The 285885-nt window shown below is 47.3% G+C and overlaps 3 protein-coding genes across 6 annotated transcripts in view; 2 read left to right on the forward strand and 1 right to left on the reverse strand.

The window, feature by feature from the left end:
- The first annotated feature begins 2190 nt into the window (after positions 1 to 2190).
- On the forward strand, positions 2191 to 121741 carry RCOR1 (REST corepressor 1). Of its 3 annotated transcripts, none has more exons than XM_061395407.1 (12): positions 2191 to 3477; positions 3558 to 3617; positions 86761 to 86844; positions 98315 to 98367; positions 99744 to 99905; positions 100517 to 100635; positions 102892 to 102970; positions 107972 to 108166; positions 113218 to 113295; positions 113514 to 113571; positions 114272 to 114498; positions 116144 to 117714. In XM_061395407.1, exons 1-12 carry the CDS (start codon positions 3186 to 3188, stop codon positions 116177 to 116179), a joined length of 1443 nt encoding a protein of 480 aa, XP_061251391.1. In that variant the 5' UTR covers positions 2191 to 3185; the 3' UTR covers positions 116180 to 117714. The 3 variants fall into 3 exon arrangements, with proteins under 3 accessions (XP_061251391.1, XP_061251392.1, XP_061251390.1); XM_061395406.1 differs by lacking the exon at positions 116144 to 117714 and adding an exon at positions 117721 to 121741 and having other exon boundaries at positions 2538 to 3477; XM_061395408.1 differs by lacking the exons at positions 99744 to 99905; positions 116144 to 117714 and adding an exon at positions 117721 to 121741 and having other exon boundaries at positions 2527 to 3477.
- Positions 121742 to 170082: 48341 nt separating this feature from the next.
- Positions 170083 to 285885, forward strand: part of TRAF3 (TNF receptor associated factor 3) — a 116275-nt gene continuing 472 nt past the window's right edge. The window contains exons 1-12 of one of the 2 annotated variants that reach the window (XM_061395409.1): positions 170083 to 170171; positions 232276 to 232396; positions 255737 to 255982; positions 257589 to 257640; positions 260541 to 260645; positions 261249 to 261416; positions 266132 to 266212; positions 268721 to 268795; positions 270545 to 270637; positions 275257 to 275397; positions 280376 to 280550; positions 281109 to 285885. The exon at positions 281109 to 285885 is cut by the window's right edge and continues 472 nt beyond it. In XM_061395409.1, coding sequence (XP_061251393.1) covers positions 255738 to 255982; positions 257589 to 257640; positions 260541 to 260645; positions 261249 to 261416; positions 266132 to 266212; positions 268721 to 268795; positions 270545 to 270637; positions 275257 to 275397; positions 280376 to 280550; positions 281109 to 281680 — 1707 coding nt within the window. In that variant the 5' untranslated portion in view covers positions 170083 to 170171; positions 232276 to 232396; position 255737 and the 3' untranslated portion in view covers positions 281681 to 285885. The remainder of the gene's footprint in view (positions 170172 to 232275; positions 232397 to 255736; positions 255983 to 257588; positions 257641 to 260540; positions 260646 to 261248; positions 261417 to 266131; positions 266213 to 268720; positions 268796 to 270544; positions 270638 to 275256; positions 275398 to 280375; positions 280551 to 281108) is intronic. The other variant, XM_061395410.1, reaches the window with a different exon arrangement.
- On the reverse strand, positions 213427 to 214261 carry LOC133234619 (ferritin light chain-like). Its single transcript, XM_061395411.1, has one exon. It carries the CDS (start codon positions 214125 to 214127, stop codon positions 213600 to 213602), a length of 528 nt encoding a protein of 175 aa, XP_061251395.1. The 5' UTR covers positions 214128 to 214261; the 3' UTR covers positions 213427 to 213599.

A 285885-nucleotide genomic window follows, 5' to 3' on the forward strand; every position in this document is an offset into this window, starting at 1 on the left:
ATAAATCCCTGCTGGGGTAGGGTGGGGAGAGACTGGGAAGGGAGGGAGTGGAGAAGGCAGGTTTAGACTAGTCTCTGGAGTTTTCTATGGGGGGTGGGGAGAGCAGGCAGAAGAGGGCTTGGGAACAATGGTGAGCTCCCTCTCCCCTCCTGCCTCCTTTTTGGAACATGGTACCCAAGGGAAAAGAGAGAGAGGCTGATGGCACAGGAGAGCAGCAACGGGAGGGCAGCAGGAGGTGGGTGCTTGAGATCAAGATAGGGGTGGAAAAGCCTGAGGGGGAGGTGGATGCCAGGTAGGGAGATGTGTCAGTTTGGGGACTGGAAGATGAAAGATCCCATCTGATGGATTCAGTTTTTCTCACTGAAGAAGTGAGGTGAGGTCATTTGCTGGGACTGAGGGCAGAAGGGTTGTGGGAGGTGCATAAAGAGAGGGAAGAGGGTGTGAAATCTTAGTCTCGGAGGGTGGAAAACATGGGAGGGCTGCTGACTCTGTGGAGTGCCTGCTTGAAGTCTGACATCACAAATTCCCAATCAGAAGGGCTATATGTGGGCCCCCTTGCCTGCCCCCCAACAATAGGCAGGGGCAGGAAAGGGGCTTTCCTTTCGGTTTGCAGGGTTGCTTCAGGTGGAAGGAGAAGGGATGGGGAGATGGAATTTGTAAAAATCCACCAGGCTAGGAGGTAAGTACTATGATTTGTGTTTTACAGACCAGGAAGCTGAGAGGGTCAAGGCCAGTATGGCATTCTGTGTGACTTCAGGGTCAAACTAGAACTGGGCTTGGTACATGTTAGCTGTTATATATTTGTTGAAAAAAGTGACTGGCTGGAAGGCCCAGTGATGTATCCACTGTCATTACCCAGCTAGGAAGTAGCTTCCAACCTTGGGGTTTGGTATATGTGGGACTGGTGACCCCACATCCTGCGTCTTCCCTGTGGCTCTAATAAATGACTCAATATCAGCCATGTGCCCTCGAAGGCTAATCTCTCCAGAGTCTGGTAGTAAAGCTCCATAGACACCAAGTGAGCAGGGCAGTGTTCTCAACCTCATTTCTCATGCAGTGCTCTCCCGGAGATGAGTCACAGCCCTCAGCCAGGTGTGAAGGCCACTTCTGGTTCCTAACCTTTGGCTTTGCTGCCTGTATCCTCCCACTGCGGCTGGTGGGGAGTTATCCGGGGGGAGTGGGGGGCACACACCTGCACCACCCGGGCTCTCGAAGGAGACGGGTGTCCTTTTAAGGGGAATCCAGGAGTTGAGACCCTGAACTCGGTGAGGGCACGTCTCCTCCATGGTGAGGGCACAGTGCCTTTTCTTACAGGCCCTTTGGGCAGAAGTGAAAGTGGTCACTTCATTGAAGTAATAATGACGGTCCATTCTGCAGAAAACGTGGAGGAGAACATCCTGCTTATTTATTCAGACTTTTAAAACCATCAAACTCCAGATCTCTCCCTGTAGCTATTTATAACCAGAGCTGGTGTAAACTGTCCCCATATTAAGCGCAGGTTCGAAGTAACTTAAAAAATAGCCATCCGCTGCATATAAAATTAAAAAAATTTTTTTTTCATTTATAGACCTTCTCTCGCCTCCGATTATGTGTGAAGAGCGCTCGTTGTTCGGAGGAATCGGTGGGGGTGGGGCAGATACAGACCTGGGGGGGAGGGGGTCACACACTCTCCCATCCACCCCTCACAGCTATAAAAGCAGCCCTGGGCCCACTGGTCAACTGTCCAGGGCGAGGATGTTTTGGCCTGGGTCGAGCGTTTCCTCACCGGGGTGCCCAGGGTGGAGCGGCGGAGGCCGGGCAGGCGGCAGATCCGGAAAAGTGGCTCTTGCCTCGGAGGAAGTTGACCCTCCTCCCCCTACCGAGGGCTTGGGATGAAAACGGCTACTGCCCCCTTTACCCTTCTTGGACCCCTCAGCCCGTTTCTGTAAGCCCCCCGTCCCCGTTTTCTAAGGGCTCCCCTCCCCCCCCGGGGACAATTCGGCCCCTTCACAGCTCTCCAAACGGCCATCTGGGGTGGCAGGGGGACCCCCCCACCCCGCGCCCCGACTCTGCGTCCGGGCAGCGCCCCAGCTCAGGACCCTATCCTCCGGCCTCGCAGGCGCGGCGGCGCCCCGAAACTCGGGCGATTGAGGCGACTTCCAACGTCTCCCGCACCCCCCAATTAGCAGAAAGCCCCACCAAAACCCCACCCCGCACCCCGATCTCCCACACTGCCTCCTCCGACTCCAGGAGACACTGCCACCTGGGAACTCTGTCCCCCGGCACCGGCGCTGCCCCCAGCGCTGAGGCACCCCCCAAAACCCCGTGGGAACCGCGGGGCCGCAATTAGTTTCTTCCAATTAGTTTCCCTTCTTTGTATAAGAACCCATTCAAACTGCGAGAGGTAGTCCTCCGCGCGAGGGGGAAAGTAGTCCCGACCTCGCCTTCGGTCTCCTCTCTTGCGTCGCGCGTGTTTCCCTTCAGGAAACCGGTGGGGCTCTCGGCGGAGCCCTCCGGGGAACGCAGGGGCCGGGGCCGCGGGGTGGGGGTGGGGGTGCGCTCAGGGGAAGCGGGGCGGGGGGGTGCCGGCAGAAGGAGGGGGCGGGGAGGGCGGCTAACTCCTCGCTATTGCCTAGAGAGATGGATCATGGGGCGTAGAGAGACGGCAAACCTCAAACCACGTACAGCGGGCGATACGCGTCAACCGAACCTGACCAACGGAAGCCTGGCGCCACCCTCCTCCCCGCTCTCCCGCCCCAGCCCCTCGGACGGACGGCTGCGCGCAGCCAACTGGGCTGCCGCTCGCCGTCCAAATCGCACGAGAGCCAATGGGGGCGCGCGGGGGGCGGAGCCACTCCCTCCCCGCGCCGGGTTGGGCTGCGCGCGGCTTTCCCCCCCGCCTCACCTCACTGCTGGCTCAGGCCCCGCCCCCCTCCCCTCCCGCTCGCTGCTCCCGGAGTAGTTAGAGCCAGTGAAGTGCGGGCGGCGAGGAGAGCGAAAGTTGCGCTGGGCTCGGCGCCGGGGGGCCTGAAGCGGCTCCGCGCTCCGCCCGCCAGGGCCGCCTCAGCCCCAACTCGCGCCCGCAGGCTCCGGCCGCGCCCGCCCGCACCCCCTCCCCCGGCCCGGCGCACCCCCCACCCCCACCCCCGCCTCCTCAGGAGCCGCGGGGTCCCCCGTCACTTTCGCCCGGCTCGGGCCCCCCGCCGATGCCGGCCATGGTGGAGAAGGGCCCCGAGGTCTCAGGGAAGCGGAGAGGGAGGAACAACGCGTCCAGCGCGGCCGCCTCGGCCGCCGCCGCCGCTTCGGCCGCCGCCGCCGCCTCGGCCGCCGCCGCCTCCTCGGTCGCCGCCGCCTCCGCCGCCGCCTCCGCCTCGGCCGCCGCCGCCCCCAATAATGGGCAGAATAAAAGTTTGGCGGCGGCGGCGGCGCCCAATGGCAACAGCAGCAGCAACTCCTGGGAGGAAGGCAGCTCCGGCTCGTCCAGCGACGAGGAGCACGGTAGGTGGCAGCCGCCCGCGCCGCCCCCGCGCCCGCCCGCCGGTCCGCGCGCTGACCGCCCCCTTCTGCTTTTCCCGCAGGTGGCGGCGGCATGCGGGTCGGACCCCAGTACCAGGCGGTGGTGCCCGACTTCGACCCCGGTGAGTAGCGCCCCGGGCCGGCCGGCTGGCTGGCCGGCCGGCCGGCGACCCGAGGGGGCGGACGGCCTCGGACAACTTTTCTTTCTGTGGATGTGGGTCCTGCCGTCCGCGGGGAGACGCTCGCGCCAGTGTGTCCTGCCGGCGGGCCGGGCCCCCCACCCCCCACCCCGGGGAGGCCCGAGGGTCGCCCGGGCGGGTCGGACGCGAGGCGGCGGTGCGCCGGCCACACCTGGCCACCTGGCCCGGGGTTCCGGCGTCCCCGGTCCGCGCGAGCCGCGCCGGGGCCGGGCGGGGATGGCCGCGCGCCGGAGACTTAGCTTCCTGCGAGCGCCCCAGGGCTCGGGACGGCCTCGGACCCACCTCTCCCCTGCGGAAGGTTGCCCCGCGTGCCCTCTCCTGCCGGCTCCCGGGCTCCTGCCTGCCCCCGACGCCCCTCCCGTCCTGAGATTCCCCCCAAAACCAGTTAGTAAAAGAAGTGTGCTTCCCAGAGGGCGCCTGACTGGGGAAGAGAGGCTTGCTGGCGGTAGTTTGATTTTAAGGACCTATTTGTAAATGTGTGTGTTATTTCCTTTTTTTGTTTGTTTGTTTTGTTTTAAAGGAAGAGGTTGTGAAAGGTTAGAACCCTCAGAAAGCTTTAGCCTAACACCTCCAAGGCATCCCAACCCCCTTGCTTGCAACATTTGTTACCCTTGCTGCTCTTCTGTGTGCAGGCAAATTCAAAGTACCAGAAAAATCCTTCCAGACAAAGGAATTCGTCAGTGAGATTCTAGCTTGTCTCCGTATAAGACTGTCTTTAAAGATTGTTGGCGTGGAAAATGTTTGAAAGGACGTGGGTTTTATTTCAGAAATCAAATTCGAAAGAGAACCTTGTGGAACTGGAGTTAACAGTCCTCCTGGTTGGAGGGCTTTAGAACTGGTGGTTCTCTATGTAGGTTACACAACGAGTTTATTTGAGAGAAGAAATGCATAAATGCTTTTTCCTTGGAAACAAGACTGCAGAAAATGGCAAGGATCTAGCCCTTGAAAAAGGCGATTGCTCTTAAGCTGTTATTAAGGTATGAAACTCTGGGTGTTCTTTGAAGTGAAGATACGTAGGCATCCCTAAGTGAGCTGTTGGGTTCTCTGGAAATAAATGACCTTTCCCACATTTGCTTTCTACAGTTTTGGTCTGTTGATGATTTAAATCTCTTAGAGTATCTGTAGTCTGACGCCCAGGTTTGTATTCCTTTTAAACTTCGGTTAGTCTTCCTATAGTTTCCCCTTCCCCCACCTCTTCCTTTTTTGGTCGTCACTTCTCATTTATAAGAGCGACAGGATGGGACTCCCAGGCCAGGCTGCTTCTCCCCTGTGCATGCCTTCTCCATTCCTCGGTTGGCCACCAGGGGAAGCATACTGTTTTTTGGTTACAGTTGACCCTATCTTCATTTTGTAGGTCAAGTCCATCTTTGTTTTAATACACAGACCATAAAGCAAAGCTCTTCACCAAGTTTCCCCCACATATTTTTAAAAAATATCAACTTGTACACATCTTTTAGTAAGTTGGTCAGTTTTGGGGTACATTTTGGTTACATTTATTTTGAAAGCTTTGTTTAAATATGTTGGCTGTGACTAAAGATAAGTACATATTTGATGGCAGCAGCGAGAATTAGATTTCTGATATTGTTCTAAATGTTGACGCCTAGCTCTGCATTGTTAGGAATGAGGCAGACTTCTTCGGAGTTGTTCTCTTTGAAGCAGCACGTGTAGTAGGATCATATTTTGAGCTGTCCTTGCAGTTTTGGTGGACTAAGGGCAAGCATAAATTTGTCAGAGACCTGCCATTCTAAATAGTGAAACGCTGCAAATGTCTTGCCGTATGGTCTTACTGTCAGTTGATTGGCTCTTGGCGTTAACATTTCCTATTTTGTGTTTGTTTTAATCTGGAAAGGAATCTAACTGATGTAAAATAATTTGAAGCCTTGTTTTGCTATTCTGAGCAGTGGGACAAATTCCTAGGCATGGCTGGAAATTGTAGGATTTTACTTTTTACTACGTATTTATTTATTTAAAAGATGTGTTCTCATTTAACTTAAAATCTAAGGGAAGGGGAGACTTCCATTTTGGAATAGAAATGACACACCAGTTTTGTTGCATGTCAAGCACATTTTTTTTTAGGTCTGGATTTAGTTTTTTTCCACGAGTACAAGTTAGGAATAATATGGAATTGAGATTGTGATTGTTACTGCTTTTTCTTTTTCTCTTCCTGAGTTTTGAATGCATGTTTGTTTATTTATTTTTACCACCATATGAACAGACTAGTGAATGTGAAACTCATCAGGAAGCCACTTTAAAAAAAAAACCAGAAAAACCTATCTGTAAAGATGTATGAGTGGAAGAATGTTGATTTTTTTTTTTTAAGGTCAGGTTTTGTTTACCCACAGTCTCCTAACTTGACCCTATTTAGCTTTAAGAACAAATGGTGGAAACTAGATCCTCTTGAAATCCCCTGTAGAGCCCAGGGAAGGTGCATTTCTGTCACCCCTCACACATGGTGAGCAAAGTGGACCGCGAGTGGCCATCCTAAAATGCTGATTCATGTCTTATTACCTAATTAAGACCTAAACTGGACCACTGGATCAGAACTTGGTAGTTAAAATAACATCTTTGTTTATAACGGTGAACAAGTTTTATCAGGTAGGTTTAAAAACAAAGACCAGAATGCAGTTTCATATATTTAACTTTGTCTTTGTTCCCGTGTGGGGTCCAGACTGTCCATACTCTATTTCATACTTTATGCCATGTTGTATGCTGAGTTGGCTTTGGATTCTTTTAGAATTTAATAAACATACAGTAAATAAGAGGGAAGAGTGCTTATGCTAGCCTTCCTCTGGTCAGTTATTTCCTGCATTTGCAAAACATAATTTATTTTGAAACTGGTAGTGTTCTTCTATACAAAAATGTAAGTAATTCCATGGTCTTACCAAGAAACGTGCAGAGGAAGAAGCGGTAGCCTCCGGGTTTCTTTGATCCCTTGTTTGGTACTCTTCCTCTTTGTTGTCTTCTAACTAGAGGAACACAGTGGCAGGATTTTAAGATTGACTCAAGTTCTTTGTTTTCTGAAGCATGTGTTGTTATTGTCAACTTCTCTCCGAGTTAGTGATCACAGTACACTAATAGTAAAATTAAGACTCTTACAGAAGAGGAAATGTTAATGGTAAATTTTTTTGAGGTAATGGCTCTTTAAACATGCAACCTGTATTTGGAACATTGAATCCAATATATTTAATCAGATTAGAAAATTTGTGGTTGTCATTGGTTCAACTGTCACTTTCAGAGTTGACTTATATTAATGTAGAATAGTTTTCCTGAACTATTCAGGGTATCTTGACCTGCTTTTCATTTCTTTTTGGTGGTGATTCTGTCTTCCTCTTTGAACACATTATTTGCTTTGCTTTAGTTTCATTGTAAAAATAAATTTTATAGATATCCAAAAATTCATAGGTTATGGTGAAGCCTTCATGGTGGAGGCATACTTGGAGGCAGTGTTTACCCAGATGAGAGGTGAGGGTAATGAGAAGTCCTGTGTGTGATCCCCTTTGTGATGCAGTGCAGTAGGAGGCGCCTAGAGCTGTCTCTCGGGAGGTCTAGTGCCTTGTCTCTGTGATTAAGAAGGTGGTTTAAAAAGGTCAGGCTGGTCATTTTATCTCAGGAGCCTCTGTTTCCTGCATTGTGAATCAGGTTCTTTCATCACTGTGGCCTGTGATTATGTCAGTTACAGTTATCTTTTTAATTTCAGGCTTCTTTCAGAAGCAACATAGAGCAGACTGTGAGCTTGGGTTGTGAGAACCATCAAACCCAAGTTCAGATCTTGGCAGTGCCTCTTGACAATTGTGTTTCAGCCCTGGGCAGGTTTCTTTATTTTTCCTTTCATCTGTAAAGTAGAGTAATGGAACTTCTTCCTCAAGAAAAGAAATTAACTGAGTTAATACATGTAAAATGTCCAGTGCAGTGCCTGGCACTCAGCAAATGCTAAGCAAACATTTTCTGCTGTCTTAATTTAGTTATCATTTGAAGGACTTAGTTGCCAAGTAGTGGTCCTTGCGTTGCCTGCTTTACTGCAAAGGTAAGGCTGGATTATTAATGAAGCTGTAGATTTGAATGTGAATTATGCATTCAAAGATACTTGAAGATGATTGCTTTTAAGTTACAGTACCTGCTGCAATTTAGGTAAATACCCTTTGCTGGGAGAGAGAACTAGTCCAAAACATTTTTATAGCAGAAAAGTACACAGAGATCCAGAGGGAATAGATAGCCCTGTTCAGCTCAAGTTCCAGGGTAGTATGAAAGAAACGTTGAGTCCATCCCTGGGCCAAAGTGAAGTACACATTAACTGTGTTCTGAGTCAGGGAGTTTTTACTCTCAATTCTCAAGTTCTTGTCTTTGAGAGTTAATATTGAAGTGAGGTTCTGCTGCTGCTGTACTTCCTTGGGTGATGAGTACTTCCTTGGGTGTGATCCAAAGGTTAGTTGGTGGAGGCTCATCAGAGCAGAGTTGTTTTAAAAGCAGTTTTGAAAGTCATTGGTACTGAAGAAATGTAAGCTTACTCTTTTCTTTTTTTTAAATATTTTTATTCGTTTGTTTAGGCTCTCTGGGTCTTCGTTGCTGCCTGGGCTTTTCTCTAGTTGCTGTGAATGGAGGCTGCTCTCTTGCTGAGCAGCAGGGGCTCTAGGGCACCCGGGCTTCGGTAGCTGAGCGTGTGGGTTCGTAGTTGCTGCTCCCAGCTCCAGAGCACGCATGGCTCGGTAGTCGTGGTGCGCCGACTTAGTTGCTCTGCAGCAGGTGGGATCTTCCCACGTCAGAGACTGAGCCTGTGTCTCCTGCAATGGCAGGTGGATTCTTTACCACTGAGCCACCAGGGAAGCCTTAGGCTTATTCCTTTTTCGTTTCCTCCTTCTTTTTCTTTTTTTCCCTAGGCTTACTGTAAGAAACCTAGTTTCTTTAGTGTTATAAACTTCTATGGTTCTATAGGGCAGTTTAATTGACAAAAATCTTAGTCTTTGGAAATGAAACATCGAAGTCTATCCAAATTACTGTATTCTTCCCCAGTTTATTTTACTTTTTATATTTTACTCTCTGCTATATCGATTGTTATACTTAATTTATAATTTAGCCCTCACTTTCTTCTGAGCCTTTCTTTAGAGGTTCCATGCATAATGTTAAAGTAAGAAATAAGGCTTCTATTTGTCCCCTTACTCTGATAGAAAACAGCGATCTTTGCTAAGGAGGATGTGTTCCGTGGGATTTACATTAAAACAGAGCTGGAAAAACCTTGCCGTAGAGGGAGTCTCTGGAACAGCAGTAAAGGCCCAACTGAGGCAATAATGGGGATTGAGTGCCAGCTCAGTAACTGGGCTGAGTCACCTCTACAGCCTCAAATAGCAAGTACGGAAAATACGTGTCACCTAGGATTGATTAGGGATAATGGTTGTAATTTAACAGTTTCTGTTTTATGTTCTGGAAATTTTACTAATACATATATCAAACAATACATATATCTTCTAGTTGAGTTTTATGTTTTTTATTGTTGATTTTTTAAAAAACAGTATTTATAAAATAGAATGTTTTAATGTGATAAAAAGTGTTTTGATAAAATGTTTGAGATAAATATTTTTAAGTAAAATTAAAATGCCATTTAAGTGAAATGTTGATAGTAAACCCTAAAACGCCTACTTTTTTTCAAATAAGTCAAATTTTGTTTTTTCTTTTTTTTTTGTTTAAGTTAGTCATATTCTTTATTTAATATGAGGATCCTGTAAAAATTGCATGCTAGACATAATTCTTTGAAGTTTCTGGATTTTCTCTCCCTCAGAGCAGTGAGAGAGAAAATTGTAGTGTTCACTCAGTGCAGCCTTCCTGTGTTCTAGATGAGGAAGGTGAGGCCTGCAGAGACAAAGTGACTTGTATTTGTCTTTCAGTCATTAAAAGCATCTCCAGGTAGGTTTGAGGCGTGTGATACCAAATTTTATTATTTTACAGCCTTGTTCTGGGTACAATAACGTGTGTGTAATTTTAGATAAAGGTAGTGGAGGTGACGGAATTCCAACTGAGCTGTTTAAAATCCTAAAAGGTGATGCTGTTAAAGTGCTGCACTTAATATGTCAGCAAATTTGGAAAACTTAGGACTGGAAAAGGTTACTTTTCATTCTAAGCCCAAAGAAGGGCAATACCAAAGAATGTTCAGACTTCCATACAGTTGTGCTCAATGCTAGCAAAGCAATGCTCAAAATCCTTCAAGTTAGGCTTCTGCAGCACATGATCTGAGAACTTCCAGATGTATAAGCTGTGTTTCAAAGAGGCAGAGGAACCAGAGATCAAGTTGCCAACATTTGTTGGATCATGGAGAAAGCAAGGGATTTCCAGAAAAACATATTCTTTTGCTTCATTGACTATGCTAAAGCCTTTGACTGTGTAGATCACAACAAACTGGACAATTCTTAGAGGTGGGAATACCAGACCATTTTACCTGTCTCTTAAGAAACGTGTATGTAGGTCAAGAAGCAACAGTTAGAACTGGACATGGAATGACTGGTTCAAAATTGGGACAGGAGTATGACAAGGCTGTATATTGTCACCCTGCTTATTTAACTTATATGCAGAGTGCATCATGTGAAATGCCGGGCTGGATAACTCACGAGCTGGAATCAAGACTGCCAGGAGAAATATCAACAACCTCAGATATGCTGATGATAAAACTCTAATGGCAGGAAGTGAAGAGGAACTAAGGAGCCTCTTGATGAGGGTGAAAGAGCAGAGAGAAAAAGCTGGTTTGAAACTCAACATTAAAAAAAACTAAGATCATGGCATCTGGTCCCATCACTTACTGGCCAATGGAAGGGGAAAAAATGGAAGCAGTGACAGATTTTCTTTTGGGTGCCCAAATCACTGTGAGCAGTGACTGCTGTCATAAAATTAAAACATACTTACTCCTTGGAAGAAAAGCTATGACAAACCTAGACAGCATATTAAAAAGCAGAGACATCACTTTGCTGACAAAGGTCCATATAGTCAAAGCTATGGTTTTTCCAGTAATCACATACAGATGTGAGAGTTGAATCATAAGGCTCAATGTGGAAGAATTGATGCTTGCGAACTGTGGTGCTAGAGAAGACTCTTGATAGTCCCATGGACTGCAAGGAGATCAAACCAGTCAATCCTAAAGGAAATCATCCCTGAATATCCTTTGGAAAGACTGATGCTGAAGCTCCAGTACTTTGACCAGCTGAGGCATAGAGCCAACTTACTGGAAAAAGACCCTGATATTGGGAAAGATTGAGGGCAGAAGGAAAAGGGGATGACAGAGGGTGAGATGGTTGGCTGGCATCACCGACTCGATGGACATGAAACTCTTGTGTAGGAGTTTCATAGGTGTAAATGCCTGAGACCACAGGAGGGAAGAAGGTGAGGCAGCAGAGCCTTCAGGTTGGATGCAAATGTGACACCTGTGAAGGAAAGCAGAAGGAAGGGTGATAGATGATGAGATCCAGGAGCCTAAGATTGCAGTGCAGCCAGAGCAAAGGTGCTTTGTTAGAGTGTGTTGGGCAGGACTGGGCCTTCTCTAGAAAACCGGCTGCGTTCTGGCGTTGGCCTGGAGTTAGCATGCAGCGTGCTGCAGTGGATCCCGAAGCTGCTGGGCAGCTGGGACTGTCAGCTACTTACACTCCTCTCAGCGCTCTCTCTCTTGAAGAGAAGTCTGAGTGGCAGGCTCTCAAGGTCATCAGAATCCCTGTGCCTGTTTTTGTCCTTGAGTACATACTTAGTATGAAAAGCGGTATGTTTTGTTATTGTCAAAGTATTTTTGTAAATGGAATTATTTGTGCATATTCCTCTAACAGGCACAGAAAATTCCTTTCCTTCATTCAATTTTCACTAAGGTGTTAGGCTTGTTAACTTTTTGCAGTGCTATCTTTTTGTAGTCTGTGTTGGCATTTTTCTAATTACTGGTGAGGTCAAGTGTGCTTTTATGTGTTTTTTCAGCTACCTGGTTTCCCTCTGTGTATATATCTTTTGCTGCTTTTCTGTAGGGTGTTCTTTTTCTTACTGATTTGTGTGTGCTCTTTGTATATTTGGATACTGATCCTTTCTTAGGGTTGTAGAGTTGTAAAGTTTTTGTTGTTGTTTTTCTCTCTAGTGTGGGAGTTGATGGAGTTTCTTTTCAGAAAGGAATAAAAACATATCCCTGGTTGGATATATTTCTGCTCAGAGACTGGACTTGGTACATAGCTTCTTACCCATTGTCACTAGGACTCCTGGTGTCTAAGATGATTGCCACTGAGAATTTGATACGTCGTTTTTTGTTATGTTGCAACTTTCTTCAGTTAATTTGGTGTACTAATTACTAACCAACTGACCTAAATTATAGCGCTGGATGACTTGAAAAGCTCTGATTTAATTTCTGTTCAACAGCAGAAATTTTAGTTTTTACAGCTAGTTTTAATAGCATACTAGCTTTGTTCATAGTGACTTGTGAAGTCAATTGGGCCTTAGGCAGCATCACTATGAACAAAGCTAGTGGAGGTGATGGAATTCCAGTTGAGCTTTTTCAAATCCTGAAAGATGATGCTGTGAAAGTGCTGCACTCAATATGCCAGCAAATTTGAAAAACTCCGCAGTGGCCACAGGACTCAAAAAGGTCAGTTTTCATTCCAATGCCAAAGAAAGGCAATGCCAAAGAATGCTCAAATTACTGCACAATTGCACTCATCTCACACGCTAGTAATGTTCAAAATTCTCCAAGCCAAGCTTCAGCAATACGTGAACTGTGAACTTCCAGATGTTCAAGCTGGTTTTAGAAAAGGCAGAGGAACCAGAGATCAAATTGCCAACATCCGCTGGATCATGGAAAAAGCAAGAGAGTTCCAGAAAAACATCTATTTCTGCTTTCTTGACTATGCCAAAGCCTTTGACTGTGTGGATCACAATAAACTGTGGAATATTCTGAAGGAGATGGGAATACCAGACCCTCTGACCTGCCTCTTGAGAAACCTATATGCAGATCAGGAAGCAACAGTTAGAACTGGACATGGAACAACAGACTGGTTCCAAATAGGAAAAGGAGTACGTCAAGGCTGCATATTGTCACCCTGCTTATTTACCTTATATGCAGAGTACATCATGAGAAACGCTGGGCTGGAAGATGCACAGCTGGAATCAAGATTGCAGGGAGAAATAGCAATGACCTCAGATATCAGATGACACCACCCTTATGGCAGAAAGTGAAGAGGAACTAAAAAGCCTCTTGATGAAAGTGAAAGAAGAGAATGAAAAAGTTGGCTTAAAGCTCAACATTCAGAAAACTACGATCATGGCATCCAGTCCCATCACTTCATGGCAAATAAATGGGGAAACAGTGGAAACAGTTGATGACTATTTTTTTGGGCTCCAAAATTGCTGCAGATGGTGATTACAGCCATGAAATTAAAAGATGCTTACTCCTTGGAAGGAAAGTTATGACCAACCTAGACAGCATATTGAAAAGCAGAGACATTACTTTGTCAGCAAAGGTCCATCTAGTCAAAGCTATGGTTTTTCCAGTGGTCATGTATGGATGTGAGAGTTGAACTATAAAGAAAGCTGAGCGCTGAAGAATTAATGCTTTTGAACTGTGGTATTCAAGATTCTTGAGAGTCTCTTGGACTGCAAGGAGATCCAACTAGTCCATCCTAAAGGAGATCAGTCCTGGGTGTTCATTGGTAGGACTGATGTTGAAGCTGAAACTCCAATACTTTGGCCACCTGATGCGAAGAGCTGACTCATGTGAAAAGACCCTGATGCTGGGAAAGATTGAAGGCAGGAGAAGGGGATGACAGAGGACGAGATGGATGGATGGCATCACCGACTCAATGGACATGGGTTTGGGTGAACTCCGGGAGTTGGTGATGGACAGGGAGGCCTGGCGTGCTGCAGTCCATGGGGTCACAAAGAGTCGGACACGACTGAGTGACTGAACTGAGCTGAGTTAGAGATTAAAGTCATAACTTTAGTTTCCATGGTGGTCAGTTATTTTTCCATAAAAGGTGAATGTGCTGTGGACTAAAACCCAGTTCAGCTGTCTTACGGTTTTGTCACTGATTGTGAGGGAGTGGGTGAGTGGTGTGGTGCCACTTGTCATCACAACAGAAAACCCTTGAAGGAATAATGTCAGTGCCAGGTTAGTGTAGTGTTTGCTGTGTGCAGACTGGTTTGAATACTTCATTAATAATTTAACTTAACAATCACAACAATCACATCAGATAAAGTTGTTATCACCATTTTCCATATGAGGAAACAGAGGCAGAGAGGTTTACTGTTATGGTTCACCCTAGTAACCTGCCCAAGGTAACCCATTCTAAGATGCCATCTGTTGTCAGAAGCATCATTATTTTGTATATTGCTAAGGAAGGAAAAATACCAGGATACCACTAAGATAAGTTGCAGTTGGACTGCAATCTAGTGTATTTCAGGGAGACTTAGCCAGAAATCGTCTCTTAAGAAAAACCACTTAGAGCAGCTCTTTATTGGATCAATTGCTTAGTTGTTTGCACGTGGTCCCAGGTATTGTGGAGATTTTTGTGTGGGGTGGCCAGAGCCTGATTCGTGCCCAGTTGCATTCCTTCTCCTCTTCTCAATGAAAGCACAAATGAAATGGGAGGTGTCTGGCTTGGTTGACTGAGGTGAATTGGAATGAGTTGCTTTACTCTTGCACGTATGTTGAAATAGTCATTTTCAGAGTGTAAAACAGTTGTTTTTTGAGGGGAGTGATTTTTTGTGATTGGATGACTTAAGGTTACAAAGGACCGTGTTATGTTGGTTACCTTTGAGTTTAACAGATGAGAGTATAACATTTAAATATCTATTTTCCCCCCTCCCCATATGTTTTTCTGCAGGTTCACATTGAACTTGAGCTGTGGGATGAGTTTAAGAACCATGTCTTGAATAAAGTGTGAAAAAACACACACATTAAAATATCTAAGAGTATTTTTAAAAGCCATTGGTTTCACCTGTACAACTATCTGGTTAGTATGTTCAGCAACTAATTCTCCTTCCTTGTATATTATTCCCAATCTCCTCCCCCATCAAAAAAACGAAAACCAAACTAACTGCCTCTCTCCCCTGAAATAACCCTGATGTATGTATTTCTTAGTGTTATTAGCGAATTGTGTTCTGTTTTTCAAAGACCAGAGTATACTTACAGAAAATTGTAAGCTTTATTCTGATTGACTTAAATGTGAGGTTTGCCATGGTTGGTTTGATCATAAGGTTAACTGAGGACTAGCTTCTGTCTGCCCAGAAACCAAGGCTTGCCTCGGGGGACTGGGTGAGCCTCTGCCCAGGAGTCTGGCTGTGCTTGTCTTCAGCAGTTGCATCTAGTGACCAGCAAATAGTCCCTTCTGGCCTTCTTTATGTTTGAAAAGGTTAATTAAAATTTTGGGATTGGTTAAACATTCTGTTCACTTGAACTCAGGGTCTTTCTGTGCTGTTTCACACACACACACACACACACACTTACTAAAGGCTGCACATCCTGTTTTACTGGCACAGAAGCTTCTGGGCTGGGACTTGTCTGCTTTCAGACTTAGCGTGCACGTGCGGGAGCAGGATCGTAAGACGGGAAGGGTAAGGCTTGCTAGTCTGATCTCAGGCGGTCCCGTGAAGTCTTCATGGTGTCATGCACTTCTGCTTTCTGAGTGTTCTGAGCCACCAATTCTGTTAATATCTAAGGTTTATCTTTCTCGCTTGACATAGCTGAATGTGGTTCTGCATTTAATAAGAGCACTTGTGTGCACTGATTGACTTTGCTCGAATAGGCATTTTGTAGTGGACAGTTGATAACTAAGAACCAAGTTTACTTAAAAAATGGAAACCTAAGGGAAAAAGTGAGCTTTAAAGTTGCATTTAAAACCTGGTGTTGCCTGTTTTAGGTGCTTATTTAATAATGAAGTTGTGTGAGTTAGATATACATCTTAGATACATTCTTACACTTTTTTTTCCCAAGGTGAATTTCATACAACATGGGGCTTCCCTGGTGACTCAGATGGCAAGGAATCTGCCTGCTGTGCAGGAGACCTGGGTTCCATCCCTGGGTCAGGAAGATCCCCTGGAGAAGGAAATAGCTACCTACTCCTCCAGTATTCTTGCCTGGAGAATCCCCATGGACAGAGGAGCCTGGCGGGCTACAGGCCATGGGGTCCCAAGGAGATGGACATGACTGAGTGACTAAAACACTTTCACTTTCATATAACATAAAATTAACCTTTTAAAAAATTGTTTGTTTATTTATTTGGCCACACTGCACTGCTTGTGGGACCTTTGTCCCCAGACTAGGAATCAGACCTGGGCCCTGAGCATTGAGAGCACAGAGTCCTAAGCCTTGGGTTGCCAAGGCATCCCCAGAGTAACCATTGTGAAGTCAGTAATTTAATGGCATTTAGGACACTTAACGTTGTTGTGCAACTACCACCACACCATCTAGTTCCAGAATGTTTTCATCACCCCAAGAGAAAATCTCAAGTCTGTTAAGTGGTTACTTCCCCCTCCCCCTGCACATTGCTGATGACAGAGGGCGCTACGCAGCACAGTGGGGCGGGGGGAGGGTCACCTTACTTGGGGCTTGGTGATTGAAGAAACCAGGAAGAAGTTGTAGGTGAAGTAGTTCTTTGAGCCAAGTCTTGAAAATAGGGGTTTTCCTGTGTTTATGAGTTTATAATGTTTACTAATTTAAAAATTAATAGTAAACTATGAAGTTTAAAACTATAAAACTGTTATTTTGAAAATGTTAATCTTTCTGAAAATTTCAATCCAGATTTCCTTTTAAATTGTTTTAAGCTGTGCTGTCCAGTAACGTAGCCACTAGTAATCTATAATTATTTAAATTTATTAAATAAAATCAAACTGAAAATGCACTTCTGTCGCGCTAACCACATCATTCCAAGCACGTGGCTCCTGGCTGCTGTGTCGGAGCGCAGAGCGGGACATCTCCCATGCTGTTGGGCAGCATGAAGCCAGAGAACCTTAGGAGTGAAAGCTTCATTCTTCTTAATTTTTATAATTAGTTCAGAAGTTCTGCCTCTAATCAGGGTGCACGGTGAAATGTGATACTGGAATGTGATGGTTGTGTATGGAATTCCTCTAGTGGAGTATTTGTTAAAATATTGCTATTAAGGTATTCAAAATAAGGCTTCTTAAGAAAGCAAGTAGAAATTGAAAGCTTTTTTTGTGGAAGTGGGGGAGATGGTTATATAACACCTAGTTAAACCAAAAGGATAATCAAGATGTGTGACTATATTGAAGAGAAATGTAGAACTTAAAAAGTCAGCAATATGAAGGCTTACCCTTGTTTGAAAAGGTTAGGTTTCATATCTCTCCTGAACATACTCAGCCTTTGCTCCAACTTCTCAAACACATTTAAACACATTATAATTGTTCTACTGCCCTTGTCTAGTAATTCTCTTATCTGTCTCATTTCTGAGTTGGTATCAGTTGATTGATTTTTTCCCTCATTATGAGTTGTCTTTTCCCGTTTCTTTGCTTGTTTGATAATTTTTGTTTAGATGCCAGACATTATGAATTTTATTTTGATGGATGCTGGATATCTTTATATTCCTATAAATATTCTTGAGCTTTGTTCTAGAACATGGTTAAGTTCCTTAGAAGTGGTTTGTTCACCACCCTTATGGCAGAAAGTGAAGAGGAACTAAAAAGCCTCTTGATGAAAGTGAAAGAGGAGAGAGAAAAAGTTGGCTTAAAGCTCAACATTCAGAAAACGAAGATCATGGCATCCGGTCCCACCACTTCATGGCAAATAGATGGGCAAACAGTGGAAACAGTGTCAGACTTTATTTTTGGGCTCCAAAATCACTGCAGATGGTGACTGCAGCCATGAAATTAAAAGACGCTTACTTCTTGAAAGGAAAGTTATGACCAACCTAGATAGCATATTGAAAAGCAGAGACATTACTTTGCCAACAAAGGTCCGTCTAGTCAAGGCTATGGTTTTTCCTGTGGTCATGTGTGGATGTTAGAGTTGGACTGTGAAGAAAGCTGAGCGCAGAAGAATTGATGCTTTTGAACTGTGGTGTTGGAGAAGACTCTTGAGAGCCCTTTGGACTGCAAGGAGATCCAACCAGTCCATTCTGAAGGAGATCAGCCCTGGGATTTCTTTGGAAGGAATGATGCTAAAGCTGAAACTCCAGTACTTTGGCCATCTCATTCGAAGAACTGACTCATTGGAAAAGAGTCTGATGCTGGGAGGGATTGGGGGCAGGAGGAGAAGGGGACGACAGAGAATAAGATGGCTGGATGGCATCACTGACTTGATGGACGTGAGTCTGAGTGAACTCTGGGAGTTAGTGATAGACAGGGAGGCCTGGCGTGCTGCCATTCGTGGGGTCGCAAAGAGTCGGACACGACTGAACGACTGAACTGAACTGAACTGAATCGTTTTTGAATTTATTTTTGTATATGGTGTGAGAAAGTAGTCCAGTTTGATTCTTTTGCATGTTGCTGTCCAATTGTTCCAGCACCATTTATTGAAGAGGCTGTCTTTTCCCTATTGGATATTCTTGTCTCCTTTGTCATGGATTAATTGACTGTGTAAATGTAGGCTTATTTCTGGGCTCTGTATTCTGTTCCATTTTTCTGTGTGTCTGTTTTGGGTCCAGTAGCATACTGTTTTAACGACTTTAGCTTTGTAATATAATTTGAAATCAGGCAACATGATACCCTCAGTTTTGTTGTTTTTTTCTGAAGATTGCTTTGGTGTGTTACAGCTTTTAAACTTTTGAGTCTTATGTTCATGGAAGCCTTCTGTAAATGCTTTTAGAAACCAGGATATTAAAATTTCATGTTTTTATATAGCCACTATTCATTTTAGTGTCCATGACAAGGTGCTCAGACTAACTGCTTGCTCATTGAAATCTGATGATTCTAGCCCAGAATTTTCCAAAGCAGAATAGTTTTTTTTTTAGTTCACTGTTCTTTATAAAATAAATTATTAGTGTAAATTAAAACTATTAAAAATTAGCTTTAAAAGTTATTAGTCCTAGTTAAGAACTAATTTTTTTCAGAGAAAAGTGTATGTTTTTCTTTGAAAAGTGTAATTTAGGAAGTATCTCCTTGGACTGTGTAAGATCTCCATTTGCTGTGCTTAATCACTCAACTGTGTCTGACTCTTTTGTGACCCCATGGACTGTAGCCCACCAGGTTGACTGAAAAATCCCATGGACGGAGGAGCCATCTTGCTGGGATGTAAAAAAAATGAGTATTTGTAATAAAATTGGCATTTCCTTTTGAAGCCCTTATAGAATTTTGATTGTTTCCTAGTCATTTTCAGCTTGATGTCTTCTAGATTTTGAACATCTGCTGCTTTCATATGCCATGTATTGATACTCCTGAACTGAATTAGGGTTTTGTATAACTGATGAACTCTCATTCTGAGCCTTTGCTGGTGTTCTGCTTGTGTGGCAGCGGGTCAGTTTCCATGGCATTGCCATTTTGTACAGCGTTGTTGGTGGAGCAGAGAGGTTGGGGGTGGGCATGCAGGCCCTTACCTGTTAACACAGGGTCTGAACTGGAATAATTGAGCTTTTATTTAGTTTTGCATTTTAAGTTTCTAGATAATTTTAAAAGTAAGAGTTCTATTTCTGTAAAAAAGTTTTAAATCACACTTTCTGTCTTATGTAAACAAGTAGCAGTAGCAAAGTGAAAGTGTCAATACCAGTGATTTGAAGTGTAAGTTCTAGAAAGTTCGGTGCAGATGAGACAGGCTAATGATCAGTAGGCAGTCTAAAAACATACAGTTTTTGCCTCAGTTGGACACATTCATTGGTGGACTGTGTTTAATTGTGAAGGAAAAAAAATTTAAGAACATGTATGAAATTGGAATTATACTCTGGAAAAAGCAGGATGAGATGTAATTAGGTGTTTTTTAGTTTTAGCTTTTCAGAAACATAATTCCCCTCTGATGTGTATTGTCTAGCTTTTTACCCATTGTACTTTTGTACTATTTTAAGAAACTCGTGTGAAAAAATGATGGACTGCTTTTACTTCTGGTGGTCTAAAAACACTAATTTTTCTCTCTGTTACAGGATTTTACACTTGCATAGTTTTCCTAAACATTGATGAGTTGCTTTTTTGCTTATAGAAAATTTGAACATGTAGAAAACAATAGAAATATTATGGAGTCCTGTATTGTCTGGCAGCTGTCTTTAGCCAAATAAATAAAAACACTTTTTTTTTTTGCTAAAGTTTAGTGAATTTGCTTTTCCACATTATAGAAAATGAAGTTGTGTGTTAGACTTTTGGATACTTTAGTTATAGAATGCCTCGCCTGGGGTGTGGCGAGTGATACAGGCGTGCCTGTGTTCTAGGGGCGGGGTGGTGGTTGAAATCGGTGTGAAGGGGAAGGCTTTCCCCAGGTGATCGTGAGGTCAGTCTGGAAGGGTAGATAAAGGGAAACTCTCCAGGACTGAGAGATGTGACGGTTTTTGAGGAAGCTTGATCTGGCTGAGGCTGGGGGAGGCAGTCAGGAAAGTGGTGGAAGGAGAGACTAGAGGCACTGAGGCTGTGTGTGCTAAGCTGAGGAGCTCATTTAATTTTTAAATAATAGCTTTACTAAGATATAATTGACATCCATAAAGTTTACTCTCTTAAAGTGTACAATTTGGCAGTTTTCAGTGTATTTACAGAGTTGTGCAACCATTACCACTCTCTGATTTTGTTTTCATCACCTCCAAAGAAAGCCTGTACTTATTAGCAGTCATTCCCCATTTGGAATTTATTTTAAATGTCATTTAAATGGGGACTTCCTGCTGGTCCAGTTAACTCTCTCAGCTCCCAATGCAGGGGGCCCAGGTTCGATCCATGGTCAGGGAACTTTATCCCACATGCTGCAACTAAGACCTGGTGCAGCCAAATAAATGAATAAATATTAAAAAATAAATGTCATTTAAATGTTTTTATTTTATTTTATTATTTGGTTTTGGTTGCATTGTGTGGCTTGTAAGATCTCAGTTCCCCAGCCAAAGATTGAACCTGGGCTGTGACAATGAAAGCGTGGAGTCCTAATCACTGGGCTACCAGGAAACTGCCTATTTTATTTTACTTATAGTTGGTTTACAATATTGTGTTAGTTTTGAATGAACAGCATAGTGATTCAGTGTTTTTACACATTGTACTCCATTTATAAGTTATATAAGATAATGGATATAGCTCCCTGAGCTATGCTGTAAATCTTGTTTATCTATTTTATATACAGTATTTTACATGTGTTGATTCCCTACCCCTACCTCTCCTCCCCTCTCCTCTCTCCCCGTTGGTACCATGAGTCTGTTTTATATACAGTATTTTACATGTGTTGATTCCATACCCCTACCTTCTCCTCCCCTCTCCTCTCTCCCCGTTGGTACCATGACTTTGTTTTCTGTGTCTGTGAGTCTGTTTCTGTTTTGCATATACATTCATTTATTTTATTTTTCAGATTCCATGTGTAAGCAGTATAATACAGTTTGTCTGATTTATTTCACTAAGCATAATACTATTCTAGGTCTATCCACATTGCCACAAATGGCAGTATTTGGTTCTTTTTTTTTGTGATTCACATTCTTGTGTGTGTATCACATCTTCGTAATCATATTGTCTGTTGTCAGGCACTTGAGTTACTTTCATGTATTGGCTGTTGTACCAAAATAGTGCTTCTGTGAACATTGATATGCTTTTTTTTTTTTTTTTCATTTATCTTTTTGAACTAGTGTTTTTGTTTTTATTGTTTTTTGTTTTTGATACATACTCAGAAGTGGAATTGCTGGATCATATGATAGTTTTATTTTTAGTTTTTTAAGGACCCTCCATACTGTTCAGCACCCCACTCCAGTACTCTTGCCTGGAAAATCCCATGGACGGTGGAGCCTGGTAGGCTTCAGTCCATGGGGTCACTAGGAGTTGGGCTTGACTGAGAGATCTCACTTTGACTTTTCACTTTCCTGCATTGGAGAAGGAAATGGCAACCCACTCCAGTGTTCTTGCCTGGAGAATCCCAGGGACGGGAGAGTCTGGTGGGCTGCCGTCTAGGGGGTCACACGGAGTCAGACACGACTGAAGCGACTCAGCAGCAGCAGCAGCATAGTGTTCTCCATAGTGACTGCACCAATGTACATTCCCACCAGCAATGTTCCAGGGTTCCCTTTTCTCTTCATCTTCTCCAGCATTTGTTATTTGTAGACTTTTTGATGATGGTCATTCTGACTGATGTGAGGAGTTACCTCACTGTGGTTCTGATTTGCGTTTCTTTAATAATTAGTGATGTTAAGCCTCTTTTCGTGTGTCTGTTGGCCATCTGTATTTCTTCTTTGGAAAAATGTCTGTTCAGGTCTTCTGCCCATTTTTTGATTGGGTTGTTTGGGTTTTGAGTTTTTCTGATATTGAGTTTTATGAGCTGTTTGTATATTTTGGACATTAGCCCCTTGCTGGTTGCATCATTTGCAAGTATTTTCTCCCGTTCTATAGGTTGTCCTTTTGTTTTTTTTCAGTTGTTCTCTTTGCTGTGCAAAATTAAGAGAGCTTTAATAACCACTTAAGACTTATTTCTCTTAAAAATAACCCTCCTAACGTTTGTGTTATGGAGGCAGTAGTGTAATATTTTTGTGAAATAATACTGTGTCACAGGTGTTGACCATGTGTGTTTTTAAAATGCATTTCATAACTTCTTTTTCTAAAAAATGTTGTGTTTGTTTATTTATGGAGGTGTTGGGTCTTAGCTGCCATATGCAGGCTCTGCACTGTGGTGCTCGGGCCGGTCTAGTCGCGATGTGGGGGCTTAGTAGTTGTGCTGGGCTGGTGGGCTTAGTTGCCCTGAGGCATGTGGAGTCTTATTTCCCTGGTTAGGGATGGAACCCACGTCCCCTGCCTTGGAAGGTGGATTCTTAATCAGTGGACCACCAGTGAAGTTCAAAGACTAGAGAACTTTGAGCCACGGAGTGCTGTGAATGTAATTGCAGTTGGGAAAGATCATTGGTTATTGTGATGAGGAGAGCTTGTGAGAATGAATTAATGGAAGGTAGAGAAGACCACTTATTCAGAAACTCGTACATGAGCATGTACTATGTGCCACACACTGCTGGCACTGTGAACAGACTGCACACCCGGCCCTCCTGGAGTTAAGTGGTGAGGGGATGCTGTGAGGGTGACTGGGAGACGAGGATGTGCTGGCAAGCTCTTAAGTGGTTATGGTAGACAGACTGGAACGATGGATTTAACGTGTGGCACGGGGGGACGACAGCTCCTGGGGTCTTGGCCAAAGTGACTTGCTGATTGGTGGTACCATTCCAGCAATAGAGGTTGTAGCTGTTTTGAGGTTGAGATACCCACACATAAGTCAGGCAACATTTATGGGGAATTTTCATGGATGGTTCTGCCATCTCTCCTCTAACTTGGGTCTACCTCGTCTGTCTTCCTGTTGAACCTTGGATTTAAGTCTGTTATAGCGCTTCTGTCTCTTTAGGTAATTACTGACTTCCTTGTTGTCTTCTCCCTGCCCATTGAGGTGGGAACTGCCTGTATCATTTTCCCATCCCTCCCTGCAAGCCGACCCTGCCAGCCTGGAGAACAGATAACTCCTCTTGGCCTCCGCTGCGGCTGTCGTCCTGTGCACCGTTGTCTGTAACGTGAATTACTGAGCTTGCTTCCAGGAAGTGTTCTGCTTCCGTGTGCTGAAGTGTAAGTCAGCATGTTTCTCTACTGCCCAGGACCTCGCAGTGGCCTTAGGAGACCTGTTTAGTCTGGTGCTTGTGTTACTGTTTTAACTTTTGTCTCCTTTGTGTCTTTCGAATCTTTGCTTAAATATCACCTTCTCAGTGAGGCCTGTCTTGGCCTACCTGCTGTCCATCTGTAAGTATGCTGTCTCTAAAATGGAGACAGTCTAGCTTCTTACTGTATTCTTTCAACTCGATGATATCCTGTGAGAGTCAAAAGATGAGTGGCTGCCGGGGGTTAGAGTAGGAGGAGGAATGATTAGGCAGAACAGATTTTTAGAGCAGAGAAAAAACACTGTTGAATGCACAGTAATGGATACCTGCTGTTACACGTTTGTGCAGACTCAGAGTGTCCGGCCGAGAAGTGGGCCCTGGTGTGTGCTGGGCTTTGTGTAACTGTGATGTGTCAGGACAGGTCCGTCAGTTGTGACAGATGTCCTGCTCCGGTGGGGTGCTGATAGTGGGAGGAGCTGTTATGGGTGGGGGCAGAGAGTATATGGGAGATCTCTGTATCCTCCTCTCAGTCTTGCTGTCAACCTGGAGCTGCTCTAAAATAATTGTCTTTAAATGTAAAAGACAACAACAGTATCAGCAAATATATAACCACAGATAGCACAATTAAGTAAAAATAACGTTTGTTCCTTCGTGTGATGAAATCTCCAGTCAGCTCTTTTTAAACAGTTGTTTAGCATTCAAACATGATGCACATGTTGCATTAAAAAAAGTAGCTTTATTGAGGTGTGATTGACACTCAGTAAACTGTCATATTTAAAGTGTACAGTTTGATTAGTTTTGACATATGTACACACCTGTGAAATTATTACCACAATCAAGAGACTGAATATATTCCTCACCCCGAACCCAAGTTTCCTCATTCCTCCTTGTGATTCCTGCTAGTTGCCCTTCCTCCCCCAAGCAGCCACTCATCTGCTTCCTGTTACTGGAGGTTAGTTTGCATTTTCTTGTGTTTTATATAAATGAAAGCTTAACTTCTGTACTATCTTGACATCTGGCTTCTTTCAGCATAATTATTTTGAGAGTCATCCACCTTGTTGTGTGTATCATTTGATTAATTTTTATTGCTTAGTCATATTACCTTGTATGGGTACACCAGAATTTTTTTATTCACTCACCTCTTGATGGACATTTGAGTTATTTCCATTGTTTGGCTGTGACAAATATTAGTATGAATAGTATGTGTCATTTAGAAATTCCAGAATGATAGAGTGATACTTAACAATATACCTTCCCCCTTATATGTATTTTATTAAAAGAAATTATAGATAGGTGGTGATGACCTTGGCTTTCCAGGTGGTGCAATGGTAAAGAATCTGCCTGCCAATGTAGGAGATGTAGGTTCAATCCCTGGTTCGGGAAGATCCCCTGGAGTAGGAATGGCAACCCACTCCAGTGTTCTTGCCTGGAAAATCCCATGGACAGAGGAGCCTGGTGGGCTATAGTTCACGGGGTCACAAAGAGTCAGACACGACTGAGCACGCATGAATAATACTCGTGTACAAGTCTGTGTGTGAACATGTATTTCCTTCTCTTGTGGTAAATGTTCAGGATGAAATCATATAGTTGTATACCTGAGTTTTTAAGAAACTGCAAACTTCCCCAAAGTGGGTTTATCCAATATAATTTTGCATTCTTACCAGCAGTGTATGAGAGTTCCAGTTGTTCCACAGCCTTGCTAACATGTGGGACGGTCAGTCATTTTAATTTTAGACATTCTAATGTGTATGTAGTGGTATCATACTGTGGTTTTAGCTTACGTTTGCCTACTGACAGATGATATTGAACAATTAAAAATAAGTATATTTGCCATGTCTGTAGCCACCTGTAACGGTTTACTTCACTCTCCCAGCTCCATGGCGTGGAAGCTCTCAGAACAGGAAGCTGGGACAGCAGTAGGGCTCAGCTCTCTTGTTTCCCATCTTTGAGCTATCACTGATGTGCATCGTCTGGAAGACCCTTGTTTCATGTTTGTTTGGATTTTTCAAGGAGGAGGGTAATTCTGGTCTCTGCTACTCCCATGTTGGCCAAAAGCACACACATGAATTTTAACATCTAAATTTCCCCCTTTCTTTTTGATTTCTCTCATAGTTTCATTATAGAAAACCACTAGAGTTTCCCTCATTCTAGGTTTTCTCATTACATCCCTGTGCTTTTTTAAAAACATGTTCCTTTGTGCTTTCTGTAACGTGTGTGCACTCACTTAGTCGTGTCCGATTATTTTGCAACCCTGTAGACTGTATGTAGCCTGTCAGGCTCCTCTGTCCATGGGATTTTCCAGGCAAGAGTACTGTGATGCATTGCCATTTCCTTCCCCAGGGGATCTTCCCAACCCAGGAGCTGAGCCCTAGTATCTTGGATTGGCAGATGGATTTATCACCACTGAGTCACCTGGGAAGCTCTTATCCTGGCTTACTGTTTCTTATTTTCATAGCACTTACTAACATAAATGTATACATTTGTTTAATATCTGTTCTAAAATTTAGACTCCATAAAGGCACAGGTCTTTGTTTACTGCTGTATCCCCAGAGTCTAGAACATTGTTGAGCATCTAGTTGACACAGAATACAAATCTTTTGAACAACAACAAAAATTAATGCAGTACAAAGGTGCAGAACTGGTGAACTGTCCTTACCTTCATTCCTTTGATAGAAAAGTAACGTTTTCTTTTGTGAGAAGAATTGTGTTTAACAACCCTGTTAAAGACAGCGTAAACTCTTCTGGGTCTTGGGCAGTTAGAAACTCCCCAGGTAGATTTGGGAGAGGGCTGTGTAACCAGATCTGCTTCTTCCTCTGAGACTAACCCTCCTTTTGGTAGCTACCAGAGATTTATTGGCCCTTTAAAATCCCAGGTCAGAGTCCCAGCCTTTTTCAGGGGATCAGGAAAGCGTTCCTGTGCTCAGAGTGAGATCGCTGCCCTGCCAGCCTTAAGGCTTCAACAGAATTCAGAGGAAGCCCCAGAACTTCAGGCGTTCCTGGCGGATCCTCCCCCCACCATCCCCTCCCTCAGTGCTCCTAGCATCTCTGTCGCGCTTTGCCTTTGGTATTGATCTCATGATGTGCTTTTTTCCTTAGTAATCAGTCACCAGGAAGGCCAGGGTTCCTAGGGCATTCCCTCGTTCTATGGGCTCTCTAAGACCCCTGACCTTCTCTGGACACTTTTATATTCAGCCTTAAACTCAGGGTGCAGCAGCAGAATCCCTCTGACCCTCTGTTTCTTTTGTGACGTCCCTCACCTTGTTCTTACTGCAGCTTGGTGGTTTCCTGGTGACACCGTTTTCCCTGCAGCCCTCTCAAGTGGACCTTGCTTTCCCCCTACATTCCTCCTGGCACGGTGCCTGAAGTGGGATGTCTTCCTTGTTCTGTGTCACCACTTCTGTACCACTTTTTTCTCTTCCATAAAGCACCACAATGACTGTGATGTCAAAGATTACACCACTCACTACTGCTTTCTGCTGCCTCTCCCAGGATCGCTGTGGAGGAGCCAACCCCAGTGACGGAGTGTCACTCCTTCCCTCTCCTAACGCTTCTTGCCTCGTCGGTATAATTATCCCAGTTTCTTCTCGTTGGTGTTTGCATAGTGACTTTTTTCATCTTTGTCCTCTCAGTCTTTCTTTATTCTTATGTTTTAGGTATGTCTATACACATTTTTATCCGAATCTTAAAAGCAAATCTTTGCTTTTACCTTGGACATTTAGTATCGTTCAGTTTCTTTTAAGTATTCACTCATATATTTGTAGTTCAGTTCAGTTCGGTTGCTCAGTTGTGTCTGACTCTGCGACCCCACGAATCGCAGCACGCCAGGCCTCCCTGTCCATCACCAACTCCCAGAGTTCACTCAGACTCACATCCATCGAGTCAGTGATGCCATCCAGCCATCTCATCCTCTGTCGTCCCCTTCTCCTCCTGCCCCCAATCCCTCCCAGCATCAGACTCTTTTCCAGTGAGTCAACTCTTCGCATGAGGTGGCCAAAGTACTGGAGTTTCAGCTTTAGCATCATTCCTTCCAAAGAAATCCCAGGGCTGATCTCCTTCAGAATGGACTGGTTGGATCTCCTTGCATTCCAAGGGACTCTCAAGAGTCTTCTCCAACACCACAGTTCAAAAGCATCAATTCTTTGGCGCTCAGCTTTCTTCACAGTCCAACTCTCACATCCATACATGACCACAGGAAAAACCATAGCCTTGACTAGACGGACCTTTGTTGGCAAAGTAATGTCTCTGCTTTTCAATATGCTGTCTAGGTTGGACATAACTTTTCTTCCAAGGAGGAAGCGTCTTTTATCATGGCTGCAGTAAATCTACTGATTCAAAGCTTTCTATTTATTTGACCCACTTGTTCTCTTTCTTGTTCCTTTGATCTTCTTTTGCATTTTGTGTTTATTATTATTCTACCCTCTCTCCCTAGCTTGGTACTTATATGTTCTTTTTCAGAATACTATTCTCTTAATGGTTACCCGAGAGGTTTAAATTTGGATTTCAAATATTTTTATTGTGCTAAAATACATGTAATAGAAAATTTACCATCTTTAATCATTTTTAAGTGCACAGTTCAGGGTATTCAATACATTCATGATGTTGTGCAACCATCACCACCATCCATCTCCAGAATGCTTTTCATCTTGTAAAACTGAGACTCAACCCATTCAATACACTCCATTCCCTCCTCCCCGCAACCCTTAGCAACCACCACTCTACTTTCTGTCTCTCTGAAATTTGACTACTCTAGGGACCTCATATAAGTGGAATCATACCGTTTTTGGTTGTTTTGTGTGTGTGCGAGAGAGACTGGTTTCTTCATTTGGCATAATGTCCTCAGGATTTGTTCATGTTGTCGTGTATGTCAGAATCTCCTTCCTTTCTAATGCTGTTTAAAGAACAGTGTTGCCAGATACAAGGTGTTTGGTTGATGGGTCTTTCCTTTTTGCACTCTCGAGTATACTGACCTGCTGTCTTCTGGCCTCCAGAGTCTCTGATGAGAAATCTGCCTGTGATCTTACTGAGGACCCTTGGGATGTGATGTGTCGTTTCTCTCTCTTGAGAATCTCTTTGTCTTTGACTTTCAAAAGTTTGACTGTTTCTGCTGTATAGCAGAGTAATTCAGTTATGTATACTTTTTTCAATTCTTTGCCTTTATGACTATCACAGAATATTGAGTATAGTTCCCTGTGTTGTACAGTACAACCTTGTTGTTCATCCATTCTATCTGTAATGGTTCGCGTCTTCTAACCCCAAACTCCCTACCCATCCAGCTGCCACCTCTCTCCCCCTTGGCAGCCACAGGTCTGTTCTCTGTGTCTGTGAGTCTATTTTTGTTGTGTAGATATGTTCATTTTTGTCATATTTTAGATTCTGCGTGTAAGTGGTGTCATATAGTATTTGTCTTGCTCCTTCGGACTTTGCTTGGTGAGATAATACTGGTTGTACCCATGTTGCTGCATGTGGCATTATTTCATTCTTCTTTATGGCTGAGTAATATTCCGTTTATATATCTACTAGGTCTTTATCCATTCTACTAGGTCTTTATCCATTCATTTGTCGATGGACATGTGTTTCCATGTCTTGGCTATTGCAAATAGTGCTGCTATGAACACAGGGATGCAGGTATAAAAGCTGAAGTTGAAATTAACACAGTGTACCTTTTTCTAGAAGTTGCAAGCCTTCGGTAGACCCCAGAGTTCCTCAGGAGTTACATCACCAGATTCTGCCAGTGCAGTTGTGGTCTAGTTGGGGAGACAGATTTCTTGTGCTTCTTATCCCACCATCTTCCCAGAATCTTCTCCCCTGGCGATTACAGTTTTTACATACTTGACTTATCAATCTGATGTAAACTAAGTGCTTTTACCCTCTTGAAGGACAGTGCGAGGACTGTAGACCCCTTCAGTTACCCTTTCTGCTCTCTGTGTGCCTTGGTTGTTTTATATTTTAAGTCTTACATGTTTTAATTCCTATAAGAAACAGTTTTCTTACACAGTTGTTTCATTTGGACTTACTCACATATTTACCCTTTTTGTTGCCCTTTGTTTCTTTGTGTCTTCTCATATTTTTCTATCTGGGTTTATTTTTCTTCTGCTTGTGGGATATCCTATGATATTTCTTTTAGGGTACACCTGTTAATGATGAATCTATCTGAAAATGTTTTTGTTTCAGGTTTATTATGAAAGGTTGTTTTTATTGGGTTTCTTTGAGCACTTTAGAAGTATTTCATTGTGGTTTGTCTTCTTTTTTAGTAAAGTAATATAATTGTAACCTGCCTTTTTTTTTTTTTTAGGTGACTTAAGTTTTTTTCTCTTTGTTTCAGCTATTTTATTATGATGTTCCTAGATATGATTTTTTTTTTAATTTGCTCTGAATTCTTAGGCTTCTGTGGCTTGCTGTGTTTCATTGATTTTAGAAACTTCTCAGTCATTGTTCAGTTATTGCTTCTGTTCCATTCTCCTCTTCCTTTTTGGGATTTCAGTTTCATATATGTTCTGTATCCCTGTCTCTTAGCCTCTGGTCCATGTTTTTCAAATTTTAATATTTTGGGCTTCATTTGACATATTTTAGTCTAACTTGTCTTTCTCTGTCTGCTTTTAAATCCATCCATTGAGTTCTTGGTTTCAGTTGTATATTCTTTTTTTAATTTTAGACCTTCCATTTGGTTCTTTTTTTTTTATATATATAGTTCCTAGTTCTCTGCTAAAATAGTATATTTTGTTTTCTATCTCCTGGAACATTGTAAGTACAGTTATTTTAAAATCTGGTAACTCTTAATATGTGGAATGCTTGTGGATCTGCTTCTATTTTATATTTCTTCTGTCTTTTGTTCATGTTGTATTTTTTCCTCATATGCCTGGTCATTTTTATTGCATGTTTTATATCAAACTTGCAATTTGCAAAATTGATTATAGAAGAAATTTGAGGTCCAGGATAATATCTTACACTAGCACCCTGGAATCACCTTAATCGAGTTTCAGAGGAGCCAGTTTGAAATGGTTCAGAACTAAGGTGCAACGCCTTGGAAGGTCTGCTTTCCTCAGTTTCATCTTTAACTCCTGGAGGCTAGCCTGCTGGAGTGTACACCAGCAAATGGGCGTTCTCTCACCTCCGTCTTCCTCTGCTCTCTCCGGTGCAGTGCTAGTGCGGTCCAGTGTCTTTGCCTTAGCTCCGTAAGCCTGTCAGGTGCATTGCTGTCTCTCCATGGTCCCCTGTGAAATTGGCAAACAACCTTGGGGGAAAAAAGTGACCTCAGTGGCTGGCCTTCCCTCCCCAAGCCTGCCTGTCCTGCATTCTGACCTTACCTTGTCAGTTGTCTTGTTGCTTCAAGCGCGTGTTTTAAATACTTCGCTCAGTTTCTCTAAGTATCCTCAGTGGGCGGGGTCTGAGTTACTAGTCTGTCCCTAGAACAGGAGTAGCTTCTACCTTTCTGTGGCTGAGGACAGTCCAATGTCTGTAGTCCTCTGTCATTTCAGTATCTGTGAAGACAACTGATCTCAGAGCTGCTGTGAGTGGCTGGGCAACGGTTACACTACAGTGACCCTGGTCCTTAAGCACCTCAGCTTCTTACTTCTTTGACTCCTTTCCCTGTTCTCTGCCCTTCCCTCTCTTGCCATTCCCGTGGATTACCATCATCTGAAACTCCTCTGTCATCTTAGTATCAGACTTAGCACTCTGACTGTTCCTCCTTGATCTTTTTAGCTCACATCTTCCAACATCCCACTTCCTACAGACTTAAGCTCCATCGTGACTTTCAGTTCATTGATCCTGCCACTTTTCCTCTGAGCGTTGTTGTGGTTTTGTTCACTTAAGTTCCATAGTTGGTCGTTACAATCCCATCCTCTACTCCTGTTCGCTTATGTTCTTCTGGTTTCATCTACAATCTTGGCTAAGCCACAACCTGTGTCTTAGCCTGGATTTGCCAGAAAAGAGAGCATAAGACAAAGCTTATATGCTAGTACTTTATGTGAAGTTAGAGTAAGAGGGAAACAAGAAAGTGAGGCAGAGAAAGAGAGAAAGCATATATGAAAAGGTATGTTACCAAGCTGGCTACTGATTCACAAGAACCTTAGCTGGTTTCTCAGCAATGCTGAAAGTCCCCAGAGAACCATAGCACCTCTGAGAACACTCCCAGGGGCGGGGTGTGGGGTGGACCACGGAGACATGCCTTGGCTCCTGTCTCTTAATGGTCAGAGTTGCCTCCCAGGGTCTAAAGTATTCTGTGTATTCGGGTTTGTCTCTTGGCTTCCTTAAGTACCTGCTGGAAAAGCAGCTGAATTTGGGTGTTGGAGCTGGTGTGGCTTGTGCTAGAGTGGACAGAACAAAGCCCACCAAAGTCCGACCCTCACCCCTGGGGGAGGTGGGGACAGCTGGGGTGTTGGGTGTGGGCTGGGGCTCTGTGAGCATGTGAAGCTTGCGAGCCTTGGCAGCCTGGTTGGATGTGGGGTCTGGGGGAGGGGCACAGCTGCATCTGTCATGGCCTTGTTTAATCCAGCCTCTTGCTTATCCTTTGCTTGTGTCTGCACAGCTGAAGAGTGGCTGAGAAAGCCTAGTGACTAGTCTGACTTTAGAATCCTGGTCACCAAACTCAAGCAGGCCAATTCTCGGTTACATTCTGTTTTACTCTAGTTACTCTCTTGAACAGTATTTAAATATCTCACTTTAAACCTTCCAATTCTTCCTTCCCCATCCTTCCTTTATTTCACTGGGAAAGAAACTGAAGCCATTGGAAGGAAACGTCCACAGGCTCCCACGGGCATATGTGCCCCTCCCACTTGTGTGCCTGGCCCTCTGCCTTGTCTTGTGAGAGTGTTTATGCTCCTGGCTGAGACCACCACCTCTTCACGTGCACTCGACTTTCTTCCTACTCGAAGACTCACTCCAGTTATTCTTCTTTATATAATGCTATTAGATTTTTCTTCTTTATTGTACCATTCTTAGTAGCCTATAAAACACTGTTACTTTTCCTTTTTTTTTTTTTAATTCCTCTTGTAGTTAATTGTCTATATTCTCTTCTTTCCTATCCCTTTATTCTTTCTTGAACACATTCCATTTAGGCCCCACTCCTCTAAAAGTGCTCATAACATCACTTGTGACTTCCATGTTGCTAGATCCAGTGGTCAGCTTGCAGTCCTCATGTTATTTGACCTGTTTACCCCCAAGAGACCCTGTAGATTACTCCTCTTTTTGAAGTCTGGTCAGGCAGGGTTCTCCAAAGACACAGAATCAATAGGAGAACCATCTGTATTGATATCTGTATGGCTTATTACAAGGAATTGACTCATGTGACTCTGGTGGCTGAGAAGTTCCAAAATATGCTCTCAGCATGCTGGAGACCCAGGAGAGATGATGGTGTAAGTTCTAGCCCGAGTTCAGAGGCCTGAGAACCAGCTCAAGTCATCAGGTTGGAGAGGTTTCCTCTTACTCAGTGTTTTTGTTCAATTCAGGCCTTTAACTGATGGGCTGCTGCTGCTAAGTTGCTTCAGTCATGTCCGACTCTGTGCGATCCCGTAGACGGAAGCCCACCAGGCTCCCCGTCCCTGGGATTCTCCAGGCAAGAACACTGGAGTGGGTTGCCATTTCCTTCTCCAGTGCAGGAAAGTGAAAAGTGAAAGTGAAGTCGCTCAGTCGTGTCTGACTCTTAGCGACCTCATGGACTGCAGCCTACCAGGCTCCGCCGTCCATGGGATTTGTCAGGCAAGAGTACTGGAGCGGGGTGCCATTGCCTTCTCCGATGGGTTGCAGGCCACCCAAATTATGAAGGGCAGTCTTCATAATAGGTAGGCTTTATTCAGCCTTCCGATTCAAGTGTTAACTTCATTGGAAGCAACCCTCCCTGACAAGCCACAGTCATGTGTGACCAGTATCTGGGCACCCTCTGGCCTGGCCCATCTTCTCGTGACATCTAGAGCAGGTTCCCTGGTCATCCCTCTGAGATCTGGTCACTGTCACCCGTGACCTCAGCTCCAGCTTTGCTCCACTCCGGTCACAGATACCTGCTTGCTGTTTCTTGACCATTGTCAGAGACGCACGTGCCTTAGGGTCTCTGCACTCACTTTGATTCTTGTTCCTCTGCCTCCCCTCAACCCTTAATCTATGTGGCTCATGGCCTTATCTCTTTCCCTTTGCACTGAGATACCACATTCTCACTGAAGTTTTTCCAGGGTCAGTCTGTCTAAGCATTTCAGCTGCTTCCTGTTCCCTTTCCTTGCTTTATTTTTTTCTTATTCACTCTCATTAATCAGACATAGTTCCTAGTTTATTTTGTTTATTGTCTGACTCCCTCAGACACCCACTAGAAGGGTCAGCTTTCTGAGGTGAGAGCTTTTCAATTTAGTTGCGTTTCATACCCCAGCTTCTGGGATAGTGCCTGGTGCAAATTTGTCTCTCAGTAGCAACTTTCTTTTTGTTTAAAGACATGGACAGAAACTCTTCCCAGGAAGCTTACAAAATACAGGTTTCTAGCCTGAGTTCTCAGCAGTGAATACCTTTATTGGCTTGTAGGTGCTTTTTGTATATGTCCTTTTTAGGTATGTCTTTAGTAGTCTAACTGTGAAAGAACTGATGTCATTCTGAAGGCACATTATCAGCTTTCTCACCTTTGTTTCTAGCTCTGTGTGTGTGCACGCTCGTGTGTGTGTGTGTGTGTGTGTGTGTAAGAACCAATACTGCTGAAGCGCTTTACAGACAAGATCTTATTTAATCCTTAAAAAAATCCCACAACACAAGTTGTATCATCCCCATTGTATAAATGGTGAAACTGAGATTCAGAGAGCTTAACCAGCTTGCCCAAAGGTCTCAGTTGCTGAGTGGCAGAACCCAACTTGGAGCACCTTGGTTTTGACCCTGTCCTAATGACTAGTAGAGGTGTTGTGTTGTGTTGTGGCTCGCAGGACATGCAGGAATTTAGAAATCTTGGGCAGGCTATTTGTTGCATTTCAGCCATCGTGGTGATAAATGGTCAAGGTGTTTGAGGTTCCACTGGAAGTCAGGAATCCTCTCTGACATCAGTGGAGCAGTAACTGAACCTCAAGCCTTTTTCAGCTTTAGCCTTCCCAGGTCTTATTGGGCCCGTCTATCTGTTATGTTAAGTTTCTGGATCTGAGGTTCATACCTTGTCCAGGAGATTAGATGGGAAGTGGTGACTGCCATCACCAAAGATCCTGCCCTTTCTGGCTCAGGTTATCGAGTCAGCTCCACCTACCTCTGGAGTATTTCATAAGGAATTACAGAAAAGTGTGACAAACCACTCAAACCTCTAAGCTTTAGATAACGATGCTTATTTTGTGGTTTTTGCGGAGCCTGGATAGCTGTCCTGTTGTGCTTACTTGGGGAGCCTCATGTGGTTGCTGTCTGGGAGTCGCCGGGGTTGGTGTTGTCTGCTGGCTTCACTGAGGAGCCGGGACACCTGGACTGTGTTCTCTGTGCAGTCGCAGGGCCTGTGCTTGGGACGTGAGATTTCTTATGCAGTGGCTCAGGGCTTCCAAGAAGGAGGAAGCAGAAGTTGCCAGTTCTTTTTATAAAAAACATTATATGCTTTTACTTTTTTTTTTTTTGCCACACTGTGTGTCATGTGGCAAGCTACCTAGTTCCCCAACCAAGGGTCAAACCTGGGCCCCCTGCATTGGGAGTGTGGAGCCTTAGCCACTGGACCACTGGGGAAGTCCCAGAAATTGCTAATCTTTTTACCCTGTAGGTCCAAAATGGGCACCTTGTCAGTCCTGTCACATGTGCTCGGTTAACATGGGTCACGGACCAGCCCAGATGTGTTGTGAGTTCACTACACGAGGCGTGGAGCAGGTTCGTTGGTAATAGACTAGTCCAGACTACTTCTGAGAGTGAACCGGGGCCTGTTAAAGATCATGTTGAACTGGTGGGTATAAACTGAAGCTGGCTAGGCCTCGCCTGCGTATGTGATCATCATAGTTGTACCTGCGCCCTGGAGGAGGCAAGAGCTGGGGGTTACCCTCAGTCTTGTGTTTCTCTCACTCAGTATGAAGTTTGACCATGTGAAGTTCGGGTCTCATGTTTTAAGTGGAACATGACTTTTAAATAACAAGCCAGCAACTTTGTTTGGATGCTCACTGAGTGAGTATAGGAGTTATTTTGACAGTGAAGGCTTTACGCTTTCTGAGATGACTTTGCTTTTTGGCCTCCAGTGGGGAGTTTTCCTGAGGTATTTTTCAAGATTGATTTTGACTGTGTGCCTTTTTCACATTACATGGTAACTTGGAACCTCATCCTTTCATAAGATAGAGCTTCATTCTGCAGTTAATCAGAGGATCTCAGAAGGTCTGTTTGCTCAGAAGCTCCCTCTCACCTGGTAGGAAGTTGTTACAGGTGCTCACAGGACAGCGGGCACACCCGCAGCTCCCACGTGGTCTGGGGCCAGGTGGGATCCAGAAAGCTGTGTGGGTGGAGTTCTTTTTACTCTGTACTTTGAAGGAATGTCAGTTTGCAATCCAAAATGGAACTTGTGCTCAGTAGAATATTTCATCTGTAAAAGAAAATTCTAAAATTAAAAATCTTGTTTTTCTGTATAATAGAAGGTGCACTTCTGAGGTGTGACCTTTAAGATCCCATTTTGATGTGAAGCGCCTCCAGAGTGTCTTGCACCGACATGCTTGTGCACCCACACGTAGCTGTGCTGGCGGAGTGTGGGCTGAGGGCCGTTCTGTCTTCCCTGAAGTTCACTGGGGAGGGACGGACTTCTGAGGAGGGCTTCCTGATGCCCTGTGCTGTCTTGCCCCAGCTGGTGAGGGGGAGTGTCAGTGAAAATTCTAGGCTTGAATGCAGTGTAATAGCCTCTTTATTAGCCCTGACTGTAGTGTGAAAACCAGAACAAAACCAACCTCTCCAAACTGGGTTTCTGCAGATTTGAGTAGCTGGGAGACCTCTTTTTCGCTCAACAAGTTGAAAAGTGGACTGTGGTCAAGTGAAGCGCTGTGCTTTCTGCCACTGGGGGCAGAGGGTTTCAGGTAGTATACAACAAATGTTTTGGTATTTATGACGCTTTACCGCAGTGTGTTTCAAGTTACATTTTTAATGCTGCAGCAGCTCTGACACTAGTTGTGTTTGTAGTAAGGGGCAAGGCTCAGTTTAAATATTGCTGTTGGTCTGTTTTCCACTTGCAGGATGGGGAGAAAGGTGGCTGGGGTGACTAGTGGGCTGGGATGTGCTTGGCAGACTCGTGTGTGTTGAGGTTCAGGGATTAGTAGCTAGTTTGTTCGCTTTTCAGATGAGTTTGGCGGCAGCGTTTAGTTGCTCAGCGGAGTCAGACTCTTTGTGACCCCGTGGGCTGTAGCCCGCCAGGGTCCTCTGTCTGTGGGATTTCCCGGGCAAGAATACTGCATTGGATTGTTGCCATTTCCTTTTCCAGGGGATTCTCCTGGATCAGGGATCAGGGATTCACATCTCCTGCGTTGGCAGGTGGATTCTTCACCGCTGAGCTACCAGGGAAATCCTGAGTTTGGGGTAGGTAATGTTAATTTTTAAAATTGTTAAGTTATTATGTAGGGAGAGGATTATCTTTTATAGAACACCCTTTAGATGTACATTTATAGCAGTCTTGTGAAGAACTCTGGCCTTTTACCCAGAGGGAACTAAGACTGACTCACCCAATGTTACATAGTTAGTCATCTGTCAAGCTTGGATTGAGCTCAGGTTTGTTTGACTTAAAAATTCTCATGGATCACCCCTTCCGCTCTCCCACCCCCAACCTTGGTAACTTACACGAAAATCCTTCCCAACTAGACATGGTCTGTACTTTCTCTTCCACTGAATATGGAGACCCACAGCCCAGAATAGAGCGGTTCCACCTGGCTGTATTGCCCTGTGTTTTCCATACGCCTGTTTCTTACTCTGTTGTAAACATACTGATCACACAGGGTTTTTTACCTGGGACCTAGGAACCCTCTGAAGTGGTGTGCAAAATGTTGTGCTTTTTTTGTGGAAAATGTCAGCATTGATAACTTTCATTAAATTCTCAATGGTTTCTGACTCAAGTAAAAGAAAATAAACCAACCCCCAATAGTAATGCTTTGGACCATTAGTATTGTCTTAGCATTATTCTCACTTCCACTGTATAATCATAAGGGATTTGATTTAGGTCATACCTGAATGGTCTAGTGGTTTTCCCTGCTTTCTTCAATTTAAGTCTGAATTTGGCAATAAGGAGTTCATGGTCTGAGCCACAGTCAGCTCCTGGTCTTGTTTTCGCTGACTGTAAGAGCTTCTCCATCTTTGGCTGCAAAGAATATAATCAGTCTGATTTCGGTGTTGACCATCTGGTGATGTCCATGTGTAGAGTCTTCTCTTGTGTTGTTGGAAGAGGGTGTTTGTTATGACCAGTGCATTTTCTTGGCAAAACTCTATTAGTCATTGCCCTGCTTCATTCCGTATTCCAAGGCCAAATTTGCCTGTTACTCCAGGTGTTTCTTGACCTGGAGGAACTTTTGCATTCCAGTCCCCTATAATGAAAAGGACATCTTTTTTGGGTGTTAGTTCTAAAAGTTCTTGTAGGTCTTCATAGAACTGTTCAACTTCAGCTTCTTCAGCATTACTGGTTGGGGCATAGACTTGGATTACTGTGATATTGAATGGTTTGCCTTGGAAACGAACAGAGATCATTCTGTCGTTTTTGAGATTGCATCCAAGTACTGCATTTCGGACTCTTTTGTTGACCATGATGACCACTCCATTTCTTCTGAGGGATTCCTGCCTGCAATAGTAGATATAATGGTCATCTGAGTTAAATTCACCCATTCCAGTCCATTTCAGTTCGCTGATTCCTAGAATGTCGACATTCACTCTTGCCATCTCTTGTTTGACCACTTCCAATTTGCCTTGATTCATGGACCTGACATTCCAGGTTCCTATGCAATATTGCTCTTTACAGCATCAGACCTTGCTTCTATCACCAGTCACATCCACAGCTGGGTATTGTTTTTGCTTTGGCTCCATCCCTTCATTCTTTCTGGAGTTATTTCTCCACTGATCTTCAGTAGCATATTGGGCACCTACTGAGCTGGGGAGTTTCTCTTTCAGTATCCTATCATTTTGCCTTTTTATACTGTTCATGGGGTTCTCAAGGCAAGAATACTGAAGTGGTTTGCCATTCCCTTCTCCAGTGGACCACATTCTGAATTAAAGTACATAAAGTGCTTAGAACAGTACCTGACAAGAAGTAAGCTCATTATTAGTGTTATTATGACATTAATAGTTTTCTATGTGTATGGTCTTCAAAACTTTTAATAATTGGATAACAGTATCAATAACCTCAGATATGCAGATGACACCACCCTTATGGCAGAAAGTGAAGAGGAACTAAAAAGCCTCTTGATGAAAGTGAAAGTGGAGAGTGAAAAAAAGTTGGCTTAAAGCTCAACATTCAGAAAATGAAAGATCATGGCATCCGGTCCCATCACTTCATGGGAAATAGATGGGCAAACAGTGGAAACAGTGTCAGACTTTATTTTTCTGGGCTCCAAAATCACTACAGATGGTGACTGCAGCCATGAAATTAAAAGACGCTTACTTCTTGGAAGGAAAGTTATGACCAACCTAGATAGCATATTGAAAAGCAGAGACATTACTTTGCCAACAAAGGTCCGTCTAGTCAAGGCTATGGTTTTTCCTGTGGTCATGTGTGGATGTTAGAATTGGACTGTGAAGAAGGCTGAGCACCGAAGAATTGATGCTTTTGAACTGTGGTGTTGGAGAAGACTCTTGAGAGTCCCTTGGACTGCAAGGAGATCCAACCAGTCCATTCTGAAGGAGATCAGCCCTGGGATTTCTTTGGAAGGAATGATGCTAAAGCTGAAACTCCAGTACTTTGGCCACCTCATGCGAAGAGTTGACTCATTGGAAAAGAGTCTGATGCTGGGAGGGATTGGGGGCAGGAGGAGAAGGGGACGACAGAGGATGAGATGGCTGGATGGCATCACTGACTCAATGGATGTGAGTCTGAGTGAACTCTGGGAGTTGGTGATGGACAGGGAGGCCTGGTGTGCTGTGATTCATGGGGTCGCGAAGAGTCCGGACACGACTGAGCAAGTGAACTGAACTGAACATGAAATAGAATATTACCAGACATACCCTCTCTTTGTTGTTGGTAATATTCAGGTTTAATTTCAATATTCAGTTTTAATTTTTTTTCTTATAAGCAATTTGAGATGAATCTCCATATATATAAAACAGTTCCCTGTATTTTGGATTTTTTCTGTGGATTCCCCAAAGTGAAATTACTAGGTAATCATGTATGAACATTTTGAAGATCTTTAGACACATTGCCAGGCTGTGTTCCAGAAGGCACATAAGTAGTGCATAGCAGCAGTAAATTGCAGTGCTGTATATATTTTTGCTTGCACTAGACAAATAGATGAATAAACAAGAGTGCCTTGTTTAATAAAAACTTTTGCAGCTTCCAGAGGTAAAACATTTTCTCTGTACTCTTTTGAATTGTCTCTACGTCCTTTTATCATTGAATCTTTTTTATGATTTTCTTATCAATGTGATACATTAGTTATCTGTTGCAGATATATGTTCTCAGATTGCTTGCCTTTTAGATATTTAGAAACAATTTTTTTTTAAGTAAAATCTGTGGCTTTTTTTTTTTTTGCATGTACTGCATTGTTTTTAATTTCTAAGTCCTCCTTCTCTGTCCCATATCTCTAGTTTTTCTCATGCCAACTTTAAAATTTTCCTCCATATAAATTTCTAAAATCTCCTATATAGAGAAATATTGAAGCAGTATATACTTATTAGACTGTATATATACACATATATAGAAATGAACTATAAAGGCAGCTATTTTTCTTCATAATGACTGTGTAGTGTTTGTGTGGATTTAATCATAATTTGACTTCCCTGGTGGTTCAAATGGTAAAGAGTCTGCCTGCAATGCGGGAGACCTGGGTTCGATCCCTGGGTCGAGAAGATCCCCTGGAGAAGGAAATGGCAACCCACTCCAGTATTCTTGCGTGGAGAATCCCATGGACAGAGGAGCCTTGCAGGCTACAGTCCATGGGGTCACAAAGAGTCAGACACCGCAAAGAGTCAGACACAACTGAGCAACTTCACTTCACTTCAGTCATAATTTAACCCTATTGATAAACATATTCTTGTTTCTGGTATTTTCTGTTACAATTTCTGCATGATTGTCTTGCTACATGCAGTCTCTGCTCACTTAGGTTCACTTTTCTGTACAGTAGGTACCCAGGTGGCTCAGTGGTGAGGAATCTGCCTGCCTCACAGGAGATGCCGGTTCCATCCCTGGGTTGGGAAGACCCCCTGGAGAAGGAAATGGCAACCCATTTGAGCATTCTTGCCTGGGAAATCCCATGGACAGAAGAGCCTGGCGGGCTATAGTTCATGGAATTGCAAAGAGTCAGATATGACTGAGAGACTAACACAACAACAGTGGATTCCTAAAAATGAAACAGTTGGATCAAAATTTAGATAGAAAACTATGAAATTGCCTTCTGCAGAGGTTATTCTCATTCCAGGTAGATTTTGAAAGTGTCCTTATTTTAAGAATGATTATCAGTCTTTTTATATAAGGCAATGGCAACCCACTCCAGTACTCTTGCCTGACAAATCCCATGGACGGAGGAGCCTGGTAGGCTGCAGTCCATGGGTCGCTAAGAGTCGGGCACAACTGAGCGACTTCACTTTCACTTTTCACTTTCATGCATTGGAGAAGGAAATGGCAGCCCACTCCAGTGTTCTTGCCTGGAGAATCCCAGGGATGGGGGAGCCTGGTGGGCTTCCGTCTATGGGGTCGCACAGAGTCGGACACGACTGAAGCGACTTAGCAGCATACATATATTTATGGATCATTTGTTTTTTCTTTCTATGAACTATTTGTGACCATTGCCCATTTTATTTTCTTACTGATTTATGAGGACTGTTTGTACATTAAAGGAACTAGCCTTTTGATACATATTCGTGCATTTATAACAATAGCACTGGCTCTTGATTGCTGTGCCCAGGCTCTCTCCAGCTGCGGTGAGCAGGGCTGCTCCTGGTTACAGTGTGTGGGCCTCTCACTGCAGTGGCTTCTCTCGTGGAGAGCAGGCTCTAGACACCTGGGCTTAGTAGTTGTGACGCACGGGCTTAGTTGCTGCACAGCGGGTGGCATCTTCCCAGACCAGGGATAAAAGTCGTGTCCTCTGCATCGGCAGGCAGATTCTTGACCGCTAGACTACCAGGGAAGCCCTTGATACCAGTTTTGTAAATGCTTTTATTTTGATGATGTAAGGAGTTTAGCTCTTAAAAAGTTAAAAAAAATTTTTTTAAGTTTTAGATTTTATGTAGACAAATTTGTCATTTTACTTACGACTTCTAGGATTTTTAGTTTTTGGTCAGATTGCTAGGAGAAAGATGGTTTAAAGAAAAGTCTTTGCCTTTTCTGTGTTAGAAGTTTTATAGTTTGGGAAAAAGTACATTGTTATGAGGGAGCATTTCTTTATTTTCTCTAGTTGTAGTGTATTTAAATTTAGTTTTTTATAGTTTCTGTAGTGTTTAAAAACTGGAAATAAACATCCAAATTTAAAGTAATTGTCTTCACAATTTGTATTAGGTACTTCTTTTACTTCAAATATCAGTACTTAAAAAAAATTAGTTTAAAAAACCAATAAAAACATTTAACTTTCCTCGGATTATAGATTTCATACATAGAATGGGTTTCCTCCTTGTGTCCAAGCCAATTGGACAAATTTGCTGCATCAGAAAGAACTATGGGAACCAACCCTGGGAATATACAGATAGGCCAAGGTCAGTATCAGTCTGATGTGGACGTTGTTACTGAATTCTTATTAACAGTTTTTTTCAGAAACACTGATTGGGGGTCGGTTTAAGGAGGGAGATTCTAGCAGAAGGATGTTTGGACTTGTAGGTAACGGAGAAGGGAATTTTAATGGGAAGGGCTCTAGACACTGTCCCTACCTTTGTAGCACTGTTTTCCATTCAAGTTTTCAGTATGAATCTCTTGGGGATCTTGTCCTGATTTTGTGCAGCTGCCACTGTACTGTTCATGACTGTATCCATGGGAACACAAGTAGGTGACAGAAGTTTATAACTTGTTGCTAGGCAGATCTAGCTTGAAATGTAATAAAATTTCCTCATTAAAAAGTATTTGGATGTTTTACCTTCTGTGGGGGAAGGTAACTAAACAGAATAGTTTGGAATTAAAACTGTGAAATTGTATAAACCTTTTATAGTGTAAAGAACTGGTCATGTTTTTAATTAATTGAATGTTTGAAATTGAAGAGAATAAGATAACTCTGTGCTGCAGGCTTGGTCTTTTAGGTTTAAACGGTTAGTATTCAGCTGTGTAGGGACTAGATGTGGACCCCTAAATCTATCTCAGAACACATGTTTAATTCCAGAAAGACGACAGATACTCTAGGTTGTCCTTCCCAGACTTGGCAGACTCATGAAGGAGGCCTTGTAGGGCATCAGATGCCTCTCTCATTTTGGTTGAAATTTCATTTTTTTAATTAAAATCTTTTAATAGGTAATGTGTCAGTGGTGTAAAACAGCTAAATTTGAAAAAGGTAGAGTGAAATATAATTGGTTTCTTACCCTTTTCCTCTTGAGTCTCACAGTTACCCAGAGACCACCATACTTATTAGCCTCTTGTCTGATTATAATTTAAAGAATATGTTTGAGTAGTTATTTAGAAATAGTAGATGACATTTATGCATTTTGTATGCCAGCCACTGTGGTCAGTGCATCGCAGGACAACCTAGGAAGTAGTTTCTACTCAGTGTTTTACAGATAGGGAAGCCTACTCTCAGGCTTCAGAAGTTAAATAACTTGCACAAGGTGTCATATTTCTTGCCCACAGATTAATCCATGTTTTATTTCTACTCTGTGCTCCTGTGTCTAGTACAGTGACTGTGGGACTGGAGTAGTGTGTCAAGTGTAGTGTGAAGGCTGGTTTTACACAGGTGGTCATATCCTCATCTGGTAGCTTTGAACTTGTGTAGCTGTGACTCACTTCTCTTTGTAGACAAGTTACACTGAGGATTGGCGCAGCATTGTGTCTGAATATTCATGAAAGTAATCTTATATTTCTGGATCTCATGTTGGGAACATTTGGGAGAACCTCCCTTGTGATTGGATAAGTTCAGTATTTGGGGATGAGGGTATTAACATAGGCATTGATATAATTGTGACTCCATTCCCTGTAGGTGTGTTCGATTTTTATCCCCCCTTCTCCTGCCTCAGCTGTATCTTGGCCCATGTCCTTTCAGTTTCCTCATGTAAGAGAAGGGATAAGTGGGACTAGGAGTCATCTAGAAGGAGTAAAGTGTTTTGTTAAATGCCAATATTAGCAAATGTCTGTGATTTTGAAAATCTGTTTAGTGTAAATTGTGTGTAGTGCCTCCAATTTTTTACCTTTGAACTGTAGAAAATAAAATTTTAGAGCTTGGGTGAGACTATTGAGATTATTTGGCAAGAGAAAAATGAGAAATGATTCAATTCCATAGGTAGTTGTTGAACTACTTTCTTTGTTAAGTGAGGATAATATTTATCTCATAGGGTTGGTATGAGGATTAAGAGATAATCCTTACGAAAGTCTTGGGCTGATTATTTAATGATAATACTAATCGTTAAACTCACTGAACGCTTAGTATGTGCTAGCATAATAGGAGCAGAGGAGTATTCTGAGACATCATAGGAAGGCCTGGGTAGAGTGTAGAAGAGAGTTAGGAAGGCCATTTGAAAGATTTTTAGTGAGAGTGAAGGCTGAACTAAGAGATTAGCTTTGAGGGAATGTGAACAAAGCATATAGAGCTGGCAGACGGGTAGAGGGTAAAAAGACTGAGTTTTGATGCCTTCAGTAATGGGATACTGGAAAGAGTAGAGCAGTCTGGAGATGTCACTAGTGTTTTGGAAACTGAAAACAGGCTAATGTAAAGTAACTACCTTGGCAGAACTGAGGAGGCTGAGCCAGAGGGAGGGAGAGGTGGTGTGAGGCCCTAGGAAGCAAGAAGGCTGCTGCTGCAGCGCCTCGCAAAGGCCGGGGTGGGGGGCAGGTGGACGTGCCAGCTGTCTGCAGGGCCTAGTGTGTTGTGGGCAGGGCTCAGCTGCAGGGCTGACTGGAAGTCTGGCTCCACTCCTGTCACCCAGCAGCTACCCTTTCCCTCTCCCAGCAGAGGGCCAGTTTACTCGTAGTGGAGTGTGAGCCCCAGGGATGCTGGAGGGGAAGGCTGGAGTGTGGGTGCCTAGACCAGAGACGGTGCTGGGTGCAGAGATTGCGTGAAGTTTCCACGGTGAATGGTGAGAACCTCAGGACATCCCAGAATTCTTGCAGCCTGGTTGTTCCCTCCGGGCAGCAGATAAGATTCTTCTTTGAGAGAAAACTGGCCCAGATGTAAAGGCCTACAGCCTCCAACAACTGTCAGCCTGCATCCTAGTCACTGTTTGTATTGCTGTTGTCACAGCTATTGCCTGAAAACAACAACTGTTATTTTACTATCTCACACGGTTTTTGGTGGTCAGGGTTTAGGAAGGGCTTACGCGTGGGCAGGTTTGGCTTGTATTTCTCTTCAGGTTGTGGTCACATAGTGGCTGCACACAGATCAGCAGGGCCACTGAAGCGGCTTGGACTGGCCTGGCACCTCCTTTCCTGGGTCTCAGCATGGGCACGTGCCAGGAGAGCCAGGTGAGAGTCAAATCACCTTTGTGACCTGCCTCAGGAGCCTCACAGCCTCGGTTCTGCCCTAGTCTCATGTCTGTTCAGCCTCAGAGGGAGGCAACATAGACTCCACCTCTTGATAAAATTTGAATCAAAGTCTGATTCTGAGGAGAATGTGTAGGAGGATGTTGTGACCACTTTTGGAAAAGATGATTTACCACAATTTACCCTTTGATTGTAAGATGTTCCCATTGTTGATATTCAGTCGCTAAGTCATGTTCCAAGTTGTCGCAGCCTCATGGACTGCAGCACACCGGGCTCCTCTGTCCTTCACTGTCTCTTGGAGTTTGTTCAGATTCATGTCCATTGAGTCAGTGATGCCATCCAACCATCTCATCCTCTGTCATCCACTTCTCCTCCTGCCCTCAATCTTTCCCAGCATCAGGATCTTTTCCAGTGAGTCAGTTCTTCGCATCAGGTGGCCAGAGTATTGGAGCTTCCCCTTCAGCATCAGTCCATCCAATGAATATTTAGGACTGGTTACCTTTAGGATTGACTGTTTGATTTCCCTGCAGCCCAAGGGACTCTGAAGAGGCTTCTCCAGCACCACAGTTCTAAAACATCAGTTCTTCAGCTCTTAGCCCTGTTTATGGTCCAACTTTCACATCTGTACATGTGAAAAACCATAGCTTTGACTATATGGACCTTTATCTGTATAGTCAAAGATGTTCCTACTACATGCAAATTATGTTCATACCCTCCCCCAGCACCCTTTTCCAGTTGTGACATCAGATCCTGTCCCCTAAATCAGGCCAGCTGTGGCCAGATGTGTTTCCTCAGGTATAGTTCTGGATCTGGACACATGTGGACTTAAGAGCCAAGTAATCTGTTTTCTCCACATGGTGGGTAAGGCTTAGGATAGATGCTGCAGGCACACCTGTTCAGAAAAGGAGAAAACAGGCGCAGCAGTCACGGGTCCAAGGTGTTCCTGAAATCCAGGCGGGCACAGCTGCCAGCCCTTTATCAGGACTCAGTTCTCTCACCTGAGAGTGATTCTCCAAGGCTCTTGGCTCTACTCTGAGAGTTTTGTTTTGCCTTCTGAGTTATCCTTTACTATAGTAGTGTCTAGGTTTTAATAATTGGGTTAAAATACATGTAAGATAAAATTTACCATCTTAACTATTTTCCCTTGTGGCTCAGCTGGTAAAGAATCTGCCTGCAATGTGGGAGACCTGGGTTTGATCCCTGGGTTGGGAAGATCCCCTGGAGAAGGGAAAGGCTACCCACTCCAGTACTCTGGCCTGGAGAATTCTATACAGTCCATGGTGTTGCAAAGAGTTGGACATGACTGAGCTACTTTCAGTTCTCTTCAGCCATTTTTTACCAAAGTACAGTTGGTTTACAGTTCATAACGCCATGCCAACCCCTGCTGCGCAGTGCAGCGCCGTGCCTCAGTTTCACACATGCACGTTCTTTTCCACAGTCTTCTCCATCATGCTCCATCCCTGGAGACTGGATGTAGGTTCCTGTGCTCTGCACAAGGACCTTGTTGTTCCGTCTTAACCACTTTTAAGTGAACAGTTCAATGATATTGAATACCTTCATAATGTTGTACAGCCGTCAGCAAAAATCCACCTCCAGAATGCGTTTCATTTTGTAAAATTGAAGCTCTGTATCCATTAAACACTTAAGCTCTCATTCCCACGATCCACCTCCCCCCAGCTCCTGGCAGTTGCCGTTTTGCTCTCTGTCTCTGTGACTTTTAACTACTCTAAGCACCTCATATAAGTGGACTCATACAGCGTCTGTGTTTGTGTAACTGGCCTGTGTTTGTTAGCATGATGTCCTCGACGTTCCTGCATGCTGTAGCCTGTGTCAGCATTTCCTTCTGTTTTCAAGGCTGAATAATACTCCATTGTATGGATGTGCCATATTTTGCTTGGGTATTCTTCTGTGGATGGAGCCTTGGATTGCTTCCATGTTTTAGCTGTTGTGACTAATGCTGCTATGACATAGGTGTACAAATATCGCAGAGATCCAGCTTTCAATTCTTTTGGATATATATACCCAGAAGTGGAATTACTGGCTCATATGGTAATTTAATTTTTTTTTTAGGAACTGCCTTGCTGTTTTCCACATTGACTGTACCATTTTACATTCCCAGCACCATGTAAAAGTTCAGATTTCTCCACATCCTCACTAATGTTCGTTATTTTCCTGTTCTTTTTTTGGTGGTAGCCATCCTACTGGGTATCATTTTGTTTGTATTTACCTAATGATTAGTGATACTGAACATCTTTTAATGTGCTTCTTAACCATTGGTGTATATTCTTTGGAGAAATGTCTGTTGAAGTACTCCGCCCATTTTTAAAATCTGTTGTTGATACTGTTGAGTTTTACAAGTTCTCTATGTATTCCGGTTATTGATCTCTTATTAGATCTATGATTTGCAAATTTTTTTTCAAGAAATGGCTGGTTTTTAGAGAGGGATAGATTGGGAGTTTGCAATTGACATGTATTCTGGATTGACTACTGTATTTAAAATACATAACCAACAAGGACTTACTGTGTAGCACAGGGAACTCTGTTCATTACTCTGTAATAACCTGAATAGAAAAAAATTTGAAAGAGAACAGGTACGTGTATGTGTATAACTGGATCCCTTTGCTGCGCACCAGAAGCTATCACAACACTGCTAATCAGCTGTGCTCCGGTGTAAAGTTAAAAAAAAACGAATGGCTGGGTTTTATAGCTGAGTGAAGTTTTCTTAGTCTGCTTCATGCTCATAATATTTTGGGAATAAAAAAGGCCTTTGTTCTATATTATTTTTGTCTCTTTCAGTCCAAACTGGTACACTTCCTTAAAAATTCATGTAGGTTTTCTGTGTGTCAGTTTATTAATCCACTCCAGTTAGACAAAAGCCACCTTCCGATGGGTCCTTCCCTTCCTCCGGCTCCTTGTGCATCTGCTGCGGGACAGCTGCTCCTAACAGTCTGAGCAGCTCCACTGCTTCATTGAAGAGGCTCTTTAGAAGCAGCCCTTAATGTTTTTAGAAGATCCTTGGTTTGTTTTGAAATGCCAATTTGGAACCTTCTTGGATCTTTCTGAGGTATTTTAAAAAGTTTTTCAACCATAGCCTGGATTTGATTTCTCCCCCATAGCCATTTCTCGTTTTGATGTATTCATTTATGTGTTTATTTAGACTGTGCTCGGTCTTTGCTGCTGCACGGGCTTTTCTCTAGTTGCGGTGTTCGGCTTGTAATCGCCGTGGCTTCTCTCGTTGTGGAGCACGGGCATTAGGCTCACAGGCTTTAGCAGTTGCGGCACTCAGGCGCAGCTGACTTCCTTTATTTTTAGCAATCCGTTTTCCCTAGCTACTCCTCTCTCCCCTCTCATTTTATCATAGGCATTGTGAAGAGACTGGTGACATGTTCAGTGTCATGCCCGGGAGTCTCCTTCGATGGGTCATTTGAATTGATTAGGTAAAAGATTCCACATGACTGCACACCACATTTCCCACCACCACATAACAAAGGTCCCCTTTTTTCCAGTGTATAGTAGTATTTTTCTTACTTTCGTGCCTAAAAAATGACCCCCCCAAGCTAATTGCATGCTTTCTGTGGGTCAGGAATTTGGGGGAGCTTTGCTGGGCGATTCTGATGCTGGCTCAGGTAACGTCTTGGCTGCTGTCAGTCGGTGGAGCTGGAAGAGCCGTGGGCACAGGGAGGTGGGTCTGCGTGTGTGGTGGGGGCACGGCAGGCTCCTTTCTCAGCGTGTAGTCTCGGGACCTCTCCACAAGGTCTCTGCGTGTGGACTAGATTGTGCTGCTGCTTCAAGGCGCTCAGATCACGTACTCGGACACACACTTTGCAAAGGTGTATGTCTCAAGAGAAACAGGTAGAATCTGTTTTGTCTCTGTGCCTGAAAGTCAAAGCATGTCACATGCTTTGGTTACAAATTTGCCCAAGTTCAAGGGGGAGGGAACATAAACCTCACCTCTTGGAGTCAAGAGCTCCAGTTGGTCACAGTGTTAGAAGATCACATGAAGTAAGAGGTACTGTGGTCAGCTTTAGAGAACACAGTCCATCGTGGCTCTCAGGGAAACAGATGGATCCATGTCCCATCACTCTGCGAGCCTTGCTGCTTAGGAAGCCTTGTGTGCACATGCAGGGAAAACCTGCTTTTTAAGACTTCCTTCCTAATTGTGCCTCAGCAGTCAAGGATCATTGTAAACATGAAGAAAGCTTCTAACAGTAATGCAAGCAGATAAAAAAGAAATTGAATGAAGAGAGAAAACGTAAATTGCAGAAGGAAAGTTCAAACTTCAAAAACAAAAGGCTAAAAGAACTTAAAGAAAATGTTAAATTCATGATACAAAAATAGTATTTTAAAGGGACTTCCTTGGCAGTCGAGTGGTTAACACACCACACTTCCATTGCAAGGGGCATGGGTTTGATCCCTGGTCAGAGAGCTAAGATCCTGTGTGCTGGACAGCCAAAAAAAAAAAAAAAGATTATACAAAATAGGGAACCATTCAGAGAGTAAGAAAGAGCTCTTGGAAAATAGAAGAGCAGAGGAAATTTTCAATAGGAAACTGAAAAAAAATCATTCAGAAAGTATTAAGCGAAGACCGATGAAAATGTACAGTGCCTGAGCCGTGATGAGATCAGTGAAGAGTATTGTTTGGGGAGGAGGAGGAGGTGGGGAGATGTGGATGTGGACTGTGTATCAAGTGTCGGTTTTCTTCAAGTGTGATAATGGTGCTGAGGTTTGGTAGCAGAAGTGTCCTGAAGCAGCAGCACATGCTGTCTGCTTTCCTCAGGTGTGTGTGTATACGCACAGGGAAGAGAGACGCCATGCCAGGAGAGAGAGAGGACCAAAGCGGTTATGACTTTATGTCAATAATTAGTGATAAATGCAGACGCAAAACAGAAAGAGTATATCACAGTTGATGGATCAGTTCAGGAGAGCCTACATCTGGATTACTAGAGAGAGGGGGAAAAAAGAAAATTGAAAGGGCACAGTGATTAAATTAGTCCTTAAAAAATTTTCCAGAACTGAAGGTCATAAATCTCTAGATTGAACAGATCCACCAAGTGCCCAGCACAGTGAGTAAAGGAAAAAATAAATTAATGCAATTTCAGAACGTTGAGGTTGGAGAGGATCCCACAGTCTTGCAGAGGGGACAGATGAAGTTCAGCAGTGGACTGGGGTCTGTGTGGCTCTGGAATCTCGGGGACAGTGGACTGGCGCCCGTGGGTCCTGGGAGCATTGCTTCCAGTCTTGGATTCCACACCAAGCTGTGTTCCATTCTTGAGGGGCTGCTCCACTTCACGTTCCTACCGGCAGTGTATGAGGGTTGCATTTTTTCCACATCTTTGTCTACACTTGTTACTGTCTGTCATTTAAATTATAACCACCCTGGTGGTGTGAAGTGTATCTCACTGTGTATGTGTTTCTGTTTCTTTCTTTGCCCTGTGGCTTATGGATCTAATTGCCTGAGCAGGGATCAAGCATGGGCCATTGCACTAATCACTGGACCACCAGAGAATTTCCTTGGTGCTTTTCATTTGTATTTCCCTGTTGATTGATGATATTGAGTAATCTTTTCATATGCTTATGTGGATGAATACTTTTTTAGATCCTTTTTCCACTTTAATTTGGTTGTCTTTTTATTATTGAGTTGTAGATTATTACTTAACGTATCATTGTTTTTCCTATAAAGACAGACATTCTCCTTTATATAAAGCACGTATCAAAATCAGGAAATTGGAACATAGATTCAGTAATACCTCTAATCTTTTTGGCCACCAGCACCTTTAGAACACTGTCTTTGGGGGGAATTTCCCACATCATTCGTCCTAAAGCGGAAGCTATTACTGTGCTTTCCCACCCTTCCGTGCAGTTAGCCATAGGCATGTGACTTCTGCTCCATGAACCAGGGCAAGACGGAGGGTGGGAAGGAGCCAGAAGAGCTGAAGGGACCGGCCTCAGGCAGCAGTTTCTAGGAGTGGTGTTCGCTGCCCCTGTCCTCATTGTGAGGAGCACTTGTGGCTGTAAGGTCTCCTCAGAAGCAGTTGTGTGGCATCTGGCCCCGTGACTTCTAAAGCTGAGTCTTTGGCCCTCTTAGAGATGGTGTGAGCAATTGAGTTGCTGGGTTAGAATGCAGTCTGTCTACAGTGAAAAAGTCTGACTGAGGAAACGGGCATTCTGTCTATGATCCACCATGGGTTGGTTCTCTAGCATGGTGGTGTGTGAGGGCAGGGAGGCAGAGGGAGCTAGAAGCAGTGTAGTGATCAGCAAGCAGTGCTAACGACTAAGGTTACCGTGAATCAGTGTGTAGTAAAGCTTCAGGAGGAAGTGAGTGGAAAAAAGCACACAAACCTCACAGACCTCACCACACCCATCAGTGAAACAAACCAAAATAAAACCAAACAGGATTTCCCCGGAGAGCGGGAAGTGGGGTGGGGGGGGGGGGGCGGGGCGGGGGAGGCTTCAAAGTGCAGCAGGTAGGGTGATGTCCTCTCTTGTCTGTTAGTGGAGTCTAGAGGTCAGGTCCAGTTTTCTCACTTTACTGATGGGGAAACAGTCCCAGATACTTTCTGAAATTTCTGTATTTTTGCAGGAGTTTGATTATTCTGCAGTTGTTGTATTAATATATGAAGGAATGAACTCGGGGTTACTGAACTCTATTTTGTCTCATTGGTATCATAGATATTCTTTCCAGCTGAGTTTGGAACTGAGATATTTTAACAACACGGAACTCTCTTTTTTAAAAAATTAAATGAATTAATTTATTTAGCTGTATCAGATCTTAGTTGTAGCCCACAGGCTTTAGTTGCCCTGGGGGCATATGTGATCTTACTTCCCTGACTAGGGATGGAACCTGCATCCCCTGCATTGGAAGGTGGCTTCTTAACCACTGGATGGCCAGGGAAGGTGCCCCCTTTTAGAGTTATTAATTATTCAGTGTTGGATGGCTTGCCATGTACTGAATAGTCTGTCTTCTCACTCCTGACTGCTGTGTAAGTATTAGGACTTGGACTCATAGTAGAATGCATGGATTTTAATGAGAATGTTCTCAGTTTTAAAGTGAACTCCTAATTTACCAGCAGCTGATAGAACTCTCACAGCTGCATCACAGACCACCGACTGTGATTGGGGAAAATAATTTGACTTGTAAGTTTTGAGTATTGCCATTTATGAGGGATATAGAGTTAAAAATAGTTTCAGACTGAAGTAGAAATTCTTGATATGAGTAAGCGTATTTATAGACTGAATGGGTCCCCTCATTATTTAGAGACTTGCATGTATCTGATCTCTGGTGGCTGAGAGTTGCCTGAGTTGATTATTAGTAGTAGGCCTTTTAAATAAAGAAAACTTATTCTAGAGGATCTTTATGCCTGGAATAAGTAGAATTGTTAGGTTTGCTTTCGATGGGAGCAGGGTAACCGGGTCTCTTAGAAGCAGCTTTAGGATTGAATCTAGTTCTGATGTCTGGATCGTTTATTTTAAGCCCCTCATATGTGCTAAATAACCTTTGCTGCTTGTTTTAAAATGCTATTTTATTTAATCTCTATGAGGAAGAAATTGTTTTTTCCATCTTTACAGTAGAGAAAACTGAGGCTTAAAGATATTAGGCAACTCTACTTCAGTCTGGACAGTCTTGTTGCATTCCAGAACTGTTTCACTAAACCCTGTAAATGGCTGCATCAGAGGATGACTGGCGGGATGGAAGAAGGGTGCTGAGAAGTGCCCTGTGGGTACCTTCCTGCCCCCTGTCTCCTTTGGGCAGTGCTTAGCTTTCTCAGACCTTTGCCTGATTCTTGTGTCCTCAAACTAAGTGTTTTGTGTGATGTTGTTTGTCCCGTCCTCTTATTAGTCTTGCCTATCTTCTTGTCCTTCTGAACATTTCCCTTCACATATTGTTGTACCATCTACCTACATTTGTATTTAAGTATTTTATTATGTCCTTTCATTGAGGCCTTACTTTGGGGGAAAATTCTCAAAACTACATTTCTCTCTAGCATATTCTGTTTTTGTCAGCCTAGAACCAGCCTCCCAGCTGAGATTTTTTGCTTAGAAGCATAACAGCCACTTACTGTTAACATTTTCTGTCTTCCAGTTGACAAAAATATTACTATTGATAAGTAGTGAATGTGCTTAGAATGTATAGGTAACATAAATTGGAAGGGTGTGTGTGTCCATTTGAATATAGCTGCTGTCAAGGTTTAGTGTTATTTCTTAGTAATTTGTAAAAGATTCTTGTTACATATTTGTTGGCATCAGGTAAAATGTGGATTCCATTTTGAGTTGGGCACTTGCATAAAGCTGAAGAGGAAGTAAAGACAAGACTGAATTCTGATTTGAGCTTGTCATTGAGTAATGCCTTATAATGGTTGTGGGTTATGACAACACCCCCCCTTCCTGTGAGCTGGAAGGCCTGGATGTTTGCGGGAACCATGGTGTTCCCAGCCAGAGGGTGGTGGTCCAGCCAGTCTCAGTAACTGAGAATTGGTGGTCGTGGCCACACCTCGTTCCCTGTAGTTCACTTTTTTTCTTCTTAAATAAAAATTTATTGAATATTTGGATAGGTATTATAGGCATGTAGCACACAATTCAAAGATGCAAACGGGCATGTATGATGACAAGGAGAGTTCTCCGGCATCCTCAGCCTTCTGTTTCTCCTCTCTGGAGGCAGCCGTCTTACTCGCTGCTTCTGTGTGTGTTGGCACCGGCTTCCTGGAGTGTCTGACCTGTCGTCCTTTAGAACGACTCGTATTCAGACGTTTCTTTTTTCCTTTTATGGTGCTCATTGGCATCCATCTTCTGAGGACCTTGTCTATGGCAAGCCTCGTAATTTACTTTTCCCACTTTATCATGACGTTTTCCTGTGTTTTTATGATCTTTCAGTTTTTAAGAACTGACTTTGGTATCTTTTCTAGAGATGATTATAAGTTAATGTTTGTGAAAGTACCTGGCACATAATAGTTGGTTAATAAATATTTCCTTTTATCTTGCCCCATCTCTTCCTCCCACTTGGTTTGTATAAAACAAAAGACAAGATGAAAAAAAATCTGTGAACCAGGCAATACAGTAAATTCCAAAATTAAGATTAAGCTTGTGTGAGTAGTAATGTTTCTTGGTGAGCCCATTCGAGTAGAAATAAATTGTTTTTATTATTTTAATTCACTTTGCCTCAGCTGTTTAAAAAAAAAAAATTCTTCTAGTTTTGGTTTTTGCCCTTAAGTAGTTTTGTTAGATTGACTTTGTAAGCCCAAACACATACAAGGTAGGAATGTGTTAAAAAGGCTCTTGAACATATCTTTGCAAGATGTCTGGAGGAGGAAATGGCAACCCACTCCAGTTTCCTTGCCTGGAGAATTCCTTGGGGTCTCAAAGAGTCGGACATGGCTAAGCAACTAACACACCCAGCCATCAAAAGGCACTTTGTTTCTTTGTTTTCAAGATGTTCCTCATCACAGTGGTGGATACTTGCGTGTGCCCAGTGTCTGGATTTAGGATTTCCCACCTATATTGTTCTTTTGGTGCATCTTCGGTTTAAGGCATGGAGACATAATGGCTTTTTGTTAGGTGCTTTAAAACCCAAGTATTTTGATCTAAGCCTGATTTACTTCCACTTGAAGCTGACTTACTTAAACCTTTTTAGGCAGGTTGTCTTTGCTTTGAATAAGATTGCTATAACACAGAAGTATTGTGAGGATTAATTAATTAATGGCTTTTGAGGATGAAAAGGATTTTCATAATTGGCATATAATTAAAATGGCTGTCATCATCCTGGAAAAGCTATCTGTAGTATAAAGCAAAACTTTAAATCTTACCCATCCTTTTTGATATTAGACAATTTGATTTATTTATCTAGTGGGATTTTAAACTGTATATGTTTCTCCTAAGGTATGATTATGAAGGATAAAATTTTAACTGGACAGCTTCCCATTGCATTGTTGCTCTGAAACAAGTGCAGGGTTTTTCTTTCTTTTTAAAAATGATCTGCAAGTTGTAGTTTTGACATTTTCTTATGTTTATTGCACTAATTCTATAAGTTTTGGGGGTGTTACTTTCTCAGAAACAGATGGCTACTCACCTTCTCCCCTTCCTGTACACTGCAGATTATCAGGTCCCTCTCCCAGTGTCCTTGGTGTTGACCTCTTACATTACCATTCAGTCTATCACAGCATCAAAACCAAGAGGCCAGCACTGGTGCGTCACTGTTACCTAAGCTTGATTCGGTTTTCACTAGTTTTCCCATTGATGCGCCTCTTCTTTTTCAGAATCCAGTCCAGGTCTCCATATTGCACTGAACTGTCTTGCCTGCCTGGTCTCCTCTGGGCTGTGACAGTTAATCAGTCTTTCCTTGTTATTCATGATCTTGAGAGTTTTGAGGAGTTTTGTAGAATATTCCTGAATTTATCTGTCCTTTTTCTTACAATGAGGCTGGTGTAATGGGTTTGGGGAAGACTGTACAGCGGCAGACTGCCCTTCACTTCTCATCACATTAGAGTGTGTGCGTGTCGGGGGTAGAGGCAGCAGGGATGGCGTACGTGCTGGAATCATGAAGAGAACCATGCCATGTTAACCTTGATTACCTGGCCAAGGTAATGATAACCAGATCTCTCTCCCGTAGGGTTACCCCGCCCTCTTTCCTGCTCTGTTCTTTGGAATCCAGTTACTAAGTCCAGCTCACAAGCCAGTGGTGGGGAGTAAAGCTCCACCTCCTGGAGAAAGGGAGTATTTACATAAATTGCAATTATGCAGGGAAGCCACTTTTTTCTAGGAGGTAGCTTCTTTGCCCATTTTTCTGTTGGCTTTTTGGGCTTTTTAAAATTTAACTTAAATGAAGTGTTTTACATAGGATCTTAACAAATATTTGGATAAATTATTGAGCTTAGCTATTTGCATATAAATAAGTTGGTTTGTTTGGTTGGTAGAAAGTTATGAGATCTCTACTATCAAAACAAATATATCTTCTTCTCATCAGCATTATGAGTGGCTAGGTAGTAGAGTCGTTACAGCTCATGAGCCTTCCGTTGGTATTTTGGCTCTTCTGGTGGCAGGTAACATAATAGTAACAAGAACAATTACTTTGTTTTACCAGAAATTTCTGTGAAGTCCCACAGCACCATGACAAGGAACCATGCTTTTTGCCTGAGCATGAAAGGTCTGGACTAAGTGTGATCAAGTGTGGCTGAGACCTGGGGACAGAAATAGTAGTGGGAGCCTGCATTAAAGACTTAGCCTTGGATCATAAGGCAGTTCTATTTCCAGTTTTTTAAGGAATCTCCACACTGTTCTCCATAGTGGCTGTACTAGTTTGCATTCCCACCAACAGTGTAAGAGGGTTCCCTTTTCTCCACACCCTCTCCAGCATTTATTATTTGTAGACTTTTGGATCGCAGCCATTCTGACTGGTGTGAAATGGTACCTCATAGTGGTTTTGATTTGCATTTCTCTGATAATGAGTGATGTTGAGCATTTTTTCATGTGTTTGTTAGCCATCTGTATGTCTTCTTTGGAGAAATGTCTATTTAGATCTTTGGCCCATTTTTTGATTGGGTCATTTATTTTTCTGGAGTTGAGCTGTAGGAGTTGCTTGTATATTTTTGAGATTAGTTGTTTGTCGGTTGCTTCATTTGCTATTATTTTCTCCCATTCTGAAGGCTGTCTTTTCACCTTGCTAATAGTTTCCTTTGATGTGCAGAAGCTTTTAAGGTTAATTAGGTCCCATTTGTTTATTTTTGCTTTTATTTCCAATATTCCCACTGCTGGGCATACACACTGAGGAAACCAGAAGAGAAAGAGACACGTGTACCCCAATGTTCATCGCAGCACTGTTTATAATAGCCAGGACATGGAAGCAACCTAGATGTCCATCAGCAGATGAATGGATAAGAAAGCTGTGGTACATATACACCATGGAGTATTACTCAGCCATTAAAAAGAATACATTTGAATCAGTTCTAATGAGGTGGATGAAACTGGAGCCTATTATACAGAGTGAAGTAAGCCAGAAGGAAAAACATAAATACAGTATACTAACACATATATATGGAATTTAGAAAGATGGTAACGATAACCCTGTATACGAGACAGCAAAAGAGACACTGATGTATAGAACAGTCTTATGGACTCTGTGGGAGAGGGAGAGGGTGGGAGGATTTGGGAGAATGGCATTGAAACATGTGAAATGTCATGTATGAAACGAGATGCCAGTCCAGGTTCAGTGCATGATGCTGGATGCTTGGGGCTGGTGTGCTGGGACGGCCCAGGGGGATGGTATGGGGAGGGGGAGGGAGGAGGGTTCAGGATGGGGAGCACGTGTATACCTGAAATTAAAAATTAAAAAAAAAAGAAAGAAAGAAAAAAAAAAAGAAACTCAGAAAAAAAAAAAAAAGATTATGTTTGGTGGAGATGAGGGTAATTTTAAAGAGAGTAAAATTCTGTCTCAGTGAATGTAAAAAAAAAAAAAAAAGACTTAGCCTTGGTATTGAATCACCTTGGGCAAGACACTGCATGTCTCTAGAGGATGGTCTCCTCACTTGTAAATTAGGCAGACTCTGTGAAGTTCTTTGTAGCTATAACATTATGAGTCAGGTTAGGAGCCGGCATGAACTTCGGAGAAATTCTTGGAGGAAAATGTGAAGTAGAGTTACACGAGGTAATGTGAAATAGAATTACACAGACAAGACAGATGTTTCCTGAATCTGTTTGGAACAAGTTTGGATTTGGAGGCAAGGGGAGGAGGCGGAGAGTTTGATAAGGATGTTGTTGCGACCTGAACAAGCCACTGAGGGCCTGGGTCAGTGGTTTGGAATGTAGGAGAAGAGAGCCATAGCTGGGAAGCACTTAGAAAACTATGTTCAGTTTTTCTCAGGTGGTACTTTTTGCTTGTCTTACTCCAAACACTGGCTTTCATAGTAAGAGTAGTCAGTTTTTCATTTGAGAAAATGAAGACTTCTTTCCAAGGGACTTTTTCAGTGTCTTAAGCTTTGTAGGCAGCACACCTAGAATTCTGCCCTACGGTGATTTGGGTTTGAGCCCGTCTATTTAACCGGCTCATCACCACGGGTTCTCTGTGATGTGAACCAGAGTTTGTGTGCTTTATGTGATCTGATGAACGTGAACATTTTGCTGCTTTTTAATAAAATTGTTCTATGAATTTGATGTACAGTCTAAGTGGTATTTGTTGTGATTTCCCTAACAAGTATGAAAATTTGAACAGATATTTTTGCATAGGTTACTTTTGGGGGCAAAAATAATTTTTGTTTATAATAAACTTATTATAATTTAATAATCTTATATAATAAAGTTAACTTTTCAATTTGTGCTAAATTAAAAAGAGATGTGCCTTTTCTAAGACTAGTATTAAGAAATTGAAGGCATCTGGTTTTCCAACATTGTTAAAATGTGATATTACCAGATTAGTATGTTAATGAAAAGATTGTATGACAATTTTCAGTTTCAGCTGTAATATTAAGGATAGAGGTTTTGTTAATATGGTGTGATTTGTATAAATTGGGTTAGATTTGTTTTTAAAAGAAAACAGTAAAATTGTATATTGTGGTATTGCTAAACTCTTCTGAGATATGATGTGATTTTTGTATTTATATGTTACTGTTTGAATTAGACTAGTAATAGTCCTAGCTTCAGACTGTATGCCCAATTAAGATCATTTCTTACAGGAGTGAGATGGTACCCACTCCCCAAAGTCTATTACTAAGTTGTTTGTATATCACTGTATATCAAAAAGAGAGGAATTCCCTAATTTCCATTTAAAACTACAACAAAAAGTTATTTTAATTTCAGTTTCATGTGTTCTGTTTTAAGCATAGATATTTAACCTTTTGGGTGCAAAGTGTCTTACAGTATTCTTGGGTTCAGTTAGGTTAATGGCATTGTAGTCGTAGAAAGTATGCTTATTCTACATATGTTATATTTCTTGTAGTGCTTTTTTTAAAGACCATTTATGGGACCAAGGGGGGCTTCCTACGTGGCTCAGTGGTAAAGAACCCAGCTGCCAATGCAAGAGACACAGACGAAGGTTCAATCCCTGGGTAGAGAAGATCCCCTGGAAGAGAACATGGCAACCCACTCCAATATTCTTGCCTGGAGAATCCCATGGACAGAGGAGCCTGGCGGACTACAGTCCATGGGTCTGCAAAAAGTCAGACACGACTAAAGCAAGTTAGCATGCACCCATGTGGGACCAAGGATGTCCAAAATTTTTTCAAAGGGATAAAGCACTGTAAAGAGAGATTGAGGAGGCAGGAAGCTAATAAAATCCTCACAAATCTGGATTAGTTATGGAAGAGTCAGTAATAATTATGAAGATTTAAAAAAAATTTGATCCATAGTGCTGTTTTTTAATTCCATCAATAGATTGGGTAATCATTCCTTTTTCTTTCATTAAACTGTGTCATTGGGTTTAAACTCTAAGCAACTCCTAACTTCCTAAGACATCAGATGGAAGGAAATAATTTCTTACTAAGTGTCAACAATTTAATGATTTATTAAGTCTTCAGCTGTGGGAGCAGCCTTGGGGAGGGAGCCTCTGCGAGGACAGTAGGCGCTCTTGTTAGAAGGCAGCCCAGCCAGGTGAGTGGGCTGTATTGGGCTTTTCCTAGATATGGAGTTACGTTAATAGAAACGTAATTGTAAGTGGACGTGTGTTGTTACCTTGGATGATTCAGTAACATACAGTGCTTCTTGTAGTCTGCTCTGTTTTACTTGGTGTATTGTCTCTTCATGTAAAATGTACATTAAATGGACAGTTTAAAAAAGCAACTTCTTTTAAAGTGTTCGTCGTTTCCCTTGTATCGTTACATCAAACTTTTAAAGTCTCTTGGACCTTTGAGTTGTTCCCAATTTACTGCCATTTTCAGCAGCATTTGATGAGCAGCTTGGTAGATGAATTTTTATGTAACTCTGTGATTATTTTGTTTTAGGATAAATTGCTAGAGGCTTTGGTAAACATTGCCAAACTGTCCTTCTGAAAGCTAAACTAATTTATGTCAATTGTCAGTATTCTGTTAATGCTTTTTGCCAGTTTTTCTGTATTCCTCTCTAACATCTTGCTCTGCCAAACTTTTGGAAAGAATTCCATGTTCTCATTTCCCCAACCCAACTCTTTATAAGTAGATTCTAATTAATAAATGGGTACAATATTAAAGCTGTGTCCTCAGCTGGTAGTTCAGTGACTGAAATTTTCCCTGGGCCATGCAGACGTGGGGATGATGGTGTAGGTTAAACCAGCCCTGTGTATTTCTCGTGGTGGTGGTGTATCACCATTAGTCAGACGGTGGCCAGAGGGGCTTTCCCTTCTTGGTGTGCCCGGTGGTGAAACAACAGTAGTTCTGCCCATTGGGACCCAGTGTACTTTTGTGACATTGCTGGTTAGAATGGTGTTAAGAGAAATAGGGAGACCCAGAACACAAAACTTTTCACTAGAATGGTGTTAAGAGAAATAGGGAGACCCAGAACACAAAACTTTTCACTGTGTATTTAAAGGGTGCTTGAAGTGTTTTGTCCGTCCTTGTTTTGGTTTAAAGATTATATACATAATGATATTGCATTGATTAAGCAATGAGTTTGCTAGATTGACAGAATGGAAGGAAAATGTTTATCTTTTCTCTAGAGAAGACTGATTTTGAGTTCAAGACATCTGTAGGCTTCAACAATACGTGTGAACTGTGAACTTCCAGATGTTCAAGCTGGTTTTAGAAAAGGCAGAGGAACCAGAGATCAAATTGCCAACATCTGCTGAATCATCAAAAAAGCAAGAGAGTTCCAGAAAAACATCTATTTCTGCTTTATTGACTATGCCAAAGTCTTTTGACTGTGTGGATGACAATAAACTGTGGAAAATTCTGAAAGAGATGGGAATACCAGACCACCTGACCTGCCTCTTGAGAAATCTGTATGCAGGTCAGGAAGCAACAGTTAGAACTGGACATGGAACAACAGACTGGTTCCAAATAGGAAAAGGAGTACGTCAAGGCTGTATATTGTCACCCTGCTTATTTAACTTACATGCAGAGTACATCATGAGAAACGCTGGACTGGAAGAAGTACAAGCTGGAATCAAGATTGCCGGGAGAAATATCAATGACCTCTGATATGCAGATGACACCACCCTTATGGCAGAAAGTGAAGAGGAACTAAAGAGCCTCTTGATGAAAGTGAAAAGAGGAGAGTGGAAAAGTTGGCTTAAAGCTCAACATTCAGAAAACGAAGATCATGGCATCCAGTCCCATCACTTCATGGCAAATAGATGGAGAAACAATGGAAACAGTGGCAGACTTTTATTTTCTTGGGCTCCAAAATCACTGCAGATGGTGACTGCAGCCATGAAATAAAAAGACACTTTCTCCTTGGAAGGAAAGTTATGACCAACCTAGACAGCATATTAAAAAAGCAGAGACATTACTTTGTCAGGAAAAGTCCGTCTAGTCAAGACTGTGGTTTTTCCAATTGATGCTTTTGAACTGTGGTGTTGGAGAAGACTGTTGAGAGTCCCTTGGACTGCAAGGAGATCAAACCAGTCAATCCTATGGGAGATCAGTCCTGAATATTCACTGAAGGACTGATGTTGAAGCTGAAACTCTGATACTTTGGCCACCTGATGCGAAGAGCTGATTCATTGAAAAAGACCCTGATGCTGGGAAAGATTGAAGGTGGGAGGAGAAGGGGACGATGGAGGATGAGATAGTTGGATGGCGTCACTGACTCAATGGACATGAGTTTGAGTAGGCTCCAGCAGTTGGTGATGAACAGAGAGGCCTGGCGTGCTGCAGTCCATGGAGTCACAAAGAGTTGGACACAACTGAGTGAGTGAATTGAACTGAACTGATAAGTCATGGGGAATGAGAGAAAACATGATATTTTCTTAGGGGAAGCACACTGACGGAAATTGCCCACCCTGGCCAAGCACCACAGTAACCATTCAATGTGAGCTATTTTACAACAGCAGGTCCTGTTAAGAAACATGGAACTAACAAGCCACCACTAACAGAAAGAGTTTGGGAAAGGTCAAAAAGAGATTCCACGTGTCCAACCACCTCCCAGAATCCTTCTCGCTGACATACATCTTGGCTGAGCAATGTGTGCCACCGGAAAGGACCCTGAGACAGAATGATTGGCCAGAGACAACCTGGAAACTATTCATGTCACCATAAAACCCGAGACTGCGAGCCATGCAGCAGAGCAGTTCTCCTGGGTCCCCTTACCTGCCTGCTTTCCGCCCAGGCGCCCCTTCCCGATAAAATCTCTTGCTTTGTCAGCACGCGTGTCTCCTTGGACAGTTCATTTCCAAGTGTCAGACAAGAGTGCCCTTTCCAGCCCTGGAAGGGGTTCCCCTTCATGCAACATTTTTTAATTACAAAGGATCCAAGTATACACGTGCATTTTCTAGTGTAGAGTTTACTTCAGTAGCATTTGATCGGAACCTAAATTCCTTGAGGAATCAGAGGGACAGAGATCAGGATTGGCTGGACGCAGGTTACCGGAACTGAGGAAGGTTTGCGCCTGGTGTTGTCAGCTGGAAACATTGTACATTGTTGTATGTTTGAAATGGCCTTCTTGTCAGGCTAGAGCCTTTTCCTCTCTTTGAGGAGAGGTGTCAGGGGTGGGGGTGGGGGGAGGTGAGGCCTGCCCTCTAGAGGTGGAGGGGTTCAACATACTACCCCCTCCTAAAACTTTCCACTAGTTGGTGGCCTAACTTGTTACTTTATGCATTCCAGTTTATTCAGCTTTTATGAAGCCCTGGTCACGGTCCAGACAGTGAAGACACAGAGGTCTCCAAGGCCTCAGTCTAAGAGGGGAGACTGAAGGGAGTAATACGTGTGTATTGGGTACTTAGCATGTACCCTTCTGAATCCTCAGAGAAGCCCAGGCTCTTGGTACACACATGGGTCCATGAAGCTGAGTTCAGCCTCACCGGGCAGCAAAGTGGCCAAGTAGGAATGCAGTCTCAGACAGGAGCTCAGATAATGGCCACTGGATGGAAAGACTCAAGGATAAGGTAAACCAATTCTTATCTCACAGGGCTGTTTTGTGTGTTTTATGACATAGATATGTACAGTACTTTAACCCTGTTACTGGCACATAGTATTAATAATAGGTAATAATTAGATTGTACTGACCCCAAAGCCACTGGTAATAATTGCCACCAGTAATAATTGAGTTTAACTTATAAAGCCATTGTTCTTTCCACAGCAGCTTGTGTCTTTATGGAGACCATTATCAAAGTCTGAGCTGTGACAGAGGCTGTCCCTGGTGATACAGGAGTGGTGAGGGGGTGGACTACTGAGCTGTTCTGGGAGAGTCAGGGCAGGCGGTGATCCTAGGGCTGTCTTACAGGACTAGTAGTAGCTAGCTGGTGGGAAAAGATAGGGAGGGACATTGCAGTGAGAAAGAAGTGTGAGAGGAAATACGTGAGAGAGCAGAAAGGCTTAGTGACCCAGGTATCACGTGGGGATGATTGTCGGCAGAGTGGGGCGTGGAGTTAGAAAGACAGGGTGGCCAGACTGTTCAAGGCATTGGAATGCCCTGGGTTTATCCTGAAGACAGTGGGGAAGCTGTGCATGGAGGTTTTTCAAAGTAAACTTTCTATTTTAGAATAGTTTCAGGTTTACAGAAGTTACCAGGACAATCCAGAGAGTTCCCACACACCCAGCACCCCTGCTGCTGTCTTAAATGAGTATGGTGCATTTCTTACAATTGATGAAACAATGTTAATACATTGTTATTACTTGAAGTCCATGTATGTCCTGTTTTTACTTCCTTAGTTTTACTTTTTCTCTTCTAAGATCCCATCCAAGATACCACCACATTACATCTAATTGCCATGTCTTCTTAGATTCCTCTTGTCTGTGATGGTATCTTTTAAAAACTTTATTGGGGTATATAGGCTTCTCCAAGCTCAGCTTCAACAGTATGTGAACCGAGAACTTCCAGATGTTCAAGCTGGATCTAGAAAAGGCAAAGGAACCAGAGATCAAATTGCCAACATCCGTTGGATCATAGAAAAAACCAAGAGAATTCCAGAAAAGCATCTGCTTCTGCTTCATTGACTACGCTAAAGCCTTTGACTGTGTGGATCACAACAAACTGGAAAATTCTTAAAAAGATGGGAATACCAGACCACCTTACCTGCCTCCTGAGAAACCTGTATGCAGGTCAAGAAGCAAATTAGAACATATGGAACAACAGACTGGGAAAGCAGTACATCAAGGCTGTATATTGTCACCCTGCTTATTTAACTTACAGTCTGAGTGAAGTGAAAGTCTCTCAGTCATGTCCAACTCTTTGTGACCCCATGGATGATACCGTCCATGGAATTCTCACTCATAGTGGGAAGCCCACTATATTGTGTAACAGGAACTAATATAGAGCTGCAGGTCAATTAAAAAAATTTTTTTTTAATCACAGAAAAAGACACCAGATTTGGGATTACAAGGTTTGGGGGAGAGGAGAGATGGGATGAAGGTAGTCAGACGGTTCAGTTTGATTCAGTTCAGTCGCTGTCCAGCTCTTTGCGACCCCATGAATCACAGCACACCAGGCCTCCCTGTCCATCACCAACTCCCGGAGTTCACACAAACTCATGTCCATCAAGTCGGTGATGCCATCCAGCCATCTCATCCTCTGTCGTCCCCTTCTCCTCCTGCCCCCAATCCCTCCCAGCATTAGGGTCTTTTCAAATGAATCAGCTCTTCGAATCAGGTGGCCAAAGTACTGGAGTTTCAGCTTCAGCGTCAGTCCTTCCAAAAAATCCCAGGGCTGATCTCCTTCAGAATGGACTGGTTGGATCTCCTTGCAGTCCAAGGGACTCTCAAGAGTCTTCTCCAATACCACAGTTCAAAAGCATCAATTCTTCGGCACTCAGCTTTCTTTATGGTCCCACTCTCACATCTGTACATGACTACCGGAGAAAACCATAGCTTTGACTAGAATGACCTTTGTTGGCAAAGTAATGTCTCTGCTTTTCAATATGCTGTCTAGGTTGGTCATAGCTTTTCTTTCAAGGAGCAAGCATCTTTTAATTTCATGGCTGCAGTAACCATCTGCAGTGATTTTGAAGCCCAAGAAAATAAAGTCTGTCACTGTTCCCACTGTTTCTCCATCTATTTGCCATGAAGTGATGGGACCAGATGGCATGATCTTCATTTATTGAAAGTTGAGCTTTAAGCCAGCTTTATCACTCTCCTCTTTGACTTTTATCAAGAGGCTCTTTACTTCCTTTTTGCTTTCTGCCATAAGGGTGTTGTCATCTGCATATCTGAGGTTATTGGTACTTCTCCCAGCAATCTTGATTCCAGCTTGTGCTTCATCCAGCCCAGCATTTCGCATGATGTACTCTACCTATATCAGGCTTCCCTGACAGCTCACTTTGTAAAGAATCTGCCTGCAATGCAAGACACCTGGGTTTGATCCCTGGGTTGGGAAGATCCCCTAGAGAAGGGAAAGGCTACCTACTCCAGTATTCTGGCCTAGAGAATACAGTCCATGGAATTGCAAAGAGTCAGACATGACTGACTGACTTTCACTTCATACAACATAGTGATTCAGTATTCTTACACAGTTCAAAATGGTCACCACAATAAGTCTAGTAATTACAATATGTCACTATAGAAAGATACCACATAATTACTGATTGTATTTCCCGCACTGTACATTTCATACCTGTGACACATTTTGCAACTGGGAGTTTGTACCTCTTACTCTGTATCATCTACTTCTTTCCTCCTCACCCCACCTCTTGCCACCACCTGTTTGTTCTCTGAATCTATAACTCTATTCTATTTGTTCATTTCTTTTTTTAGATTCCATATATAAATGAAATCATACAATATTTGTCCTTCCATCCCTGACTTACTTCATTTAGCATAATGCCCTCTATGTCCATCCATGTTTTTGCAGCCAACAAGGTTTCTTTTTTTATGGCTGAATATATTCCATTGCGTATATATGCCACATCTTCTTTATGTGTTCATGTATTGATGGGCACTTAGGTTACTTCCGTATGTTGATTATTGGCTGTTATGAACATGTTGTTGTTCAGTCACTAAGTTGTGTCCAACTCTGTGACCCCATGCAGCACTCTAGGCTACCCTGTCCTTCACTGTCTCCCAGAGCCTGATCACACTCCTATCCATTGAGTCAGTGATGTCATCCAACCATCTTCATCCTCTGCCTCCTTGTCCCCCTGCCTTCAATCTTTCTGAGCATCAGAGTCTTTTCCAGTGAGTCAGCTCTTTGCATCAGGTGGCCAAAGTAGTGGAGCCTCAGCATCAGTCCTTCCATGAATAGTCAGGGTTGATTTCCTTTAGGATTAAATGGTTTGATCTCCTTGCTGTCCAAGAGATTCTCAACAGTATTCTCCAGCACCACAGTTCAAAAATTGTCAATTCTTCAGTGCTCAACAGTCTTTATGGTCCGACTCTCACATCTGAACATGACTATTGGAAAAACCATAGCTTTGTCTATATACACCTTTGTCAGCAAAGTGATGTCTCTGCTTTTTAATACACTGTCTAGGTTTGTCATAGCTTTCCTTCCAAGGAGCAAGTGTCTTTTAATCTCATGGCTGCAGTCCCCATCCACAGTGATTTTGGAGCCCAAGAAAATAATAAAATCTGTCACTGTTACCACTTTTTCCCTTTGTATTTGCCATGAAGTGATGGGACTGGATGCCATGATCTTAGTTTTTTGAATGTTGAGTTTTAAGCCAGCTTTTCCACTCTTTTTTACCCTTACCACGAGGCTCTTTAGTTCCTCTTCACTTTCTGCCATTAGGGTGGTATCGTCTGCTTATCTGAGGTGGTGATATTTCTCACAGCAATCTTGATTCCAGCTTGTGAGTCATCCAGATGGTTGTTTCACTTAATGTACTCTGCATATAAGTTAAATAAGCACAGTGACAATATACAGCCTTGATCAAGTACTCCTTTTCCAGTTTGGAACCAGTCTGTTATCCCATGTCCAGTTCTGACTGATGCTTCTTGACCTGCACACAGGTTTCTGAGGAGGCAGATAAGGTGGTCTAGTATTCCCATCTCTTGAAGACTTTTCCACAGTTTGTTGTAATCCACACAGTCAAAGGCTTTAGCATAGTCAATGAAGCAGAAATTTTTCTGGAATTCCCTCGCTTTCTGTATGATCCAGTGAATGTTGACAATTTGATCTTTGGGTCTTATGCCTTTTCTAAATCCAGCTTATACATCTGGAAGTTCTCAGTTCATGTACTGTTGAAGCGTAGCTTGAAGGATTTTGAGCGTGACCTTTCTATCATGTGAAATGAGCACAATTTTGTGGTAGTTTGAACATTCTTTTGGCTTTGCCCTTCTTTGGGATTGGAGTGAAAAAAGACCTTTTCAAGTCCTGTGGCCACTGCTGAGTTTTCCAAATTTGCTGACTTATTGAGTGCAGTGAACGTAGAGGTGCTTATATCTTTTCTGATTAGTGTTGTTTTGTTTGCTTTGGATAAGTACCTGGAAGTGGAATTGCTGGATCATATGTTAGTTCTATTTTTAATTTTTTGAGGAATTTTGTTCCATATTGTTCCATAGCAGCTGCACCAATTTACATTCCCAACAACAGTGTGTGAATATTTCCTTTTCTCCACATTCTCACCAAGAATTATTATTTGTTGTCTTTTTGATAATAGCCTTGCTGGTGGATTCTTTACCACCTGAGCTATCAGGAAGATCCTCTGGAGAAGGGATAGGCCACCCACTCCAGTATTCTTGGCTTCCCTTGTGGCTCAGCTGGTAAAGAAGCCACCTGCAATGTGGGAGATGTGGGTTCAATTGCTGGATTGGGAAGATCCCCTGGAGAAGGGAAAGGCACATACATACACAAACACAAAACAGTAGGGCTTCCCTGATAGCTCAGTGGGTAAAGAATCCACCTGCGATGCAGGAGACCCTGCTTTGATCCTGGGTTGGGAAGATCCACTGGAGAAGGGATAGGCCACCCACTCCAGTATTCTTGACTTCCCTTGTGGCTCGGCTGGCAAAGAATCTGCCTGCAATGCGGGAGACCTAGGTTCGATCCCTGGGTTGGGAAGATCCCCTGGAGAAGAGAGAGGCTACCCACTAAGTATCCTGGCCTAGAGAATTCCATGGACTGTAGTATAGTCCATGGGGTCGCAAAGAGTTGGGACATGACTGAGCAATTTTCAGTTTGATAATAGCAATTCTAGTAGATGTGAAGTGGTAATCTCACTGTGGTGATTTACATTGCCCTTATGGCTAGTGAAGTTGAGCATCTTTTCATGTGCCTGTTAGCCGTCTGTATGTTTTTCTTGGAAAAGTGTCTCTTCAGGTCCTCTGCCCAGTTTTGATTGGGTTGTTTGCTTTTTGGATTTGAGACCTATTCATTTTTGCTTTTGTTTGACTTGTCTGGGGAGACATATAAAAGTAATTACCAAGATCAATTGATGTCACAGAGCTTACTGCCTATGTTTTCTTCTAGAATTTTTATGGTTTGAGGTCTTCCATTTAAGTCTTTAAGCCATTTTGAATTTATTTTTGTGCATGATTTGAGAGAGTTGTCCAATCTGATTCTTTTGCATATAGCTGTCCAATTTTTCCAACACTGTTTTTGAAGAGGCTGTCTTTTCCCTGTTGTTTCTTCTCGCCTCCTTTGTTGTAGTTGTTGTTCATTTGCTGAGTCTTGTCCGACTCTGCAACTGCATGGTCTGCAGCACGCCAGGCTTCCCTGTCCTCGACTTGTTTCCTGGAGGTTGCTCAGATTTATGTTCATTGAGTCAGTGATGCTATTTAATCATCTCATCCTCTGCTGCCTTCAATCTTTTCCAGCATCAGGGCCTTTTCCAGTGAGTCAGCCCTTTGCATTGGGTGGCCAAAGTATTGGAGCTTCAGCATCAGTCCTTCCAAATGAATATTCAGGGTTTATTTCCTTTAGGATTGACTAGAGTGATCTCTTTGTGGTCCACAGGACTCTCAGGAGTCTTCTCCAGCACCACAGTTTGAAGGCATTAATTCTTTGATGCTCAGCCTTTTTTATAGTCCAGCTCTCGGATACATACGTGACTGGAAAAGCCATAGCTTTGACTGAACACACCTTTGTCAGCACACGATGTCTCTGCTTTTTAATACACTGTCTAGAGTTGACATTACTTTCTTTCCAAGGAGCAGACATCTTCTAATTTCATGGCTGCAGTCACCGTCTGCAGTGATTTTGAAGCCCAAGAAGGTAAAGTCTGTCCATGCTTTCTTTTTTCCCCCTTCTGTTTGCCATGAAATATATTATCTGTGTTGTAGATTAATTGTCAAAAAAAAAGTGAAAGTTCATTTCTAGGCTCTCTATTCGATTCCGTTGATCTTTGTGTGTGTTTTTGTGCCAGGATCATGCTGTTTTGGTGACTGTAGCTTTGTATTATAGTCTGAAGTCTATAATAAGTCTTTAGTCTGTAAGTCTAAAGGAGCATGCACCTTCAGTTCTGTTCTTCTTTCTGAAGATTGTTTTGGCTATTCAGGGTCCTTTGTTTTGATAGAAATTTTGGAATTTTTTTATACCATTGGTATTTTGATAGAGTTGCATTGAGTCTGAACATTGGCTTGAGTAGTATGATCATTTTAACAGTATTAATTTCTTCCAGTCCATGAGCATGGCGTACCTTTCCTTCTGTTTATATCGTTTAGTTTTTTCATCATTGTCTTATAGTTTTCCATATACAGATCTTTTACCTCCTTATTAGATTTATTAGATATTTTATTCTTTTTGATGTGATGGTAACTGGGGTTTTCTTAATTTTTCTTACTTATAGTTGGTTGATTGTGTATAAAAATGCAACAGATTCAGTATATTAATTTTGTATCCTGCAACTTTTCCAACTTTATTGAAGAGTTCTTTTAGTTTTTTGGTGGCATCCTCAGGGTTTTTTATGTATAATATCATGTCATCTGCAAAAAGTAATAGTTTTACTTCTTTTCAGTGTGGATTCCTTTTATTTCTTTTTGTCTTATTGCTGTGGCTAGGACTTCTGAAACTATCTTGAATAAATGTGGCAAGAGTGGGCCTCTTGTCTTGTTACTCTTCTTAGAGAAAATGATTTCAGCTTTTCACTGTTGAGTGTGATGTTAGCTGTGACCTTTATTATGGTGAGGTATGGTACCTCTGTACCCACTTTGTTGAGAGTTTTTGTCATAAATATATGTTGAATTTTGTCCATAGCTTTGTCTGCATCTTTTGAGATGATGATTTGATTTTTTTATTCACTTTGTTAATGTAGTGTACTGCATTGATTGATTTGCAGATAGTGAACCATCCTTGCACACCTGGGATAAATCCCACTTGCTCACAGTTTATGATCCTTTTGGTTTATTGTTGAGCTTGGTTTGCTAATAGTTTGTTGAGGATTTTGTGACAGTGTTCATCAGTGATATTGGCCTGTAATTTTATTTTGTGTGTGATATCTTTGTTTGGTTTTGGCCTCAGAATGATTCTGGCCTCATTGAGTTGTGTTCCTTTTGCAATTTTTTGAAATAGATTGAGAAGAATGGGTGTTGACTCCTTTCTAAATGTTTCATAGAATTCACCTGTGAAGCCATCTGGTCCTCAGCTTTGTTGAGAGTTTTTAAAATTACTGGTTCAGTTTCATTACTGGTAATTGGTATGTTCATATTTTGTATTTCTTCCTGGTTCTGTCTTGGGGGATTGTACATCTCTAAGAGTTTGTCTGTGTCTCCTCTAAGTTGTCCATCTTATTGGCATATAATTGTTTGTGGTGGTCTCTTGTGATTCTTTGTATTTCTGTGGTGTCAGTTGTAACCTTTTCCTTTCTGATTTTATTGATTTGAGCTCTCTTTTTTCCTTGATGAGTCTATCTAAAGGTCTATCAATTTTGTTTATCTTTTCAGAGTCAGCAGTCAGTTTAGTTGATGTTTTCTATTGTTTTTTTTTTTTAAATTTTATTTACTTATTGATCTTTGTTCTTTTATACAGTTGATAAGGTTCTCAAGGCATGTATATTGGGTGGTTTGCTATTCCCTCCTCCGGTGGATCAGATTTTGTCAGAACTCTCCACTATGACCCATTAGTCTTGGGTGGCCCTACGCAGCATGGCTCACAGCTTCATCGAATTATGCAAGCCCCTTCACAACGACAAGGCAGTGATCCATGAAGGGGATATTACACTGAAAGATGAGTCCCCCAGGTCTGAAGGTGTCCAGTATGTTACTGGGGAAGAGTGAAGAAGAACTACTAGTAGCCCCAGAAAGAATGAGGTGGCTGGACCAAAGTGGAAACAGTGCTCAGTTGTGGATATGTCTGGTGATGAAAGTAAAATCTAATGCTGCTAAGAACAGTATTGCATAGGAACCTGGAGTGTTAGGTCCATGAATCTAGGTAAACCAGACATGGTCAAGCAGGTGATGGTAAGCAAAAATATCGACATCTTAGGAATCAGTGAACAAAAATGGGTGGGAATGGACAAATTTAATTCAGATGACCATTAAATCTACTACTGTGGGCAGGAATCCTATAGAAGAAATGGATTAGTCCTTATAATCAACAGAAGAGTCCGAAAGGGAATACTTGGGTGCAACCTCAAAAACAACAGAATGATCTTGGTTCATTTCCAAGGCAAGCCATTCACTATTACAGTGATCCAAGTCTATATCCCAACCACTAATGCCAAAGAAGCTGAAGTTGATCAGTTTTATGAAGACCTCCTAGAACTTACACCAAAAAAAGATGTTCTCTTCATCATTGGGGATTGGAATGCAAAAGTAGGAAGTCAAGAGATACCTGGAGTACAGTTTGGCCTTGGAGTACAAAATGAAGCAGGGCAAAGGCTCACTGAATTCTTCCAGGAGAATGTACTGGTCATAGCAAATACCCTTTTACAACAACACAAGAGATGACTTTACACATGGACATCACCAAATGGTCAATACAAAAATCAAATTGATTACATTCTTTGTAGCTGAAGATGGAGAAGCTCTATATGGTCAGCAAAAACTAGACCTGGAGCTAACTGTGGCTCAGATTATCAGCTTTTCATAGCAAAATTCAGGCTTAAACTAAAGAAAACAGGGAAAACCACTAGACCAGCCAGGAACGACCTAAATGCCCTATGAATATGCAGTGGAGGTAACGGATAGATTCAAGGGATTAGAACTTGTAAATAGTGTTCCTGAAGAACTATGGACAGAGGTCTGTGATATTGTATAGGAGGCAGTGAACAAAACCATCCCAAAGAAAAAAAAGCAAAAAGGCAAAGTGGTTATCTGAGGAGGCATTACAAATAGCTAAAGAAGAGAAGCGAAAAGCAAGGGAGAAAGGGAAAGGTATATACAACTAAGTGCAGATTCCAGAGAACAGCCTGGAGGGAGAAGAAGGTCTTCAATGAACGGTGTCTAAAACTAGAAGAAAACAACAGGATGGGAAAGACTAGAGATCTCTTCAGGAAAACTGAAGATATCAAGGGAGCATTTGCCCTAAGATGGGCACAGTAAAGGACAGAAATGATAGAGACCTAGTAGATGCTGAAGAGATCAAGAAGAGATGGAAACAGTACACACAAGAGCTGTTCAAAAAAGATCTTAATGAACTGGATTAATATGATGGTACAGTCACCTAGAGCCAGACGTTCTGGCGAGTGAAGTCAAGTGGGCCTTGGGAAGCACTGCTGTTCCTAAAGCTAGTGGATGCTTTTAGGATGGTAGTGGAATTTTAGTAGAACTCTTCAAAACGCTAAAGGATGATGCCATCAAGGTGTTGCATTCAGTATGTCAGCAAATCTGGAAGATGCAGCAGTGGCTGCAGGACTGGAAAAGATCAATCCTCATCCCTGTTCCCAAGAAGGGTAGTACTAAAGAATGTGCTAATCCTCGGACAATTGCACTTATCTCCCATGCTAGTAAGGTCATGCTTAAAATCCTGCATGCTGCACTTCAGCATTATGTGAACCAAAGAACTTCCAGATGTCCAAACTGGGTTTAGAAAAGGAAGAGAAACCAGAGATCAAATTGCAAACATTCGCTGGATCATAGAAAAGGCAGTGGAATTCCAGAAAAACATCTACCTCTGTTTCATCGACTACCCCAAAACATTTGACTGTGTGGATCATAATAAACTGTGGAAAGCTCTTCAAGAGATAGGAATACCAGACCATCTTACCTGTCTCCTGAGAAACCTGTATGCGGCTCAAGAAACAACAGTTAGAGCCCTGTATGGAACAACTGATTGGTTCAGGGTTGAGAAAGGAGTGTGACAGGGCTGTCTGCTGTCCCCCTGTTTGTTAAATCTATACGATGCCATCATGAGAAATGCTGGGCTGGATGAGTTACAAGCTGGAATCAAGATAGGTGGGAGAAACATCAACAACTACAGATACGTGGATGATACCACTCTAATGGCAGAAAGCGAAGAGGAAGTAAAGAGCCTTTTGATGAGGGTAAAGGAGAGTGAAAGGGTTGGCTTGAATTTTAAAAAAACTAAGATCATGTCATCCAGCCCCTTTACTTCATGGCAAGTAGAGGGGGACAAGGTGGAAATAGTGACAGATTTCCTCTTCTTGGTCTCCAAAATCACTGTGGATGGTGACTGCAGCCATGAAATCAGAAGATGTTTGCATCTTGGCGGGAAAGCTTTCAACAGTACTCTTGCCTGGAAAATCCCATGGATGGAGGAGCCTGGTAGGCTGTAGTCCATGGGGTCGCTAAGGGTGGGACACGACTGAGCAACTTCACTTTCACTTTTCACTTTCATGCATTGGAGAAGGAAATGGCAACCCACTCCAGTGTTCTTGCCTGGAGAATCCCAGGGACGGGGGAGCCTGGTGGGCTGCCGTCTATGGGGTCGCACAGAGTTGGACACGACTGAAACGACTTAGGAGCAGCAGCAGCAGCAGGCTCTAGGGCAACCTGGCTTCAGTAGTTGTGGCTTGGGAGCTCAGTAGTTGTAGGGGTGTGGGTTTTGTTGCTCTGTGGTATGTGCGATCTTCCCCAACCAGGGATCAAATCCGTGAGCCCTGAATTGTCAGCTGGATTGTTAACCACTGGACCACCAGGAAAGTCCTGTATCTATTTTTTCCAGATTATTTTTCTTTATAGTTTTTTACCAGGGTGAATATAATTCCCCAGAGGAAAGTGAAAGTGTTAGTCGCTCAGTCACGTCTGACTCTCTGTGACCCCATGGACTGAACCCCCCAGGCTCCTCTGTCTATGGAATCCTCCAGGCAAGAATACTGGAGTGGGTAGCCATTCTCTGCTCCAGGGGATCTTCCCGATCCAGGGATTGACCCAGGTCTCCTGCATAGCAGGCAGATTCTTTACCATCTGAGCCACCAGGGAAGCCCCGTAATTCCCTGTGCTATAAAGCAGAGACATTACTTTGCCAACAAAGGTCCGTCTAGTCAAGGCTATGGTTTTTCCTATGGTCATGTATGGATGTGAGAGTTGGACTGTGAAGAAGGCTGAACGCCGAAGAATTGATGCTTTTGAACTGTGGTGTTGGAGAAGACTCTGGAGAGTCCCTTGGACTGCAAGGAGATCCAACCAGTCCATTCTGAAGGAGATCAGGCCTGGGATTTCTTTGGAGGGAATGATGCTGAAGCTGAAACTCCAGTACTTTGGCCACCTCATGCGAAGAGTTGACTCATTGGAAAAGAGTCTGATGCTGGGAGGGATTGGGGGCAGGAGGAGAAGGGGACGACAGAGGATGAGATGGCTGGATGGCATCACTGACTTGATGGACGGGAGTCTGAGTGAACTCCGGGAGTTGGTGATGGACAGGGAGGCCTGGCGTGCTGCGATTCATGGGGTTGCAAAGAGTCGGACAAGACTGAGCAACTGATCTGATCTGATAACAGTAAATCATTGTTGCTTACCTGTTTTATGTATAGTAGATTGTAGATGTATCTGTTAGCCCCATGTTTCTAATTTATCCTCTCCCCTTTTCCCTTTTAGTATGTTTGTCTTCTATGTTTGTGAATCTATTTCTGTTTTGTATATAGATTGATTTTTATTATTTTTTAGATTTCATATTTAAGTAATACCATAAAATGTTTTTTTTCTTGAATTACTTCACTAAGTATAACATTCTCTAGGTCCATCCATGTTGCCAGAAATGGCAATATTTGATTCTTTTTTTATGGGTGAGTGTTTATATGTATTTACATGTATACATTTATATGTGTTTATATGTATACACATATGAAATGGATGAAGCACAAGCTGGAATCAAGATTGCCGGGAGAAATACCAGTAACCTCAGATATGCAGATGACACCACCCTTATGGCAGAAAGTGAAGAAGTAAAGAGCCTCTTGATGGAAGTGAAAGAGGAGAGTGAAAAAGTTGGCTTAAAACTCAACATTCAGGAAACTAAGATCATGGCATCCGGTCCCATCACTTCATGGCAAACAGATGGAGAAACGGTGGAAACAGTGAGAGACTTTATTTTCTTGGGCTTCAAAATCACTGCAGATGGTGACTGCAGCCATGAAATTAAAAGACACTTGACTCCTTGGAAGAAAAGCTATGGCCAACCTAGACAGCGTATTAAAAAGCAGATACATTACTTTGCTGACAAAGGTCTGTCTAGTCAAAACTATGGTTTTTCCAGTAGTCGTGTATGGATGTGAGAGTTGGAACATAAACCTGAGTGCCAAAGAGTTGATGCTTTTGAATTGTGGTGTTGGAAAAGACTCTTGAGTCCCTTGGACTGCAAGGAGATCAAAACAGTCAATCCTAAGGAAAATCAGTCCTGAATGTTCATTGAAAGGACTGATGCTGAAGCTGAAGCTTCAATACTTTGGCCACCTGATGCGAAGAACTGACTCATTTGAAAAGACCCTGATGCTGGGAAAGATTGAAGGCGGGAGGAGAAGGGGATGACAGAGAATGAGATGGCTTGATGGCATCACCAACTCAATGGACATGAGTTTGCGCAAGTTCCGGGAGTTGGTGATGGAGAGGGAAGCCTGGTGTGCTGCAGTCCATGGGGTTGCAAAGAGTCAGACTCGACTGAGTGACTGAACTGAACTGATACGTGTACACACTGCGTCTTAAGGCAGTCATCTGTCCATGGCACTTGGGTTGTTCTCATGTCTTGGCTATTTAAATAGTGCTGCTGTGAACATTGGGGTGCATGTATCTTTTTGAATTTGAATTTTCATCTTTTCTGGATTTATGTCCAGGAGTGGCATTGCTGGATCATCTGGTAGTTCTTTTTTTGTTTTGGTTGTCCCACATAGCATGCGGGATCCTCGTTCCCTGACCCTTGCATCCCGCGTTGGAAGCATGGGGTTTTAACCAGTGGAACACCAGGGAAGTCCTATTTTTTGCTTTTTAAGGAGCCTCCATACTGTTTTTCAGAGCAGCTGCAGGAAGTGTAGGAAGGTTCTCTTCTTCACACCCTCATCAGTGTTTATCATTTGTAGACTTTTTGATGATGGCCATTCTTAGTGGTTTGAGTTGATACCTTGTTGTACTTTTGATTTGTATTTTTCTAATAATTAGCAGTGTTGGGCATCTTTTCATGTGCCTCTTGACCTTCTGTATGTCTGCTTTGCAAAAATGTCTGTTTAGATCTTCTGACCATTTTTTGAGTGGGTTCTTTGTTTATTTGATGTTGAATTGTGTGAACTGTTGGTGTGTTTTGGATATTAACACTTCGTTGATCGTATCATTTACAAATATTTTCTTCCTTTCCATAGGTTGTCTTTTTGTTTCACTGATGGTGTTCTTTGCTGTGTAGAAGCTTTTAGGTTTAATTAAGTTTCATTTGTTTATTTTTGCTTTTATTTCTTTGGCCTTAGGAGACCGATATAAGAGAATATTGGCATGAATTTATGTCAGAGAATGTTTTGCCTGTGTTCGCTTCTAGGAGTTTTATGGTGTCATGTCTTATATTTAGGTCTTTCAATCATTTTGAGTTTATTTTTTGTAGTACAGTATTATTATAGTCACCATGCTGTTCATTACATCCCCATAGTTTATTCATTCTAGCACTGAAAGTTTGTACCTTTTAATCTTCCCTTCATGATATCACCCCGTTCCACCCTCCACCCCTGGTAAGCACCACTGTTTACTGTGTCTGAGCTTTTTTCAGATTCCACATTAGTGAGATCATGTGGTGTTTGTCTCTGCCTTGCTTTCCTTAAGTACTGCCCTCAGGATCCACCCAGATTGTCCCAGACGGCAACGTTTCATTTTCATAGTTGAATAGCATTCCTGTGTGTCCATGTTCATTCTTTTATCCATGGATACACACTGAGGTGGTTTCCAGCACTGGCTGCTGCATGTAGTGCTGCTGTGAACACTGAGGTGCATGCATCTTTCTGATCTAGTACTTTCCTTTTCTTCAGACAGATGGGATTGCTGGATCATTTGAGAGCTTTATGTTTATTTTTTGAGGAACCTCTGTACTATTTCCCATAGTGGCTGCACCGGTTTACATTGCCACTGACAATGTGCCTTTTCTCTACCTTCTTACCAACACTCGTCATTTCTTGTCTTTTTCATAATAGCCATTCTAACAGGTGTCAGATAACACCTCATAGCATGTCCCTGATGATTAACAGTGTTGAGCTTTTTTTTTTTAATGTACGTGTTGGCCACCTATATACCTTCTTTGGAAAGCTGTTTAATTGAATCTAGGCTTATTTTTAAATTGAATTTTTTTTTTTTTTTGCTGTGAAGTTGTATGAGTTCTTTTTTATTTTGTGTATTAGTCACTTATCAGATATATGGTTTGCAAGTATTTTCTCCCAAAATTTGCAAGTATTTTCTCTTTTGATTCAGTGGTTTTCAATAGGTTGCCTTTTCATTTTGCTGATAAACTCCTTTGCTTTGCAGAAGTGTTTTATTTTGATGTAGTCCCACTTATTTATTTTTACTTTTGTGCTTTTGGTTTTGGGCTAACATTGTTATACATGTCTTTGTGTTTGCTCGTTTGTTGCTTACTCATTTCTGTGATTCCCACTTCTGTTTCTTTAAAAATTCCATATATGTTTATAATTCTGTGTTTGTTAATTGCAATATCTGAAGTCCAGTATGTGCAAACTGTTGCATGCAGTGTTTTGTTGAGTATTTGTCATCTTTGAATGTATTTATATTGTGGCAGTCTGAGAGACTAATCCTCAAGGAAAGCTAGCTTAAAATTGTTTTCCTCCTGCTGGTCAAGGAGCGTAAACAAGAAATAGGTTATAGATTTTTCAGGTTGCTTGTTTGTTGCCCACGTTTTTAGGCGCTAGTTCTGCGGTCATGCGCCTCCCTGTAGTTACACTAGGAGACCAGGGGTGAGACGGCGTTGCCTGAAACTGAGTGAGGTTCTGCTTTCCTTTATTCTGTTGTAGTGGGTTTCCCCCTGAAAGCTCTAAATTCTTTAATTCTGGAAACATACTTAGTTTTCTTTTTGTAAGTAATCTGTGCAGGTTTTCAAGTTTTTAGGAAATGAGCAACATAAGAAATACAAAATTGCAATCATGAAATAATTCTCTGTAAGTTTTAAATGAATTCTCTTTTCTTTTGTAAAAGAGAATTTAATTGTGTATTACTTGAATGCATTATTATGAAGAGAATCCAAACAATAAGAAAGTATGTGGAGCAAAAAGCACAAATTTCATTTTTTCCTCTCAATCCAGTGCCCCCACTTCTTTTCTAGGATTTATCCACTGTTTAAATTTACCGGGTGGTTTTTCTTATCTCTGGTTTGGTATTTTTGCATTTTAATTGATTTACTCATTTAAAAAATACTTAGGCTAGAAACAAGTATTCTCACTTTTAAAATAATGGTTTTATTAAGATATTCACAAAATGTACGATTTCGTTGTTTAAAATGTGCAAATCACTGGTTTTCAGTATGTTCACATGATTGTGCAGCCGTCACTACTCAGTTTTGGACCATTTCTTGCTGCCCCATGAAGAGATGCTCCACCCAGTAACAGTCGCTCCTCCTTCGCCCAGACACCGCCCGCCCCCCGCCACTAGCAGCCACTCATTTACTTTCTGTCTGTAGAATTGCCTACTCTGGACATTTCATGTAGATGGAATTGTATACTGTGTCTTTTTTTGTGACAGACTGCTTTCACTTTTAATATGATTTCAGGTTGAATCTATACTGAACATGGATCAGTACTTCATTCTCGCTTATGGCCGTGTAATAGTCCATCATACACACAGACTGAAATCTGCTTATTCATTCATTGGTTGATGTACATTTGGATGGTTTCCAGCTTTGGCTGTTGTGAATAGTGCTGTGAAAGTTTGTATACAAGTTTTTATGCAGCTACACACTGGTTACCCACTCCAGTATTCTTGCCTGGAGAATTCCATGGACAGACGAGCCTGCCGGGCTACAGTCCATGGATGGGGTCACAAAGAGTTGAACATAACTGAGCAACTGACATTTCCACTTTTCACTTTCACGTTTTCCTTTCTCTGGGCTGTACACCTAGGAATGGAATTGCTGAGTTACGGTGACTCTGTTCAGGCTTTTGAAGAAGTGCTCGACTCCTTTCTTTTCTGTGCTTGATTCCTTTGGATATCTATACTGTGATTCAGCCAGTTCCTGTGGATGGACTTAGAAGATTTTGCCGCATTACAGCACTGTAAACAGTGCTGTAATGACCATCCATGTTAGAGTTCTCCAGAGGAACAGAAGCAGTGGTGTGTGAGTGAGTGTTTAGACATTATTTTATGGTATTGACTTCTGTGATCGTGGATGCCCAGCACATGTGAACTTTGTAGGGCAGGTCCTGCAGGAGGAAGCTGAGGCTCAGTGTTGAGGCAGAGAAATCTCAAGTTTTCCCTGTAAGGCCTTTCAGTGATTAGACAAAACACACCCACAGGATGGAGGGTTTCTTCCTTACTTAATGTCAGCTCATATAGCCAAAGCTATAGCGCCTAGATTAACGCTGGATTCTGTGCCTGGTGCTGTAACCAATCCAGTTGATACCTGTGTTAAGAAATCTCTAGGCAGGTACTTAAAAGCTTTGAAAAATATGCTGGTGTTTTCTATTCTTCTTCTTTCTTTCTTTTTTTTAAAATGCTGACTAGGACCCAATCAGTAAATTGGCCCAACTTGCACTTTGAAAAGCATTGCTACTGATACATGTATTATATCTAGAAATGGGTTGCTGGTTGCAGCAAAGCTGGTTGCTTCAGCTTTCTCATACATTGCCAGCGTTCCCTGAAGCAGTTGTACCGATGTACATTCCCACTGGCAGTGCGAATTCCCTTGATGGCAACTGATAATTTCAGTTTCCTTGTCTTTCTTCAGCTTCCCTCCAGGTAGGGAAGGTTTTTAACACTCGGTAATCAACTTTAAACGAGGAGAATGTTGTGAATCACTGTGTTGTACAACTGTAACTTATAAAAATCTTGTACGTCAATGACACTTCAATAAAAGCTCTACTAAACAAAAGAGAGCAGCTGCAGAGTTATTAACACCTCCAGCAGATATCAGTGTCTGTCCAGAAATGAATGGCACTGCTTTCTTTGCGTTGTATTTGTATTCAGATTGCATACAGCGAAATGGACTGGTGTTTGGTGTCTGTATTTGTGAGAATCAAGACATGTGTAGTTTCATGTAACCACCCCTGCAGCTGGGATACAGAATGGTTCCATCTCCTCACAACATTACCTTGCACAACTCTTCCCTTCCTCCCTGCCTTGTGGTTTTCACCTGTCCCACTCTGTCACGTGGATGGGATCACACAGCGTGTGAGCTCTTGCGGTCTGGCCCCGCTGCTGCGCTGTCAGTGGTCCATGTGTTTTGAATGCTGGGTGGTGCTGCCGTGTGTTTAACCTCTCCAGCCTGTTTAACCTTTTACTCTTTGAGGACATTTGGGTTTCTTCCCCGGTTTTTGACAGTTGTGAATTGTAAGTCACTGTGTGCAGGTTTTATTGTGAACATGTATTAACTCTCCCTGGAGAAGGGAATGGCAATCCACTTCAGTATTCTTGCCTGGAGAATCCCACGGACAGAGGAGCCTGGCAGGCTACAGTCCATGGGATCACACAGATTCAGACACGACTGAAGCGACTTAACATGCATGCATGTATGTTAACTCTGTAGGGTATATAGTCAGGTAGAATTGTTGAGTCATTCGTTAAGTATGGTTGTATCTGATTAAAGCTGAAGAACTTTTCTTGAGTGATTTTATGATTTTGCACCGATCCCAGCACTGTCAGAAAGCTTCAGTTGCTCCGTATTCTTATTAGTACTTGGTATTATCTGTCTCTTTTATTTTAGAAGTTCTAATAGTTATACAGTGGTTTCTCATCGTGGCTTTAGTTTGCATTTCCCTAACGGCTAATGATGTTGCTTTTCATGTGCTTATGTGCCATCTTTGGTGAAACAGTTGTTAAATCTTTTGCCCATTTTTAAAGTTGGGTTATTTTCTTACTGTCGTGTTTTAAATGTCTTTTCTATGATCTGGGTACAAGTCCTTGTCCGGTGCTGTGCTTCGCAGATGTTCTCTCACAGTCTGAGTTTTTATTAAGCTCAGTTTATTGTTTTTAACTTTTATGGATTGTGCTTTTGGTGTTATATCTAAGAATGATTTCCGTAATCAAGTTCATGAAGATTTTCTCATGTTTTTTTCCTAAAAGATTCGTAGCTTTAGGTTTTACTTTTATATTTAAAAGGGCTTCCCTGGTGGCTCAGAGGGTAAAGTGTCTGCCTGCAATGCAGGAGACTAGGGTTCGATCCCTAAGTTGGGAAAATCCCCTGTAGCAGGAAATGGCAACCCACTCCAGTACTCTTGCCTGGAGAATCCCATAGACGGAGAAGCCTGGTAGGGAACAGTCCACGGGGTCGCACAGAGTCGGTTTATATTTAAGATCCATTTTGAATTGAATTTCTGTAAGGTATGAGGTATAGGTCGAGTTTCACTTCTTTTGCATATAGAGATCCATTAAAAAAGAAAATACTTCTTGGTCACACCACACACTATGTGGGATCTTAGTTCCTGATCTAGGATCAAACCTCGCCCTCTGCAGTGGAAGCGCAGTCTTGACCACTGGACCACCAAGAAAGTCCTTCTGATTATTAAAGTACCCTTTGTTGAAAAGGATATCCTTTCTCCATTGAGTTGCTCTTGCATCTTTGTTTCAAATCAGTTGGCCGTAGTTATGTGGGTTTACTTCTGGTCTGCATCTGCCCACTGGCCCGTGTGCCTCTTCACCAGCACCCCACCGCCTCGCGTGCTGTTCTACATAGTGAGTCTTAGAGCGGGGTGGTCTAAGTTATCCAGCTCCAGCCTGGCTGTTGTAGCCTCATTTGCCTTTATGCTGTCCATTTGTCTGTGTCGGTATGGACTCATACATCATTATTACTTCATGATTTATAGAGTATTATTTTATTATGATCATTTGTTTTGCTCAGATTATTGCAGATTTGATCTGTGGTAGATAGATTCCATCATTCTTTGAGCACTCTGCTAGCGCTTGGGATTCCCCAGTGACTCAGCAGTAAAGAATTTCCCTGCAGTGCAGGAGATGCAGGAGACACAGGTTGGATCCCTGGGTGGGGAAGAGGAGGAAATGACAACACGCTCCAGTATTCTTATGAGGAAAATCCCGTGGACAGAGGAGCCTGGCAGGCTAAGATCTATGGGGTTGCAAGAGGCATACACTGAAGTGACTGAGCGTGCACGCTGCCTCCTGGCATAAAAGAATATTCCAGGTTCTCTTACACTTTTCCTGTCCTAGCCCTCCAAGGCCTGGAGTCAACCATTTTCCTATGGAGATCTAGTTTCCTTTATTGTAGAACGATATTTAGAGACCAAGGTCTGACAGCTAAATGTGCTCACCTTCTTACTAGGTTGTCATTGTGTCTAGAGTCTTGAGGTGGACAAACCGGGATCAGTAATGTATTTATGTGTGCGCACATATGCACGTCTGTGAACACTAAAACCAGTTGGTTCTTAACGATAAGCACCTGTTTCTGTCCAGCACCTGAGAATCCTTTCTCACCTCCCCTTCTGTGTCTGTAATGCTTTCACTCAGCAGGGTTCTTCTGAGATTCGTTCATACCGTGTGCCTGAATAGTTCATTCCTTTTTATTGCTGAGGTTTATTCCTTTTAATGGACATACTGCAATTTTAGGAAGTTTGCTGGGCTTTCCCCCAAAGTGATAGTACCATTTCGCACTTCCGCCAGCAGCCTTGGAGCCTTCTGATCTCTCTACATTATGCCCCCTGTGGGCATCGTCAGCCCTTTGAACTTCGTACTTTGTAGTAGGTGTGTTGTGGCGTCTCGTGTGGTTTTGCCTTTCCCTAATGACTGTTGGTCTTTAATGCCTTTCCATGTGTTTCTTGTCCATTGCTTGGTATTTATTCAAATCTTTTGCCCATTCCTTGACAGTTGAGGTTTTTCTTATTGTTCAGTCTTGAGAGTTCTTTATATATTCTGGATACAAGTCTCTATAAGATATGTGGTTTATAATTACTTTCTCTTAGTCTTTGGCTTGGCTTTTATCCCTTTAGTAGTATTTGAAAATAAGTTGTTACCTTTGATGAATCCAATTTATAAACTTTTTTCTTTTATGGATTGTGCTTTTGGGTGTTTATCTAATAAGATCTCTGTAAACCTAAAATCAAAAATATTTTTTACAAGTTTTATAATTGGGGGTTTATATTTAGTCTTGAATAAATTTTTGTATATAGGGTAAGACTAGATCTATTAATTTTTTAAGTATGAATATCCATTTGTTCAGGCATCATTTGTTTAAAAGATTATTTTTCTCCATTGAATTTTACCTTTGCACCTTTGTGGAAAATCTATTGATCCTATATGAGGGGTTCTGTTTTGGGACTCCGTTCTATTCCATTTCTTTCTCTATGTGCCAGTACCACACTGTCTTGATTACTGGATCTTCATAATTAGTTCAGTTCAGACAGTATGTTTTCCAGCTTTGCTTTTTTTCAAAGTAGTTGTGGCTATTTTAGGTTCTTTACATTTTCCTGCGGGAGAAGGCAAATGGCACCCCACTCCAGTACTCTTGCCTGGAAAATCCCATGGATGGAGGAGCCTGGTAGGCTATAGTCCATGGGGTCGCTAAGAGTCGGACACCACTGAGCGACTTCACTTTCACTTTTCACTTTCATGCATTGGAGAAGGAAATGGCAACCCACTCCAGTGTTCTTGCCTGGAGAATCCCAGGGACGGGGGAGCCTGGTGGGCTGCCGTCTATGGGGTCACACAGAGTCGGACACGACTGAAGTGACTTAGCAGCAGCAGCAGCAGGAATTTTAGAATGTTTGTCAGTTCCTACAAAAAAGTATACTGGGATTTTGATGGGGTTGTGTTGAATCTATAGAGCACTTTGGGGAGAGTGCTATCTTAATATTTGAGTCTTTTGATCCATATAATGATATATCTTACTTACTTAGATCTTTAGTTTTAGTTTCTCTCAAATATTTAGCAGTTTTCAGTGTATGTCTTCACTCTGACGTGTTAGTCACTCATTCATGTCCAACCCTTGGTGACCCCCTGGACTGTAGCCCATCAGGCTCTTTTGTCCATGGATTTCTCCAGGTAAGAATACTGGAGTAGGTTGCCATTCCCTTCTCCAGGGGATCTTCCCCACCCAGAAATCAAACCCAAGTCTCCTGCATTGCAGGCAGATTCTTTACCATCTGAGTCACAAGGGAAGCTCAAAGTGAAAGTAAAGTTGCTCAGTCGTGTCCGACTCTTGCAACCCCATGGACTGTAACCTGCCAGGCTCCTCTGTCCAGGGGATTTTTCAGGCAAGAATACTAGAGTGTGTTGCCATTTCCTTCTCCAGGGGATCTTCCCAGCCCAGGGATTGAACTCCGGTCTTCCGCACTGCAGGCAGACTCTTTTATTGTCTGAGCTACCAGGGAAACCCATGTCTATCACATCTATCAACTAAATAGGGGTATTCTTTCATTTTGATTTTTGATTACACACATATATAGAAATTGAGTTGAAACAACTTGTTTCCTGCAACTTTGCCGAAACTCATTCATTCTAACAACTTTTCGTAGGTACAGTAGATTTACTACACAGGTGATCATGTCATCTATGAATAAAAACAGTTTTAATTCTGCTTTCTCAACGTGGATTCTTTTATTTCTGTTTGACTTTGGATTTTTATTTGAAATACCGAAAGCCTGTATTCCATGTCTGGTCCATCCCCACACAAGTATTTGTTGGCTTTATTTTTACTTTTAGATTTTGTGTAGCCTTAACATTGTTCTAAAAGTCAGACCCGTATTTAAAAACCGTATAAAAAAGTGACTTAAAAGCAGTCACTCCCATCTGTTATCATACTCCTGTGTCCCTCTTCATTACACCCTGTTCCTATCCAGCCGGTAAATTCCACCTTTAATCTTGCCTTGTTCATAGTCTTGCCTTCCCACCATTCCATCAGTTTTCTTTAAAGTAGTTGCCCCACAGATTTTAGCAAAAGTGCAGAAATTCATTAAAATCAAGACTACGTTGTTATACAAAGTTATATAAAAGATAAGATTAAAAGATCTGGCAATTTCATAAAAGCACGAATTCTTAAACAAGTCTTTATAAATTTTATGAAAGTATGTTTATATTGGTGTGTGTGTTTAAGTTGAATTTTTTTCTGGAAGTAGATTGCAGAACTTTCATCATGTTTCAGAGGAATTTATTTAAAGAAAAAAAGGTCAAGTAAGAGAATGTCTTTAGAATGAATGAGTTTGGATCTAAATCAATCTAAAGACTGATTAGTGAGCCTTTTGTCTCTTGAGTCTTTTGTACCTTTTGAAGATAACATCTTAATTGTCTCTATTGTAATTTTTGACTGTCGTTTGTGGTCAGTCCAGTTGTACGAGTCATTTGTATATCTTTTGACCTACTGTTTTGTATCAGATTTTTAAGAATTTGAATGCACTTCACACATTTCCTTTCAGTTTAAATCTTTTTAAATGGTTGGTTATTCTTTCTAAAAGGCTTCCCTGGTGGCTCAATCGGTAAAGAATATGCCTGCAGTGCTGGAGATGTGGCTCTAATCCCTGGGTTGGGAAGATCCCGTTTAGGAGAGCGTGGCAACCCACTCAAGTATTCTTGCTTGAAGAATCCCCATGGACAGAAGAGCCTGGTGGGCTACAGTCCATGGGGTCGCAAAGAGTCGGACACTGAGCAACTAAACACATACGTAACATTCTTTTTTAAAGTTGTTAAAAGAATTTTTGAATTCCTGCTGTCAAATCACTAAAATACCCAGTACGCGAATGGCAGTGAAGGGTAAGGTTATTCAAAGCACACGTGAAAAATTCAGTTGAAAAGAATCCTTGAACAACTTGCCACATGCAGCTTCCCGTGCCGCATCAGCTTCCGTTCTCTGTGTCCCCTTAGTCCGTGGTGACGAAACCCTCAGGCGCTGCAGCTGTCCTGGCTGAGCGTGAGCTCAGTCCGGGTCTGCCTCCCAGCAGCTGAGTGACCTGTTCGTCTCCTCACCTAGCAAATGAGAATAGTAGTCACGCCTACCTCATATATGCCTGTTTGTTACATAAATAAAAGTTTAGGTAGAAGAAGACTTGGAAGCAGAAATGTTTCCGCAAACTTCAGGACTCTTCCCCTGCACCCACCCATGTTAAATGCGCAGGTTCCAGTGGGGCAGATTTCAGGTGGCTGGGTGATGTCATCATCTTCTGAGGTTTAAAACAGACCAGAGTGGTGGTGTTAGTTGTCACTAGTTATGTCTGCTAAATTTTTAATAAGAATTTTCTTTTTTTATTTCTCCCAAGCCAAACTAGCAAGACGCAGTCAAGAACGAGACAATCTTGGAATGCTGGTCTGGTCACCTAATCAAAATCTATCAGAAGCAAAATGTAAGTTTTAAAGCACTTTTGTCTTCCATCTTTCTTATTTACTGCAAACTTTTAGACTTACCTTTGTAGCTAAAAGTCTATAGGTATATTACATTTATTTTACATTTTTTAAGTAATTTGAAGAATCTGAAAATATGTTCTTTGTTGTATCCTGTCATAATGATTTAAAGATTCTTAAAGTATGGTTTCATAATTTACTTTATATGTAAAATGTGGAAATAGCTAATATTCTGAAGTAACTAGAAGGAAAGGTTCAGAGTGGAAAGAAAATGATAATACAGTGTATAACTCCTTCAGCTGGGAATTTATAGATCTATAAAGATGAAAAGTTGAACAGAAGATTACTTCGTGGAAGGATTGCAGAGGGCACATGCATTTACTGAAAACAGATTTCTGGCCTGGCCAGAGGCAGAGCTTGGCTCTTTTGTGTTTACATTTTGGGAGCATGAATATTCTGAGCTACTTTGGGGTTTCTTTTAAGGGGTGGGGATCCTAGAGTGAGATTAATTGTATTTCCCAAGTTTGCCTTTTCACTTTTTCTGTCCCCTCTGCTCAGATGATCAGGCAAGAATAACTTTATATTTGATACATTGCCATAAATCTTTGCTGTTTTCAAAGTTTTTGTTTTTGTCATAGCTTTAAAGACAGAAAAAACCCTAAATTCTCCTCTTTGAGAATTATTCAGTGTGTGTGGGGTTGTCCATGGACAGAATTTATGGGGATTTGTGAACTTGGAAATCACATGCCTTTTTTTTTTTTTTTATGGTTTATGCATGGTTTTCTGGAGAAAACTGGGTTTTTCAAGGGCTCTTTGAAAGAAATTGGATAAGAATCAGTGTTCTAAAATGTATTAGGGCTTAGAAAGCATCAGTGGTAAATGTTGGTCAGGAAACTTGAATTGTGAATGAAGGCTGTACTCTCAGGCTTCGATCAGAATTTGCCAGATTGTGTTTTACAGTCGATGTCAACAGGTTTCCTCCATCATGTAACAGTTAGAGGTGATGCATATTGAATGTACACCTCTTGTACAGGTAACACGCATGTTTGCACATTTAAGATGCAGAGAGCTCATATGGTAAAGAAATGTTTAATTTTGACCAAAAAGGATCTTTTTTTTTAAATACAGTACCTTCTGTGGAGCACAGGAAATTCAACTACTCTTAGTAATGCTAAATTTAGCAAGAATAAAGTAATCTCAAATCTAAGATTTTTAGAGTATCTTAATTTTGCCTCTATGCCAAATCCTTTGACTGTGTGGATCACAATAAACTGTGGAAAATTCTGAAAGAGATGGGAATACCAGACCACCTGACCTGCCTCTCGAGAAACCTATATGCAGGTCAGGAAGCAACAGTTAGAACTGGACATGGAACAACAACAGCTTTCCAAATAGGGAAAGGAGTACGTCAAGGCTGTATATTGTCACCCTGCTTATTTAACTTATATGCAGAGTACATCATGAGAAACGCTGGGCTGGATGAAGCACAAGCTGGAATCAAGTTTGCCGGGAGAAATATCAATAACCTCAGATATGCAGATGACACTACCCTTATGGCAGAAAGTGAAGAGGAACTAAAAAGCCTCTTGATGTGAAAGAGGAGAGTAAAAGTGAAAGAGGAGAGTGAAAAAGTTGGCTTAAAGCTCAACATTCAGAAAACGAAGATCATGGCATCTGGTCCCATCACTTCATGGCAAATAGATGGGGAAACAGTGTCAGACTGTATTTTTGGGGGCTCCAAAATCACTGCAGATGGTGATTGCAGCCATGAAATTAAAAGATGCTTACTCCTTGGAAGGAAGGTTGTGACCAACCTAGATAGCATATTAAAAAGCAGAGACATTACTTTGCCAACAAAGGTCCGTCTAGTCAAGGCTATGGTTTTTCCAGTGGTCATGTATGGATATGAAAGTTGGACTGTGAAGAAAGCTGAGTGCCGAAGAATTGATGCTTTTGAACTGTGGTGTTGGAGAAGACTCTTGACAGTCCCTTGGACTGCAAGGAGATCCAGCCAGTCCATGCTAAAGGAGATCAGCCCTGGGATTTCTTTGGAAGGACTGATGCTGAAGCTGAAACTCCAATGCTTTGGCGACCTCATGCGAAGGGTTGACTTATTGGAAAAGAGTCTGATGCTGGGAGGGATTAGGGGCAGGAGGAGAAGGGAACAGAGGATGAGATGGCTGAATGGCATCACCGACTCGATGGACATGAGTTTGGGTGGACTCTGGGAGTTGGCGATGGACAGGGAGGCCTGGCGTGCTGTGATTCATGGGGTCGCAAAGAGTCGGACATGACTGATCGACTGAACTGAAACTAACAAGTATGGGTGCACCATAGTTTAGTCTTTTCTTCTTGTATTTTTATTCTTATTTTTTAAAAAGCACATTTCCTCCAAAAGTATCTCAATTAGGGTTATATTGAATTTGTGTTTTTTCAGTGAGAATTGATTTCCTTCACATTTTTACTGAGCCGTCTTGTGTGCCTGGTAGGTACCAGGAGGGAGGGATTCAGGAAGTTTATATTCTGATGCACAAAGAGGGGGGCAATGAAATGTAAACAGATCATTTATGTGTATTTTCTTTAGTCCAGCTGCTTCCTTTTAGTTGCAAAAACCTGGGATCTGGAAAAGTTAGGTCAAATGTTTAGGGTCCCTCAGCTAGTTAGTAGCCAATGTTGGTCTAGATTTCTGGTTTGAGCTCTTATGACACAGGTCTCCCTTGGTGTGCTGTCTGATTTAATAAACGAAAATATTTAAAGTATTACTTATATTACATAGTTGCTCTTGTGTGTGTCTAAGTAAAACTTCCTTAAGGAAAGATGCAACCTTTGGAGTATGCCTAGAAAACGTGCAGAGACGCATTTCATGTAGAGGAAATGTGGACAAGTCCAAGTAGCATAGATGAGAACAATGGCATTTGGGTATTACTATACACATTATTGTAGCAAATTCCATGATTAAATGATGACATGGTATTTAGGGGGCAAAGGCACAAATGGTGGTTCGGTCCTATAAGGGAGTCTGGAGGTCGGGCAGTGAGAGAAACCGGAAATCAGCACCTCTCCAAAGACAGCCACACTGGAAGGTTGGAATTTGCTGGCCGAACTTTAAAGAAAAAAATTAACGCTTTCAACAGGGTAGACATATAGAACTTAAAATCGTGTCAAATTAGGGATTTTAAAGTAAGCTTTAGCTTTTAGGGGATGAGAACCCTCCTTGGACCTGCATATAAAAAGTTATTTCTGCATTAAGTCATATGACTTCAGTACCCATTTTCAAAATTATAAGTGAAAGTTTCACAGGTATGTAGTAAATGCCTAAACTTTCATAGAAATATATATAGTAAACGTGTCGGGGTCTCTATTCACAACTTTCTAGATGACTGTAAGTTGAAGTCAGAAGACCTGACAGTTGCCACTAGGCGCCCTGGGGTCTGAGCCCACCTCTGCCCTCTGGACGCAACCAGAGCCCGCTCCCCTTGTCCTCATCCCTCTTGCTGAGTTCTCCATGGTGCTCTCCCCTCACTTCCTCCTGGGCATGGCTGAAGTGTCCCTGGGGGCCCTTCTTGACCACACACAGAGACCATACTGCCTGATCTCCCTTTCCTTGGTTCCACCTTTCTCCCCTGTTCATAACCCCTCAGCTGGAGGTGGGCTTGAAAGGAAGTTCTTTTACATGGTTGAAATTCACAACTCACAAATTTAGAAACTTCATTTTATATTAACAGTAACATAAAAAGCACATTTCTCCTCCTTTTTGTGGTTCTGATATTGGCGTAATTGTTTAAAATACAAAACCTTAAAATTTTGTGTTCATTGAGGTGGTTTCTGTCACATTAAAATTTGGGAACTGTTCTTTACACATCAGTGTTACTCTCTAATTCATTGATTCATCATAGTCACCTGGGATCATTATAAAAACAAACCCATAACATCAAGAGTACATTGGCTTCTTTCCTTGATCTGAGTGTATTCATTTCCTGAAAATGAACCCAGCTGTATCCTTACATATGTGCTCTTCTCTACACACATCATACTTTACTAGACCATGCACACACACATATGTTCATAAACATGAACACAGATACATATTTATACACATACATTACAAAACAGGGTGGAACCCGAGTCAGTATTCTAAAGATGCTTATCAGACAGTTCTTATCAGTCAGGATTGGGAACTGTGAACTGGGACGCAGGTCTGGTGGTGTTCAGGGACTGAGTCGGTGCCTCTAAGTATTTATGTATATGTATATTTTTGTACAGAGAATTTATAAAAATACTTCTTATTTTACAAGTGATGAAATGGACTTAGCTGCAAGTTCCTGATAGAAAAAGGACTCTTATTCATCGTCCAGGGCTGTTTGCACTATAGCTCACTGTGAGATTATAGGTGAAACAAGGGTTAGTCTTTTTCTCCCTCTTTTAATGTCAGGAAAAGTTGCCTTTAATTGAGGAAGATGCAGACCTTGTGAGCGTGGTTCCTTCCTCAGCTTGTGGCACAGAACAGCTCCCGAGAGCAGACAGGACAGGCTTGAGGGCACAGCCGCCTGCTGGGGCTCGGCCGTCAGGTGCTCATGTGCTGCGACAGGGGTGCAGGCGGCTAGCAGGCTAGTTGCCACTGCGTGCGTCTCATTCCTTGCCACAGACTTGGGGCGTGTTTAAGGAGAAAGATGGTTATTTTGATTAGTCACAACTAAATGTCCTTCATTCCAGTGATGATCAGTTTCTACAACAGAGAATATGCGTATGCCTTTCTGGAAAATATACCAGTGTATAAGTACTAGAGTAAATGGGGAGGAGTGCACTTATCTTTTTATTGGAAAAAAATTTAATGCAACACACAAGCAAGTTTAAATCTAACAGTTAAATGGTTAGTCCTGGAAGGCATGATGGGCCGCCTACTCTTAGATGAGGAGGGCCCTGCAGCACTAAGGCGGGGGAGGACGTGATTCGGGGTGGACCAGGTAGGACTAGATGCTCGAGGCTGAATTCCATTGTTTCTTATTTCGCTTGATGAGATTGTGAGATTGGGCTGGATTTGTAGTGTTTACTGGGATGCAGAGGATGGGGAAACTTTTTCTATAAAGTGGGCTTTTAACAAAACTACATGAAGAAATAGCTTTGTTGTAAAGGAAGCATGTTGTATCCCTGATGAAGAGGGACTGGTGCTTTCATCATAGTCTGGCTGAGTCCCTGGCTGATCTTACTTCTTAAGCCTACTACTCCCACCTCGAGATACCACGGGGATTGTTGAAATGTTGTAGTGATGTCTGTGCCCACCAGGTGGCACAATTGCTTTACCTAACTGATTCAAGCTCATTTTGATTCTCAGTGAGTTACGGTGATGATTCATTTCTTATTTTAATAGCTCAAGGAGACACCACAATGTTTGTTATCATATTCTTGAAGAAAACTTTAGCATGCTGTTTTTGAGTTATGAGAGAGAAAGTGGTACCGTATCTCCTTTGCAGCACCTGCAGCTATAGTAAATTGGATGGTAAAAACTTTACAGCTGTCCTAAGGCTGTGGGTTTGTCCTCAGCAAAGGTGCCAGCCTCTTGCTCTGCACAGACTGTGCAGGATCACAGGTATTCCAGGTTGCTGCAGTATCTGGGGAGGGAAGGGTGAGCTAAGGTTACTGTGGCAGTTTTCTTCTGCATTCTTCCCAGTTTTGCAGTCGAATTTAAGATTCTTACTAATGATACTGGGAGCATTTAGATCATTGGGTTAGAAGATGAATATAGAAACTTGTGAAGCTTTGCTCAAGGCGGTCCTCTGTCTGTTAGCCTCTGTCTCCGTCACGTCCTTCATCAACCACAGTTTTGTTTTCTTGACTCCATTCAAATGGAATGGACTGTGTTGCTGCCTTGCTCAGCATTCTCGCCATGGAGCTGTCTTTATCTGAAGTGAACCTCTCCTGACTCCCTTACTCAGGGGAGAGGATTGCTAACTGAGGTTTAACTCAATGGGTCCTGGGGCCAGACACTCGGGGTGCATTGATACAAGAGTCCTGTGTCTGCCTTTACCAGCTGTGTGACTCTGGCCAAGTGATCTAACCTCTCTGCACCTCAGTGTCTTCGTTTGTGGATAGGAGTGATAGTAGAACTATTGGAGAGGATTAAAAAGAGAAGCCTAGTAAAGAGCTTAGAACAGTGGCCCGCATGTAGCAGATTCTCAGACGTTAGTGACTTTTGTTAATCAGTACAGCTCCATGGGGTCGCAAAGAGTCGAACACGACTGAACTACTGAACTGAACTGAACAGCTGCTGAGGCTTCAGGAAGTTTCTCTTGAATGCCCGTCATCACCGTCACTGCATTCTCAGGCTGTCCTGCGACTGCGCTTGTTGCCATGTGTATTTACGTTCTCTTCTGTCACCTGTGTGTTGGTTCAGGGTACTGCAGGGAATCGTTTTTCTTTTGTATTTGGCCTGCTGTTTAATACAGTGTTCTGTACGTAGTGAGGGTAGTTCAGTAAGTGTTTGACTAAGCTCTGTTAAATTTTGTACATTTTCTTGATGAATCTTACACACATTCTACCTTTAAATGATGTTACCCCTCCAACAACTCATTCAGTTGTGCTATGCATAATGGTAAGTTGTTGTCAAAAAAGGCATGGTTTGTGTAGTTCTTTAAAGGATGCATCCGTCATGATCTAAGATTGGACCATTCTTCCTGGCTGTTTCTGTAGGAGCTTTCAAGTTTTTAAAAACACGGCATTATGCAATGATAGGATTGTTTTTAAAGCAGAATACACTTAACCCTGTGTCTGAGTCTCCTGCTTCTGATGCCAGATTAGAGTGTCAGCTAAGCTACACAAGGCAAGTCTGCCTGTGGCTCCCGATGACCCTGGTCCTGTCCTGAGCGCACTGGGGAAGGCTGCTGGGGGCGGAGCCTGGGCCTTTCCCTAAGCCCCGGGGACTTTGCTCGTCAACCTGATCACACTCAGTCAGCCTCTCTGCCTGCAATGGCTGTTTGCCCCAGATTAGGATGAACTCTGGTTAACCTTTAATCTTCTAGAGACAAAATCAAGATTATTGTTGCCAGGTAATAGAAAGTGCTGGGAATGCCCCCCCAACTCCTGCCGCGTTCTTTGTCTCAGGCAGCTGGCACTTCTCTCGTTTCCCTTGTTTCATCTTTGTCCCCCACCTCAAGTATCCAGGCATCCTTTGTTTTTCATAGGAGCAGGTGGGAGTCAATTTTGTTTTCTGAGATTGAAAGCTCATTTTTGCTTAAAAAAGCCATGCGGGAGGTTTTCAAAATGTTCCATTTTCTTCATGACCTGCCAAGAGCTCCTGGCAGGCTGTGTAAAGCAGCCAGGCAGGTGTTGGGGAGGGCCTTGGGAGCACAGAAGCTGAGGTGAGGGTCCCTGTCCACTGCTGCTGAGAGGGAACAGGGGCTGGGGACGGCTCAGAGAGGGCAGGCAGGGGAGACAGGCCTGTCACAGCACTGTCTGTGCCTGTGGCTGTACTGAATTCACGCTTGTCCAGAACGCTCTTTGAGTAGCCGGGGACTGGAGGCCTTCCCTCCGTGGTGTAGTTTTCAGTCACGTGATAACCTAGCTCTGCTGGTGTGAGCAAGTTGCTGGGGGTAGCACAGTCTTAAATACGGTGCTTGTCAGGCACCACTGGATACGAACTCATTTTATCAACAGACAGAGCCAGGATTTGACCTGAGTCTTTCTTACCCCATACCTAACCTGTGCTGCCTCTCTTTACTTCCCTTTCTTTGTTTTAGTTAAGGTATAGTTAATTTACAGTATTGTGTTAATTTCAGGTGAAGACCAAAGTGATTCAGATTTATATATATATATTTTTCCAGATTATTTTCCTTTATAACTTATTACAAGATACTAAATATAATCCTCTGTGCTATACAGTAAATCCTTGTTACTTGTCTTAATGTGTACAGTGGTTTGTATTTGTTAATCCCATGCCCCTAATTTATCTACCCCTTCCCTCTCTCCTTCGGTAACCATAAGTTTGTTTTCTATGTCTGTGAGTCTGTTTGTTTTATGTATAGATAGATTTGTATTATTTTTTTAGATTCCGCATACACATGATATATAATATTGGTCTTTTTCTGCCTGACCTCATTTAGTATAATAATCTCTAGGTTCATCCATGTTGCTGCAGATGGCAATATTTCATTCTTTTTTATGCCTGAGTAGTAGTCCATTATATAAATACACTGCATCTCCTTAAGCCATCTGTTAGTGAGCACTTGGGTTGTTCCCGTGTCTTGGCTTTTGTAAAAACTGCTCCTGTGAACATTGGAGTGCCTCTATCTTTTCCAGATACATGTGCAGGAGTGGGATCGTGTGTTCTGTGGTAACAGAACCTCCGCACTGTTCTCCCTGGCTGCCACACCAGTTTACATTCCCACCAGCAGTGTGGGCGGGTGCACTTTTCTCCACACTCTCTCCAGCATTTGTTATCTGTAGCCTTTTTGATGATATGTGCTGCCTTTCACCTTGCTAGAAAAAGAACCTAAGATGTTAACATTGTACATATATATCACAGTCCGCTAGCATCCATTCAGCAAACGTTTGTCTAGCTTTTATTGAACACTGGGCAGGGGGACTATGAAAGAATAAAGAACTGGGTTTTCACTGGCAGGTGTCAGACGGTAGTCCTTTTCTAAGCTGCAAGGCCCCCGTATGTTCACTTATTTCATCGGACCTTCAAGGCCAGGTGATGTCACCTCAGTAGCTGTGATACAGTTCTTTCTCCCTTTGCTTCAGGTTTGAGTCCTGAGGGTGGTCTCTAAGAGCACCTAGAAGATGTGACTTAAAAAGCCACCTTATGCTGTTTGCTGTTGTTGCTCAGTCGCTAAGTCACATCTGACTCTTTGCGGCCCGATGAACTGCAGCATGCCAGGCTTCTCTGTCCTCTGTCTCCCGGAATTTGCTCAAACTCATGTCCATTGACTCGGTGATGCCATCAACCATCTCATCCTCTGTCACCTGCTTCTCCTTTTGCCTTCAATCTTTCCCAGCATCAGGATCTTTTTCAGTGAGTCGGCTTTTCACATCAGGTGGCCAAAGTATTGGAGCTTCAGCATCAGTCCTTCCAATGAGTATTCAGGGTTAATTTCCTTTAGGATTGACTGGTTTGATCTTCTTGAAGTCCAAGGGACTGTCAAGAATCTTCTCCAGCACCACAGTTTAAAAGCATCAATTCTTCTGTGCTCAGCCTTCTTTATGGTCCAACTCTCACATCCATACGTGACTACTAGAAAAACCATAGCTTTGACTATGCACACCTTTGGTGGCAAAGTGATATCTCTGCTTTTTAATATGCTGTCTGGGTTTATCATAGCTTTCCTTCCAAGGAGCAAGTGTCTTTTAATTTCATGGCTATAGTCATCATCCACAGTGATTTTTGAGCCTAAGAAAAGAAAATTTGTTACTATTTCCATTTTTCCCCCTTCTATTTGCCATGAAATGATAGAACCGGATAGATCTTAGTTTTTTGCATGTTGAGTTTCAAGCCAGCTTTTTCATTCTCCTCTTTCACCTTTATCAAGAGGCTCTTTAGTTTCTCTTCACTTTCTGCCATTAGAGTGGTGTCATCTGCATATCTGAGGTTGTTGGTATTTCTCCCGGCAATCTGTGTACAACATGGCACATATTACATCCACATTTAGCAGCAGCAGCTGGGATCCACTGTTTTAGTCTGTTTTACTGGTCCTACCACCAGTTAATTTCTTATATAAAAACAAAAGAACAGATAAAGATAGAAAAAGCATCTAAAGGATGGTTTTGTTTCCCTTGTAAGGTTTTTAGGTAAATCTGATCAGAAACAATGGGGACCATTTTAGTGGACTGTTACTGATGTAGCAGACTGTGGTTCTGCCCTAAGAGGGTGGGCAGGGCAGGCTCCCAAGGGCTCCTGCATAACAGCCGGCCTGTGTGTTTACTTGCCTAAAGATCATGTGACTGACTGGGGAATCACATGACTGAATGTGTGCACACACCACACATTCCATATCTGTTAAGGTAAGTAATAGCTTCTGGAAACCTGTATGCTCACAGAGACTAAATAGCAGAAGTTTGAGGTGCGTTTATTGTTCATTCAGCAGATATTTATAAAAAGAAGGAACCCATAAAGCAGACCTCCAGGGCTGACCATCAGTTGACTCTAGTTTCTTTTTCTCTCTTCCTCTCACGTGTTCTTGACTTGAGCACATCTCATTACCTGGCTTTTGTCCTCTGACCTGAGGTCCACCCCCAGGGTCTGGGGTGCCTTGGGCAGCATTTAGGCTTCTCTCAGGCAGCCATGCAGCCACCAGCTTTAGCAACCTTACTTTTCAAGGCTTTTTTTTTTTTTTTAAAGAACCTTCCATCATTTTTCTGTTATTTGGCATAATACCCTGTTGTGAAGTAATAAGCAAGGGATGTACTTTGAAACATTTCAGCCCCCAATTAAAAAATCACCAGTTTCAACTTTGGGGATAAACGAGGGCCTTTATCATTTACTGACTCTCAGGTAAATTGGAATTTTACTCAGTGGAGTAGCCAGTCAGTTTGTGAGTATATTAGATGTAAAAAAAAAACAACCCAGAAAATTAGTGCCTTACTATTAAAATGCACTATATGTAGTTACTGTCTGAATTAAATTGGGTCTTTTGTCAGTGGAAAAAAATCCCCCCTGGTATTAGAACATATGCTAAAGAATTTGCATTCACTCTCAGAGTTGATTTCTGTTTCCCACTTGGTGGTCAGCTTGACCGCAGCTAGGGAGGATGGTACCGTGGAGCTGGATCTCGTGCTGAGACCAGGCGCTGTGACTCTCTCAGGCGTCTTCTGCTGGCTCTGTCGCCCTCAGCCTGTCCCTCAGCTCGGGTCTGGTCGTTGCCCCTGGAAAGTGAGATCTGAGGGAAGGGCCTTGTGTTTGTTTCCTGCAATTCTGTGCTCCCTGCGTTTTCCTTTCTGAGTTCGCCTTGCTTTTGTAGTTGGTAAGGAGAGTCACACAGGAGCAGAAGGAGGTGCTCTTTGTTAGCGGTCTCTTCCTGTTCTGGGGGCAACCTGGGACGTGTAGTTCCTGGGGTTTATCTCCTAGATTTTCTTTAACATGAAAGTAGGTTGCTTGCTCTTCCATCTGAGAATAAACCCCCATTTCATATTTCTTTTTATTTATAAATAATTATGTTTTCAAGTACCAAAGTAATATTTGCTTATCATAGAAAATTTAAGTAGAACCTTGTTTTAAAAAAAGAAAAAACCAGAATCATAACCTCACCATCCAGAAATAAGTACTGTGAGTATTTATTTGTTCAGCCACTTCTCTGTGAGATCTATATATGTAAGATCCATAACGAGGTGACACTGTACAACTCTGCTTCGCTCCTGTCTTGCCTTTGTCTTTATCCTCGTGCATGGCAGGCCTGAGTATATATATAGTCAACAGCAGTTCTGGTGCCCGTAGACCGTGCCCTCCTGCTCTTGTTCACGGCCTCCTGTCTTGTTTTTCAGTGGATGAATACATCGCCATTGCCAAAGAGAAGCATGGGTACAACATGGAGCAGGTAATGGTGGGATTTTGTTGTTGTTAAAAATGGGTTTTATAGCTCAGTTGTTAGGTGTCTCATGTTCTGTGTGTTAGGCAGCATGGTTTCCTCATTAGCCATGTCTGGTGGTTACTGGCAGTGCTACAGGGGCTCTGATCTACTTGTTACTGCCTGAGATGAGCAGTAGAGACCCTTGGCCTGGAGGGGCGTCTGTGGGCTCCGCCGGTCCTCCCTGCTCAGGTCTACTTGGGCACAGTGCTTTCTTACTTGAATATATGATTTGTTTCTTGATCTTGTGGTTTCTTGACTCGTGTTGTCACACTCAAGTCTACTCAGACCTGTTTTAATTGTTTTGAATCATTTTTCAGGTTGTAAAATTTTACTCAGTTGTTAAGAATTGTTTGGAGCCAATTAATGAGAAATCCACAAGATTAATTTTTCTCCAGAAGCATGATATCTTATTTCAACCTTATTTTTAGTTACAGTTTTTTTCAGATTATCACCTTAAGTCAGATTAATACTTTCCTTTGTATTGATCTAGATTTTACAGCCTGTAAATAATGTTTTTTCATTTACCCTAATGTGCAAGGATACCACTAATTTTGGTTACATAGACATGGACCCTTTCTTTCTGCCATGGCCTCACTTTTGGTTGTTTTATCTGGTAGAACTGTTAGGGAAGGCAGTTACAAGAAGGTAGTTCCAGAATCTTTTGAAGCAAGAAATGTATGTCTCTTTCTCCAAAACCTGCTCTTGAACCTCACAAAGTTGCTTAGAAAATCATTAATTTTTCATTTTGTTTAGAAAGTGTAACTATTATTGGGTGACTGCTAAGTGCACTTGTATGAAATTTGTGAGTATTTTGGTCTCCCAAAGTATGATTATTTCCACTGTAAAGTAGAATTGCGGGGAGTTTTCTTAGAAAAGTATTCCTGAATTCTCTTGTTTCTACTTTGTTCCTTACTCATTTGTATTTTTTTTCCTTTCTGGGCTGAAAAACGAAACTCTTTATGTTTGAACTTTTTGGCCAAAGGAAAACAGTGGTGTGCTTTTTGAGTCACTTTCTCTTTTCATGTCCACTGGCACTAGAGTGTGACCCTTTTACGAGCGCAGATTCCAGAGCCCGCTGCTTCTGCCATTGTCCACTGTGACCATCAGCAAGTTACTGGGTTTCTCAGGCCCCTGTATTCCAGTTTGAGTCATGAGAAGATGGGGACTTACCTTGTGGGGCCTGAGCTGGACGGGTTAGTGCACAGAGGGGCACAGCAGCAGTGTCTGTGAGTTCCCATGTGTGTTCGTCAGGGTGTAAAATGTGCTTCCCTTTGCCAGCCTCATTTCCACGATGTTTTAGTCACATTGTTGGTCTAAAAATTTCACTGATACTATTTTTCTAGGCTCTTGGGATGCTCTTTTGGCATAAGCATAATATTGAAAAATCATTGGCTGATTTGCCCAACTTTACCCCCTTCCCAGATGAGTGGACTGTGGAAGATAAAGTCTTGTTTGAGCAAGCCTTTAGTTTTCACGGGAAAACTTTTCATAGAATCCAACAAATGGTGAGTAGGTGAGACCACTGTGTGTGTGCGCCAGCGCCCCAGGAGGGCTGCCCTCCTCCAGTGTGAAAGGTCCTGTGTTTGGTGCAGTGGGAGCTGCTGGGTGGGCAACATTTCCTCGCACCTCCCCGCTTGATAGCCCCTCTGGCCCAGCTCTTGGGTCAGGACTGCCCAGAGTGTCCTGAGAGAAAGGGTCTCTTGACGGGGAATGGGTGAGGCGCAGCATCGGAGGCACTGTCTCCTCGAGGAGTTCTGCCGATCCCTCACGTTTTAGAATGGTATTTGGTGGACTCCTACCATGAACACTAATTGACGGTCACATTAGTGTTAAAATGAATTCCTTAAAAAACAACCTAGAAATTGTTAGAAGCTTCAGCTGTGTGAAAACCCTGATTCATCTTAAACTGACTCTGCAGTCTTTCATGGGCCAAGTTTCACTTGGAGTCAAAACTTCAGTCGTTTGAAACTGTATCGATGAGGGTTCTATGAATTCAGAGAAAAATGACTGTGACTTACGACATTTCTGAATATGTGAGCGTGATCCTTACAAAATATATATACATACATTTGATTTTTAAAGATTAAACCTGAACCAGCTCATCTCTTCTGTCTAGCTTCCTGATAAATCTATAGCAAGTCTGGTGAAGTTCTACTACTCCTGGAAGAAGACGAGGACTAAAACCAGCGTGATGGACCGCCACGCTCGGAGACAGAAGCGTGAGCGGGAGGAGAGGTCAGTAGGCACGGGTGGTGTCCCAGCCGTCTGGGGAACTCTGACGGCCCTGGCATCTCTAGGAGCAGGTGGACACACAGAGGAAAGGGAGGGGAACCAGTTTCCCCAGGGCCTTCAGAGTGGACCCAAAATTTACACAGATGAGCTGCGTTCAGGGTGTTAACGTTCTGAAGGCATCTTTCCTCAGCACTCTGCAGTCACAGTGAGTGAACTTCCCCACACGTTCCTCTCTTCCCCTTAGGGGGGTGTATCCTTTAGCAAAAAGGAATCTCTTACTTCCCGGGTTGAAATTTACTCATGTACTTCTGCAGGATTCAGCTGACATGTTTTTATGCCTGATTTGTTAAAAATCTGCAGTTGAGATTTCCTTCCTCCCTTTCTCGACCATCTGTTCTGTGTATGTGAGCGAGAGCGCTGGTAGGGGATCCTTTTATGACTTCTTCATAAGGAGCTTAGTCTTAGGGACAGCTCAGTGTGCAGGACACACCTGAGACGCCACACCCGCAGCCTTTTGTACACACAGGCATGGAAGCGGCCTGTGCTTACCCACAGAAGTGGGTTCTGGTCTCAGTGAGAGGCCTGCTGGTGGGGTCCATGCACTCATCCCCAGGCCTCTGTCTCCTCAGGTCTGAAGGCAAGACACAGAATGGGTTTTGTGTTAGTGGGAATATAGGTGGCTTTTAAAAATTATGTTTCTATATTACTTTTATAAATTAACAATGCAAAAATAAAATGAAGGAATAAAGTAAACTCTATGATCTTCATGGCCCTGTCTCAGAAGAGTATTTTATGATTTCAAATGAAAGGAATGATGTGTGGGGACAAGTCGATAATCAGGTGTCACTTCTGGAGAATTCTAAGGTCTGGGCACAAGTATAAAATGAGAGCAATGTGAAGAACATGTGCAGAGCTCTTTCCAGCTGTAAGATTCTGTGAAATTGTTGACCTTGACAGTCTGCATATTTTTTGGTCTGTATCACGTGTAACCAGTGGGTCTATTTATGGGTCAGTACTCTCTGTAACCAAAGAAAAGCAGCAAACTATTGAATTTGTTTTTAGTGTTAGCAACTTTTGATTAACATTTTTTGTTTTTATTATACCTTAGGTTTAATTCACTGTTTGTGAAGTAAATCTATTACTACAAACAGGTGCAGTTTACTAAGTTGGAATCAGAATTAAATCTAAAAAAGAAAGATTGGGATTTGTCATCCTTGAGGATGGAACCATAATGGTTTGGCGAACATGCCCGAGTTCTCACTTTCCGTCTGCCTACGGGTGCTCCTGTCTGCCCTGTGCACCTGTACCACCATCAGGACGCAGACAGAGGAGGGACACGGGCCCCTGGAAGACCCCAGGAGACAGCTGACTTTCTGGCGGGACCTGCCCGTGAAGGGAATGGCAGGGCCGGGGAGAATCCCCTCCGCCCCCAGCCCTTTCTCCTCTCAGCGCCTTCCTCAGCCAGAACTGCTTACAGTGTGGGCCTGGGTAGAGAGAAGAGGACGGGGTGCCGGTGGGCGTCCCACCAGGGTGGGCCCATGAGACAAGGGGTGTTGACACTTGAAGCCCTGAGTGCTGTGCCACCAGCCCTGCTCAGCTGGCTTTAGCTGCGGGTAGACATGGCAGCTGTCTGGCCTCTGGGAGCCGTCATGCTCATTTTTTGTAAAGCTCCTACCCCGGACAGAGCTTTTTTGTTTTTTTAATACTTCGTGGAAGGATATAAACAAAAGCATTTGAAGCACCGTATCGGTGTGAGCGTTCTTTTTGAAGTTCACTTTGAGTTTTTTAGGCCACCAGAAACTTTCTCAAATTCTCAGAATTGTGTAGCTGTGGGTACACAGATGGGACATGAAAATGAGTTTTTACTTGTGGGTGAATTTATTCTCAATATCATGAACCTGTATTCTTGAATAATTTCTCAGTTATATCTAATGATCATGTCCTGGTCCTCTACTAGATAATTAAGGAGAATTAAAGTCTTAAATTTGATATTTTTAGTTGAGAGAAAACACTTTACAAATATAAAGTGACAATGTTCTAGGCTTGGTTTGGGAGGTAGAAACCTATTTCAATAGCTTTTTAAATCATTTAGACTAAAAGAACTATGGCGTTGGTATTTTATTTGAATTGTAAAAACATTTTTCTCAACATTCTGAAAACATATACTAATTTTATATTAAATCAATTTCTTGCTTATATTTGTATATTAAATAGAATTAGCACAAAATAATCTTTGAGTAACTTGTTTTTGTCTTCCAGTGAGGATGAACTGGAAGAAACAAATGGAAATAACCCCATTGACATGGAGATTGATCAAAACAAGGAAAGCAAAAAGGAGGTATTTTTTCCCCTAGTATTATTAAGGCAAATACATTTCATTTACTAGTTTCAAAGTAAAGCGTTCTTTTTCCTTAGTCTACTTAATATATTAAGTGCCACATGGGAGACTTCCCTGGTGGCTTCCCTGGTGACTCAGACGGTAAAAGTGTCTGCCTACAATGCGGGAGACCCGGGTTCGATCCCTGGGTTGGGAAGATGCCGTGGAGAAGGAAATGGCAGCCCACTCCAGTATTCTTGCCTGGGAAATCCCATGGACAGAGGAGCCTGGCAGGCTGCAGTCCATGGGGTCACAAAGAGTTGGACACGAGTGAGTGACTTCACTTTCACTTTCAGGAGACATCGTGGTATGTATGAGTTTTGAAACAATATTACCAATAACCTCAGATATGCAGATGACACCACCCTTATGGCAGAAAGTGAAGAGGAACTCAAAAGCCTCTTGATGAAAGTGAAAGAGGAGAGTGAAAAAGTTGGCTTAAAGCTCAACATTCAGAAAACGAAGATCATGGCATCTGGTCCCATCACTTCATGGCAAATAGATGGGGAAACGGTATCAGACTTTATTTTTGGGGCTCCGAAATCACTGCAGATGGTGATTTCAGCCATGAAATTAAAAGATACTTACTCCTTGGAAGGAAAGTTATGACCAACCTAGATAGCATATTAAAAAGCAGAGACATTACTTTGCCAACAAAGGTCCGTCTAGTCAAGGCTATGGTTTTTCCAGTGATCATGAATGGATGTGAAAGTTGGACTGTGAAGAAAGCTGAGCTCCGAAGAATTGATGCTTTTGAACTGTGGTGTTGGAGAAGACTCTTGAGAGTCCCTTGGACTGCAAGGAGATCCAACCAGTCCATTCTGAAGGAGATCAGTTCTGGGTGTTCTTTGGAAGGAATGATGCTAAAGCTGAAACTCCAGTACTTTGGCCACCTCATGCGAAGAGTTGACTCATTGGAAAAGAGTCTGATGCTGGGAGGGATTGGGGGCAGGAGGAGAAGGGGACGACAGAGGATGAGATGGCTGGATGGCATCACTGACTCGATGGACATAGTTTGGGTGAACTCCGGGAGTTGGTGATGGACAGGGAGGCCTGGCATGTTGCAATTCATGGGGTCGCAAAGAGTCGGACACGACCTAGCGACTGAACTGAACTGAACTGAACCTTGCTTTATAGAACTTAAGAGTTTTGTTTGCCAAGAAATATAAGAAAGGAAGCCTTAAAGGGGAAGATGGCATTAATGAGAGGTTTTCTGTAGGGTAGCAGTCCTCACTGCCCTCTTTGCTGGGCACTCGCTCAACAGGTTAGAAAGGGGCCTCTTGCCCTCTTTCGGCCGTGGGCTCCTTCCTCCTGTGGGCGCCCGGGGCCTGTGCCCTCTAGGTCATGGAGAAACTTTAATCTCTCTCACGTTTTAAAAACCATGATGCCAGAGGTGTTTAGTCTCTGGATTCAAGAGACCCACAAACCCCTACAATAATATATGACTTTGGGGGGTATATTTATAGCATTTATTTATTATAAACTGTTCACTGAGAACAAGGGGGTATCTGGGTGATCTTAGCCTTTGAAATGAGGGTGATAAACTTGGATTCTTTTGCTGATTCATAACTGAATAAAGCACGTGTAGGATCCCTGAGGACCCTCTGAGGACACCAGGCCTTGTCACTGTGGCCCAGTGGAAACCCCCACAATGCAGACCTCCCTGCAGGCGGTCCCTGATGCGGCCCCCACCGCTTGGGCAGAGGTCCCAAGCCCTCTGGTGTCCGTCCGCTGGAGTCCCATTCAGGCTGGAGTGTGGAATCCCAGCATTGGTATTACTTGTACATGTGTTCAAATAAGTGTCTGTTGTTTCATTAAAATCTAAAAGTTTCTGTCTCAGAAGGTACTGAAGTATGAAAAAAAGAAAAGAGTCTAGACATACCTAAACTAAAAATATACCAATAATAAATGTTTTTTTATAGATATGTAGGAAATAACAGCTAAACAAAAGGGAAAAAATGAAAATGATTTATAACATCATCACCCTTTATCAGGTCTTTGGTAAAGAAGCCGCCTGCCAATGCAGGAGTGAAAGTGAAAGTTGCTCAGGCAACCCCATGGACTATACAGTCCATGGAATTCTCCAGGCCAGAATACTGGAGTGGGTAGCCTTTCCCTTCTCCAGGGGATCTTCCCAACCCAGGGATCAAACCCAGGTCTCCAGCATTGTAGGCAGATTCTTTACCAGCTGAGCCACAAGGGACGCCCAAGAACACTGGAGTGGGCAGCCTATCCCTTCTCCAGCGGATCTTCCCGACCCGGGAATCTGACTCAGGGTCTCCTCCACCACAGGCAGATTCTCTACCAGCTGAGTCACCAGGGAAACCTACCAGTGCAGGAGGCGTGGGTTTAATCCCTGGGTCAGGGAGATTCCCTGGAGGGGAAATGGCAACCCACTCCAGTATCTTTCCTAGAGAATCCCATGGACACAGGAGATGTGGGATGTGGGACACAGTCCATGGGGATGCAAAGAGTCAGACACGACTGAAGTGACGAAGCACCTACCCATTATCACTGTTAACATTTTGGTGACTCTTTGAGATGACCTTCTTTGTAAAATATGTGTGTGTGCCTGCTCAGTCACTTCAGTCATGTCTGACTCCTTGCCACCCCATGGACTGTAGCCCGCCAGGCTTCTCTGTCCATGGATTCTCCAAGCAAGAATACTGAAGTGGGTTGCCATATTATATAGTTCCCTGTGCTATGTTTTTGGACCATGTTTTTGCATTAAATATATAAAGCTTGTCTCTGCTAGTCCCAAACTCCCAATCCAACCACCTCTCCCCCCAGCAACCACAAGTCTGTTCTGTATGTGATTCTGTTTGTTTCATAGATAAGGTCATTTGTGTTCTACTTTAGATTTCACATATAAATGAAATCGTGTGATACTTGCCTCTCTCTGTGTTGCTTCACTTAGTATGATCCTCTCGTTGCGCTCATGTTGTGGCAGATAGCATTGTTTCCTTCTTCCGGCTGAGGAGTCGTCTCCCACTCTTCCCCAGTAGCACACTGGACGCTTCCGACCTGGGGGGTCTCATCGTGCGGTGTCATGTCTGTTTGCCTTTTTATGCGCTCCGTGAGGTTCTCAGGGCGAGTATACTGGCGGGAGGTTCGGGGTGGTGTGCCATCCCCTCTTCCAGTGGATGACGTTTTGTCAGAACTCTGCTGTGACCCATCCGTCTTGGGTGCCCTGCACAGCATGGTGTGTAGCTTCCTTGAGTTAAACAAGCCGTTCACCGTGATAAGGCAGTGATTCCGGTGTATGTGTACCACGTCTTGTTCTATCCCTTCATCTTGTCAGTGGACGCTTGGGTTGTCTCCATGGCTTGTCTGTTGTGCATAGTGCTGCTGTGAAGAGAGGGGTGCACGTATCTTCCGGATTACAGATTTGTCCTTATATATGCCCAGGAGTGGGGTCACTGGACCACGTGGCAACACTGTTTCTAGTTTCTTGAGGAATGCTACTGCTAAATCTTGATGTATTTTTATGTTGAATATATTTGTATGCATAGCAGTATGTTTGTTATTCTGTCACAAATCTTTTATAATTGAGTTAATTTATACAAATTTTTAACAATCTTTTCCCTATAATTAATGCTGAAATCTGATACCATAACTACATATTTGTGCACTCAATTTTTTCTATTAGAATTAATTTCTGGAAGTTGAATTATTGAGTCAAAATGTTCTAGATATATTCTTAAGGCTTCTTTTGGCATAATATATTATTATCAAATAGGAAACTGGTCATACTCTCTGGATGGCACTCTCACCAGTGATCTATATGAGTGCCCAGATCATTTTAAGGATTAGTTAAATTACATTGTTTGTGAAATCAAATAGGACTTGAAGTTTTTAGTAAGCTTTGTTTTTGATGCATTGTTATTTATTAGGTTCTTCAGTGGAACATTTTAAATGAAAGAGAAGAGGCTTGGTTTTATATTAATTTCTATAATTCTTATTTATATAGCACAGTTTCTGATCTGAAAAGAAAAATGGTTAGTTTCTTCTTTAGTTTCTTAGCTTCTTAACGTGCTGAAATGTCTGAACACAGACCTGGTCAGTCGGTGATCTACACTGACCGTGCTGTTACAGAGCACAGGTTATTGCTGACTCAGATTTTTATGTGTTGTTTATTACCACTTGTTTGAGAGCTTATTGCTACCATCATAGTCTGCATGGTCTTTTTATCTGTCTTAAAATGTGAAGCAACAAGCTTGAATGTATTTTCAGCTTTACCAGCCAGTGTTAACAGACTAACAAGATGTCAGTTAACCTAAACTTCTTGTTAAAATGATTACCAATAGATGTTATCCTTTCCTTGCCAAGATGTGAGTGCATTTCATTTCCAAAGGTTTTGGTTTTAGAAAGAGCATTTTAAAAAATAAGCAGCAGTCACACATTTCTAAATGACAGCTTATAGTTTTTGAAGCAGGTTACATGCCATGAAAAGTGTGTCATCCCAAAAAAGGGGTATATAAACAAGTTTCATATTCAAGTTTTTATTTTTATAGCCTTCTATCAAGATTTAAGGAGTTTAAATGGATCCTTATACAAGTGCTGACTCATTTTTTTTCTTTCCGTGGCCATATGTCTGTCCACATTGCTGGGGACTCTTAGGATGAACTCATTCCTTATTCATATATATACAGCTCACCAGAAGGGAGCACAGGTTATTTTTTTTTTCCTGTATTCCTCCCAGAAGCTAGGAATGCTTCTTGTCAGAGGTTTATAGAATAAAGATGTATCTGTAAAGGAAGGAAGTGGAGTCCACTTTGAGTTGTTTATTTAGCTAATGTTCTTTGTCTGTTAACTGTGTTTTAGAATTTGTGCATGGTTATTTTGGTATGGTATGGTATATGTCTTAGATTGTTTGGAGCCATGTTAAAATATGCTTATTGCTATTCATTTGACATTTTAATTTTTTCACTTTCTCATTTATCAAATATGTGTACCATGCAGGTGCCCCCTACTGAGACGATTCCTCAGATCAAAAAGGAAAAACATAGTACTCAAGCTAAAAATAGAGCAAAAAGGAAACCTCCAAAAGGAATGTTTCTTTCTCAAGAAGACGTGGAGGCTGTTTCTGCCAATGCCACTGCTGCTACCACGGTGCTGAGACAACTGGACCTGGAGCTGGTGTCCATCAAACGACAGGTGCCGTGCACCCCATCCTGGCGAAGAGTGGCCCTGCACTGCAGCCATGCTCTCGCTGCTCACTCACTTCACAAGTCTCAGAGGGGTGTTCTGTTTCTAAGGAATTGGACAGAGGATCTTAGGCCCATTGATTTTTTTTTCTCCTAACTTAACCATGAAATTGAAATTTTACATATCTGTATCAATCTAGATACAGATCTCAGTGATTTTCATAACATGAACACACCCATGTAGCCTCTATCTGGTCAAGACCTGGAACATGGTCTCCGGCACCCCATTGACCTCCCCTTTGTCCCTGCTCCTCTTCTCCTTTGGGTTTGGCTTGTCTCCCCTTGTTGACTGTTACTGGGCTCTGATAGGAACGAGATTGATGTGCCTCTTGGTGTGCTGTGTGTGTGTGCTTGTTGGAGACACCCCTCAGGGTGCAGTTGCCAGGTTGTTGAGTGTGCACACATCCAGCGCTAGAGAACTGTCTCCCAGGCTGGTCGTGTCACTTTATGTGAGTGTTGGTTGCACCCTGGCAGGATTTCCTAATCGTAGCACAGCTGACTTTTTGGGCCAGATAACTCTCTTTGTGGGAAGTTGTCCTGTGTCTTGCAGGACATTTAGCAGCAGCTTTGGCTTCCACCCACTGGACACCAGCAGCGCCTCCCCCCACCACTCTACTGTGCCCACGTTGTGGAATTACGGGGCTGGCAGGGGGTTGTCTCACGTTCCCATTGGAGGCCTGCCTTGTTATGCACTCAGTGGCATCTTTTTTTTTCCTTAGTATTTATTTGGCTGCACCAGGTCTTGGTTGTGGCATGCGAATCCTTAGTGCGGCTGTGGGATCTAGTTCCCTGACCAGGGGTCGAACCTGGACCCCCTGCACTGAGAGTACGGAGTCTTACCACTGAACTGCCCCCAGCCCCTCCTAGTGGTATCTTTGATGAACTGATGCTCTTAGTCTTGAGGTGGTCCAGTTTCTTGTTCTTGTCTTGTGTGGTGGGTACTCTTGAGTTCTGTTAGGAACCCTTCCTGAGGTCATGAGGCACTGTGTTACAAGCTTGGTTTTGCCTTTTGCGTTTTGATCTTCAGCTTACCTGGAATGTTTTTCTTTGTTGTTACGTTTGGGGTTGTTTTTTTTTTCCACATGAGTATCTAGTTTACCAAGCAGTAGTCATTAAAAACTGCCCTCTTCCTGTTAGAAGGCTGTGGGACCTTTGTTTTAAATCTAGTGTCCATCATGTGTATGGGTCGGGTCTGGAGTTGGGTTTCTCCTTTCTTCAGCAGCACCGCATGGTCCTGACGATACACAGATTATAAATGGCGCTTTGTGGTAGGGGAGTCTTCCAATGTTGTCATGGATCCCTGCCCTTGTGTTTCCATATAAAACTTAGAATCACCTCAATTTCCAGAAAAGTAATTTTACTAGAGTTTGATTGGGATGCTGTTGAATCTGTAGATCAAGGTAGAGAGTTAACATCTTCTCACCCACGAACATGATTTGTCCCTGCACTTCTGTGATCTTGTTTCTTCCAAAATTTTGTAGTTCTTGATGGGAACAAGTCTTCTGTTTCTTTTATTGGAGTTACTCCTACATGTTTGGTACTTTTTTGGTGCTCTTGTAAAGAATAGTGCTTCTAAAATGAATCCTTTCCTGATTATTTGTGCCTCGTGTGGGAAATGACTCATCCTTTTGGTCTGATTTTGCACAGAAGTCAAGCTGAGAAGTCAGCCGAGTGGCCCAGTGTTGTCCTTGCCTTAGTCATCTCCCCCGACCCCCACCCTGACTTCAAGGTGAACTGTGGACTGACAGTTCTCGCTGCTTGGACGAGATGAGAAGAGCAGGGTGGCCTGCTTCCTCTGGTGCAGGAAGCGCACAACCCAGGACCGAGCCAGCCCCACGCACTCACGGGCTTGGCTATCTGTCCCAGCTGCTGGCAGAGCTGTATTCTAATCTTAGGAGAATCAGTTAATCTCTCTGGGCCTCTTCTCAAACAAGGAGATTGCTCCTTGTCTGCCTGATGGTACAGGATGCATGAGGACTTGTAGGCTGCATGTGTGTGGGGAGGGCTCTCTGGTTAGGGCCGGGGCTCCCCTCTGCATTTCATCTCCCTCTCCCGGGGCTTAAGTCCCGTGGCCAGGTGAGTTTCTGATGCTTGCTGTGCAGTATCAACATGGAAAGGGGATGAGACCCTTTCACACAGAGCCGTTACTGGTAGATAGAGAGCCTTCAGTTTTCAGAGCCAGGATCAAGAGCAAGAATGTTTTATTTAAAGGTAGCTGCCCAGAGTTGACATTACTAAAGAGCGAATTCTCAGAGTCTTCAGTTCCTGGGAGATGAGGCCAGTTGTTTGCCTTCTGCACCCTTTAGCTCTCCTGCCCGCTGCACTCCCAGACGGCCATGGTGGTCAGTCACATGGTAGGCCCCCACGTCTGGTCGTATGTGTGGGACACATTCATCCGATGGTAACAGAAAACATGACTAACAATGGCTCAAACAGTGAGCTGTTTGTTTGTTTTTTTTTATTTTTATAAAACAGCAAGAAATTCCAACATCAGTGGTTGCTGGTTAGTTCCTCTGCTCAGTGCTGCTCTCGGAGGCCCCAGATTCTTTCAGGGTTTCCTACATCCTTAGCTTTTAGGGTTTTCATCTTGCTTGTGGCCTCACGCTGGACACTGCTGAAGCCATTTCATCACCTTTGTGTCTCTGTTCAGGGCAGTAAGAAGAGGGGGGCGAGCGGACCTGTCCCTTTCAGCAGGAAAAGCTCTTGCCTCCCCAGAACCTCCTAGACGTTCTGTGCACCAGGGCTCTGCAGCCCAGCTCCTCCTAGCTCCAGGGAGATCCTCAGTTGCTGTCAAAGATACAAGTGAGACGGGGACTGGGGGCAGGTTTGCCAACAGTCACTGCCTGTTGCATCAGGACTTGCTGGGTGGAGGGAATGAAAAGGTCTGACGTTAGAGAAGAATCACTAAATACTCAGTAAAGCAGGAAAAAGAAAGTTGTGTTCAGCCAGGAGCCCTCGGTAAGACCCCAAGCCAAATGGACTGCTTTGTTTGGTTCTTTTTTCCATGCTGGTTACTTTCTTATCCTGTGTCTTATCCAGCTTGTTGCCACTCTGGCTTCCTTTCCAGTTGGCATAATTCTGTCAACTAACCCCTATTCTTGCACTTATTAGTAAACACAAATGATTAGAAGAAGGCCTGTAGGTAAATGAGAATATTGAGCTAACTTTTAGTTCAGAACTTGTGGATATTTTACCTTGTAGCCACTCATTTAATGTCTATGCTTTTTTATCCACTGATTTTAGAAGATGCATGTGTTACTTAAACAGATTGGTCTCCTTGGAAGATGCATGTCACTTCATCCCAGTGCAGTATAGATAGATAGATAGATCTCACACACTCTCTTAGCTTTGTGTCATATGAACAGCCAGCTAGAATGAATAGAGTAACTGGAGTGCCTGAGGAGAGGGGGAAACATGGGGTATTTTAGACCCCTGACTTGAGAATTTGCTCATTGTATATAGGAAGTTTCTAGGCTTCATTTGCAGAATTCAGGGAACGTAATCTGAGTGCCTTGCAATATTTTGTGGTTTGTTGGTAACTGCAAGGTCTGAGAAGAATCTAAGATTTTGCTCTATATTATCAAAGAGTGTTCTATTAACTAATGCTGGTATGAGAGCTTGGAATTACTTACTCTGAATAAGTTTTGGGTATTTTCTTCTGATTTGTATACCTTTTCAAAATAAACTAAAGCAAATTTCAGTAAAGTATGGTCCTAGTTTATGGTTTTTACTGTAGAGTAAATTTTGTGCATGTTTCCAGTATTTTTCTTTTCAGATGTTTTTGTGTTCTGACGTGACACTGTTATCAAAAGATGTGGAGTGGGCTGTATGACGGGTAGACTATGAGGCCCTTCTAAAGGCAGACAGGGTCGGTTCTGGTCCTTAGGAGTGCTGGTCTTATTTACTTGCCTGCTGGTCCCATAGTATCAAAAAATCTTTCCTGTATTCCTCCCCCGCTACCCGATGCCTTTAAACCTTTGAGAAGTAAAACACAGGAGGAAAGGATCTGTGAAACTGGAAATCAGTGAAATCTAAGTAGTTGAAAGTGGGATTTTTGGAAATTGTGTAAGTATGAAAAGTTTTAGAGAGACAAGTATTAGAAGTGCCCATATGACAGTATCTCCACCCATCTCCCAACTCTTCCCTGGCTCTGAGAGTGCTGCTTTTCTTCATTTGCCTAGGGCACTTTCTGGTCACAAAATGTTTTTGGTGTTTCCCTTGGAAAAATGAACCTGTTCCTCTGCTTGCTTTCTTATTTGCCCAAGTGATATTCAAGAATGAAAGTGCCAGGGCCAGAGTTCCCCTGGTGCTTGGCACAGAAATTCCCCTCCACCTAGAGCGGAGTGAGAAGGGCCCCATCTGTGACCCCACTTGCTCAGGAGTCTGAGCAGAATTAAGGAGCAGCCCTGGATTGATGGAATGGTTTGTCCTGTTGTGTCTTTCTTTTGATTAGGCAAGCTCAGTGAAAGATTAGGTCCACTGAATCAAAGCAAGAATGTGGAAAAGATAATTTGTGAGAAAATGAAGAAGTTACAGTTGCTCAAAATAAGGTTGGGGAAAAATAGCTTTTCCCTCCCCTTAAAGAAGTCTGAAGGGCGGGCTTCTGCCTTTATTCTGCCTGCTCTGCTCCCCCAGCCCCACTCTGTGTGGTGGGGGCCCAGGCGCGGTGTCGGCGTCAGATTCAGATTGTGCCTTCTGTTGCCCAGGTGGGCACCTGTTAACGAGCTATTGGATTAGGATTGTGTGTGCAGGAACCTTCTTGCCACCATCCCTTCTTTGTTTGTTCCTTGTTTGTTGCCCTCAGCAAGTTAATTAAAACATCTATTAATAGTTAGCTGCTCTCAAAGGATGCAACAGGGGCCTTGTATTTGGGGCTGTCATATAGACCAGGAACTTCTTTCCTCTTGGCTTTTTGTTTCTTTTAACTTTCATAGTTTTGTTTTCTTTTCATACCTTTATAAAAGTCTTTCATTTTTAAAATGAGAATCTTGTTTCTCTTAGATTCAGAATATTAAACAGACGAATAGTGCTCTAAAAGAAAAACTTGATGGTGGAATAGAACCATACCGACTTCCAGAGGTAAGATTATGTAAATATCATCTTTGAAGTCACACCTGAGTTTATGTGTTTAAGAATTTACTGTGTCTCCAGTACACATCTTCTAGAAGGAAAGGTATAGACATCATTCATTATAACCCTAGCTGATGTTAACATTCTGATATAAGATTGATTAATCCTCATAAGGACATGCCCGCGCCTAAATGTAGTATGCTAACAGCACTCGTTTGGATGTTCAGGTCATTCAGAAATGCAATGCCCGCTGGACCACGGAAGAGCAGCTGCTCGCTGTACAAGGTAGGAAGCTTGTACTTATAAACAAGAAGCTTGTACTTATAAACGTAGAAGCTCTGCTTATAAATAGAGAGCTTAGGCAGAGCAGTCGCCTCAGGAGGCAGTTGTGCTCCATCCTGCTCCCAGGACATCGCTTGCCTTTAACAGACTCCTGTGAGCTGACATCCTTCTAGTGAACATCATATTAGCTGAATTTCTGCGTTCCCTTTGGGCTTTGCTTTTTTCCTTTCCCGTGTCTCACAAGATGTAAACATTAATCTGGAAGTCTCGGTGTCTAAATTTCATTTTAGCAGCTGCTTGTTGGGTTCTGAATAGTCAGAAAGGACCAATTGAGGGTTAGGGCTGTAAGGTTGGATGTAAGGTTGTTCTAGTCCTGGGACCCTGGAAAGGCCCGTGTGGAATGTCCACAGCACAGGATAGCTGCTGGGTGACCTCAGTTGTACCACATGGTGTGTGGTGAGAAGGTGCAGACCCTACACGACAGATAGCGCAGACTGTGACCGGTCTTGCACGCGGACCATGTGACTGGTCTTGCACGTGGACTGCCGTGCTACTCTTCCCATTGGTTTCTACACTAAGATAGTGTCTGCTATTAGGAGCCCCCGTGCTGCCTTATCTAGATCAAGGGCGAGTCTCAAGTGTGTGTGTGTGTGTTTTATTATTTTTCTCTTGTGTTGAAAAAGACGCTTTCTTCCATCCTTAGCCATCAGGAAATACGGCCGAGATTTCCAGGCCATCTCAGATGTGATTGGGAACAAATCAGTGGTGCAAGTGAAAAACTTTTTTGTAAATTATCGACGCCGCTTCAACATAGATGAAGTTTTACAAGAATGGGAGGCAGAGCATGGGAAAGAAGAGAATGGTCCCAGCAACCAGAAACCTGTCAAGTCCCCAGACAGCTCCATCAAGATGCCTGAGGAGGACGACGAGGTAAGTCTGAAGCCAGCTGGTCTCTGCTGGATTCATGCTCAACCCCCAGTTACTTTCTTCACTGATGACCTTTTCCAGCTGTAGAAGTAGATTTAGGCTCCGGCTGTGTCAGTAATGACTCTTACCCGTAAATGCTGTAGTATGTGTTGGCTTTAGTCACTTCTTGGTCACTGTGTACGTTATTCATGTTTTAATTCCTGGACAGATTCTTAAGTCCACCCTACTTTCTCTAGCCACAGAATATTTCACATTACCAGTATTTCCTTAAATACAGTAACCACTTGGCCCTGAAACGGTAAGTCAGAAGTGCCCTGAGGATCGGTAGAGTCCAGTCATGTGAACTGTATGTTGTCCCCTGTGAGGTGTGTGAGCTCACAGGGGCGTCTGCAGGCTCCTGGTGAGTCTCTGCTGCCACACCTCCAGCCTGGCTGCTGTTGGGGGGCCAGCGGCTGAAGGACTGATGGGGACAAGCCTAGGTCTTGGGTTGCCTGGCATTTCCAGACTGGAACTGATGTTCCTGTGACCTCCTGGGTGGTGGCACTGAGTCCACTGGCCCAGTTGGCAGAGATTGAGGGGAGGTTCCTGAGGCTGCAGGGTCCGTCTGCTGCCTGCGTGCTTCCTGCGGCAGGGGGCTGCCCCCTGCACGCCCACCCTTCCCCATAGACAGTGCGGAGGGCCAGGGGGTGGGAGTGCATGCCATCCACTTTATTTTTGCGTTTGTTCACTGACATGGTGGGCTTCCCTGATAGCTCAGTTGGTAAAGAATCCGCCTGCAATGCAGGAGACCTGGGTTCGATTCCTGGGTCAGGAAGTTTCCCTGGAGAAGGGATAGGCTACTCACTCCAGTATTCTTGGGCTTCCCTTGTGGCTCAGCTGGTAAAGAATCCGCCCGCAATGCGGGAGACCTGGGTTCGATTCCTGGGTTGGGAAGATCCCCAGAGAAGGGAAAGGCTACCCACTCCAGTATTCTGGCCTGGAGAATTCTAATGTGAAGATTAATTTACTCATTACTTTATCATCAAAATCTTCCCCAAACGAGGCAGGAAAGACTTGGAAGTCACTTCTTCTGTGCTGTCCTGTGACTCTTCGCTCCCAGAGCCTGGCTGCAGGACTTGGAGGCCCCAGCCTGTGCATGCATGGGCCTTGTGAGGAGGGCGCCCTGAGAGCACGGCATTGCCAGCCACCCCCATCCTCTGCGTCCATATGCCAGTTTGAGAAAGGGCCCTGAGGCATCTACACCTGTCAGAAGAGGTCGTTTTAGAAGCATACTAATTTTATCAGACTGTTTAGATTTTGCTATCAGCAAATATTTGCAGTCGTCTTCACAGTCTCTAGTACTGGCAGTGCAAGTGGTTCCTTGACTCACACCCACCCAGCCCTGCCTGCCCACCAACAGGACAGCACAGAAGCAAAAGAGGTGTTTTTATCTTGGGGCAGTGACTTTATCTGACAGCTAGTTGGCCCTTTAACAACAGATTACCTTCCCTGAAGTCCTGGACTCAGTTCAGGAAGCATTGAGAACATGAGGATTACTGGGGAAGGGCCATTAGAACTTGGAGAATGAACGCTTTCTTCCAGGTCTGTTTTCTGACTTAAGGCTCATGAAGCAGAAATGAGAGGAAACTCAGATCTCTTTTCGCTTCAGGTTTCATCCCAGCCGGCTCCAGCGGAGTTAGCGTGAAAAGTGTGACCACAGGTTGAGGACCCAGAGTCGTCATTTTCTTAGGCCTGATCCGTTGATTAATGAGCTTAATCTGTCAGCTCATGTTTCCTCCTGTCTTGCTAGCCCAGAAAGTCTGTCCTTCCTTTTCTTTAGTCCCTTTTTTCTTATGCTTCTTAAGGCGCCAGGCCTCCTGCTTTGCCACCCTGGTTTTCCAGTCTCTGTGTGTTAGCCCGCAGAAGGAAATTAATCTGTAAGGACCAGCTGCTTCTCTGTGTCCACCAAGGGCCTGAGGGAACTAGCTAATCGTCTGTCTGATCAGTGCTTAGAACTTAGTGTGCTTGTAATTTCTCCATTCCTGTGGAGTCCAGCAGCTCAGAAAGCTGTCTGCTGGTATCCAGCCTGCCCACAGGTTTTACCTGTTTATGCAGTGCAGACAGATTTGAGAAGTTCGTGGTCATCTATCAGCTGTGGGCTTTCTTCCTTTGGAGCTGAGGAGGGAGAGTAGCCCACGAGGGTTGAGTGTGTGAGACTCAGGGTTCTCTGGGGAGGGGCGGGCACAGATGGAGCCCGGGGAGGTGTCAAGAAAGGCGTGGAATGACGCTGAAGGTGACTGGTTTGGAGGTAAACATTCTAAAGTGTAAAGCGATTAAGTGTATTACTATTAAGGAGAAATTGATTTCACTAATAACAGTTCTCATAAATTGGGATTTCACCTGAAGGCACAACTGTTTTCAGATTTTGGACTCTAAGTTTGGCTGTTTCCTTAGAAATAAGACACCACGGGGGAGCGGCAAGCTCTGAGACCCTCGATGATCTTGAGGCCTAGGTCCAGCAGTCAGTCTTTAAAAATGAGAGTGGAGAACTAGAAAGGCCTGTGAAGTTTATACAGAGAAGGCAATGGCACCCCACTCCAGTACTTTTGCCTGGAAAATCCCATGGACGGAGGAGCCTGGTGGTCTACAGTCCATGGGGTCGCGAAGAGTCAGACACAACTGAGCGATTTCACTTTCAACTTTTCACTTTCATGCATTGGAGAAGGAAATGGCAACCCACTCCAGTGTTCTTACCTGGAGAATCCCAGGGACAGCGGAGCCTGGTGGGCTGCCATCTGTGGGGTCACACAGAGTCGGACACAACTGACGTGACTTAGCAGCAGCAGAAGCAGCAGTGAAGTTTATAAGAAGATCCTACAATCTTTATGTTGTAGCTGTCTGCTAAACAGGGTGGGTGCTGGGACTCCCAGCAGTGCACCTGAAGGCTTTGTGCGGGAGTCCGCCTTAACCCTGTGAGGTAGACTGCAGTGTTGGGGTACCTTCTGCTGATCAGGACCCTGATAACTCACCCCGGACACACAGCTGGAAGGGCATAGTGGGGCCTGGAGGTCCAGGCATGTAGCCGTGGAGGCCTACTCACCTGCCCACGTGGCCTGGCACAGCCTCCGCCTCTGCGCCCTGGCCTGGGAGCCATGGGGCCGGAGATGGTAGGGGGGCTGCCCCAGACCAGAGTCAGCAGTGCGTTCTGGTGACCTGTCTGTGTTTCTCTGTTTCCTCCTCGCTCAGGCTGCTTCTGTTCTTGATGTCAGATACGCGTCTGCCTCCTGAGACGCTCTGGTGGCTTGAGCGCTTGGTGTGGACGCCTGCATTTTCCAGGATTCAGGTACCTCCAGACTTCACCCAGCCATCCGCATCACAGCTCTGTGGACAAGCAGCTATTACCAAAAAGGCACACACTCGCAGTCCTGGGCTACACCTGCCTTAATTCTCCGCTCGTTCCTCGTGCGGGGCCGCTTCCCCGAGAGCTCTCTGTGTCTCTCACTCCGCCTCAGTGCGGGGATCCCGTGGCCTGCACGCTCCTGCGTCGCCGGGGCCCGCCGCCCCCATGGAGCCCCGGCCCACCTACGGCAGCTCTTCCCCGTTGGCGGCTTCGGAGCAAGGAGTCACTCGGAGGTGCGACTCTGTTCCTGCATGGCCTGCAGTCCCTACTTTGTGCATAATGTGATTTTCAGAGTAACTGTGACCCGTTGGCCTTCTGGGAAGTTTCCTTTGTTCTTTTCTGAGGCATCCACCTAAGTGATACCATGCTTCTTCGGAAATCACCGTATATTGGCAGACTGCGTCATAACCTTTATCGTGCCAAACAGCTTGATACAACTCCCCTTCCCCTCAGTGTAGGTATAATTATGGTTTATAAATTCACTTGGCTTAAATCTCTCCCCTCTCCCTGCCCGCGTGGTAGAAAGCTCATTCTCTGCACTGTCCTTGGAGGATCGTGGACCCCAGCACTCGCTGCCTTCAGCGTCGTCACCCCAGGACGGGCGCCGCCCCGTCTTCTCCTTCCCCTGTCCGCCCCCAGCTCCAAGAGTGTCCATACACTGTACCTGGTGCTTGTACATTGGGAATTGGTGCCTTCTCCTTTTGGCAACCATGTTTTCAACCCTCTTTTCTGTTTCAGTGTCTTATTTCTTCTTTAAAGTTGATTGCTTGCCAAAGATGACATCACTGAGATGAGACGGGGAGGCCTTGCTGCAGGTGCTTGACAGAGTGCAGATGCTCGGTGTCACGTGGGGCGGCAATAAGGGGCGCGAGGCTGGCTGGCGATGGTGTTCTCAAGGCTCTGTGCTCTTTGGGCGCTGTCCTCTTGTCCCTCTCTCCACGCGGCCTCTTGTCTGTCACGTGCGCGCCGTGCAAGCACCCCCTCCTCGATGTTACAGAACAGGCAGGGACGTGTTGGGTCACTGGTTCTAGTGGGTCCAGGTGGGAAGAAACCATCTGCAAAGGGAATGTGATGCCTTCTGGTTGGGCTGGGAACAAGTACAGCTATTTAACAAATGTTCTAAAACTTCCAGAATCACTTTTACTCTCTTGCCAGGCCATGGGCCTGTGGAGCGGCTGAGGGTAGACTGCGCTGCGCCTCCTGGTGTGCCCCGTTCCCTGGCCTGTGGTCGGTTCAGTCTGCACTAAATATGTGGAAGGAGCTTTTCTGTTGTTGGTTTTTGCATCAATGAAGTATTTTTTGTGCTTTCAATACCAAAAAGAAAAAAATTCCAGATGCTTTAAGGCATAAACAGAATTCTTAAGAATTTGAAATATGCAATTAAAATTTGTTGTTTTGACTCCCACGCACCTTGCTTTTTTTTTTTCTTTTTTTTTTTCTAAGTCAGCTGATTTTCTCTTTAGGAAGAGGGTCAGCAAGACACCTGGAATGTTTGGAATTGTACTTCTTTTTTTGAAATCTGGAGAAAGGTTATCAGAAAGGGAGTGAGACAGGACTTTCCTGGCGCCCATCACCTACCCATCCCTGCACGCAGTGTCTGTCGGTCACGTGAGGGCTGGTGAGGAAGAGCCTCCGAGCAGCCCGGCACCCCCGCCGCTCGTGCCAGGCGGGCAGCACAGTAACAGTGGGCACTGTGCAGGGTCCGTTCTGTTTTTCTCGTGAGCCTGCCGCCTAATTGGAACATGGCAGGAAAACACGGGCAAGAGGTGGCAGGAGTCTTGCACGTTGCTAAAAGGGGACAGGCGGCCTGGAGGCTCCTGCCGCACCTGGCCTCTTCTCCAGACCTCCTTGCTCGTTAGAGAAGCAGCGGGTACCTCGCTGCAGCGGTCTGTCTGCCAGTCGTGCTTCCTCTCTTCACCCCCAGGCTCTGTCCCTCAAGAGTCGATCCCGCTTGGCAGTGCTTCAGGGCTGGCGCTGGTCTGTGCTGCACGGCGGGCACACCGGCAGTGCCAGGCCCGTCTGTGCTCAGACGTCCCCTGATCTGGCTCCTGGCAACAGGTGGTCTCCAGTCCCGAAGAGTCACGGTGCCGGTGTACTTGCCATCATGGCCACTGGCTTTTGGCTATCTCGCCAAGGGAAAGGGGTGTGTTGTTTTCATTTGCTAGAAGGAAAAAAGATAGTTGTCTCTGCCTGACTGCCTTCGTTGCAGTTTCATGCATAAGATGGCACTGTGTTTTAAACTGTTTCATTACACTGTCTTTGCAATGATGTAAATGCAAGAAATCACTTCCCTTTAGAAGCGAAGTGGTTTGGTCTTATTTATGGGACGACCCTTTTTAACATACCAAGACTTGGGTGCGTCCGCAGGTTGTGTTTGGATGTGTAAGGGTCCATGATGACCGCTGCTTCAGATGCAGTGTTCACTTAAGCTTTGTCTTCTTAAAAATTATCAATGTGAATGTCATAATTATATATATTTTTTGTGGAAAATTTCTCCTAAGTATAAGTTATTGTGCAAAATATAGTACCATTGCAGCAAATGATAGTTTACCTTTTAGTTTAGAAATCCTGAAAGATATAAATTGTATTGCATATGCATTAAAAGTTTGTTTTATTTAATTTTATGTAGATGTGTAAAGTGTTAGGTAAACATTTTTTCACTTACTCATTTGAACACCTTGTTACTTGAATATTGTTTTGACTGGTCTGAAACAGTGATGGATTCTGTAGGATCGCTCCGTAAGCAGGAAGCAGCCCCGCCGGCTCGTGCTGAGTGGGGAGCCGTGGGGCGGCAGCGGTGGAGTCAGCCGGACCCTGAGGTTAGGGTAGACCCCGCCTCCCCACGTCGTCTCCGTGCGTCTGCGCCCACCAGACGTCAGTTCCTCAAGATGGCTTTGGATAGTTTTTAACCTGCCAGATCCTTTGATGGTCGTAAACCTCCGATCAAAAAATGAAAACGTAGTTGAGTTTGGAAAGCTGACTGTTGCCACATGCCACTCTAAGTGTGCTCGTTGTCACTTTAATTTCAACTATGCCCTATTTTTGTCTTTCTGATTATCAGATTGTACTATTGGTATAATTGCATACCAAAAATAAGCCAAATAGTGCATTACACTAACTGGATCCCTGCTTATATGAGCAAAGGTCGGATGCAGCCAGCTCACCCGAGAGCCTCGTGTTTCTTGTCTAGCCTGATCTAACCTGAGTGACCCCGGATTCAAGCTTGTGATATCAAGTGAGACTTTATCTCAAGTTGACTCGAGGTGGTTAGCTAATTTGAATCTAGTGATCTTGTGCAATGCTCAAAACAAATCCTCTCTCTGCCACTCCCCGGACCTCTGCAGCGTTCCCTCCTTATAGTGAAGCACAATTGCAGTAACGTTACAGTCCAGCGAAGGAAGGTCAGTACAGCCTATGCATGTTGTATGATAATGAGTGTTTACAGCCCTTCTCCTGAACTCAAGTCTGTACTGGAGCGGATAGTATTCCATTACGTAGACTTATCAACTTTGCTAAGTGCTTTTTAGATTGCTTAAAAATTTTTTCAAGATTTTAAAAGATGTATAAGGTTAAGTTTGCAAATATAATGGAAATGCTGTATATCTTTTGAAGTGATAAAAATTCATGTTGGAATTTTAAAGAAAATATGTTGTAATAATGCTGTTGTAAGTAATATTTTAATGTCTCTTTTTGCTTGTTTTCTATTTCAGCACATTCATTGTGGTGAATGTTCATAGCATTATAATTGCTTAGCCATCGAATGATAACATTTGTTAGTAGAGACTGAAAAATTTATTTGTGAAATTCTGCAGAATTCATTTTTCTATTTCCAATATTTGCTGAAGTTAAATAAAAATTTTCAAGCCATTGATGTAATAAAATATGAAACAAAAAACTGTTCTGACCCTCCAGGCTCCATCAAAGCAGCAGCCCACCCTGACTGGCACCAAGTGGGCTTTCCCTGCCTCTTGCCCGGGGCCTTTGGGTTTCTGAAAGCGTCCATTCCCCAGCACTGCGCACTGTGGGAGCACACGGCTGGGGTGCTTTTGTTTTTAACCTTTAGATCTACTTGAACTACATTTTTTATTTTATAATATATGATCATCTTACGGTTGGGATCAAATCAGTGGACATGAATTCGTTATGTTTGTGATAGTTGAGGACTTAAATGTATAGGTTTGATGCGAGGAATTTTTTTCCTGTTAGTGGTTTTTTGGCTCCACTGGCTTTGACGCGTGGCTGCCGACCTGAGCACAGACTGTGGGGGAGAGAAAGCGAGATGACTGCCTGTGTTGCGTCTTGTCAGCCCAGTGGGCACAGCCCAGGCCTCAGCGCCTCTCTGAATCACATGAGGACTCTGAGTGCCCAGTGGCCATCTCTGTGGTCCTTTTTCGCCAGAATGTAGGATTTGGTTAGATAACGCTTGTATAAAAATCGGCCTTGCCTCACACAACATGTAAAACACATAGGTGGGCTCGCTCTGTGTGGTGACTTCCCTTAGCGAATGGGGTTTGCGTGACGCTTCCCAGAGGCCCTTCCCTGGCAGACATGGTCGCTGCGCTGAGTGTCCGCGGAGCGTGTGTGTGGTGCTGTCGGGGGTGGCCCCTGGGAAAGGAGCTCAGAGGCTCAGAGACCTCAGCACGTGTCTCTGGAGGTGACTCCGGTCCAGACTCAGAGGGAGCCAGGGCCTGGGCTTTCCTCCAGGAGACCGAGAGGGTGTGTGGGCAGGGACAGAGGAGGCCACGTTGGCTCTGGGGTGGGCCCGGTGAGGGCTGTTTGGGCTTCTGATGAAGTTCCCACTCCTCACTGCGCTCTCTGAGTTCTCCTCCTCCGTGTGTGGCACTGCTGTGTCCGAGCTCATCGGACGAGAAACAGTGTCGCCTGCTTCTGGCCCCCTACTCGAGGGCCTTCCTCCATTACTACGTCCTGTGACAGCTCAGGCCCCTCCCAGTGTCCTGAGCTGATGCTCTTGCTCCGAATTCATCTTGACCCTGACATGCCTCTTTTCCTGCTCGCTTACACCCCACGTCTCCCAGCCGTAATCAGGGCGCTTTCCTGCTTAAAACGCTCTCTCTGCCTTCCAGAAAAGCTCATTCATTCCAGAAAAGCCCTTCATTCTGTCTTAAGCCACATCACATGCCTATGCAGGGCCAGTCTCTGCTTTTCTTATAAACGATGCCACACCCCGCTGCAGGGCCCTGAAGTCCTGACCCGCAGCTCAGGCCTTCACCTTCAGCAGAGGAACCAGTCTCAGGGCCTCTGCCACTTACGCGTCTCTGCACTTCCTCTTCCTACTGTACCGCAAAGAAATGGCTTTACGTTTGCTCTTCTTTTGAATAGGTAACCAGCATGCTTGTTACAAAAGGCAGACAGTGGAACGCAAGCTCCCCACCTGTGGCCTCCAGCCACCCACCCTTTCCGCGCCTCCTCTGAGAGCGTATCAGCAGGTGTACAAGCACGCGTGCTCACTTGCACGTGTCATATACGTTTCCATGCAGATAACATGCGGTCGTCTCTCCGTCAGTATGTGGGGGATTGGTTCTAGGACCCCACAGACGCCGGGATTCAAGGATACTCCAGCTGCCCCTGTAGCAGGGCGCAGTCAGCCCTCCCCGGCCGCGGGCTCCCTGGCCGCGGGCACGTGCAGCGGCGGACTGTACTGTGTATACAGTTCTTACCTCACACAGCGGTACCTTAGTCCGCTACCCCAACCCATGGATAGGAAGTTGCTTCATTCCTCTGCACTGGTTTCATGGTATCCAGTTACGACAGTAACTGTTTATTTAAACTGTGTCGTTTGATAGTCAGTGAAGAATCATGTAATATCAGCAGATTGGAGCCAGCCTGTTATTTTGCCTACAGGCAAGTGTAGTTCTGGGGATAAATATCGAAGATTGGAATTTGAGTCCAGAAATTGGTTCACTTTGACACTTGACATGTAATGCTGTGTTTCTCCCAGAGGGGTTGTACCAGTCTCTCTTTCCATCAGCCGTGAATGAGGCAACCTGTTGCCCTGTGCCCTTCCTAACGCTGTGATAATTAAACATTTTGATCCAAGGTGTTTTATAAGCTTTTCATGAGATCAAGACTGTCATAGTCATCTCTGTGCCCACAACTGGCAATAATAGGCTCGTGGAATAAAGAGCTGGGATGTCAGCACGTAGAAGAAGAAGAACAAGCGCCTGCTGGCCCTCGTGTGCAGGATGAAAGGCCCCATTGTGGTCTGTGATGGCCGCCCCCGGAGGGGAGGGGCACTCGGCAGCCGCTGGTTCCTGGGCATCCAGAGACGGATGAGAGGAGAGGTTTGGGGTTTTCTGGGCCCTTTGCTTCTTTCTCAAACTATTTGCCTTGTTTTAATTGCCTGAGGACTGGGGAAAAATGAACTGGAATTAAAGGTCTGGTGCTGGTACATTAGGAATGAGGTTGGAGAGTGCTCTGTGCAGCCTGGTTTTCTGGTCCTCCATCCCCGTGCGCCATGGCCACCCCGCCTCGGTTAGGTGCCACATGTGCCGTGCCAGCTGACCAAGGTCCTGCCGGAGATGCTGCACGGACACCTTCCAGCTGAGACACCACAGGCAGTGCTTCTCAAACCCAAGTGAGCCATGGGGAGAGAGCGTCCCGCTGGGCACATTCTTGGAAGGCGTCCCTGAGAAGGTGACAGCTGGCCCAGCGTCCCTGCAGACCCCGTGGTTATGTGGGACGGGCCTGCTTCCTCGCCACCCACTGGAGGGTGTTGGAGCTTCCTGTGGCTCCATGGTGATCCCTCTGTCAGTCTGGTGAATGTCGCTGCTGCTTGGAGATGGGGAGCAGCCACGTCACCTGCAGGCACCACACGCAGACTCCCTCCTGCAGGCTGGCCCGTGGCCGTCAGGGTCAGAGGACGGGGTAGGCTGAACACTGCCACGTGGCTCTCCAGCTGTGGTTTCTGTCAGGGATTCCCCGGCCTCTGGGTTGGGCAGCTGCTGGTTCCCGAGGACAGGCGTTGCTGGAGGGGGTTCCTTGTCCTCCTGCCAAGACTCTTCATGGAATGAAGTTGTTTGGCAGACGGTGGCTCGTGACGCTTAACTTATTGAAAAGTAAATCTAGTAGTAATTAGCTCTTATATTCTGCATAATCATGAATAGGAAATTATTTGTGGTTTTTAGTATTAATTGCTTGATTTGTTGAAGATGATCTTGGCCCCAAGGGACCAAACCTGTCTTGTTTGAGGTAACGCTCATGGCAGCCTCACGCAAAGGGCCTACCATCCTGGTCTTAGAGGAGATCGAGACTAGGAAAAGAATGTCTTCCCAAGTTAGGTGAGTAGAAAGGGCCTGAGTTGGGGCTGGACATGCCAGAGGCTGTGCTCTACGTGTGGCCTCCTCCTCAGGCCCCGGGACACGGCCTCAGTCTCCCCTCAGCCACCTCATCTGTGAAGCAGGGACGATAGCCGTCTGACTTACCCGAGGCAGTGCCTGGAGATGGCTCGGTCCAGCTCAGGGGCCTGCAGAGCAGAGGTGCCCCACAGAAGGCTCACCCTTCCCTTCCACAAAGACCAGTTTTCTCAGGAGTGTGTGTTGCCTCATCTCCTGTGAGCAGGGGATGAACCAAAGTTTTTCACAGTTCATGGGCCTTCAGACAGAGCCCTCGTTTCTCTTCCCCAGTCTCCATCTCCAGTCCTACCCCAGACCAGTGGCGCTCCTGTGGTTCTGGTGGCACACTCTTATCAGACAGGAATTTACTGACTAGGCACCGCTGTGTTCATATATTCGTCTGTAGCATTTGTATGGGCAGTGCCTGTAATTAGTATGTTCAGAATTAGAAAAACCCCCGAAGCCATTTTCTTCTGTACCTCTATTCTAGACAGCTCACTGACACTGATGGTCCCTGGCGGTCTCTGCTCCGAGGCTCGGGAACACTGTGCTGTGAAGGAGGCGCTGCCCGTCCCCCTGCCCCCGTGTCTGCGCGAGCCAAGGCTGGAGTGCTGCAGTGATGCGCAGGGTCACTCAGCCGGCAGCGGGTGGGCGTGCCTTGAGACCACTCCTCGCCAGGCCTATCGCTGTGGCCGCCGAGTGGCTGAACTGCTGTGCGGAAGGTGAGGGGGGCCTCTTCAGTTTGGCTGCCCCCGAGGCCAGGCCCGTTCTGAGCCCCCCCATTGCCAGCAAGCACGGTCCAGCTCCCCGTCTTGAGTCCAGGCCCCAGGGCCAGTGCTCGAGTGTCCTTTCCCGCCTTCAGCCTCTGCCGATGCTGGCCATGGGCACTCTCTTCCTGCAAGGGAACTCATGTCTCTGGGGCCACTCGTCTCTAGAACGGATCCCGATTTCACGTTGCCACCATCACAACAGTTGGTTTCGGATGCCTTGCTGCTCACCGCACACCTGCCCCTGAACCCACATAGTGCCCAGGGCTGACTGGACGTGGTGTCCAGCTGTCCTCCTCAACTAAGTCCTGGGCACCCCATCTCCTCCCATGGCACCAGGCTATCCAGAGAGGACTCTGGAAATTTCCCCACCTTGTCCCATTTCAGGCCGCCCAGCCATTGAGGCCTCCCAGGCCCTTCCTCCTAGGGTGATCTTTGGCTCCTCTGTAGCCCGGGGCTCTGGGCCCAGGGCCTGGTGGTGCCCGGTGAATCCTGCCCAGCAGCACCGTGAGGCCCGGGCTTCCGTCAGCCCTCTTCACAGCAGCACTGGGACGTAATTCTGCCCTTGTGTGGCCCTGACCACAGAGGTGGCCCTGATGACCCCTTTTCTCTGACGTCGCTGGTAGGAAAGACTCTTGGAGGAGTGGCCCCAGTGAGTCACATCTCCGAGTATGCTCACCACACGCTGTCACTCACCCCAAGTCTTCTCACTCGTGGGCTTGCTTCACCCCACAGAACCTTAGCAGTCGTAACGCGAGCGTCAGCCTGTGCTTTCTTTTGTGGTTGAACACTCTGCCACCCTATGGAGAAGCTTTGCAACCACCTTCTGTACACACTGTGAGAGTCCCAGGCAGAAAAGAAAGGGGCAGAGAGGGTATTTAGAGAAATAATGGCCAAGAACTTCCCAAGTTTTATGAAAGACACAAATATAAACATCCAAGAAGCTCAACGAGCTCCAGGTAAGATGAAGTCAGAGACCCACACGAAGACACGTTAGAATGACGGTCAAAAGCCAAGAGGATCCGGAAAGCAGCAGGAGAAGAAAAAAGCAACTCTGCACACAAAGGGGATCCTCAGAAAGATAATGAGCAGATTTCTCATGAGAAACACCAGAGTCCAGAAGGCAAAGGGCTGAGCATAACAAAAGCCGTACGTGAGTGAACGTCGTGTTCAGTCGTGGAAGAGTGAAAGCGCCTACTCTAAGATCAGGAGGAAGGCGAGGATGCCTGCTTTCACCGGTGTAGTACTGGATGTCCTCACCAGAGCAGTTAGGCAAGAAAAAGTGTAATAAGAGGCATCCAAATTGGACAGGAAGAAGTAACATAATCTCTGTTCATGAATGATGTGATCTTATATGTAAAAAATCCTAAAGATGCCACAAAGGAACTTAAAACCAATAAATGCAGCAAAGTACCACGGTAAAAAATCACACGAAAATCGGTCTATAATTTTTATACACTAACAATGAACAATCTGATAAGGAAATTAAGAAAACAATAAACAATTCCATTTACAGTGGCTTAAAAAAGAATAAAATACCGAGAGCAATAAATTTAACCAAGGAAGGAATAGGTTTGTACACTGGAAACTACAGAACGTTGCTGCAAGAAATTAAAGACAAAAGACATCCAATGTTCATGGGTTGGAAGACTCAATATTGTTAAGATGTATGGTGAGAACATTTAAGATCTATTTTTCACAAATTTCAAGTATACAATAGAGTACATGTATTTATTCATCAATTTTTGGCTGTGTCGGATCCTCACTGTGGCTTGAGGGCCTAGTTGCTCTGCAGCAGGTGGGATTTTAGTTCCCCGACCAGGGATCAAACCTGAGTCCCCTGCACTGCAAGGAGAACTCTGGACCACTAGCCCACCATGGAAGTCCCACAATACAGTATTATTACAGAATAGTCACCATGCTGTGCATTAGGTCCTCAGAACTTACTAACCTTATAACTGGATACTTGTACCCTTTCCTCCACCCCATACTACATTCACTTTACACATCATCCTAGACCTGCCCACATGCTCTGCTCTCTATTCCTTGCATCGGCTGGTTTGTTACCATGATCATGGACTCGGGTGTGCTGCAGTGGCAGCAACTCCTGGACTCCTGTGGCTCAAGAACTCCAGTAACGCTTCACCTCGTAGCTGGACTCAACCCCTTGCCTCTGGCCCAGAGACTTTCCTGCTGCCGCTGAAGTACCAAACACAGCAGGATCTTCTCGGTAGCCAGGGTACTGCGACAGGCATTGATGCCCTCCCTGAACTCCAGCCGTAGAGGATGGCTGGACTCAGCCTATTAATTCTTCTCCCTCACACCCTGGACTCTGCAGAGATGTATAGCTTCATACAGCCTCACTGACAGTGTATCATGAGGTTGAACAAATCAGTTTGTCCTGAAGCTGTGGCTGGTTCAGTAATGGAAGTGAAAGTGCTAGTCGCTCAGTCATGTCCGATTCTTTCTGACCCCGTGAACTGTAGCCCACCAGGCTCTTCTGTCCATGGGATTCTCCAGGCAAGAATACAGGAGTGGGTTGCTATTCCCTTCTCCAGGGGATCTTCCCAAGCCAGGGAATGAACCTGGATCTCCTGCACTGCAGGCAGATTCTTTATCACCTGAGCCACCAGGGAAACCCCTGCACCTTCTTAAATTTGCTCTTGCTGCTTGCTTTATTCCTCACTTTCCTTGCCTTGCACTTGCTGATAAAGAGCTTTTACCTCTGGCTCTAGTTCCCAGGGAGCCTGGCAGTCTGCAGTCTTCTGACTTGTCATCCATAGTGAGCACGCTGCAGGCTGGGGCGCGGGTGTGCATCTGCAGGACTCACGCTTGCTAGTGACGGGAACAAACTCTGGCCAAATTAAGCAAAAGAAGGGAGTTCTTAGAAGGGCCTTAGGAAGTTAAAGACAGAATTGGGTTCCTTAAAGTTAAAGATAGAATTATCGTTTGACCCAGTAATTCCACTTCTGGATACATGTCCAAAGAATTGAAAGGAAGGTCTTGAAAAAGAATTTGTACACCCATGTTTACAACAGCGCTATTCACGATAGCCAAAAAGTGGGAGCAACCCAGCGTCCTTTGACAGATGAATGGATAAACAAAATGTGTCCAGTGAATACTGTTCAGTCTCAAAGGGGCTCTGAGATGCACTACAGTGTGGAAGTACCTGAGGACTGTCTTAGTCCACTTGGCTTGCTTATAGCAAAATAACGAACTGGGGAGCTAATAAAAAAAATGTATTTCTCACAGGCCTGGAAGCTGGGAAATCCAAAATGCAGGCATCATCTGACTTGGTTTTTGATGAAGGCCTTGTTCCTGGTTTCTAGACAGCTCTCCTTGCTGTATCCTCAAAAATGTCCTCCTGAAATGTCTTAAAAGAGCACTAATCTCATTCATAAGGGCTCTACTCTCACGACCTAATTACCTACCTGCCAAAGGCCCCACCTCCAAATACCATCACCTTGTATCAAAATAAGAGTTTTGTGGGGACACAAACATTCAGTCTATTACAAGGACTTTATGCTAAGTCAAATAAGCCACAAAGAGAAAAATACCGTATGATTCCGCTTACATGAGGCATTGAGAATAGGCAAATTCAGAGACAGACGGTGGAATCCTGGCTCCCGGGTGCTGGAGGGGAGAGGGTATTTGTTTCATGGGTATACTGTGGATTTTGCAAGGTGAAAAGAGTTCTGGAGATGGCTGGTGATTGTTAATGTGAATGTACTTCACACCACTGAACTGTACACATCTAAGTGGTTAAGAAGGTAAATTTTATCTTACACGTGTTTTACCACTGGAAGTATTGAAGACTTCCAGTCTGATGGTGGAGTGAAGTGGTCAGGCCGCCCGACCTGCATACAACTATGATAAAATTTGAGCGAAATACTAAAACAAATACATGCAAACTATTTAAAAGACCTGGAGATGCAGGAGACACAGGTTCGATCCCTGATGCAGGAAGAGCCCTGATGCGGGCCGTGGAGCAGCTGAGCACGTGCACCACAGCTGCTGAGCCTGTGCTCCAGAGCCCGGGAGCCGCAGCTACTGAGCCAGCGTGCCCTAGAGCCCAGGAGCCGCAGCTGCTGAGCCTGTGCTCCAGAGCCCGGGAGCCGCAGCTACTGAGCCTGCGTGCCCTAGAGCCCAGGAGCCGCAGCTGCTGAGCCTGCGCTCCAGAGCCCGGGAGCCGCAGCTACTGAGCCTGCGCACCCTAGAGCCCGTGCTCCACAGCAAGAGAAGCCGCCGCAGTGAGAAGCCCGTGCACCGCAACTACAGAGCAGCCCCCACTCACTGCGACTAAAGAAAGCGCCTGCACAGCCACGAAGGCCCAGCACAGCCAATAAATAAATACAGAATAAAAATAAAAGAACTGCAAAGCACCCAAAGCAGAAATGAGAGGCGTATTCTTCCTGAAAACTTAACAACCACAAGAGCTAAGAATCGAGAGTTTGTTTTTCCTCCTCATGATGCTGCCCAGTGCCCCTTGCCATAGTGGAGGAGAACACGCGGAACGCCACATCCCTGTCAGCCTCAAGTCGTAGAGAGCAGAGTTCAGAGCCGAAAGAAAACCCGGGCGAGCCTCTGGATGTGAGAGAACCACAGAAGGGATGACGCCAAAAATCTGAGTCAACCTGCGGCTCAAATCCCTGGCTGACCACAGTTCTACCCGTGTGCTGCAGACTCAGTGAAAAACAGGCAGGAATCTGTCTACTCTTAGAAGGCAGCTACACTGGATGATATTTGCAAGTTTACTGCTTTTTATCTGACTGTGTTCCCCGACTGTGCACAGCATGAGCGGTAGAAAGCTGCAGCCTTACACGTGAGATATCAGAGGATATAACCTGGTGCTGGGAATAAGCTGAGAATTCCGGAGGGAATGCTCAGAAGGAAGGAAACCACAGAGGATAAGCTTCTGAGTGTCAAGTTTACTGAGATCCTTGACTGATGGCCAAACTATGCAGGCAGAGGGGAGTATCCCCAGTGGAACAGGGAAAGTAAAGTTGTGACTACAAGCTAAAGAGACCAGCTGCCGCACCCTCCCATGGGAGACAGAATTCAGTGTGAATATAGGCAAATTAACTTTCCTCTAAAACAATAACAATAGCGAAACAATCATGCTTAGAACACAACAAAATCTAGAGACACTACAATATGTTGTCTGACATGTCTAATTTTCAACCAAAAGTTAGACATGCAAAGAATTGGGAAGATATGATTCACTGTCAGGGGAAAAAAAACAGTAGAAATTGACTCCAAGTGGATTCGGGTATTGAATTTAGCAAAGACTTCAAAACATCTGTTATAAATATGTATCAATAATTAAAGTTAGTTATTTTAATTAGTGAACAGGTAGGAAAACTCAATAGTTAAAAACTATTAAAAATGGAATTTCAAGAGCCAAACAGTATGAAGAGTGAAATTAGAAATTTGTGGGGTTTTTTGGATGGTTTGAATGGCAAATTAGAGATGGCAGAAGAATGAGTGAGCTTCAAGATCAATAAGAACCCCAAAAATGGAGAGAAAAAAGAAGAAAGATGAACAGAGCCTCAGATGTGGGGCAATATGAAGGAGCCAACATACATGTAATTGTCTTAGAAGGAAAGGAAGTGGGGAAAGGGACAGGTGATATTTTTAAAGAAATAAAAGTGAAACCAGCCGAAATTTTGTGGAAAACATTGAAGATCCAAGAATCTTACTGAACCTAGAGCAGGTAAAAACACTCCTTGGAGCATCATAGTCTAAGTGCCAAAAGCTAAAGATAAAGGAGAAAATCTTAAATGCAGTGAGATAAAAACAACAGGTTATATGGAACAGTTCTCTGGCTGACAGCTGACTTCTCAACAGAAAAGCCTGAAAATTTTGGAATGTCATATTCAAGGTGCTGAAGTTTCAAACTATCAAAGCGAAGGCAAAATAAGGACACTTTTCGGCAAACAAAAATTGAGGAAATATGTCTCAAGCAGATCTCCACCATGAGAAATGCTAAAGCAAGTTGTTTAGGGTAAGCAGAAATGACCTCAGATGACACGTCCGAGCTACGGGTCGGAATGGGCGGCACAGGGGGTGGTAAAGGAGTGAAGGGCTGGATCTACCAGTCAGCATCCAGGCAGAAGACAGAAACCACTCACAATCCGAACAGAGAGCTTTTAGCAAAGCATTACAGATCGGTAAACGATGGTTAGGGCCTCCCAGGGGGCTCAGTGGTAAAGAACCCGCCTGCCAGTGCAGGAGACACAGGAGACTTGGGTTCAATCCCTGGGTCGGGAAGATCTCCTGGAGAAGGGAATGGCAACCCACTGCAGTCTTCTCGCCTGGGAAATCCCATGGACAGAGGAACCTGGTGGGCTATAGTCCATGGGGGTCACAAGAGTCAGACACGACTTAGCAACTAAACGACAACAACGAGATGGGTAAAAGAGAACTTTAAGGATTACAGGAATACAAATGCGGGAAACAGCTCAGGGATAAATGGAGAAGGTCGGATGCCCCCCCACCACCACAAGGCTGAGCTTCAGACCTCCGTGGCACGTGCAGCTGGCAGTGGTGAAGAAGCAGAACAGGGCTGGCTGAAGCTGGGTCCTCGGCAGTGACCACAGTGGCCAGGGAGCCCGCTGGGCCTCCTGCCAGCTGCTGGCAGCTGCCCTGCCGCGGGATGAAAGCCCCGGGCCTCGGGGAGGAACTGTGGCTGACTGGCCCTGCGGTGGCCCTCCTGTGCCCTCTATTGACAAAACCTAGCACCGTCCAGCAGACAAGAGAGAGCTTCCTGTGATCGGCGCCAGCTCCACAGAGCAGGGCAAAGGCGGGTACACGTGGAGCTGAGAGCCAACAAATGTAACTGGCACGCCCCCTTTTTTTTTGGCTGTGCTGGGCCTCCATTGCTACACGTGGGTTTTCTCTAGTTGTGACTTGCAGGCTCTACGGCACGAGCTCAGCAGCTGTGGCCCACGGGCTCCGTTGCCTCCTGACACGTGTCATCTTCCTGAGCAGGGAGGGAACCTGTGTCCCTGTCACTGGCAGGTGGTCTTAATCCCTGGACCACCAGGGAAGCCCCAGGCACGCTGTATGATGTCCGCTTGTCTTAATTCCCTTCTTCACGAATGTATTTATTTGGTTGCACTGGGTCTTAGTTGTGGCAGGTGGAATCTTCTAGTTATGGTGTGTGAAACCTTAGTTGTCACATGTGGGATCTAGTTCCCTGACCAGGGTTTGAACCCGGGCCCCCTGCGTTGGGAGTGCAGAGTTTTAACTCGTGGACTACCAGGGAAATCCCTCAATTCCTTTTAGAGGTATTATACACAGTCAGGGCTTCCCTGGTAGCTCAGCTGGTAAAGAATCCACCTGCAATGCGGGAGACCTGGGTTCGATTCCTGGGTTGGGAAGATCTCCTGGAGAAGGGAACAGGCTACCCACTCCAGTATTCTTTTTTTTTTTTTTTTCCACTCCAGTATTCTGGCCTGGAGAATTCCAGGGACTGTATAGTCCGTGGGGTCGCAAAGAGTCGGACACAACTGAGCAACTTTCACTTTCACTTCTTTCATGTGCATTGCTGTGTTTATGACATAAATGCGATGTGGATGGCAGCGTGACTAGAGAGGCTCGTGGCTGTATTTTACCTGAAGGAATCCAATACCAATCCCGTGCACACTGGGACACATTAAAATGTGTACTTCATCTCTAGAGCAGTCACTGACTGCATATGCAAAGACAGCTGGAAATCCAATACGAAAATTATGGGATCCGAAGAAATACTGTATTAACACAAAAAAAGGACTAGAAAGAGGAACCAAAAGAGATAAATAGCAAGATAGCACATCTAAATCTAACCTAACTGCAACTGAAATTCTATGTAGATGGAATAAAACTCCAATTACAAGATATGTACTATTGTACTAGATCAGTGCAAAGAAATAGAGGAAAACAATAGAATGGGAAAGACTAGAGATCTCTTCAAGAAAATTAGAGATACCAAGGGAACATTTCATGCAAAGATGGGCTCAATAAAGGACAGAAATGGTATGGACCTAACAGAAGCAGAAGACATTAAGAAGAGGTGGCAAGAATACACAGATGAACTGTACAAAAAAGATCTTCACGACCCAGGTAATCATGATGGTGTGATCATTCACATTCACCTAGAGCCAGACATCCTGGAATGTGAAGTCAAGTGGGCCTTAGGAAGTATCGCTATGAACAAAGCTAGTGGAGGTGATGGAATTCCAGTTGAACTATTTCAATTCCTAAAAGCTGATGCTGTGAAAGTGCTGCACTCAATATGCCAGCAAGTTTGGAAAACTCAGCAGTGGCCACAGGACTGGAAAAGGTCAGTTTTCATTCCAATCTCAAAGAAAGGCAATGCCAAAGAATGCTCAAACTACCGCACAATTGCACTCATCTCACACGCTAGTAAAGTAATGTTCAAAATTCTCCAAGCCAGGCTTCAGCAATATGTGAACTGTGAATTTCCAGATGTTCAAGCTGGTTTTAGAAAAGGCAGAGGAACCAGAGATCAAATTGCCAACATCTGCTGGATCATCGAAAAAGCAAGAGAATTCCAGAAAAACATCTATTTCTGCTTTCTTGACTATGCCAAAGCCTTTGACTGTGTGGATCACAATAAACTGTGGAAAATTCTGAAGGAGATGCGAATACCAGACCACCTGACCTGCCTCTTGAGAAACCTATATGCAGGTCAGGAAGCAACAGTTAGAACTGGACATGGAACAACAGACTGGTTCCAAAAAGGAAAAGGAGTACATCAAGGCTGTATTGTCACCCTGCTTATTTAACTTATATGCAGAGTACATCATGAGAAACGCTGCTCTGGAGGAAGCACAAGCTGGAATCAAGATTGCCGGGAGAAATGTCAATAACCTCAGATATGCAGATGACACTACCCTTATGGCAGAAAGTGAAGAGGAACTAAAAAGCCTCTTGATGAAAGAAAGTGAAAGAGGAGAGTGAAAAAGCTGGCTGAAAACTCAACGTTCAAAAAACGAAGAGTGTGGGATCCGGTCCCATCACTTCATGGCAAATAGATGGGGAAACAGTGGAAACAATGTCAGACTTTATTTTTGGGGGCTCCAAAATCACTGCAGATGGTGACTGCAGCCATGAAATTAAGACACTTACTCCTTGGAAGGAAAGTTATGACCAACCTAGATAGCATATTGAAAAGCAGAGACATTACTTTGCCAACAAAGGTCCGCCTAGTCAAGGCTATGGTTTTTCCTGTGGTCATGTATGGATGTGAGAGTTGGACCATAAAGAAAGCTGAACACTGAAGAATTGATGCTTTTGAACTGTGGTGTTGGAGAAGATTCTTGACAGTCCCTTGGACTGCAAGGAGATCCAGCCAGTCCATCCTAAAGGAGATCAATCCTGGGTGTTCATTGGAAGGACTGATGTTGAAGCTGAAACTCCAATACTTTGGCCACCTGATGTGAAGAGCTGACTCATCTGAAAAGACCCTGATGCTGGGAAAGATTGAGGGCAGGAGGAGAAGGGGATGACAGAGGGTGAGATGGTTGGATGGCATCACGAATTGAATGGACATGGGTTTAGGTGGACTCCGGCAGTTGCTAATGGATAGGGAGGCCTGGTGTGCTGCAGTTCATGGGGTCACTAAGAGTTGGACACGACTGAGCGACTGAACTGAACTAGATGAAAAGCAAATTTCAACTTTGTGCTGTCTACAAGAGACACACTTTATACACAAAAGCACAGACAGTAAGTAAGAGTGTGGAAAAGGAGACACAGAGTGACCTCAGAGATCCTGTGGGTTCAATTCCAGATCAACTGCAATAAAACAAATATCACAATAAAGCAGATCATGGGAAGTTTCTTATTTCCCGGGGCATATGGAAGTGGCCTTTACTCGGGGAAGAGTGAGTTAGGGAGTTTGGGAGCGTCATAAACACACTGCTGTATTCAAAATGGATAACCAACAAGGGCCTGCCCTGGCGGCTCAGACGGTAAAGAATCCGCCTGCAACGCGGGAGGCCTGGGTTTGATCCCTGAGTTGGGAAGATCCCCTGGAGAAGGGAATGACAGCCTACTCTAGGATTCTTGCCTGAGTATCCCCATGGACAGAGGAGTTTGGTGAACTACAGTCCATGGGTCGCAGAGTCGGACACGACTGAGCGACTAAGAGCAGCACCACCAACAAGGACCTGCCGTGTAGACACGGAGCTCTGCTCGGTGTTTTGTGCCAGCTTGGACGGGAGGGGGTTTGGGGAAGAACGGATACGTGTGTATGTATGGCTGAGTCCCCTACCTCTTCACCTGAAACCACCACAATATTGTTAATCAGATATACCCCAGTACAAAATAAAATGGTTTAAAGTTTTGGGGAAAGAAGTTGTTTTTACACTACACTAATCTATTAACTGTGCAATAGCATTATCTAAAATACAGTGTACATACCTGAATTTGAAAATGCCTTATTGCCCCCCCAAAAAAGCTAACCATCATCTGACAATACTGTGTTGCCACAAACCTTCAATTTGTAAAAATTCCAATACCTGCAAAGCACAATAACGTGGGTACGCCTGTACCTTGCAAGCAGCCTAGGAAAGCTAGAGAGATTGTGTTCATATCACACAAAATAGATTTTAAGTCAAAGCATATTATTAGAGGCAAAGAGGGACAGTTCTTACTGATGAAAGGGCCAGTTCATCAGGAGGACTTGAAGTTGTAAGCGGTTATGCGCCTGAAAGCAGCTTCCAGACATGGAGCACAGAGTCTGATGGCGAGACGGCAGAGGCAGGTCTGTAATTGCAGCTGGAGGCTTGAACCCCCGTCTCACCATACTGAGAACGGCTGGGTATGTAAGTGACGCAGGACCCCAGGAAGAGGATCAGGAAGTCCAGAGAACCTGCGAGGGGCTGAGAACCCGGCCAGGAGGCCCAGCTGCTGGGAACCGCCCCACTGACATCGCAGCCTAGAAGCACCTCCACGGGGACTCCGCTGCCTTGGCTCCTGGGCAGCGACCCCACAGGCTGCACCCGCCCCGGCCACTGAGACTGGCCCCTGGGCTTGGAGCCACAGCCACCTGGGCCCTGCCGCCTCCCCAGCCCTGGCTGTCCCCACCACCTGCCTCCAGCCCATCCTCTGAGCATGCCCCCACCCCGGAGCCTGCGCCATGCCCGTGAGTCACCCTCTGGGGCTTCTTCTTCCAGCAGCCGTTGTCTTCCTACTTGTTACTGAGACGGAGTTTGGAGAATCCAGCAGCAGGAAGAGCCAAGGCGGGATTTCAGCCCAGGCCGGGTCCTTCCAGGGCCCCTGATCCGGGGGCCTCCCTCCCCGCCACCCCCTGTCAGGACGGGGTCCTCTCTGGGCCTCTAAGGGCCCCCATCTCTGAGACCATCAGCGCTCTGGGGCCGGGTGGATGCAGCCTGGATGGTCAGAAGCCTGCTGGGTCTCCATGGCTGGCCAGGGAGGGCATCTGCTTCCCGGGAGAGGTCCTGGCAGAAGATGGAGGGAGCATCTGGAGGAGCCCCCCATGCGCTGTCCACCCTCTTCCGCCAAGGACCCCTGTTCTGGGACCCAACCCCACGCCTGAGCCCCTGGGTGCCGGCCTGGGCGAGGCTTTGGACGGTAGCGGCAGGCATGGCCCTCAAGCCTAGCCGGGACCCCAGGTCTAGGGAAAGGAGCTGCCAGGATGGGGGCTTCTCCTCCATACCCGGGGGGAGGCTGGTTCTGGAAGGGCCCTTGGGCGGTGGTGCAGCAGCTCAGCGCCGAGGCGGTTGGGGGCTGCGCCTGCTGGACGTGGTTTCGGCAGAGACACTGCCCTACCCGGCTCCCTGGGGGGTGCCTGAGGCCCACACGGTGAACACAGGCCTCTGGTGGGCTGCCTGGCTGTGGGCTGAACCCACTGAGACCTTGGGCTCCAGGAACTTCCAGAAGCACCCTTGGAGGCACCGTGTCGGGCGTGGGAGGGGCACACGGTTCCTCTGGGGCCCTTTGTCCCTGGGACCCCCCAGCGGGACTGGGCTGCAAAGTCCCCCCGAAGCCACTGTGGTGGCTCTCCAGGGGGGCAGGCACAGGGACCCCAGGAGAAGTCTGGAGCGAATCCCTGTCCTGCCCTCAGCCCACCCTTGAGGGGCATCAGGTGTGGGTGGCAGCCCCAAAGGCTGAGGGGAGGGGCCTTTGGTGGAAGCCAAGGGTACTCGTGCCCTGTACCCCCTCCGGGGGGCTGCTGTGTCCCTGGACCCTGCCCCTGAGCCCTTGAGGGCCCTCCATCCCGCCTGGACCGTCGGCCTTTGCAGCCTGGGCCCTGGGCATGCAGACGGTAGCTCAGGCATGGGGCGGGGTCCTCGGGGGAGGGGGCTTCAGTGGAAGAGGGTGGACTGTGCACAGGGGCTGGGGGGTCGCTCCAGACCCTCTCCTCCTCCTTCCACCCTGGGAAGCAGACTGGGAGAGCCAAGCCGGATGGAGAGGGGTGAGGGCCGGGTCCCAGGGAATGCCTGGGCCTCACGGGGATGCTGGCCCCCGTCTGTCTGCTCAGGAGGCCTCGGCCAGGGCACGGGAGGCAGGAAGGGCTGTTTGCTTGGTCCGCTTGGGACTGCAGCGACTGTCTTCCTGGGGTCCAGACGGACCAGCTCCATCGCCTGAAGTGCCTGCTGGCAGGAGGCCCTCCGTGAGGGCCAGGCCTTTCTGGGAGGCCCTGGAGGCAGGGGGCTGCCGCCTGTCCCTGCCCCTCCAGCCTGTTTGTCCCTCTGTCCTGGCCACAGTCTGCTGCAGAGAGGGAGCCCACGCCTGCTGGCTGCAGCCTGGGCATGTGCCCCCCGCTGCAGGCAGCTTCCCGCGTGTCTGGCTGTGTGGGAACGCGGATGTGTGCTATTGGTGGATTTGCCACCTGGAGGGAGGGTGGCGGTCTCGTGGGGACAGGGCTGGGCTATGGGCACCCTCTCAAAGCCCAGATTAGCCTTGAGAGTCATCAGCTTCTCCAGGGGGCACGTGGGATTCTCCTGACCCCAAATCTGCACCTCCTGGTGATGGGCCAGGAGTCAGCACCCCACCCCACGCCCTACCCTGGCCGTGTACCTGTCCCAGCTCCCAGGCGCCAGGCCCTGCAGGGCTCCAAACCCAGGCCGGGGAGCCAGGCTGCCCTCTGGCCACGCCGGGAATAGTCCCGGGCTGTGGTATTTTGAAGACATGAGCTGAACGACAGAGACTGTGGGCTGGCCCTCCACCCCGGACGTCTGGCGCCCTGGCTGTTGTATTTTGGTGACCAAACCATTTTAGCCTCCAGAATGTGTTGCTTCTCAGAATTTCTGGGTGGGAACTACCACTCCAGTGGTAGCTTATTCTTATCAGCAGGGCGGGGACCCCAGGCAGGCTGGGTGGGGGCCCAGCCTCCTTCTCCTCTACGCTGGGAATGGAGTGCTCGTGCCCAGCTCATGTCCGCCTTTCCCACCCTGGCCGGAGAAGCGTCACCCGCAGGGGACCGGGTCCTCCCTTGACCCCTAAGCCGGGAGCCAGGCTCGACTGCCTGCTCCCTGCAGCCCCCCATTCCCATCCTCCTGTGAGGACAGGCTCACGGTCCCCGAGGGCAGGTGAGGAGGTGCGCCCCGAGAGTGCAGACGCCCCAGTCTCACATGGCCAGGACCCCCGGCACTGGCTCCGCTTTGGGGCTGTGCTTGGCCCTCAAGCTGGGGGGCCTGTCCCGTCGTTATTGTCTGTTGATTCCGGGTCTGCACAGCCGCACATATTCATGTATTGCAAACCGCGTTCCCTGCTGTTTGCCAGCTCGTTCAGGCAAACCCCAGAATGTTTTGCCTGCGCGCTCGCACCGGATCGTGGACAGGGAGAGGGCCCTTCCCCCACCCATCCTGGGAAAGCACGCGCCACTTAGTGGGAACTGCCTGCCTCCGGGCCCTGCGGGACGAGGGCCCGATCCCCCCTCGCTCGTCCCCGCTGCAGCTCAGCTCCCGGACCTGGGGTCCAGCCGCCAGGCTTCTCCTCTGCCGCAACTGGAGGGTGACCCCCCACCCCCCACCCCATGAGGTGCCGGCAGCCTGTGCCCACCATGCTGGGGGTCTATTCCTGTCCTACCACCTGCTGGGCAGCCAGGAGGAGTGGGTTCAGGGGTAAGGCTCCAGCTATTTTTAGCACCTTGGGCTCCGAGGCTGCTGTAAACACTGTCCCAGCCTCTCTGGGCCCCAGATACCTCTCTGCCCGCAGCAGCACTCTGCCCTGCGTCCCTCAGCTCCCAGGTCAGCGATTTCTTCCACAGAGCTGTGCATCAGGGCCCAGCCAGAGCCTGGACGAGGCTGCACCGCAAGGCTGCAAGTGCCACAGAGCCGGACCTGGAGTCGTTGTGAAAGAAGCAGGGCTGGGACTTCCCTGCTGAACCAGTGGTTAAGGCTCTGTTTCCATTTCAGGGGGCATGGGTTCTATGCCTGGTCAGGGAAGTTCCACATGCCACACACAAAACCTGTGGCTAAAAATAGATAACAAAATTAAAACCCATTAAAAAAAAATACAATCTTCAAAAACAAAAAAAAAAGCAGAAGGGTTTCCCTAGGGGCTCAGTGGTAAAGAACCCACCTGCCAGTGCAGGGACCCAGGCTCGGTCCCTGGTCTGGGGCGATCCCGTACGCCACAGGGCTACCATGCTGTTGTGCTCTAGAGCCCGGAGCCACGACTGCTGAAGCCCGTGCTCCACAACTAGAGAAACCACCGCAATGAGAAGCCTTCACACTGCAGCAAAGAGGAGCTCCTGCTGGACGCAACTTGAGAAGCATCCGCACGCAGCTACGAAGACCCAGCACGGCCGGAACTAATTAATCGATTAATTAAAAAAAAAACCTTAGGTCCCTGTGCGCCAGCTGCCCGCATCCCGGGCTGTCAACCGCCGCACCCTGCCCGCCGTAAGCAGCCGTGCGGGGCCTCCATAGGGAGGGCGCTGGCTGTCACCCATTCTGCACACCCTCCTTGGCATGCTGGCGTGTCACGATTTATCGCGACAACCCAGGTGGCAACTGGTAGGTGCCAATCCCAGGGGCTGGACCCAGGGGAGGGGGAGCAGAGAGGTGTGTGGCTGCCCGGGGTTAAAGTGAAAGTCGCTCAGTCGTGTCTGACTCTCTGTGACCCCATGGATTGTATAGTCCATGGACTTCTCCAGGCCAGAATACTGGAGTGGGTAGCCGTTCCCTTCTCCAGGGGGTCTTCCCAACCCAGGAATCAAACTGGGGTCTCCTGCATTGCAGGCAGATTCTTTACCAACTGAGCTATCAGGGAAGCCCATCCCAAAGCTTCAGCGGCGCCTGCATGGAGTGGGGCCCCTCCACTGCGGTCGGCTTTCTGAATGCGCGGAACTGGCCAGAACTGACCTCTCTGTGAGCTGCTTACCCGCTGGCAACACCTTTCCCACTAATCGGCACGTGTTCTCCCAGAGCGAGCGGGGGAAGGGCCCTCTCCCTGTCCATGATCCGGGGGGCGAGCGTGTAGTCAGGATGTTCTGGGGTTTGCTTGAATGAGCCGGCAAACAGCAGGGAACGACGTGGTTGGAGACACGTGAATATTCGTGGCTGTGCAGACCCGAAATCAACAAATGATAATCAGCACATCAACACAAATTACGCCAACAATCAACAAATAAGAATACACCAGGCATCCACAAGTTCCAAGAGCGAGACTCCGCGTTAGGACAGTTCTCAGCTTCCGTGTCTTGCCCTGGAGTTTGCAGGGCCCGGCGCCCTGTGGTCACAGCCGGGGCCACACCGGGGTCAGTTGTCCAACCTCCCGAGGTGGCCGTGTGGTCTTTTATGCCCCCTTGTGGGTGAGGAGGTCGGGGCTCAGAGAGGTCCCAGTGCGCAGCAAGTGCCTGGGAAGCAGAAGTTGAAGAAAAGCTTGGGAGCAAGTAGTTCCGTCTGGGGTGCTGGAGCTGGACTCCGACATAGGGGAGCCCCGGAAGCGTGGGGACCCGCAGGCGGAGGGAAGGCCCTGTTGTCCCAGGGGCTCCTGGGGCTCAGGCTGCTGTGGACACCCAGAAAGCGTGTATCACACGCCTCGGATGGCTGGTCAGAAGAAGGGGAGGCTGGTGTTTATCCAGTGGCTCCCGGTCCAGTTGGTTGAGGGTCACCCCTTGGGGGGTTAAACTGCATTACTTTCTACTGGGAGGGGCAGGGTGGTCTCCCTGGCTTCTGAGAAACCTGTGACCCCTGGGGCCAGAAATCTGTGACCAGCTGGGGCAGGCCTGACATAGGACCTGGCTTCGCCCGCCACTGTCCGCTGGGGCTGTGCAGAAATTGGGGTTCAGGACAGGGACGCCCAGAGAACGCGTCAGATCTGGGCCTTGGGGCCTGGCCCTGGAAAAGAAGGCTGTGATGCTGACAAGGAGGTCTGCTTCTACAAACGCCCAGAGGGCTAAAGATCAGCAAAGCCCTTTGCTTTTCAGCACCAGGACCGCATAGAACGGGCTCTGCGGGGAGCTGCCTGCCCAGGACTCAGAGACCCCCCGGAACCTGGTCTCCCATGAGCAGGAACAAGGAAGAGGTCACGGGGTGACCCGCTCAGAGGAGGACACACATCCCAGTGCAGCTCCATCAGCGCCCATATCGGGAGAGGAGTCGGGGGGCTGGGAGGTCAGGACTCATGGAGGGCTCTGACGGGCAGTCACTGAGGCCCCAGGAGCCTGTTGCGGGGTTGTTAGGGCCGGGATGACACACCAAGCCCATCTCAAAGTTCTCTGATGCTGTGCGTGCTTGCTGGGTCGTGAGCTTGCCCTTGAGCTCGGCTCACTGCCGGGGCCGCTGGTGATGGGTCGGAGGCCCAGGCTTCCGAGGCTGCGCTCGGATCTCCGCTCCAGGGTTCAGGTGTGTGTAACCCTGGGTGGGTTACTTCCCCTCTCTGGGCCTCATCGTTCTCCTCTCTAAAACAGAGATGATGCAAGCTCCTGTGGGGCGGCAGTGAGGATCAAGTGAGGTGATTCTGAGGTGTGCTCAGAGAGCTGGGCCCAGCAGCAGGGGAGGGGCAGCCTCTTATTATTTTATTATTATTATTAATGGTGTCCATGGGACAGAGGCACTTCCTTTTCAGATGCGCATTACGGCTTCTCTGGGAGCCACGCTCAGGGGCTCCCATGTCCCCTTCTGGTCCCTCACCACCCACCTCCTTCCCCACGAGGGTTTGAATCGGGAAGAGCCAGCCGGGCCAAGGCTGAGGTCACCACTGAGGGCCACATCTTCCTTCTCCAGAGACTGGGGACAGGGCTGGAGGGTGGGGTACCGGCTGAGGGGGGAGGGGAGTTGGGGTGCCCCAAGGGGTTGCTGGGGTTGGGGGCCAGGGTTAGCAACCGCTGCACACCTAGGGTATGGGGACAGTTCTTTTTTAAAATGTTTATTTGGCTGTTCCAGGCCCTAGTTGCAACATGTGGAGTCTAGCTCCCTGACCAGGGATGGGACCGAGGTCCCCTGCATTGGGAGCACGGAGTTGTAGCGGCTGGACCACCAGGGAAGCCCGGGAGGGCTCTTTTAACCCAGTGACGAGTTAGGAAAATTGAGCATCATGGTTTTTCTCCCAACTCAAGATGAAAATAACTTTACTGAGACCCACAGACAAAAATCGTCCAGAGAGATCTGAGATACTGTGAGATACCAGATACCAGAGAGATACTGAGATACCGTCCCAGACCACAACCGTAATGCAAATGCCACCATGAAGGGACTCACATGAGTTCCCTGGTTCCCCAGTGCGTGTGGAAGCCATGTTCACACTGAGGTGTAGTCTGTTAATATGGAGCACTAAGTGCATTACGTCTAAAAGAAGTGCATGCCTCAATTTAAAAATGCTTTATTGCTGAAAAGTTCTACACCATCGTCTGAGCCTATGGGGAGTCACACTGAGGCGCACAGCTCACCGACCAAATAATAATGAGAAGCCCGAACTATTTCAAGAATTAGCAGAAACGTGCCACAGACACACGAGGTGAGCACGTGCCACAGACACACGAGGTGAGCACGTGCCACAGACACACGAGGTGAGCACGTGCTCACAGACACACGAGGTGAGCACGTGCCACAGACACACGAGGTGAGCACGCGCCACAGACACACGAGGTGAGCACGTGCTGTTGGCAGAATGGTGCCGACAGGCCTGCCGGAGGTGGAGTGGCCACAAACCTCCGATTTGTAAAAACGCAGCGTCGGCAAAGTGCAATCAATGAGGCACGCCCCTCGGTTCAGTTCAATTCAGTCACCAAGTCATGTCCGACTCTGCGGCCCCATGGACTGCAGCACGCCAGGCCTCCCTGTCCATCACCAACTCCTGGAGCCTGCCCAAACTCATGTCCATTGAGTCGGCGATGCCATCCATCCATCTCATCCTCTGTCGTCCCCTTCTCCTCCTGCCTTCAATCTTTCCCAGCATCAGGGTCTTTTCAAATGAGTCAGTTCTTCGCATCAGGTGACCAAAGGATTGGAGTTTCAGCTTCAACGTCAGTCCTTCCAATGAGCACCCAGGACTGATTTCCTTTAGGATGGACTGGTTGGATCTCCTTTCAGTCCAAGGGACACTCAAGAGTCTTCTCCAACACCACAGGTTAAAAGTATCAATTCTTTGGCACTCAGCTTCCCTTATAGTCCAACTCTCACACCTGTACATGACTACTGGAAAAACCATAGCTTTGACTAGACGGACCTTTGTTGGCAAAGTAATGTCTCTGCTTTTTAATATGCTGTCTAGGTTGGTCATAACTTTTCTTCCAAGGAGTAAGCATGCCCCTACTCTTACAATAAACACCCCTAGATTATTTCACAGAAAAACTGGCCTGCGTGCTCTGTCACTGGAACGTTCTCATAACCTGAGACATTGATGGGCCCTAAGCTGTTGACTGCAGCTGAAGGCCGTCCACCTGGCCTGCTTCCTGGGTCACATGTGGGCTGGAGGTCAAAGCCACCTGGGGACCCTAGGGAGTCAGCAGCCAGATGTTCTCGTGCCTTGATCCCCTCACTCTTGGCCGAACTGTCACTTCCCTGTCCCCCCTACCATGCAGGGCCCAGGCCCAGGGCCCCGTCTCTGCCTCTGCGCAGACCTCCGTCCTGCCGAGGCCCCGTGCAGTCCTGGCTCCTCCAGCCCAGCCGCACCTCCTCCCTTCCCAGGGCCGCCTGCCCAGTGGGCTCCGGTCCCCACACTCGCTCCAGATCAGTGGTTTTGTCCAAGGTCTTCTGGACCCTCCCCTTTGGCAAGTGCACCTGTGGCCGGGCTGTCCCTCATGACCCCCAAGCACGATTTGGAAGGGGACACCCCTTCCCCAGGGCCCTTCAGAGCACCCACAGGAAAGCCATCAGAGCACACTGTTAGAGCACGTCCCTTTGCTGTGTACGGGTCCCAGATGTCTGCACTGAGAAAGGTACCTGCTCAGACCTCTGACCTTGTGTGGTTCACACATGGGGCTGCTCCAGAAAGGTTCCTGCCATCCTCGTCCTGCTCTTGCTGGGAAGCATCTAGCTCAGGTGCTCATTTAACAGGGCAGTTTGGCTCACGTGAGCATTGCCCACGGACAACCTCTGGGTTTCTCTCCGCAGGCCCTCCCACTCCTCCAGGGATCTCCCCGCTCCAGGCTCAGCCAGGCTTCACCTCCGAAAAGCCTCGGGGCCCCCGGGCACTCCTGGAGGGTCTCGCTCTGTCTGACCCCGGGCACTCCTGGAGGGTCTCGCTCTGTCTGACCCCGGGCACTCCTGGAGGGTCTCGCTCTGTCTGACCCCGGGCACTCCTGGAGGGCCTCGCTCTGTCTGATAGGGGATTGTACGTCCGCTCGGGGCGGGGAGGTCATCTGGTGGAGGTCTCCGGTCTGTGTGCTGCAGGGACCCGGGTGCTAATGGCCCACGTGGGCCCGCCTGCACAGAGCCTGACCCCCGCAGGTCCTAGGAGGGACACCGCTGGATGACTAACCACGCCGTCCTGGAAACTCGCTTTTCTGCTGTTTCCCAGCACCTGCCCCCACCCAGCCCTTTTCACACAGTGCATGACTTCTCCCGGGCCCCCATTTCATCGGGTGGCACCCCCGTCGATCCAGCCGTCCAAACTGCCATCCGGAACATCACCTGGCTCGCCAGCCCCCAGCCCATCTGCCTCCGACACCTCCCTAAACCGAGCCTTCTTCTCGTGGTCGAGTGCTGCCCCGAACCTGCTCCCCGATTCCATCTGCCCCGATCTCCTGGTCCAGCCCCCATGGGGCCCCCAAGGGACTCTCCAGGATGCCCATCAGCGTCCATCTGACCAGGCCCCTCCTTCCTGAGGCTCACCCGGGCCTCCCCCGCCTGTGCCCCCTCCAGTTCTTGCTTCTGCCAGGCCCCCTGCCTGGACCCCTCAGCCAGCTCACTCTGCTCAGGCCTCCCCTCCACTGGGGAGCCCCACTCGATGGCCCCAGGCCCTGAGCCCTGGGTCCCCAACCTGTACTGACCACACTGTGTGCATGTTGGCTCCTTCCCCACTAAAGCAAAGCCCTTTCAGGGTGATGCATGTGTGCTAAGTCACTTCAGTCGTGTCCAGCTGTCTGCGACCCCGTGAACTGTAGCCCGCCAGGCTCCTCTGTCCATGGGATTCTCCAAGCAAGAATACTGGAGTAAATTGCCATGCCCTCCTCCAGGGGATCTTCCCTACTCAAGGATCGAACCCGAGTCTCCTGTGGCTCCTGCATTGGCAGGTGGATTCTTTACGGCTGAGCCACCAGGGAAGACTGTGTCTTATTTGCTTTTACATGTCCACCCCCCAGAGGCTGACACAGCCCCCGAGCTCTTTAATTAGCTGCTCCGGCATCCGGACTCACTCTGTGAATTCAGGAGCGGAGTAATGTCTGCGGTGGTTTCAGGAGGCCGGAGCTGTGGGGCCGTGGGGGTGCTGGGAGGGCCCAGCCGGCAGACTGCACAAAGCAGCAGCCCCTGGTTTTCCAGATCAGGGCTCTGTGGGGCATCACTGGCCCTGGGCATGAGAGCCTGAGTGGTCAAGCTCTTGGCTTTTGGAGGTGATGAGCTCGCTGGCATTCATTGAGGTTGAATTCCGCCTCCTAAAACTGCATTCTCAGAATATATGTATAAATCCTTATTTTAGGATTGGCCAATTGGTGTCAACATCTGATGTGGGCATGATTTTTTTGGGCCTGACTGTCTTCAGGACGGCGGCACATTGGGAAGGTCAGTAACTTGGCCAGTGTCCTTGCGGACAACCCAGGCCTGAGAGAAGGAGAGAATGGATTTAGAAAGGCCAGGACTCTAAGCCAATTCCTCCAGGGACAGAGTACACAGAAGAGAGCTGGTGGCCGAGAAGTCACTCGAGGACACCCCAGAGCCAAACATGCCTTTTCATTTATTTTGATAGGTGGAATTTAGTTTTAATTATTTAAGAGAATACTTCATGAGATATTTTCAAAGAGAAATGAGATCTTAATAATCTAAGCTCTCATTACAGCCCTCAGCTATTAAATCTTTATAAATCTCTGCTGGAAGCTTGGAGAGGAGGCTCAGTTTTGGAGGCAGGAGCAAGCGGGGAGCAGGGGCTTGAAAGTGGCCGAGGCTCATTGTCTCATCCGGGGCCTCAGGTTCAAGGGTGAGGGCTGCTCCGTGGGTGACATTGAGGGAGGGAGCAGGTCTGACGATCACGATGGGTCACGGGGAGACTGAGGCCAGGGTGGAGCCAGCCGGCCCGGAGGAGACCTGGACGGTCTCCCAGTGAGCTGGCTTCACCTCGCTCTTGCTGGAGCTGCTGCTGCTGCTGCTAAGTCGCTTCAGTCGTGTCCGACTCTGTGCGACCCCATAGACAGCAGCCCACTAGGCTCTTCTGTCCCCGGGATTCTCCAGGCAAGAATACTGGAGTGGGTTGCCATTTCCTTCTCCAGTGCATGAAAGTAAAAAGTGAAAGTGAAGTCTCTCAGTCCTGGTTCTAAAAGTGGGGAGTTCCAGCACCTCGGGGAGAAATTCAGTCTGAGTGATTTTTACCACCCTAAATTAAACGATGAGTGTCCACGGGCGATGTCTATCACTGAGGCCTCCTTCCTGCTCTCCTGACTCTCCCCTCGTCCTCTGAGGTGTTGAAGCTCACGGGAACCAAGCGAGGCCAGGACTCACCAGGCCGTGGTCTACCAGGCTCCCTGCTGAGAAGGACCGCCCGGCTGGGGCCCTGTAGGTGCATTTCCTCCACTGCGGGGCCCCTGTCTACACATCCACGGCCCCCAGCCCTAAGCTCCAGCACCCCTGCTGCCCCACAGCTCCCTCGGGTCTCCCCAGGACATGGGACGGGAGCCTCAAACTGCCCACGAGCAAGGTCGTGCCACCCGCCCTCCCCAGACCCACTCTTCCTGCACCTCCACCCCAGGCGCCCAGGCCACCGCCCTCGAAGCCTCAGCGTCCACCTCGACTTCTCCCTCGATGGCCAGGTGGTCACCAAGTCCTGTTGCTAACAGAGCCTCCGCCCACCTCACACCAGCCCCGACCTCGCACCTGCTCGTGGCAGACCCAGCTGTGCTGGTCCCAGGCTCGCTTGGTCATAGCAGCCCGCCCCGTGGCCGCCTCGGTCCACACTCTGCCCAGAGATTCGAGCATCCTGCCACTCTTCTTTCATCGACCTGTGCCCGGAGCCACAGGTAGGATTCAGAGCCGCTCTGAACCTTCCCAGCACAGCTGGTGACAACCCCAGGGGTGTCCCTGCCGCTCCTCTGTGTCCAGAGCACATGACACTTTGGTGTCTCTCCACCCCAGCCCGTCTCGGGTTCACTGCCTGAAGACCCCTCCCTCTTTCTGAGTCTGGATGGCCCCAGCTGGTCTGGAGAAGCCGTTGAACCATTGCTGCCTTTGTGGAGCCTAAGACCGGCGCGCTAAGCGCAGGCGGCTGCGACCGGCGCGCTAAGCGCAGGCGGCTGCGACCGGCGCGCTAAGCGCAGGCGGCTGCGACCGGCGCGCTAAGCGCAGGCGGCTGCGACCGGCGCGCTAAGCGCAGGCGGCTGCGACCGGCGCGCTAAGCGCAGGCGGCTGCGACCGGCGCGCTAAGCGCAGGCCGAGAGGAGCCACCCCACGTTCGAAGTCAGGGGCAGAAGCCGGGAGGACCCCATGCCCGAAGGGCAGCGGCCAAGAGGAGTTACCCCACGTCTGAGGTCAGGGGCGGCGGCCAAGAGGAGTTACCCCACGTCTGAGGTCAGGGGCAGCGGCCGAGAGTACCAGACTGCGACGGCACAGGAACGGCCGAGAGGAGCTAGCCCGTGTCCGAGGTCAGGGGGGGCGGCCGAGAGGAGATACCCAGAGTCCGAGGTCAGGGGCAGCGACGAGAGGAGTTACGTCGCGTCCGAGTTCAGGGGCCGCGGCCGGGAGGAGATACCCCACGCCCCTAAGCCCGAGGCCAGGGGCGGTGGCCGGGAGGACCAACCCCACGTCTAAGGAGCTGTGGCTGCCTGGGCGCAGGAGGGCCTAGAGGAGCTATCCCACGTTGAAGGTCAGGAAGGGTGGCGGTGAGGAGATACCCCTCGTCCAAGGTAAGGAGCAATGGCTGTGCTTTACTGGAGCAGCCGTGAAGAGATACCCCACGCCCAAGGTAAGAGAAACCCAAGTAAGACGGTAGGTGTTGCAAGAGGGCATCAGAGGGCAAACACACTGAAATCATACTCACAGAAAACTAGTCAATCTAATCACACTAGGATCACAGCCTTGTCTAACTCAATGAAACTAAGCCATGCCCGTGGGGCCACCCAAGACGGGCGGGTCATGGTGGAGAGATCTGACAGAATGTGGTCCACTGGAGAAGGGAATGGCAAACCACTTCAGTATTCTTGCCTTGAGAACCCCATGAACAGTATGAAAAGGCAAAATGATAGGATACTGAAAGACAAACTCCCCAGCTCAGTAGGTGCCCAATATGCTACTGGAGATCAGTGGAGAAATAACTCCAGAAAGAATAAAAGGATGGAGCCAAAGCAAAAACAATACCCAGCTGTGGATGTGACTGGTGATAGAAGCAAGGTCCGATGCTGTAAAGAGCAATATTGCATAGGAACCTGGAATGTCAGGTCCATGAATCAAGGCAAATTGGAAGTGGTCAAACAAGAGATGGCAAGAATGTTGACATTCTAGGAATCAGCGAACTGAAATGGACTGGAACGGGTGAATTTAACTCAGATGACCATTATATCTACTACTGCAGGCAGGAATCCCTCAGAAGAAATGGAGTGGTCATCATGGTCAACAAAAGAGTCCGAAGTGCAGTACTTGGATGCAATCTCAAAAACGACAGAATGATCTCTGTTCATTTCCAAGGCAAACCATTCAATATCACGGTAATCCAAGCCCCAACCAGTAACGCTGAAGAAGCTGAATGGTTCTATGAAGACCTACAAGACCTTTTAGAACTAACACCCAAAAAAGATGTCCTTTTCATTATAGGGGACTGGAATGCAAAAGTAGGAAGTCAAGAAACACCTGGAGTAACAGGCAAATTTGGCCTTGGAATACGGAATGAAGCAGGGCAATGACTAATAGAGTTTTGCCAAGAAAATGCACTGGTCATAACAAACACCCTCTTCCAACAACACAAGAGAAGACTCTATACGTGGACATCACCAAATGGTCAACACCGAAATCAGATTGACTATATTCTTTGCAGCCAAAGATGGAGAAGCTCTATACAGTCAGCAAAAACAAGACCAGGAGCTGACTGTGGCTCAGACCATGAACTCCTTATTGCCAAATTCAGACTGAAATTGAAGAAAGTAGGGAAAACCACTAGACCATTCAGGTATGACCTAAATCAAATCCCTTATGATTATACAGTGGAAGTGAGAAATAGATTTAAGGGCCTAGATCTGATAGATAGAGTGCCTGATGAACTATGGAATGAGGTTCGTGACATTGTACAGGAGACAGGGATCAAGACCATCCCCATGGAAAAGAAATGCAAAAAAGCAAAATGGCTGGCTGGGGAGGCCTTACAAATAGCTGTGAAAAGAAGAGAAGTGAAAAGCAAAGGAGAAAAGGAAAGATATAAGCATCTGAATGCAGAGTTCCAAAGAATAGCAAGAAGAGATAAGAAAGCCTTCTTCAGCGATCAATGCAAAGAAATAGAGGAAAACAACAGAATGGGAAAGACTAAAGATCTCTTCAAGAAAATCAGAGATGCCAAGGGAACATTTCATGCAAAGATGGGCTCGATAAAGGACCGAAGTGGTATGGACCTAGCAGAAGCAGAAGATATTAAGAAGAGGTGGCAAGAATACACAGAAGAACTGCACAAAAAAGAGCTTCACAACCCAGATAATCATGATGGCGTGATCACTGACCTAGAGCCAGACATCCTGGAATGTGAAGTCAAGTGGGCCTTAGAAGCATCACTACGAACAAAGCTAGTGGAGGTGATAGAATTCCAGTTGAGCTATTCCAAATCCTGAAAGATGATGCTGTGAAAGTGCTGCACTCAATATGCCAGCAAATTTGGAAAACTCAGCAGTGGCCACAGGACTGGAAAAGGTAAGTTTTCATTCCAATCTCAAAGAAAGGCAATGCCAAAGAATGCTCAAACTACCGCACAATTGTAGTCATCTCACACGCTAGTAAAGTAATGTTCAAAATTCTCCAAGCCAGGCTTCAGCAATATGTGAACCGTGAACTTCCTGATGTTCAAGCTGGTTTTAGAAAAGGCAGAGGAACCAGAGATCAAATTGCCAACATCCGCTGGGTCATGGAAAAAGCAAGAGAGTTCCAGAAAAACATCTATTTCTGCTTTCTTGACTATGCCAAAGCCTTTGACTGTGTGGATCACAATAAACTGTGGAAAATTCTGAAAGAGATGGGAATACCAGACCACCTGATCTGCCTCTTGAGAAATTTGTATGCAGGTCAGGAAGCAACAGTTAGAACTGGACATGGAACAACAGACTGATTCCAAATAGGAAAAGGAGTTCTTCAAGGCTGTATATTGTCACCCTGTTTATTTAACTTCTATGCAGAGTACATCATGAGAAATGCTGGACTGGAAGAAACACAAACTGGAATCAAGATTGCTGGGAGAAATGTCAATAACCTCAGATATGCAGATGACACCACCCTTATGGCGGAAAGTGAAGAGGAACTAAAAAGCCTCTTGATGAAAGTGAAAGTGGAGAGTGAAAAAGTTGGCTTAAAGCTCAACATTCAGAAAACGAAGATCATGGCATCCGGTCCCATCACTTCATGGCAAATAGATGGGGAAACAGTGGAAACAGTGGCAGACTTTATTTTTCTGGGCTCCAAAATCACTGCAGATGGTGACTGCAGCCATGAAATTAAAAGACGCTTACTCCTTAGAAGGAAAGTTATGACCAACCTAGATAGCATATTCAAAAGCAGAGACATTACTTTGCCAACAAAGTTTCGTCTAGTCAAGGCTATGGTTTTTCCTGTGGTCATGTATGGATGTGAGAGTTGGACTGTGAAGAAGGCTGAGCACCGAAGAATTGATGCTTTTGAACTGTGGTGTTGAAGAAGACTCTTGAGAGTCCCTTGGACTGCAAGGAGATCCAACCAGTCCATTCTGAAGGAGATCAGCCCTGGGATTTCTTTGGAAGGAATGATGCTAAAGCTGAAACTCCAGTACTTTGGCCACCTCATGTGAAGAGTTGACTCGTTGGAAAAGACTCTGATGTTGGGAGGGATTGGGGGCAAGAGGAGAAGGGGACAACAGAGGATGAGATGGCTGGATGGCATCACTGACTCGATGGACCTGAGTCTGAGTGAACTCTGGGAGTTGGTGATGGACAGGGAGGCCTGGCATGCTGCGATTCATGGGGTTGCAAAGAGTCAGACACGACTGAGCGACTGATCTGATCTGATCTGAAGGAATCCAGCTCATGTCACAGAATGAATGAATGTTGGGCTCTTTTCTGAGAGTGGCCCTTTGTTCCTCCTGCCACCCGCCACCATCATGGTGGAATCATAGCACACCTGTGATAGGAGGGGGATGGAAATCCTCCAGGCCTCTTGGTCAACAGGAGAAACTGAGGTAGAGGTGGAGCTGGCTCCAGGCTCCTGACCTCCAGGACAGACCAGGGTCTGCAAGACCACAGTCTCCTAAAGGGGACCCCCCAAGCTGCAGGCTGGAGCAAGCATCTCTCCAAGGCCTTATGGGAGCTTTCTCCTGGCAGCTCCTCTCTCAGCCAGGAAGAAGCATGTGATGCCAGCTCCAGCCTCTCAGGGTACCTCTGAGAAGAGTCCTGGGTCACAGCATCAGCGGGGTTGATATCCTAGTCCAGGGTCAAGGATCAGACACACAGAGAAAACTTCAAGTGAATGGTGAAGTTCATATATAAGCAAGGCGTCATTTTTCTTTTCTAGCAGCTAGTCCTAGAACCCAGCACACGTATCCATCATAGAAGGAGAAATATACTCTCTGCAGCCACGGGCTGGATAAAAAAGCATGTGACTCCAGGAGAGAACAAGCCGGTGGCTTAGTTAGAAATCTACCGGGAAAATATGCCTACCGGCGGTCCCTCTGCTGACACAAGACGCCCTGTACCAGTGAAATCACCCCTCGTCATTACAGGCTGGGGTCCTCTGCGCTTCACACACTGTCAGCTGGGACACTTCAGCTACAAGTAACAGATCCAACAGGATTAAACAAGGAGAGCCACATGTCCTTTCCCAGGGACAGCAGCTCTGTGCTGACCAGTTCCCCCCACAGTGGCATCTTTTTTTTAATATATCATTTTATTTTTATCAGGGCTTCCCTGATAGCTCAGTTGGTAAAGAATTTGCCTCAAATGTGGGAGTCCTGGGTTTGATCCCTGGGTTGGGAAGATTCCCCTGGAGAAGGGAAAGGCTACTCACTCCAGTATTCTGGCCTGGAGAATTCCATGGACTGTATAGTCCATGTGATACAGAGTCGGACACAACTGAGTGACTTTCACTTTTCACTTTATTTTATTAAAAAAGGATTTATTTATTTATTGCTGTTGGGACTTAGTTCACTTTTCACTTTATTTTATTTGAAAAACTATTTCTTCACTTATTGCTGTGTTGGGACTTGCAGCACACAGGATCTTTCGTTGCAGCGCGCAGGCTTCTCTTTACTGTGGTATGCAGGTTCAGTAGTAGTGGCTTGAGGGCTTAGTTCCCCCCACCACACCCACACCCTGCGTGGGGCATCTTATCTCCCCGACCAGGGATCCAACCCAGGTCCCCTGCAGCGGGAGGCGGATTCTTAACCACTGGACCACACAGGGAAATCCCCCACGATGGCATCTTGAAGGGCCATTCTCCACCTCTTGCCCTGACGTACTCAGGTGGCTGCAAAGTGGCTGACACGGCTCTGTGTCACCTGCAGCCCCAACCAACGGAAGAAGAAAACAAATCATCTCTGCTCTCTGTTGCTTATCAGCCAAGAAACCTTTCTTAGTATCCCTCAGAAGCCAGCCTCTCCCATCTCACTGGCTAGGATTGGGTCATGTGCTCTGTGCTACGCCAATCATTGGCTAGGAGAACTGTGGGCTTAGCCAATCAGCAGTTACTTCTGAGGCGCCCCGGACGGATCTTGGACTACAGCGCAAAGGTGGGCTCTGTCAGGGAGGTGGGCCCGTGGAGTCTGGGATGCTGATCCCTGGGCTTGTTCTGCTGAAGGCTGTCGTCAAAGCGACTTGTACCTTGTGGTGACAAAACTCTCAGATGGCGCTGTGCTCTGCCAGGGTTGAGGTCAGTCTGAGGTCCCTGAGGGAGGAGAAAATTCTTTCTAGAAACTTCTAGAAACTGGAAGGCCCTCCATTGAGTGTTGCCTGAGGCCGCCTTGTTTAAAATCCCTGCTGGTCCCAAGCCCAGCTCCCCAGGTCGCTCACTTGATCACCTCAGCAGCTCCAGAGCTGGGGAGGTGGGAGGGCAGAGGCCGAGATAAATCACCCAAAGCTCCACAGCTGGTCAGTAGCTGGGCCGGGGTTGGACCCGGAGCTCCCAGTGTCAGCCATGCCCGTGCAGCGAAAGTCCTTTCTAAAAAAATGGAATGTAATCTGCATACCGTACAGTTCACTCCTTTGAAGTGTACAGTTCGGTGGTTGCTGGTATATCTGCAAGGTTGTGCAACCATCACCACACTCAATTTTAGAACAAGGTCATTACCCCCAGAAGAAACCACTCAGGCTTCGTGGTCGCCCCCCGTTTCCCTCCCTCCAACCCCAGGCAACCACTGGTTTACTTTCTGTCTCTGTAGATTGGCCGATTCTGGACATTTATAAACGGGAATCCCACAGCACATGGACCTTTGTGTCTGGCGGTCTTCCGCTTGACGTGGTGATGTCAAGGTCATGCACGTACAGCACGTGACAGCGTTTTGTTCCTTTTACCTGTAGCCCATGGCGCGGACACACCACGCTGCATTTACCAGTCATCAGCTGCCGGGTGTGGGATTGTCTCTGGCTTTTGGCTGCTGTGACTAATGCTGCTGAGAACAGAAGTTTTTATTCCTCTAGAGTAGATACCCAGGAGTGGTGTCATGGGTGAGAGTCCTTTTTCCGAGGTGGAAGCACATGGTTATTTAAGGGTTAGCAGGTGGGCTCAGAGTGTTCCGAGCACTGGAGTGGGAGTTAGGAGGTTGTGGTTTGGGCTGCGCTGTCTGGGGGCTCTGGAACCTTGGGCAGATCTCAGCCACCTGTGTTCTGGAGCAGATGCTCCCAGCCCTGCCCTAAGAGGGTACCTGCAGGCCCACTTCTTCCCCGACACTGTGCTAGGGAGAGATGAAGGTGCCCGCCCGCAGAGGGTATAGAAGGCCGCAGAGGTGGACTTCTGTCCTGGCATGGGCTCCCTGAGCAGGCCCTTTGCTCCCAGAGACAGGAAGACCCTGCCCTCCTGCTGTGATCAGCATCCCTTTCTCATTTGCACGTTCGTGTCTTCACCGCTTTGCTCTGTGGTATCCATTTAGACTTGCAAGTAAACTTTAGCTAATTCCAATAAAATAGCCGTGCCAAGCGCTGCCAGAATTCTAATTGTATTTACTAAGTAGCTAATAAATATTTACTACAAATCTCATTGCTCCATAAAATTGAAGACTGCACCTTCTGCATATGTTCTTGGTGGCGAGGCAGGGCTGGGGGAGAGGGAGAGAGGCTGGGAAGGGGAGGGAGAGGGCTTGACCTGTTTCCTTGTTATAGCATCACCGGGGTCCTTCATTTGGGTTCTCAGTAATGAGATCTGATCATTCACCAGCGCCTTTGATCTGAGGTTGATCATTTGAGTCAGAAAGCAAGCTCTTACAATGGTTCATTTCAGTTGCAATTCCAAACCAGATCTCTTTGATTATGCATGGAAAGCTTACAAAATTTTCCACTGAGATGATTTTTGAATTAACTGAAAACTTAGTGGCTTCATAATTTTTGAATTGTAGATTTTCGCCTCCCCTTCTTGGTCTTGTAAGCCCATCGCTGGGTCTTTTTAAATCTGAAATTTGCCATAGGCTGAGTCCTCAAAGAAAGATATATACCCTTGACATTTAAAAAAAATTAATGGAAAATCACTAAATCCCTTCAAATGCTACATTGAAATGTAGTTACAGCTCTTTCCTTGTGCCCAGTGAGAATTTAATCATAGCAAAATCTTAACGTTTAATATTGAAATCCTTATCCAAGAGACCCAAAAAATATTTTGCAAGGGGCAGCTTGGCATTACCCAAACCTGCTGACAAAGCTCCCTGGATCTAATTTGAAGCTGTGGCAACTGGAAAGATCACCCAGTGACCCTGCCTTTTACCTGGATCCCAAATTTGGGGCCCCAGAGGTCAGAGACCTAAGGGCAAAAAGTATGGGCTTGGAGATCATTACTCTGGGAATTCCTTGAGGGCTTGTTCCTACATACCTCCAGGATCCTTAGTGCCCCCAAGTCTCCAACTTGGCCACAGGTTTCATTTATGGGGTGGTGGCCTCTGGCTATGCAGGGAATAGCCTTGGTCTTTGACTCACTCTGCAGGTCAGTGTGAGTAGCATGCCAGAGTTAGAGGTCCAGGACCAGACCCAGAAGAAAGTCCCTCTTTTTCTCCCTCCCTGCAATTATAGAGAGTTAGCAAGCCTTTAGGGAAGCTAGATTTCTGTAGTGGACACCATTGATGCCTATATTAGTCAGCTTTGATGTGTGGGAAACAATTGAGAAACTTAATCTCTTCAAATAACAAGCATTTATAACACTTTGATTCTGTGAGTTGGCAATTTGGGCTGGGCTCAGCTGAGCGGTTCTACTGGTCTTGCCTGGGCTCACTCATGTGGCCCAGCTGAGGCTGAATGATTCAGGATGGCCTGACACACATTTCTGGCAGCTGAAGGCAGATGAAAGCTGTTGGCTAGAATGCCTTGGTTCCCTTCTATGTGGTTCCTTGGGAGTTTGCTTGGATTTGTTCCCATAGTCTCAAGGTTCCAAGTGCCACAGGAGAGCATAAACCAATACATACACAAGTACTTTTTAAAAAGAGACAATGTGTTCTAATTTAAAAAAAAAATATTTTCTTAGCATGTGGGATCTTAGTTCCTGCAGGGGGTCAGGAATTGGACCCACTCCCATTCCATTGGAAATGCAGAGTCTTAACCTCTAGACCACCAGGAAGGTCCCTACATAAGCACTTTTCAAGCCTCTGCATGCATCATGTTTACTAATGTCTCATTGGCCAAAGCTAGTCCCATGGCCAAACCCAGACTTAAGGAGTAGGGAACAGACTCCTCTTGAAGGGCATGAATGCAGGGACAGGCGGAACTTGTAGCCATTCTGCAAACTACCACAGAGCCCCCAGACCAGCTTCACGGGGCCGGCACATCGATTCCCCAGCTGCTGTGAGTGCTGGCCAGAAATCCAGCTGCCTTCTCCTCCAGAGAATTGCTTCAGCCCATGAGAGTCACACCCCCAGTTTATATCCCTCCTCTCTGCCTGGCTGAGGGTACAAAAGGCTGGCCCCCTTTCTGCAGGGAGCAAGTAGCTATGGTGTGATTTGTGCTCCCAAACCCACCGGGCACCAGTCTGGGGTCAGACTTCACCTGACTCACACCCGTGCTGGGTTCTTTCCCCTTCCCTCCCACTCTCTCCTTCCTTCCCTCCCTTCCTCTCAGGTTTTTATTGAAAGCATAAGCTGGTTCAAAATTGGGAAAGGAATACTACAAGGCTGTATATTGTCACCCTGCTTATTTAACTTCTATATAGAGTACATCATGCAAAATGCCAGACTGGATGAATTACAAGCTGGAATCAAGATTGCTGGGAGAAATATCAACAACCTCAGGTACGCAGATGGTATTACTCTAATGGCAGAAAGTGAAGAGGAGCTAAAGAGCCTCTTGATGAAGGTGAAAGAGTAGAATGAAAAAGCTGGCTTAAAACTCAACATTCAAAAAACTAATATCATGGTCCCATTTGGTCCCATCACTTTGTGGCAAATGGATGGGGAAAAACTGGAAGCAGTGACAGATTTCATTTTCTTGGGCTCCAAAATCACTGTAGATGGTGACTGCAGCCATGAAATTAAAAGACACTTGTTCCTTGGAAGAAAAGCTATGACAAACCTAGACAGCGTATTAAAAAGCAAAGACATCACTTTGCCAGCAAAGGTCCGTTTAGTCAAAGCTATGGTTTTTCCAGTAGTCATGTATGGATGTGAGAGTTGGACCATAAAGAAGGCTGAGCACCAAAGAATAAATACTTTTGAACTGTGGTGTTGGAGAAGACACTTGAGAGTCCCTTGGACAGCATGGAGATCAAACCTGTCAATCCTAAAGGAGATCAACCCTGAATATTCATTGGAAGGACTGATGCAGAAGCTGAAGCTCTAATACTTTCACCACCTGATGCGAAGAGCTGACTCTTGGAAAAACCCTGATGCTGGGAAAGATTGAGGGCAGAAGAAAGGAGAGACAGAGGATGAGATGGTTGGATGACATCTGACTCAATGGACATGAGTTTGAGCAAACTCTGGGAGATGGTGAAGGATAGGGAAGCCTGGTGTGCCACAGTCCACGGGGTCGCAAAGAGTTGGACACGACTGAGCGACTGAACAACAGACCACACGCCCCCAAACCCCTCTCCAGTGCTGCTTCCAGGGAACCCTGCTGTGGTGAAGGCGTTTCCAGGCTGGCCCGGCGACACTTCCTGTCCCACGTGTGTCTCCACCGCGTGCCCTGGATGCTCTTCCTGTTGGAGGTGGGGTCTGTGTCCCCTCCCCTGAAACTGGGCGGGCTGGTGACTTGCCTGGAATCACGGAACAGCAAAAGTGACAGTGTGTGACTTCCAGTGGAAGGTTATCAAGGGCCACGCAGGTCCTGCCTGTTGACTGCTCTCAATTGAAGCTCTCCTCCCGCCCAGCTGCCCCCAGGCTGCCGCGTTCTGGGGAAGCCCAACCCGCCAGCCCCACCCTGTTCGCCTCTGCTATTATCTGACTGTGCCTGAGAGAGACCCTACCCAGCTAAACCCTTCCTGGACGCCTGACCCACAGAACCCTTGAGAGACAATAAGATGATCGTTGTGGTCTAGGCTCCGATTTTTTTTTTTTTTTAATTAAACTCTTTGTTTTGCATTGGACTATGATGGTTCGCAGAGAAGGCAATGGCACCCCACTCCAGCACTCTTGCCTGGAAAATCCCATGGATGGAGGAGCCAGGTGGGCTGCAGTCCATGGGATCGCTGGGAGTCGGACACGACTGAGCGACTTCACTTTTACTTTTCACTTTCATGCAATGGAGAAGGAAACAGCAACCCACTCCAGTGTTCTTGCCTGGAGAATCCCAGGGACGGGGCAGCCTGGTGGGCTGCCGTCTATGGGTTTGCACAGAGTTGGACACGACTGAAGTGACTTAGCTTAGCATGATGGTTCAGATGGTAAAGAATCTGTCTGCAATGCAGGAGACTCAGGTTCGACCCCTGGGTTAGGAAGATCCCCTGGAGAAGAGAATGGGCTACCCACTCCAATATTCTTGCCTAGAGAATTCTGTGGACAGAGGAGCCTGGTGGGCTACAGTCCATAGGTCGCAAAAGTTGGACATGACTGAAGCAACTAACATTTGACACACACATGGTCGATTAACAATGTTGCTAAGCCCCTTTTGATCTAATTTTTGATGCACTGATCTTAGATAGTGGAGAACACAGATAAGGAGGAGCTTCCCCAGGACTTGGGGTTTGTGTCCAAACTCATGTGTGTGTGGGGGGGGCGGGGGGCGGAGGTTGTTGCTATTTTGTTTTTTGCTTGTTTTTGCAGAGATGTTCAGGTTTTCTAGCACCATTTGCTGTTCCCTACCATGAGGTATGTGGGATCTTAGTTCCACAAACAGGGATCAAACCCACACTCCCTGCCTTGGAAGTGTTAATACACAGTCTTAACCAGTGGACCACCCGGGAAGTCCATGTGTGTGGCTCTTTTGTCTCATTTGTCTTTCTGCCCCCAGAGCCTCTCAAAGCACCTGGCTCATGGCAGTGTCAGTGAATGTTGGTGAAAGTTCCTGCACCTCAAGGCCCTCTGGTCAGACAGATCCTCCTAGTCCCCGGCAAGCCCTCCTGCCCTCTAACCTCCTTTCCACTAGACGATGCAGGAGAGGAGCTTCCAGAAGGGTAGGTGCCTCTGTGGTTGCCCAGCAGAAGGGACGGTGGTAAGGGCTGGTTAAAGATCTCTCTGTCGGGAACTCTGGAAGCGGCCATTTCCAAAGGAACTGAAATTTGTCTGGACTTGCTCCGCGCCGGCAGAGCGCCCTCCAGCCTGTTAGAATAGATCTGCAGCCCTGGGAGGGCAGCTCTGCAAGACAGGAGGACCTACAGTCTTCAAGGCCTAGGAGAGCCGGCAGGGCCAGGAAAGTCGTGGATCCTGGGGTTGCGGCTTTCAGGGTTACAATGCAATCTAGAGGTGTTGGCATCTATTCCCAGCCCCACGGAGACTGCCTTCTCGTCAGCCTTTGCTTAACAGCTGGGTCTGGGGCTGAGTGACACCCTTCACCACCCAGGAGGTGGAAAGTGGTAGACGGAGGAAGGGTCAGGGGAGAGACGTGGGCATGCGGGTGGACAGAGTCGTGGAGGGGAGGACGAGGGAGGGCGGTGGAGATGGTGAGGGCAGGGCATTCAATAGGAAGGTATGATGAGGGGTTGTGAGTGGCAGGGAATGGCTTGGAAAAAATTCCAGCGCTTTTGAAAGGATGCTAACTAACTTCTACGTGTGTAGCTAAACGGTGCTACTGGATTTTGCCTGATTACAAAATGTATCAGGAGTTGCAAGTTTAGAATGTCTTGTTTTTCTGGGCAAATGTCAGAGATGCTATTGCATTATTGGGGTTTCAGGTCTTTTGACAATATGGTGACAGCTGGGTCCTTGTCCAGGGGCAAAAACCTCAGAACACACAATTCTGAAGACAAATTCAGCAAGTTCATGGCTGCCCCATGTCCAAGTCCATCCCAGGGGGTCAAAGCTCAGGCAGAGTGAGGTTAAAAAAGAGGAGAGTGGGGGAGATGCCTTCCAAGGCAGGTACCAGCCACATTAGTGGGGCTCACAGGATGGGCAGCTGCAGTGCCCCCGGGCCCAGGGCTGGGCAGCTTTTGGGGTTTTACAGGTAGACCGGGCTTGGGCAAAGCCCAACTGTCCAGTGAATGCCATAGTGTCTGAATGGATGAAGGAATGGCTATAGAGATACATAGATGGACGTTAATTTTTACTGATCCTGGGGCAAAATCAATCTCTTTTATCCTTAAAAATGGTGGGGAAAAGTGGAATTAAGGCTCTGGACAAACTGGGGAGTCTTCCTTAATCCTTTCCTGATTTCTATTTTCTTAGGGGAATCAACAGATGTCACGTCTGCCTGAGTCCCATCACCTAACTAGCAACTTCACACAGACCCCTGCCTATTCAAATTAGTTCCCGAGAGCGTGGGGTCAGAGTGAGGCCTGGGGTCCAAGGGGCCTTTCCGGGGAACCTGGAAGTGGCTGCCCAGGGCAGCCTGTGTTCTGAGGCGCGGTTTCTGCATTCGGAATTGCAGAGTCAAGTGGTCCCTCTGAGGAGTAAAATCCCCCCAGGCGAGTGAGAGTGTCCGATTTTGGTTCCTTAACCATCTGTGGGGGAATTTTGTAGTTTGCCTCACACTCAAAAAGAAACAGCAAGGGAGGAAAGGCCGTTTCCTGTCACAGAGCCACCGGGGCAGCCGCCCCGGCTTCGGTGCCCAAGCGCCCCCCGCCCCCGCAGGCCTCGCTTCCACCGGGGCCTCTGGTCTCATGCGAACCCACTGACTTAAGCCGGCGGGTGCCTATTATTATCCCCAGAACAGCACCTGGGAGGTGCAGGGGGCAGGCCCCAGGGGCAGGAGAGAGCCCGGGGACCCACGCCCGCCCCTTCAGTCATGTCCTCAGGGCTCCTTAAGCCAGCTCTGCCTCTCCTCGCTCCCTTCAGAAGGACAATCCAGCTGGTGCACTGCAAACTCTCGTTACACGGATAAAGCAGGGTTATTTAGGAAGCCTGCTAATTACAAAGAAACGAATTTTTACTTAAAGAAGCCCCGAGACTGTCCTTTTAGTACCTCGTACACACAGTACAGTTAGACTCCCCCTGTGAAATGAGCTTATTTGGGTCCACGTTGAGAAACAGAGGGAAATTCACACTTGGTAGTTATGAAAAATCACCTGTGTTGCAAATCACTCATGGAAATTAGCATTAGAACAAGTGGTTAGCTAGAGGTATAAGAGGAACCTAAATTTATGAATCTGCTGCTCTTTTTATCCCTGTTCCCCAGCATGGAGGAGATGTGACAGTTACAGGGCTAAGTAGATCCTTCCAGCCTCCAGAAATCCCAGTCCCCACTGTGGAAGGACAGGCCGGACACATTCCTCCACGCCAGCTCACCCACCAGTGGCCTCAGTTTATGCTTCTGGCCTTAAAACACCCCCTCAGTTTGGGAACTCCAGTTATTGTTGACTTTGTAATCACAGATTTCAAGTGAATCACAAGATTCAAGTAAACTGGGCCGCCCCACACACAACCTGGGAAGAAAGAACAAAGTCAGACTGGTCATCATGGCAGCTCCCTGGAGCCTGAGATCCACAGGCTTCTAGAGTGGATTCCGTATGGGCCTGGTGGCGGGGAGGGGAGGGCTCGGGTTTCTTCTGAGTCCACACTCAGTGGTGAGGCTAAAGAGGGGCCAAAGACCCCCCAGTCTCCAACAGCCCCAGGCCTACCCCAAATCCACATGTTAAATAAAGGACTCGTGCTTGTTCCAGCAGTGAAGATTCAGGACAAGTCCCTCGGACGCTCCTCTAGACAGCTGACCACACCATAAACCTTTCCTGTGTGGAGACCTGGAGTTGGCCCCAGCCCTGCGTCCATCCTCAGGCCAGAGTCCTGCCTAGGGACTCACTGATGAAGTGAAATGAGGCACATGGAGTGGACAGGAATGATTCAGCCTGGGGCAGGTGCCAGTGATTCATTCATTCATCCATCTGTTCATTCATGCTTTGCTTCACTTAGTCACATGTTTTAAGGGCTGCCCAGGGCTTTCCACCAGGGAAAGAGCGAGGAAACCACTTTGGCCAAGTGGACCGAAGCTTCTGGCAGTGACATGGAGAAGTCACTTGTGGAGAAGTGGGCCCAGCGTCCTCCACTCAGGAATCTTCAGGAGGATGCATGCGAGTCCAAACGCACCATCGTTTATTTTGCTTAATATAACAAACCTCATTAACTCAAACTCTGCTAATTTTGAGTATTTCACCCAGAGCAGGTGGAAGTTCCAATTGGCAGGACACACAAAACAGATGTCAGCAGGTAACGAGGAAAATAACTTTTAAACAAGGCACCCGAGTCGTGACTCCATTAGCATGGCGGCTTTTCAAACGTCTGCTCCAGAACCCACAGCAAGAAATATGTTTTACCTCAAGACAGCCCAGCTTAGCTGTGTATACCCATGCAGAACAAAAAACCAAAGTTCACAAAACTACACTGATCCTAGTCACTCACACCTAGTAAGCGTGAAGCGTTTTGCTATTTCCTATTTTTGTTTTATTTCATTTTTTTAAAAAGATACTGGTCACACCCACTCAACTGATTTTTCAACCAATTAATAGATTGCAAACTGCAGTTTGAAAAACACCACCTCTCCGGTAAAGGGGCTGGCGCAATTTCAACAGCTTTTTGTATCCATTGTGTGGGTCTGAGGACCAGTCCCCCAGAAAATCCTTTTCAGGGAATTGACAAGGAAGTTTGTCATCAGTTTAAATCACACAAAGGGCTGGCAAAGTGTGATGGAAAAGCATTAATAACATCCCTGAAAAAAAGTGGAGCATTTGATCTTTATTCATGGCAACTGATCACAGACACCTGATAATAAAACAATCCCTCCGGCTCTGGGAAAGCCGGGTGCATCCTTTACATGTAATAAAAGCAACAGCATCAGAAATACAGTCCCTGCCTCCCTTCCGGGGACCGTGGTCCCTCCCAGGGACACGCTGGCTGCATGGTCCCCACTGGCACCAGGCGTCTTCTCAAAGCCCCCTGGGGTCGGGCAGGCCATCATAATTTCCGCTCTACAAAAGGGGAAACCCGGGGCCAGGGAGGTAAAGTGCTTTCCTAACATCAGTTAGTCATGAGTTGAGTTCTGCTTTTTCAATTCCTGGTCTTGAATTCTGCCACTTGAGTGAATTCCTCCCATTCACCTTTCCAAGGGAACTCATCACTAGGATATCTAGGGAGCTCGTCCCTGGCTTCTTTCCACTGTGTCGGGCCAGGGGGCATTTGGAGGTGCACTGTGGTAAGCCCCAGAGTCAAATCTTTGATCTAGAATCCTCACAGCTGGCTCTGACCCAAAGGAAGAGACAGTAAATCCTGTAGCTAGCTGCGGGGAGCGTCCTGGGCCAAGGGAGTGGCGTGGGCCAAGGCCCTGGGCTGAATCAGCCTGGGTCCACGAGGTTCCCTGGAGACCAGTGTGGGGGGAGCAGGTGAGCACAGGCAGCCATGGGGCCCAAGGTGAGAACCACGGGACTTGGCCACTGAGAGCCGCTCTGCAGAGGCTGCTCTGTGGGGACAGCGGGGCTGCGGCTGGAACCTTGGCTCCAGGCAATGGGCCGTAGGTTCTCGCCCCCATCTGATGGCAAATCCAGCACTCTGAGTCTCGCCTGGGCTCAGCGCGTGGCCCTGCTGGCTGCCAGAAAAGGGCCCGCTCCCTTTCTTTGGCTTTGAAGGTGGGAGGTGCCTAGTAGTCTCCTAGTGTGTGATCTTATTTCTTTGGAAGCGTCCCGGATGGGGGTCACTGGGTCCCAGGGCTCCCCTCCCTGTCCAGTGCTCCAGTTGCGGGCTCACACCTGTGTGCATCTTCGCCGGAGCTGAGTATCCTCGGCTGTGACCTTGTTCACCCCACAGCCAAGTCATGCCCCGCTGTTTGGATTTGCCAGGTGCTGAAGGACAATAAAAAGATCAGCTACAGGATTCATTTGGATAGAACACGTTATCCATCAAACTTCACAGTGGCCCCCACCTTGGAGCAAAACCAAGATCCTGCTGATGACCCCACATGGCCCTGCCTCCTTACCCCCATCCTCTGACTCTCCTTCTCACTGGCTCAGGCCACACTGGTCTCCCCAGGCCTTGCTGACCTCAGGGTGTCTGCCTACGCTGTTCCCTCTGCCTGGATGATTTCCCCACCCATACTCACAGGGCGCCCTCCTCTCTGCCCTTGGGCCTGCACTCAAATGGCCCCTGATGCGCCAGGCCCCCTGACCACCCGCTCCAGGCCTCCCTCTTCCCCTCCTCGGCTCTGGCTGTCGCCACAGCTCCTGTTACAGATTCGCTTGTGATTTGTTTGCTCGGTATCCACCTGCTAGAAGGTAAACTCCCAAAGGACAAGTGCGTAATTGGTTTCATGCTAGAAGAGAGGCGAGCAGGGGTCACGATCAGCAAGCAGGTCTTGACCACACGAACGGAAGGACCAGGCGAAGGGGGAACAAGCTGTCCTGATCCAGCAGCCTGTGACATTTCAGGCTTGCCGTCACCAGCCTTGAGAGACGCCTTTATTCCTAGGGAGATGGTATATTGCATTTCTGACAGTTTAGAATCCTTGTACTTTTCAGACCATTTATCTCATTAATCCAAGACTTGATTTGGACCCGGTCATCTTCTCCCTCCTCATTTCTAATGTGTGTCGGGGGGAGCACCGCTCACTGTGGAGCTGCCAGAGTGGGATGAGCTGGGTACCCCAAGGGGGTGGCTCCAGGAGCCCCTGGGTTTTGTTTGCTGAGTGAGGTCTGCCAGTTGAGGCCAGAGCTAAGTTGTTGAGGGGGGGGAACACAGAGGCTATGAGGAGCCCCCAACCCTGGATGGAGGAGAGGAACAGCGATCACAAAGACAGGTGGAGCCTCTGAGTGGGACTGAAGGCAGGCACTGAGCTTCCATGGGTTTTGGGATTTTGCTGTGTGACCTTGACACAAACCCTCTTCCCTGTCTCCCGTGAGGCCTGCAATAACAAAAGTCCCTTTTCTTGGTGGAACTGAGTCTATTTTTCAGAAGTGAAGTATGAGTGGGGGGTTCCAATCAAGGCTGCCTGTGGGAGGCTGGCCTTACCTGGAACTCCTGTTCTCCTGAAGGATTGGGGGAAAGAGCCAGAGATGGTGGTGGTTGTGGCGGTGGTGATGTGTGTACAGTTGTGCACACAAGTCCCAAAACAGGTTTCCCTAAAATAAGGACAACTTCATCTCCCCAAGAGGCCCACAGAACTGAGAGGAAATTAAAACCTGTGGCCAGTTACCCAGACCTCCCACCTTGCCTTCCCTTTGTCTCATCACTTGCATGAAACCCATGGCTGTGTTTGCATACCCTGCTTAGGCCTCCTGGGCCTCTCCAGGCCCCATTTCCTCTGCATTTGTTTTTGGCAGTCCTTGTCCGAGAAGGGGGACTGGCAGCCTGCTTCTTTGCTGGTACACCTCTGATGTTAGCCAGGGCCTACTTCAAGGACAGGCCTGGGCGGGAGAAGGGGGATTGGTGTCCTTGGCTTTGCAGCCCCACATTGCACAGCAAATGTGTCATAGAGCAGGAAGAAGAGGGGTGCCTTCCCATGACGACCACCCCAAACCCCGGGCCCCTTCCGCCATCTTCAGCAGCTCTTTTAATCTAACGTGGTGTTTTCAACTTCAGGCCATGAACCCACGATGAGTCGGGACAGTCAAAACCAGCGTTAATAAATAAATGGAATGAAATAGAAAATATCGGAATACATGTTTGAGATGAAGCATCTGCTACATGTATGTGTATATATGTGTGTATATAAACGCACACATGTTACACACAACTGGTTTGTAAAGTGAATTGCATTCAAAAGTTTGGAAGACACTTGTCTGAACAATTAGTTTAACGGTTTTTTATTTTGCCAGGTGCCCAGGCGTTTGAGTGGGAGAAGTTGCCAGCACATTTGAGTCCAATCGGACACACCGGCCACCGGCATTTGAGTGGGGAGCTGTCCCTTGCGGGTCTGATTGTCCGGGAGAGTCTGAGGAAACCCCCTTTAGAACCCTAACACTAACCAGTGGACACTTTCCCTTTCTCTCTGAAGAAAAACAGGAATGGCTTCTGAGCCATTGTACTTAAGTGAGTCACTCCAATATCCTGTGTGCACTGCTCCCAGAAATGCAGCAAACAGAACATGTAATGCTACATAAATTCCTGCGAGAAATTTCTTTGTCCAGAAATGGTGTCAGCTTGTTGTTTCACGTTGCCATAGGGAACAGAGAGCTCAGCCTTTGAAATGCAGTGAGGAGCGCTGTGATTGGCCAGCCTCGCTGTCCGTCACTGCTGCCCAGCGGCCGTAACTGCGGAGGACAGAACGCTCGCCCCCCAAAGCGGGTTCCTGCTTCGGGGCAAACTTTGTGCTGCAGCCCCCTCCAACTCCCCAAAGCAGGGGGTCCAGAACTGCTCAGACAGTTGGAGAAGAGAAAGAAGCGGGGAGGAAGCGGGGAGAAGACAGGGAGCAGGTCCTCACCGCCCAGCAGGGGGCTCAGCCACGGTCGTACCTGAGCCTGTTCACCCTGCATTGCTTCTTGGCACCGCTTTGGTGGAGAGCAGAGAGAGTTGTAGAAAACCCTTCTGACGGGTCTTTGAAACTTCTAACCTTGTTATTTGTGTTAAAAGAGCCAAAAAATGGTCCAGCCTAGAGAATTTCTGGCCAAGTCCTAAAAAGACCCCAATCTAGCTTGAGGCAGGAGGTGGGAGTGCGGCCCGATCCGGCCCTGGAGACCTGTGAGGAGATGAGCAGATACACAGAGGCTCGGAGCCCGGGCCCTGGTCTGAGGAGCAGCGGCAGCCATTAAGGCTTCTGACAGGCAGGAAAGGACACCCAAGGCTCGGGAGCAGAAGGGAAAGCGCCCCTTGCCGCCGAGAGGGGAGCTCCTCTGGTGCCCGAGGTTCCAGTCAGAGCCCTGCGGTCTGCGCAGGGCTGACCGAGGCTGACCCGCCACCTCAACATGGTTGCTGGGCGGACGACAGCCATCTTGGGTTCTCCGAGTTGAACTCAGGGAGCTGTGCCCTCTCAGCAAGTGGCCCGAGCAGGGGCGCTGCTGCAGACTTCGAGTCTAGAGAGCGAGGCCCCACCTCTGCAGCTGGAGAACAAGCACACCCGGCGGGCTGATGGAGCCAGAGCCGGGGTTCCAGCAGCCTGCCCAGACTGTCGAGGGTTCTGGAACGTTCCACTGAGAAAGCCTCTGGAGGAGATGCTGAACTTCCTGCCTTTATTCGACGAGTCATTGGAGAAGAAGGGACACTAGCTTAAGCTGGTGACACTGGTCTTGGCTCTGTCTGGAGATCTCCATGAACCTTATGAGGAAGAGAAAACGGGGCAGTCCATTCTGTCCCCTCTGTGTTGACTGTCAACTGGTGCAGAGATGGCCTTGCTCTTTGGTTGGCCTGGAGCCTCACGGAGAGACAGGCCCTCTGCCGTTGCCCATCTTGCCAGGCCAAACAGGTCAGATACACAGACCTAGAGCACTTTGGGGAATCACTGATGGCTTGTGGGGGGCAGGGGGCGGGCAGAGAGCCGAGGCCTGTGGAGAAACGGGTGGCCCAGAAGGCCTGGGGCCCAGGGCGGGGAGGGGGTTCACAGGGCAGCGGACTCTGTCCTGGGGCCCCCAGGCCAGCAGGGCGCTCTGGGAGCTTGTGGCAGACTGGCCATGTTGTTCACACTCGATCAAGACCCAACTTCCTGGGTGTGGGAGGGGCCCCGGCAGCAAGGAAAGGCCAACCAAAGGGTTAGGAGCCCCCCTCAATGGGGAGCAGGGCCCAGACAGTCTCCCTTAGCCCCACCACCTGGTCCTGTGTAGGAGAGGGAGCGGTGTAGAGGAGCGAGTGTGTATGTGTGAGTGTGCACAGGCGTGACGGCGCATGGCTGTCAGCGAGTGTGTGAATGCATGTACAAGTGTGAGCGCATGAGAGCATGTCTGTGACCAAGTGTGTCTTGGAGTGTGTGTGAACTGTGTGTCTGCGAGCGTGTGTATGTTTTGTGAGCATGTGTGTCTGAGCATGTGTAAAAACGCGAGTTGGCTGTGTGTCGGTGAGTGTGAGTAGTTGTGCGAGCCTCTGTGCTCAATGTGTGTCGGTGTGAGTGAGGGTGGCCGCGCTGGTGAAACGCGTGACGCCATGGCTCCCGACCCTAAGGGGACCTGCACCTTTCGGGCCCCCACGCGGCTTGCGTGGCTTTTCGACCCGGAAAGGGGGGTACGCCCGGGGCGGGGGCTGCGAGGCGCCGGGGGCCGGGCGCGCGCGCGCGCGCGCGGGGGCGGGGCGGTGCTGGGGGCGGCCGGGCCCGCCCCCGCCCGCGCCGTTGCTAAGGCGGGGCGGCGGGCGCCGGGGGGAGGGCCTTAGCGACGGGCGGCGGGCGCGCGCGGGGCCGGGCGGGGGCGCGCGGGGCGGCGGCGCGGAGAGCCGGCCGCTCTCGCGGGCTCCCGCAGCCCCCGCGCGCGCGCGCGCGCGGGCCGGCGGCGGGGGGGGCGCGCGCGCGCCCGGGCGCGCTCTGGAGGCCGGCGGGGATTTCCAGCGCGCGAGAGGAAGTGCCTGCGAGAGGGTGCGTGAGGGCGAGGGAGCGCGGCGCGGCGCGGCCGCCGCGTGCGCGAGCCGGGTTGCAGCCCAGCAGGGACTTTCCAGCCGGCGGCGGCGGCGGCGGCCGCCGGCCCTTCCCCGCCCCCCGACATGGGGCTGCCCGGGGAGCAGGACGCTGCGGACCGCGGCGGAGGACGCGCTCGGCGCTGCTGAGCCGGCCGGGCGGCGCGGACGCGGGTAAGGGGCCTGGCGGGCGGCGGGCGGCTCCATCCCCGGCGGCTCCATCCCGCGCCCTGGGCGGCGGGCGGCGGGCGGCGGGCGGGCGCGGGTCGGTCGGCGCGGGGCCGGGGCGGCGCAGGCCCGGCGCCCGGCGGCGAGTGCCCGGTGCGGCGCCGTCTCGCCCCCGCCCCAGCCCGCGCCCGCCCGCCCCCCGGACGCCTCAACTTCGGGAAACTTTGTCCTCCGGCCCGGCCCGGCCGAGGGCCCCGCGGGCCCGGGCTCCCGCAGCTTTTCAGGAAACGGGGCGCCGAGGCCGCTTGGAACGTGACCCCCCCCCTCACCCCGAGGTGGCGAGAGACCAGCATCTCCGACGAGGCTGTGTGTTTTGCGGGGTGAGGAGCGGACCGTCTCGGGTGTCTCCATAGCCGAACATGTTCACCCTGGGCTGGCTTGGGTTCTTTTTTTTTTTTTTTAAGCCATTATTTAAAAGTTTATACTGAGTCATTCCTCTGCAGATGAACCTCTGACTGATTCATAAGCGAAGAGCTGCAGCGGCCTCGGAGGCAGCCGGGTACTGGGATCCAGTTTGGGGCGAAAGGCACACATTCCGCCTTCGGTTAATTGCTCAGGCACACTTTGCCACGTTTTCACCCCGTTTGGGGACATCTATTTAATATTTAGGCTTTTAGACAGAATCTCGTGGGGAAAAAAAATTCTTTACCTTTCTCTTGAAAACATAGCAACAAAATGGTAATCAATGGAGTGTTGTGGACGTGCTTTGAAATCTAAGAAGCCTTCATATAATTGTACGTTGAAGGAAGCAGTTTTATTTCATGGTTTTCATTTTAAGCTGAGAATTAGTTTTCAGAATGAGATGAGGGTGTGTGTGTGATTTATTCATTTATTTTTGTGGATTCATAAAGGCTGTGTTGAGCGTTGTTGCCGCTTGTTAATTTACATTCACAGCATACAACTGAGGGGAGCCATAATTTTTATTTTTTTCTTAGCATTTGCTGGTGAAGCTTTTGGGAATGTTGTGTGTTCTGTAATCTTGCATTTGTGTATAAAATCCATATGTAAAGAAATGACCAAGTGGACCATCAGTTGGTGCTAAAATCTTTTCCTGTCTTTCACATCTTTGAAAATGGCCTGTTCAAAAGACTGCATCATGTGTAGGATGTCTGGCAAAATTGTGTACGTTCGTTTTTCAAATGAAAGGAAGTGTTTGCTTTTTCACTATTGTGTGGTGACAGTATATACATACTGAAAATCAGTTCAAGATGAAGAATTTTTTTAACAAAACAAAAATAAGCCTTATTAGTGTGAAAACCCTAAAATGGACAAGATTGGAAATGTGGTGAGTAGGTGTTCAGGACAGAAACCTTGACAGACCTAGGATTCCAGCACCACTAGTCAAAATCAGACCTTATCAGGGATGAGGTTTAAGATGTAAGGTGTCTCACCCAGACGCCATCTGTTCCAGCTGTCACCATGCAGAAGCCAGGGAAGCAGAGAGCTGGCAGGGAGAATTCCAGCATTTTTTTTTTTTTTTTTTTCTTTTTCTGAGACATTCATGTGAATTTTTCTGTGAGGGGGAAGAAAACCAGTTATTTTTCTTGGATGCTGTCCATTCATTTTGGAGCTAATAAGATGGCCTCACTCGTTGTACAGAAGGATGTAAAGATCTTCCACTGGAAACCAGCAGTAGCAGCTGGCCAGTGGTTTCTGTTAATACAATCAAAATATTCCTACTCTTTTTTGTGTCTTGAAGAGAGTCCTTAGTTTAACTGAAACATTTGAGCTGCTTCTAGCTGTTCTCCCCTGTGTTTGGGGTTTTGATTCCGTAAAGACCCCTACTAGAATCCCTTTAATTTTTTACTGTGCAAAGCGGGAAGGACCTTGAGGAGGAGGAGGGGGTTTGTCGGGGATAGATAGATACGCCAATACGCTGAAGGACAAGAATGATTTATCACTCTGGTGAAGTCCTTTTTGATGATGCTAAAGCTGTACTTTAAGAAAAACTGTCACTGTGGTGTTGCAAGTCTGGGCTAGCTCAAGCAAACAAAGGAAATTGCGTTAAATTTGTCCATCTCTGTTTTCTCATCTCTGTAGAGCAAGACTCTACAAACAGCAAGTGATCTAACCTATCAAATATTATGCAATAGCTGAGTTTCCTTGTAATGGTCAGTTTAAGAATTGTTAACTTAGCAGAGGAGACCTCATATAGCCAGGGCCTCTGTGTCAATCCCATGGATTCTGGACCCCCTGCATGCTTCTTTACAAATGTTCTGTGAGGAAGGAAAATTACTATTATTATTATTTTGCTGGTGGAGGAGAGTCATCATATTGACTTGAGATACAGAGAGACACTGAGGAAAGAGCTCCAAAGTGAGAAAAGAAGGCAGCGAGGCCAGTGGTTTTGGAAGGTGACCAGAGAGAGGCAGCCGAGGCCTAAATGTGGAGATGATGCTCAGACCTGCTCTGGGCAGAGGGAATGGAGCCAGCGAGAGAGTGCTGGACGCCTGCGGGCAGGAGGGCGGTCGAGAGGTGAATGGGGACAGGATGGCTCGTGCCATCGCAGCTGGCTTTAGGTCCACAGCTGCTCATGGAGTAGGGGACAGAGCAGCTCTCAACAGAAAAGGAAAAAAATGTAAGAAAACATGTGTGCTCGTGTAAGGTCTAGTATTCATAATTAAACAGTACAAAATGGCTTTCTCACTTTAGAGGGCCTTCGTCGACTGTGGTCTGCACAGCACAGTGAGGGGCTGGGGACTGACCACTCTAGGAAGGAGAAGGTGATGTTTTTGTCATCAAGCGTCAAAATCTCCTTTTGGGCCAGAATTGCTTGTCTCCCTGTGCAGGCTTGTTGGGGGTGAGGCTGGCAGGTGGTGAGATGTCATAAATGCAGGTGACTGTTGTGGGTTTCTGTCAACTCTAGAAATCAGGTTGGAATCCCTTGCTGAGTATCTGTATTCTGCAGGATAAGTAGATCATTAGCTGGAATGGGGGAGTCTTTTTCTCCTTGAATTTGATGTTCAGTGAATGTGCCTTGAGTTCTCGTAACTCTCTGGTTCCAGTGCTGGGATGAGGGAGTTGCAGCACCTGCCTTTGAGAGCATGGTCTCAGCCCCTGTGCGTGGTGGAGGAAGATGCCGGAAACCAGCGCTGTTTGACCAGGTAGCACCAGGACTGAAGCTTGTGCCCAGAAGGGAGAGGGAAAATGAAGGTTTCACCATCCTGCCTTCAGGAAGTTGGCTGCTCAGCTGGAGAGTGCAGTTCCATTCAGAAGAGGCAAGAAAAGTCCTACAGAGTAGACTAAAGTGGATTAGCGGGTCGTGTGGAGGACTGGAAGTATGGTGGAAGTTCAGGAAAGGGTAGACAGCTCCTGGCTGGCGGGGTAGTCAGGGACAGCTTCTGGGAAGTGGGTGTTGAGATCCAGTGCCAAGAAGGCCGGTGCAACGGGCCCACCTTGAGATTGGCAGGAAGAGGACTTCTCCGTGCTCCACTTAGTTTTGGGAAGATAGCACCTGACGGTTTGTGGTCCTGTTTGTGCCAGTAGACACGGTCTTGGTGATGCTGGTGGTCATGTTGGTCATGCTTCCGGTTATAATGATTCCCATGCTGTCCCCTGGCCCCCGCCAGGCCCTTTGTGACCAGGTCTTTGGCGGGAGACGGAGCGGTGGTACCTGGCCTGGGTGGCTGCACTTGGCTGTCCCTGCCTTTTCTCACTGTAGGTGGAAGGTCTCAAAAGGTGGTGGGGAGGGGAGTGAGTGTTAGAGTGCCCCTTCCCCAGGGGACACCCCCAAACCTGCTGCTCTGTCATCCATGCTGAAATGACGTAAATCTTTAATTCTCAAGAAATAAAAAATCTCCCTGTAAGTTCATTTCATGGCTTACTTTTTATAAGGGTTCCTCCATGCTGATGCATAACTCCATGGGTTTTTTTGTTTGTTTTTGCCTGCATCGCACTGCTTGTGGGTTTGTAGTTTCCCATCTTGGGATTGAACCTGGGCCCTAGGCAGTGAAAGTGCAGAGTCCTAACCACTGGAGCATCAAGGAATTCCTGACTCCATGTATTTTTTTTAATGGGGGCTACTTGGTAACTTCTCTCATGAGGCCATTCTACCAAGAAAGAGATCATGCCTGCTGTTCTGATATCCTAATTTCTTTTCCAATTAAAACACCCATTCTGTGGCAAAAACCATAAGCATATTTATTGGAAACTTGGTTTCTTTGAGTGGAGAGAAAAGCTAAATTCATTAATTGATTGGGATAATGTAATCTTCAGGATGACAGTGGCATCAAAAATACTAAAATGTTAGTTTCCAGGAGTCAAAATTGTAGTGAAGGTTTTCAGTGACTCTGCCCTGGAATGCTAACGTCCGGTAGGAGGCCTGCATATGCTTGAGGCAGCGGGGTGCTGGTTAGACGCCCCCAGGGCCCGGCACGCCGGCCTCCGTCAGTGCTTGTGTCAGGAATCCGCAAGTTTGGAAAGGAAGAGGGATGTAACAGATGCTCGCCTCGTGGCTCCGTGTGGTTTGGCATATGTGTCTGCAGGTGGGGATGCCCTGTGGCCGTGTCTCTGGACTGCCCCTCCACCCCCAGTTCTAATAGCGCTTAGCTCCCAGGTTGGTTGTGTGAGGGGGCTTGTAAGATGGGGGTCTTCATCCAGCATCTTAACTTCCCTGGGTGCTTTGAATGACTTAAAGAGGAAATGCAAGGAAATCTGTTCTCCTGAGTCCTGCCTTGCCCAGTAATGCCCGGGAGTCACAACTTTATTCTGGAAATTAAATTCTGTCTTTTTTGGATTAATATAGCCTGGTGTTTGAAATGTTATTATGGGGTAAATTAAGTGTTCTGGTTTCAGAAGGCTTTTCTCTGTGGGAAGGGCATGGTTTTAGTTCAGTATGTCTCAAACCCTTGATAGGAGTCCAAGCCCATTAAGTTTTATCTTAAAATTTAATAGGAATTTTACACTGTACTCAGTAATATGTCTGGTTTTTTTTTTCTTTTGCTGTAAACATATGTTGCCCCCTTCAGTTGTTGAGTGCATTGGATTCTCCAGAACATGCGTTGTGTTCATCCTTGGCTCCCCCAGGGTTGGTGAGGGGTCCCCTGGAATTCCTGCCATGAGTCCTAGGGGCCATCCACCTTCTGGCTTGAGAAGTGTGGGCATGGTGGAAGGCTCCAGCTTTAAAGATCGGAATCCCAGTCCTGCCCTTTCGCACACCAGCAGAACCACCCAAAGTGGCTGCTGGGCCTCTCTGAATTAGTGTCTCCATCCGTAAAATGGGACGAACAGCAGCAGGCACAGACTTGCTTCTTATGAAAGAAATGGGCGAGAGAACCTTCTACTGATGTTAATTTTTGTAGTAATAGAGGACTGAGAGCTAATAGAGGAAGAGGGTCGAGACCTTAGAATGCCTCAACCCTAAACTAATGCGTCAGATGGACGGGACCGAGAGAAGTTTCCTCCTTTTACACGGGAGGCAGCTGGCTGAGTGTTGGGTGAGGAGGGCTCCCACGTCAGTCCATTGTCTGGCAGGCGCGCACTGTTCACCCAGTGTAGAGGTGGTGTTTTTTTTTCTTCCCCCCTTGCCCCCTGCGGTCTTCATTTCCCCAGGATTGGCCCCAGGGAAGCTGCTTGGCCTCTATCCAATTTGGGATAATTGAAAATTAATGAACTCACATTTTTGGGGAGAACTTACCCTAGAGCTAGGTTAGTTTGCCAGCACTTAAAAGTGAAGTAAGACGCTGTGTGAGCACTGCCCTCAAGGAGCTTCTGCGAGGCGAGTAAGCCGGGGAGTGGTCCGGTTACAGCACCGCGTGGTGGGCGCCGTGGCGGAGGGGCAGAGCCGTGGGAGCCGGGGCGCCGGGCGCAGAGGTGTTTTCCGGGGATGGTGAGCGAGAGCGAGAGGGGCGGGCCCGAGAGCCCGCGGGGCTCTCTGTGGCTGCCGATCAGGGTGCCTCAGGGTGCCGGCCTCAGAAGGCCTTTGTGCCAGCCTGGCTCTGGAGGGAAGACTTGTCCCCACTTTACAGATGGGGAAAAGGAAGAGCCTCAGGCCTGCTGGACTCGAGTCCATGTTTTCACCACTCTGCTCTGTGGTCAGTTTAGGCTGAATTTATAATCCGTTTTTAGATCTTGTTCTTATTCTAGACTTCTTAGTTTTGCTTTCAGATTCTAGACATTTGACATCGTGTGTTTTTCCAGCATATGCTTTTCACACGGCCCTTCCTCTGCTCCAGCATCTGTTCTGCCTGTATGGACTTCTTTCCTGCTGGTGCTGCATCCCCTCTCTCTTTCATTTTCCTACAGCAGCTACCCTGCATTCCACTTCCTTTCAATAAGATCAGTGAAGGCATTCTTTGCTCTGTGGTTCTTGCTGAGGAGCAGTCCCAAACTTGATTTACTAATGTGTTTTCTTTCCCCTTTCTCTCTTAATTTACATTTAAACCGGTGTCTAGTAATAACGATAGTGTGTAGTCATTATGTCTTTACAGGGTTTTACAAATATTAGCTTGTTAGTGGTGAACAAGTCCCGGAGGCCTGGTCACTCTAGAGAGAGCTGGTTACAGCCCAACATGGACAGATTCCACCCATTCATGTGGAATTTAATTATAACTGCGGATTGCTTATGGGAATATGAGTTAAAGACAAAGAAACCTCCACAGTTAGCAAGGAAATGATGTCACTGGTATTTTGTTGAAGATTTTACGTGGCTCTTCTGCTAGAACCACTGTAAAGGTTTGAACATGAAACTGGCGATGCCTGGACTGAGGGGCGGGGGCGTGTTACACAGCCATCCGTGCCTGCCGGGGGAGGGCTGTGTACTCGGGGTCACAGCTGGGCCCTGAGGCCTCAAGCGGCAGAGGGTAGGTCTTCTTTGTCCTTAGGCCAGGTTAGAGGCAGTGGGGTTAAGGCAGTGTGTGGGAGAGATGGCAAGGGCCTCATGTTTCTGGGGAGGACTGCCCTGCCTTCTCCAGCTTGAGGAAGGTTCTAGTGCATCTGGGATGGATCTCTAGTGTTGTGATGACAAGCTTCTTAAGGACAGGGCTGCTTCATTGTATTTTCCCAGTCTGGCGCAAAATGTTCTCAGGCCATCTCAAATGGGATGAATTTATGTGTGGGAGGAGTTTGGGTCTGAAGTCAGACCCAGTTTGAATTCTGGTAAGTAAGTTATTTATCCTTTCTGAACCTCAGTTTTCTCATCTATGCAGGGGCAATTGTGAGGACTGAAAGTGAGAATGTGAGTGGATGTGGGGACCTGGCAGGTCATGAGTGGGAATTCCTTTCCTGTGTGGGTTCCTGAAGGGAGAACATGCTTGTTAACAAGGTGAACAGTAAGCTGTCTTGGGAGTGAGCCTGGCACTGGAAGGCAGGTAGGGGTAGAAGAAGCACATTATTGGACTGTAAAGAAATTATTTTTAACAAAGAATAAAATATCTGGAAACTAGAAATCACTATTTGCACAAAAAAGAATGTCTATAAATAGGCCCTCCCTTTTTAAGCAATTTTTATATATGATTTTTTTGATAAGTTTAAAACTATATTTTAGTACATTCTTTTCTTCTGTTATTTAGCATAATAATATGAAACTTGTTCTGATCTCTGTTCAGATGTCAGCTCTCCTTGGTTTTCCCTCAACACCCTAGTTAGATGGCCCCTGCCTTCACTCTCTAGGCACTTACTTGCATTTTTAATTTTTGTCCATCATCTTAACCCATTTCCTAGAAGAGTACCTGGAGTATGTTAGATACTCAGGTGTTTGTATGAGTTGATCAGTGGTTCAACAAAATTTTCTTTTATTGAGGAAAAATTTACATAACGTTCAGTTAACTATTTTGAAGTGTACAGTTCAATGGTATGTAGTCTGTTCACAATTTTGTGCAACCACAGGGCTTGCTCTAGTTTCAGAACTTTTCTATCACCCTGTAAAACATTCTGTACTCAATAAGTAATCATTCCTTATCCCCCCTTTTCTTCTAACCCTAATAGCCTCTAATCTACTTTCTGTGGCTATAGATTGGCTTGTGCTGAATATGTCATATAAAAAGGATCATACAGCCCCTGACCTTTTGTGTCTTTTTTCATGTAGCATAATGTTTCTGGGGTGCATCTGATACATGGGGTAGCATGTATCAGTATTTTGTTCCTTTTTCCTGGTTGAGTAGTATTCCATTTATGTATGTATCAGTTTATTTATCCATTTATCCACTGTTGGATGTTTGGGTTTTTACTTTTTGGCTATTACGAGTTATATATATATATATATATATATATATATATATATATATATGTATGTATATGTGTGTGTGTGTTTGTGTACACACATACATACATATATGTTTCTATGTAGACGTAGTGTTTCCATTTCTCTTGCGTAATATACCCGGGAGTGGAATTGCTGGGGCATGTGGTCATTCTGTGTCTAACTTGTCCCCACCTGCAATGTACTAGGATTCCAGTTTCTGTACATCTTTGTCAACATTTGCCTTTTTTTTGGATTAAAGCTATTTTAGTGGATGTAACATGATATCTCATGGTGGTTATGTGCTTCCTTAATGTTCAATGATATTGAACATCTTTTCATTGTATATCTGTTTTGAAACAACATGCCTTCCAATCCTTTGCCTGTGTTTTAACCAAGTTGTCTCTATTGTTGTTGAGTTGTAGGAGTTCTTTGTATGTTTTGGGTATTTAACTCTTAATGGATTTATGATTGACGAATATTTTCCCTATTCTGCTGGTGGTTCTTTCACATTCTTGATAACGTCCTTTGATGCACAAAGGCTTAATTTTGATGAATTCCACTTTATTTTGTTGCTGTTCTTCCTTTTGCTTTTGGTATCAAACCTGAAAATCCATTGGCAAATCTGAGGTCTTGAAGATATACCCGTATGTTTTATAGTTTCAGCTCTTACATGTGGATCTTTGGTCCGTTCTGAGCTAATCTGTATAAATGGTGCAGGACAGCCTCTTCGTCTTTTGATTGTCCGTGGTCCCAGCACCGTTTGTTGAAGAGACTGTTTTCTCCCCGCTGGATGGTCTCAGCGCCTTTGTTGCAGAAGAATTAGCATGTGTTTGCATTTATGTCTGGACTCTCGGTTCTATTCCATTGGTCTGTATTTTTGTCCTTATGCCAGCAGCGTACCATTTTGATTATCTTAGCCTTTTGAAAAGTTTTGAAGTAGTAAGTTTGAGAAGTGTGAGTCTTCCAACTTTATTTTTCTTTTTCAATATTGCTTTGACTACTTGGCACCCTTCATAGCTCCATATTAATTTGAGGATCAGTTTTTCTTTTTCTTCAAAAAGGTCATTGGAATTTTGACAGGGATTGCATCTGCTTTGGGGAATTGCCATGTAGTACTGAGTCTTCCAATTCATGACCGTGAGATGTCTTTCATTTCTTTCAGTAAGATTTTATAGTTTCAGTATATAAATTTTTCACTTTCTTGGTTAAATTTATACCTGGGTATTGTATTCTTTTGGATGTTATTATAAATGGAATTGTTTCTTTAATTTTCTTTTTGAATTGTGCTGGTTTATAAAAACACAACTGATTTTTGTGTGTTGATAATATACCCTGCAACCTTGCTGAATTTAGTTATTATTACCTCTATTAGTTTTTTTGGTAGATTCCATGGGATTTTCTGTGTATATAGTGATGTCATTGGCAAATAGAGATACTTTGTTTCTTTCTTTGCAACGTTGTTACCTTTTATTTCTTTTTCTTGTCTCATTGCTCTGGCTAGGACTTCTCCTGCAGTTTGAATAGCAGTGATGAAAGCAGACATCCTTGTCTTGTTCCTGATCTTAGGGGAAAACTTTTCGGTGTGATTATGAAGTTATATGTGGTTTAAAAAAAAAATAAGTGCCCTTTGTCATGTTAAGGAAGTTCCCTTAAATTCCTAGCATACTGATTATTTTGTGATGAAAGGTGGTTGAGTTTTGTCAAATGCTTTCTCTGTGTCTGGTTTTCGCCCCTTCCTTCTATTAATGTGGTGTGCTCCATTAGTTGATTTTTGTGTGTTGAACCTCCCTTACTTTCCTAAGATATGTCTCACTTTGTCATGGTGCATAATCCTCTTAACGTGTTGTTGGATTTGGTTTGCTACTGTTTTGTTGAGAATTTTCTCATCTGTGTTTATATAGAGTATTGGTCCTTCGTTTTCTTTATTTGTATCTTTGGCTTTGGTATCAAGGAATCAACTGCATTGTGACTGTACATTGTATTTCTTCAGAATTTTGAAACCTGTCCTCAGTAGTGTGTAGAAAATTCTAGGAGGGTTTTGAAGCAGACAGGAAAGCTCTCTGATGATCACACTATGTACCTCCTTGCTTCCCAACATGAGGCTTCCCCCGTAGCTAATAATTAGCAAAATCCTGGCTGACATTACCATCTTAACTCTGTCAACCCTGGAGAATGGAGGAAGGGACTCTATTCCTGATGCCAGCACCAGGGCTTCTGTTGTTTCCTGAAAAAAACCACAGATTGTTCTAGATAATGATTGCTGAGTTACAAACCATCCTAAGCATCTGTGACCTAACACAGTCATTTGTTGTTATTAATAGGTAGTATGGTTCTGTGGTTGGTCAGGCAGGGCTCAGCTGGGTGGTTCTTCTGCTCTCCGTGGCATTAACTGAAGCTACTAACTGGCATTGATCTGGCCTCTGGTCTGGTCTGGAGGGTCCACAATGGCAGTGCTCACGTGTGTGGATGGTTAGAAGGCCAGGCTTAGTGGTTCCTCACTTTCCACCTAGTGTCAGGGCCTCGTCAGGTGACCTCTCTGCTTGGGTGGTTGGACTTCTTACATGGCAGCCAAAGATTCCTAGAGTGACTGCTGTGAGGAGGTGGAGCGGACAGATGGGTGTAGCGTTACTCTTGTTGTGTCTATCAGCTGAAGGGCCCGCAGCGTACTCCCAGATTAAGGAGAGGGGACACAGCCTGCCTGTGGGTGCGAGGAGTGGCGGGGACTTGTACCCTCTTTAATCCATTACCTGTATGGTGCTTAGATTCCGTGGTGCTGGCAGCAATATGCGTACTGTGTATCCTCTCTGAGAGAGGCTGCTGTGGGCTAAAATGGAAATGCCAGCTGTTGCATGTGACCTTTGGTGAGAAAATGCATTCTGTGTTCTGAACCAAGAATTCATGAATGGACACACCCATTCATAAAATGGTAATTGCCTATATGAAATGTGTGATTTATATTTAATCGGGCATCCTTGATCATCTATTGTCAGAGGTTTCTCAGGTACAATTTTGGGTCTATGAAATTTCCCTCCTATTAGTTCATTTTAAAAGTTATTTAAAAACTTCACTTTCATTTTGAAGAGTATTACAATTCTCTGTTCTTAAAACAAAATTTCATCAAGAATATATTAGTAAGCCTATATCCCAAATTTCCTTTTTTTCACTCTAGATCATTCTAGTAGGGATTTATTAGAATAAAGTTAGGGTTTGACAGCATGTGCAGAGGTGCATCTGCATTGGTTCTAACTAGAAATCTCATTTTCTGTAAGTCTGCCTTCTCTGCCTATCTCAGCAGATGATTGCGACACTGTTTGAGTGGGAGCAAATGTGATGAGGTCAGAGAGGATGGAGGAAGTGGATTTAAATCATGAAACAAGGAGTCTGCATCTTTGGTTCCAGTGGAGCCACCAAATATCGGGATAATAGGGGTGCAGAGGGGTGGAGCTGTGTCCCACGTGTGCCCTCTGCTCGCGCCCACACAGAGAGCCCTGCGTGCCCAGTGCTGCCATGGCAGTGTCCCGGCCCGGGGCAGTGCCACAGCCGCCCAGGTTCGTGTTTCCCAAGCGTGGCTTACCTATGTTCCCAAATGCCCATCACTCCTAGGTATCTAAGCTTTGTCCAAAGTAGTGTGAGTCTAGAGTCACCACCTTTGTGGGGTGGGTACACTGGGGTGACTAATGCATGGGATTTTAGGGAGTCCTGGGAGCCTCTGGATGCCCCCCATCAGGCCTGATGTAAGAACCTCTAGTCTAGATGATCTGAGGCCTCTTATAGTAAAGTTTTATGTAAACATACATGTGTTTGCTCCGTCGTGTCCAATTCTTTGTGATCCCCTAGACCTTAGCCCGCCAGACTCCTTTGTCTGTGGAAGTTTCCAGGCAAGAACACTGGAGTGGGGTAGCCATTTCCTGCTGCAGGGGGTCTTCCCAACCCAGAGATCAAATTCTCCTCTCTGCATCTCTTGCATTGGCAGGCAGGTTCTTTACCACGACTGCCACCTGGGAAGCCCATAAACACATACACATATACATACGTGTATACACACACATACTGCATACACACGTGCACACACAAACACACATACATGTACATACACCCATATTATACACCACACACACACCCCTGCACGTTCATACCCATCAGGCTCCTCTGTCCATGGAGAATTCTCCAGACAAGAATTCTGGAGTGGGTACACATTCCCTTGTCCAGGGAATCTTCATGACCTAGGGATTGAACCCAGGTCTGATCTCCTGCATTGCAGGCAGATTCTTTACTCTCTGAGTCACCAAGGAAGTCCTCTCTCTCTCAACATATATATATATATATATATATATATATATATATATATATATAATTTTCTGGCTGTGGGCTTCCCATTCCTTATTCTTTTATGAATTCCAGAAGTCTTCTGGCCGTGGCCTTCTCATCAGGGAGAAAGTAGTTGCTCTCTGCAAGTTTGGTGGGGATGGTTCTTTCGATATTACTTACTTTTTTCATTCATTATTACCCGTAGGAGTCTGTACCAGAAGGCGGTGACTGTGTGACTGTGGCCCAGGGGTGACCAACATAGGGGCTAAAGAAGGGTGATGAGACGAGCGGACTGGGGAGGATGAGGGGTCAGGAGGGCAGTGGCATTCACGGTGAAAGGTAGGACTCTGAAAGCATTGACATTGTGTTCTAAGTGTAACACTGCAGATGTAAAAGTTTCTCAATTACGTGAAGTGATGGGAAGCATGGAGACCACCTGTTGGTGGGCCAGGGTCTGGAGAGGTGGAGGTCGGGGGATAGGGGCCTCCCAGCAGTAGAAGCCCTGCTGCAGGGGGACGAGATTCAGGCAGGCGTCGGGACCCTGCACAAGACCCACCGTCTTTGTGGCCTCCGGCAACTTATGTTACCCTTTGGAACCTCTGTTTTCTTTCGTGCTAGACAGGAATAGTGGTGACAGGAGTGGTTATTGTGATAACGGAATAGTAAGCCTTAAAAAAGGAGGTCACCAGAGAAAGGCAATACGGTGCTTAAGGCTAACGGAGCCTGCAAGTTTCAGCCCAGGAGAGAGTAGAGGAGGTGTCCAGCGGACACTCACTGTTTGAGCATGTGTTTATCTGCTGGGTGCTCGGCTGAGCTCAGTGCTGTGTGTGTGTGTGTGTGTGTGTGTGTGTGAAGAATATAAGGGAAAACATTTAAATGAACACTGACCAGATTTTGTTTAGCTCAGGAAACTTTTTAAAAGAAATTTTATTGAAGTATAAGTTGATTTACAGTGACATTGGTTTCAGGTATATAGCAGTGATTCAGTTATTTATATATGCATACACATTTTCCCTCATAGGTTATTATAAAATATTGAGTATAGTCCCCTGTGCTGTGCAGTAGATCTCTGTTATTTATCTATTTCATATATAATAGTGTGTTATGTTTTATCCCTCTCTCACCCTTTCCCCTTTGGAAACCATAAATTTGTTTTCTATGTCTTTTGGTCTATTTCTGTTTTGTAAGTAAGTTAATTTGTATTTTTAAGATTCTACAGGTAAGTGACATTACATGATACTTGTGTTTCCTCTGTATTGCTTAGTGTACTCATACCTCGGTCCATCCGTGTTGCTGCAAACGGCATTATTTCATTCTTTTGTTACGGCTGACTAGTACGCCACTGCTCAGTATATACACACACAACATATTTTCTTGTCCACTCCTCTGTTGATGGACGCTTAGGCGGCTTCCGCGCCTCGGGCGTTGTAAGCAGTGCTGCTGTGAACGCTGGGGGCATGCGTCTTTTTGGATTACAGTTTTCTCCAGAGATATGCCCAGAAATGGGATTGCAGGATCAGAGGGCAGCTCGTATTTTCAGTTTTTTAAGGACCCTCCATACTGTTCTCTGGACTTCCCCGATAGCTCAGTTGGTAAAGAATCCGCCTGCAATGCAGGAGACCCCGCTTCGATTCCTGGGTCAGGAAAATCCGTTGGAGAAGGGATAGGCTACCCACTCCAGTATTCTTGGGCTTCCCTTGGGGCTCAGCTGGTAAAGAATCCGCCTGCAATGTGGGAGACCTGGGTTCAGTCCTGGGTTGGGAAGATCGCCCGGAGAAGGGAAAGGCTACCCACTCCAGTATTCCGGCCTGGAGAATTCCGTGGATGGTGTAGTCCATGGGGTTGCAAGAGTTGCACACGATTGAGCCGCTTGCACTTTTCATACTGTTCTCCATAGTGGCTGCAGCGATTTACACGTCCATTAGTGGTGTAGGAGGCTTCCTTTTTCTCCATTCTTTTTGGTGATGGCCATTCTGACCGATGTGTGGCTTGGTTTGCATTTCTCTAATGATTAGCGATGTTGAGCATTTTTCATGTGCTGTTTGCTGTCTATATCTTTGGAGAAATGTCTAGGTCTTCTGCCCATTTTTAGATTGAGTTGTTTTTATTTTTTATATTGAGTTGTTTGAGCTATTTGTATATTTTAGAAAGTAATCCCTGTTGGTCGCATTGTTTGCAAATATTTTCTCCCAGTCTGTAGGTTGTCTTTTTGTTTTGTTTATGGTTTCCTTTGCTGTGCAAAAGCTTTTAAATTTAATTAGGTCCCATTTTTTGGTTTGTTTTATTTTCATTACTCTAGGAGATGGATCTGAAAAGATATTGCCACAATTTATGTCCAAGAGTGTTCGGTCTATGTTTTCCTGTAGGAGTTTTATAGTATCTGGTCTTATATTTAGGTCTTCAATCCATTTTTAAAAGACTTTTCCTGTTTTTTTTAATTTATTTTATTTATGTCTGTGCTGTGCGTGGGCTCTCTTCAGCTGCAGTGAGCGGAGGTCCTCTCCCGGTGCCGTGCGCAGGTCTCTCACTGTGGTGGCTTCTTGCTGCAGAGCATGGGCTCTGGAGCACACGGGCTTCAGCAGTTGGCAGTGTTCGGGCTCCGGTGGCGCAGCACGCGGGCTCTGGAGTGTGGGCTCAGTAGTTGTGAGGCATGGGCCTGGTTGCCCCCTAGCATGTGGGATTTTCTCGAACCAGGGATCAAACCTGGGTCCCCTGCGCAGGCAGGTCGATTTTAAACCACGGGACCACTGGGAAAGTCTGACCTTTAATCCAGTTTGAGTTTATTTTTGTAGGTGATGTGAGAATATTCTCATTTCATTCTTTTATATGGTACTGTCTAGTTTTCCCAGCACCACTTGTTGAAGAGACTGTCTTTTCTCCAGTGTACATCCTTCCCTCCTTTGTTGTAGGTTAATTGACCACAGGTGCATAGGTTTATTTCTGGGATGTCTGTCCTGTCTCATCGATCTGTGTTTCTTTGGGTACAGTACTGTTTGGAGTATTGGAGCTTTGTAGTATAATCTGAAGTTAGGGAGGCTGATTCTTCCAGCTCCCTTTTTCTTTCTCAGGATGGCTTTGGCTATTCAGGGTCTTTCAAAATTTTTTCTTTTTGTTTTAGTTCTAGTTCTGTGAAAATGGCCATTGGTAATTTGATTGTCTTGGCTCTCTAGATTGCCTCGAGTAGTATAGGCATTTTAACCATATTCACTGTTCTAATCTAAGAACACAATAAATCTTTCCATTTATTTGTACATCTTCAGTTTCTTTCATCCGTGTCTTACCGTTTTCATAGTACGGATCTTTTGCCTCCTTAGATAGGTTTTCCCCCTAGGTATTTCATTCTTTTTGATGCCATGGTAAGTGGGGTTGTTTTCTTAATTTCTCTTCTTGCTAGTATATAAGAAACGCAGGCGATTTGTGTATATTGATTTTGTGTACTGCAACTGTACTGAATTCATTCATGAACTCTGATAGTTTTTGGTGGTGTCTTTAGGGTTTTCTGTGTATAGTATCATGTTATCTGCAAAGAGTGAGTTTTGCGTCTTCTTTTACAATTTAAATTCCTTTTATTTCCATTTCTTTGCCTGCTTTCACTAGGACTTCCAAAACTCTGTTGAATAAAAGTGGTGAGAGAGGGCATCCTTGTTTTGTTCCCGATCTTACAGGAAATACTATCAGCCTTTCACCACTGAGTATGATATTAACTGTGGTTTTGTCATATATGGTTTGTTATGTTGAGGTATGCTCCCTCTCTGCTTACTTTCTGGAGTCAGCAAACTTTTATGAAGCACTTCATGAATGCCAGTTATTCTGTTACATGCTAGAGGTGTGTGTGTGTGTGTGTGTGTATGTATAAATAACTGAGACACTCATGTTCTTGAGAAACTCAGACTGCTCATTTCAACCTGGGAGGTTATACTTTGTGAAAGAGGCACGTGTTAGCTCAGGCTGTCCTAACAAAGTATCATAAATTGTGTGGCTTAAGCGATCAGAGCTCATTTCTCACAGTTCTGGAGGCTGGATGTCTGCAGTGAAGCCGCCAGCCGGGTCAGTCTCCGGGTGAAGCTCCTGTTCCGGGCGTGCAGGCGTGTCCCCTCTCCACTGTGTCCTACATGGTCGGAAGACAGGAAGCAGGCTCTCTGGTATCTTCTCTTATTGGGCCCCGAATTATTTCCCAGAGGCCCATCTCCAAATGCTATCACACTAGGAGTTAGAATTGTTGTTGCTTAGTCGCTTAGACGTGTCCGACTCTTTGTGACCCCATGGACTGCAGCATACCAGGCCTCCCTGTCCTTCACCATCTCCCGGAGCTTGCTCAAACTCATGTCCATCGAGTCGGTGATGCCATCCAACCGTCTCATCCTCTGTCATCCCCTTCTCCTCCTGCCTTCGATATTCCCCAGCATCAGGGTCTTTTCCATTGAGTCAGCTCTTTGCACTAAGTGGCCAAAGTATTGGAGCTTCAGCTTCAGCATCAGTCCTTCCAATGAGTATTGAGGATCAGTTTCTTCTAGGATTAGAGTTTTCCTTTAGGGGTTAGAGTTGCAACATATGGATTTTGAGGGGGCACAATTCAGTCCATAGCCTTCTCTTCTGGACCCCAAAATTCATGTTTCCTGACATGTAAAATATATTCATTCCATCCCAACAGCCACAGAAGACTTAAGCTCGGAAGTCTACAGTCCAAGGTCTTAGGTATTGGGTTAGTCACAAAGTTTGTTCGAGTTGTTAGATGGTATGGAAAAACCTGAATGAACTTTGTGTTCAGTCTGATAGATATCCTCTAAATAACATGTGGGTGAGATGGGAGGTGTGATCCATCTTGAGCAGAATTCCTCTCCACATGTGAACTCAGTGGAGAAGGCAGTGGCACCCCACTCCAGTACTCTTGCCTGGAAAATCCCATGGATGAAGCGGCCTGGTAGGCTGCAGTCCATGGGGTCGCGAAGAGTCGGACACGACTGAGCGACTTCACTTTTACTTTTCACTTTCATGCACTGGAGAAGGAAATGGCAACCCACTCCAGTGTTCTTGCCTGGAGAATCCCAGGGACGGGGGAGCCTGGTGGGCTGCCGTCTATGGGGTCGCACAGAGTCGGACATGACTGAAGTGACTTGGCAGCAGTGAACCCAGACGGGTTGTGTGCTTCCAACATACAATGTTGGGACAGGCGCCCCAGCATTCACCTTTGAGAAGCGAGGATGAGGGGAGAAGGAGTAGTGACAGCCCTGGGCGTGTCCGCAGAGTCGCACGGCAGATTCATTTGCCTGAGACTCGAGGGTCACCCTCTCTGGTTTGGCGTTCTGCCTCCTGGGTCGCTGGCGTGGGGGTCGTGCTGGGCAGCTGCTGTCTGCCTTTTGAAGCGCAGGTGATGGCCACCCTCCTCTGAGACCAAGGAGGCAGCCCTGATGCTGTCCTGTGTGGCCCAAAAAGCTGTGCAACAGAAATAAAAGGGGGTGAATGACAGGCTGGGTCTGTAAGTTAGGGATCAGAATGGGATTCTTGTTTGGTTTCTACGAGGCCTTTGACCAAAGGAGCCTCTGCAGAGACCTGGCGGCCGGGTGGTGAGCAGGCTGGAATGAGTCCGAGTCCCTTCGGGAGTGGCTTGGGTCTGCGTGGAAGGTGACCGTGCACTTGGGATTTGGGAGATGGAATTGGGTTTGCCCTGGCCGCGGTGGACAGACGCGTGTGGCGGAGGCTCTTTGGGGCCTCCTCGTGACGGGTGCCTTCAGCGGACGCCGGCCTCCCTGGCGGCGGGAAGAGCAGACCGACAGCCCTCTGAGTCAGAGGCTGGGGGACACACGGCGAAGTCCAGCTTGACGGCTGTGTGCGGTTTCTCTCCGGTCACCCATGATGTTGCAGCAGCCTGAGCGCCTGAACTTCTCTCCTCGTTGCCTTCTGCCGCTCGCCCCCGGCGGGCGGGCAGTGGTGACGTCTTGATTCTGAACCGACGTGCGGTTTCCCCTCACGCGTGGCCTCTGCTGTGGTGTGTCTTGGGTCTCATTGGTTTCAGGAGAGGGAAGACTCCCGATCCACAGAGCCCGGTGTGGCTGGACTGTTCATCCATCCCTGAAGAACTTCGTAACGTGTCCTGGTTGTCCCTGGAAGCATCCCAGTCCCCTCGGATGGGCAGTGGGGACTCAGTGGCTCTCCTGACGATGGCAGGCTGCCTTCTTGGAGGCTTCCATTCCCAGCGACTCTGAGTCCCAGCTGTGCGTTAGACTGTTAGAAGGGGCCACAAACGCGGGGGCCTCTTCAGACTACTTCGCTCTCCCAAGGCCCCGGACGTCAGATTTCCTGGGCATCTTTAAAGGGCCCCGAGGGGCATGCTGCTGTGCCCCCAGCGGGGCTGAGAGCCTGTGGTGAAGTCAGAAGGCGTGCTTCTCTCTCCCCAGAGGACGTTCCTGGCCCTTGGAAAGGCGGGGTCACAGGCCTGCCTCACACCTGTGAGTCCCAGGGGCGCCTCAGCAGGCGCGCAGGTGAAGCACAGGCTTTGGGGCTGAGTGGACTTGAGCCCCTTGACCGTCGTCCCGAGCCTGGGCCCGCACGCACGACAGGGACAGCACGGCGGCCCCTGGTGCCTCAGCCGCGGTCTGAAGCCGCAGAGCTCTGAAAACACACCGGCTTTGCCACAGGTTTGGTGCCAAAACCTGGCCTGAACTGATGAGATGCTTTTTATAATCTTTATTCCGCTTGGTATGACTATCCCTGTACTTCACTGCAGACTGTTAGTGAACGTGTGTTCTTACAGCAGCCGTCCCAGACTCCAGTGGGAGTGTTATGTAATGTATAATACATACACTATTTCCTTTCTAAAATCCAGACAGTTCTGAACTCTGAAACACGTCTGAGTTCTGAACTCTGAAACACCTCTGCCCTCAGTTTGGGGTAAGGGCTTGTGGAGCTGTAGAGACTCCGAATATAGGTGGTCATAGCGGTCAGTACAGATCATGTTAACATGTGAGTACATGTGTGAAACTCCCCGCCACAAGCAGGCGTCCTGCAGACGCAGCTGTTAATGCTCTTGTAATTCCTCTGTCTGTGGGCTTACACTTTCCCCATTTGGTTCCTTTGTTTTCCCAGCACCTTTATATTTGGTATGCCAGACTTTATTCTTCAGGTAATTCAATATTTTCTACGAATCAGAAGTAAATTGAGTCTGCAACTGGGTATCCATCATCTCTTCTGTACATGTATCTGGGCTGTATGTCCCAGGAGAGTAAAAGTGTGTGTATAACATGGCCCCTGTTGGCAGAGGGCTTAGAAATTAGTCCTGGAAATAGAAAACATGGGGAAGTTGTTTTTTTTTAAGGCACCTACTTAATCAGATTTCAAGCCAAGGGAAGAAGGTGCCTTAGGAGGAGCCTTTGTAGAGGAGGGGGTTCTTGTTGGGGATGAGAGACCTGGGGGCTTTGGATGATGGAGCCTACCCTGGCGGCCTGTGCCCGGGGAGGCCCCTGGGGCAGTGCCACGTGGTGGCGGAGGCCGTGGGCCCGGGAGCCAGCTGGCTCCCACCGTGGTGCGGCGGTCTCCGTCTCTCTCAGTCTGTCCTTTGGTTTGTGAAGCATCCGACCACTGCGTGTACCATAGGAACATGCACAAGTAAGTATCAGTCTTGACTTGGAGGAGGTGACCCTATGAAATTGACTAAATGTTCAGAAATAGTAGTATGTTCACGTCTGTGCCTTTATAAACAACACCCCCACCCCCTGCGCCCCCACACTGATTTTTCTCTCTGGAGATGTAGAACCTTGGGTTCTCGGGCGTGTTTATCAGGATGCCTCCGATCCGTGACCCTTGCAGGCTAGGAACATGGGCGGGCTGTTCTTGGTTCACAGTGGCGGATATTGAGTGTCAGCGTGTCCCAGCCTTCCCACCAGGAGGCCCCCGGCGCCAGAAGAGTGGATCGTGGACTCGTACCCTTCAGAGCGCTGAGACGCAGCTCACGTACCAAAGCAGTGCGTTTGCCACACAGGGCTCTTGTGGTCTGTTTTTTCCTGAAATTCGTATGAATTTTGCATTTACCTATATATGTTCTAATATTACACACCTCTAAAAAATTTTTCTGTGTATCAAAATTGACCCTCCAGACAAGAAAATGTACCCGTGTTCCCGTGGCCCCCTTGCCTGCCCCTGCGCTTTGACAGGCAAGAGGAAAAATCTTGACCTTTGGGCAGAGCAGTCTGTGTTGAGACTGATGTGTCTTTAATCCATACATTTCTTGTCTTCAGTTTTCTTTTCTTTGGATCCTTAAGGGAGTGTTTGTTCTCCATGATTACTTGGTGTCTTTTGATTTAGATAATTTAGGTAATTGGCAGCCAGTTTTGAGCTTACTAAAAATTTTGATTTGGGTACCACCATCACCAGTCACCTTGGGGGCATGTTGAGAAACTGGATGCTGGCTCTGTGTCTGAGTGCTCTTTTAAGATGGGAGGGAAAAGTTAAAACCTCAAAACTCCGGTAAACTGATGTGGGAATCTGATATTACAAAAGCCTCCAGTGATTTTAGTAAGACTTCCTAACCTTTATAGAGAGCAGTGAGCGTGAGAGCAGTGACAGGGAGAGAGAACACCCGTGAGAGGCTGTCTCTGCCCGTGGTCCGTGGATTCTGGGGTGCTCGCAGCCCCCTTGAGAAGGGCCTCACCCCTGGGCTGCAGGCAGCCCTCCTCGGGGTCCCCGTGCCGTGGGGCCTGGAGCGAGAACTGCCCGAGCTGTCTGGGGGGTCCCCCTCCGGGCTGACGAGCAGGGAGGGTGCTGAGGGCTCCGGGAGCCTCCCGTGCGCACGCTAACGTGCTTCCGCCTGCTGCGCACGTGAGAAGGACAGCTCCCCGGGGCTGTGTTCCGGCATGTGCCTAGAGGGCCTTGGGCACGCGGGCATTCTCCTTGGGAACCTTCGTCCTGGGGAAGTGGACAGGCTTGTGATGAGCTCTTCACAGGAAGCAGGGGGCAGCCCTTCCAAAGATTCCAACGTTCAGAGTCAGACTCCCCCCGAAGGAGGACGTGCCAGCCACTTCTTGCTGTCATGGTTCAGAACCTCACCAGGATGGGGGGTGTGTGTGTGTAAGTATCTGTTTTGCTTCCAGTTTCACTGTCTGTGTTAGTCGTTCAGTCGTGTCCGACTCTTTTCGACCCCCTGGACTGTAGCCCACTAGGCTCCTCTGTCCATGGGATTCTCCAGGCCAGAATACTGGAGTGGGTTGCCATTTCCTTCTTCAGGGGATCTTCCCAACCCAGGGATCGAACCCAGGTCTCCTGCATCGCAGGCAGATCCTTTACCATTTGAGCTACAAGGGAAGTTTCACTAGAGGATGTAATTTGGGTCAGTTTTTAAGTGAGCGGTTGAAACTTAGAATTTTTTCCCTGTTTCCTTGGTTATGTCAATAATACGGAAAAGACTATTCAGGCTGGATAGGCATTTTCAGCTGGGGGAGGGGACTGCGGTTTTGTCCCCAGGGGACACTGGGCAGTGTCTGGAGATTCACCAGGGGGTGGTAGGAGGGGGTGGGGGTGCTGCTGCTGTCCAGCGGGCATGGGGCAGGGTGCTGTGGGCCTTCTCCAGCTCCCAGGGCCTGGAGTATCAGTCCTGCTGAAGGTGAGGGTGCGTTACAGTCAGCAGCGAGAACAGAAGCCCGGTGTCCTTCACGTCAGACTGGATAAACCCTTTCACGATGCCCTAGTTTACACTGAAACTTTGGTCAGCAGGATGGGAATTTTTTGGTAGCTATCATTAGAAAAATAAAAGAATTTTCCTGCTGTGGTTCCCAAGTTCCCCAAATTCGTGTCCTTGACCTGTAACTCTCTTCAAGCTTTAGACTGGCCCAAGTGTTGATTTCACAGATGTTGGTTGGGTCCTCAGCGTGTACCAGGTACCTCTGAGTGCAGGCAGCTCCCCGTTGTCCTGAGGCCTGGGCCGTGAGGAACAAGAGGGACGTCCACAGGCGGGTTCTGGGGAGAGAGGGTTGGTGGGATGAGGGGAGGTGAGGGTAGGCCAAGAGCAGGGCGCCTCGAGGAGCTGGGTGACCCGCATGTGCCGAGGAGGAGGGGCACATTGTCCGCGAGCCCCGAGCGGGCGGGACCAAGCACACCTGAGGCTGCCTGGTTTCACCTGGCTCTCTCGTACCTGATCTCAAGAGAACTCTTGACTCCTTCCCGCCTCCCAGCGGCTGCTTGGCCAGGAGACCGGGGAGCGGGCCTTGATCCCTCTCGTCCCCTCGCAGGCGCTTGGGCCTACATCCTGGTCATCTCCACCTCCTGGGTCCCCTGCCCGGGCTGGGCCTCTCGCTGACGCTGGCGGCCCCTGACTAGTTCTGCCTCTCCCTGGGTCACTCGGGCCCTGCTCTGAACAGTGGGCAGAGAGGTCGTTTAGAAGCCCAGGCTGCCTCCTGCCCTACACTGAAAACCCGCCGGTGGCTTCCCACTGCTGTCTAGAAAGTCATCTTCCCACTCACCAGGCTCTGAACCATCCTTCTTGGCTGAGTCCAGACGGTCTGGCGTCCTGTAGACCTCTTCCCGTACGAACCTGTCTGGCCAGGCCATGGCCGTCCTCCCCTGGACTCTGCCTGCCCTGCCCGCATCCTCCTCAGAGGGCCCACGCTGTGCTCCCGCACCCTGCCTGGATTCCCATCCTGGCAGCCCGCATCCTCCAAGTCAGAAGTATTCAGGTGAGAAGTCACTCACCTGGCGCGTTCCCGGGGAAGAGGAGTGGGTGACTCACGGGAGCCACCCTCCTCCCTCAGAGCTGGGGTTTTTGCAGAGGGGATTTTTCTGTTAGGTATTTTTTCCTCCCCCTTTGGAGCATTAACAGCTGCGGCAGTAGTGTGTGGGGCGGCGGTGCCCACACCTCCCAGGGGTCCTCTGATCCCTATAGCTAGCTTATATCCCACCGTTTCACACAGCACAGGGAGATGGGCCTGCATGGACTCTGTTGCTAGCTTTTGCAGTAAAGCGTGGTGAGCTAGCAGGCCTTGCCTAGTCCAGAGAAAGGAAATGGCAAGTTGGTGCCACAGTTCTGGTGTGATTGCTCCAGCATGCAGATGGCTGCTAGAAGGAAGGCTGGTCATCTCCGTGTATGCCCTGCTGGGCCCCAGTCGGGTCTGAAGAAGCGAAGGCTTGTTTTGTTAGAAAGAATGCCCACTTCAGGCGTTCACAGCCGAGTGTGTGTAACTGGCTTGGGCTTTCGGATGAGCAGGATGTGGGAAGTGGGCACAAAGGGGCCAGTTGGCCCTGTCCCCTCTGCCACAGGCTGCTGGTGGAGAATTCACAAGTTTCCAAGGGGAAAGCTGAGTATGAGAGAAGGCCCAAGCTAGTCAGGAGCTAGAGGGATTCCCAGCCTCTGAGAAGGGAAATGGCAGAGAAGTTATGTAAAATGATTTGCTGCTCAAGAGACGCTTCTGCGCCTGTCTAGCAGGTGGACCCCGGACACAGAGCTATTTTACAAGAAGTAATAAGCTGGAGATGCTGAAGGTCAGTTTTCTAATGAGGCAGTGAGACATCCTCTAACACCTGATCATTTCTGGAAGAATTCGAGTCCTGGTCTCAATTTGCATTGTTCTGAGCTTGTTGATGAGATTGAGGATTATACATCTCCTGGAAGCAGAGTGTGTATACCTCAGGAGGATTATTTTTAGATTTTGTAATAAAATGTTTCACAGCATAGAATTTTAAAGACCTGTGTGGACAGAAGCAGATCTTTGAAGGTAGACCTCAATTTGGCTTAGGAGTTCATCTCATTGAAATGAAACCAAGGAGGTTCACCACGTCTGCCTCCAGGCAGTCTTCACGTGTTCAAGCGGCTCAGCAGAAATTTCCTATCCCAAAAACAAGTTCTTTAGCTACTTGTGATGGAAAATGCTTAAATAAGCAATTGAAAATTCAGTATAGTCTATTCGAAGGGGATCATTTTAAAAGTTTCCTGGACAAAGCCCCTCCCACGTGTTAGTATTTTACAGTACAGTAGGCTCTGCGCAGGCTCGAAGACTGTGAGCTGTTGGACAGGGCGGCAGTGCTGAGGGTGTGGTGGAGGGCGTGTGAATAGCTGGGGCGGGGCCGGCGGCGTGGGGGTCACGGTGCTGAGAACCGCGGTTGGAAACGACAGGCTTAAAGATGGTTTTTAGGCTGTTAAAAGGTTGTAAAAATAAGCAAAGAAGAGTATGTGCCAGAGACAGCCTAAAATAGTGGCCCGCGAAGCCTAAAATATTTATTATCTGGCCTTTACAGAGAATGTAGAGTTTGCTGACTGTCAGTTTAAGGGTCAGGAAATGCTTTACAAAGACTAAAATTTGAGCAGACATTTTATAGGATAAACAACATTTTGCTTTTTAAGGTGGCATGGTTGCGGTGCTGCAGGAGGGCCAAAGGGGAGAGAGAAGAAGGGGTGGGGAGCACAGGTGCCCGGAATCATGCAGAGTGGGCTGGAGACTGGGCGCGGGGCCTAAGGGGGCAGAGCTAAATACCAGCAAGCTTGAACACGACACTGAAGTCACCCATGAGCCCCCAGAAGCTTCTGAGTAGAAGAACGTTGATGTCATGATTAGACTTAATTGTGAGACATTGAAATAATAGTCCTTTTTTTTCCCTCTGAGTCATGCTCTCAAACTGTAAAAGAGTTCTTCAGAAGTGATTGTGCTGCTTAATAGGCCTCTGACTCGATGGTGCTCAACGTGCCCTTGGGTCCGGCATTGCTGGTGTAGACTGGAGCTTGGTCCACGTGCTTTTCACACTTGTTTGTGTTTCCTGGTCAGCAGCAGACATGGGCGAGGTCTCAGTGATAACGACAACTGAGGAACTTGAACGAGTCTCTAGAAAGGTGGAAGAATCCTCGCTGCAGTCCATCATTGTATGTCCACCGTTAAACCTCTGCATGAGAATTTCAGTTTTGTGTGCTCTGTCAGTCCACCCAGGCGCGTGTTCTCTGAGAGGTGAAAAGTAGAAGGGGTGCCCTGAGGAGGGCCGACGTTCTGGATTCCCCGGGACAGACTGTCTTCTCTTCTGAGCAAAGGAGGGGCACTCCTGACTGATTCTGAGCCCTCACTAATGGGGAACCGTTGGCGTGTGGACTGTTTTTTGCAGAAATCAGAACCCTGGTCTTTGTACGAGTATGAAGCTGGTGAAGGCCTTCCTTCTAACATCTGGGCTCTTGGCGTCATCCAAAGTCGCTCAGATGGGCTGACTTCGTAGAGATACTGTTCCAGCCAAATAGATGTTGCTTTTCTGAACCAAACTCTTCAGAAAGGTCTTGTTTGCACTAGGGTCATCCCTGAGGAGTCCTGACAGCGAGTTCTGGGAGAGCAAGGCCCCAACCCACCCCCACCCAGGCTTGTCCATTGGAGCCCCCTCCGCACCATGTCCCCGAGACCTGCCGTGGTGTTGGGATGCAGCCATCACCTTGGTGGGGCTGTGTGGCTCCGTCTGCCCTTGTTAGGACCCCTTGTCTGGGAGATTAGCCCCGCTGGAGCTCAGGGTGCACACACACGGATCCCTGTGGGCTTCAGAAGGGCTTCCACTCGGCCAGCCTCTGCTTACACTCACTCTCTTGCTGAGCTTCCAAGAGCCACACTGCCCCCATACCAGGACTTTAATGCTTGAAAGAGTGGTGTGGGGATGTGTTTTGTTTGTTTCAAGAAAAAAGCCAATGTAGTCATGGTAGAATACTTAGAAAAAGCAAATATTTCCCATCACCTCCCCACTGTTAATGTTTTGATATGTGGTATGTGGTCCTTCGCGCCTGGTGTCGTTCAGGAGTGTGATTTTTTCAAGGTTCGTCCCTGTGGTAGCACGTAACAGTAATTAGTATTTGTACGCAAATACTATTCCATTGTATGGATAGACCACCTTTGTTTATACAGTCATCATGTTGATGGACATTGGGTTGTTTCCCCTTTTGGGGAAAATTATTATTTTTATAATAAATAATGCTGCCATGAAATATCCTATAAAAGTTTTTGTGAGAACCTAAGTTTTTGTATCTGTTGTAAACAAAGCTGGGTCACGTGGTAACTCTATGTGTAACATTTTGAAAGACTGTAAGGCTGTTTTTCCAAGTAGCTGGGACAGTTTCCATTCCCGTCAGGAGTGTATGCAAGTTCCGCTTTCTGCGCCTCTTCTCCAGGCACTGTTACTGTCCATCGTTTTTATTTTAGACGTTCTAGTGGGTGTGAAATGATAGCTCATTTTGGTTTTGGTTTGCACCTCTCTAATGACTAGTTTCTGTGACCAACCTAGATAGCATATTGAAAAGCAGAGACGTTACTTTGCCAACAAAGGTCCGTCTAGACAAGGCTATGGTTTTTCCAGTGGTCATGTATGGATGCGAAAGTTGAACTGTGAAGAAAGCTGAGCACTGAAGAATTGATGCTTTTGAACTGTGGTGTTGGAGAAGACTCTTGAGAGTCCCTTGGACTGCAAGGAGATCCAACCAGTCCATCCTAAAGGAGATCAGCCCTGGGTGTTCTTTGGAAGGAATGATGCTGAAGCTGAAATTCCAGTACTTTGGCCACCTCATGCGAAGAGTTGACTCACTGGAAAAGACTCTGATGCTGGGAGGGATTGGGGGCAGGAGGAGAAGGGGACGACAGAGAATGAGATGGCTGGATGGCATCACTGACTCGATGGACGTGAGTCTCAGTGAACTCCGGGAGATGGTGATGGACAGGGAGGCCAGGAGTGCTGCGATTCATGGGGTCGCAAAGAGTCGGACACGACTGAGCAACTGACCTGAGCTGAACTGAATGACTAGTTATGTTAAGCATCCTTTTGTGTGTTTAGTGACTGTTTAGATAAACTTCCTTGGAAAAATGTGTATTTGTCCATTTCTAAAGTTGGGTTGTCTTTTTTGTCCTTGAGTATAAGAGTCCTTTACGTAATCTGAGTACAATTCCTTTATCAGATATATGGTTTATGACTTATTTTCTCCATTCTGTAAGCTGTCTTCTCACTTTCTCGATGGTGTCCATCTGTCCTTTGATGCACAGATATTTTTTAATCTTGATGACATCTACTTTATTGGTTTTTTTTCTTTGGTTGCTTGTGGTTTTGGTTATGATTAGGCAAATCATTGCCTAATCCAAGATCAGAAAGATCGACTCCTGTTTTCAGCTCTTACTTTTAGCCTGTGATCCATTTTGAGTTAATTTTTGTGTTCGGTGTGAGGTAGGGGTCTAGCTTCATTCTTTTGCAGCTGGACATCCACTTATCTGTTAGTTGTAAAAACTGTTCTTTTCCCCATCAAATGGTTTTGGTACCCCTGTCAAAATTAATTGACCACAAATGCAAAGGCTTATTTTTGGACTCTAAATTCTTTGCTGTTGATCTTTATGTCTGTCCTTATGCCAATACTGTCTTGATTACTTGCTTCATAGTAAGTGTTAAAATTGGGAATAATGAGTCCTCCAAATTTGTTCTTGTTTTTCAAGATTGTTTTGTCTGAGTCCCTTGCATTCCCTCATGCATCTTAGGATCAATTTCTGCAACATGTAACTTCCTCTGTTTCACTTATTAAATCATGAGCATTTTCCTTTTTCCTAGTCTAAACTTGGGCTGACACAGCAGCCCTGAACCACAGTGAGCACGTGAAATGTGGCCAGTCCAGATTGAGGTGTGCTGTAAGTGTAGCCTGGAAACAGAGAGTGTGGGGGAAACCCACAGAATAGCTCATTAATAATTGTTTATATTGAGTACTTACTGAAACAACAAATTTTATATTGGGTCAGATAATAGATATTACTGAAGTTGACCTGTTTCTTTTTACCTTTCCAGTGTGGCTACTAGTAGATTTAAAGTCACGCGGTTCTCATCTCCAGGTTAGCCGGACTTGCTTTTGCTAGAAGGGCACCCTGTTTGATAGGCTGCATGGTTACATGATTGTGCCAGTTTTCTTGTTTCAGTTCTCGGTCGTTTGAACACTTAGGCTGTTTCCGGTTTCTCCACGTTATCCAGTGTTGTGATAGTTGACCGTGTAGCTGGGTCTGAATTCATAAGGAGGACTTTGGAAGCGTGTTTGCTGAACTGCTAAATCAGGGGCATGCAAACTCTTGTGTTAAAGTGTTGAATGAGTGAATGAATGTTTCATATGAACAAAAAATAATCTTCCAAAATAAGACTGCAGACAGATTCAATGAACATTGACTGAGCACCTTCGCTTTGAGCTGGCTTCTGTTCCAAGAGTTGGGAACACAGTGGTGAATGAGTCTAGGTTCTAGCCCCCTCGAAGTTGGTCTTCTAATGGGGGAATGGGACAGTCAGCCAGCTGGTAGCTGCATCGGGGGCTGGTGAAGAGTGACTGAAGAGGATGGAGAAGTAGGCTTATGTAGGCCGGCGTGTGGCAGGGGCATCTGGGAAGCCGTGCTGAGCGGGTCACGGTTATTTAGGGACTGAAACAGAAGCAGGGAAGGGAGGCATGTGAAGATCTGGGAGAGGAACGGTTTTAAGTAGAGAGGTCAAAGTTCAAAGACCTTGCAGTGGAAAGTGTGTTTTAGAAACAGCAAGGAGGCCAGGGGGGCTGGAGCTTGGGGAGAAGTGTAGTTGGATTGGGAATATACTTGGATGGAGCTGACGGTCTTTGCTGGTGGACCGGGTGTGGGGCGTGTGAGGGAAGGCCAGTTTTTATGACCTGAGCACATGTGTGGGGCCTTTTCCTGAGCCAGGGATTGCTGGAGGTGGGTCCGCGGGCAGGGGGCTCACATGGAGATGCTGAGTTGGTAACGAGATGGACCAGCCTGGAAGTCACAGGGGAGGTGAGACTGGAGTCAGGAAAGCTACTGGACATCAGGCAGGTTGAGTGAGAGCCGCCCTCTCCCTGGACTCAGGAGCCTGGAGGTCTTTGAGGACTTCTACCCAAGTGGTGTTTGGTCAGCTGCCTTAGGGTGGCAGGTGCAGGATTTTAAGGGAGAATGGGTTGTGTGTATTGACAGCTCCTTGAAAAGTTTGCTGTGAGTGAACAGCATGATGGAGGTGGGGAGCTGGGGCTAGACAGTCTCTTCCACCTTCCCCTCCGCCCGCCCCATGCTGGTGGGAGTGGTCCCAGAGAGAGGCTGAGACGCAGGGGCTGGGGTCCAGGACCAGGGTGGAGGGTGGGCTTCTTGATGGGCTCCAGAGAGAAGGCGAGTAGCCTCGCAGGCCTTCCATTCCGCTGGGGGAGGATGAGGAAAGTTCAGATTGCCAGTGTTTCCGAAAGCTAAGAGTGACGAGAAGGGGAAGGGCATGGTAGGAGTTGCTGTGGGGTTAGATGTAAAATTTGCATGAATTTTTAATATGAAACCTCAAACTTCACTTCAAAATGCTTACCCTCGGGGTTCTCTCTCCGGTGCCTTGGGGTGTATTTTGGTGGAAAAGTTTGAGAAGCCACTTCATTATGGCATTCTATTGTTATGCTGTTAAATCTCACCCAAGTGAGCATTTAACCTTAAAGAGTTTGAGATCCACTTACCCATTTTGTTACCCTTAATAGAGCTTTTGCAGCTGCTCCAAAGCTCCCTGTTTGTGCGTCTTAATGGTTGCTTGGCAGGCGCTGCGCTGTGCGTGGGGGAAGCCGCAGGGCGGCCGTCGGAAGCGCCGCCCTCGGCTCCGCCCCTTCCCAGGTGAGGACGGGGAGGAAAGCGGGCCCTGCGGCGCCACACCCACCGGAGACGTTTTAGTGAACCTTTTCCTGTTTCTGCGAAACGGTTAACAACGGCACTGCGCGGCTTTTAATTCTGGCAGAGTGGTTTGGGGGAGCCGCGGGCAGCGCATCAGCCAGCCTTTTAAGAGACGTAATCGCGTGGCCTGCTTTCTTTCCTTCTTTTACAATTTTAATATAATTAAATCCCCTCCCGCCATGGTGGCTCAGACGGTAAAGAATCTGCCTGCAATGCAGTAGAGACGAGTTCAGTTCCTGGGTCGGGAAGGTCCTCTGGAGAAGGGTACAGCAACCCTGGAGAATTCTCTTGCCTGGAGAATTCCATAACAGAGAGGAGTCTGGTGGGCTACGGTTCATGGGAGTCGCAAAGAGTCAGACACGACTGAGCGACTAAAAGTTTGCCTTTCCCGCCATTTCAGTTCCGCGGGACGGGAGCCTGTGGGGCGTACTCTTCCCGCTTTGTGTTGACAGATGAGATGGCCAGGGCTTAGAGGGAGCTTGATTTGTAACCGGACGTCCATGTGCGTGACTGGCTCACAGGCCCTTGCTTCCCAGTTCTCCCGACCTCCTGAGGACCTGCTCCTTCTTCCGTCGCCCTCTTGAGCTCCAGAGCAGGGCCTGCCGGGCCTCTCGAGGTGCCTCTGCAGGGTCTCCGCTGCGGCCACCCTCTCCTGACCGCAACTGGCGTCTGTTTGCCAGGTGTGACTCTCTCTTTCCTCCCTGGTCTCTCCTTGGGGCTCTGAGCTCCACGAAGGCAGGGACTGCAGCCTCGTGTTCAGCTGGTGTGTCCAGCCTCTGCTAGGGGTCTACTACACGTGTGCCCAGAAAGTGCACACAAGAACCAAATGCGTGTGTGAACCCAGACTTTGAGTCCAGATCGCTGCCGTCTCCTGGCCATCCATGGGCGCTCGGGTCACTGTGCAGCCTGGACTGGTCCTGTCGTCCTTTAATGACCCTTCACGACTTGGGGGCCAGGGTGTCTGGGACTTTGGAAGTTTTGAGGTTTAGGATGGAATGAGTGAATAGACCCTACACTAGAACGCCTAGTACCTTGCCATTGGGCAGTAAGAGCTTTGCAGCGGGTGTGACCGGTCCAGGTGAGTGGGGCGGGCGCCGTGCCAGGGCGTGTTATAAACATGTTTTCAGAGCTTCTGGGATTTCGGGACTCAGGTGAGAGATTGTGGGCCAGTTTGGTGCATGTCTGACTTTTAGGCATTGGTGCTGAAAAGAAGGAAGCTGGCCCCAGCCCTCCTGTGATATCCTGGGAGGAGCACACTGGGGAGGGCGCCTCTGGTGGTCACAGGGCTTGCTGTCCCCACCTGCCTCCTTTGCTTTGAGAAGCGTGTCCCCAGGGAGGTGGCTGCAGGGCGTGTCGGTGCCAGGCTTGCAGACATCGTCTGTCCTGGGTCGTCCTGGGTCCCTTCCCAGCAGCCTGGCCGGGGGCTCAGGGGTGCTGCACAGTGTTTGGCGGGGGAGGGGGGGGGTGTCTTCTGTTTCAGACCCTTTTACCTCTGTGCTCTCCATGGCTGCAAGTTAAGCTTGGGGCCGGAAGGAAAACGTGAAGGCCCTCCGCCCTGGCTGGCCTGTCTGTACCCTCACACCGTGCCCTCTTGACCCAAGAGTTTTCAGCATTTGTTGTTCAGTTCAGTCACGTCCAACTCTCTGCAACCCTGTGGACTGTATCATGCCAGACTCCCCTTTCCTTCACTGTCTGCTGGAGTTTGCTCAAGCTCATGTCCATTGAGTCCGTGATGCCGTCCCATCCTCTGTCGTCCCCTTCTCCTGCCTTCAGCCTTTCCCAGCATCAGGGTCTTTTCCAGTGAGTCAACTCTTTGCATCAGGTGGCCATAGTATTAGAGCTTCAGCATCAGTCCTTCCAGTGAATATTCAGTGTTGATTTCCTTTAGGATGGATTGGTTTTGATCTCCTTGCTGTCCAAGGGACTCTCAAGAGTCTTCTCCCGCACCACAGTTTGAAAGCGTCAATTCTTTAGCACTCAGCCTTCTTGATGGTTCAACTCTCACATTCATACATGACTACTGGAAAAACCATAGCTTTGACTTTTCAACATTGAGTGGATTTAATAGGTGTTTTCTGACTTTTAAAATATGAATATAGTTTTGCTTTACTGTCTTTAAGATGCATTTTTGGCATAAATGGAACTCTTTAATGTAAAAAACTTTACCTGCTTTTTGGTATGGTGCTTGCATTTTGTAAAAAATGTTTAATTGCCAGGCTGCAGGAAAGGCTGCCCTTTTTTGTTAGAAAATGAAGACCCAAGACTGAAGTATGTCTCAAAATGTATATTTCAGGCATTTGAAATGGATATGGGGTCCAAAAGTTTATTCCTGAAGCAGATGTCACTTTGTATTATTTCTGACAGTTTTCTGTGGTCTTTGATAAATTATGTAGATTGTATTAACTCTCATTTGAACATGTGTATTAAAGATTAGCCTTTCCAAAGATTTAGAATTATTTTTGTCCAAGGCACTGGACTTAAGATTTAATGAGCCATGACACTGAATCAGAAACACACTTTCAGTCTTTTAGATTTTATAAGAGATATTGTAGTTTTCAGAAAGTCTTGTCAGAATGGTCTTTTGCGATGTATTTTAAGATAGTTAAGAATAGAGTTTGTATTGTAAAATCTTCTTTCAAGACACATTCTGGGGTTTTATGAGTGATTAATGTTGGCATTACCCAGAGTTTTGTGGTCAGTATTTGCAAGTAATTTACTTAACAGGGTTTTAAAGAGACGCCTCCTCGTGTTTTATAATTACCCTTTTTGGGGGACTAACCTGTAACATAGAAAGTATCTGGTGGTGTTACGTTCGCTACAGAGGAGTTATGTGTATGGACTTAGAAGCATCTGATTCTTAGGACGTGTGTACAGGTAGAGCGTGCAGTTCCCACCTTTGCATCTGCACTGCGCGTGTGAACAGACCTGTTTCCCAGTGTCGCCTTTAGAGTATCACAGAAGACTGAGGGTTTTTTAAAAGGTCATAATAGAAAAGTTGTGTGTGTTTTAATTGCTTATGTGTTTTTTCCTCCTGGGATTGTTAAACACACACACACACACACACACACCAGTGACCGTACCACGTGAGAAAATGTTAAGTGTATGCAGCACTACGTGTAAGATTTTCCACAGAAGGTTTTATTCACAGTGAGGCACACTGGGAAGGCTCCATTAATTCACTCGTTAGATGGTATCATAGTTCTGGAAAAACCACTTCACCGTAGGGGTGTTTACAAAACTGAAGCCTCCTCTGCCAGGTCTTGACATTGCTTAGCTGTTTAGGTAGCAAGTGACGCAGCGTCAAAACCAGTTTCAAACTGCCTATGTTGTCAGCATGCAGATTTTCTTTATTCAGTACTTAAAGTATGGATTTACCAGTCTGAGTAATTTGAAATGCATACAGTAGCGTTTAAAAAAAAAAAAAATTAGATCTACCAAACCGAAAATGTGTGTATATATGAGTTAGTTTCTTTTCTTGATTTTGGTTAAGTTAACAGAAGAATCTTCACATCTGTAATTTCTGGTAACTTAATGAGAACACGCTGAACTTTTGGGTCACGATAAATTTTCCCATTATGTAAAATATTTTACACACTGGTTGACTCATTGTGAATTGTGAGTAGACATGATTCTCTTCCTGCGGAAAATAGAAACACTGATTATCGTGATGACGGGTTCAGCCAATGACAGAACCGCTCAGATGGCGCGTCGCCCCCTGTTGGCCGGGTTGTTGAGGACGTTGAGACGGACACATGGCAACGGGGTGAGTGGGAGCTGTTTGCTGGGTGTAGAGGAAACAGTCTTTCTGTCGGTGTTACTTTATACAGAAGCTTGCTTTTGTTTTTGTGAGTTTCATGTTCAGTTAGCGCGTGTGTTTTCTTTGACTGTATTGACTTGAAGTCTTATAAATATTTCTGGATGTTAAAAACCCCAGTGCTCATATTTATTTCATAGCGGAAAAAACTAATGAGCACTTTTTTGGTGATGGTGGTGGGGTGCCTGGTTTCCCTAATTAGCATCCTCCCTTGTGTTTAAAAGTGCTACATTTGCATGTAGGTGTGATTTCTATTTTACATGAAAGTTCAAATCAATTTACTTGTTATAAAACTGTTGAACTCTGAGATTTGGGGGAGAAGGAGTTACCAAAAACAGTGTGAGTTGTTCTAAACAGTGAGAAGCTTATTTACTACCATTTGGAAGGGGTACCCCCAGAATAAGGCATTTTGGGGGGGGCAGAATGAAGACTCACAGCATTTTCCCTGTTTTGTTTCTTTAGATGACGCGCTGTCTCAGTAAGGGAGGCTGCCTCCCAGACACGTGGCCTTGGGCGCGACTGTAGCCGCACAGCGCGCAGCTGACCTGCTCCCAGCGTCCAGTTCAGCAGGGTGTAGCATAGTCACAGGGCTGTGCGGCTGCTGCCCGCTGTGAGCGGTTCACACGCCTGGGGTCACACAGCACACGCCCGGCCTTCTGTGTCTGGCTTTTTTCGCGTAGCGTCGTGTGTTCAGGGTTCGCCCGTGTGGCACTGTGCGTCGGCAGGCTGCTCCTTTCTGTGCTGAATCATACGCCTCCATGTGGACGCGCTGTGTGTCGGGGGCAGTGTTCATCAGTCCGCAGGTGCCTTTGTGCCGCGTCACCTTTCTAGCTGTTGTGAACAGTGTGCCTCGGGACAGTCACCCGCGGGTGTTCGTGAGGTGGACGTCGTGTCTTGGGTGCAGACCTGGAGGTGTTGGCATCAGCTGGGGGTGTTTCTTGGCTGTACTGTCCAGGTTCCCATTTAAATGTGTAAAGCGGCTTTGCTGCTTGTAACTGGGGCCTCTCACCTTTGTTGGTGACCTGGTGGCTCCTGTTTCATGTTTGAAGTGCCTTCTTTCCTGAGATCACATCACATCTGACACTCATCGAGTGAGTGTCCCCGTAGATTTTCTGCAGCTAATTAAGTCTGTTCTGCTTCTAAGCCAACTAACCCTTACCTGTATTTTGTATTCTTCTTGGGTTCTTACCCCCGCCCTTCTTGAGGGACACCCCTTTGTTCCCTGGCCCCAGCTGCACAGGGTGACTGAGTGAGTGGTTTATCTGTGTCCTCTTCAGGCAGCATACGCTCACTCCTTTGGCTCTTTTCAGGTTAACTTTGGTAACTGGGTTGTCTGTTTTGAAGTAATAAACACCTTAAGTTAGCCGTGATCCTCTTGAGCATTTTCGTAAGTATCCAAATGAGGACTGTAGGGACGTTTCCATAATTTGTATGGAGCTCATGTAAATGTACGTTAACAGCATTAGCTGATTGCCTGAGTTGGTTGTGAATTTTGTCACTGCTCTTTAGTGAAGGAGCAGGTTCTGTGTGGTCATTTCAGTGAATGGGGAGAGCCCTTCAGGCCTCTCATCGTGTATGTGAACTGAGTTAAGCTTGGAGAAGTGATCGAGCACTCTGCGGATGCGGGCTTTATTTTGTAACGGTTGTGTCTATGTTTTGAGAAGCCTGTGCTTTCAGCAACTTTTCACGTGTGTTATAGCAGTGAATCGAATCAACTAAGGTTCATAGGACAAGCCTTACTCCTTTTCTGTCGGCAGGAAATTCCAGATTCAGAAAGAGCGAGCAGTCGACTGGGGGACCGTGTCAGAGGGAGACGGGGCGCCCTTTCTGCTCTGCCCCAGCTCTGGGCTGAGAGGTGGCAGGCTGTGTGCCCACCCCAGGAGGTTCGTGCTAGGCCCAGGGCGGACAGCAGGCAGCTCTGCTCGGTCCCTAGCTGTGCACCCGACGTTGCTGCTCGTGTTGGAGCCTGGCTGCCTGCTCAGCGGACGGTGGAGACAGCAGGAAGCCGGGGAGGCGGGGGCCTGGCTCACCAGCCTTGGTATTCAGGCAGTGAACCTGGCCGGCGGTCCTGTGGGGTCCTGTAGCCTGCTCCCCCATCTCCCTGGGGATGCTGTCTCCCCCAGGGCACTGCCCTGAAAGCGCTCTCGGTGCTGGACCTGGGGGCCGGGTCTCAGCCCCGGGCAGCTTCCCCGGCCTGTCCTGAGGTATTGCTTGTTCCAGGAGGCACAGCGTCTTGAGGTGAGACCCCTGGCCCCTCCTCCAGACCCTCCTGGGAGAGCCCGCTCGGGCCAGAGCACTGGGTTCTGGTGGCCAGACAGCGGTGCAGCTGCAGACAGCAGCCTTGATCCCCGATCTGAAAGGCAGCATCTGGGGTAGAGTCTGTGGGGAGCTTCTAACTGTGCCTAGAGACGTTTGATGGAAGTTCCTCTGAGTCCATTAAACCACTCCAGTGAGTGTCTGTAAAGCGTGGTGTCCCCACGCCGCCTCTCTCTGCCTTCCCTTCTGATCAGCCACCTCGTGCTGTGAGTTATCCAGCCAGTGAGGAGCTGACTTGAGGTGACCTGGTTTGATCCAGGATATTCATTTATTCACATTGCCCCTCCTTGGGGAGAGACGGGGTGGGAAAGCTGTGGTGTTCCCATAAACGTGCTCCCTCCCGGAGTGAAGCCCCTGGAGGGTGGCTTCCCCAGGCGGAGCCCCTGGACCCAGGCTGGGGGCCCGTGTGAGGGGTGGGGTGACGCTGGGGCTCCCACCTGGGTGGTGGCTGACATCCTCTGGGCCTCGGGTGGAGGTGACCCAGGGGGCGCCTCCCGGTGTGGGGCCGGGGGTCTGCCTTGTGCCCCTGCCCCTGCGCACCAGTGATGCTGGGCCCTGTGGGCACTCAGCCTCATTTCCCCATGGTGTGGTCGCTTCCAGGGCAGACGGGAGCCCAGAGGAAGGGCCTTGCTGCTTGCTGCTTGTGGTGGGAAGAGGTGCAGTGGTGAGGGCTTCCTGGAGGAGATTCCGGGGCTGGAGGCGTGAGGGGAGCCAGGTGGGCAGGGGAAGGCGGAGCAGGACCCCCCACCCGGGAGAAGAGCGTACGTCTGCAGGCAGCTGCGGGTGTCCCTGGAGGAGGGACCCCTCACTTGCCCCTCGGGCCCGGCTCAGCATGGGGCTTGGCGGGGAGCGGCCGGAGCCGGGGCAGGCAGCTGGCGTCTCTGAGAGGTGGCGGTGTGGGGAGGCTGGCGCAGGGTGCCCCGCTCGGTCCAGGCTCTGCCCCCTGCACTTGGTGGCCAGGCGCTCAGGGCGGCTGTGTGCTTCAGGGACTGGGTGCCTGGGTGTCTGTGAGGCGGTGGCGGTGGCGCTGAGGGTCCCATGAGCTTCAGGGCAGAAACCGCTCTCGCTGGGGGTCGCAGATGTGTGCTGGGGACACTGCACCATCTTGAGGGCTGCCGCCCTCATCCCCCCTTTTCCCGGGGGTGCCCGTCCGTCAGCTACTGCCGGGCACTCCTCCTCGCCGAGCTGGCCCGCCTCCAGCCCGCCGTCCTGCCCCCCCAGCCCCCACGCCCAGGGTGGCCTGTCCTGGGAGTGTCACCCCCAGCCTGCCCTCGCCAGCAGGACGGTGAGCTCGGCCTCGGCATGGCCGTTCACAGGCAGCACGTGGGTAAGGGTCACCGAGCAGACCGAGTGGAGCAACGAGAGTTAAAGGTCACTTAGCAAGCACGCTGCTATTCTCAGTGTCTTTTCTGAGGCTGGCTCTGTGGTCGCGGTTCAGTATTTCAGGCGCGCTGTCGGAGGCGGTAGCTGGGCGCTCAGGGTGATTGCTGCCACCCGGGCGCCCGAAGCTCCCGCACCTCCTAGCCTGAGTCCTCTGACTGCTGGGGGCTCCCCTCGGGCCCCGGGGCTGGCGGGAGGCAGTAGGGGTGCAGGGTTGTCATCGGGACACTTGAGCAGTGAGGACGGTGTGTCATCAGGCGCGTTCATTCCTCTCCGCATTTCCACCCAGCACAGCACATGGTCAGAGCCGTCCTCCAGCGAAAGCCACGAACTCGCCAGCCTGCAGGAAACAGGTTGGAAATCTAGAAATGCTCTCCTCCCCCTCACCCCAGGTTTTCGCAACATTTATTTTTTAAAAGATCTTTAGAAAATCTTTGTGATTCAGAAGGCAGCTTCCTGTGCTGGGGAGTCTCTCTCTGGCGCTCCTGCTTCTGAGCTTGGTGGCTTGCTTCAGAAAGACTGCAATGCAGCGGCTACCAAAGTGCCTGTTAATATGGCAGCAACCGGCGGGGAGGTCTTCTGCCCCCCTCCACAGCCGCGGCCCGCGGCCTGGAGTCTGAAGGAGGAGACTGAGAAGGCAATGCCCCCCTGGACATAGCCGGTCAGTGGTGAGGCTGGAGGTGGGTTTTGTGGGCACTGTGGCCAGCACAGGCCTGTCCTGCAGCAGCTCCGTGAAGTTACTGATGCAGTGGGCTGCCGGGGGACGCGAAGCTGAAGATGCCTTTGCAGTCTGTGCACGGCAATTTTGTTTCCTTCTCTGTGCTCACGGTGGATTTTGAGAAGGTAAGGGACTCTGTAAACCATGCATGATAAGTATTTTAAATATTTATCAATATCCCCGATGAAGGCAAAGAATTATGACTGAGTAGATGTCTTCTGAACCTGAGAGAGAAAAACTTTGGTTTCTTATTAAGGACAGTTTGGACCTTTGAACAGCCACCTTATTTGTGTTGACAGATGCGCTGGAAATGAATCATAAAATATGTTCTTTAAAGGGATCTGCATTTTCTCTGCCTTGCTAACAGCCATGGTTGAATTTCAGGGATGTAGCTATGGATGTAATATGCTGCATCTTTAACTTAGGGAGCGACAGTTCCGTGAATCTGGCGTGGAACGTTTTGGTTTTCAAAATCGCAGCGTCCGGCCGGACGGTGAGATCTGGCGTCCTCAGTGCTCGTCGGCCTTCAGTTGAGCATCTCCATGTGTGCAGCCTCGTCCCAGCCCGGGGCCAGCTGGATCTCCCTCCAGCTGTTCCTCTTTGTTTATCTAAGAGGCAGGCTGAGAGTCAGAACTCAGATTTATTTTGCTTTGAATTGGTGGCCCCAAACTGTATTAAATGCATTATGGGTGGTAATTTATATGTGCAGTGCCAAGAAATATAATGTCAGGGTTGCCATGGTGACTGCATGCATTCCGGAAAGCTTATGAATGGGTTTTGAACCTTCTGGCATTTTAAGTGAGATGTTCCAGCCGAGAGCCTGCATTCAGGATGAGTGTAAATGAATCCAGCCTCCCCGGAGCTGCGCACCCCCCGCCCGTTACCAGAGCTGTCCGTCTGGCTCTGGTCTTCCTCTGCTGACATCCGCCTCGGTCTCTCAGTTCCTGGTGACAGACTCCGGTTGAGAGGTGGTTTTTCGACTTGCCTGTGTGTGCGTGTGTGTGTGTATGCGTGTGTGCGTGCGTGCAGTGTCCTGGCCCCGTGGCGTGGGCTGGCTGTCCTGAAGGCTCCCAGCATGGTCGCCGCCCCGTGTGCTGGTGTGGGCCTGCCAAGCTCCGTCCACCTGAGGATCTCTCCAGCGACACTGCAGGGCACCCGGAGCGCCTGGCTCCAGGGAGGCGGCCCTGTCTGCTTCTGCTTCCAGGAGGTCCAAGAGGTTGGTTTTGGAGAGGGAGGCCCTGGTTAGAAAGACCTGCGTTCAAAATGCTGAACTTGTGAAAATAATAAGCAAAGGCCTAGTATCTATCTTCATTGGAAATGTGTGCAGTCTGTTTGTTAGAAAATCAGTTCCCCTGTGCATTGAAACTGTATTGATGTCTTGACTGCATGGGACTGAAATACCTGTTTGCTTTTATTTTGTAAAGGGAGTCTAGACAGCCTGCTGCCCGGAGGGCTGAGGTCTGAGGCAGCCCCGGGGCAAGGACAGCTCCTGAGAGAGCCCTCGGGTTCCCGGAGGACACTTCACCCTCCTTCTCGCTGTTCACAGACGTGCAGACCGTACAGTTTAAACTTTAATCCTGAAGAAGACTCGGCCTCCAGGCTCGTGCCACTCGGTGTGCCGCCCACAGTCATCATCTGACAGTCTTTCATCTCGCAGGGAGGAGACTGAGGCCCAGACAAGTCAGGCCGCTTGGTCAGGGTCCCAGGGCAGGTCACAGCCAGCTCGGGGACCAGAGCCTGCCCGGCCTCCTCCCGAGGGTCCTTTCCTGACAGTAGAGGCGTGCTCTCAGGCCGCCGATTTCTGCTTTCCTTTTTATCCAAAGAGACCGACGGTAGGGACTGGAGTAGTGCTCTCTAATTCACAGTTGTGAATATTCCTGCCTTCCCCTCCTTCTTTCCTCCGCCATTCAGTGAGCACGGTGTGCTGGAGACTTCAGGGGTGGGGTGGAGGAGGGCACAGCTCTGCCCCCAGGCCACGTGCCATCCTGAGAGGTTAGTGCCCTGTGCATGGGGCGTGCGGCCTGTGGGCCCAGATGATTCTGCCTCCACAGCGGCACTTTCGCCTGTCTGAGGTGTTTTCCAGAGAAGCTCGCTGCCCAGTGGTCACCGGGGGTGAAGCTGAATCATCACCTGTTGACTCAGGGTCACAATACTGTGTTCACTGGGGCAGAGCAACCTAGCAATATTGGGTGCAGCCTCAAAGTTACACCTTGTTACAGGTAATAAGAGGTTCACTCACGAGGTGTAAAGTACAACTTGATGGGGTCCTGGTGGCTCAGATGGTAAAGAACCTGCCTGCAATGCAGGAGGCCTGGGTTTGATCCCTGGGTCAGGAAGATTCCCTGGAGAAGGGAATGGCAACACACTCCTGTATTCCTGCCTAGAGAATCCCATGGACAGAGGAGCCTGGTGGGCTACAGTCCATGGGGTCGCAAAGAGTCGGACGTGACTGAGCGACTGACACATCATCGTCATGTTAAATGCTGGGTAACCCAGATTTTTTAAAAAAAGATTTTGGTCACCTCACCTGGCATGCGAGGTCTTAGCTCCCGGAACAGGGATCAAAGCCACGCCCCCTGCACTAGAGGCTCGGAGTTTTAACCAGTGGACCGCCAGGGGAGCCCACCAACCCAGACTTTTAATTTGCTGGTCTTCCGGAAGATTGAGATTGCATTACAGACTCTGTTCTCAGTGGCCCCAGTGGCGCCTCCCGTCCTGCAGACGGCCTCACTATGGGACTTGGCCAGGAGGCAAGTCTCTGCTCCTTCTCTGTGACCCCGGGGCCAGGCGTGTGACCCACCTCACCCGCTGGTATGGCAGAAGTGATGCTGTGTGACTTCTGAGCTAGATCTTAAAAACACGGTCCAGTTTTCGCCTGGCTTCTCTTTGAGGACACTTGCTGTGGGGAAAGCCAGCACCGTGCTGTGAAGGTCAGCCAGCTCTTGCAGGAAGAGCATGTGGCAAGGCCCTAAACGAGCCATCCTGAGGCCCCAGTCAGCAGCCTCCCGGCAGGCGAGAAACACTGACAGGTATTTCTGCCAGTGACTGGCAGGTGACTCTGCGTTCTACTCTTCTCGCTTCTCAGCCAAGACCCCAGACACCATGGAGCAGAGCTGTGCCCAGTCCAGATCTGCAGCCCACAGAGGCTGAGGCAGGTGGAGGTTTAGGCCACTCTGTTTGGGGTGATTTATCAAATCCCTTACGATTATGCAGTGGAGGTGATGAATAGATTCAAGGGATTAGATCTAATAGACAGAGTGCCTGAAGAACTATGGATGGAGGTTTGTAACTTTGTACAGGAGGTGGTGACCAAAACCATCCTCAAGAAAAAGACACGCAACAGGGCAAAGCGATAGTCTGAGGAAGCTTTACAAATAGCTGAGGAAAGAAAAGCGAGAGGCAAAGGAGAAGAAGATATTCCCAACTGAATGCAGAGTTCCAGAAAATAGCAAGGAGAGATAAGAAAGTCTTCTTAAGTGAACAATGCAAAGTAATAGAGGAAAACAATAGAATTGGAAAGACTAGAGATCTCTTCAAGAAAATTGCAGATATCAAGGGAATATTTCATGCAAGCATGGGCAGAATAAAGGACAGAAATGGTATGGACCTACAGAAGCAGAAGATATTAAGAAGAGGTGGCAAGAATACACAGAAGAACTGTACAAAAAAAGGTCTTAATGACCTGGATAACCAGGATGGTGTGATCACTCACCCAGAGCCGGACGTCCTAGAGTGCCAAGTCAAGTGGTCCTTGGGAAGCTTCACAACAAACACAGCGAGTGGGGGTGGTGAGATTCTAGCCCAGCTATTTTAAATCCTAAAAGATGATGCTGTCGAAGTGCTGTACTTAATATGCCAGCAAATTTGAAAAACTCAGCAGTGGCCACAGGACTGGAAAAGGTCAGTTTTCATTCCAGTCCCAAAGAACAATGCCAAAGAATGTTCAAACTACTGCACAATTGCGTTCATTTCACATGCAAATAAGGTAATGTTCAAAATCCTTCAAGCTAGTCTTCATCAGTACAGAAGCTGGAACTTCCAGATGTTCAAGCTGGATTTAGGAAAAGCAGAGGAACCAGAAATCAAATTGCCAACATCCGTTGGATCATAGAGACAGCAAGGAAATTCCAGAAAAATATCTGCTTCTGCTTCATTGACTATGCTAAAGCCTTTGACTGTGTGGATCACAACAAACTGGAAAATTCTTAAGGATATGGGAATACTACACCGCCTTACTTGCCTCCTGAGAAAACTGTATGTGGATCAAGAAGCAGCAGTTTGAACCAGACATGCAACAACAGACTGTCTCAAAATTGGGAAAGGAGTATGACAATGCTGGATATTGTAACCCTACTTATTTATTTTATATGTAGAGTACATCATGAGAAATACCAGGCTGAATGAATCCCAAGCTGGAATCAAGATTGCTGGGAGAAACATCAACCTCACATATGCAGATGATAACCACTGTAATGACAGAAAGTAAAGAGAAACTAAATAGCCTCTTGGTGAAGGTGAAAGAGAAGGGTGAAAAGGCTGGCTTAAAACTCAGCATTCAAAAACTAAGATCATGGCATCTGATCCTGTCACTTCATGGCAAATAGAAAGGGAAAAATGGAGGCAGTGACAGATTTTCTTTTCTCGGGCTCTACAATCACTGTGGAAGGTGACTGCAGCCATGAAATTAAAAGGCATTTGCTCCCTGGAAGGAAAGCTGTGACAAACCTAGATAGCACATTAAAAAGCAGAGACATCACTCTGCTGACAAAGATCCATAAAGTCAAAGCTATAGTTTTTCCAGTAGTCATGTATGGATGTGAGAGTTGGACCGTAAAGAAGGCTGAGCCCGAAGAATTGATGCTTTTATTTTATTTTTTATGCTGCAAAAAGCTTTATTGTTTCCATATGGTCCAAGGCTTGAGAGAGGGCTCCAGGGTGTTAAAAAAGCTGCCTAGTAGCTGCAGAGAGGGGCTTCAGGCAGCCCTGATGTTAGGTGGGTTCTTCATTGGCCACTGGTCTCCAGAAGCTCCTAGTCGTGCTTGAGGGTGAGCCTTTCGAAGAGATACTCGCCCAACCCAGCCTGGGGACCAGCCAGCCTGCGGAGGTTGGTCAGGTGGTCACCCATCTTCTTGATGAGTTTCACTTCCTCGTCTAGGAAGTGGTTCTCCAGGAAGTCACAGATGTGGGGGTCTCCGCGGGCAGAAGCCAGGCCATGCAGATCCAACAGGGCTTGATTCAGGTTCTTCTTTACGAGAAGGGCGGCCTCCATAGTGTCCTGGGTTTTACCCCACTCATCTTGAGATGGCTTCTGCACGTCCAGGAAGAGGGCGCAGCCGCCACGCTGGTTTTGCAGTTTCAAGAGACGCTCCGCGCCCTCGCGCTTCTCCTTGGCCAGTTCGCGAAAAAAGTGACCCACACCCTCCAGGGCCACATCGTCGCCGTCGAAATAGAAGCCCAGAGAGAGGTAGGTGCAGGAGGCCCGCAGTTGCATGTTAACCAGGCGGTTGATGGCCGCCTCCACCTCGGTAGAATAATTCTGACGAATCTGGGAGCTCATGATTGGTTGGTAATAATAAGGAGTTAAAAAATGGTGGCTCGTCCCAGTGATTGCGGACAGCTGAGTGGCTGACTCCGAAGGTTGCGACTGGAAAAAGGGTTGGGGGGAGGTCGGAGGCTGGAGCAAGGGGAGTCCCTGGGTCTGTTCCGTCCAAACACTGTTGAAGCAAGAGACAGATCCGCGGGGCCGCCGAGCGCACTTCTGATGCTTTTAAACTGTGGTGCTGGAGAAGATTCTTGAGAGTCCCTTGGACAGCAAGGAAGTCAAACTAGTCAATCCTAAAGGAAATCAACCCCAAATATCCATTGGAAGAACTGATGCTGAAGCTCTAATACTTTGGCCACATGATATGAAGAGCTAGCTAATTGGAAAAAACCCTGGTGCTGAGAATGATTAGGGCAGGAGGAGAAGGTGGTGGGGACAGCAGAGGACGAGATGATTAGATAACATCACCGACTCACTGGACATGAGTTTGAGCAAACTCCAGGAGGTAGTAGAGGACAGAGGAGCCTGGTGCGCTGCAGCCCGTGGGTCACAAAGAGTTGGATACGACTTAGAAGCCTAGTTACGGCAGTCCTTAGTGTTTCCATTCACCAGTGTTAGATAACGGCATTTTATTACATGCTGCTGCTGCTGCTGCTAAGTCGCTTCAGTCGTGTCCGACTCTGTGCGACACCATAGATGGCAGCCCACCAGGCTCCCCCGTCCCTGGGATTCTCCAGGCAAGAACACTGGAGTGGGTTGCCATTTTAGATGTAAAAAAATTAAGAAATTACTGTTTTTTAAAAAAATAATTTGCTATAGAAAAAATTTTAATAACAGCTTTTGGGAGATAATTTGCATAATGTAAGCTCTACCCTCGTCTAGCGCACAGTTCAGTAGTTTTCTGTATATTCCCAGTTGTTCATCCAGTGCAATTTTATCACCTCAAAATGATAATCAGACTCTTAACCTAATTTATTCAGCAGACAAATACAAGCGGAAGATTAGCATTCGTGTGCATTGTGTTAAGCTGTGGTGCTGTGCATCTGGGACCTAGTAGGTCCTCAGGCCGTGCTTATTGAGATGTGTGCGTGCTCAGTTGCTCAGTCTTGTCCGACTCTATGCGGCCCCGTGGACTGTAGCCTGCCAAGCTCCTGTGCCCATGGAATTTCCCAGGCGAAAATACTGGAGTGGGTTGCCGTGTCTTCCTCCAAGGGCTCTTCCCAACCTCTGAGGCACATGGGAAGCTCCCTTCATGTTACAAAATGGCGTTTCACAGGCAGATTCATTGATTAGGGTCATTTCGCAGGGGTCTTCAGATGCTTGTCAGCACAAGTACCCCTTTCACACGCTTCCCCGGTAGCCTGTGCTTGGCGGCAGGACGTCTGAAACGAGGTGACTCCTGTCTCCTGAGAGGCTCCGCTGTTGCACCCTAACTGTGTCCCTGAACTCCCAGCTTACAGAGGAAGGGTTAGTCAGGATGGGGCTCGGGTTTGCCACGCCCTGAAGACACACCTTTGATACTCTGGGGGATTGAGACTTCGATTGTGAAATGTTAAAACCTCAGGAAAGGATTTCGTTCTGTCTTTCCCCCCAGCCGTCTGTTTCACTGAAACCCACCCCAGGGTGCAGAGGGGCGTGTCTGAGCCCTGGCCTCTGGGCTTCCATCCCCCTCCCGGGGTGAGCTTCGCCCGCACCCCCAGCCATAGGTCTTGTTGCCCAGGGTATTGGGATCTTAGCCTGGAACCTCAAGTCCAAACCCACAGTTCATAGCACATGGCTTTCCTTTTTGTTCTGCCTCGGACTTGGAGAATCACGCTGGGCGGCTTTGTCACTCATCACCAGGAGTAGTGTGGCTTGTTGCAACACATTTGTTTTCTACATTCAGATTTGCGCCACTAAAAGTTCTGTTGATGATATTAATTTAGAACAAGGCTTCTGTTAATGAGTTGTTGACAACAGCTCCTGTATCACCTTTAATAAGATACTTTTGAAATGTAATTTAATGCATGAAAGTGAATTACTTTGAAGGTTTTAGTTTGTCCCTTGCAAAAGAATGTGAGAAAAAAAGTATCTTTCTTTTTTTTTTGCACATGCAGCATGGCTTGTGGGATCTTAGTTTCTAACCAGGGATTTGAATCTGGGCCCTCAGGAGTGAAAGCACAGAGTCCTAACCGCTGGACTGCCAGGAAATTCCCGAAAAATATCTTTTCAATGAACATATTTTCTAAGCTCTGGCCAGCAACCCACTCTTTCAGTTAATATTTATTAGTATTTATCAAGCACTAATGTTTGTTAATATAGTATATTATTATATTTGTATATGTACTTACATCCTTGTGCTAAATATATGTTAGTGTATATGTTTATGTATGTGTTATACACTTACTGTATGTATAAATATATATACGCTCATTATATATACATACACACACTCATCAAAATCAAGCAGAAGTATAGCAAAATGTTTGATGCCCTAGGATTATCATGGGATTTTTTTTTTTCCCTATAAAACCAGAAACTGAGTTGATGTTCAGCATGAGCCCCTTTGAGAATTTCGGAAATCGTTGATTTCTTCTGCTCCTTTGGATGAGGCGTGCCTCCCTTGGGCGGTTTTCGTGTTGCTCGAGTCCACTCCCCCCACCCCCCCCCGGACAGGCAGCTCTGGGAAGCAGGCCCTCTGCTGCTTTACCCCTGCTCCTCGTGCTGAGCCTGCCCCGCCCTGGGCACTTGGATGCTCCGGAATTCCCGGGGAGGTGGTTGTGATCTGTACCCATCTTGCCTTTGTGGGGCTGTCTTGGAGGTTTTCAAGTATTTTCTGATTCAGCCAAGAACTCTTTTTTCCATTACTAGCTTCCTATTTTTTCAAGTCATTGAATAGTTCTATTTTCTTCCTCCTCCAAGAACGTGGAAACCACTAAGAATAGACGACTCTGTGTGGGTTCTTCCCTCCTTTGCTCTCTCTCAGGTTCTTCTTCATCTAAGTGGACCAGTGGATTGTAGGGGGACAGAGGTGGAGGGATCCTTCCAGTTCAGCAATAAAGATTCTTTAGGAGGATGAGGTAGTTTTGAGAAACTAGTAAAACCTGTCCTCGTACTTTCGATACTTTACAGGAAATTCTCCTTCATTTTTCTCATGACAGATGCCAGATGGTGGGAAGGGACAAGTCATTCAAGAATATCTTATCAGGCACCTGTGAGAATGGCCCCTGGGGTCGCACAGGCCTGCCTTTGCCCCACCTGCCCTGGACCACCTGGGCCTCGGGGGCTGGGTGCAGGGCACGGAGCCAGCGCTCTGGGGCCCCAGTGTGGACGGGTGTGCTCCCTGCCCTCCGTCAGGGCGTGCTTGGCTGGCCGGGTCCTGTCTGTCCTTGCGTCGCTGATGGCACTGCTCTAACCTGCAAATAAGGATTTATTTTCATGTTATTCTGATGGAAAATTTTATTAATGTAAGTATTTTATTCATATAAAAAGTGTTGACAGAGTATTTTGTGTTCAAAATATTAATTTGGGGGAAAACCTAAGAGATTTGATGTTGCGTAAACCTCTATTTAAATTCACTGAGTGAATCATAACTCTATTAAGCAAAAGCCAACATTGCAGAATGGGGTTTGTTTGAAAGACCGATTAGGTGAAAATTTCAGGGTGACTTGACAAAGTTTCACATTTTTGTATAGATCTAAGTTAAAATGATGTGAACAGGCAGGTGCCACTTCAGAAACTTTGCACTGGGGGGCCTAGCAATCTTAGCAACAGGGGTCACATTTGATTAGGAAGTACGTTTATTCTAGAGGCTTTATGTACCGTGAAGAATATTAAATTCAAAGTGATCACAAAAATACTACACTAAATATTGATATCATAAATTTTCAACATGACTGTATAAAAATATTTCAGGCGTATATTTTAAGACTAAAGTGAGTATGGAGTGGTAATGGGTGTTCATTCACCATTTCAGGGGAGTAAGAAGACTTCAGAGAAACTTACGACAATGTCAGAGACAAAACCAAACTCACCATTGCCTCTTAGTGCCAGACCGTGGCTTGTTGCACCCAAGGGCAGTTTTCACCAGCTCTGTTACCCAGCAGCGTGGGGTAGTCGTTTTACTCTTAGCTAGCTCTTTTCCTCCTCCTTGTTCAAGTCTATTTGGATAATGGTTTTCAAAAGTAAGCAAAGCAATTCTATTCAGTTCTCATATTAAAGTAGCTGGAAACCAAGCAAACAATTATTTAAATGATGTGAGAAAATTCATTTTAGCCTCACCAAGGTCTCAGCATCTTCCTTGAAGTCAGAACTAGCCTGGCTTGGTGCAGCTAAAGGTGCTTTTTCAAGTCCATCTGGTCGTGAATGCCATATGTTAGTCGTAAGGGAATAAATAAACCCAGGGATGTCAGTGCTGACATTCTAAACAGTGAAGAAAGATGCTTGGTTTTAAAAAGCGCAAATGCTTCCATTAGGTATTACTGGCGTCTCGGGAGTTTTGAGGTGTGTGTTTTGCTTCTTGAAGAGCCATGATGGCAAGCTCGCACGGAGGGAGCACTGGTCCTTGACGCCAGGCTTTAGTTCTGGTGACTCTGAACTTTGGACAGGTTGCTAAATGTCATTCTTTTAGTTCCTCAGTAGACCAAGGAGGAATTTGGATTGTATTACCTTTTACAGATAATTTGAGTGTGCAAATAGCAAATCGGATTTTCTGGCATAAATCTGTATGGATTCCCACGACAACCTGAGTCAACCACCATCCAGTGACAGACACGCAGGTGAAGAAGAGAGGTCCCGGGGGCAGACAGCGCCCCTCACTTGCTCGTGGGTGATGTTGCGAAGTTGCTGAATCTTTGTTTCTGTGTCTTCATCTCCATAACGGAGGTGGGAAGGCGAAAGGTATTTGTAGAGTTGTGAGGAGTAAACGAAGAGCTGCAAGGTTGAGTTAATAATAACTGTTAAAATAGAAGCTGCAATATGTATTGAGTGTGTCCAGTGTGGTGGGCGCATTGCAAGTGCTGAGGATGCAAGCCTGCAGGGGACACGGCTGTGTCTTCAGGAGGCCCACCGTCAGGTGCGACTGGCGTCCTCGTGGTGCAGACCAGGGTGCGCCGAGGGTCACTCTCCCTGGGAGGGAAGGATGGCAGAAAGACTCGGGTCTAATCCACCTTCGTTAAGAGGAGTCTCGTTCCACGGAAGTCAAGGGCTTGCCCTGTGTGCCTGGCACCTGGGGGAGACTACAGGGACCGTGGTCCCAGCCCTAAAGTTAGTGAAAAACTGAGAATTAGTGTGAAGAGTTAGATTTCAAGGCCCTTGAATGTAATCCTGAGGATGAAGCGTCTGCCAGGACAGTGGAGGGTGCGAGAGAGGGGGCACGGCGGGCGGGGGTGCGGTGAGCCCCCTCGTGGTGCGCGGGGCTGGGTCTCCGCCGGGCGGGGTCTGCCGGTCGGGCTTGCAGGTGAGCACGCTGGGGGGTAACTGGCCTCAGGCCAGGTCAGGACACACGGGGAGAGCAGGGTGTGAAGCACTTCATGAGTGTGCACTGTGTTGTTACATGTATTTGAGTTTCATGAGTTCTAGACTGTTTCTTCACAAAAATTAAAACCTTTCCTTTCATAGTTTTTTGTTTCTTCACCAAATTTAACACCATAATATTTTCAAAAATACCTTGATTTTATTGGAGTAGAGTTGACTTCCAGTGCTGGGTCAGTTTCAAGTGTACAGCAAAGTGACTCAGTGACACGTGTACACGCATTTATTCCTTTTCCGTGTAGATTGTCACAGAAGGCTGAGCAGCGTCCCCTGTGCTGTTCAGCGGGTCCTCGGTCGCCCGAGTCACACGGAGGAGTGGGCCCACGTCCATCCTCAGCTCCTAGTGTATCCTTCCCCGCCACGTCTCCCCTTTGGGAACCATAGTTTGTTTTCAGGATCTGTAAGTCTGCTTCTATTTTGTAGGTAAGTTCATTTGTATCTTTTTCTTAAAATTAGATTCCACATATAAGTAATACCATATATTTGTCTTTGTCTGACTTACCTCACGTAGTGTAATCATCTCTAGATCCATAGTTGTTGCTGGCATAATGTTTTAAATTAAGAAAAGAAACTCTTTTGGAGGACACATACCCAGAAAAAACGAACAAACCATAGTTCAAAAAGATACACGAGCCTTAATATTCACTGCAGCACTGTTTATAATAACCAGGATATGGAAACACCCTAAATGTCCATCAACAGAGCAGCGGATAAAGAGGATGTGGGGGTGTGTGTGTGTATGTATATATACACACAATACACAATGGAATATTTCTCAGCCACAAAAAAGAACAAAATTGGGTCATTTATAGACATAGATGGACCTAGAGACAGTCATTGTCGTACAGAGTGACGTAAGTCGGAAAGAAAAAAACAGATGTCATTTATTCACACATATGTGTGGAATCTGAAAAAAGCTGGTATAAACAATCTTACTTACCAAGCAGAAATAGAGACTTAGATGTAGAGAGCACAGACGAATGGATACCAAGGGGGAAGGGATGGCAGGGCCCGGGAGACGGGCACTGACGCGCACACACTGTTGGTACTATGCCTGAGAGACTAATAGGGAGCTAGCGAGAACCTGCTGGGTAGCACAGGGAACTCTCAGTGCGCTGTGGTGGCCTGAATGGAAAGGAAATCCGGAGCGAAGAGGTTAGATGTACATAAAGGAGAGGATCTAGCTGAGTCACTTTTCTGTACGGTAGAAACTTAACACCACATTGTAAAGCAACTACTCCGAACAAATCCTTTGAAAAGAAAAATGCTCTTTTTGGCCATCACACTTGCAGGCATGTCTTTGCACCTGTGCCTTAGAAAATAAAATAGATCACACGCAGAAACCGGACTCTGTGTAGCAGCTCTGTGCTTGGCGCGCGGATGGGCGTCTTCAGTTTGCACAGTGCTCTTCTGCTCCATTCGCCATAGAGGAGCGGGAGCGGGGGATACTTGGGAAATGAGCTGGCTGGCTTCCGAAGACGGTGCTCCTACAGCAGCAGGACAGGGACTTTGCTGGTTGATTTGCTTTGAGTTGGATTCGTGTGTTCAGAGCTGGACTCCTGCTTTCACCAGTCAATACATTGACTCGGTAGCACTTGCTGTGGATGGTGTTCTTGTTATGTGTCATAATGCAGATGTGTTGACTAGATGTTACATAATTATGGTATTGTTTTATAGTCCCATTGTCTGTGTGCATATATATTATTTAATGGTAAGTGTTTATATTCTTACACCGTGTTCCTGTCTACAACATGGATACGTATGGGAACTGTTCACAGAAGACTGCAGTTGTAGATAGAAGTAATTAGAGCAGAATGGCTCTTCACATTGCAGCATTTTCTAAGAAAGAAAACATTGAAACCCTTGTAGTTGTAACACATTAGTATGATTCTGCTTGGCAAGAGACTTGTTCCTGGAGTCGTCCATTCCCCCTTTGATGGAATAACAGACACCGGGTTTACTGTCCACCGGGATTGGGCTGGGGGCTTCCCAGGTGGCGCTAAGCAGTAAAGAACCCACTTGGCCATTTCGGCAATGTAAGAGACGCTGGTTTGATCCCTGGGTTGGGAAGATCCCCTGGAGGAGGGCATGGCAACCTGCTCCAGTATTCTTGCCTGAAGAATCCCATGGACAGAGGAGCCTGGTGGGCTATGTCCATGGGGTCGGAAAGAGTTGGACACAGCAGGAGGGCTAAGGAGAGTGAGTCACTGGCCTCAGGTGCCAAATTTCAGGATGCCCCAGAAAACTCAGTAATTGAGATCGATAACATTTTAATGCAATACTTTGAGAAAATCAAATTTGATGCAAAAAAAAATAATCCATGTTGGAAAAAAGTCAAATTTTAAATAAAGACAGGGTCAGTATTAATTTTTCCTTTTGCTTCAGCTCCAGTATGGCTTGGCTCCACACTATTACTGATACTATCCTTATTTAAAATTTTGATATTTTGCTTCACATAGATTTTTTGCATTAATTTTGATTTTACCCCTATTACTGAGTTTTTTGTCACTCCCTGAAAATTTGTACCTGAGGAAAGTGCTTCACTAACCTCACCCTGGCCCCAAACCTGACTTTCATCTTAACAAACTTGAAAACCGGACACAGCGTATAGAACAATAGTTTTCAGACATTGGTTAACAGGAAGGTTAGGATTGTGTTTCCTGAAATAAGGGAAACAAGTGGAATGAGCCCTGTAAGTATTCTAGGTTATTCTCTAGCGCTAGGAGTAAACAGACTTTTTGAAATAAAGGGCTGGTTAGTGAATCTCCAGGCTTTGCAGACCAGGTGGTCCCTATCACACCCCCATTCAACTCTGGTATTGTTCGTGGCTGCTTTCATACCAAGTATGTAAATGAGCGGCCATGGATGTGTTCCAATAAAACTTTATTTATAAAAACAGTAGCAAGTTGCATTTAATCCTCAGACTATAGTTTGCCAGTTCTGGTCTAGAGACAGTTTCTGCGTTACAGGTCAGGGGCAGAGAAACGAAACAGAGCCCCCTAGCCTTACTGAAGTGACAAAACAGATCAGAGTTTGGGGAGGACAGGCAGCTAGAATTTGAGGGGCAAAGTATAAGAGAGTAGAGAGCTACTTAGGGAAACCCAGGGGTCTGCAGAAGGACCCCCACCTCCAAGATTTGGGCTGAGTGTTGGTCTACACAATCACCAGAGAAAGCACCTCAAAACCGGGAAGAGAAGCCCCGGAAAGGAGTGGACACCACACGAGCTGAGACGGTCTGTGTTCCCACCACCCCCGGGGGTGCGGCAGGCCCTTGCAAGGGTGGTTTTTAATCTTTGTGAGGGTGGATTCAGAACAGCTCTTCGGTTTAGGGCATCAGAAGGGTATCACTGCAGTAATGGGGCTGAATTAGACCAGGACTAAAAGACCACTACATACCTGCCTTAACTGATTCCGGGTAACTTAACTGCATTTCCAGAATAAAGCCCCAGCTGTACTTACAATGATATGGTAAAATCCAGCACCCAACAATGTAAAAACGTTTCAGTGTCCAGCATCTAATAAAAATTACCAGGCATGCAAAGAAGCAAGAAAATATGATAGTAACCAGGAGGAAAATCAGTCAGTAGAAAGCTGTGAGATTAGCAGACAAGGACATTAAAATAACTGATATAAATAAGTTGTACACGTTCATGAGGAAGATGAGCATGAGTGACAGATATGAGAAAGACTGAACTAGGACTTTAGAGGTGAAAAACACAGAGACTGATAGCAAATTGGCAGTACAGAAGAAGAGATCAGTGAACCTCAAGACATGGCAATAGAAATTATCCAAAATATGGTGCAAAGAATAAGGAAGACTGAACACGGTGACAGCATTAGTGACCTGTCGGGCAAAATCAACGGATTTAAGATCCACGTAACTGGAGTTCCAGAAGAAGAGGAAGCAATGGAAACAGTATTTGAAGAAGTAGTGGCTGAAAGATGTCGACATTTGATGAAGATTGCAAACCGTGAAGCTCACAAACTCCAGATAGAGTAAACAAAATCATACCAAGGTCCACACAGTCCAGTTACTGAAAAATCAGTGATGAAGAAAAAAAAGTCAGAGGAACAAAAATCAGGTCAGTGACTTCTGATCAGAACCGGTTGCCAGCCAGCAGACAACTGCCGTGTTTAAAGTACCAAAAGGAAGAAAGCTGTTAGTTTATCATTCTGTACCCAGTGAAAATATCTTTCAAAACAAAAGTGAAATAAAAATTTCTGGACCAAGAAATGCTGGAAGAATTTATTGCCAGCAGAAGTGCACTACAAGAAATTTTAAAGGAAGATCAAGTAGAAGGAAGATGATAGCAGATGGAGATTGTACCCAAAGGAATGAAAAGAATTGGGAATAGTCCATGGATTGGTGAATATTCACACTTGAATCTTTTTTGTTTTAGACTATTTAAAGCAAAATTAACAATGTATTTTGGAATTTACAATACTTGTAGAGGGAAGGAATGACAATAGTAGCACAGAGTCTGGGAGCGAAGAAGGGAAGTGCAGTAACTGTGTCTCAGTGGTATTATTTGAAGGTAAACTGATAAGTTAAAGATGCATATTTCATCCAGAAAGATCTCTTGTCTGTGGGGGGGAAAAAAACATTAATTGCCATTGAAAGTGAAAGCAATTCTCTCAGTCATGTCCAATTCTTTGAGACCCTGTGGATAGTCCATGGAATTCTCCAAGCCAGAATACTGGAGTGGGTAGCCTTTCCCTTCTCCAGGGCATCTTCCTAACCCAGGGATTGAACCCAGGTCTCCTACATTGCAGGCGGATTCTTTACCAGCTGAGCTCAGTTCAGTTGCTCAGTCGTCTCCGACTCTTTGCGACCCCATGAATCACAGCATGCCAGGCCTCCCTGTCCATCACCAGTTCTGAGTTTACCCAAACTAATGTCCATCGAGTCGGTGATGCCATCCAGCCATCTCATCCTCTGTCGTCCCCTTCTCCTCCTGCCCCCAATCCCTCCCAGCATCAGAGTCTTTTCCAATGAGTCAACTGTTCGCATGAAGTGGCCTAAGTATTGGAGTTTCAGCATCAGTCCTTCCAGTGAACACTCAGGACTAATCTCCTTTAGAATGGACTAACGGTTGGATCTCCTTGCAGTCCAAGGGACTCTCAAGAGTCTTCTCCAACACCACAGTTCAAAAGCATCAATTCTTCTGTGCTCAGCTTTCTTCACAGTCCAACTCTCACATCCATACATGACTACTGGAAAAACCATAGCCTTGACTAGACAGACCTTTGTTGGCAAAGTAATGTCTCTGCTTTTGAATATGCTATCTAGGTTGGTCATAACTTTCCTTCCAAGGAGTAAGCGTCTTTTAATTTCATGGCTGCAATCACCATCTGCAGTGATCTTGGAGCCCAGAAAAATAAAGTCAGCCACTGTTTCCCCATCTATTTCCCATAAAGTGATGGGACCAGATGCCATGATCTTAGTTTTCTGAATGTTGAGCTTTAAGCCAACTTTTTCACTCTCCTCTTTAGAGGCTCTTTAGTTCTTCTTCATTTTCTGTCATAGGGTGGTGTCATCTGCATATCTGAGGCTATTGATATTTCTCCCGGCAATCTTGATTCCAGCTTGTGATTAGTTGGATGTAAAAGAGGACATTGTTACAGATCCTGTAGACCTTGAAAGGGTAATAAGGAGTATTGTGAATAATGATGTGCTAATAAATTTGACAGCCTCAATAAAATGAACAAGCCCGTTGAAAAACATAAACCACCAAATTTACTCAAGAGCAAGTGTATAACCTTTCATAACTATATTAAAGAAGTTTAATTTGTAGTTAAAATCCTTGCCTTGAAGAATACTCCACATCCGAATAGCGTCACCGATAATTACTAAACACCTAAAGAAGAATACCAATCTGACAAAAGCTTCTTCAGAAGACAGAAGAGGAGGGAACGCTTCCTGTCTCCTGTGAGGCCAGCACTACCCTGAAAGCAAAAGCAGCGCCATTATGGAAAGGAGAACCACCAAGCCCTGTTTGTCGTACGCACATCCTCCGTAAATGTTAGCAAATAGAACCAACTAGGCAATATATAAAAAGCATAGTACATAATAATCAAGAAAAGTTTATCTCAGGAAATAAAGGTTGTTTTAACATTAGAAACTCAATCAGTGTAACCCCAGTCATGGACCAAAAGGAGAAAAGGGAGCGTGAGGCCCAGAAACGGGGGTGTGGGAAACATGAAGGGAAGGCAGGGTAATCGCATCAATTGCATAAAACGTTAATCATGACAAGAGCACATACACATGCATGCATACACGTTCTACAACAGTAAAATTTAAGTTGGAAATTATGATAAATGGGGTTAATGTTTCAAGGCTCTTGCTGTCCAAGAGAAAGGTAAATGTATTGGTTAACATTGGACTTTGATAAGAACCTGTACATTAGAATTTCTAATGCAATTACTAAAGAGTAGAAACAGTATGTAACTTGCAGACTACTGGGGGACTAGAATGATAGCAAGTAATCCAAAAGAAGCAAATAGAAAGAAAATAAAATTAAACCTAAATGTGAGTAATTGTTTCCAAGGAAAATGGAATTAAATGTTCCAAGGAAAGTTATGACCAACCTAGATAGCATATTCAAAAGCAGAGACATTTCTTTGCCAACAAAGGTCCTTCTAGTCAAGGCTATGGTTTTTCCAGTGGTCATGTATGGATGTGAGAGTTGGACTGTGAAGAAAGCTGAGCGCCGAAGAATTGATGCTTTTGAACTGCGGTGTTGGAGAAGACTCTTGAGAGTCCCTTGGACGCAAGGAGATTCAACCAGTCCATCCTAAAGGAGATCAGTCCTGGGTGTTCATTGGAAGGACTGATGTTGAAGCTGAAACTCCAGTACTTTGGCCACCTCATGCGAAGAGCTGACTCATTTGAAAAGACCCTGATGCTGGGAAAGATTGAGGGCAGGAGGAGAAGGGGACGACAGAAGATGAGATGGTTGGATGGCATCACTGACTCAATGGACATGGGTTTGGGTAGACTCCAGGAGTTGGTGATGGACAGGGAGGCCTGGCGTGCTGTGGTTCATGGGGTTGCAAAGAGTCGGACATGACTGAGCAACTGAACTGAAATGAATTAAAAGAAAAAGATATCAAATAAGGTTTTTTAAAAAATCAACTGTATTTTGTTTATAAGAGACCCACCTAAAGGATGAAGGTTAAGAGATTTGAAAGAAAAGAAAAAAACAGAACTGCAAACTCTAGCCAACAGCAAGATTGTGTAGTGTCAGAGAAAACACAGTTTAAAGCAAAACGCAGTTCTGGAGATAGTGTCATTTCACTTAATACAGTTGGCAGCTGGCTCTGTTAACAAAGCAGTCAGTAGTTTAAGCAAATTCATGTCTTGCTTGCATGAAGTTCAGTACACATAGTGCTGGTTGGCAGATGTTTTTTCAATGGTCGTTTGGGGATTTAGCTGCTTCCCCACCCCCATCTCTGCCATCTCCTGAGGCCCGGAATACTCTGCAGGCGCCTGTGTGTGGGGCCGAAGGAGTGAATCAGGCAGGTGTTCCCAGCTGGGCTGGAGGGCAGGGCGGTGCACATTAGGATTGCATCCTCTTAGGCGGAGCCCAGGTCGTAAACCAGATTTCACTGCAGGGGAGGCTGTGCCCAGGAGGTAGAAGAGAAAAACCTGGTCAATATGTAGTCTCTGCTGCAGTTTGTAATGATAAAAGGTTCAATTCAAAAGGAAGTCATAATAATTCTATAATATTATGGGTAAGCCATAATATGACTTGTCATAAGTACGGGCGGGTTGGGGGGGGGAATAGACAAATTTACAGTTACAGTAGAGATTTCAGCACTTCTCAGTAATGGATAGAATAAGCAGGCAAAAAAAAAAAAAAAAAAAATCCTGTAAGCACAGATGTTTTATGTAGGATCAATGCCCTTGGTCTAATGTACATATAAGTAACACTCCATCCAAAACTGCACCATGTACAAGGGGTTAGGAGAAGGCAGTGGCACCCCACTCCAGCACTCTTGCCTGGAAAATCCCATGGACGGAGGAGCCTGGTAGGCTACAGTCCATGGGGTCGCTAGGAGTCAGACATGACTGAACGACTTCACTTTCACTTTTCACTTTCATGCACTGGAGAAGGAAATGGCAACCCACTCCAGTGTTCTTGCCTGGAGAATCCCAGGGACGGGGGAGCCTGATGGGCTGCTGTCTATGGGGTCGCACAGAGTCCGACACGACTGAAGCGACTTAGCAGCAGCAGCAGCAGCAGCTCTGGTAGACTCAGAGTGCCTGAGGCAGTGACCAAAATGGTTGTCTAAAGAAGCCTTACAAATGGCTGAGAAAAGAAGTGAAGCGAAAGGCAAAGGAGAAAGGGAAAGATTTACCATCTGAATGCAGAGTTCTCAAAGAATAGCAAGGAGAGAGAAGAAAACCTTCCTAAGTGAACAGTGCAAAGAAATAGAGGAAAACAATAGAATGGGAAAGACTAGAGATCTCTTCAAGAAAACTAGAGATACCAAGGGAACATTTCATGCAAAGATGGGCACAGTAAAGGACAGAAACAGTAAGGGCCTAAGAGAAGCAGAAGATATTAACAAGAGGTGGCAAGAACACACAGAAGAACTTACGAAAAAGATCTTCATGGCCCAGATAACCATGATGGTGTGATCACTCACCTAGAGCCAGACATCCTGGAGTGCGAAGTCAAGTGGGCCTTAGGAAGCATTACTGTAAACAAAGCTAGTGAGGTGATGGAATTCCAGCTGAGTTATTTCAAATCCTAAAAGATGATGCTGTGAAAGTGCTGCATTCAATATGCCAGCAAATTTGGAAAACTCAGCAGTGGCCACAGGACTGGAAAAGGTCAGTTTTCATTCCAATCCCAAAGAAAGGCAATGCCAAAGAATGCTCAAACTACTGCAAAGTTGTGCTCATTTCACACGCAAATAAGGTAATGTTCAAAATCCTTCAAGCTAACCTTCAGCAGTACATGAACCGAGAATTTCCAGATGTTCAAGCTGGTTTTAGAAAAGGCAGAGGAACCCGAGATCAAATTGCCAATATCTGTTGGACCATAGAAAAAGCGAGGGAATTCCAGAAAAATTTCTGCTTCATTGACTATGCTAAAGCCTTTGACTGTGTGGATTACAACAAACTGTGGAAAAGTCTTCAAGAGATGGGAATACCAGACCACCTTACTTGCCTCCTAAGAAACTTGTATGCAGGACAAGAAGCAACAGTTAGAACTGGACGTGGAACAATGGACTGGTTCCAGATTGGGAAAGGAGTACGTCAGGGCTGTATATTGCAGAGTGAATGAATGCTGGGCTGAATGAATCACAAGCTGGAATCAAAATTATTGGGAGAAATATTAACAGTCTCATATATGCAGATGACAACCACTCTAAATAGCCTCTTGAAGAAAGTGAAAAAGGAGAGTGAAAAAGTAGGCCTAAAACTCAACATTCAAAAAGTAAGATCATGGCATGTGGTCCCATCCCTTCATGGCAAATAGATGGGGAATCAATGCAAACAGTGGCAGACTTTATTTTGGGAGGCTCCAAAATCACTGCAGATGGTGACTGCAGCCATGAAATTAAAAGACACTCCTTGGAAGGAAAGCTATGACCAACCTAGACAGCGTATTAAAAAGCAAAGACATTACTTTGCCAACAAATATCCTTCTAGTCAGAGCTATGGTTTTTCCAGTAGTCACATATGGATGTGAGAGTGGGACTGTAAAGAAAGCTGAGCGCCAAAGAATTGATGCTTTTGAACTGTGGTGTTGGAGAAGACTCTTGAGAGTCCTTTGGACTGCAAGGAGATCCAATCAGTCCGTCTTAAAGGAAATCAACCCTGAATATTCATTGGAAGGACAGATGCTGAAGCTGAAGCTCCAGTACTTTGGCCACATAATGTGAAGAGCCGACTTTCTGGAAAAGACCCTGATCCCAGGAAAGACTGAGGGTAGGAGAAGGCAGCGGCAGAGGATGAGGTGGCTGGATGCCATCATTGACTCAATGAACATGAGTTTGAGCAAAGTCTGGGAGACAGTGAAGGACTGGGAACATGGTGTGCTGTAGTTCATGGGATCTCAAAGAGTTGGACCTGACTTAGTGAACAACGAACAACAACAGTTTATAGTAGAGATTTCAGTACATGTCTCACTAATCGATAGATTAAAAAAAAAGCCTGTAAGCACAGATGATTTACATAGGATCAACACCCTTGGCCTAATGTACACGTAAATAATATTCTATCCAAAACCTGCATTGTATACTTTATTTTCAGGCACGTGTAGACATTTATAAAAATTGCCCAAGACTGGGAACCTCCCTGCTGGTCTCGTGGCTAAGACTCTGAGCTCCCAGCACAGCGTTGCTGTTAAGTTCAGTCGCTCAGTTGTGTCCGACTCCTTGCGACCCCATGGACCGCAGCATGCCAGGCCTCCCTGTCTTCCACTGTCTCCCAGAGTTTGTTCATGTCCATTGAGTCATTGATGCCATCTAACCATCTTATCCTCTGCCCACCCCCTTCTCCTTTTGCCTTCCGTCTTTCTGAAAGCATCAGGGTCTTTTCCAGTGAGTCAGCTCTTTGCATCAGGTGACCAAAGTGTTGGAGCTTCAGCAACAGTCATGATTTGAAATAGCATCGTGTCAGTAAATTTGAAAATTAGATGAGATAAACAAATTCCTTGGAAAATGTAACTTTCTAAAAGTAGCTACAGAAAAAATTCCTGTAACCACTAAAAAAAAAACAGAATCAGTAATTAAAATTTTTAGGCACAGATGGCTTCATTGTTAAATTCCACCAGACTTTCAAAGAAGAAATAATTCCAGTTCTACCCAAATACTTCCTCAGAATAAACCAGGGAACACTTCCTAGTTTATTTTATGAGGTTATCATAACTTTGTTACTAAAATCCAGTAGGGATGGTATAACTAGTGTGTTTATAGCAGACAAGGACAAATACTTTACAGCTATTGATTTTTCATTCTCTTGCCAAAGAAACATTCAGAGTTAACTTGCCTTTTGGCAAGAACTATAGTCCCAAGTTTGAGTGATAAACCACTTTGATTTATAAAATGTGATTGAAAAAATATTAAGGTTGTGTATGTACACGTGTTGCCTTAATTGACCTATGTGGCTTACTGGGCAGATTAACACCCATGTTTTATAGTGACTCATCGTATCAGTTCGGGCTCTTTGGGATGTACCTGGACCTTAGTTGTTATCAGCAAAGGGGGATTTACTGGCCACCTAATTAAGAACCCCCAGGCAGGGCTGCTGCAGCTGGGTCCTTCCCCTGCTGTCTTCCTCCTTGTTTGCTCTGTTCTCAAAGAGCCTCTTGACGCCCATGTGCTCATGTTCAAGTTCTTCAGGAAAGAGGGGGAATCTCTGTAAGTCCCAGAGGAGGAAGAAAAGACTTGGTTAATTTTGACTTGGGTTTTGTGTGCTCACAGAGACGAACCAGCTCTGGCCAGTAGTAGGATGCTCTTACTGGCCAGCCACACACACACACACACCATCCCCTTGTGCCTGGGATTTGTAACCAGTGTCTCTGGAAGCTGGTGGACCGAGAGTGCGGGGTTTCAACTGGTCAGAAATTGGAGTGCGGTGACACCTGGAAAAGTGCACGAGTGTTTGGTTTTAAAATACTATCTCGCAGCAGCTGTCAGATGAAAAATCTAATGAGTTTTTCGTCAAAATAATTATAAAATTCTACATGATAAAGAATTTTTAGGACCCTAGGACATAACCATCCAGTTACCAAGAATTAAGGAGTCTGACAAGTTTTGAAAACCTTGAGCAGTGGAAACTCTCATGCCCTTCTTGTGGTGGTGTAAATTACTACAGCTGCTTTGGGAAGTGTAGTGCAGTTGAATATACGCTTACCTCACAGTCTGGCAGTCGCTCTTGCATGTATGTATGCACTGGATGTATCCCCAAATGCTTAAGAAATCTGTGCCAGAAAGATCTTAGGAGTGCTTATGTTGGCTCCAAAGCAGAAACCGAATGGGTAAGTAAACGACGGTGTGTCGCAGAATGGAATCATATACAGCAGTGAAAATAAACAGCAGGGCCCGCAGCAACAACGGAGCAAAACCAAAGCAAGACAGAGGAATATACACTATGTGATCATGCCTGTGTAAAAGTCAGGAGCTGGCAAAGATAAATGACCAGAGCTACAAGCTAAAGAAAAGCTAAAGCTAAAGATAAGCTAAAGAAAAGCAAAGGAAAGGTCACAGTAAGTTAGAGGGATTGATACTTACAGGGGAAGGAAAGGGCTAGGGATCAGAGAAAGGCACCCAGCTTTTTGGGGATTCTAGCAGTGCCCCATTCCGTGGCCTGGGTGGTAGTTGGAGTTCTGTTTGTGTAATAACCTTATGAAACTGTACATACGTGCTTCCTGTGCTTTACTATGTATATATAGTATTTCATGATAAAAGTGATTTTAAAATAACTTACCTGAAGTTATCCAGCCTTTGTAATTTATGTTCACCTCAAAAAATGCAGAAAATCCAAAGCATATGTTTATATAGAATGTTTAAAAATGTTTTCTCTTAAGCTTCTTACTTTATCACGTTTTAGAAATTTCCATTTTTGAAATTCAGTTTTTTAAAAGCTTTAAAAAATCTTTCCGCGTGTGAGTTAACCACGTGTCTTACTTCCTAGGTGAGGGACTCCACTACATTATCTGAAGAAGGATAAAGTTGACTCTGCTTTGCTTCTTTACTGAAGTCTCTTCCTGCCTGGTCAAGCTCAGATATATCCTCTTGCAGCAAACGACACACAGGTATGTCACTAGAAATCTCCATTTGTGTAGGTTTTGCTTCTCCAGCTGTTCCTGGTGTGCCTTTGCATGACAGTGAAGTAATTAAATTCAGAAACATCCTGAACTTACTCATTTTCGACTTTAGCAGTATCCTTCTATAACAGGTGTATCTGAGTGTCTTCTGGATCCGTGGCAGCGTATTTGAGTGTATGTCTCTGACTTCTTTTCTTTTCTTTTAAACCAGCGTTAAACTTTGTGAGTAATAGACATTACCCCTGATGGCTTAGTGACAGTTGATGAGATTGGAAACCGGGGCTGGTGGCGTGCGCCTGCCCCGGGAGGGTGCCGCTGCAGTAGAGGTGCCGGTGCTGAGCGTGGAGGCCTGCCCAGCCGGGGTTGCATCTTCGATACAGGAACTGCTTACTCCTTCACCGTCTTTCTCTGGGAGTTTGAAAGGAAACAAAACACCCTGTGTTTTAATCTCTTAATTTGTGATTGAGTGGCATTTTATTCTTGAAATTAAGAACTCTTTCATATCTTAGAACATTAACGTGAATATAAAATAGGTTTGAAATGTTTGCATCCAAAGTTAGATTTAATACACAGCTATTTTTGATAACATTCAGAAGCATCAAGAAAACTGGTATTTAAAATTTTATTCATAATCACAGCACCATTCAGTTTTCCCCAATCGTCTCAGTTTTTTTAGTTTGAAACAGGGTCCAAACAATTGCGTTTAGCTGCTCTGCCTCCTAAGTGTCACTCAGCTGATTGCTCCACCCCGTCCCTTTTCTTCCTGGCATTTTCTGTGTCGGTTGTTTTGTAGTCAGGGGTGTCCCCGTTTACGTGGAACACATTCTTCTGTCCTTTTATTTCCTGGGAGGTGGGAGGTGGATCTAGAGGTTTGAGCGGCTCAGCCTTTGAGCTCAGCGCTCGGAGGTGGTGGTACGTGCATCTGCTCTGGTCCGCGTGGCGCTCGGCTCTCGGACCCGTGGTCGTTAGGGGTCAATAAATGATGATGGTGAAAGTCTCATCCTTTACTTTGCCTTGATTCACTGAAATCCTATTTGGTTACCCTAAGGGACAGTTAGATAGAAGCAGGAGGACGAATGCCTGATTCTTTCTCCTTATGGGTTCTCAAGACAATGAGACAGTCTCATAGCCGCTTCACAAGTGACCAGGGAAGAAGGGCCAGTATAAACTCGTGAATGTAAACATATGTGGTGCGTTTCAGAACACGGTAGCTATTATTCTCATAGATGCGAGGATTGTGCCACTTTTGCGGTGGAGCCTCTGTAAGTTGACTCCTTGTCCTTCGCTCTCTGAAATGGTAAGAGGTTGTAGATTCGTTGTGTGCTTTTTCACCCCAGACCTGGAACTGGCTGTTTGTCTAAGCAGCTCTGCCTCCCTCTTGTAGAACATGGTGTCTTGCGACCACAACCTGTACACTCGGAATCATCGTTGCCGCAGGGCTGGTTACTGTCCTGGACCTTTTTGGTGGACGGCCAGAGTATTTTCAGAAATCTAGCTCTCTTTCCTGATCCTTATAGTCTGTCTCTTCTCTCTTCCACAGGTAACATTTAAAAAACTTTTGGTTTATCTACTGTAATATGGGCTTCCCTTGTAGCTCAGTCAGTAAAGAATCTGCCAGCAGTGCAGGAGACCCAGGTTTGATCCCTGGGTTGGAAATATCCCCTGGAGAAGGAAATGGTAATCCACTCCAGTATTCTTGCCTGGAAAATCTCATGGACAGAGGAGCCTGGTGGGCTGCAGTCTATGGGGTTGCAAAGAGTCGGGCACGACTGAGCAACTAACACTTACTTAGTATAATATAAGTACTTGTGTGTGTCTGTGCCCACAGCCCTCTTTCCTTAAAAATAGTAGTGTACAGTACAAGCTTTTCTCCATATTTTTTAAAATTTAACAACATATCATGAGCTTGTGGCATAGTCATATACAGGGATTCTCCTCATCCATTTTAACAGCTGTTTAGTGTTCACTGTGTTGGTTGTTATATTATAGAAGAAGACTAACTTAAAAATATGTTGGCATTATTCAATATGTGTTTCTCCTGCATATAAAAGTCATCAATTTGTCCAGCTGCAGATTTCCCAGTGATTTTGGGACCAGGCAAGTACATTGCTAATCTTGGCCTGGTTTTCCTTATGGGTAAACTAGAAGACTTGGACTAGAAGCTCAGGATGAGTTATTTTAGCTGAAAGAGACTGCAGATGAGGAAACTGTACCTCAGAGCATCTCCCTGGCCACGGAGTGAGCACCCTATAACCAGGGTTGTGACGTGCCATGGAATCGGCAGGTATTGTTGAGTGATCGTATGTCAGAATCAGGGAGGCAAGGGCAGGTCTGCCGTGGGCAGCTAGCCGGGTGACAGCGTCACTCCCCGAGATGAGAGCGGGTCTCTGAGTAGGTCGAGGCGTGCCGAACAGCCATGGGAAGCGCCAAAGACAGCAGATTCTGTCTGGGCTGCACTGACCACGGGCCTCCTGTGCAGCTGAGGGGGAGTGGGTTGTCCGGGAGCTCCGCGAGCGTGGGGCTCGGAGCGGGGGCTCCTCTGTGCGGGTCTGATTACCCAGCAGGACAGAGAAGGGGCCTGGATCAGCACCTGAACAGCTCCCACCTCAACACCACCGGTGGCAAAAGGGGAGCTGGTGAAAGAGAGGGGTCAGGAGCTCAGAGCTAAGAGCCGCTGACTTTTGGCATCTCATGTCGTATTCTCCAAGTGATTTAAATATTGTAATCCACTCCTGAATGGTGCCATGTTCCATGCTTTCACTCCGATTTCCTAGTAAAGTCGTTGCTTCAGGAAAGCGCGCCGTCTCACAGCCTGCAGCCCCAGAGCCTCCAGGCCGGGCATGGCTTGGGGCAGCCTCTCCAGGAAAGGTGCTGCCCGCTCTGAGTCGCTGTCAGGCGGACAGAGCCCTCAGCTCCTTCCTGTCCAGATGGCTGGGCTCTGGCTCTGGTCCAGAAGCGGCCAGAGTTGAATGAACCCTTGTTTAACATCCTAAGTCATTTGCACCGAGCGATATTGGCAGTGCTGGGTCTCAGGCAGCTATTGTTTTCCTAAAGAATTTGAGACCAAGTTTCGTATTATGGTTTGATCAGGTTCCTTTCCAGCCATCTGCCTGCGTCAGTCTCTCTCTCCCCCTCCCTCTCTCCTACGCGGGGCTTTTTCATGTGCGATGAGGAGCGGCCTGTTTGTCTGGTAAGAGTCCAGGCCCCTCTGTGCTTTCCCAGTGAGTTAGCCACAGGCGGCTCCCTGCAGAGCGTCGGGCATCAGGTGTCCTGAGCAGTCAGTGTGCTGAAATGTCTGCATAACTGTGGATTGCCAGAGCGCTTTTTTATCAACAGGGCACACCTGTCTGCCTGTGGCTTTCTCCCTTCCTCGGCCTCGCATGGATGATGTTTTAATCTCCCTCGTGGGCTTGACGTGGAGCGGGTTTTCCTGCGTCTCTGTTGTTTAGCACTTTCTTGCTGGCAGGAGCCATTTTCTTTGTTTATCTGATGCTTCCCTTTTTTGGTTTTCCCCGGGCTTTCCAACCCTTGGAGCACCTTCTGTCAGCAGATGTGCATTTGTTTCCAGTTTCTAATCTCCAAGTGTAGCTCAACTTAAACCACCAAAGCAAGGGACATAAAATAAATCATCAGCGTAATGGAAATGCAGAGCAAAGTCGCTCTTCACTGTGTTTCTGAGTCCAGGTACACCTCAGCTTTGCCAGCAAAGGTCCGTCCAGTCAAAGCTATGGTTTTTCCAGTAGTCATGTAAAAATGTGCGAGTTGGATCATAAGGGAAGCTGAGCGCTGAAGAATTGATGCTTTTGAACTGTGGTTTTGGAGACTTCAAGGAGATCCAACCAGTCCATCCTAAAGGAAATCAGTCCTGAATATTCATATGGAAGGACTGGTGCTGAAGCTGAAACCCCAATACTTTGATCACCTGATGCAAAGAGCTGACTCATTGGAAAAGACCCTGATGCTGGGAAAGACTGAAGGCGGGACGAGAAGGGGACAACAGAGGATGAGATGGTTGGATGGCATCATCAACTCAATGGACATGAGTTTGAGTAAGCTCCAGGAGTTGGTAATGGACAGGGAAGCCTGGCATGCTGCAGTCGATGGGGTCGCAAAGAGTCAGACACAACCGAGCAACTGAACTGAGTGAGTGATGCCTCAACTGAGTGAGGAGCTGGTTAGAAGCTAAAACTTTATGAAACCGATTTCTCAAATAGAGACTTTTTTCATTTGGATAAAAATATGGCCTCAAAATACAATAAATTCATACCTAAACACACAGCAAGCAGTAAATAATATAGTAACAGAGCAGTAATTCTGCTCCGTCGGAAGCTGCAGCGTCGGAATTCTCGCCCTGTGAACGCCAGGCCCCACGTTCGTTCCTGCCCACCTCCCCGCGGTGTGGGCCTGCGCCCGCACCTAGGCCGCTGCTTCCTGGGGCTCCAGCCCCGCCTCCTGTCCGGGTCCTCCGGGCGCACGGACGTGGGGGCCATCCTTGAGCCCACGCTTGCCCTTCACGGTCTCTCCCTTTGCGCTGTCTCCGCCTGGCGTGTCTGCCGTTCCTGTTGGGCAGGACGTTTCTCTGTGTGTGGAAGCAGATGTCCTCTTTCCAGACCTAACGCTGGGGTGAGGCCGGGAAGGTGAAGCGACCACCGGGCCTGGGGCTCCATGTCCCATGACCCCGTGTGCTCACTGGCGCCACGTGCTTCCCGTCTGTGGGTGCTGCAGCCCCTGAGTCTCTTCCCCAGATCAGGCTGTTCAGCACCAGTCTGCAGGTCCCTGAAAGCTGCCTCCACCATCTCTTTAAGGCCTCTGACTGCGTTTGCATCATTTTTCTTCATCAGCACAATCATTATTTTAAGTATAATTTTTGTTAACCTGTAATTGTCACATCTAAACTTTAGGATTAACGGAAAATTTAACTATTTTATACCCACATATAAGTAAGTGAAATAAAGGTATTTATTTTAAATCAAGAAATCTAGTCAAAGGTTTCCACAAGTCCCCCATTTTAGAAGCTTCCAGAGATGGGACTTTGCTTACTCACCGATGCTTCTGGTGGTCAGCCTCTGCGTGGGGCACAGGTAGGCTTCCTGGCCACGCCCAGGTGGGCGTGAATGAACAGAGACAGATGTAGGTGAGAAATGACCATCACAGGTATTCTAGATAAAATGAGCAGGTTAATTTTGTATGTTTGTTTTAGAGAATTATAATTAGAACCAAGGAGCTTTTTTTTAACAGTGGTTTTTAGTTTGGGGGTCTTTGAGCATAGTGTTAGCTCTTATTGCTGCACTTAGAGCAGATATTGTTCCAGCCGAAGATCAAGAAGGGGTTCTGTTATTTTTTTGCCAGGGTCAGTATGGAGTGGTTATCAAGCTCAGTGATGAAGAAAGACATCAGAGTGTCTAAGCTCTTTAGATTCCATACTTCTTGTTAAAACTTTTTTTTACAGTTTTTTATTACGAAAAATGTCATTTAAACCATTCAAAATGTACAGTCAGTGGGTTTTATTTAGTATATTCACAGTGTTGTATGGCCATCATCGCTGTCTATTTCTAGAACATTTTCATCCCGAGAAGAAGCTCCATTCAGTCTCTCTTATTCTCCGCTCGCCTCAGCCCCTGTCAGCCATGCTCTGCCGTCCGTCTCGTGGATCTGCTTGTTCTGGACATGACACACAGGTGGAGGCAGGCGGTGCGCGGCCTTCTGTTTCTGGCTCCTGTTACTCTAGCGAAACGTTTTGAGGGTTTTCCCATGGTGCACCATGTGTCAGCGCTTTATTTTTTTATGGCTAATGATAGTACATTATATAGACACATATACCTTTTGTGTATCCAGTCATCTCTTGACAGACCTTTGGACTGAATAGTCTTGTCTATTTTGAAGATTGCTGCTCTGAACCTGCATGTCAAGTCTTTGTGTGACGTACATTATTCACTTCTTTTGGGTGTATACACAAGAGTGGGATTACTGGGTCATAGGGTCACTCTCTGTTAACTTTTTTGAGGAACTGCCAAATTGTTTTCTACAGTGATGATGAACCATTTTATGTTCAGCAATGTATGAGGGTTCCAGCTTCTTCATATTCCTCACCAACACTTGAAGTTTTCCATTTTTTTAAATTACAGCCACCCTAGTAGCTGTGAAGTAGTATCTCGTGATGGTTTATTTTTTTAAAAAGTAGGTTTTTTTAATTGGCATAAAATTGACAGAACATAAGATTAACTGTTTTAAAGTGAGCAATTCAGTGGCATATAGTACGTTCACAGGTTGTAACCACAACCTCCCTCTGGTCCCAGACATTCTCATTTCCTCAAAAGGAAACCCTGGACCCATTAAGCAGGTAGCCCTCGTTGCCTTCTCCTCGTCTCCTGGGCAGCCTGGCTCTGGACTTGCCTGTTATGCACGTTTCATACGAATGGAGTCGTGCATGTGTGACCTTTGGCTTTTGACGTCTTGCACATAGCATGCTATTTTCCAGGTTCACCCATGTTGCAGCCTATATCGCCATCACTTCATTTCTTTTTATGCCTGAGTAATATTTACACTCCCCCCATTTTGTTTCGGAAAAGGTAGTGGCACCCCACTCCAGTACTCTTGCCTGGAAAATCCCATGGACGGAGGAGCCTGGTAGGCTGCAGTCCATGGGGTCGCTAAGAGTTAGACACGACTGAGCGACTTCACTTTCACTTTTCACTTTCATGCATTGGAGAAGGAAATGGCAACCCACTCCAGTGTTCTTGCCTGGAGAATCCCAGGGATGGGGGAGCCTGGTGGGCTGCCGTCTATGGGGTCACACAGAGTCGTACACGACTGAAGTGACTTAGCAGCAGCAGTAGCAGCATTTTGTCTATTCGTTCTTCTGTTGATGCTCATTTGGGTTGTTTCTACTGTGAATGATACTACTATAAACATGTCTGCACATATATTGATTTGAGTACCTGTTTTCAGTTGTTTGGGGTATACACCTAAGAGCACAATTGCTGGGTGCAGATGGTGACTGCAGCCACGAAATTAAAAGACACTTACTCCTTGGAAGGAAGGTTATGACCAACCTAGACAGCATATTAAAAAGCAGAGACATTACTTTGCCAACAAAGGTCCGTCTAGTCAAGGCTATGGTTTTTCCAGTGGTCATGTATGGATATGAGAGTTGGACTGTGAAGAAAGCTGAGCGCCGAAGAATTGATGCTTTTGAACTGTGGTGTTGGAGAAGATTCTTGACAGTCCCTTGGACTGCAAGGAGATCCAACCAGTCCATTCTGAAGGAGATCAGCCCTGGGATTTTTTTGGAAGGAATGATGCTAAAGCTGAAACTCCAGTACTTTGGCCACCTCATGCGAAGAGTTGACTCATTGGAAAAGACTCTGATGCTGGGAGGGATTGGGGGCAGGAGGAAAAGGGGACGAGAGAGGATGAGATGGCTGGATGGCATCACTGACTTGATGGATGTGAGTCTGAGTGAACTCCGGGAGTTGGTGATGGACAGGGAGGCCTGGTGTGCTGCGATTCATGGGGTCGCAAAGAGTCGGACACAACTGAGCGACTGAACTGAACTGAACTGATTGGTAATTCTGTGTTTAACTTTTTGAGAAACTGAAAATGTTTTCCACAAAAAACTAATCCATTTTGTTTCCACCAGCAGTATATGAAGATTTCAGTTTCTCTGCATCATCAACAATACTTGTTGTTTTACCTTGTTAAAAAAAAAATCATAGCCATCCTGGTAGGTGTGAAGTGATAACTCACTGTGGTTTTGATTGGTAATTCCCTAGTGACTAATGGTGTTGAAGATCTCTTCATGCGCTTATTGGCTGTCTCTGTGTTTTTCTTGGAGAAATGTTTATGCACATCCTTTGCCTGTTTTTTAGTTGAGTTGTTCGTCTCCTGGTTGTTGAGCTGTAAGAGCTCTTTGTATGTTCTGGGTGTTAGACTCTGACCGGATACACGGTTTGCAGATCTTGTTGTTGTTCTTTGTTCAGTCACTGCGTTGTCTGACTGTTTGCGGCCCCGTGGACTGCAGTCCACTGGGTTTCCCCATCCTTCAGTATCTCCCAGAGTTTGCTCATACTCATGTCCATTGAGTGAGTGATGCCACCCAACCATCTCATCCTCTGTTGTCCCCTTCTCTTCCATCCTGAAATTGTTCCCAGCATTAGCGTCTTTTTCAGTGAGTTGGCTCTTTGCATCAGGTGGCCAAAGTATTGGAGCTTCAACTTCTGCATCAGTCCTTCTGATGAATATTCAGGGTTGCTTTCCTTTAAGATAGACTTGTTTGATATCCTTACTGTCCAAGGGACTCTCTTAAGTCTTCTCCAACACTACAGTTCGAAAAGCATCTGTACTTTGGCGCTCAGCCTTCCAAGTCTCACCTCTGTACATGACTACTGGAAAAAACATAGCTTTGATTATACAGACCTTTGTTGGCAAAGTGATGTCTCTGCTTTTTAATAATGCTGTCTAGGTTTGTCATAGCTTTCCTTCCAAGGGGCAAGCATCTTTTAATTTCATGGCTGTAGTCCCCGTCCTTAGTGATTTTGAAGCCCAAGAAAATAAATAGCTCTCCCATTTTTTTGTCTTTTCACATTCTTGGTAGTGTCCTTTTATATACAAAAGTTTTCAAATTTTGTGAGACCAATTTATCTTCTTTTTCGTCGTTGCCTGTGCTTTTAGGGTCATATCTAAGAATCCTTTGCCAGATTCCGCATCATGAAAACCTGTCCCTGTGTTTTCTTCTAAACTTTATGGTGTTGCATGCGTGCTAAGTCACTTCAGTCATGTCCGACTCTGCGACCATAAGGACTATAGCCTAGGAGGCTACTCTGTCCATGGAATTCTCCAGGCAAGAATACCAGAGTGGGTTCCATGACCTCCTCCAGTAGACCTTCCTGACCCAGGGATCAAACCTGCATCTCTTACATCTCCTGCATTGGCAGGTGGGTCTTTACCACTGGCGCCACCTGGGAAGCCCTTTACAGCGTGAGTTCTTATATTTTAGTTGCTCATCCATTTTAAGTTAGTTTATGTGTCTGGAGTGAGGCAGGGGTCTAAGTTCATTCGTCTCCCTGGATACCCAGTTGTTTCAGAGACTGCTTTTTTCCAACTAAATAGTACTGACATCCTTGTCAAAAATCGTTTGCCTGTGGACGTATGGATTTGTCTCTGGGCTCCCAGTTCTGTTTTCTATGTGCCGGTCCTTATGCTAGTATTTCACTATTTTGATTACTGTCATTTTGTAGGAAGTTTTGAAGTAGTAAGCTTGAAAAGTCTTTCAACTTTGTTTTGCTTTTTCGATACTGTTTTGACTCTTGCCATTCCATGTGAATTTTTTAAATTTTTTTTTAATTGAAGGATAATTGCTTTACAGAATTTTAGAATCAGATTTCTCACTTCTGTAAAAGGCCACTGGAATTCGGATAGAGATTGCATTGACTCTGTAGATTGCTTCAGGCAATATGTTTGTTATGGGTCTCTAGAGAAAGAGAAGCAATTTGTATGTAAAGAGATAGTTATTCTAAGGAATTGGGGCTCACACAACTATGGAGGCAGGCCAGTCCCAAGATCTACAGTGTAAGTTGGCAACTAGAAGAGCCAGTGGCTTAGTTCCAGTCTGAGTCGAAAGGCCTGAAAATCAAGAGGGCTAATGGCGTAGTTCAGTTCACACACTCAGTCATGTCTGACTCTTTGCAACCCCATGGACTGCAGCACACCAGGCTTCCCTGTCTATCACCAACTCCCAGAGCTTGCTCAAACTCTTGTCCATCAAGTCGGTGATGCCATTCAACCATCTCTTCCTCTGTCATCCCCTTCTTCTCCTGTTTTCAGTCTTTCCCAGCATCAGGGTCTTTTCCAATGAGTCAGTTCTTCCCATCTGATGGCCAAAGTATTGGAGCTTCAGCTTCAGCATAAGTCCTTCCAGTGAGCATTCAGGACTGATTTCCTTTAGGATTGACTCTGATCTCTTTGCAGTCAAAGGGACTCACAAGAGTCTTTCCCAACACTACAGTTCAAAAGCATCAATTCTTCAGCGTTTAGCTTTATGGTCCAGCTCTCACATCCAAAATGACTACTGGAAAAACCAGTAGTTTGGGCTTTGACTAGATGGACCTTTATCGGCAAAGTAATGTCTCTGCTTTTTAATATGCTGTCTAGGTTGGTCATAAGTTTTCTTCTAAGGAGAAAGCATCTTTTAATTTCATGGCTGCAGTCACCATCTACATTGATTTTGTAGCCCACAAAAATAAAGTCTGTCACTGTTTCCATTGTTTCCCCATCTATTTGCCATGAAGTGATGGGAACAGATGCCATGATCTTAGTTTTCTGAATGTTGAGTTTTAAGCCAACTTTTTCACTCTCCTGTTTCACTTTCATCAAGAGGCTCTTCAGTTCCTCTTTGCTTTCTGCCATAAGGGTGGTATCATCTGCATATCTGAGGTTATTGATATTTCTCCCAGCAATCTTGATTCCAGCTTGTGCTTCATCTAGCCTGGCATTTTGCATGATGTTCTCTGCATGTAAGTTAAATAAGCAGGGTGACGATATATAGCCTTGATGTACTCCTTTCCCGATTTGGAACCAGTCCATTGTTCCATGTCCAGTTCTAACTGTTACTTATTGTCCTGCATGCAGATTTCTCAGGAGGCAGGTCAGGTGGTCTGGTATTCCTATCTCTTGAAGAATTTTCCAGAGTTTATTGTGATCCACACAGTCAAGTATAATCAATAAAGCAGAAGTAGATGTTTTTCTGGAAATCTCTTGCTTTTTCTGTGGTCCAGCAGATGTCGGCAATTTGATCTCTGGTTCCTCTGCCTTTTCTAAGTTCAACTGGAACATCAGGAAGTTCACGGTTCATGTTCTATTGAAGCCTGGCTTGGAGAATTTTGAGCATTACTTTGCTAGCGTGTGAGATGAGTACAATTGTGCGGTGGTTTGAACATTGTTTGGCACTGCCTTTCTTTGAGATTGGAATGAAAACTGATATTTTCCAGTCCTGTTGCCACTGCTGAGTTTTCCAAATTTGCTGGCATATTGAGTGCAGCACTTTCACAGCATCATCTTTTAGGATTTGATTCCATCACCCCCACTAGCTTTATTCATAGTGATGCTTCCTAAGGCCCACTTGACTTTGCATTCCAGGATGTCTGGCTCTAGATGAGTGATCTCACCATCATGGTTATCTGGGTCATGAAGATCTTTTTGTATAGTTCTTCTGTGTATTCTTGCCACCTCTTCTTAATACCTTCTGCTTCTGTTAGGTCCATACTTTTTCTGCCTTTATTGTGCCCATCTTTGCATGAAACATTCCCTTTCATCAAAAGGGACAGGAAGGGTGTGTTTTCTATCCAAAACCCAGGCTTCAGATCCAGGAAGAGCTGATATTTCCTTTTCAGTTTGAATGCAGGAAAAAAAGCCAGTGTGTCAATTTGAAGACAGGCACAAAGACTCCTCCTTACTTGGGGAAAGGGCAGACTTTTTTGTTCCATTTAGGTATTTGATTGAATGAGGCTCACCCACATTAGGGAGGGCAGTCTGCTTTATTCAGTCTACCTATTTAAATGTTAATCTCATCCAACACCCTCACAGGAACACCTAGAATAATATTTGATCAGCTATCTAGGCACCTTGTGACCCCAACAAGTTCACACATAAAATTAACCATCAGAAGTAGTATTGCGATCATAATATTGTCTTCCAGTCCATGAACATAGATTTGTTTTGGAGCAGACACATACCTTACCGTTTAATAGTGTGTTCTTTCTTTCAGCAATTGTGAACAAATTGTTCACATATTGGTTAAATTTATTCCTAGGTAATTGATTCTTCTGGATGCTATTATAAATGGAGTTGGTTTCTAAATCAGTTTGTTGCTGTTGTGTAGAAACAGAAATGATTGTTTCTTTGTTGGCGTTTGTGTCCTGCAACTTTGGTGAATTCTTTTATTAGTTCTGGTTACTTTCTTGTGAAGTCTTTGGGGTTTTCTATCCATAGGATCATACCGTCTGTGAATAGGGCTGGTTTTCTTTCTTTTTTTCTAATTTGGATGCCTTTCATTTCTTTTTCTTGCCTAATTGCTCTGGATAGAATTTCCATATAATACTGGGTAACAGTGGTGAAAGCTTGCATCCTTCCCTTCTTCCTGATCTTTCACCATTAAATGTGGGTTTTTCACAAATCCCTTTTATCCTTTATCACGTAAAGGAAAAGTGAAGATGCAAGTATTGATTGCTCAGTCATATCCGACTCTTTGTGGCCCCGTGAACTGTAGCCTCAAGAAGGCGATGACACCCCACTCCAGTACTCTTGCCTGGAGAATCCCATGGATGGAAGAGCCTGGAAGGCTGCAGTCCACGGGCTTGCTGAGGGTCAGACACGACTGAGCGACTTCACTTTCACTTTTCACTTTCATGCATTGGAGAAGGAAATGGCAACCCACTCCAGTCTTCTTGCCTGGAGAATCCCAGGGACAGGGGAGCCTGATGGGCTGCCGTCTATGGGGTTGCACAGAGTTGGACATAACTGAAGTGACTTAGCAGCAGCAGCAGCAGCAGCAGAACTGTAGCCTGCCAGGCTCCTCTGTCCATGGAATTCTCCAGCCATTCCCTTCTCCAGGGTATCTTCCTGACTCAGGGATTGAAACCGGGTCTCCTGCATTGCAGATGGATTCTTTTATCATCTGAGCTACCAGGGAAGCCCCATATCAAGGAAGTTCCCTCTTATTCCTAGTTTCTAAGGATTTTTTTAATGAAAGGGTATTTAATTTTGTCCACTTGTTTTTCTACACCAGTTGAGATGATCATGTGTATTTTACCCTTGTTCTGTTACTGGGTATATTACATTGATTGATTTTCTTATACTGAACCACTCTTAACCTTCCTGGGACAAATTCCACTTGATCGTGGTGTAGAATACATTTAATGTGCTTTAGGGCTTAGTTTTCTAGTATTTTGTCGAGTCTTCATTTTTGAAACATGGTATTTTGGGGGGGCGGGGACAGAGGATTCTTAGTTGATATTTTTTTCTTTCAGCCATTCAAAAATATTATCCTATTGTCTTCTGTCCTCCATTGTTTCTGATGAGAGGTCAACTGTTAATCTTCTTGAGGAAATCCTTTTATGTAAGGAGTCACTTCTCTTGCTGCTTTCAGAATTTTCCTTCTTTCCTCCAGCAGTTCAACAATAATGTGTATTAGTATAGATGAGTTTAACTTGCATAGAGTTTGTTGAGTTTCCTGAATGTGCAAATTAATACTTTTCATTAAAAATAGGAAATTCTTGTCCATTATCTTTTAAAATATTCTTTTCACCTTTTCTCTCCCTCCTCTCCTTTCTAGGACTCCCAGGATAATGTATATGTTGGAATGATTGATAGTGCCCCATAGGTCTCTAAGCTCTTTGCATTTTTCTTTATTATTTTTCTTTATTACTTTTTCCTTCTGTTACTTAGACTGGATAAACTCGATTGTCTTATCTTCAAATCTCAATTGGCCTATCTTCAAGTTCTCTAATTCTTTCTTCTATCTATTCAGTTCTCCTGTTGAGCCCCTTTATTGAATTTTTCTTTTCCATCATTGTGCTTTTTAACTCCAGGATCTCCATTTGGTTCCTTTAAAACTTTATTGATTTTTATTGATATTTCGTGTTTCATGAGACACTGTTCAGATGGTTCCTTTTGCTTTTCTGGACACGGTTCCCTTTGTCTCTTTGAGCTCATGCACAGCTGTAAGTCTCATGTCTGTGTTTCCTCCTAGACAGTTTCTATTACTTGCCTTTTTTTTTTTTTCTCCCTGTATGTGGGCCATGCTTCCTTATTTCTTGCCTGACTGACAATTTTTTGTTGAAAATGGACATTTTGAATATTATAATATGGCAAAGATAGAAATGAGATTCTCCCCAGTATTTCTTGCTGCTTGTTTTAGTTACTATTTGCATAATGACTTTTTTGAGCTGATTTTGTAAAGTCCACATGCTTTATCATGAGTAGTCACCGAAGTCTCTGTTCCACCAGTGTAGTAGTCAGCTAAGAATCAGATAGAGATTTTCTATAAGTGCCTGGAACCAAAATTATCTCTGAATCTCTTCCCACAGGGTATACGTGGGCATCAGGGTATGTTTTCAGCACCCAGCCAGGCAGTTGGCAAGTTTGCCTTAGCATTACTTCCTGCTTGTACAGAACCTGAAGATCAGCCAGAGGTGAGAGTTCAGGGTCTTCTTGGATCTCTCCTGAGCGTGCACACAGCCCTGAGCATGTGCATGGCCTTCTGGGATCCTGGTAACACGTTGGAGCTCTTCAGAGCCCTCGTTTCCCAGCATTTCCTGTCAACCTTTTGGTTTGTCTCTCGTTTTCTTCTACCATTACTCGTTGGCCCAGCCAGCAGCGACTAATCCATTTGCCTCTGAGTGTTTTTAGGACAGTCCCCCAGCCCCACCGTGGCTGCCTCAGCGCTGGGAGAGTCCTGAGTCTGATGAGGTCAAGCCGTTTGAGCGGGTCTTCTGGGGAGCCACCAGATAGGTCGTAACTACTCCTGAAACTCTTTGCATGTGAGTGTGTTCCGCTCCACCTGCCCCCGGCATCCAGCCAGTCCCTGTGCTGGGATTGCAGGCTTCTGTCTTCCAGGCCACTGCCTCTTAGGGAGAGGGCCAGGGCTGGGGAAAGCGCTGCAGAGCTCACTGTCCTCTCCGAGATGCAGCAGGTTTCTGTTGATTAAGCATCCCTCTGATTGCTGTAAGCTTTCCGTTTAGGTTTTAGAGTTCCACACAGGTTGTTTCTGACAGATCTTGCCATCTTTTTTCTTGCTTTTTTTGAAGGATGAACCTTTGGAGTTATGTACTCAGCCGTCTTCACTGACATCACTCACGTCTGTTCTTAACCTGGCGACCAATTTTGAATTTACCTCATTTATGTCCACCCCACCTGATTTCAGAAAGGAGTTAAGTTGGCTTACAGTGGTGAACAGTATGAGAGATAAATTAATATTCGTGTCCTCCCTGGTTGCTTTTGAAAACTTTGGTCTTGCAGATAGACGTTTTATTTCCTTTGATGGTCTTGAGGTTTTCACCCTCCCTGCCACGCAGATGGGCGGGCACCTGAAGCAGGTTCACTCTGGCGGTTCCGCTGCCCGACCTTGTGTGTGGCCTTAGAATGGCACACCCATCGGCGGCCAGGTTGAACAGTGCTCAGTCTCACTGCCGTCTGCCTCTGGGCTTGTTGGGGAAAATTCGCCTCCAGTGACGGTCTTCCTAGATCCGAAACTTCCTTTTCCTCAGGACACAGTCAGCGGATAATTGTCTTAAGACTTAAGATACCATCCTGTTGTCTTGGTTGTTTCAGGAGGTGATTAGGTGATTTCAATCAGAAATTAGGTTTGCTTTCAATCAGAACTGGCATCTTACAGTGACCTTGATCGTCGGGGAGTCTGGGATTGGCGGTAAACCTGAGTGGGTTTATTCATCCACCTGTCCTGGTACCAGGGAGGACCGTGGGCCAGCTGAGGCCCACATCTGCCATCTCACTGACAGAGCAGGGCGTGGGCTTGCCCCCTGGGCCCTGCTCGGGGTCCATGTAATTTCTTTTTTAAACGAGTTCTTGTTTAGGTAGAAAATTTCCCTTGAGTAATGTGAGTCTGTTTGACATAGTTGGTGGCTCATTATTTGAGCAGAACACCCTTCTTTTGGGAATGATTCTGTGATAGAAGTAGAACTGCTTTCAGTTTGGTTCCCTATATGTTAGGTTGTCCTTTTTCATCAGCATCACCCATAAGCTAATCTGAATCTTTTTAAAAGGCCAAGAGGTACAGATAAAGATATCCTTTAAAAGGATACATTTGACTACATTAAAATTAAGAACTTCACTTCATTAAAATGCAGAAAGTTAAAGTGAAGCCACAACCTAAGGGGAAAACATATACATATAACTAACAAGAGATTAGCAGTCAGAACATATGAATCACCGCTACAAATCAATATTGTAAAAGACCAATAACCCAATTAAAAAATTCAGACACAGTCAGGCATTTCAACAGAAGGAAAAGCACAAATGGCCAGTGAGCACATGAAAATATGCTAAACCTATTTAATTATCAGAGTAAGGAAGAAAAGGGACCCTCGTACCTGCTAGATTGGTGGAAATTAAGCTGTCCAATGGTGCCCAGCGTTGGTAAGAGGGTGGGTTAGCGAAGCTTGTGAACTGGCCATGCCAACACCCTGCAAACCAGCCGTTCCTGTGAACTCTAGATGTGAAGCTCAGGGCAGGAGTTGGCAAATTCTCTAAAGGCCGAGAGGTAGATATCCTAGGCTTTGTGGGTAATGTGCACGGTCGTGTCACGTAGTTGCCTTGGTTTCATTTGTTTGTTTGACTCTTTAAGAATAAGTGTTTTAAGCTTGAGAGCCAAACAGAAACCGGCGACTGACCATATATAACCCACAGCTTACAGTTTGCTTAACCCTAGTCCCGTGATCTAGAGTGTGTACCCTAGAGAAAGTTCCCCAGGACAGATGCTCCAGAATGTTCAGAACAGAGTGTCCATGCCAGCAGAAAGCAGAGTGATAAAAAGATAGGTAAGTACACTGTGGAGTATTACACTATAGTAAAACATGAATGACCTCTGTCTACTACACACAGCACACGTGGCATAACATTGATACAACACTGATTGCAGAGGCCTGTATATGGTATATCATTTTTATGAGGTTAAAAAGAGGCAAAAATGTTTTAAGAAGAAAAATGTGTGACAGTACGAGAACTGTAGTTGCAAAGTTGAGGCTGACATGGACTTGGAGCAAGGCAGGGGATGGCTGAGGTGGGGCGTGCTGGGCGATGGTGACTGTCACCTGGGTGCTGGGGTTTGTTGTTGCTGTATTCCTATTCTCACCTTGCATGGACATCGCCCAGCATCATTTTTATGTGTCTGGAAAAGACAGAGGAACCAGAGATCAAATTGCCAACATCCACTGGATCGTCAAAAAAGCAAGAGAGTTCCAGAAAAACATCTATTTCTGCTTTATTGACTATGCCAAAGCCTTTGACTGTGTGGATCGCAATAAACTGTGGAAAATTCTGAAAGAGATGGGAATACCAGACCATGTGACCTGCCTCTTGAGAAACCTATATGCAGGTCAGGAAACAACAGTTAGAACTGGACATGGAACAACAAACTGGTTCCAGATAGAAAAAGGAGTACGTCAAGGCTGTATATTGTCACCCTGCTTATTTAACTTATATGCAGAGTACATCATGAGAAACACTGGGCTGGAAGAAGCACAAACTGGAATCAAGATTGCCGGGAGAAATATCAATAACCTCAGATATGCAGATGACACCACCCTTATGGCAGAAAGTGAAGAGGAACTAAAAAGCCTCTTGATGAAGGTGAAAGAGGAGAGTGAAAAAGTTGGCTTAAAGCTCAACATTCAGAAAACTAAGATCACAGCATCTGGTCCCATCACTTCATGGGAAATAGATGGGGAAACAGTGGAAACAGTGTCAGACTTTATTTTGGGAGGCTCCAAAATCACTGCAGATGGTGATTGCAGCCATGAAATTAAAAGATGCTGACTCCTTGGAAGGAAAGTTATGACCAACCTAGATAGCATATTCAAAAGCAGAGCCATTACTTTGCCCACAAAGGTCCGGCTAGTCAAGGCTATGGTTTTTCCAGTAGTCATGTATGGATGTGAGAATTGGACTGTGAAGAAAGCTGAGCACCGAAGAATTGATGCTTTTGAACTGTGGTGTTGAAGAAGACTCTTGAGAGTCCCTTGGACTGCAAGGAGATCCAACCAGTCCATCCTAAAGGAGATCAATCCTGGTTGTTCTTTGGAAGGAATGATGCTAAAGCTGAAACTCCAGTACTTTGGCCACCTCATGCGAAGAGTTGACTCATTGGAAAAGACTGATGCTGGGAGAGATTGGGGGCAGGAGGAGAAGGGGACGACAGAGGATGAGATGGCTGGATGGCATCACCAACTTGATGGACGTGAGTCTGAGTGAACTCCGGGAGTTGGTGATGGACAGGGAGGCCTGGCGTGCTGCGATTCATGGGGTCGAAAAGAGTCGGACATGACTGAGCGACTGAACTGACTGAACTGAACTGAACACACACTACGTTTTCTTGAAAGGCAGAGAAGGATATCAGCCCGGAAGGACTTAGAGCCCACCCCACTGTTCTCCGTGAAGCGCACTTTCTGTACCAGAGTTGAACTGGATTGCCCACCTGGGAAGGAGGACGCAGGTGTCCCGAAGCTGTTGGGCAGTGGCTGCCAGCATGGCCTGCCAGAGCCGTGAAGAGACACACCGGGGCACAGCCCTCTCCACTCTGTGGCGGCCATGAGCTCGCCGGCCCGAGCACACCCTACTCCTTCCCCAGCAACTAGCTGGCACCCTTGTCTGAAATCAGCTGGCCATAAACGTGAGCATTTCTGTCTGGACTCTTGGTTCTGCTTCATTGACTGTCTGTCTGTCCTTCTTACCAGTACTACAGTATCCTCATTCATCTGTAGTAAGTTTTGAAATAAGGAAGTGTGAGTCTTCCGACTTTGTTCTTCTTTTTCAGGATTATTTTGTCTATTCTGAGTCCCTCATATTTCAATGTGAATTTTAGGTTCAGCTTATTAATTTCTGCAAGAAAAAAAAAACCCAGCTAGGATCCAGGTCTGGGTATAGACGGGTCTGTAGGTCAGGCTGAGTGGCAGTGCCACCTTAGCAATGCTGAGTGTTCCGGTCTGTGAGCATTGGGTAGCTTTCCACTTAGGGTAAAAACAATGTTTTATCATTTTCAGAATATATTTTATTCTTTTTGATACTCATAATTGGATTGCTTTCTCAATTTTATTTTTGAATTGTTCACTGCTAGTGTATAGAAATGCTGCTGGGCTTTATATGTTGATATCAAGCTGTGGGAGATGGTGATGGACAGGGAAGCCTGGCGTGCTGCAGGCCATGGGGGTCTCAAAGAGTCGGACATGACTGACTGGCTGAACTATTATATCCTGCAGCTTTACTGAACAAGTTTATTAGTTCAGCTTGTTTTTAGTTGATTCCTTAGTATGTTCTATGCACAAGATTATATCATCTGAAAATGGAAATAGTTTTACTTCTTCTTTCCAGTCTGGAAGCTGTTTATTTCTTATTTTTCTTGCCTAATTGCTGAGCAAGGGCTTTTTGACAAGGCTTTAAGCTGTCCAGAGTGAGGAAGCAGCTGATGCCCGTGGACTCCCCGACCCAGCGGGAGGAGAGTGTGTCATCTGGGTGCAGTGCTGCAGTTTACAGGGGATCCTGCATGCGATGCCTCAGTGATGCCTGAAAATGCCAGAGAATCGGGGGCGCCATCTGCTTTTCACGGGAAAAGAAAAACAGGATAAAAGCTGTGCCCGAGGACTTGCCTCAGGGCAGGAGCGCCAGGCCTGCCCTCCCAGCCAGGCCACTCGCAGCTGGACGCCCTGCCTATCTGACCCCCAGAGCCCCCAGGACCTGGCCACCCGCCACACCCACCCAGCTGTGCTGCATCTGTGTGTGTCTGCCTTGCCCTCCGCTAGAGCTGGGATCATCCTGCCCCAAGTCCCGCTCGGGAAGCCCCATCTCCCCAACATGGGGCGCAAGCCTCCCAGCCTGAGGATCCGCAGCCCCTGTAAGCTCTCAGGGGATGCTTCCCGCTCCTGCCGCCATTACCCCTGCTGACCCTGGAGTGCCCCCCTTCCTCAGGACTCCCACAGAGCTCCCGAGGGGCGGGGACAGTCTCCCTCACCACCTTTCCCTGACAAGCAAGGCAGAGTGCCATGTACGCTGGAGGTACCTGGTTATCTGCTGAGATGAAATGTGGTTGGTTCGGCAACCCCTGCAGAGCCACTCACCTGAGAAGGCCTCTCCCGCCTGATGGGAGGCCAGTGGGTATGCCCTCCCATGTTGCACGGCCGAGCCGACTGGCGGCTCTTCAGGAGACGAACACCCGTGGGAGAACCTGAGACTTGCTCACGCACGGCTAGCAGTGCCTTCCAGAAAACACGGCTGAGGCTGAAACAAAGTCAGAGCTTCAGCGTTGGAGCAAAACTGGCTGTTGTCCTCTAAAACAATGTTTGTTTAACAGTTTACTAACCATTGGAGGAAGTATAAAGTGGGCAACCCTTTTAGAAAGATGTTGGGCAATGATTCTATATGGACATGAGTCTGAGCAAACTCAGGGAGTTGGTGAAGGACAGGGAAGCCTGGCGTGCTGCAGTTCATGGGGTCGCAAAGAGTCGGACACAACTTGGCTACTGAATAACAATATATTTTAAAACGGACGTGATCTTTGACCCAGCGGCCATGTTGCTGTGTGCTTGCCTAAGTGTGCAGAGATGTGTTCAGGAGTGTTCTCTGCAGGTCGTTTATAATATCAGCTGAAACCAGCCTCATTGTCCGTGAGCAGAACTAGAGAACCCCACGTGGCATGCCGTGTGGCCTTTCCCGTGATACGGTGCCTGTTCACAGGCCGCTGTGGAGAAATGCCCGGGATGCAGTTGGTGATGCAGGAGAGCCGTAGGTTAGTTTGCATGTGTTGCACACGCAGTGTGGTTTGTGTGGAGGAAGGAGGAGATGCGTTCCCTCCACGTGTGTGTGCTGATCCTAGGTGTCTGCACACTCGCACGGAGACCAGCAGAGCATCCGCCTCTGGGCCTCATTGTCTTCTCTGCAAGTGTCTACTCTCATAGAGAAATCTTCCTGAGGCCCTTCCCCAGCATCGGGCATAGCCACTTAGATTCTAGTCTTACATTTAAAGTGTATGACGCCACGTATAAATGTCACAAATTAACCAAACCTAAATAGAACTGGCTTAAACAGTTACTTTGACATATTCTTTGTTTAGATTTCAAATTGAGGTATCATTCACATACCATAGAGTCCACCCCCTTTAAAGCGTACGGCTCACTGGTTTTTAGTCTCTTCACAGAATGTGCGGTCACCTCTGTGCCCAGTTCCAGAACCCTCGGGTCACCCAGGAAGCCCCGTTCCCGTTAATAGGTGCGCCCACCCCTGCCGACTGAACACCTGCTCTGGGGCTCTGGGATTTTCCTGTCCTGGGTGCATCGTGTTCAGATCATCTTCTCTGACCTCACTTGCGAGTATTCAGGGAGGGCTGATGCTTTTCCTGTCTGTCCTGCCCAGGTGCTTCTTTCCCTCCATCCCTGGAAGCTCGTTATCCAGCCAGCAGCTCAGCTCAGGAATGGACCGTGCATGGGGCAGGACGGGGGCCTTGGGCGGGGTTTCGAGCAGCCCTTGGGGTGTGTTCCCGGTCAGCACCCCACATTCCAGGGGAGTCCTGACAGGCCTGTGCTCTGCCTTTCAGGACAGGCTGCAGGGAGGTTCTCCTCATGTGCTTGCGATTCTTGGCGTGTGCTCACTTGTCTTAAGCAGCCTGTAAAAACCGAGGAGCCAACCCTGCGTTCTTCACGTGTCTGCAGAGGCCGTGTGACCCACACCTGTTACACGCAAACAAGCAGTGACTGTTTGTCTGAGCTTCATCCTGAGTTGTCTCTTATGTTTGAAGTAGGAATTCACAGCCGAAGAATCAAACATGTCTCACTGAAAACTGTTTACTTATGGAACACACGTTCCTCACGCATTACAGGATAACACACTAAACCACAGTTGCAAGTAGCGTCTGATCTAAGCGCAGGTTTTCAAGGCATGAAGCTATGAGATTAGTTCTGAAAAATGAAGTTTTCTTTTTTCTGACTTCACAGAAACACAGTTTGCTATGAGTGGCTCAGACCTCACCTTTCCCTCTGTTAACTCAGCAGATGTGTAATGAGAATCTTTTACCTCAGGCCCTAGTGATTCCAGGTACCCAGGGTCTGTTCAACAAAGCAGATCCAAACCCACGCCCTGCCTCAGGGAGTGAGGCAGTAAATAAACCACAAGCAGCAGTCTTGGGAGGATGGACCGCGGGGGTGGGCCTTGAGTGGGCTGACCAGGGTGGGCTCCGTGAAAAGGCGGGAGGGGTGTGGAGAGGAGGGCAGCGGAGCTGGGGTCAGCATCTGCAGGAGGACGGGCAGGCGACCCGTGGCAACAACCTGACTCCTGGTTGATCCGTTTCCCAGACAGGCACCTTCCTGTTTAGTGTCTTGACAAACAGGATACTAATCAGTGATGGTGAGCAAAGGGTTGCTGGGGGTCACTTTGAAATCTTTTTTTTTTTTTTTGGTGTCACTAATAGATGCCACAGGAGGCTCCTGCGCTTAGCACAGTAGTGTACTGTTTCGTTAAAAGTAACCCCCGTGTGGCTGGAACACGGGTCATCTTCCTGTCATGGGCACTGCCTCCTGCGTGGTTCCTGCTCATCCCGGCCACGGGCGCACCTCCCTTCGGCCCTGTCCAGGGGCGGGAAGAGGCAGCGTGAGGAGTGAGCCTCGGGCAGCGCGGCCTCTGCCCCCGGCCCACCAGGTCCCCTGGGGCCGGGGGTGCAGTGTGCCCCATTCCTGCAGAACCCGAGTCCGGCCTGGCCTGGCTGGTGGGGAGCCTCGGGCTGAGGGGGGGCGGTGGACACCCAGCGCCTCATAAGGAGAAGGCATTTGGGGAGCCTCGGGCTGAGGCGGGGGTGGACACCCAGCACGTCATAAGGAGAAGATTTTTGGGGAGCCTCGGGCTGAGCAGGGAGGGGTGCCCAGCACCTCATGAGAAGGATTTGGGGAGCCTCGGGCTGAGGGGGGGCGCCCAGCACCTCATGAGAAGGATTTGGGGAGCCTCGGGCTGAGGGGGGGGCGCCCAGCGCCTCATGAGAAGGATTTGGGGAGCCTCGGGCTGAGGGGGGGGCGCCCAGCACCTCATAAGGAGAAGGCATTTGGGCCTTAGTTGTGTCAGTAGCAGAAGTAGAAGGATTGAGTAGGAGCATAGCTGGTCTTGAGAGACCCGGTGAGTTTTGAAAGGAGCTCTGTTGTGTCTCCAGGCACCTTCTACTTTGCTGGGACAGGGCCTCGCAGGTGGGGACTGGCCATGTGTCACTGTGCGGTTGGCCAGGCCCAGCATCCCCGCCGGCATCCAGTCCTGGGCACCGGGTCCCGCACACCCAGGGCAGGTCCGAGGCTGCAGGGCAGGCTCGAGAAGGGGGCCGGGCAGCCCGCCCAAGGGAGGTGGTTGCTGGGTGACAGGAGCCGCACCGTCAGAACAGTCCGGTCCATAGAATCCGAAGTGACGCAGAGCATCATCTGCCTTTTAAATTGAAGAGCCTTAACAATGCAATCTGCGCCTCGCAGCAGGCCCCGGGCGGAGACCTGGGTGCTGGAGGCTGGAAGCCCGCGGGGAGCCCTGGCCGGCTGCCGGCCCCCCGCCACGTCCCTGCTCTGACGGACCCCCTTCTCCTAGGATGGAGCCCAGTAAGAAGCTGGACGCGGCCGGCGCCCTGCCCGCCAACCCCCCGCTGAAGCTGCAGCCCGAGCGCGGAGCCGGGCTGGCCGTGCTGGTCCCCGAGCAGGGTGGCTACAAGGAGCGCTTCGTCAAGGCCGTGGAGGACAAGTACAAGTGCGAGAAGTGCCACCTGGTGCTCTGCAGCCCCAAGCAGACGGAGTGCGGGCACCGCTTCTGCGAGACCTGCATGGGCGCCCTGCTCAGGTGCGTCTGGCTGGAGGGCCTGGGTCCGGCTGCAGACTTGGGGCGCCCCCCCAACTCCCCCCGCAAGGTCTTTCCCCTGGGGCCCCTGTCCCCTGTCTGCCTGGCCCAGTTTTGCTGGAGGCGCTCACGTTCTGGGGAGGAGCCACCCCGTCCACCAACGATGGTGGGGCCCTTCAGGGCGATCCCCCAGGATAGGGGATGTGCAGCCGGTTCGGGATGTGGGGGGCAGGTCCTCGGTAAGGACAGGACGCCCTGGAGCTGAGTGTCAGGGAGTCCGCAGCAGCCCTCGCGGGCATGTCGTTGTGAATTAACGCGTTCAAAGCCCCCAGCATCAGGGAGGCTGGAGTTGTATAGCAGAGCGTGCTGGTTCATCCCGCAGGTTTCACCCGGCGGGGTGCTGAGCACTGTGCTCAGCCTGGGCCCCCACCAGCGAGTGGGAACCGGGAAGGCTGCCCTGGCTCGTCCAGCCCTCCGCTGGGGGCAGCCTCCCTCCCCAGGGCTCCCTCTGGGGACTTGCGGCTGAGCTCTCGTCCTCTCCCCCCAGACTGAGGACTCAGCTCTGGAACGGAGTTTAGTGGCGCAGCCCCAGGGCGCCTGCTTTCCCTGTGCGGGCACCGTGGGCCGGGGGCGGGGTCTCTTCCAGTCTCTGCCCTCCTCTGCTCCTGGCGCTCCTCCTGCTCCGGCCTTCGGCAGGTGTCAGGGGATCCTGCCCAGGCGCCCTGGGCTCTAAGGGCGCTCAGAAAGTCCCGTGATTAAAACAGGTGAGCACAGGCTCCGTGCTGGTGAAGTCTGGATGAGCGAGCTATCATTTTAAAGCCTGTTAATGTCCCTGCCCCCGACCCTCAGGTCTCCCACCCTCTCCCCAGGGCCCCCCTGCCCACCTGCCTGCTGCTCCCGGATCCCCCACAGTGCCCCTGGCCTGGATGCCAGGTGCTCTCAGGCTGTCGAGGGCAGGGGCCCTGGAAGGAAGGAGCACTCAAAATTAGTTTTTTATTTTTAATCTCTCGGAGGTGGTTTCCAGCACAGGATGGGGGTGAGACTCAAGTCCAAAAAAGGGCAGCTAGGGAGCAGTGGCTCGTGTCCTGAGTTTGGGGACAAGAATCATGTAGGAGACTCGTGGTCTCTGTAGACAGGCTCAGCTTTCGATTCCCACGGGATTCAAGTCCGTGGAATTCCATCAGCCTTTCAGCGGCTGTGAAGGAGACAGCCTGTGGATCCAGCACTTTCTGTGCTGGTAAGGCAGCACTGTTCAGAGGCCCTCCGGGGAGCTGGGGACACTCACGCCACAGAGCCCCTCCGCGCGGAGCTGCTTTTGGTTTCTGAAATGAAATTTCACTTTTAATTGAAAGGGACTTTCCAAGAGGGACTGATCTAAGCTGCTCTGCTGAAAAACTTCCTTATGAAAAATCACTACTAAAAAAGAATCTTTGCCCTTTTCTCCCATTTAAACCGTATTTAAACCAAACTTACCCTGGCATCCTGAAGCCCTGGTGCTCTGAGCTCTGCACAGCAGACACGACCCCTAAGTGAATGGCTCAGTGTTCCCAGTGGGTTCAGATGAGAAGGTGCTCACCCTCTAACACGTTTACTGTGTCTCTCCCCTCAGCTCCTCCAGCCCAAAATGTACTGCTTGTCAAGAAGTCATCATCAAAGACAAGGTATTCCTGGTTTTTAAAAAGCTGTTTAGTCTCCGTGTTGCACTGGGTGGTGCCTTCCGCAAGGTTCGCATCTTGCGCGCTGGCTCTGAGTTTCCCTGGCTCTGATGGCTGGCAGAGCAGGGTCAAGGCAGGGGGCTGTAAGCACCCCGGCACACCGGGCAGATATGCTGGGCAGGTGCTTCAGCCCCGAGCCTGCCTCCTCCCCTGGGTCAGTCATGGTTTCACCTCCCAAGACCCCGGGTGGGGGATGTGCACTGTTGTCTCAGGTCCTCCTCCCAGATGGCTGCACTCAGGCTTAAGACGGTGCTGGTCTGCAGGCCCTACCGAATGTGCTGTCTCCCGTTCCACGCAGCGCCTGGAAGTCATTAGACACATGTGCTTTCAGCCCTCCCGTCCCCTGCGTGGCTGAGGGTGCCTCAGAGCTTGTGAGGGTCCCGCAGCCCAGCACCCAGGGGCCCGGGCCCTTCTCACCCACCGTGTGGTCGTCTGCACCCTGCCAAGCTCTCTTGGCACACCCAGGCACACTTCTCATTTGAAACCACTCGTTCTTGAAGTACTTAAAAGATCAATAAAAATACGTGGTTCTGATATTTTGATTAATGAACCTAACCATTTTTTAAGTGTAGGCCATTAAATTGTACAGTGAAGTTCTCACTCGGGTTTTCCCGTGGCCTTGCTGTTTGGCAGCACCGGTGCGCGTGGGGACTTGGGGCTTGCTGGTGACGGGGGCCCGAGGGCTGCCAGGATGGGCCCCAGCATCAGCTGCTCCAGGCAGGTCAGAGACAGAATTGTCCGAAATCCGCATACCTGTGCCTCCTCAGCATTTACCTGCCCAGCAGTAGGGAGGGGATTTTTTGTAAGAAAAACAGGTCACTCAGCTCTACCCCTTGTTTTAACACGGCAACCTGTTAGCGATTATCTAACCAATGTAACAAGCTTCCCCAGTGGCTCAGGGGTAAAAAACCCACCTGCCAATACAGGAGACACAGTACAGTTCAGTCCTTGGGTCAGGAAGATCCCCTGGAGAAGGAAATGGCAACCCACCCCAGTATTCTTGCCTGGGAAATGCCCATGGATAGAGGAGCCTGGTGGGCTGCAGTCCACGGGATCACAAAGAGTCAGACACAACTGAGCGACTAAATAACAACAGCAAACCAATGTGACTGGGAGAGGAGGTTGAAGCAGTGGGCTGAGGTGAACTTTTTTAGTGCCTCATTTCATTATTCAGAGTTGTTACCCCTGTTTTTCAATGGCATTGATAGCTGAAGAACGATTATGGAGTTTGATGAAGACTCGTAAATGAGACTGAATAAGCCAGGGATCCTCATGGGGAAATGTAGGTCTGGTTGGGCCCCGGGAGACTCACCTCAGCCACTGGGCAGGTCACTGAGGCGGGCACCGCCCCAGGGCCTCTGCTTCCCCATCTATAAAATGGGATGGTTGCAGAAATGATACGAGCTCTTTCTCAGCCCTGAAGTTCTGTACTTTTATTGTTCTTAGGTTTTCAATCTATATTTTTTCCTCCCTAAGTTATGAAGTTATGTTAGTCGCTCAATTGTATTGTGACCTTATGGACTGCTGCCCACCAGGCTTCTCTGTCTGCGGAATTCTTCAGGCAAGAATACTGGAGTGGATTGCCATTCCCTTCTCCAGGGGATATTCCCAACCCAGAGATTAAACTTGGGTCTTCCGCATTGCAGGCAGATTCTTTACCATTTGAGCCACTGGGGAACCAAAGTTAAACTCAAGTGATTTAAGAAACTTAGGGAATTCCCTGGTGATCCAGCGATTAAGACTCTGTGCTTCTGCTGACGTGGACCCAGTTCAGTCCCTGGTCAGAAAACTAAGATCCCACAAGCCATGAGGGGCAGCCCAAAGAAAAGAAAATAAACTTAGCAGCACAGAAAGATCATTTTCTGTGATCACATTATTTCTTACTGGTTCAAAATACCTGTTCTGTTGACTTCAACATCTTAAATTATGACCTTTTAAAAAAAGTCATGTTTACCTAAGATTAGATTTGGCTCCAAATTAGTTTATTTTTAACTCTTAGCAGTTGTTGATTCTATTTCTTTACTTTTGGAGTCAAGAAAGAGCTCTCTGGTTTTCTGCTGTTACAGAGCATTAGTGCGTGGGGGTTTCTTAGAAGTGTCTGAGTACTAGGGTGGTGTAGCTTGTGTTGTTAGAAGGACTGAGAGTACTTGCTCTCTAAGGGAAAAAGAAAATTCAAGGAGGGTTTTCATTTTCAAAGGGGGACATTTTCGTTGTTGGATTAACTATATCTTTGCAACATGTTTTTAAAAGTTGCTTAAATAGCACGCTAATGCCTTCTTTTTGGTGAAAAATGAGTTAGTTACAAGTGATAATACCCTTCAGAGCAGGAACCAAGATAAATGTTGTACAAACCGTCTGCAGCTCGTTGTCTTTTAGGGTTGATTCTCTGTTCCTCCAGCGAGGATCTAGCAAGGCCTCCTGCTGTAGCGCCCACTCCCACCGCCCCATTCCTCCATGGGACGTTCCGCTCCCAGCAAGGCTGGGGCCTGGCAGTGTCCAGGATCCAATGTGAACTCGGTCCGGGTGTGGGCTCGCCCTGAGAATGTGAGTCCATCTAAAACGCTTGGATGCTCCAGAGTGATCTTCAGTTGTTCAGTACAGCTTGCTTACTCTGGGTTTATCCATGAAAAGCTGGTAGTTAAGGTTGTATCATGTAAACTGTGTCTCTTAGTGGGGATGGCTCCTTCTTTCTGCTCACTTAGACATTAAAACGGTCCTTAGTGCTTTGTGAGCCCTCTTCAGAGATGTGCTCGTGACTTTTTAGAGTGGTCTTGCCTTGTCTAAAGTAGCAGCATGTGGAGATTAAGAAATCTTAATCCTCTAAAATAGCTGTCTTTCAATTTCAGGTGTTTAAGGATAATTGCTGCAAGAGGGAGATTCTGGCCCTTCAGATCTTCTGTCGGAACGAGGGCCGGGGCTGCACGGAGCAGCTGGCCCTGGGGCACCTGCTGGTGAGTGCGGCGGTACGCCCAGAAACAACGGCCCCCGGTCAGCACCGTGGAGCCCAAGACCACGCCTGCATCCGCCTCTCAGACACAACCAAATAGGAGAGCAGACAGAGCCACTTGGGTGGCAAGTGTTATTTTTATGATATCACAGGCAGAAATGTCAATTGGTTTTTGAGCACCCTACCCTATTTAGAGTAGAAAGAAATCTGAATTGACTGTTAATTATAGAAGGCCCATTTAAACCTCCTCCTTTTTATAACCATAAAATTCCATGTAACTTCTTATGTTTTTTTTTTATTACTGTCATATTTAATCCTGGAAGGATATTTGAATTAGAATAAAACTAAGTCCTTAGCGGATAACCATTTATTTATCCAGGAAGAAAGGTTAATTGACTTAGTTCTTCAAAAGCAATATAGTTTGAGTAATCACTAAATGGAATATGAAATTCAGTATCTCTTGATAGGTTGGTCACTCTTCTCGGTGAGAAACTGGTCTAGCGGCCGATAAGAGACGCTTGCGTAGGATTTGACACCCTAGAGGCTGCGGTTGGTATCTCAGCCTGGAGGCCTGCCGGCTGAGAACTCCGGATGGTCTGCCTTCCAGGTGCATTTGAAGAATGACTGCCAGTTTGAGGAGCTCCCGTGTGTCCGTGCCGACTGCAAAGAGAAAGTGCTGAGGAAGGACCTGCGTGACCACGTGGAGAAGGCCTGTAAATACCGCGAGGCCACGTGCAGCCACTGCAAGAGCCAGGTCCCCATGGTCACGCTGCAGGTGCGGTGTCCCCCACCCCCCCTTGGCTCTGTCCAGAGCCCGCTCATCCATAGGATCGCTCGCCCAGTGACTGTCCTCTCAGAAATAAAGAGAAGAGATAGGTGTAACGAGCAACTTTCATCTGACTATTTCAGAGCTAAGCTGTATTTGTTTTGCCCATTTTGATTTACGCAATTAGCATTTTCCATTGCCTTGATCGACTGTCATTTGGGGTGCCAAAAAAAAAAAAAAAGGTAGAATTTACCACTTGTCCCAGGGAATAGCCTCCTCTTGTCGGATCGCTTAACCATTCTACGGCTCCGAGACAGAACCATCACTTCAGCAGGGTGATTGATCCCACAGCGTTGAAGTACAGCTGTCTCTCTTGGAGAGAGAGGAGAAGTTAACATTTCTTCGTGCCTCCCTTGTTTCTGCACGGTTTTATATTGTGCGCATGTTAGAATCAGATCACTTATGTGTAAATTAAAGAGAAACAGATGTTGGGATGAAGGACAAGCTTCCAGAAGAGTCAGTGGTGTGGACAGTGTTGAATATTTGGTTGTTGAGTACATATTTACTACATGCCTACTGTGTGCTGGGCGCTGTTCTAGGGGTTCAGGGTGACCTCATCTTCCAGTGGGAAGAGGTCATAAGTACGACAAAGATGGGAGGAGGGGTGGTGAGGGCGGGCCCCTCCAAGGCCGTCGGGACGATGCAGAAAGAGCATTGGGGCAGGGGGAGCGGCCACGGGCAGCTCTGGCTCCAAGACGGAGCCCACTCAGCAGGTGGATTTCAGGGGCTGCCTCGCACAGGGCAGGGGCGAGGTGGGAAGTTGATGGGAGCAGGCTAGAGGTGGGCGTCTGGGCAGCCCTGAGCAAGGGGCAGATGTGGTTGGTCAGCATTACACAGAGCCAGTGGGATTAGCTGGTGGCTTGAGCACAGACTGTGAGTTGAGCGGATGCCCAGAGCTTGTAACTAGAGCAGCGGATGAACCAGAGTGCCCTGTCCAGGTGTGGCTCAGAGGGAGAGAGTGGGCTCTGGGAAGGAGGGAGTGGTCTGGGCCACAGTGTGTGAATAGGTGGTCCTGGCAGCCCAGGCCCTAGAGCGAGTAGAGAGAAGGGCCAGTCAAGGCCTGAGGCCTGGGAGCCCAGTGCTTACAGCCTGCAAAGCAAGGGGGTCATCCAGCGGAGGGGCGGCCAGCCTGGGAGGGCCCCAAGGGGAACGTCCCAGAGGGAGATGTGGGGCGTGGCAGGGCAGGTGGGGGCGGAGCTGGGGCTGGGCAGGGCTTCTGAACCCAGCAGGCCAGTGACTGGTGGGTCAGCAGACAGAGGGGCCCTGGACAGGCAGCCAGGCCTGAGGACCACCAGCTTGTTCCTGGCAGATGTTCAGGAGCACATACTGACCCCATTTAGAAATGGTTGTCTTAGTTTTTCTGTATGAAGTGAGAATAATCACCGTAACCTCCACTTTACCTTCTTTGCTTAACTTTTCTGTGCCTGTGACTTTCTTCCCTCATGAAGTCTGTTTCCTGTATGATTGTTGTTTCTGGTTATTAATAACCTTTAAGTGACCTCCCCTTTGTAAAATAGCAATAGTATTTTTCATAATTGAATAACTTTTTCAGTAATTCAATTTGAGTGAAGGCAACATGTACCCAATGAGCAATCCTCCCGACCTTACACATATTACCATGTTGCTATCAAAGTTATACTTTGCTTCTTGCAAAAATCAATTACCTCTATTTGCAGAATAGAATTCAGAAACTAATTTTCATTTGATAAAGAATTATAGAGCATGTGAGTGAAGTAGCTTGTCAGTAACCGATTCTGAGCTCAGTCAAGCCTGCGCAGAGGCAGGTTTTGGAACAGCAGCATCGCTGGTGGTGGCTTGAAACGCTGGGGCAGCAGACCCCGAGCTAGTTGCCCAGGACACACAAGAGAGCATATCACAGTCTCGCCCCTTCACGCCACCGTCTGGCGGGGGAGACAGCCAGCTGTGTAAATGCTGGTGTGGGAAGGGCCAGTTCACCTGGCCTGACAGGGTCGGTGAGGGCTGTCAAGAGGAAGTGGCATTTGACCTGACGGGGGGTCTTAAATGTGTTGACTGCAGAGAGGAGGCAGGTGCAGAAGCACAGAGCAGTAATTGCAAGTTTGGGGCCTGAGTTGTACAAGGAAACCTTCCTCATAAATCTTCCTACCCTTCAGTGATGGGGGCATCCTGGCGTGTCCTCAGGGTGCTGACCCTGCAGTGCGTCTTGGGGCAGATCTTGCTTTCTGTCCGCCTGTGATCACTGTGGGGAGCATGCTGGTGCCCCCGCTCTGGGCCCCGGGGCCCTGGCGCCAGCAGGCAGCCACACCCGTACTTCCTGCCCCGCCAGGAAAGGGCCCTCATCTTGTCAGTGGTGGCGGAATTCGACTCCCAAGTCTTGTTCTTTCAACTCGCATACAGTCTCGTCCTCTCAGGCCTTAAGTCTATTTTTCAAAAGCACAGTTGTTTAACTTAGGCCTGAAGCCCCAGGTCATCCTGACTTTCCTCCTTGTCCTGCGTCCTGTGGTGTGACAAGTACATCAAGTGTTGATAAAAGTAGACTGATACAGCACGGAGACCCTCAGGGTCTTATGAGCAGTTCTTTTCTATCTTTAAACCATGGTATTGGCGTGCCAGGTATTTTTGAGTTTGTGTTTTTAATCTGTTAGCATAAAGCATCAGAAAAAAAATTCTTCCATTTAGCCCAGAGATTATAGAGTATCATTCTCTTTGAACAGTTCTGTTAATTTGTTAAAAGTCAAAGAGTTGTAAAGGGTGGCCAAGGGTCACCTCTTAACTCATTACATCTACAGAGACCCTCTGAGGTCCAGGGGGATATATTTCAGGGGTCACTGTTCAACCCACTGAAGTGGGCAAAGCTATAAATGGCAATTCACAGGAAATAGAAATGCTTAAAGTAAAGAGCGTGCTGATAGCTACACGTTAAAGAATTACAAGTCACACCATTGCCTTTTTCACCCATCGCTGTTGGAGATGGGAAGGTTTGACAGAACTGGCAAAACCCCCCAAATCCCATGTGAGACGCTTACCCTCCAATAGCCAGAAAAGCCTGTTTTGATCATCCTTGCACAAGTCTGCAGGCTGCACATGAAGCTCCTGACTGGCCTGGCGTGCAGGCCCCAGCCTCTCCTCCCGCTGCCCCCTGCCTGCCCTCCCCAGCGCACGGCCCCTCCCCTGAGTTGTCTCAGCGCTCCCCCTGCGACCCCACCCCCAGGCGCTCTCCCCGCACCCCTGCCGCGGGGTGATTGTCCGTCCATGCTCCTCGCTGTCCTGGGCCAGGCTGACCCAAGGCCAGGGCAGGCCCGGCCTGGTGAATGGGAGCTTTGGGAGGGGGTGTGGCACCTGGAGCACTGGCCACATCCGTTCTCCAGGCCCGGGACTGACTCCATCCTTACCGCAGCCCTCCGAGGGAGATCTGGTCACTCCCCGCCTATGGATGACACCGTCTGGCCGAGACGTCCCACTGAAAGATGCAGGAAGCCTTGACTTGGCACCGGGGAACTTGTAGGGATTCTGAGCAGTACCCGGGGGGGTCCCCTCACGGGAGGTGCTGGTCAGGCTCAGTCCAGCCAAGAGCCTTCCAATGAGCTCCAGACAGCCATGGGCTCGCCCACTGCAGGCGCTGGGGGCTCTGTGGGCCTCCAGGACCATGCTCAGGAGCAGAGGGGTCCTCTCCACACTGCCCACCTACCAGGCTGATCCAGACCAGGGACTGCTGGCGGCAGGATGACTGGCCTCGCGGGCCAGAGAAGCGTCCTTGCGGGCACTGTGTCCCTGGCCCACACATCTCCCGGTCAGACAGCCCGTGGCTAGCGCTGTCCCGATGCAGCCTGGCTGGAGGCCCTGCCAGCAGAACCGGAGTGTCCTAGGCCTGAGGGAAGCCCACCATCTCTCCTCCTGCCAAGTGCTGCCCTCTGAGGCCTGGCTCCGCAGTTGTGTTTCATGGCAGGTCTAGGATCTCCCTGTGTGGCCTCTGTCACGTGTCTGGAGGTGCTGTCTCCAGGCCCGCTTGGGCTTGCTGGCCTGCGGGAGCTCTGGCCCATGCTTTGCCGGTGGCAGGTGTACCGGACAGGTGCCAGCAGGTGCCCATGGCACCGAGTTTGGCAGTGGCCATCACCCAGGCTCTATGTTGAAATCTGTGCCATCAGAGAATGGCCACACTGGAACATACCTACATCGTCCTTGCATTAAAGGGAATCCAGGCACGTTTTCAGGACAGAATTTAAATTCCCGGGGATCACACTGTTTTCAGGCTCTTGAGAAGCATTGTTTCCAGACTCAAAGCTGAGAAGCAAGAGGGGAAATGTCCACCCCAGCCAGCAGAGGCTGGGCCCCGGCATCCACCCCTGTGTGAGCGAGCTTGCTGGGCGCAGGTGGCAGGGCGGCGTCGGCCTGGGGGACACGGCTGGAGGGCATGCAGGTGGGCTGGGGCAGGACTGTCCTAGAGTGTCCCCCTCTTAAGTCACTCCGACCAGTCAGGTCTGCGGAGCTCTGGGGAGAGCCCGCCTTGTCAGCACTCACACTTCTGTAACACAACGGCCCATGCAGGTGTGATGGGAGTCTCAGGACACACGGGCATGACTGTGGACAGGGGGCACCCTCTGGGGCCTCGTGGGGGCTCTGGCGGCCTCTGAAGGAAGGCAGGTCTTGTGTTTCAGAGTTAGCAACGGTCTCTCTTTCTCCTCCAGAAACACGAAGACACGGAGTGTCCCTGCGTGGCAGTGTCCTGCCCACACAAGTGCAGCGTCCAGACCCTCCTGAGGAGCGAGGTGAGGGCTGCAGCTACGCCCCTGCAGGGGCTGGGGGTCCTACGGGTCCCCACTTCCCCCTTGACGCCGAGGCCTGAGGTCATCACAGTCCATGGTGGTAATAGAGTAGAACGATGAAAAACCTCTTGCTGTTCTTGAAAATCAGATATTTCAGAAACAAGCAGTTAAAAGCTACAGAGTGGTGGATTCAGAGCAAAAATATTGAGAACTGAGGAAATGGGAATATATTCAGTACAAGCGTGGGCGACACTTCTTAGGTTTAAATCTGTAGAAGAGGAATTACTCTATGACTGTCTCAGGAAGATCAGTTGACTGAGAGATACTCATGAGCGGTTTCCGCCACACGGGCCGTGCAGGGTCTGCCCTGGGGTGAGAGGGTGGCAGGTGGCGGGGGGCACCTGGACAGCGGCCCTCGGGCCCACTGTCCCTGAGGCAGGTAGATCCTGCGGTCACCTTGTCTGACCAGGGTATATCCAGGTGGAACAGTTCCAAGGCTTCTTGGTGCTCTGCACCTGGCCCTGGCCTGGGTCCCTTTGGCTGCTGTTCTGGGAGCTGGCGGGGCGCCTGTGGGCTTCGGGGTGCCTGCAGGCCTGGTCCCCACACCGAGCGCCCTCGGGCCTGGGCGCTCTGACCTGAGGAGCCTGCTCACCTCAGCCCTTTTCAGCCACCTGGGATTTGACACTGCAGGTACTGCAGTGGTGGAGGAGGTCGGTCTCTCCCGTCCCTGAGGCCAGGGACACGGGTGCAACAGGACCCCGGAGCCCCTCTCACCGAGGTGCCCTGTCCCGGAATGTCCCTGCTGGGAAGGGGCAGGTCTTGCCGGGTGTGATGGTGGTTCCTGGGCCCCTGGCTATGCCTCAGAGAACAGCGAGGGCACTGTCTCCACAGCTAGGAAGCCCCTCTGTTAAAGTGAACGTACGAAGAGGCTGCTGTGGAAATAACTTCCAGGTTTCCATATGCTTTCCTCAGTTTTGACTCAGGCAGGGCTATCTATATTAGGAACAAAATTGTCTCCATTTGCCTTTAAGTTATCTTTATTTTAAAAAATGTTTAAACCTGCATTGATCTCGGGTTTCTGGTGAAAGGTGCCCTTTTACAGATGGTTCTTGCTGTAGTCTCAAGCTCCCCTAAATTCTGTAGGGCTCTGAGAGTAATGATGATGAAGCCAATTTAGGGAAAGTACAACCCTGAGCTTATAGTTGTAGAAAATAGTGCTAAACTCGATATGTCCCCAATTTTAACATTACAAGCATTAGCTGGTTAAATTTATGACTGTACCGATGGCAGTGAAAGAAAACGTTTTATGATTTTCAAACTGACGTCACTGCACACACGGCCGCCTGTTGAATCTCTGTACCTGTCACCCGCCACGTGCCTCCTGGGTGCTTCTTCCAGGTGCGGCCACCACCACCCGCCCGGGCCCAGACCTTCCTCCGGGTTGGCCTTGGCAGCGGGCAGCTGGGTCCCTCGGGCCTGTCCTGTAACTGGCACGGCCGGCAGGAAGGCTGTGCTTTGAGCCTCTCCCTCTCGCCCTGAGTACGGACCTGGCGGGAGGGGACTGTGTCCCAGAGAACAGAGGAAAAGGCATCGTGGCCACCTTCACCCACCAGAGCAAAGTCCTACACGCGCTGGCTCCCGGGAGAACACGCTCCCGGGCCCCCACGCACTGCACTCACAAGCTGCTCTGCTAATTCAGGGTCTGATCGTTTTCTCTAAAGAAAATCTGTCCCTTGAGTTTCCAATAAAGAAAGAGATTATCTTTTAGACTGTGTTAGTCTAACGCAAAACTCCGTGTCTATAAAATGCAGATGTTTCCATTCCCTCCTCCCCTGCGGGGCATCCCAAGCGGTGTGTGTTTGGCCATTTGCCGACGTTGAAGCGGAGCACATGGCTCCTCCTGGTTGTCCTCCCGAAGTGGAGGGGAGCACGTTCAGATCCGTGCCATTAGGATGACTCAGGGGTCTCTGAAAAGCCACATGAATTTCTGGGCAAACTGAGGGAGGGGAGTCTTTTCAGAAGGAGAGTCCCCTCTGCAGTTGTCGTGAGTGTGGGGGGCCGGGAGTGCCTGTGTGCGCTTCCCTGGAGAGAGAGACACCTACTTCTGTGTACTGTATACAGGTGTGTGGCCCAGCTACATCGGAATGCTTTCTATTTTTTGTGTTTCATGCAGTTTTTTTGTTTATAGTCTTTAAATGTGCTTTTCAGTTTTTTTTTTTCCTTCTTAAAATTCTGCGGACAGCGTGTCACAAAACAAGTTGTTCTAAAAAAAGCCACAAGTGTAAGAAATGTTACAGTAAATGTATTTCTGTATATGGTGTATATATGTGTATACACGTGATGATATTGTATATTTACTGGGTAGAAGTCCAGGAAGCAGGTGGTGTAAACACACCTGCTGATAAACCCCATTCGTGATATTAGAACGCAGATGCTACCTGTGCCCTTGATATGTTTGAACATTTTCATGCAAACGTTTGTGCCACAACTCACGTCTCTTTCCCGTTGCAGTTGAGTGCACACTTGTCAGAGTGTGTCAATGCCCCCAGCACCTGTAGTTTTAAGCGCTATGGCTGCGTTTTTCAGGTCAGTATCCGACATTCGTCCTTCCCAGTCGCTGACATTCCGCCATGAGAGAAAGTTAACTCTGTTGACATTTTAACGTGCAGGCTCCGAGCTTTCCGTTCTGTTATGGCGCCGAGTCACCAGCTGCGCACGGTGGCAGAGCCGCGTGCAGCAGCCGTTGGGCCCACTTTTCAGGCCGGGGGTGTCGTGAGACTTCAGGTGGACACCTGTGCTGAGGGGGAGTTAATGCCTTAGCAGAAGGATCACACTGAAACCAGCAGGACGTGGGGTGGGGTCTCTAGGTAGACTGGCGCCCCGGACATGGCTTCGGCAGCACACATGTGTGCCAGCGCACGGCCGTGAGCGTTGCACACGCGTGTGTCCTTAGTGCGTCCCATGCACACGCCACACCTCCCGGACTGCCGGGCGGAGAGGAGTCGCCTCCACTGCCACGCCTGTGCCTGCTCCTGGTTTTTTTGTTTTTTTAACACACCTGAGACTCCTGGTGGATTTGAACTAGTTTTCATTTAAATGTATGTCTTGATTTTAGAACTATCAACGGTCAGTATATACTTCAATTGAAGAGTTTTATATTTGATTTTTATGTATTATCAATACATTATTGTGAAATCAGTACAGGGATATTAGCATCTCAACATTTTCTTAGAAAGTGATTTTTTTTAACACACCTGAGGTTGCTAGTGGATTTGAACTAGTTTTCATTTAAATGCATATCTTGATTTTAGAACTATCAAAGGGCAGTATATACTTCAATTAAAGCACTTTATATTTGATTTTTATGTATTATCAATACGTTATTGTGAAATCAGTGCAGAGATATTGGCATCTCAGCATTTTCTTAGAAAGCAAAAAGCCTGAGAGTGAGGACGAATGTAGCTTGCCCTCTGCTCGGCTCTCAAAGAGACTGAGCCCTCACCGCTGTTATGTCGTATGTACTTACACACCATTCATTCTGTGTATGTATATATATATGTTGATATTTAGCAATACTTGTATGAACATATATATATGAATATTCTATGTACAGAGTATATGTTTTGGAGATCATCAAAATGCTTTCCATGGCTTTTAAATTTTCCAGTATCCAAAACAAATTACATTCTTATACCAATTATTTTCTTAAATATATGAAGTACTGTTTCACGTGCTCATTATCGACTCTGAGATGGTCTACATCTTATGTACTCTGTAGATTGTTTATGTTCTGTACGTAACTTTCTAAGTATACTTAGAATAGTTAGGGACAGTAGATTTTCTGATACTAGTGTTTCACTAGTAAGTTAATATCCTAATAGATGACTTAGAATCCTACTTGGATTGCACATTCACTAGATTATTGTAGGACCATCTAGTTACGACTTGCAGATGTCTCGACGTTTTCCATTTATATTTTAGTGCAGAAAACTTACTAAGGAACAAAAGGGATATGTCTGAAATTTAATTTCTTAATGTTGGAAGTCTGAAGCCTAGGTAAATTGAGGGGTGAGTGAAGCCCACGGCCTCGAGGCAGTGGGCGCAGAATCGCAGCGCCTCATCTTTGAGCTGCTCGGTTCCTCTCGGTACGGCCCCCTTGCCTGCACACAGTAGCTCAGGGGCCACTGAGCACAGCCCTCCTGAGGCTGGAGATGCCCTGTGACCCTTCCCCGATTCAGTCCCCCCCTTCATGTGTGGTGCTGGCGTGAGGTCGTCTGAGGGTCTGAGCCTCTGACCGAGGGAGGCTGGCTGACCGCGTCTCCTCTTCATTCTCAGGGGACAAACCAGCAGATCAAGGCCCATGAGGCCAGCTCCGCAGTGCAGCATGTCAACCTGCTCAAGGAGTGGAGCAACTCCCTGGAGAAGAAGGTACGCCCTGCCGTTTCTGGCTTCTGCCGGCTTCTAATAATTTCTTCATATTGTGTGAAGAAGAAAATCTTATTTTTATTTAGTAAGGGGTTTTGGATAAAAGAAACACCATGAAGTGTCAAAAAAGTAAAGTTCTTTTCAAGCGATCTTGAGTTTATAAATGAAGGTATGTGGTTTTGTTAGCTTGCTAGCTTGCTCTTTGTTTTTAAGTTGCCAAGTGTGTATGAAGTGCTTTTTAAAAACTCACATGGTGATTCTCTTAGTATTGAGTTAGAACAGGGATTGTCGCTTCCAGCCTGCACCCCCCAACGCTGTCTTTTTGTAAATAAATCTTTATTGAAATGCGGCCACGCACACTTCGTCAGTATGGCCCATGGCTGCTTTCACACCGGGATGGCAGTGTTGACACGGGGCCCGTGTGGCCCGCACAGCCCCCAGTCACTGCTCTCTGGTTGTTTACAGAAAGCCCGCCAGCCGCGATCTGGAAGGGCACCGGTGTCCCGTGCGTGACCCTCCTCTAAGAGATGGGAGGGAAGGACGTTTCCACATCACCAGTCACTCCTGTTCCGTTTTTGTGTTTGGACCGTGCCAGGCCTTCACTGCAGCGCACAGGCTTAGCTGCCCTGCAGCACGTGGGATCTTAGTTCCCCGACCAGGGATACAGTTGATTGTGGAAGTTTGGGGGCCACACAGCCCCTCCCCAGACACACCTGCCCTCCTGGGCGTCTCCTCGAAGCCCCGCTGTGGGGTCTGCACTCCTTAGCAGGCGCCTGCCCACAGAACGCTCCTTCCTGGGGGAGTTTGTTCTGTGGTGCTCAGCTCGCCAGGCCTGTTTTCTCAAAGAAAGGATGAAAACCTCCAAGGCTTGACAGAGAAGAAGGTTATAGATCTCCCACTGTGGCTTGTGGCTTGTATACAAAAATAAGAACTTAATTTGATATTCAGCAAACATGTGTTGAGAACATGTGATAGGAGGCCGCTGGGATGAGTTACGGCAGCCCCGGGAGTTGATGTTTGCTTTCTAAAGGTTTGTAAAGATTTGAATATCTTGTTTTGAGTGTTAAACCCAAGCAATTTAAAATGTAAATGTGCTTGAAGGAGTGTAAAGTTTTAAATCAAAAGATGTTTATTAAATATGACATTAAGTATTTCTTAGTATAAATGCTTAAGCTGGAGATGAGAAGCTGTGACAGGCATTGTGTGCTGTGTGTACACGCGCGTGGGACAGGAGGAGCTTCTGTTTGACCATGAGATAGAATCTGTGTCACATGAATGATTTATAACTTTCCCATGAGCACATATTTGCTCTGAGTTCAGCGATGGTTTACCTATAAATCCCTTTTTCTCCTCTTTTTGAAGAATGCTTTGTTTCTGCGTTTTCAAACTATAGGCGTGGATCGCAGGGCTTTTGGTCTCTCACAGATACAGCTTCTCATTTATCTAAAAGGTTCTCCTTTCCTGTAAAGTGAATTGGTTTTGTTCCAGCTGTGCTGGTTATGTAACCGCGGCGCGGGGCTCAGGGGTGTGCTCACCCCCTCAGTGGTAGGTGGGGCTGTCACCAGGAGGGCTTCCAGGGGTGCAGGAGGGGGAGATAGGGGTCATCCCATCCTACGCCCTCCTGTCCTGCCACCCCAGCACCCTGAAAGCATCCTCTTTGCACTGTTGGAAACCCCGGGACCCGGCTGCACGGCCCACATGCCCTCCCCGGCGGTCCTCCCCCTTGCACACACCACACACCAGCCAGTGGGGGGCAGATTTGAAACGTCTGTTCCCGTGGCTTTGCTCAGGGGTGAGCCCCTCCCTGAGCCCCCCACTAGGGACAGCCAGGCCCCTGCCCTGCACATCTTTCCTTGTGTCCATGAGGAGCTGGCATCTCTTCTCTGGGCCCAAGAGCAGACCCGGACAACAGATGGAGATGTTTGTGTTTTCTTAAAGTGGGAATTTGTTTCTCAGCATGGAATTGTTCAGTTGGATCTTGATATTTTGTTCATCAAGGGTAGAAAATAGAATATTTGAGTTGATTCAGAAAGACCAATTACTACATTCACAGTCAAACTTTAAAAAAAAAAAACAACAACAAAACTGTTTTATAAAGTCCAGACCTGAAAACACCCATCTTACATTTTAGGAAAGCTTAAGTCACAAGGAAGTCTTAGAGTGCCCCCAGACAGGTGGGGGTGGAGGGTGTGCTCAGGGAGGAGGGTCTCGGTGGGGACCCTGCTTGGTCTGCTGCGTGGATTCTGGGAAACACGGCTGCCAGTGGGCTTCCCTGTGCCTGCGGCGTCTACCTGGTAGGCAGGTGAAAGCGGGGGTCTGCTGGCACCCAGGGGCTGGGATCCTTGATTAAAATATGTAAATAAAACTGAGTTTAAGGACAATCCCTCCATAAAGACATTAAGAGTTTGCTGAGGCGGACTCCCCTGGGGGCACAGTGGGTAGGAATCTGCCAGTCAGTGCAGGGGAAACAGGTTCAATCCCTGGGTCGGGAAGATCGCACATGCTGTGGAGCAAGCAGCTCAGCCTGCGCACCCTGGAGCCCATGCTCAGCAGCAGGAGAGCCACCGCAGTGGGGAGCCAGAGCCTGGCACCGCAGAGCAGCCCCAGTCAGTCAGTGCAGGCGCCCAGTCACGTCCAACTCTTTGTGACCCTGTGGACTGCAGCATGCCAGGCCTCCCTGTCCGTCACTGACTCCCGGAGCCTCCTCAAACTCATGTCCATGGAGTCGGCGATGCCATCCAACCATCTTGTCCTCTGTTGCCCACTTCTCCTGCCTTCAATCTTTCCCAGCATCAGGTTCTTTTCCAGTGAGTCAGCTCTTCGCATCAGGTGGCCAAAGAGTAGCCCCAGCTCACTGCAAACAGAGAAAGCCCATGTGCAGCAAGCAGCACAGTCCCAGCACAGCCAAAGATAAAGTTAAATAAATAAATAAAAATTTTAAAATGGGAGAGTTTGGTGTGGCAGGATGTGTGATGGTCAGTGTAGGTCAGGTGGCCTGATCCGCGGCAGAAGTTGCCGTTGGTGTGGGGAGTATCGCCGAGAGTCATGTGAAGGCGGCTGGCCCGTGTGCACGATTGCTCTTTGTGGGGTTGTGAGGCTACAGGGCCCAGGAACCATGTCCATCTTCAGCAGATGGGAATGAGGGAGTTGTAACTTTAGAAAAAGCAAAACACCGCTGCCAGCCACCCATGCCCCAGGCTGGATGCTGCAGGCTGGTCCTGTGTGGGAAGCCGGGGACCAGTGAGGCGGCCTATTTTAGGAAGGAGAGTCTGTTTGTGCTGCATGAAACCCTAGGGGAGTTGAAATATATATTGCGGGTTTTGTATTCTTTTGTAAATACGTTTGTTATAAATAAAACAGACTGAGACAGTGCCCGAAAGGCACTGCCTCCCAGCAGGATGCTGACTTTGGGCTGGTGGTTCCTCACAGGGATGAGGTCAGGAGCCAGATGCCGCCCGAGATGCCTGTGAGCTGTCATGTGGCCAGGCGGTCCTCAGGTGCTGGCAGCATTAGAGGGCACCTCCGAGTGCAGCCGCGACGCAGCGTGCTGTCTTCCGGGTGGGGGGAGGGAGGTGGGGGGCCCCAGCGCTTGTGGGCAGAGAAGGCCACGGGCAGAGGGAGGCTTTCAGAGGGTCTGCCCTTGGTTTCCCACATTGGCTGGTGGATTCTTTAACCACTGAGCCTCCAGGGCCATCCCGAGTGCCCTTGTGGGAACATTGTGAGGAGACGCCTTGTAGAGTCGTCCTTGAATTCCTCACCCTGGGGCTTTTAAGTCCTGTGTAAATTGGTTCTTGGGAGCTGATTATTTTTCAGAAAGGAACTTTGAAAATGTCAAAGGTGGGCTTGGAACTGCCCCCAGCAGGCCCTTCCTGGACCACCGTGGTCTCCCGGCCATCCCATCCCCTGGTGTCCCTCCCATCCCCCCAACACCGCCATCCCCTGGCACCCCCAGTTACCCCGACACTCCCGCCCCCGGAACCCCCTTCCGCCTTCTGCGCCTCCTCTCTGGGGCGGCGGGCTGCCCCAAGGATTCCCTGTGCCGCGTGTGGGACCCTCCCCTTCCTGCTCCCTCATTCTGCTGAGAGCTCCTCACAGGGCGGCGAGTGGTCCACTGGTAGCTGTGAAATAATTTAGTGGGTTGCAACTAGCATTTTTTAAAGTAAAATGGAATAAAATAGAAAGTGCCAGGTACGTTATAGTTGATTAGGACAGGTTGGTTTTGGGATCCTGTTTTTAGGAATAGGCACCTGTGTTCAAGGCACGCACCGAGAAGCTGAGCTGCAGGGAGGCGTTTCCCACTGTTTTCTCATCAGAGTTTGAAAGCCACTCTGATAAAAGATTTATGTGTTTTCAGCAAAATCTTTAGAAAGCGTCCTGCTTGTTCTGAAAGGCACTCGGCTCATCTTACTTGACTCCTAGGAAAGGTTCTGAGAACCACGGTTTGGGTCCCTGTTGAACGGCCAGAACCCCCCTTTCCTGTGGGGAGGGGTTTGTTCCTGGAACTCCTTCCAGTGAGTGCACAGAAGGCCCGTGTTGTCAGCATTTCATGACTCATGTTAGAATTGTTGTCAATTCACATTAAGACCGTGGTGTTTGCTTAATTGGAGGCTCTCTTTTTTCAGGTTTCCTTGCTGCAAAACGAAAGTGTAGAAAAAAACAAGAGCATACAGAGTTTGCACAACCAGATATGCAGCTTCGAAATTGAAATTGAGAGACAGAAGGAAATGCTTCGAAATAATGAATCCAAAATACTCCATTTACAGGTAAGAGGTGTAAGACTATGGCTGGGTCGGAGGGAATACGTCTGTGTTCTCCGCCAGGACTTTCTCAGGGAGACATCTGAGCCAAAACCCTGACCTTTGTCCACAGGGCAGCTTGTTTCTCTTGCTTAAGTGAAACTCGGGGAAGTGGCCTGGGTGCATGGGTGGCCTGGGTTAGTGGGGCGCCCTGGGTTCACAGGATGGCCTGGGTTCGTGGGGCACCCTGGGTTTGTGGCTGGCTTGGGTTCATGGGTGATCTAGGTTCACGGGGCAGCCTGGGTTTGTGGGGCACCTGGGTCTGAAACTGGCCTGGAAGGCTGCAGGCGCCCCTTCTGCCTGTTCCTGGAGGCCCAGCCCCATCCCCTCTCCCCTGTGCCTTTGATTCATTGTTGGTGAAATAAGACCAAAGCCTAGGTTTTTTAAAATTAGCTCCTTTTATGAATATTATCTAAGATTTCATGTTGTTCCTGAGTAGCTGTGTGTCAAGTTTCACTTCCTAAAGTGAACTGAAGCCAAGCTGTTTTGTTCTGAATCTTCCAGCGACGCAGGTACTCATATCATTTTATCTCGCCAGAGTGACCCAAAGGTACCTCCATCCCAAACACGTAGGCCCTCGCTGCTCTGAGAAGGGTGACGCCTAAACAGCCGGATTAGATTGTGGCTCCTTGTCTCTGTGACCTGCTCAGGATTCCATCAGGTGCTTGTTGTAGGTTATTCTTCCAGACAGTGTCCTCCCACTGGCCGATTCGGGGTGCCTTCAGGCTGATCGTTCTGTGTGTGTCACACACTAGGGTGAGAATCACTCCTGTGTCGCCAGAATGGTCCTCTCGTGCCTGTGGCCAGTGTTTCCCTAAATTACCTGGAAGATAAAATATTTCTAATAGCTCAGAGTCACAGCATCTTGGAGATCATCTTGCCTCCCGTCTTATTGTTGAGGTTAGTTATAATGCTTTGAATTGCATAGGGATTTATTAAATTAATTTCACTTGTATTAAACTTGGTGGTTGTCCAGAGACAAGGAAAAGCACTATGAAACATTAGGTTATAGTCGAAAAGGTGCCAGACACAGGTATTGAATCAAGCCAGGAAAGCACGGTGCCGCGTGAAAGAGCCGCAGGGCTGCTGCGGGAAGCCCCGGGTGCTGCTGCGGGCCTGGAGGCAGCGGTCAGCACGCTGGGACCGAGGCCTGCACTGCTGTCGTGAGCAGGGCCCGCGTGCGCAGGCTGGCGGCGGCCCAGGGCCTGGAGGTGCGTGGGAGGGCCGAGGAAGTGACCCCGTGTTCGAAACCACTTGTTAAGCATATCGGCAACTGAAGGAAGAATGAGTAGGTAGGGGTTCATTTTTTTTTTTTTATTTAGTTCTTATTTTAATGTAATGGTTTCCAAAGTTTTTTATTGAAGTGCAGTTGGTTCACAGCATTGTGCTAACTACTGCTGTACGGCAGAGTGACTCAGTTACACATCCGTATGTTGCTGTTCAGCTGCTCAGTCGGGGCTGACTCTTTGCGACCCCCTGGACTGCAGCACCCCGGGCTTCCCTGTCCTTCACCATCTCAAACTCATGTGCATTGAGTCCATGATGCAATCCAACCATCTCATCCTCTGTCACCCCCTTCTCCTGCCTTCAGTCTTTCCCAGCATCAGGGTCTTTTCCACTGAGTTGGCTCTTCGCATCAGGTGGCCACAGTATTGGAGCTTCAGCTTCAGCATCAGCTCTTCCAGTGAATGTTCAGGCTTGATCTCCTTTAAGATTGACTGGTTTGATCTCCTTGCAGTCCAAGGGACTCTCAGGAGTCTTTTCCAGCACCACATTGGAAAGCATAAATCCTTCAGCACTCAGCCTTTTTTCTGGTCCAACTCTCACGTCTGTACGTGACTATTGTAAAAACCATAGCTTTGACTAGATGCTTCTGTCAGTAAAGTGATGTGTATACATTCTGCCTTTGTTTAACTTTTGATTTTGTATTGGGGTATAGCCAGTTAGCAGTGTTGCCACAGGCCAGGTGAGCAGTGAGGGGATGTAGGTTGGCACTCTTCCTGTTGTGACTCTCCTCAGGCCGTTGCACACGGTTCCCCGTGTGACACAGCAGGGCCCTGTGTGTCTGGTCTACATATGATAGTTTCGTTTGCTGACCCCAGCCCGCCACGCCATCCCTCCCTCAGCCCCCTTTCCCTGGCAACCACCAGTCTGTCTCTGTGTCTGTCGGACTGTCTCTGTTTTGTGGACGAGTTCATTTCTGTCTGATTTTATATTCCACATGTAAGTGATATCATATGGTATTTGTCTCTTTCTGACTTCACCGGATAATCTCTACTTTGATCCCTGTTGCTGCCATCCGGCATTATTTCACTCTTTTATGGCTGCGTAGTATTCCATTGTGTGTATGAAGAAGTAGGTTCATTTATAACCAAAAAAAAATGAGAGTCCATACTGAGGCCATGGGTGCCCTCCACCACCGTTTCAACAGAGCCTGGCTCAGCCCTGCACCTCAGTCGCCACCGCAGAGCCTTCCGGCCGCCAGGGGAGGGCTCACTGGCTGGACTGCGGTTCAGGACGCTGCCTGCCTGGCCGCTGTTGCATGTGGCCACCTTGCCACTCTGTCCGCGGTGGGCCGGACCTTCTTCCCACCTCCTGTCCCGACTCTGGCTCCTCCTGGGACACCTCAGATGGCAGGGTAGACGCCACGTCCTCCAGGAAGCCTTTGCCCAGCCTGTGCCTCGGACCACTTACTGGTGACCAGCCTGTAGCTCTCTGCGTGGTGTCCTCCCTGTCTGAACCCTGAGGACGGACTTGGAAGGAGTCCACACGGAGTGCAGCGTCCTGACAGCCCTGGGCAGGGCAGCCAGAGGGGCTTAAAGAAGTGGAACCAAAGAGTGTGTTTGGTTTTCCATCCCTGGAAGGGTAGTTTGTTAATACTTTACTCGTAAAGAACGTTTCTGTTTTGTCTCTTGTTGTGCCACGCGGCATGTGGGTCTTGGCTCCCTGATGGAGGTTGAACCTGTGCCACAGCACTGGAAGCGCATGGGCATAACCACTGGACCGCCAGGGAAGTCCCTTTCTCCTTAAACAGTTGGATGACGCGGTGGTCCCCCAGTCAGTGAGTCCCACCCTGTCCCCAGGCCCCTTGCTGAGCCCGGAACCCACCCGCGTCGCCCGAGTGATAGATGGGGATGTGAGCCCCAAGGGGCCCAAGCGCGAGACGGAGAGGCTGGCGCCCTGTGAGCAGGTCTCCTGACGAGGGTGTACTTAGTTCTGAACAGTCTGTGCCATGTGTCTCAGCTCCTGAGCCCTTTTTTCTGATAAAACCCTCACCTGCATTTAAGGTCTGTGTTTACAGAGACACTGCGGCAGCTGGGTGGAGACGACTCGTCAACCATGAGGTCGTGTTCGCTGCATCCTCCAGGGAGGGTGGGCGGGTCCACATGCTGCCCTCACCCACAGCCTCCACCCAGCCAAGGGGCTGCTCGACAGCCACACGGTCCCCTGGTGTGGGAGGAGCGCCTCCTAGGTAGTGGGTGGGCCTTGTGTGTGTGTGTGTGTGTGTGTGTGTGTGTGTGCGCGCGCGCGCCTGCGGTCCCGTGTCCCCTCCTGCCCAGCCCCGCCCGCTGACTCCTCGCCCCTGATGTGTAGTGGGGGCGTCGCAGTCGCTTCTGTCCCCAGAGCACCTTGTGGCCTCGGGCCGCTGTCACGTGTGGTCCCCGCGGCAGGGCTCAGAAGTGAGGAGCACCAGCCTCGGCCGCTCCGCCCTGCGCTCACCCCGGGCTCCAGCAGCCCCACGGGCCCCCTCGGAGCTGCGCTGACCGTCTTAGATGTCCGTCAGCGCCCTCCATCCTCACGAGCCCCCACAGCAGCCCGGGTGGTCGCTTTGTCACTTGAGCAGGTCGAGGGCGGTCAGACACTCATGGTGGCTGTAAGTGTTCATGCGTGTCAACAGCACTGGCCCCAGAACACAGGCTTTGTGAGCCGGCCGTGCCTCGCCATGTGTATTTAAAAATGAAGTGCTCCCAGTGTGCAAAGCAGTGTTCTTTGGAGAAGTCATCTTTACTTTTTAGATGTTAGCTGATATCAGGGTTTCTTGGAAAGATGAGGAACATTAACGCTGTACTTTTCACCCCGAAAAGTAACGCATGCTTACGTGTTTGTTCTTTCACAGCTATTAAGAGCCAGCAAAGGCGCTGAAACCTTGAGGTTTAAAAATAGGCCCCCAAAAGGAGAAGTGATCTTGGCAGGCCCCCGGGGCTCCCCCTGCTTGGCCCGTGGCTTTGGGGGTGGCCCCCTCGCCCCACAGCTCCAGGGACTAAGCCGCCCCACTTCAGGTGCTCTATTTCAAAAATGCAGATTGTTTTTAGAGGTGAAAACCCTTCAGGTCCCTGGCTTCATCTACAAGTGGGCAGGCCAGACCTGCTGACTGGACCCCTCCGTTCAGCCCCAGGCCCCCTCCTGTGACGGTTACAGGTGTGCTGGTCACGTGCTTCTGGAAGAGGGGGTTTCTGAGTGGTTTAAATTCAGCCTCACGTCGACAGCCACGAGTTTGTGAGCAGAGCTGCCACAGGGGGGCACAGGGCACTGGGCACCGAGCGCATCAAGGGAGAGACCCTCCCCCCATAGGCACTGGCCTCTTGGCTTCACTGGGGGCCCGAGGACCCACCACCCACCCGGGCCCTGTCCTACTGGGGGGCGGTTTCTCTCTGCAGCAGGGGCAGTGTGGGGCCTCAGGGGTTCTGGCGCTCTTGGCAGCCACAGAGACAGTGGCCCCGGAGGCTCACAGGTCCACCCCTGCTGGTCACTTGATCTTTTATGGGACAGAGGCCTTCACAGGCCCAGCTGAGACGCTGGGAGAGGGACATGGGGGTTGCATGCCCTGCAGTTGCACCTCGGACCTAGGTCCCTGAGGGCCCGTGGGCCTGAGCTGAGGCGCCCTGTGGGGGCCTCACAGCAGGTCCTAACCGTGTTCTGCCTTTCTGAAACTTTGATTTGGAAGCGAGTCATCGACAGCCAAGCAGAGAAACTGAAGGAGCTCGACAAGGAGATCCGGCCCTTCCGGCAGAACTGGGAGGAGGCAGACAGCATGAAGAGCAGCGTGGAGTCCCTCCAGAACCGGGTGACCGAGCTGGAGAGCGTGGACAAGAGCGCGGGGCAGGCAGCGCGCAACACAGGTGAGCCCGCGCGTCCCAGGCCGGTACTGGGGCCGGCTGTGCGGGAGAGCGGCGCGCCTGCAGGTGACCGGCTTCCTGCGCCAGGCACAGAGCGCAGGGCGGACGCCGACGGGGCCGGGCCTGCGGGCGGAGGTGCGGGGCTGCGCAGGAAGGCCAGGGGACAGAAGGCGACCAGCAGGCGGCAGGGGACCCGGCCAACCCGGCAGCGTGGCTGATGCCTAGAAGCCGCCTGGGCGTGGAGCGGGGAGGGGGTTGCTGAGCCAGCGTCCTAAAACCGCCTGAGCAGGATTAACCGGGAGGAACCCGATTACGGGGATGCACGTGGGGCCGGATTAAGCCGGCCAAGGAGCCGAGCAGCTTCGATTCCGGGGGGATCGCCCGGAGCTGGGGAGCCGGGGGCAGCAGGCCGGTGCTCCGGGGTGTCCCTGCCCCGCAGGCTGAGGCTGGGGGTCCGGGGCGTGCGTCTCCGGCCCCCCGTGGGCGCGGGCACCCCCACCCCCCACCCCGCGGGCAGGCCTCCGTGGGTCACGTGCGCGCGCCCGCCGTGTCTCCCGCCAGGCCTGCTGGAGTCGCAGCTGAGCCGGCACGACCAGATGCTGAGCGTGCACGACATCCGCCTGGCCGACATGGACCTGCGCTTCCAGGTCCTGGAGACCGCCAGCTACAACGGCGTGCTCATCTGGAAGATCCGCGACTACAAGCGGCGGAAGCAGGAGGCCGTGATGGGCAAGACGCTGTCTCTGTACAGCCAGCCCTTCTACACCGGCTACTTCGGCTACAAGATGTGCGCCAGGGTCTACCTGAACGGGGACGGCATGGGCAAGGGCACGCACCTGTCGCTCTTCTTCGTCATCATGCGCGGCGAGTACGACGCGCTGCTGCCCTGGCCCTTCAAGCAGAAAGTGACGCTCATGCTGATGGACCAGGGGTCCTCGCGGCGGCACCTGGGGGATGCGTTCAAGCCGGACCCCAACAGCAGCAGCTTCAAGAAGCCCACTGGGGAGATGAACATCGCCTCCGGGTGCCCCGTCTTTGTGGCCCAGACTGTGCTGGAGAACGGGACGTACATCAAAGACGACACCATTTTTATCAAAGTCATAGTGGATACTTCGGACCTGCCGGACCCCTGACGCGTCCCCGGGGCGGCGGATCGAGCAGAAGGCAACTCCTCCGGGGGGTTTGAACCGGCCATCTCCACCGAGGTCCTCGCGCTCAGAAAAGGACCTTGGGAGACGGAGGAAGCAGCAGAAGGCGGCCGCGGGCCGGCGGGAGGAGCCACGCGTGAGGACTCACCCAACACGTTTTGTAATAGACTAGCGACACTTCACTCTGGAGAATTATTTATCCTTCGACGAGATAAATACTGCTGTCAGAGAAGGTTTTCATTTTCATTTTTAAAGATCTAGTTAATTAAGGTGGAAAACATATATGCTAAAGAAAAGAACCATGAATTTTTTTCTTCCTTAAACTTGAACACCAAAAAAAAGAACACACACACACCACACACACACACACACACACACACACACACACCTGGGGATAGCTGGACATGTCAGCATGTTAAGAAGAATTTATGAAATAATGCAATTCTGATATATTCATTCTAAAATTCAAGAGTGCAATCTTGTTTCAAATATAGTATATTGTCTATTTTTAAGGCCTCATCTGGTCTCTGTTTTAATAATTTGTTTGTCAGAAGACCCTGAAGTACACCTAGGTCTTTTTTGAAAGTCTCTAAATTCAGAATCATTTTTTAATTTAAAGTTCTAAGATAATTGTTACTGCAAACATTTTATTTTAAAACGTTGATAGACTGATATTTCTTGGAAGAAAATGTAAAATATCAAACACTGGTTATCACTTGTGATAGGAAAGAGAATATTCAATCTGTTGTTATTTCTCGTTAGAAATGTAAACCTTCAATATCTGTCGTAGTTAATGACACTACTTCAAAATTACTATGAAAGGAAAATTGCTCATGGATGCTGTGCATCATTTTCAGATTTATAATTGTTTTCACCCTAAAATAGGGCATTAGTTGAACTTTGGAGTTCTAAACAAAATCCTGTAGGTTTTTAAAATTCTGCCCCATGTGTTCAGACACGCTCTCTCTTGCTGACAACACCGACTTCCGTGTCCAGTGTTGGGGGTGGGCAGGCGACTTCGCGCTGACGGCGGCCACAGCAGAAACCGTGTTCCCCATCCAGTCATAACTGCTGCATTCGCTCCAGCCTTTGCGTAGAGATGGTGGCATCCTGTACACGTGCCTTAGATGTGACTTGCTGCTTCTCGACCCCAGCTTTGTGTTCCCCGTGATTCCAGAAGGCGATGGTTCAGCCAGACTCTCTCTTGACCACTAACTAGACCTTTGCCTGCTCGGGGGGGCCTCCCACAGCCCCGTCCGCCGGCTCCCCACCCCCGCCCCGGAGCCTCCGCCGCTTCGTCATCCCAGATTCCAAATCTCTCGGGCCCACGGGCGCAGGCAGGGCCGGGCAGGAGCTGCGCCTTCGAGTCCCGGGCGCGGGGCCCAGACGCCCGCCGCGGGGCCCTCTGAGCATTCCAGAGACCGCCAACCCGGGCCGCAGGGCTGGGCCACGGGCGTCCCGGGGCCGCCCTCTCACGGGTAGGGCGGCCCCGGGGCCCGTCGTCCGGCCGCGCCCGCCCGGGGCGCCTCTCACCCCGTTCCCCTTCTCTCAATGGTCCAACTGTGAAGAGCGGGCCTGCCCTGTGCCCCTGCTATGCACCCCGCTCCATGGGTGCTCTTACACTGATGGGTGCTACACGTGACGGGTGCTTCTTAGGCAAAACCAATGTGTGTGAACCGCGCATCTGTGCCGCTCGTCCAAGAGACGCGCCCACGACGGGCCAGCCGGCCGCGCGCCCCAGACTGCCTGCCGCGGGCTGCCGGCGGCCGCGGGGGCGGCCAGGGGTGCCCGGCGGCCCCGCTTCTCTGGTGCTGCCGACCGCCCTGGGTGTGCCTTCGCCCCAGTGCCTGCTGGAAGCACCTCCTCTCCACCGCGTCCCTGGGCTTCCATAAGTGACCTCATGGGTTCCCAGCACCCGCCCGCCCGCAGTTACAGCTCCGTCGTCTTCATCTCCGTTTCTTTCCCTCCCCGCCCCCACCCCAGTTGCTTCGAGGGCGGATCGCGTCCTCGGTCCCGCCGCCCCCCCACCCCCGTCCGCTCACAGAGGAGGGGCTCCTGCAGGTGCTGCGGGACCACTGCTCCCTCGAAGGTGCCTGGACTCCCGGGGCTCCGGGCGGCCCCCACCTCCAGACGGTGTTCCCGGGAGGCCAGAGGTGACCGACGGGGACCGCCTGCCACTTCCTCCTGCTTCACTAGAAGGACGGACAGTACTGACAGAGCAGCATCTCGGTCTGTTATAAAACAGTTCTTTCCCCGCCCTGGGTGGGGAGCCTGTCGGCAGCACTCCGGAAGCATCTGGCCAGTGGTGAGGGGGCTTTCCAGGAGCCCCTCTAGTGGGAGATGGACCCCCACCCCACCCCCGGAGCCGTGGGACCCGGCTCACTGTGCCCGGGGTGGACGCTGGGACGTGGCGGGAGCTTCAGGCCGCGGTGAGCCGCGGGGAAGCCAGCCACGCAGGGGCGCCGCTCTGTGGTCCATCTGACGTTGGGCCCCCTCCAGCCCCACCCCCACCAGGCCCCGGCCAAGGGACGGGTTTCAGACACGGCGCACAGATGCGTTTTCCGCATTAACTCAGTATCAAGTTCCCCACGGAACAGGCCGTTCCAGTGCTTTAGAGGAACCGCGGTGAGTCCCACGCGGGGTCAGCCCGCCTGCGTCCCAGCCCCATCGCCTGTCGTGGAAACGGAGACCTGCAGGGCCCCGGCGGCCGGCTGAGGGTCTTGCCTGTGGGTGGGGGCCGGGGGGCTGGGCTCTGGCCCACCTGGGCCTCTGTCACAGGTCAGGGGTTTTCAGTCGGCGGTTGTATCGGTGACACGGAGACAGCAGGGACGCGTGTGAATTGTTCACAAGCCCGTCCCACGGGAGGGTGGCACGGTCACTGTGCAGGTGGGTGAGGAGGGCCGCCGTCTGCCCCCTGCCCAGCCCCAGAGCCCCGCCGCGGGGTGAGCAGGCAGCTCCCAGCCGGCGGCCCCCCTGTCCTGGAGGCGGGCCCCACCAGGCCCTCAGACGGCGGCAGGGGCCCACGTGGCCATCCTGGCCAGAAAGGGGCGGGCGGTCTCCTGACAGCTCGTCTCCGCAGGGTCCCCAGCCACCTGCGGTCCCGCGTCCCCGTTGCCCCCCGGCACTCAGTGTCGAGGGATGGTCTCCCATGCCGGGCCTGGCATCCAGCCTGCAGCCTGCGGGCAGCCGGCCGAACCCTGAAACAGCAGGTGCGGGCCCCCGAGTGTACCCCAGGGGCGCACACCTCCAGCCACCCAGGCCCGCTGTGCCTCCCGGCCCATGCTCGGAGGGGCGACTGTCACCCTGAGCTGGGCGTGGACGGCTCCAGCCCCAGCATCTCCGCCCGCCCTCACGGGCGCTGGCCAGGGACCAGGAGCCACGTGGGGCTCAGCCACACCTCCGCCCTCCGAAACCCGCCCCTCTGCTGGTGCTGACCAGCAGGGCTGGAAAGGGCTCAGGCAGAGCTGGTAACCCCGCTTTGTAACTTCTAGTCCAGACTGTCACTGACCTGGCCGCCGAGGAGAGCTGGGGGAAATCCAGGCGCTCCTTTGCTCCGTGACCTGATGGCGGGGCAGGGGGCGGCGGGGGGTCCGTCACCCAGTCTGCTGCTCAGCCCAAGACCATGGTTCTGCTTTCTGTTCGCAAATCTCGATAGCTCTGTTTCTTTCAAAGTAGATCATGTCCCCGAGGGTCCAGGCCGGATGGGGTCAGCTGGGGGCTGCAGCCAGGGCAGGTGGCCGGCCGTCTGTGCGCTGGTTGCCCCCCGGGGAGCTGGGGCGGCGGGGGTGGAGGCGTTTCTGCTGGCCTCCGCGCCCGGGGCGTGGGGGTCGGCCCACGGGCAGAGGCCCGGATGAGTGGCTCGAAGCAGTGCCCGCATTCCATTTCTGCTGCTGCTGCTGCTGCTGCGTCTAGTCTGTCTTGTGAACTCGCAACAAAAGAGGTGGAGTCCAGGGTGGCTGCACCACTCCTGCAGTCAGTGGCGATCTGTTCCCAACTAGTCCCTTTAGACCAGTAAGATAACTTCCACAGCAAACTCAACGACTTAATTGGTAAACACAAAAAGCTGGCATTATTTTCCAGGATTTCTATGAGAATTACCTGTAGAGTTAACAGAGTCTGTGGTCAAGGAAGTGTACATCCACGTAGACACTTTTGAGAATCGGTTCTTTCTCTGATGGCACACCTCTGCG

The sequence above is a fragment of the Bos javanicus genome, chromosome 21 (assembly GCF_032452875.1).
Source record: "Bos javanicus breed banteng chromosome 21, ARS-OSU_banteng_1.0, whole genome shotgun sequence".
NCBI classification, from domain to species: Eukaryota; Metazoa; Chordata; class Mammalia; order Artiodactyla; family Bovidae; genus Bos; species Bos javanicus.

Coding starts and splice junctions, on each gene's coding strand:
- RCOR1 (XM_061395406.1), top strand. CDS start 3,186: ATGCCGGCCATGGTGGAGAAGGGCCCCGAGGTCTCAGGGAAGCGGAGA. Junction 100,636..102,891: donor AAGCGTGAGCGGGAGGAGAG/GTCAGTAGGCAC, acceptor TTTGTCTTCCAG/TGAGGATGAACTGGAAGAAA. Junction 108,167..113,217: donor TGGTGTCCATCAAACGACAG/GTGCCGTGCACC, acceptor TGTTTCTCTTAG/ATTCAGAATATTAAACAGAC.
- LOC133234619 (XM_061395411.1), bottom strand. CDS start 214,127: ATGAGCTCCCAGATTCGTCAGAATTATTCTACCGAGGTGGAGGCGGCC.